The sequence below is a fragment of the Talpa europaea genome (assembly GCF_964194135.1).
Source record: "Talpa europaea genome assembly, chromosome: 5".
Lineage (NCBI taxonomy): Eukaryota > Metazoa > Chordata > Mammalia > Eulipotyphla > Talpidae > Talpa > Talpa europaea.
The window spans coordinates 32419808-32708165 of record NC_140071.1 but is presented as its reverse complement, the minus strand read 5'-3'; the positions used below and the strand labels follow the sequence as shown (position 1 = coordinate 32708165).

The following is a 288358-nucleotide window of genomic DNA, read 5'->3' as shown; positions in this document are numbered from 1 at the left end:
GGGGCACACAGTGTATTCGTTTATGCCATGTATGCAGCATAAGACTTTTGCAGGTATTATTTGACTCCTTAATAAACCTTGCGTATAAACCACGGTTCTGAGAAGAAACCAGTGGTGGTAGAAGAAAGCAAATAGGAGCAAGGTCTTTAACCAAGTCTAGTACCTTGTCTTCTGTGGTGTGCCGTCCATCATCATTGCCAGACAAGGTTATTAAAGTTGATTTTTCTCCTCTTCATTAATTTTGATAGCTGTGGAATTCTGTTGTGCCCTAGATGCTAACACTGGCCAGTCATGCACTCCTCTATAATTTATTTTGTGTAAATACATAGAACAATTGGCAATACCTACAGTGCATGAGGCACAAGAAAGAATTTCATAAACAGAGATGGTATACCAGTCAAGAAAACAAAACAAAATCACCTCAGTTATTTTGACAGACGAACAGTAATGTAACAAATTGCTTAAACAGCTATTGAAGGACTGAAAAGACAAAGGGGGCCATCGGGCCAACACAGAGAGCAAAGAGGCAGTTTCGCACTTAGGACTGGGGGAAACACAGGGAAGAATTGGGGTCATTTGGAACCCACAAGTTTGGAGGAGCCCTTGGAGCTGAAACTCAGTCCTCTCAGAGGGGTTGTTAGCAAGACGGTGTTGGTGCCTCTGAGGGGACCTAAGGAGGGGCTGCTTCTATGAAGGTGAAAAAAAAGCAACCCAACTGGAACCAAGTCAAGTTGCCAGGGCGAGGGCGTCTAGTTAGGGTGAAGCTGCAGAGAAAGGGAGCAAAAAAGGAACCTGTCCCTTTTCCTCTCAGCCCTCCCCGCTCTCCTTTAGCGCCCCCTACTGACTAAGCCTCAACTGGAACCAACTGGCAGAGGTTTTGCAGACCCCCGGGGCCAGCATCATAGGTGGTTTTGAAACAGAGAGACAATTGTGTAATATACAGCACAGATGCATGCACGTACCTTTATGGTTAATTTCCATTAAAATGTAAGATGTACATTATGGAATGAATTGTGTCCCCCCAAATTGAATGTTAAAATCTGGCTAGAGGTTTACCGAGTATTTTGGAATGTAAGTGCATTTGGAGATAGAATCTTTAAAGAAACATAAAGCTAATAAGGAGTTGTTAGGGATCTAATGCAGTGTTACTGCTGCCCTTAAAAGAAGAGCTCAGGACACAGATAATACAGACCAGGGAACAACCATGTAAGGGCACAGCAAGAAGGTAGCCATCTGCACACCAAGGAAAGAAGTCTCAGAATGAAATACAGATTGACAAGCCTTTACAGCCTCCTTCTCACCACCAGAACTGTGAGAATAAATTTCTTTTGTTTAAACCACCCAGTGTGTGGTATTTTGTTATGGTATGTTATTGCAAACTAATACTATATGGTATAGGAGAAACAATCCCTTTTTATATTGGGTATGTTTTGGAGTCCGTTATATTCATTTGGACCTGTGTCCTGATGTGCCATTTATCTTATATATTACCTCAACCGTCAGTCTTCATTCCCATTCTTTGTCCCAGATTATATGCTTATCATGTCTTATTTGGATTATTCTCAATTGGTTTCCCTGCCTCTGGTAGTTTTTCTATCTCTTAATTTAAGATTATTTATATATTAACTTCCTTTAATACATAGAATAATATCCAATATAAACTACCCCCCACCTCCTGCCCTGCTTACTTCCTCTCTCAGATCACATCTGCTAAACCAACTCATAGTTCAGAGTTGGTCATTCTGTTTTAATACCATACATAACAAGGTTGGGTCAGCTTCTGGGGGAATTGGAGGGGCAGGATAACTTGGAGGTTACAGCCATAGAAAAGCAAAATGTGTATGAAATGAAAGAATTATCACAATCAGTCTGGTCTGTTATGAGCAACCACCTAAAGATGTTCAGACAGGACGTTCATCAAGGATATTCTGCCTAATCATTCAAGTGTCTCATAAACATCTACCAAGACACTAGAAACCACCTAGAAATATACACACATGTTTAAAACTTTTGGACATTTAATATTTCAAAAACATAAATAACATCCAAGTTATGTTTCCTGGAAAAAAATAGGGAGATAAAGAACAGGGGATTCATCTTCCGCATCCAAGTATTGGGTCACTACTAACTTCTGTAGACGTAAGAAATATTTAGAGGTTTTTGCTAATAACTTTAGGAAAAAGTAAACATCTTTTCAAGGACTAAAATATAACAGCTCATATATATAAAACTTCTGTGTCTCAACCACTAGTCTTAAGCATTTAACATACATTGTTGCATTTATCTCTCACTAGCTCCCTATAAAGTATTTGCTTTTACTATCCCATTTTATAGATGAGGAAACTGAAGTTCCATGAAGTCAATTATCTTGCTCAAAGTCACAAAATTGCCAAGTGGTAGCGCCAATAGCTCTTTGAGAGTCAATAAGATAGCATTCAATAATTTCTTGAGGATTATCTTTTATTTCTCCCTGTGTCTAGAAATATTAATTTATGTTGTTTAGCAGTTCTTTTGCTTAAATGATGCTTTAACATTGCAGAAAAGAATCTTTTCAATGAGTTGTGTCAGACCATAATGTAACAATAGCAGGGAGTCATTCATTTAGCAGTTTATAAGAAATATTATATACAAAAGAGTGAGAAATTTGTTTTGATTAAATAAGAAATTTCACACACACACACAAGGAAGAAAAGGAAGCCATAACTCTCACTCTGTGTTGTCAGCTCCTAATGAGTTCGATGTCAGTTGGAATCCAGGTTCTTAGCAGAATCATGGACAAGACCTAGCTGAGGTGATAGTGTAGTAGGGAAGATAGCTCATCTGAATAAGTTGAGAATCTAGTTACCACTTGAAAATCTATAATTTATAAAAAAAAATTCTAAAGGCAGCCACATCAGTGATAACTCTGACTCTATAACCATGACCAAAGTGAAGAACAAAAGATTGCTGATACAAATTAGTTGATTCAGTATAAATTACATACCTAATATAAGTTAATCAAGAATTAATTCAGAAAGGGTGAAGAAAAGGATTCATAAAAGCTACCCTCATCAGGTACCTACTATGTAGTATTCAGTCATTCTATAAGCCCTCTCTGTAAGTTATCCCACACAACTCAGGTGAACACCTTGAGTTGCATTTTCATCCCCACATCATAGTGAAGAAATAGAAAGCAAATTAGACTATGTAATATGTTCAAGATCACCAAGGTCAGAAAAGCTGGACTTCAAACTCAGATTTATTAGTTTAAAGCCTGTAGTCTTTGTACTATGTCAAGCTGCCTCAGCTATTATTAAAAATAGACTTTTTTGTTTCTATAATTGCTGTGCTTTAAACAATAGTTTTGTTTTCAGAAAATAACATCCTAATTCTCAATTCACCACATCGACTAGAATCATTTATAAAGCAGCTTTTGCTATGAAAGCAAAGTTAACCTATATTTAATAGCAACTCATTAGAACTGCTAGAGCCATAGTGTATGTAACACAGAGGTTCTTTGGTGCCTAGAGTTTGCAAAATCTCTACAACATGGCAATGCATCCTGTTAACTAAAATAAGAAGCTAGGTTTGAAAGTAGTTGGGTAGAGGGGAATAATGAAGGCATCTTGACTAGTAAAAGGATAGTCGTGATGGTACGTGTTAGAAAGGATGGGAAGAATATTATTTTTTGGGGTCTCCCTGGTGGCACAGGGGTTAGAGACAGCACTATCAAGCTATTGCCAGCCACTGCAGCACAAGTTTGATCCCTGGCCAGCGGGGGGTGACTCACATGGCACAGCAGACTTCTGTCTCGCCCGCTGCTCCTCTCAGCAGTGTATTTCAGTACATCTGCCTATTCTGCTCCCCACTCTGTCTCTTGCGAATCCTCTTACCACCCACACCTTTGGCTTACACCCCAGTTCTTGTATGCATAAATAATATCTTTAAAAAAAGAAATGTTGGGCCTCCCCAGTGGCACAGAGGTTGAGCGCTGGGTTGTGAAGTTGCCTGCAGCCTTTGCAGTGCCAGTTAGATCCCTGGCCGCCAGGCGAGAGTCCCACATGGCGCGCAGATCTCTCCTGCCGCCCATTGCTCCCCTCAGCAGTGTACTTTGTCTGTCTGCCTGTTCTGCTCTCCGCTCTGCTCTGGTGAATTATCTCACCCTCCCGCGCTTCTGACTGTACCCAGTGCTTGTATAAATAAATAAATCTTAAAAAATAAAAAAAGAAATATTTCTTTATTGGGAGATCCTCCTGTCAGTTGGTAAATATTTTAAAAAATCATCTTAAAAGAGAAGATATTTGTTGGGACACAGACAGTAAATGATTATTTCTTTGATTTGTAAGCAGAAAGATAGGTAGGGAATGAGTAACCAATAAGAACACTGAACATTTGAATGTTATAATCATGGTAAATAATAAAGCTACCAGCAATTTCAGTTCTGTGACTATGTTCCATGAGGTTTTAACTTCAAGAATTATTTATATTTAGATCAAGAGGGAGCTACTGATTGAGAAACATTGATGATAGATAAATTTCCAGTAACAAGGTATGAGTATTCTGCATTTTTTCTAATTATTCATTATATTTCAATATAAAATATTCTGGAAGTTCTACCTAGCCATTTTGGAAAAGCTTCTATTTTGTGAAAAGTCATTGTTCTTACTAGAAAGACTTTTATAAAATAAAACAAAATCCTACTTAGAAGCAACAAGACACCAAAAGCGTATATTGGATGAGAAGAGAGTAAAAACAGGGACCATTAGAATAAGCTCAACTGACTTCCCTTCAATTTAACATAGGTTCTAAGTGGAAAACTCTATTATAATCTCAAAACAAAAATACCAAAAGAAACAAAGATTTTAAAATGGAATTTAAATATCACACAAAAGGCAAATATCAAAGTAAAAGGGAAGATAACAAAAGAAAGCAAAAGAACAGAGACAAACTGCAAGAACACCCAGAAAACAAATAGCAAAATGGCAATAAATATTTACATATCAATAATTTCCCTGAACTCACCAATCAAAAGCATAGAATGGCTAGATGGATCAGAAAACAAAACCTAACTTTCTTCTGTCTCCAGAAGACTCATCTGAACTCCAAGATAAACTTAGGTTCAAAGTAGAAAGCTGAAAAATAATCCTACATGCTATTGCTACTCAAAGAAAGGCAGGGGCAGTCATACATCAGATAAAATAGACTATCAGCTAAAAATGGTAATAAGAGACATGGATAGACATTATATAATGATTAGGATTAATTCATCAGGAAGACAACACTCATTAATATTTATGATGATATATGATTGCTTGTTAATATGAATGAAGGAACATCAAAATTTATAAAGCAATTAACAGACCTGAAAAGAGATATTGACAACAACACAATAGAAGTAGTAGATTTTCTGCAGACTACTAATCAACAAGAAACAACATCCTTAAAACAAGGAATTGTACCAAATGGGCTAAATAGATATCTGTAGGCACTCTACAGCAAAAAAAAAAAAAAAAAAAAAAGGCTGAGTACACATTTCACAACCTGAAGTACACAAAATATTCTTGAGCATAGACCACATGTTAGATCACAAAACAAGTGTCAATAAATTTGAAATTATATCTTCTCTGATCACAGTGGAATCAAACAAGAAATAAACTACAAAGGAAAGCTGGAGAAAAAAAACCTCAAATATTTGGAGACTAAGCAACATACTACTGAATTACAAACTACTGTATTAATGAGGCTCAAAGGAGAAATTAAAAAATACTTGGGGACAAAACAAAATGAAGACACAGGCTAACAGAACCTATCAGATGCCCCAAGTACTAAGAGAAGTTTATAGCAATATCGGCTTACATCAAGAAATAAGATCTCAAAAACGATGTATGTCCTAGCTAGAGCAATTAGACCAAAAAAAAGGAAAGAAAAAGGAATACAGGACCTCCCCGGTGGCGCAGCGGTTGAGCACTGGGTTGCAAAGCTGCCCGCGGCCTCTGCGACGCAGGTTCGATCTCCGGCTGCTCCCCGGCCACCAGAGGAGGGTCCCACATGGCGCGCAGACCTCTCCTGCCGCCCACTGCTCCCCTCAGCAGTGTACTTCGGTCCTTCTGCCTGCTCTGCTCCCCGCTCTGCCTCTGGTGAATTCTCTCACCCTCCCGCGCTTCTGACTGTACCCAGTGCATGTAGAAACAAACAAACAAATAAATAAATAAATAAATAAAACATGCCTCTATTAAAAAAAAAAAAAAAAAGGAATACAAATTGGAAAAGGAGTAAAACTATTACTATTTTGCAGATGACATGTCAATATTAGAAAACCCTAAAGACTCCACTAAAAACCTAATAAAACAATAAATCAGGAGTAAAATTTCAGCTTATAAAATTAATAAATGAAAATATGTTGTGCTTTGACATGCAAACAATGAACAAGAAGAGAAAGAAAAACAATTTCATTTGCAATTGCATCAAAATTAGTAACTGGGGATAGGCTTAACAAAGGGGGTACAAGACCTGTACAGTGAAAACTCTAAGAAATTGTTAAAGAAATGGAAGACACAAAGAAATGGAAAAATAGTCCATGTTCATGAATTGGAAGAATGAACATTGTTAAAAAGACTGTCTTATCCAAAGCAAAATGCAGATTCATGCTATCTCTATCAAAATTTCTATTGCAGGGGCCTCCCTGGTTGCGCAGGTGTTAAAGACAGCGCTATCAAGCTATCGCCAGCCACTCCAGCATGAGTTGGATCCCCGGCTGGCCAGGGAGCAACCCCATGGCAGCAGCAGACCTCTCCTGTCTCCCCTGTTGCTCTCCTCAGCAATGTATTTCAGTAGTTCTGCCTGTTCTGTTCCCCATTCTCTCTGGTGAATCCTTTCACCCCCTGCAATTCTGGCTTACACCCCAGTTCTAGTATGCGTAAATAGATAAATCTTTAAAAAAAAAAAAGTGCTATTGCATTCTTCAAGGAAATAGGACAAACATTATTGAAATTGATATAGTATCAAAAAAGACCCTGAATAGCTGAAGCAATCCTGACAAAGAAGTATGGATGTATCTTGCTCCAAGACTTCAAACTCTACCACAAAGTTATAGACAGTTAACTATGATAAAGGAGCCAAGAGTAAATAATGGAGAAAGGAAGTACTAAGTGTCTTCAACAAATGGTACTGGGAAAACTGGACAGCAACAATCTGCAGAATAATACTAGATAACTGTCATACATGTACACAAAAATTAACTCAAAATAGACTTGGAAATAAATCTTGGAACCATAAAATACTTAGAAGAAAACACAGGCAAAACAGTCTGCAACATTGGCTTTAGTGATGTTCTTGGGGACTGTATCCCAAACACAAGGACAAAAATAGCAAAAAGAAAAAGAAGAGAGAGAGAGAGTCTACATAAAACTATATCAGTGTCAGAAAGACACCCTACTGAATAGGAGAAAGTATTTGTGCATCATATATCCAACCTGGGACTACAAAGAACTCATTCAACTCAACAACAAGAAAACAACCCAATCAAAAAATGGGCAGAAGAGCTAAATAGACACTTCTCCAAAGAAGACATAGAGATGGCCACCACACACATGAGAAAATGTTCAGCATCAGGGAAATGCAAATCAAAATCACAGATACTACATCACACCTGTGAGCATGGCCCATATCAAAAAAAAAAAAAAAAAAACAGAAAGAAGTATTGACAAAGGTGTTGAGAAAAAAGAACTCTCCTTTACTGTTCTTGTTGATGTAGACTGGTCCAGCCCCTATGGAAAACAGTATGGAAGTTTCTCAGTATATTAAAAATAGATCTACCATGTGATCTAGCAATTCCACTCTTAGGTATCTAGCCAAAGAACACAAAAATTCTAATTTAAAAGGATATATTAACTTCTATGTTCATTGTAAACACTATTTACAATAGCCAAGAACTGAGGCCACCAGAGGAGGAGGTGGGAGCAAAGAATAGAGGAGAATTATTGGTGTTTTGGTAGTAGGTATCATGTGGTAACATACAGTTGATGTGGTGTGAACTCATATTTCTAAAACATATACAGTGTTGTGAACCAACATTACTTCTTTTTTGACAAGAAAAAACTAAAACAAAGAATATGTTGTAAGATCAATAAATCTATTGTAACCCCCACTCCAGGAAGAAGGAAGGAAAAACCAAAAGTGGTCCTTCTTACAGATAATTTTAAGCATGAGACCATACATGTAGAGCGTCCACCAAAGTGCCTGCAACCTGTTTGTACCTCAGGTTTCTTTTCCATGTTGGAACTCAAGCTGCTCAGTTTATTTTTCCATAATCCAGCCACTACCTTGGTATAATAATCTGAACTGTAATCATTTCAAGTGAAATAATAGCTTTATTTCTTTCACTAACCAAAACCTATATAATTAAAGTAAATGTTATAACTCATGTCAAATTCATATTTTCTTTGTAAAAATGATATAAATGTAGCTGGTTTTGTCATTTGATAACTACAGTTGTCTAAGTCTCATTCTTTTAATGCAGGAGGGAAGGGAGGGAGAAGGAAGATGCTTTTTACCAACTGGATGAAATTATAGAAGATGGCCAGAAAAATGGTTTATATTCAGATCCCACAAGGGTATTCAATTTACACTCTGAAGCATGAAATCTGATTGCCCTTTTCTCTAATGTAAAACAGTATGTACTATAATTTATTGACCATAAAACTACTCATCCATGGTGAAAGCATTTTGTTCCATGATTTCTCTATGGTGTCTTGAAAGAATGGATTGACGTGAAATTGATCGACTATTTACTTCATATAGAGAAGCCCTACCCACCTTTTTTAGCTTTGCTTGGAGAAAAACCTCCATAAATGTGTAATAATTTCTGCAGTTCACTTTTATAATTTATTTCATGAAAATGCCTAATTTTTCATACTTACGGAATCATTTGTCTTCCCACGTATCCTTTCTTCTCCATGGGTTATAATGTTAGATAATATTTTCTCTTCCAGTTTTTTAAATATATTACTGCTACTACACTTCCTTCTAAATGTATTTTCACTCAGAAAACAATGACTTCATTTACATTACTTTAAAGATAGTATATTTCTAAATAATGTCAAATTTGGTCCCTACTATCTAGTTCATATTCAGACACCTCAAAGGATGGTCATATTGCAAGGATTGATAGATTAAACTGCCAAATGTTCAGGAAACTCTTCAAAGAGATTGAAGAAAGGTATTTGCATCTTATGCATGGAAGTATTTTTGTAAAAATGTCCCAAATTTCCATAATTTGAATTTGAATAGAGCTATATTTCATTTTAAATCTCATTGCGTGTCAGTGCTTTCTCTTATTCAAAACTGGTGTATATATACATAAATATATACAGAGAGAGAATTTAAATTTTATTTTCAAAATATTTGAATCTTGGAAATTCATTTCCTCTTTCAATGAAATGATAATGCCACTGAGCTTATCTTAGATGCAACTTCCTGCTTTATCTGAAAGTCACTTTTACATTTCCCTTTAAATTTATTTCCATTTTGAAATGGAATATATCACCTATCATGTCTGAGTCTGCTTTCATTGATAATTGGAAACAATAATAGTTTGTACAGCGAAATATATTAACCACAATCTGAGCAGAAGAGGATAATTTGTTTAAAGTCAAGTGATTGTTTCTAACAGCAGAACTTCTCTACATCAAGGACCAGGAGAATATAATAATTTTAAGTGTAATTATGCTTTTCTTTGAGTATGTTCAATCTAGCACATAGTCAATCTTGCTAATTAGTCAGTTCTTACCTCTTTTCTATAAGGGTCTTTCTTTGACTACAAGAAAACCAAATTCAGTAATTCTCTATATTCCAGGTAAAATTTCCTCAGAAGAGGAATAGTCAGTTATATCTTTTAAAATATGTAATCAAGAACAGTAATTTGAAACTTGTAATTTATTGGATGTGTAAACCAAAACCAAGGCAGTTTTAATGAAATAAAAGACTTTACCTTCAATTCAAAGGAAGTTATTGCACACTGTTTTTGGTGTTCTGATAATATGTAAAGTCAGGAAATTTGGTGAATTTTATAATTTTTAAATGTTAATTTCAGAATTTTTTTTCTAGAGCAGGTAGCACTAATGAATCATCCAGTTCCTTCTTACACAAAGTATAGTCCACAAACTACAGGAGCATCATCTGGGAGCTTGTTAGAAATGCAGAATCTCAGACCTACTGAATCAGAAAAAACATTTTTAATGAGATCCCCAGGCAATGCATAAGCATACTAAAGTTTGAGAAGCACTGGACAAGTAAACACTGATATTTGGATGGGCTAACGATTCTCTGTTACAGAATTTCCCAGCCTATGTGTTCCCCCACACTGTCATGCTACAAATGGGTTGCAGGTGCATCGAGTAATGACTCCCCCAGCTCTCAAAGAGAAGGGTGGGAACTGTCACTGCCAGGAACCCTACATTTGCATGTGATCATGCAGCCCCAGTAAGCCATACACATACATCATTTTCTATGTGTGCTGCCATGTGATAAAAGTAGCAAAGCAGTGCTCTGGTAAATTAGATTTAATGGGGGAATATATCAGTGAAAAGGAACAGAGAGGGAAAGTAAGTAAAAGTAGGAAATGAGAGGTCTTGGACATAGACAAATGAAAAGTGAGGAAACCAGGATAAACATGGAAATTTGTTTCAGTTTTCCAACTCCTGGAAAAGTCAAATTAGTAATACTTATATATCCACTGCATGTCATTGGAAGAACAGTTCCTGTCTTGCAGTATTTTTTCAGTTTTTTTTTTTTAATTTACACCAGCATAGTCAACAATATCAATGAAATTGTTCAGCATAAATCATTGGTGATGACCACAGAAGGAGTACTGAATAATAAAAGAACACAGACCAGGTTAGAAAACAAATCTCTCAGTCATATTTTTCAATATGACTAATTCAATATGAATTTTGAAGAGAATAGCTTAAAAGTTGATATAAGGAACCAACCTTATAGCAATTATTATTGTTGTATATATGCTGCCAAAGCAATCACTAGTTATTATTTTTGTAAATGACACTGTGCTTTAGTTATTTTTAGTTAATATTTTGATTCTCCTTCACAATATGGGTCTGTATTTCTCAATTAACATTTTTTAAAAAGATTTATTTATTTATGCATACAAAAACTGGGGTACAGGTCAGAGGTGTGGGGGGGGGGGTGAGAGGATCCACCAGAGACAGAGTGGGGAACAGAGCAGGCAGATCTACTGAAATACACTGCCGAGGGGAGCAGCGGGCGAGTCAGGAGAGGTCTGCTGTGCCATGTGAGGGCACAGGGCTGGCATGCCCTGGCTGGGGATCGAACTCATGCTGCAGTGGCTGTGGATAGCTTCATAGGTTGCGTCTTAACCCTTTGTGCCACCAGAGAGACCCTCAATTAGCATTTTTTAAAGTGAAAAAAATGAAAGAATCCCAGTCTTAGCTTCTGTCTTATAGCATAACAATGACTTCAAATTGGTTCTCTCACTATAGTTTTCCTCTTTCAAACCCATCATCCACATACTTGTCAGAGAGACCCTTTGAGAATACGATTCCTTTTATGTCACTTTTCTGCTTCTGTTGCTCCAGTGACATCTCATAACTTTCTGGGCAGTAAAATTCTTTCATTTGGCACTCATTTCTCTTTAGAACTCAGTGAGACTCAAATTCCTTTCCTATCCCACATCCATCTGCATTCCAACTATATCAGACAGCTGTAGTTCCCCCAATGGGCAATGCTTTATAATGTCTTGGTATCCTTGCACCTGCTGTCTTTTCCTATAATGCTCTTCTCATTCACTCATTTGACTAAACCTTTCTCATTCTTGAAACTACAGCCCCAGCGTCACCTCCCTGTAGATCATTCTCCTCTCTTTCCCCCTTCTAGTGAGGTGCAGTCTTTCCAGGGAACCTATATATGTCTGTAGAGTGGGATTTCTCACTGGCTCTTTTCATCAGGACCAGCTTCACCTGTTTTCAGAGCCTGTGCCCTATGCTTTACTTTAATGTTCTGCTGCCACTATCTTCAAATCCTTAATAATATTATCTCTGCAAGTGAAGATCAATGGAATAGTGGAGTGTGCGCTTGAGCAGAGAAGATACATGCAATATATATGCCAGGCACTCCTTACTGCTCCATTCACATAAAATATTTGCAGTCCCCCAGGAGCACAGAATACAGTAGACCCATAATCACTAAACTTCTACAACATCCAAAACCAGCACAAGATAAGCATGTTGCATCTATGGCTGAGTAAGCAGTGGCACTTACAAGATTAAAGGACATGCTTTCTCTTCCCACTAGAACTTGTCTTGAATGCAGAATGAAGGCAATTATGTCCTAAGAAACAGGGAGCAAGGAACACTATCATCCTTCCTCCCTGTATTAGCCAGACACTTGCACTGGGAATGAAAACATAGGGGAAAAGGAAAGCTAGGGCAGCTCATATTTCCTTTACTTTCATTCCTTCCTTATTCACCAGTCAGCTAAAGACAGCGGGCTGGTAGAATGCATACTAATCAAAAATTTAAATAGAATAAATTGAGTTAGCTTAGTACAGCTTTTCTACTGTTCTGGTAGAAACAAACTCCTGCAGTTTTGTAATTTCAGTGATTCTGTATATGAGTTAAACGCTAGCATGTTTTAATTTAAAACTGGCATTGTAGTCCACTCGTATGTGTCTGTTTAAAGAACATGAAAGCACCAATTTGAAAATATATATGCACTCCTATATTCATATAGGAGTGTTATTTACAATAGCCAACTTATGGAAATAACCTAAGTACTCAATGACAGATGAGCGGATTAAAAAGATGTGGTACATACATGCATACATACATACATACATGCCCTGTGTGTAGATATGAATATATCTACACAGACACAGTGGAATACTACTCTATTTAAAAAAAAAAAAAAGATGAAATTTTCTATTTGCAACTACATGGATGGTACTGGAAGGGATTATGCTAAGCAAAATAAGTCAGAAAGAGAAAGATAAATACTTGGTGATTTTTCACTCATCTATGACATATACAGAATCAAAGTAACAGATAAAGCCAGACCAAAACAAACCTTTGGATTCTCTCTGTGGAACTGAGTCTATGGGGAAGCGGGGGTGAGGGGATATAGGAGCAAAGTGGAGGGGACCCAGTAAACTATGGAGGGCTATTAGTTCTTTGGTGGTGGGTATGAAGAGGTGTGAAACCATATCTAAAACATATACAGTGTTTGAAACTAACATTATAAAAACTAAAAAATAAGCAAAAATGTCTGATATTGCATGACATAAGGCTGGATGACAAAAATTTCATGCTAATAATTTAAATTTTTATTTTTCCTTAAAGCATAAGAAATACCATGCCAAATCAAGAGTGCCTTCAGAAAAAGGGGAAAAGTTTTAAATTTTAGTACTGATGATGGTAATTTGAACAGGGGACTCCACATATTCATTTTGCAATAGGCCCTACTAATTGTGTAGCAGACCCTGATTATAACTTTTGGTTTGCTAGTCTGTATACCATATTAAATCAGGAGTTTCTTGAAGACAGGGGCTGTGTGTTTCATTTTGGTATCCCTAGTGTTTACATATAGCAGTCTCTTGAAAGATGAATTTCAAATGACAAATGAAGCTAATTTTAATGCTTCCAGAAAGAAAGAAACCAAATGGGTCTCTTTCTAGAGTGTGTCCCTAACAAAGTATACTTTGTCTTGAATATGCCAATGTGGAGCAAGAAGAATAAAACCAATTTCTCAAAATTAGTTTTGAATACAAGCCAGGTCTGTGTTGGGCATTGTGTGTGAGTCACATAGTATCTTGGAGTCACTCGTGAGACATGACTGCTTACTTAAAGCGTCACACGATATGAGGTACAAAAATTAGTGCTGCGGGAAACACATGCACTAAGCATAATAGGGGATGGGAGATTTCTTTAGAATGCCAAAGTAAATGTTTATCTAGATAGGTAAACATTTTGTTTTCTGCATGGGCTCTGGATAGTCCTAATATACAGGCTGGGCACAGTCATAAGGCCAGGAATTGGCCTGGGCCCCAGACTCCTATCAAATAGGTGTTATCTGTAGAATTTTTATGCGTGGACCTGGGTCCTAATCATCAGGGAAGCAGAGAATCAACAGCAAAATTCCAGACCCCAGGAAAGGGATAATACATAGGCAAGGCAGGACTCCAGTCCTAGAGAGTAATGGAGGCAAGGAAGGCTCCCAGCACAAGATCTCAGTTTCCATGTCGCCTCCTCCAGGAAGCCTACTCTCACTTCTCTAGTACATTTTGACATCTTCTATCAGTATTACTCAGAATATGAATTTGGCTCTTATATGTCAAGCTGAATTCAATTCTATTTTGGTTCACATGTTTGTCTTGGTTCTCCAACAAAACTGTAAGCTTTTTATTTAAGTTTTGTGCCTCTTCCTTGTTTTCCTCTCCAACCCAATGAAATACTTCCTTTGAAGTATATCTTGTCCTTAGCTGAATCCCTTGATGCCTCCAGATTCTGTGTCACTCCCAACTAAATATTTTAGTTCATCAAAGTCCCTGTTTATTTGCTCCCCATTCTGCCTCTGGCCTGGGTGTCAAGGAAGAGAGACTCAGCCCAATAATAATGATCCCACAGCAAGCTGCAAATGGGGGTGGTCTATATAGAGTCTGTGCCTAGGAGAGTAAGAGGAGATGTACAGTGGGATGAGCAATGTCTCCTCCAAATACGTTTATGTCCTTGTAGGGTAAGGTAAAAAGTATCAGGCTTTTCTGCCCTCCCATGATTAGGATTGATGATGGGTCCTTGAGGTCCTGAATGCATGCCTGATGGTGGGCACCTGGAATAGGGTGTAGGCATAGATAGATGGGATTCACCTGGGCTAAAAGTGTGCTTATAAGGGCAGCATCATGCGGACACCAGCAGAAGAACGAATGGAGGAGCAGAGAGAATGTAAGAGCATGCTAGAGAAAGCCCAGAAAGAGTGAAAACTTGCTGGGGGCTGGGAGGCCTGCCAGCCTCCCGGCTCCCCAGCACCCCTGCCTGCTGTGTACCCGGTAAATCCCAATAAAAGCCTGCAAAAGCCACCTAGGGCTCCAGGAATCACTTCTCCTTCACCCCGTCTGCATAGAATCTCAGAGATCTTGCTCTGTGCCCACTCCTGCCCTTACAGTCCTAATCCCAGAACCCGGGAATAGTATCTTATAAGGCAAAAGGCATGCAGATGGAATGGAATTATTGAGGTGGGTAAATTAGCTGCATCATCCAGGTAGATTCAGTGTAATAACAGTAACCCTTATCAGAGGGGCCCAGAAGGGGTCAGAGTCAGAGCTGAAGATGACAGGACAATGGAAGCAGACTGAGGAAGCTTTCACAAGCCAAGGAACGCAGGCAGTCACTAAAACTGAAAGGGGCAAAGAAACACATTCTGTCCTCAGAGGCACCAGCAGGAACCGCCAACATCTTGTCTTTAGCACAGTCAAGCTGAATTTGGACTTCTTATTTGCAAATCTATAAGAGAATATGGGCCCTCCCTGGTGGTGCAGGGGTTAAAGTCTCAGCACTATCAAGCTATCACCAGCCACTGATTCCCAGCCAGGGAGCTAACCCAAATGTGGCGTGGCAGACCTCTCATATCCTGCCCGCGTCTCCCTCAGCAGTGTATTTCAGTAGATCCTCCTGTACTGCTCCCCACTCTGTCTCTGGTGAATCCTTTCACTACCCCACCACCCCAATTCTTCTATGAGTAAATAAATAAAATAAATATTAAAAAGAGAGAGAAAATATGTCTGTGTTGTTTTGAGCACTAGATAATGTGGTCATTTGGTTCAGCAGCAACAGGAAACTAATAGAGGAACTAAGAAACAAGGTTGGCGCTGCAGAGCTCTTTGTGATCACCTGGCTATGCCAATAAAACCAAATGTAGCCACGTGTGTGATAGAATTTGCTGAGAGACACTTTCTCCTGTGTCCCATAGGAATCACAGAGGATTCTTCAAGGTAAGCCCTACAGACTGGAGGCTCAGCCACGTCAGTCCACAGCACTGTGTGGAGAGCGCTTGGTGCTGATGTTTTTGGCTGGACCGTTGAGCCAGCGGGGTTGGTTTTGGGGAGGCCTCTTCTCCTGGCTTGCAGACAGCTCCCCTCACATGTGTCCTGTCATGGCATCTCCTCAGTGTGTGCACATGAAGAGAGGTCTTGGGGGGTGTCTTCTTACACAAACACCAGTCCTTATGCTCTCCTGGACCTGTGCTTATGATCTCATTGCACATATACCCTCCTCAGCACTTACCTCCAAGTACTATCACATTAGGGGTGAGGGCTTCCATATGTGAATCGGGGGAGAGGGGAGATACAATTTGATTTATATTGGTGACAACGAGGATGGAAACATCTTTTACTTTTAGGATTTATGGCCTCATTTTCCTCATAGTTATGAAACCTCTCTCAGCAAGTATTATGAAAACGCCTTTTAATTTTCATTTCACCTTTTAATTTTCCTGTATTTTCAGTACTTTCCTCACACCATAATCTGCCCAGGAATCTACCCATATGACCCAGGTAAAAGAAGGAAACCCGGTTGGCTACTGCTGTCTCTCCTCACTTACCTATGTGAAATGCTAAAGAGAGAAAGTGCAAAAGAGAAAATGTTTCTGTAAAAACCATGTAGCGAGGGGGGCTTGCTGTCAGGATATAATTATGCAAACTGGAATTGGTTTCAAGCAGGACACAAAGGGCACCATCCCGGCTACATAAAGTGCCTAGGGAGCTCCTCTAATTACCACTGACTAGAGATTGTCTTATATCTCTTTCAAATAGCGTCTGCAGCAGCAGCAGTGACAGGCTGAACCTTCCAACATCACACTCCTTCATTAGTTTGCTCTGACTCACCCTCCTCACATCCTACCACCCAATAAACCTTCCATCGAGTGATTTATTTTTCCATGAACCGTGTAACACTTAAGCCACTGTCTTCTTCCTTTCTTCTTTATTTCATACTAAATAATTACCGAGAGCCTCCTCTCTGCAAGGAGATTCATATATGCTTTTATTCAGGCCTCAGTGTAATCCTTCTAAGTAGACATCATCCCTCTATAAATGGATAAAGTGAGATCAAAGTGGTTATGTGGTTCAGCACCAGTATTGACTCATCCCAGTGGGCATCCGGAGGGAAGGGAACGAGAAGGAGGGGCAAGGGGAGAGCTGCAGGAAGGGGATGGCAGCAATAAAGTCAGCTCGCTCATTGAGGGGGCATCTCTGCCCTCCCTCCACATGCCCCAGAAATTCTATGCCTAGAGACTGATTTTATGGAAATTCATTGTAATAAGAACAGGTACAGCTTGTTGGGTGAGAAGTGGTTGAACTTGCTGCTTAAACACAGCAAAACCGTAGCGCCAATTCTGTAAACAAGCTCGTCTCCTGATGGAAGCTAAGAGTCAAAGGAAAGGAAAATATATTCTCTTTGCTGTTGATTTCCTTTTGTCCCAAATACATGAGAAGGGACTGTAATTGCCTTTTCCCATAACCCCATCCTAGTAAAGACAGGGGCCCAAATCTACCTTCAAGCCAGACAGTTTCCTACACTCAGCCTCTGCCACCTCCAGGACCCAACAGGACTGGCACATCCTACCCACCCCAAGCCCTCAAAAAAAAAGCTCCTGTCCCAGCTGCACTTTCTCTAGGGCTACAGCCTTGATTTCTTTGGGAGGACTTGCAACCACCTAGCTCTACTTCCATGCTTCCTCTCTTCGGCCTCTGAGCTGAACCACATGGACTGGGCGCCACAGGACCAACCAATGAGCAGTGCCCCACTTCTGGGTTTTGATTAATTAAAGCAGTGTCCTGAGAATCACAAGAGTGCTTACTTCTCCATCCTGCTCTCTGCCATATGATGACGTACCTAGTGGCCGATTATCTCCACCCCAGAAGAAGGTACTCATTTGAATCTGAACATACTGGCTCCCTGATCTTGGATTTCTAGCTGTAGTACTAGAGGGGAATAAACTTCTATTATTTATAGGCTTCCTAAATTCTATGGAATTTTTGTCAGAACAGTTCAAGATGATGAAGGCAATCACTGATACACAACTTCTGTGAGGCTTTTAGAGTTATGGCTGTGTGTATAGAAAAATTTTAAATTATTAGACAAAAGCATCTTATATTTTACAAATGTCATAACCATAATTTGATCAGGAAATTCCTTAATTTAGGGTGTTGGAAAGAAGAGGGATCTGTTGGTTAGTGTCTCAATCTGTCCTCAGTTTGATTGTAATCATTGTTGCCCTTAGTGCTTATATCAGTGTAGATGGTGTGATTTCTAGTCGCTAAACTCAAGAATCAAAGAAATCCATTTCTTTGTTTTCTATAAATTAAATGAAGTATGAATTCAAACATCCATCTAACCAAGTTTTAAGGAAACTCATCTGAGATAATATTGGATCTGGTTCTCTACTCAAGTTTGATGAAAACCTGCAAGTCTTAGATGGCATCCACAAACACTGGGGTCTCCCAGCACCCCAGATGCCACATGCCCATGGATGCCACTGACATCTATTTACCTAATCCGGTAGTGACCCCTCAAAATCTGATAACTTCAAGCCAGACCCCACGAAGATACAGAAATGTTTGCACATGCTGGGACTCCCCCTCTCTGAGTGCCCCACCATCATCTCTTTGATTTGATTCATTGGGCTTGGGTTAAAAAAAAAATCCTCAAAGGCCAATGACTTCATACTGCAAGTTTGAAGTGATTCATATAGTCTTCTAGATACAGTGATGAAACCTGACTTGGGATTGATGAGTACATGCAGAGGTTTAATTAGGTTGACTGGACACTGGTGAAGCCAAATGCCCAAGAAGAAAAGTGTGTGGTGTTTGCTGGGCAAGAGGGCAATGTATTGTTCCAGCAGCTAATGTGGTTTTCAGTTTTATTTTCTCCAGTCAGCATAACTGCCACACACACGCTAACATAGAAACATCTCTTACATTTACACTGTACCCCGATAGTCTTTCTACCCTGATCAGATTTGACTGAACCATAGGGAGACACCTAACTCAAGGGCAGCCAGTCTCTGCTGTAGCCTCAATTAGAGCTCTTTCCAGAAAGGTCATCCAATGGTAGTGACTGGCCAAGCATGGATCTTCTGTCTTACCAATTTTAAGTTCAGAGACAGAGAGAAATTAATTAATAGTGGGAAGAGCTGTGGAAGCAAAGATGGAAAGTCAAGTGACAGGAATGGAGAAAAACCAAAGAAAGAGGAGATTTCTGGTGATAACCTAGTGCTGGGACTCCTTGTGGCTAAGACTATGTTCTTACCTAAAGATTGCTCAGGTGCTAGTTTTCTGAAAGACCTGGGTATTTATGGCGCCTGATTTCTCTACTTCCTTTCCACACACTCTAACCACCTGAGTAAATCTGAGCCTCTTCTTGCACCCTGAAAGGGTTGACGCACATTTATTTGAAAAACAAATTTCTATGATGTAAATATTAGAACAGTTAAAGAGAAGAAAACAGTGATTCATTGATTAATAAACATTTTAAAGGGCAGCAAATAGTAGGCCATTTTATTCTGAAGATTAAAGATTAAGTAGTCCTAGAAGAAAACAGCTCAAAACCCAGTAAACCTCTTTCCTGCCCCTTTTTCTCTGAACTTCAGTTTTTCTGTGTGTTGCTTCTGCTTTTCTTTGATTTTATGAGTCTACTTGTATGTCCCCCTCTCCATTTATCTCTGCTGTGACTCTGTCTCTCTCTGCCTCTTCCCTTTCCTTTCTCTTTCTTGTCTCTTCCTTTTGTGCCAATGTCTCCTTCCCATTGCTTCTAGTATTTCTCATTCTCCTACTCCCCTGTGCCCTCCCATCTTCCTGGTTTCTTTTCTTCCCATACTCTTCCTATTACTTTCTTCATTACCACACTTTAAAGGCCACAACCCAGAAAGGAAATATATTTATTAGAATTTATTGTGCTTATCATAGTTTGTGTTCTATTTTCAGTGTTCAAAAGCAAGTGACTTGAGCGTTTCTGTTGTATTTAATTAAAGGAAATAACTAAATAATCTGCTCTCCCTCAATTGATTGCTCCAACATTCTGTGAACTAGACAGAAAATAAAGGATCCCCAAGCCCAGGACTCTGCATGGAAGGTAACCAGGGAAATAATAGATTATCTTATAGTTTATATTTGATTTTTTTATAAAAATCTTCTTGGTGTTTAAGCTGAAAAGAGAAAAGAAAGATACAAATCTTTTGTAAAAAATTTTTTTTAAATTTTTTATAAAAATCTTCTTGGTGTTTTTTATAAAAATCTTCTTGGTGTTTAAGCTGAAAAGAGAAAAGAAAGATACAATCAATTATTTACTAAACTACAATACAATGCACTATTAATACAAAAGATACAGATCTCTTATTGCAGTGAAAACACCAATTTTTTTTAAAGATTTATTTTTTTATGCATACAAGAGCTGGGAGATGCGGGGTTGGGGGGAGAGGATTCACCAGAGACAGAGCGGGGAACAGAACAGGCAGACTGAAATACACTGCTGAGGGGAAGAGCAGGGGAGACAGGAGAAGTCTGCTGCGCCATGTGGGTTTCTCCCTGGCTGGCCGGGGCTTGAACTGGTGCTGCAGAGGCTGTGGATTGCTTCATAGTGTGATGCTTAATCCTTTACACCACCGGGGAGGCCCGAAAACACCAATTTTAGCTTCATTGTATAGAAATTATCCATCTTATTGTACCTGAAGATGACATTAATCTTTCCAGTTGATTAGCTTTTTAATATTCCTGTTTCACCTTTCCTTTGTGAATCTAAAAGTAATATTTCAAATATATGTCACTCTTCATAGACCAAGTCTAAAGCCCTCATCATAACTCTTGCCATCCTATCAAGTGATTAAAATCCCTTTTGACATTTCCTGTCACTGGAGAAAGCTAGCCAGCATTTGGTAAGCACAGTAATGCTAATTACTCAGGTTTGTTTCCAAGAACAAGGTCATCTGCCACCTAGTGTCTGAACAAAAAAACAACAACAGATAATCCCTCATCAAGGCTTTTGGATTTACATCTTTGCTTCAAACTCTTCTAGGTGGGCGGCAGCAATGTTTATGAGCGCCTGCCAGCATAATTCTACCTGTAACCGTGGGTAGGGTTTCTCTATAGATGTGTGAAAAATATCCAAAGGAAAGTTCTTACTCAAAACTTCTGGGAGGACAAAGAATGTCTCAGAATGACTGAAACATACCACTGGATAAAAAGTACATAAAATTACTTACAGTTGGTGTTACACAGTTACCTTGACAATAATTACATGTATCAATTGCAATGACACATGAATTTAACATTTTGCAAATGTTGAAAATTTACTATGAGCTGGGTACCATGCCAGGCTCTAGGATCAAGCAATGAGTGCCAGACAAGGATCCTGCCCTCATAAAGCTCACCTTCTGTGACTTTTACCTTCTGTAATAATGCATATTTGGATACATATTGTAAAGGAAATAAACAGGGACATACACACACAGAGATACACACACACACAAACTTACTGGAGACGACAACATTTTTTAAGGTGGTCAGGGAAAGCCTATATGAGAACATGGCTTTTGAGTGAGACTCAAATACTGAGAATATGCCAGGTACAAATGTTGATGAAGAAAGTCCTTCCAGGCAGAGGGATCAGGAAGCACAAAAGCCTGGAAGAAATGTTGGGCCCTGGCATTGCAAGGGCTAGAATGTAAGGATTGTAGTTGTGACAAATAAGAGAGAGTGGACTGTTCTCTGACGTTGTTAATTCAGCAAATAAAAAGGAAGAAAATTGTATTCCCAGATTTAAATCAAGACACAATAGATCATATATTTAATGGAATTCTTTTTGGCTACAAGAGACAGAAATCTAAATGAAGACAAATTAAGAGGAAACAAAGTTGATGGGGGTGTGGATTTAGTCAATCCTTTGCACCAGAAGAAGGCTGTGTCTGGGGATGCTGGAATCAGGTGCTCTGTGTCACTGACTCTCTCTCTCTCTCTCTCGCTCTCGCTCTCGCTCTCTCGCTCCCTCTCCACTTCTCTTTGGCTGTTGGATTCAGTCTCTCCTCTCACCAGGCTAGAACCATGGATGTTGGCAGTTCTAAGCTTATATACAGCAATCTAACTGAGCAAGAAATAAAGTTTCCTCTCAACTCATTTTGAAAAGCACAGGTAAGGACTCAGATTGTCTGACTTTGCTCTCTCTCCTTGCACAACTGCTATGGCCAGGGAAGTGAACGATGACCACCTCATCTGCAGCATGAGGTCACCACTGTGGTCAGGTGAACTACTTTGCTTAAGGTAGAGGGGATTCCAATGGAGGAGACATGTGGAAACACAGATATGGCCCTTGGGGCATCAATATCACTGTAATTTGACTATTTTTTTTTAAGATTTGTTTATTGATTGAATGATTGATTGATTTATACTTACAAGCACTGGGTACAGTCAGAAGCGCAGGAGGGTGAGAGAATTCACCAGAGCCAGAGCGGGGAGCAGAGCAGGCAGAAGGACCGAAGCACACTGCTGAGGGGAGCAGCGGGCGGCAGGAGAGGTCTGCACGCCATGTGGGACCCTCCTCTGGTGGCCAGGGAGCAGCCGGGGATCGAACCGGCGCTGCAGAGGCTGCGGGCAGCTTCGCAACCCAGCGCTCAACCGCTGCGCCACCGGGGAGGCCCTGTAATTTGACTATTAAAGATAAGAGAAAGAAAAGATAGGATAAAGCATATGAAGGCCAGCACACCAGTAAGATGTTTCTTTATTTTAGGAAGAAAAAGGAAAGATGATGTGTAATCACAATAATGTTTAGAGAAAGAATGCCACCTTCTGTGGGACATACACAGTCACATAATGCTTGGCCATTAAAACATAGAAAAGGAAAGTCTGTGACATGGGCCTGATAATGCTCACCTCCTTGGTGTCTGGGGGTGAGGGATCTTGGACAGTGACCCCTGTAGTACTTTCTATTGTTGAGCCAGACAGTCTGAGCTAGCCCCTCTGTGGTCCATCACATTTTAAGCTCATGTGATTGGTGAGTTTCTGATACTAAGTTGAGGTCCATCATCCTTGAAGAACTTAAGGATGGCCTGCCTGAAGATTGTCTTAATTCTTTCCCCAACCAGATTTTTTTCTTCTTCCATGATCCCTGGATCATGTGATTCTGTAGTCACACTTTTTTTGTGTGTCTCAGGAGTTCACTGAGGGTTTGCTTTTTTGCAACATTATTAATAGGAAAATCTAAGAATCTGTACCAGCTATTGCTATTAGCTCACATAAAATGCAGCATTTTCTTCGTTGAAGAGACTTTGCCTTTCTCAAAAGGGTTCTGCAAAACTCCCTCCTGCTAGTTACTCATTATAGGAAAATAACTTCTTCAATTTGTATGATACCTTAGCTCATACAAATTGTGTGTGTGTGTGTGTGTGTGTGTGTGTGGTCTTAGCTACCTTGTCTTCATCATGATTAACATTGCAGTTTTGGGAGAAAGTTTTATATTCCATTGTTTTTTGACATAAAAGGCAACTTTTATGCTTAAAAGATAGATCCAATATCAGATAAAATTATGAATGACTATAAAGGTCAAATGCAAATTATTAAACAGCACTCTAGATTATAGAGTTTCTTTTTAAATTTCTTTCATTTATTCATTCACTGATTTAACTAATGTTTATTGAGCACCTACACTGTCCCATGAACTGGGATACAATGGTGAATGAAAGAGACGGGTTCCTGGTCCTCACGTGGTCACAATCTACTGTGATCACTTGATTCCCAATAATACTTGGACTCCACCTTGTCTGGAATAAGAGAAAGTATAAGACTTGGACCCTGTATATCAGACTTTTTAGAAATTTGAAACTGGAGATAAACATGTTCAGACAATGATCGTGCCCACACTACATGGTGATTTTTAAACCATGAGGCAGGGGTGTTATGGAAACAATTCTTTGTGATTGGAGGTCTGTGGAAGAGAGCATTGAGGTCATAGTAATGGAAATGGCTTTTGTAGGATTTGAATAGGTGGAACAGAAGAGGAAGGAAAAGAAATGCCAGGTATAGGAAACAGGACACATAAAAGGACTGTTGCCGAATTCTGAAGGATGTATTTATGGAATGTGGAAAATTTTGTTGGACTGAATAACACTGGAATGGTGGCAGGACAGAGAGTGTTGGAAATTAGGCTACTAGTCATACGAGGCAGACTGTAAATTATTCATTTTCCATGCATAGGATTTACATTTTGTTCTGAAGCAATGGCAATCCATCAAAGATGTGTGCTCAAAAAATATCTTTGTCAGCAACATGTAAGATGGGCTCAGAGGTTGAGAGGCAGAGAAGATTGTTCAGGAATGTGTCCCTTAACTAATGCTTTGCCAGTTGTCCAGGCAAAAGAAGCCTGTGGAAACAGAGGAGAGATGGAGTTAGGAAAGCCAGAACAAAAACACACTTTTGTGATGGATAGAGGGAACAGTGAAAAAGAGGAGACTGAGGTTGACTCAAAGCCTCTCACTACTTAGGGAGATCAAGTGGTGATGTTCCAATGCACTGAGATAGAAAACTAATGTGAAGGGTAAATTTAACTCCAACACATAGAGTGGAAAATTCTAGGGAGGCAAGCAGGTGGAATTGTCCAGGTTTGAAGTAAAAATCTAAGTCCCTCAGCATCTTATTGCACATACTAATAACTGTTGTTCATAGACTGACTGTCCACTCTGTGCTCTATGGTAAGCTTTACAACAACTGATCTAGGTAGATATCCCAAGCCACCCTTTTCTGATAAAAACGAGAACTTGGAGACATTAAATTTGTCCAAGTTCACACAGTTAATAAGGGCAAAACGAGAATCTGAATTTATTTTTGTGTGATTCTAAAGCCCTCAGATTCTCCAATATCTTATTTTCTCCTGATCATGTGACATTTGCCCAGTATTCCTTGAGGGACAATTTAGCTAATTGCTTACCTAGATGTACAGAATCATTCTCAGCCTGATAAGAAAATTTTAGGTCTTTCACTTCGTTTGGAGTCAAGGTAAAAGGAGAAATAACAAGAACACCAGCTACTTATTCATCATGCTCAGAATCGCACAGTGACTTCTCCCAGAAACTGGTGAGTCCTGATCAACAGAACAGAGTTTACCAAAAGGTAAAGTGAATATTTTAATAATAAGAAACTCTTATTTACAGAAAGTTAACTAACCATCATGACCCTTTTTCTTTTAAAGAGTAGACAATGCATAGAGCTTGAGTTTCCACTTCTACAATTAAATCTCGTTACTGTCCTGTGAAAATTGTGTATTTCAGGATTATAATCTTCCCACATGTTAAAATAGCTTTTGGATGGCTTAGACAAAGGTACTCCTGCTGGGGATAATCTGAAATTATTCCTTCAAATATGTGAATAGGGGGATCAACCCACCATTCCTTTGGGTCAATGTCAGAGAACCATTTCAGGAGGCCTAGGAGATATCCCAAGATCTGTGAAAGCAACTGTGGGGGCAATATTATTCATATACATATATACATATACACATAATATATACATATATATAATATACATATACACATAGATTTACACGCACACACATATAGACACACACACATATCCTAATGGAGTCACACAGCTATTAAGCAGTGGTTATCAGTCCTGACAACACATTCGAGTCACCTAGAAAACGCCTATAAAAATACCACTGCCTAGGACCTCATTCTGAAGTTCTGATTTCAAGGATCTGAGGTGGGCTACAGACATCAGAATAATGCTAACGGGCAACCACTGCCCCATTGTGAGTGGTGCCAAGAAGTAAGGATGAGACCTGTGGTCAGATGAACTTGAATTTGAACCCAACTTCACTACCTACTGGTTTTGAGGGGTTTTTGTAAATTATTTAACTGCTTTGGGCATCAGTTTTTCATCTGCATAATACCAATAATATTGTGGAGTTATTCTGATATTAGAGAGAAAATGAACCCAGTATCTGAGGTACAGATGTTGATGGAATGGCTGAGGGTGGGCATGAGAGGAAAGACACAAGGAATGGGCTACAGGAGAAGCAGACACACAAAAGAGAGGCAGGAAGAGGGCCCCTGAAAGCAAACTTAGACCTTCCTCAACCTTTCTTAAAATCCAGCTGAAGGCAAGAGTGTTGGATCAGAAAAACAAACAAACAAACAAACAAACAAACAAAAAACACAAGAAATTTTAGCCTGAAGAAGCCCTGCAGTGTAGAAAACCTTGATGTTCAGTCACCATGTTTAATTTCCTTTGACCAGAGAAAGGTTTCTCTTTCCTAGTGGAACTTGAAACCTAGTATCTGGGGTTTCACATCCATCTAGAACATACTACCCTTGTGGTCCTTAAGTTGTGGTCCCCAGACCAGCAGCATAAATATTATGTGGAAATTTACTAGAAACAAAAACCTTGGGATCTCTCCCCAGACCTACTGAATTGGAAAAACTGGAGATGGGGCCCAGAATCTGTGTTTACAAGTCCTGCAGATAAAGCTCGTGCATGCTAGGGTTGAGAACCACTGTGGTAAACTCTCATAACGAGGTGTCTCGGCAACCAAAATGGTTTGCAACAGGAAAAGTCACAATCCTTTCATTTTATTCTCTATTGTGTCATGTTAAAGAAACCCCTAATTCTTGTTGGCTGAATAAAGATAATAAATTAGGACATAACTAAATAATTAATTCCCCCTTAAAACGAGATACATCAGCCTTTAGACTTCGCTTGCTGAATCTCTTAGACAACATTCATATTACATATTTAAAAAACAAGTCTGGTACATTTGCCTGTGTATGAATATGTTACTTTGTACTTTAATACACATTTATTCATTAGGTCACCTTTACAAGGATTTCTTTCAGTCTCTTTTCCAGATGCCTCAGGTTACTCTGCCATTTTTCCCATTAAGTGTGTTCTTCCAGTCAGGTTTGTCTGTCACTGCTGGACCTAATTTCTGCGCACGATGCTTCTCACAGCACAAGGAGACAGCCAGTGTGGCATGAAAAAGCTCAGATTCTGGTGTCACTTGGGCACAGGTTAAATCCCATTCCCATTTATAATGTATTTAATACTAGCTTGTATTTTCAGATAAATTTCTTAATCTCTGAAAGCCTTGTTTCATTTTCTATTGAAATAGAGTTAATAATAATACCTGTGTTTTTGTTTTTGTTTTTTTTTTTTTCAGACCATGCTAAAGACTCAGTAAATACTACCTGCTGGGATGATGCCTTCCAAAGTCTCTGCTTTAAATGATAATATGAAAAGCTTGCAGGTTTTTGAAGTAAGAACGACATAAATGAAATCAGAGAATGTTTTTGGGATTTGAGATACAGCATTCAAGCATCAGTGCTTTTCAAACCTTAGCACGTATACAAATTTAAATACATATGCAAAACAAGCAAGGATCTCAATAAATGGAGACAGTGCACCAGTATGCCTGAGATGGGGGTCTAACTTTCTGTATTTCCAACAAGCCCCAGGGGACACTGATGCTGTGTCCTTGTTTAAAGTACTGAGTTCATTTCCTGGAACATGTTAAATACTCAAGAAACACTAGTTATTGGTATTGTGACTTCTGGAAGCCTCTTTGCTCTTAAAAAAAAAGAAAAATTGGGCCTCCCCGGTGGCGCAGCGGTTGAGCGCTGGGTTACGAAGCTGCCCGCAGCCTCTGCCGCGCCGGTTCGATCCCCGGCTGCTCCCCGGCCACCGGAGGAGGGTCCCACATGGCGTGCAGACCTCTCCTGCCGCCCGCTGCTCCCCTCAGCAGTGTACTTCGGTCCTTCTGCCTGCTCTGCTCCCAGCTCTGGCTCTGGTGAATTCTCTCACCCTCCCGCGCTTCTGACTGTACCCAGTGCATGTATAAACAAAACAAACAAACAAACAAATAAAAATAAATAAATAAACATGCCTCTAAAAAAAAAAAAAAAGAAAAATTGAAATACTCATAGACTTCTGAAGTAGGTAGATACTAAGTGACATCTGTGTCTCTCAAAACCAGAAAATGATTGTAAGATCTAGAGACTCATACTTGTTTGCTTTAGGTATTAAGGGGAGGTGGGGGGCAGGGAGGGAGTATTTCTTCCCCTTTTTAATGAGCCGCTTCCTCTCCCCACCCTCATCAGAGGACTTTTTTTTCATGTGCTTTCACTTCTCTTATACCTGAAATATTCTCTCTCTTCCTTGCCCACTCAAATCCTAATCTGACTTCAAGGCCCAGCTTTCTCAGGAGGGATCTAACTTTCAGCACACAAATATTTTACATATAACACTGCATCATGTGATTCTTTTTTTTTTTAAGATTTAAAAAAAAAAATTTTATTTATACAAGAGCCGGGGTATGGGCCAGAGGATTCACCAGAGACAGAGCGGGGAACAGAACAGGCAGACTGACAAAATACACTATTGAGGGGAGCAATGGGCGAGATTGGAGAGGTCTGCTCGCCATGTGGGTTGCTCCAAGGCCAGCGGGGATCGAACCGGCACTGCAGAGGCTGAGGACAGCTTCACAGCACTGCGCTCAACAGCCTGTGCCACCAGGGAGGCCCCATTACATGATTCTAATAGAGTAATATCTAATAGTTGATATTACTCTAAATGATAGTAATTTAAGTAAAACCACCAACATCACATACTTGACACAGAAGGTCCTTCACTGACGTCCTAAGGGACTATGGATTGATTGTGACACTGCCAGACTTGCTTCAACCAGTTCTGGAAACTGATTTTTGGAATTGCCTCTATTAGTCACAATGTGCTAGATTTTGTTACATGATAAAATATACTCCCAGATCACATTAGCTTAATGCTGTTGCTGTGAAAGTTTACTTCTCACTCTCATCATAGGTTAAAGGGCTCCCTGAGGATCTGCTCCAAATAGTGATTCAGCAATTAAGGCTCCTTCCCTTGTGTGATGCTGCCTCTTAGAATGCTTGGCAAAGACCTGGGGAGGAAGGACAATTGCTCAGGAGATCTGTGACAAGGATTGGAGAGGCCCCCACATTCCATTAGTCAAAACCCAGGCATCTGCAAATACTGGATGGTCTCACTTGTTTGTGGAATAAAGAGAAACGTAACAGAGAGTCAGTCAAAACCAAAGCAAGAATAAACTCTTAACAGTGGACCGCAAAGCTAAGGCAACCAAAGAGGAAGCGTGGCTGGTGGAAGTGGGGAACAAAGAGTCCCAAAGGAACATGATAGGGGGTTGTTTGGGAACTGGTGGTGGGCAGCTATGAGAGTATACATTTATAGAGGTTTGAACCTATAACTCCTGGAACAGATCAAAGATATAAACTGACTTTACATAATTTAATAAACATAATTTGGGAGAAAATGAAAGAACTGAGGCAACCAGAGGGGGAGCAGGAAGGGTGAAAATAAAGTGGGAGGAAGCACAACAGATGATAATGGTGGACTATGACTGATGTGGTGGTGGGAGCGCTGTCGTAACAACAAAGGGGTGGAGAAGTCCCTATACTTCTAAAATACAGTGATGTAAAGCAAAGTAACCTCATTGCCAGGCCCCTAATAAGTACCCAGTAAAAGCTATTGTTTGATTAATTTGTTCTGTAGACATATTAATAAAAGAGCATTGTAGGGTAAGTGAAAAGGTATCAGGCTTTTCTGCCCTCCCACCATTACGCATAATGATAGATCCTTGCGGCCCTGAATGCACCTGGAGTAGGGTGTGGGCATTATGTAGATGGGTTTCACCTGGGCCAAGGCGGGGGCTTATAAGGGTGGCGCAGCAGGGTGCAGTGTGGTGGTGGGGTGCAGAGAATGGAGGAGTGCGGCGGAGAGTGGTGGAGCCTGAAGGAGTATGGCAACGACACACAGCGGAGAGCATGAAGACAACATGGCTGCTAGAACCGGTAAAGAACCTACCCGGTATGGGTTGGTTGCATTACAAGCATAGATTTCAGTTGGTTCAAGAGACTTTTAAGGTAATTTATTTTAATTTCCTCTCTAGGATAAATATTTACTATCAGAATCTGTATTAGAAGTATTTCAATCCTCTTATAATCACAGTCATTTTAATATGTGCTGTTTGCTTGATCTACATTATCTTCTAGACTTTTCAGACATGGAAATTCTAGAGACTATTACTTAAAAAGTATCTGCTACTGAGTTTAAGTTCTTAAACACTGCAGATGTTATTTAAACCATTTTTATGTGGTTTTAATATACCTGTCCAGATGTAGCTACTATCCTAAATTTGGTGTTTGTTATTTATATGCCCATATAATTTTCAGTTCATATACAAATATAAAGAAACATTTTTAATAATATTTTGCAGGTCAGAAGATTTTATAAATGGTATTAGGTTGTTCATATTATATATCTTTCACAGTTGCCTTTTTAAAACATAACAGTTATTATCCATTCATTTTAACTGTTGTATTCAGCACTATGAGGAAATGCATTTTTTCCTACTCTGCTGTGTAATGGGCATCTAAGTTGTTTCCAATTTTTTGCCTTTACAAGAAGAACTTCAATAAAGTCAACATAATTTTCTCCTTGGGCTCGGGCACTAAAGCATTTCCAGGACAAATGCACAGGAGTAGATTTGTGGCTTTAACAATCTTCCTGTTAGCTTTATGAGATCGTACCAAATTGTCCTCCAGTGGTGCTGGGCTCGTCATCAACTCCCACCCACAATAAAGGAGAGTTCCTACCTCTTCTTCACCAAGTATCTTCACACTCAAGCCAGTGGTTTAAAATACTATCTCATTTTTAAATTTGTTTTTACTGTTAAGTGCCAAGGATGAGCACCTTACATATGTCTAATTAGCTAGTGGTATTTTTTTCTTTTGCGTTATCCTTCTTTTCATTTATGAGAATAATTCATTTTTTTCTGATCTAAATACTTTTTCAACTATGTATGTGCCAAAATAATGCTTTCCCCCAATCTGTGTCTCATCTTTTCACTTTATGGTATCTTTTCATTCACAGAAGTTTTAAATTTTAATGTAATGAAGTTTATCAACATCTTTTACTTTATGGTTTTGGTTAATGGGGCTTTCTTTAACACATTATTCCCTGTAGTGAGATCAAGAAAATCTTCTCTATATCTCAAAATTATTAGTCTTGCTTTACATCATTAAATCATTAATAAACCTGCAAGTGATTCAAGTTTGTGTCTGAAATAAAGAAGAGTTATAATTGTGTGAGTATAGTTTTTCCACTTGGATAGTCAATTATTATCAGACCATTTATTGATTAGGTCATGTGTTTTTCTATTAATTTGTAATGACACTACTATTATATATCAAATCCCCAAATATGTGTGGACCACTTTCTGAGCACTCTAGTCTGTCCCACATGTCCATCCATATGTCCAACACACTGCTTTAGCTACTATAGTTTTATATTAAGTTTTGTTCTCTGGTAGAGTGGCTCCCTCCATCTGATTCTTCTCTTTCAGAGTTATCTAAGCTATTCTTAGCCTCTTTCCTTTACATAAATTTTAGATTGTCAAGTTCAAAAAAGTCCCAGGGCCTCCCCTGGTGGCGCAGGCAGTTGAGCGACATGCTGTGAAGCTCTTCGCAGCCTCTGCAGCCCCTGTTCGATCCCGGCTGGCACGCAGACCTCTCCTGTCTCGCCCCCTGTTTCCCTCAGCAGTGTGTTTCATCAGTCTGCCTGTTCTGTTCCCAGCTCTGTCTCTGGTGAGTCCTCTCACCCTCCTGCGCATGTGGCCTGTACCCCAGTTTTTGTATAAATAAATAAATTTTTTAAAAAATTCCAATTGATAAACAAATAAAAACAAACTTTTAGTCTACAGGACCAATTAGTGGTTACCAGAAGGGGAAGCAGAGTCAGTCAATCAAGTAAAAGCAGACAATTGTATGGTGAAGGATATTTTGGACTTGTAATAGTGAATTTAACATAGTGTTGATTTTTAAATGATGCACAGCTGAAACTTATACAGTGTCATAATCAATGATACTTCAATTTTTAAAAAAACTTTTAGAAAGAAAACAACAATGACTGAAATGGGATATTTCATGGAAAATTTTTCCATTTTCTTGGATTTTCAAATATAGTCACAAACCTAAATACTATAAAAAAAATACTCAGATGATATTGTAATTTGAATTGCATTCAAATAGATTAATTTGAAGATGACTGACAGCTTTGCAATATTAAATGTTATCTTTGAAAATGGTTTCATCTTTCCCTTTATGTTGGCCTTTTCAAATGTCCTCCAGTGAAGGACTTTTTTCATAGTTGCACATCTTTTTTTAGTTTCAATACTAAGCCCCTTATATATTTGTTGTTATTAGTGAAATGTTAAATCCTCACAGTGCTATGAGTTTGATATGTTCATGTCTATCGGCTAAAATAATTAAGGCTCATAAAGATTAAGTAGCTCACTACATGTCATTGATGGTAACAGGGATAGGATATAAAATAAGTGCTGCTTGACCCTGAATCCAGAGTTCTATACCTCCAGTCTGTACTGTTATATGGCAAGCAAGTGTCTTCAATCACGGTGTTTTTTAATTAAATAACTTAAAGGTATTTAAGGACACAAAGTAACACCAATAATAATAATAATAATAATATTTGACTCCCTAGGGGCAACACCAAGAATGGTGCTTCCCAAACTGTAATAGCTATACAAATAATCTAGAAATCCTATTAGCATGTACATCTTGAACTAGTCTGTCTAGAGTAGAACCTAAGATTCTGTTTTTTCAATGAAAATCCTTTATTTAGATGTTCACAAATAGATTTCAATGGAAGGTTATACTTTTTTCATAATTGTACATTTCTTGTTAGATTTTATAAACAACAGAAGGCACCTTGTATTATTACTGCACCTTGTATTATTACCGCATCATCTGTATTTCCTGTTAAAATGCTCACAATCCAATATTTCAGAACTAAGGAAACTAAGGTTGAGAAATATTAAGTAACTCACCAAATGTCATAAGTAGTAAGTGACCATTTAATAACCACACCTGCCGGTCCCAAGGAACTCATTTTCAGACCACGGCTTCTCAGCTTTCTCTGGCAAGTGCTTCTAATTAACAATGAGTAGAGGTGAGAATTCCACCAGATGGCAGCAGATGCTCATTGTGTTATCTCAAATGATTTTCTTCTCCCCCCCCCCCCCCCCCCCATCCCACTTCCCTCTATTACTGGCAAATCAGATAAATGATTTGTTAGATTGTTTCAGGGAAGTGAAGCAGGGTTCCCCTGTTCCTGCTGTTCTGTGGTGTCCTACCTACATCAGCTTCGCGTTGCCAATGGATTTTCATCAAGAGCATCCAGCTGGGACAAAGTATCAGGCCCCCAAGCTTCTCCCAAAAAGCTTATTTCAAAAGGTTTGTAAAGGAGAATGAAAAATTGTTTTCCATCAGTTGCCTTCTCATCATAGTGAGTTCAATTTAGGCACTTAACCAGGAAAAGGAGGCATGCTTTGAAATGTTGGGCAGGATATGAGAAGAGGAAATGATTCACTTGCTATGATGGAAGGGAAAGTTGTTCAGACAGATAAACCTGAAACACTGGCCAAAGATTCAGGGACAAATGTAAGCAATGAGCCCTTAGACCATTAACTTCATCCCAGAGCTGGTCCTGCTTGTACTGATGGGCCCATTCTTACTCATTTTTTTCTTCCTGAACCAGGAAAAAGGATTTTTTTAAGATTCATTTATGTATACAAGAACCGGGGTACAGGCCAGATGTGTGGGAGGGTGAAAGGATTCACCGGAGACAGAGCAGGGAACAGAACAGGCAGATGGACTGAAAGCACTGCTGAGGGGAGCAGCGGGCAAAACAGGAGAGGTCTGCCAAGCCATGTGGGTTTCTCCCCGGCTGGGAATCGAACCGGCGCTTCAGAGGCTGCGGACAGCTTCACAGTGCTGCACTTAACCCGTTGCGCCACCAGGGAGGCCTGGATTTTATTTTTTTTAATATGAAGAGAAATCCATCATCTTTAATGATCTGACGCTGAGCTTAGGAAGGTGAAAACACTCCAGCCTCATTAAAAAGAAAGGACTCTTGACTTTTAGAGGCCTCAAAAGCTTAAATCTGTGCAGGGGAGGGGTCCTGTGTTGACATTCAGTGTATTTAGAGCAGGCTAAAAATTGTGTATCATTGTGTCATTCTGGGAAGATCCCACCTCCTAAGTCCCTCCTTATCTCACCATCTCTCCCATTGATGCATCAGGTCAACCAAGCTAGAGTGGCTCCTCCCAGCATGCTCCACCAGTCTTTCAGATTGGCTCTTCAGTGGGGCAAATAGGCATATTGGAGAGCAAAAGAAACAGAAAAGGGAAGCTGGGCTGTGCTTGGCTGAGATCAGCACTGATGGAGAACATGACCTGTGTCACTGCTTTGGACTCTTGGCAGGCAAGACAGGGAGTCTGAGAGAAGGCACTGGGAGAACAGGGTCACAGGGAGGGAATCTGGTCATCAGGGGTCCTGCTATTTAATGATTGCTGCTCCCAGAATTTGCTAGGAAAGAGGGGAACATAGAATAGGGTCTGTGCTACTGAGACCCAGTGACTTATATTGGGGGCAAGAATCAAGGTCTCACCTCAGCCTTGAAGTGTTAAATCTTCATCTGTGGCTCCAGACTATGTTCAACTTAGCATGCAAGTGACACTCCTTGAGATAGAGGCCTGGTGTCCCAGGGAGCCTCACCCAACCCTTCTCCAATCTCTGAGGTTCTGCTGCTGAGTCAGAGACAGAAGCAAGCAGGCAAGTGGCTCTTCCTGGAAGCTTCCAGAGGTGAGGCCTTCTGACCTCTTCTACTGTCAGAGTTTACCTGAGTGCCTGGCATATTAATGGAGCATGAACTAACCATGGGCTGCTAATCAGCTTGCATCTATCATGGTGATGGAGGACAAGAATAGAAAAAATACACTGAAAAGGAGGTGTGCCACAAGACCAGAAACCTGGCTCACAAGGAAGTGAGTCTAAAAGAGATAAAGATAGCTATTGACACAGCTATGGAAACGAAGATCCTGAAGATCCTTAGGCGCAGACAAAACAGTTACGGAAACTAGTATCCTTAGGCACAGACACCTAGATTACAAAGCATAACATTCAAGCAGGTTTCTGAGGGCACATGCAAACGTAAAGATATGGAGATTGAGCCCATTCTGGAATCTCTGGTCCCTTTCAGATTCTACATAGTTATCCAAAATTAACAACCGGGCCTCCCTGGTGGCTCAAAGGGTTAAGCGTGGCACTGTGAAACTATCCACAACCTCTGCAGCACAAGTTCGATTCCCGGCCACCCTGGGAGATACCCACATAGTGCAGCAGACCTCTCCTGTCTCGCCCACTGCTCCCCTCAGCAGTGTTTTTGGTCAGTCTGCCTGTTCTTCTCCCCACTCTGTCTCTCACCCTCCCTTATCTCTGGCCAGTACTCCAGTTCTTTTATGCGTAGATGAATAAATCTTTTTTTAAAAAAAAAAAATTAACAACCAACTGAAGGCTCACAAGGAGTGACCCCTTCCAAACAGAAGGGGACTATATCAGTTCAGTGTCTGCACTGGCTCGGGGCAGCACTCCCACTGCCCACCTATGACTATGCAGCTGCCTCTTTTCACCAACTCTCACCTCTGCTTGGCAGCAGCTTCCTGCCTGCTTGTGACCTGTACCTGCCGGGACTTCTCTTCACTGACCTCCTTCTGCAGGGCAGCTCTCCTCAAGGCCTCCCACCTGCAACCATGCAGGCCTCTCTCAGCAAACTTGTCCCTTTTGGGGGCAGCTCTTTCTGCCTGCTTGTGTCTATGCAAGTGTCTTTTACTCTTCTGTCCCTTTCCCTAATAAACCTGCTCTTTAAATATAACTGATGTCTCTGTCTCGTGGAGAAACTCGCCTGGGAAACTCACCGCGTGTCGCTGAAATGGGAGCTCTGGTGACACCTTTCCCAGAGTCAACCCAAGGACCCTGCACTCCAAACCCATGGACTCCAAAAACGACAAAAATGGCATTTAATCCTCACTATGACTCCATGAAGGAGGCACTGGTACCATCTCAACTTTATAAATAAAGAAAATGGAAGCTTGGAGCGGTTCGATCACTTCCCCAGAGACTTTTGTCTACACAGTGTGAAGCTGAAGCCTCAGATGCATTCAGGCGCCAACATGTGGGCTCTCAGACACTGGGCTACAATACTCAGTCAGTGTTGATTTCATTATTGATGAGAGGAGGTGCACTTTGTCAAGACAAAACAAAGCAAACACAAAGGAAGCACCTGAAATAAAAACCATTCACACAGGGGTTGGTTAAAGGCACAGAGAATAAAGAGTCTTAGGCAATCATCTCCTACCCCCAGCTCTTTGGTCTGGGTTTGAGGTTTCTGGTTCTGCTGCCCCAGGGCTTCGGGCCCCACCTGAATCCAGCTTTCAGCCACACTTCCCTTCCCACTGCCTCCTTCTGGCTCTCTGCCTTCTTCCTTTAATGCATCAGCCTGAATCACTGGGATAAGCTGCTACTATGAATCATATCATTCAACAAAGACACCTTTTGTGAAAAATAAAAATTCAGAGTTAATTCTTGTTTATTCCCAATGGTTCTCAAGTATCTTTTTGTTTACAGACTTCCTTGAGAATGTGATAAAAGCTACAGACCCTGTAATCTACGGACACATACACACAGAGACAAACACACACCAGAGCACATATCTTTAGGGAGGTGGAATGCGTTAGGGATTCTATCCTGAACGCTATCCTGAAATCCTCTTAAGGAATCTTGTTCTTATCCTGAGTCCTTTCCAGAAACCCATGCTGGGAACTCCTGCCCTAGAAGACCTTTATTTTGATTCATTTAAATGGAGACATACTTTCAGAATGCCATTGGCCATGTTTAGTAAGTAATAAATAAGCCAAAATAAGAAAAGGAAAATCTTGCATGTATTCTTATATTTGTATCTTTTATATCTTTAGGCAGATATAAATAATAGTGCTTTATGAACTCCAGAAAAAGTAGGAGAGATTTAAAATTGTAGTGGCTACTAGTTTTTAGTTTTAATCGGTTACCTCTGGTAGAAAAGGGGGGCAAAGGATTTGGAGCCCACTTTAGCATAATGGGACAGGACCCGAGATCAACCCCATGGAGGGCAAGACTGCTTTAGCACAATGAGGGGCTCCTCCCCAGAGTTAATTGCTGGGTGTGTGTTGGGGGATCCTTCCTTGTAATGGAAAGAAGGTACAGAGGAGACTTTAGTTCTTTCCATGCATCTCTGGTAGGTCTATACACCAGACCCTTCTAGGGAGGGGGATTCTCAGACTGTTACAGGGCAGGGAGAGGTGCACCCCAGCCCCCACCCCCAAAACCTGCCTGCTCTAAATGGGTTCTGCCATCTGCTGCATCAACACAAAACATGAGACTTTAATGGGAAGGAACTTTAATACCACTAAGAAACAAGACAGGACAGGCAAAGAATCTAGTTTCTAAATCAAGCACCCAAAGTTACCCGCCCCCTTGTGGGTAAAAGTCCATCCAAATGGGATTGGCCCAGAGCAAGGCCCCAAAGCCTGCCACAAGTCTAAAGCATCTTCCAGTGGGGACCCACAGAAAAGGGTCAGAAACAACCAGACAAGCCCCGAAGGAAAAGAGCAAAATCAAAATCAAGATAAAAGCTGCCATTGTCACCTCCCCACGGGTCTCACCCACATCTGTGTCACCCAGTCCACGACCAAAAGGCAAGCGCAGTTTCTTCACGTGTCTCTAGGCTCCATGCGCCTCCTCCAGGTCTCCTTCTGGCTCCATCCTGCTTCTTTCCTTCCTTAGTCTCCTCTGCAGCTTCTTCTCTCCCTGCTCAGCTCCACCCTCCATTTTGGGTGGGGCAGGGAACCTGGAATGTCCCCCTTTCCTGGGGACCACCCTGTTACAAGACTACAGGCAAAATTGAGCATCTTAAGATGCTAGAGCCAGCTCTTGAGGAAATCTGACCTCTGCGGTTTGTTGGGCTTAAAGATAAATTAGTATAACACTTAAAGATAAATTAGTATAACAGTTTTGCAGTCAAATGGCAGAGTGACAGACCTTCCTGGCTTGCATGGTATTCCCTGATGCATCTCAGGAAACCCTTCAGCCTTGGTCAAGCCAGGACAGATGCTCACCCTACCTGAGCTCTAGATAAAGGACTTGGACAAGATGCTTTACCTCCCTGAATCTCAGTTTGCATTTCTATAAAAGAAGACTAACACCCCCTGTGTTGAGGGGGCAGTTATGGATATCAGCTTGATGCGAATTCATTTAGATGCCAGGGCAGTGGGCAGCCCACAAGTGGAATGGCAGTCCTCCAAGCAGTTGTGCCCAGGAAGGCCTGCCTCTTCTGGGTGTCTCAGGACTGCTAACACACATGCCAGTCCCTCTTCAGTGTCCCCTAGGGCCTCAAGGGCAAGAAATGCAATCCCAAATCCATCAGGAGTCAAGAGAACAAGTCCAAGATAAAAATGTGACAGAGGCAAGGCTGTGTTGAACTCTCACTTTTGAGCACCTCTCTTCCTGTCACCCACCAAGTACCTCAAACAGCTTGATCTTCCACCTCAAAATTGGTCCTCAGGAAAGGCGTTACTAACAATCATGTGTCTTTATGTGACTTAAACTCCCGAATGTGTTGGCATTAAAATTCTTGCTTTGTCTCCTTGTCAAGGAAATTCACATGCCAGAGAGGTTGGCCCTTGGATGGCTCATCAGTTAGGCTGCCCAGGGGAGAAAACGCAAAATTAGTGTAGCTTAAGCAAGATGAAGGCCGGTTTCACTCTCTCATGAAGGGGCTGGTATGGCATTTTCACAACTGGTAAGGACTAAGGCATCTTCAGTTTTTCTCCCCTTCCATCCCAGCACTGGCTTCCATCCTGAAGGTCACAGGAGATTGCCGGGGCTCCAATCATTACCAGTCTTTCAATGGCACAAGAAAGAGGAAAGGCAACAGAGCAGAGAGGGTACCAGCTGACTGAGGGACTTCCCTCTAAATGGTCTTCCCGAAAGTCCCCAGGGTTTAGATATTTAAAAAGACAAGAGGGGTTGGTGCAAGGGGTTAAGATGAAGCTATCCTCAGCCCTGCAGCATGAATTCAATCCCCTTGCAGGGAGCTACCCACATGGTGCAGCAGACCTCTCCAACTCTCCTGCTGCTCCCCTGGGCAGTGTATTTCAGTCAATCTGCCTGTTCTGTTCCCTACTCTGTTTCTGGTGAATCTGCCCTGTTCCCCAGCTCTGGTATTCATAAATAAATAAATCTTTAAAAAAAAAAAAGAGTAATGCACCAGAAAATGCACCAAATAAGGAGCCTGCCCTAGTGAACACTTCTGTCATTTTCCCTGGTGGCTGGCTGATCAGGGACACTGCAGCTTCAAGACTCTGTCCCAGTTTTGGAGACCAGCCCAAATCTGGTAACGGATAAGACAACCAAGGGATATTGTTTCTCAGGGTTTTCAAAATCTACAGTTTAGGCTTTCACATGTTTACGGGTTTTAGGATTGTTACATTCTTTTAGGGTTTTATTTATGGCTTCCTAGTTGTCCCTGAACTGTGTAATGAAATTAACTTTGGAAAGAAACCAAGGACACTTAAGCACAGAGGCTGTTTCTTTTCCAGCATTTATTGATTGTGACTCACATAGGAAATACGAATGACCAATGAACCTTCAGCTCATGACTTAGGGTTAGTATTACAGTGGTGGTTGATTGCTGAGGGAAAATAAATCTTACGGAACAATTTCTAGCCTCTCCAAAAAGGAGTAAATCATTTCAGCTTAGTGGCTACATGTGAACAGGAACTGCAATTTCTGAGTTAGCATTACTAAAAACATCAGCTAGCTACAATGCACATGGTAATAAACCTCATGCCAAATATATTCTCCTAATTATTATTCTATGGACATATAATTCTCTCTAACATCCAGGTTTAATATCAGAAGTAGAGGCAATAAACTAAATCACCCTTTCACCTAAAAATAGCAATGGAACTAAGTGCTAGAGTTGGCCACACAAAAATATGACAGCTATGCGCTGTGATGAAAGCACCACTAAGCATGTGAATCTGATTGACCGGAAAGACAGCAGCAAACATTTTGTGCCTACAGAGCATCTACCTACTTAGGAAAAACATTGAAATCAAAGGAAACCAGGGGGTATTCATTTTGAGCTGAAAAACAAGAATGGAGAAGCCTTTTTCTCAAGAGAAGAAAGCATGATTTGAAATGTACAAGCAGTGGCCATTTGCTGACTCATTCTTTGTGAAATGCTCTAGATGATACACTGAGAGTAGCAATAGCAGTAGCTAGCTTGCATTAGCCCTAAAGGAGAAGGGGCACTTAGTGCTGACTATTTGCTCTATTCAAAGCTACCTTGTCCAATTGTGTGTCTTAGTGGAATGCATCGTCACGTAAAAAATATAAAGTGTTTTCTACCCACAAACAGATTGTCCCTACTATTTCATAAATTGCATCATTTCTAATGTACCTCAATACTTTTTATACCTGAAGCACTTGACTGTCCTCTTGTGTGACTGTGTCTTCTGACAGGTCACAGAGTCTAAAACACTATTTTTTTCATCATTTTGAAAACAACCAGTGAAGGGCAACCACTAGAGCTAACTGACACTGGGTTTGTAGTATATGTAGTACATGGGATTGAGTATGGACCCTTGAGTAAATTCTTTCAAAATTCAATAATAATAATGATGATGATGATGATGGTGATGACAGCTATCCCATCGGGGTGTTCACTTTGAGACGGACACTCTATGAACAGCTTATTCACATTCTCATTTACTTCTTTCAACAATACTCTAAGGGAATATTAACATCCCCTTTCTCTAAAACAAGAAAGGATGTGGTTTTACTAATAACAACTAGCAGTGTCATTATTTAAATCTGGGTCTATCTGAATTCAAATCCACACTATTTTCTTCAATAATTGGTTGCTCGATTCCTTTCCTCTGACTCTATTTTAGCATGCCTTCTTACAAGAAAAGGAGTGCTTTTATTTTCATCACAGCAGTTCTGTTAATTTTTGAAAAAAACTAAGCCATATAATCTTAGCCTGATATAAGTAATACCCAAAACTCTCTGTACATTTGTTCTAGATTATAATTGGAACTGTCTGTTATCCAGGATCTCTCCGCACATGTGTATGTGTATGGGATAATGAGGAAATAACCACAACTTATTCAAGTGAATGGTGTGTGTGTGTGTGTGTGTGTGTGTGTGTATAATATCCACACCTTTCTTTGGGAAATTGACAACTATTCTTGGTCAGACAATGGAGCATTTTATTTCATTGAGCATATGACATTGAACAAGTTTTGAAGAATCTGGGAAATATTAGTATAGATAGTGTGATTCTAATCTTGTAAATCACACACAATATCATAAGTCTAGTTTGTTTTATAACATGTGCATGTAAAGTTCTGGAAATAAATATACCAGGATTGTGATGTAGTTGCCATTGAACAGTAGGATTCCAAGTGATTTTTTCTTTTTCTTTTTGGTGTTTTCCAAATTTCCTAAAATAAATGGGTATTGCTTATGATACCCCCAAAAGTAATGTTTTTAAATGGGCATGAGAATACCCAAAATATTGAATGAGCTCCTGAAGGCATGCCATCTAGTGTCTATTCATCTTTAAGAATGTGATCATTGGTAATAAGATCTTTGATGTCTCTGTCATTTTTATTGGAGAGATAACTGGTCTAAAAAATTAGTAAAGTCAGAGTTTATTACAGAGTTAATCACTATGAATCAGTATGTTTATCAAATATACTCACTTCTTTGTATGATTTTTTGTTTGTGTCAGTTCATGCAAGGATTGTTTCTAGAGATAAGAAATGATGGTATCACTTTGGCTATTCATTTCCATGGCAACACATGGATTCAGGCAGGAGCTCTGGCTGTCTTTGTTATTTGTTACATGTAATTTTACAGACCCATGGACTTCTAAGCTAGTAAGGTTGATTCCTTATGAGACTGATATCGGAATTGTAGGTTTTCTGGCCTAGTTTCCCAGCCAGGAGCTATCCCAGGCTGCAAGGGGCAGCGCTGAGTCGCAGCCACTAGACCACCATGGGTCGGTGTCTCACGAAGCAGCAGCAGGAAATTCGCAGATGTTCAGGTAAGCAAGTGAGAAGAAGCAGGTTTGTTTAGAAAAAGAAAAAGTTTATTGAGGAGAAAGGGAACAGAAATAAAGTGAGACTCCCAGGCCATGGAACCAGGCCAGGGAGGGGCAAGGAAGCCAAAGTGGAGTCGTGTCTCAGGGAATATATACCTTCTTTCCCTCATTATTCTAAAGCTCCTCCAGTCTCTTTATGATTGGTTAGTCCTCAGGTGGTCTCACTTAATCTGCTACTGAGCGGGGATCTTCACATTCCTTGTCTTTCATTGTACTCCTTACTGAATCTCTTGTTGACCTTGGTCCAGGGATGTTTGTTATTCCCACCAGAATTAGTTACATTCCTTTTGATGTCCTTATCTCTGGAGCCTTCCTTAACTCTCCAGATGCCCCCACCTGCAATGTCTTTGAGGCTGCCTAATTCTCCCTAATTTGCCCTAGGATTCAAGACTACCTAATTCGTTGTACATATCTGAAGCAGAAGGGAGGTATGCTTTTGGTTCTCATAATTTCAATTAATATCTGTAATTCTATGAGCAGCAATAGGGTACTATGAAAATATATCAGATTTCACAATTCTTAAAAGGTCACGAAAAATATCTTTTTATATCTACTAGTTTATGTAGAGTATGACGATAGTGTCTCCAGTGAAGTTTCTTTGCTTTTTTCTCTCTTTCTGCCTCTCTCTCTTTTTCTCTCTCTGTCTCTGTCTCTCTCTGTCTCTCTCACACAAACACACACACATAGAATATGAGTTTTCCTTTATTCTACTCAAATAGGAATTTTTACATGCTTCTCTCCTATTTCAAATCTTGAACCTGGCAACAAAATTATATTAAAAACTAAGAGGCAGAATTCTGATCTGATTCTTATCTTGGGAAATTTTCTAACCCCTCTGTGCTTTTATTTTCTCCTCAGTAAAATAATCTAAGTAAATAAATGGAAGAAAATCCAGTTTGAAAGAAGAGAGAAAAAAAAACAAAAATAGAAAAATAAGATTGCCTCTATACTTTGTGTCCACAGGTTCATAGAAGAAAGGAGTTAATCACTATGAATCAGCATCATTTAATAAACAAATATTCTCACTTCTTTGTATGACTTTTTGTTTGTGTCAGTTCATGCAAGGATTGTTTGGCCAAGCATTAATTCCTAAAGAATTTTCAGGTTATCATTTGTTTCAGGTCCAAACAATGTGTTCTCAACCAAAATTAAAAAAAATACATAGAATTGTGAGAGATACTGTAAGAGGAGCCCCACAGTCATATAGGCCCAGATGGGCCACCAGACCCTCATACAGAGGGTGACCTGAGCTATGTGCCCACAGTGTACACAGCCCATGGGTGAGTCCAGTGCTTATGTGGCCCTGCCCAGACACTGACTGCAGCCCATCTGGGTTCTAGAGAGGCAAGAAATCATTCTGCAGCAGCCTGTCGTGTCCTTTGTGTAAAGGGAGCACTGTAGCCCCTGGTTTGGGCTCAGTGGAGCATACCATACTCCACTGCACCCCCCATGCCCACCACCACACCAGCACAAATTGGGTTTGATGCCCAACCCAGCACAAGACTGGTTTTGACACCCCATGGAGACTAGGTTTTGAATCGGCTTTGGTTTTGACAATGGAACAATCAATTTTGAACTTGTGCCAATGTTAATCAGGTTTGAACCTAGGCTAGCATCAATCAGGTTTGAAAATGGTGCCAATTTTCAAAATATGCCAATCAAATTTATGACCTGCAGACCCTGAAAGACATAAAAGGTGGAGTAACAGATGGCCTAAGAAATCCTCATATGGGAAAACCACCACTCCTGATATCTGATATGAGACAGACACTCTTTTGGAAGACCTTTGCTTCAGACTCCAACTCTTCTCATACTCTCACCTGGGAACATCTTCACTTCTGATCTTCCAGCACCGCTGCCTGATTACCAGTCCTGCCTCCAGCATCATCTGCTGACCAGCACCACTGACCTGTGCCTCTAAGAGCTATCTGCTGCTTCCTGATCCTCAACATTGCCTGATGTCTGGTGCCCTGGCCTGTGTCCATGCTACTTCTTAGAGCTGCTCCTGTTGCTGTTGGCTTTGCACTGCCCAATCCAGCCTCCAGACTGCTGCTGCTGGTTGCTGTGATGCTGCCTCAGCAGCACCACCTGTAGGTACCTCCCACTGCCACTAGAAGTTGTCCTGGTCCACCACATATTGGTGTGCCACCAGCTCCCGGTGCTCATTGGATGGGCAATGCCATGGCTCATAAGCATCTTTGAGTTTGGACTATTGGGCAGTGTGGCTGCTGTCTGGGCTAAGACAGATGGCCACTTGCAGGCTTAGTAACTTTCCTTTTTCCCAATTTCCCCCTTGTAAATAAACCTTATTACAGTCTGTGTGAGTCTGGGCTTACAATTGAAAGCCCGTGGGTGAGAACCTACGAACAGTGACATCTCCCCAGTTTCAATACAGTTTGGCTTATCTTATGGCTCATTAAATGCCCACACAAATATTCATGGATATTGATCTAGATTTTCAGAATAAAGGACAACCTCCTCTCTCCTTCTTTTACTCTCCCTAGTATTTTTTTTTTCAGAAGAAAAGAAATTTATTAAAACATACAAGGGAACTCATAGACTCTCCAAGAAGACCAGACTCTGAAGAAAATTACCTAATTATATATTTTCTCTGGGGTGTACAAAATCAGGGAGAATAAAAGCAATTATTGATTCTGTTGGCTAAGCAAACAGTTCCCTGGCATTATCTGAGAAATTCAGGAAAGACACAAAGCAACCTTGATTTTGGGAAGATCATTCTAATATGCTAGGTGAGTCAAGAAGAGGGAATTCAATCAACCAAACCTGCCCTGCCCCTTGGCTCTATAGTAAACCTCCAGGACTTCATGGCATGCTGAATGCAATGTGTTTTCCAGGGATTTCAGTTGCTACTAGAATATGCCGAACTTTTCTGGCAGAATTCTGGTCCAGGCTCTTGGTCCTTCAAGCTTAAAGTATGGTTTGTGGACCAGTACTGTCAGCATCACCAAAGCTGTTACTTACATCTTACAGCCCACATTTCTTGACAAGTAAGGTGAGAGTAATACCTGCTTTGCCGATTGAGAGGTTGATTGTAAAAATCTTTGACAATGTCTTTACTACTCTGCAGATGAATGCAAAAATTCAGGGGTGTAGTGAATTTTCCAAAAGTAAATTTTAAAAACTTTATATGAAATAACCTTGTTCCTTTGTTACGATCAAGTCCTTTCTTTCATGAACAATGGTGATAGTATAATAATTTTTCTGTCTCAAATGCTATTACTCAATGAAATACAAAGCTGTACATTTTATGTCATATTCCATTAGTGAGGAATTTTACTAATCTGTAAAACCCTAAAAACCTGGCATCTACCATGTGAAAATGCTCACAAAGTTACAAAAATATTTTCAAAACTTGAGGTATTCTCTTACTTAAGCACAGAGTACTTTTTGGAAAATTGTGTGAAAAGGGTTGTGCTCAGCATTCAGATATGTAAGTAAATGCTTTTATTTTTCCTAGATCATGTGGCTCATGGGAAGGGAAAGAAGGATCCAGTGATGTGCTTCTTATGGCCCTGGGTTCAGATCTATGCCTCTTCAAGTTCTTTGCCTTAGGCACCCTCAGTTTTCCTGGTTACAAAGTAAACCCTGAAGGTGAAACTTAACCTTTACCCTTACATTCATTTCCATTTCACTGGGTTTATCTTATCCTGTAAGATAAAGAGGAGTGATATTTTTGCTCAGTTGATTACCATAGGCATTCTGTTTTAGGAACAGAATACCTGTAAAAAATGAAAATAAATGTTAACCTTTCTTACACAAATCTTTACAAAGGAAATACATCTCTTAAGTATTGTTGATTTTTAAAACCACCCTTTTAAAGTGAAGTTTTCAGTGCATAAAATCTGTTCTCATTATTATCTAATCTTCACTCATCGCACAAAGGTCCCATTTGCAATAGTACCAGCTGATTTGGGAAATTTACCTTAACTTGTTAAAAAAGCTCTGTAAAAAAAGACATGTAACAAATTGATTTCTCAAATCACACATTATTCCATGGCTATAATGCTTAGAATACAAAATGGTGACGCCAACATCTGCTGCTTTGAAAAGATACCCCAAAATATGACAAGAATTTGTTTAGCCTTTTTAATAAACACATAGCATTAAAATTATGACTGTACAGAGTAAGGTTTCAATTTCTATGATACATATGAAACATTAAACCTAGAAGGAAATTTAGAAATCATCCAATAAACTTTTTTTAAAGAATCCAGGACACAGTAATGTAGTTGAAAGTGTGCATTCTTAGAGACAGGCAGATGGATATGTCTCAAGCTCAGCTTGGCCATTTGGCACTTGTAAGACCTCAGGCAGCCACTCATATCTCACCCACCAGCTACTTTATAGGCTTCCATTATTCAAAAGTAGAACATTCTGATTTAGTAGGGTAGTTATTGTTTGGGTCTGAAAATGCTCAAATTTTTTTTTCATATAAATTAATGGTAGTAATGACCCAGGCTCAAACAATAGCTACCAAATCCTACCAAATCGGAATATTCTACTTTAGATAGCAGGGGGAAAACTGCATCTGTTAAGGGTGGATGATAACATTCAGAGATAATCTAAGTCACAGAGACCAAAGAATTTAAGTGATTTTCTCAAAGTTATCCAAACCTGGGTTAGCGAACAAGTATCAATGCTGTTTCCCTGCAAAATAGAACAAAACCAGTTAACAAGGACCTTGTCACTGAAGAAACTGTGAAGTGGCTATTGTTGTGCCTGCGAATGACAAACGCAGCCCCCAAGGAATTAAGGACAGCCAATGCAAGCACAAAAGGGAGTTTAATGCAGACTCCTGTCCCGACTCAACGACACCCATTGATGCAGCGGTGGATGGCGACAGTCCCGGCCTGGAGAAATGGGAAGGTCTTTATAGGGTTACAAGTAGGCTTAGATTTTAAAACTAGCTGGCAGTTAATCATTGGTTACTAAAAGGCATTTTTGGCGCGGGCACAACTCAGACTCAGTTGATTGGCCAGGGATGCTGTGGTCTGCCTATTTGGTCGTCTCTTTTTTTATTGGCCACCAGGGTGGTCTGAGAGGGTGAGGCAAGGATGAGACATAATTTAAGAATGTTGCATCATCTTTCAGTAAAGCAAAACCTAAACCTATACACACAAAATGGCGAAACAGTAGTCAAGCGCTTAACAGTCTGGTTCCACATTCCCGCATTTTTTTTTTTGTTTTGTAACACCGCTAAAAATAAAAGAAGCATAAAACATAAAACCTATAATAAAACATATAATGCAAGCATAACTATATCCAGATATAACTAAAGCTGCTCAACCTCACGACGAAGAGGTGCGAACTGGGTGCGGAGGACCATGAGTTGAATGGTTTGTAGACGCTGTTTAATAAAGCGGACCAGCATATTTAAAATGCAGGGGCCAAAGGTTAAAGTTAGAATAAGTAATACCAAAGGTCCAGCTAGTGCCATATCAGAGTCGTCAGACAGGGCGTAGTGCTAAACCAGCACTCAAACCAATTCTGCCATGATTCACGTTCGCATGTCTCTAGGCTCCATGCGCCTCCGCCAGGTCTCCTTCTGGCTCCATCCTGCTTCCTTCCTTCCTCAGTCTCTTCTGCAGCTTTTTCTCTCCCTGCTCAGCTTCACCCTCCATTTGGGTGGTCCCCTTTCCTGGGAACCACCCTGTTGCAGTTACACAATTTAGCTCTGTTGAACTTCTTGGGGCCAGAGCATGACGCTGGGGGAGATTCCTGAAGAACTTGAAGTCTGCACTGTCTATCTCATTCTGAACTACCTAGAATGAAATATCTATAACAAATATACCTCATCATCATGACATAAGAAGCTGACTGACGAATTCTTGACTCCTGCACTCTGTGACCTAGTTTAAAAGACAATTCCTTCTAACTAAATTGACACATCATGTAGAAAACTCACCTCAAAGAGCTTGGCACCAGAAATACGTGACTTCCCTCTTCCCCTTTTTCTCTTTCTCTTCCTTGAAGATAATAACATTAAAGATAAAATTATTTAAATAGCTTCCAAGAAAAAAGGTGAATCATTAGTCTTTCTCTGTTTAGCTGATGGTTTCAAAAGCCTGAATGGTTTTATTTTTATTTTTTTATAAATAATAAATTTTATTTTTATATTCCCCATACAATTGCAGCCCCCCCATTCTGACCCCAATCCCTCCCCTCCCACCCCCGCCCCCCTAAAAGTGTCTCTGGTTCATAGTTTTTTGTTGATTTTGATTTTCACTTTCTTATAGTTAATCATTTTCCTGGTCCCTTATTTAAGTTTTCTAGATTCCTGCTATGAGTGAGACCATCCGGTATTTTTCTTTTTCTTTCTGGCTTATTTCGCTGAGCATGATCCCTTCCAGCGCCATCCATGTTGCTGCAAATTGCATGTGTTTATCTTTTTTGAATGCTGAGTAATATTCCATGGTATATATGTACCACATCTTCTTGATCCAGTCATCTATTTTTGGGCATTTGGGTTGTTTCCAAAGCTTAGCTATTGTAAACAGTGCTGCTATAAACATAGGGGTGCAGGTGTTCTTTGGAATTGATGTTTCTGTGTCCTTTGGGTAAATACCTAGGAGTGGAATTGCTGGATCATATGGAAGCTCTATGTTTAGTAGGTCCAGAAATCTCCACACAGCTCTCCACAGTGGTTGGACCAGTTTGCACTCCCACCAACAGTGCAGAAGAGTTCCTTTTTCTCCACACCCTCGCCAACATTTGTTGTTGCTAGTTTTTTTAATATGTGCCATTCTCACTGGTGTAAGATGGTATCTCATGGTAGTTTTGATTTGCATTTCCCTGATGACAAGTTATGCTGAACATTTTTTCATATGCCTGTTGGCCATTTGCATTTCCTCTTCAGAGAAGTTTCTTTTTAGCTCTTCTGCACATTTTTTGACTGGATTATTTTCTTTGTTGTTGTTGAGTCTCATCAGCTCTTTGCAGATTTTTGTGATCAGTCCTTTATCATTAGTGTTGGGTGCAAAAATGTTCTCCCAGTTGGTGGGGTTTCTCTTTGTTTTTGTTATTGTCTCTTTTGCTGTGCAGAAGCTCTTTAATTTGATGTAGTCCCAGCTGTTTATCTTTGCCTTCACTATCACTGCTTTGGGTGATGTGTCTGTAAAGATGTCTTTGATGTGCAAATCACGTAGTGTTTCGCCTATATTTCCTTCTATATATTTTATGGTTTCAGGTCTTATGTCAAGTTCTTTAATCCATTTTGAGTTGATTTTTGTGTATGGTGTGAGGTAGTGGTCAAGCTTCATTCTTTTGCATGTAGCGACCCAGTTTTCCCAGCACCATTTATTGAACAAACTTTCTTTGCTCCAATGCATAGTCTTTGCTCCTTTGTCAAAGATTAGTTGACCATAAATCTGTGGGTTTATTTCTGGATTTTCTATTCGATTCCATTGGTCTGTATGTCTGTTTTTGTTCCAATACCATGCAGTTTTGATGATTATGGCTTTGTAGTAGAGTTTGAAGTCTGGGAGTGTGATGCCTCCATTTCCTTCTTTTTTTTTCAGGAGAGCTTTGGCTATTCAGGGTTTTTGGTGATTCCATATGAATTTCATCAATAATTGTTCTATTTCTTTGAAGAATGACATTGAAATTTTGATTGGAATAGCATTGAATCGGTATATTGCTTTTGGTAGGATGGCCATTTTAATAATGTTTATTCTCCCAATCCATGAGCAGGGGATGTCTTTCCATTTCTTTGTGTCTTCTTCTATTTCTTTTAACAGTGTTTTATAATTTTCTTTGTATAGGTCCTTTACCTCTTTTGTTAGATTTATTCCCAAATATTTGATTTTTTTTGTTTCGATAATAAAAGGGATGTTTTTTTTTTATTTCTTCTTCTTCAGATTTATTGTTTGTGTATAGGAAGGCTACTGACTTTTGCGTGTTGATTTTGTATCCTGCCACTTTACTGAATTGATTGATAAGTTGAATTAGTTTTTCTGTGGAGTTTTTGGGGTTCTCTATGTATATTATCATATCATCTGCAAATAGTGATAGTTTGACTTCTTCTTTTCCTATTTGGATTCCTTGGATGTCCTTCTCTTGTCTTATTGCTCTGGCTAGGACTTCCAGTATTATATTGAAAAGCAGTGGTGAGAGTGGACATCCTTGTCTTGTTCCAGATCTTAATGGAATTGCTTTCAGCTTTTCACCATTGAGGATGATACTGGCTGTTGGCTTGTCATAGATGGCCTTTATGATGTTGAGGTATGTTCCTTGTATCCCAAGAATTTCAAGGGCTTTTATCATGAATGGGTGTTGCACTTTGTCGAAAGCTTTCTCAGCATCTATTGATATTATCATATGGTTTTTATATTTCTTTTTGTTGATGTGTTGGATAACGTTGATTGATTTTCTGATGTTAAACCATCCTTGTGTCCCTGGAATGAATCCTACTTGGTCGTGGTGAATTATCTTATGGATACATTGTTGGATTCTGATAGCTAAAATTTTATTGAGGATTTTTGCATCAGTGTTCATTAGGGAGATTGGCCTGTAGTTTTCCTTTTTTGTGTTGTCCTTATTCGGTTTTGGTATTAGTGTAATATTGGCTTCATAGAACGTGTTTGGTATTGTCCCTTCTCAATTTTTTGGAAGAGTTTGTGAAGGATAGGCACTAATTCGTCTCTGAATCTTTGGTAGAATTCATTTGTAAATCCATCAGGTCCTGGGCTTTTGTTTTTGGGAAGGTTTTTGATTACCATTTCAATTTCGCTGCTTGTAATTGGTCTATTTAGGTGTTCTATTTCTTCTTGATCTAGCTTTGGGTGATTGTAGAGTTGTAGGAATTTGTCCATCTCCTCTAGATTGTTGAACTTGTTTCCATATAACTGTTCATAGTAGTTACTGATTATTCTTTTGATTTCTGCTGTGTCCGTTGTGATTTCTCCTCTTTCATTGATGATCCTGTTTATTTGTGCTTTCTCCCTTTTTTCCTTTGTGAGCCTGGCTAGGGGTTTGTCTATTTTATTGATTTTTTCAAAGAACCAGCTCTTGGTTTCATTGATCTTTTGGATTGTTTTTTTAGTTTCAATTTCATTTATTTCTGCTTTGGTTTTTATTATTTCTTTTCTTCTACTGGTTTTGGGGTTTTTTTGTTGTTCTTTTTCTAGATCTTTGAGCTTCGAGATTAGGTTTTTCTTTGAGTTCTTTCTTGTTTTTTGATGTGAGCTTCTATTGCTATATATTTTCCTCTTATTACTGCTTTTGCTGCATCCCATACATTTAGGATATTAGTGTCCTCCTTGTCATTCAATTCAAAGAATTTTTTAATTTCTTCTTTGATCTCCTCATTAGTCCAGTGGTCTTCCAGTAGTTTGGTTTTTAATCTCCATGAGGTAGAATAGTTCCTTGCCTTCTTTTTATGGTTTATTTCTAGTTTGATGCCTTCATAGTCAGAAAAAATGGTTGGTATGATTTCAATCTTGGTGTATCTGTTGATGTTTGTCTTGTGCCCCAGTATGTGATTGATCCTGGAGAATGATCCATGTGCGCTTGAGAAAAATGTGTACTCCGTTTTTTTTGGGTTTAGTGTTCTATAGATGTCTGTTAAGCCCAAATGCTCTAGGTCCTTATTTAGAGCTTTAGTTTCTTTACATATTTTTTGTCTTGTTGATCTATCCATTGTTGATAGTGGTGTGTTGAAGTCTCCCACTACGTATGTGTTTTCTCTGATGTCTGTTTTCAGAGAGGACAACAGTTGTCTGATATATTTTGGTGCTCCTTCGTTTGGTGAGTATATGTTAATGAGTGTTATTTCTTCTTGAAGTATTGTCCCCTTGATCATAATGTAGTGACCACTGGGTCTCTTTTTATTTTCTTGAGTTTGAAGTCTGTTTTATCTGATATAAGTATAGCTGTTCCTGCTTTCTTTTTTGGTCCATTTGCTTGTAGGATTGTTTTCCATCCTTTAACTTTAAGCCTATTTTTATCTTTTGTAGCTAAATGTGTTTCCTGGAGACAGCAAAAGGTTGGGTTTTGTTTCTTAATCCAGGCTGCAACTCTGTGTCTTTTTATTGAAGAGTTTAGTCCATTTACATTTAGAGTTAATATTGATATGTTAGCATCTGTATTTGCCATTGTGATTTTCTTTCCTTTGATTTTATTTATTTATTCTTTTAATAACTTTTTTTTTTTTTGGCCTTCTTTCATTGTTATTCGTCCCTCTGAGGTTCTGGCTTTAGGACTCCTTGTAGTATTTTTTGGAGTGGGGGTTTAGTTGTAATGAAATTCCGGAGTTTCTGTTTGTCTGGGAAGGTCCATATTCTTTCTTCAAAGAGGAAGGAGAGCTTTGCAGGATAGAGTATTCTTGGTTGGCATCTGTTTTCTTGGAGTCTGTTGACTATGTCCCTCCACTCTCTCCTTGCCCGTAGTGTTTCTTCGGAGAAGTCTGATGTCAGCGTGATTGGCTTTCCTTTGAATGTTATCTGTTTCTTCCCTCTTGCCAGCTTCATTATTTTTTCCTTGTCCTGGATTCTTGGGAGCTTTACTATTATGTGTCTTGCTGTATTTTTCCTTTCGTCGTGGAAGTTTGGTGTTCTTCTTGCTTCTTGTATATCAATTTTCAGCTCCTTCTTCACATTTGGGAAGTTCTCTTCAATTATCTCTTTGAATATTTTCTCTGTTCCTACATCTCTCTCCTCTCCTTCTGGTATTCCTATAACTCTTATATTTCCTTTCCTCATGGAGTCAGATAGTTCCCGAAGTCTTTCTTCATTCTTTTTCCTTCGTACTTCTCTTTCCTTTTCTGTTTTGGTTCTTTTTATTTCTGTGTCTTCAAGATTACTTATTCGTTCATCCATTTCATCTATTCTGCTTTCATTGCTTTTTCCAGAATTCTTTAGTTCTTCCATTAATTCTTTGATCTCCTGCATTTCTTTTACTTCCCTCTTCAGGGACTCAATTTCATTCTTCTGACCATTGTTTTCCCTCTCTAGGGACTCGATTGCATTCTTCTGATCGTTGATTATTTTTCCCTTATCATTGTTTTCCTTTATGACTTCTGTCAGTTTTTTAATCACGGCAATTTTAAATTCTCTTTCTGGAAGGCTCAGAAGTTCTTCCAAGTTACTGTCGTGGCAATCTGGGGGCTGGTTTTCTTTTTGTGGTGTGCTTTTTCCCTGGGGAGTTGCTAGGTTGCGTGTGGTTCTTCTACTCCCTACTGTCTGTTTTCTAATTTGCCGTATGCGTTGGGACAGTGTGTTGTTGGGACTGGCCGGCATCTTGGGCGAGCTTCTCTGCAACCCTCTGGTTCCTCCTGGAGCCATATGTCAGTTTCAAGCAGTCTTTACTGGAGAAAGGTCCCTGTTCTAAAATGCTGATGTGAGGACACACTCCCCTGTGCGCCTGGTCTGCCCCGGCGGTGGGTTCCTGCTCCCCCTCTGGGCTTGGACTGCAGGCCAGAGGGGGTCTGGCATGGGTGGACTTCCCCCGCTCACCTCTGGCTCCTGAGGAAGCCTTCTTTACTGAAGAAATGTAGTCTTTACTGAAGAAATGTCCCTGTTCTAAAATGGTGATGTGGGACACACTCCCTGCGCGTCCAGTCTCAGGCACACTCTTCTGCGCGCCTGGTCGGCCCCGGCTGTGGGTGCTTGCTCCCCCTGTGGGCTCAGACTACTGGTCGGAAGTTGCCCGGCGTGGGCTAACTCCCCAGCTGGCCACTTGCTCCTCCAGGAGCCTCTGCTGGCTTCAAGTCACTAGGTGGCGCCAGAGATCTCTCCTAGAGCCCTTGGGGAGCTGATTTTCCACCCCGTGGGACTGGGAACAGAGCGGGAATGGTAGGGTAAACCTCAACGGCTTTGGGGTGCTGTGTCTGCCTTGTGCCCCACCGTCGTGGGGAACCCACGCCCCTAATTTCGTGCCCCGGGTCTCAGTTCCAAAGCTCTCAGTTCCAGGACGCGGGCTGTAGCCCAATTCAGTGGCGCGGGAATGGCGCCTTTTGAATCCGGCTCCCGTGCTTGGGCGCCTGGTTCCTGCTCACTCAGTGAGGGCCTCCGCGCGTCTCCCCGCAAGCCTTGGTCGCAGGCGCGGGGACCTGCGCTTGCTTTTCAACCGCACTGCTTTTCCCGCGCGATCCCGATTCTGGTCTGTGCCGCTTTTCCGCGCAATTCCGATCCCGATCCGTGTCTGCTTTTCCAGCGCGCCGCTTTTCCGCACAATCCCGATCCCGATCCGCATCTGGTTTTCCAGCGCGCCGCTTTTCGGTGCAAGCTTACCGGGCGGCCCGGGGCTGTGTGCTGGTGCTGGCCTCCTCCTGGGGGGCGGGGCTCTCTTTAATGGCGCCTGGAGCTCACCTCAGTGGCGGATCCTGCAGGGTTCTCCACAGCTCCCGCTCACGGGGTGTGGTGGCTGAAATAGTTCCTTTCCACTCACAGTCCCGCTTGCTGCGTCGTTTGTTCTTGTTGGTCATTTTGGTTTGTTGTTTCCCTCCTCTCTGCCAGTCGGAGAGTGCCGCTTCTGTGGGCGGGGAAGGGGAGCAGGTTTCTGCGCTTCCCTCCCTTCACGTCCTCTTTTATGGCCACTTTCTTCTTCGGGTAGTTTGCTGGAGTCACCCGTTTATCTTCCGTGTCCCAGTTCTCACTGGGACCTGCTGCTTTTCCTCCCTATTAACTTTTTTTAATGGGAGATCTTACTCGCAGCGTCTCCTCGCCGCCATGTTGCTCCGCCCATCTCGGCTTTGACTCCTGAATGGTTTTAAAGTCTTAGATTTCAAAGATCAAACAAGGTTAGGGGTAGCCTAACAATGCTTCAGGAAGAAGTAAAGAAAATGTAGTAATCCTACTGCTCTGAGGAAGTGTAACTGGTGATTGAAGCCAAAAGACTGTTACAGGTGGTGCCCCCTGGAAGGGGTTGCTGGTGAGGGTAGATAGCCCCAGGGAAAATGCTAAAAAGTATTGCATTTTGGAGTGGAGGACAAATAAGAAATGTAAGGGACTGCAAAAACGGTGGCAGATTATTCAGTCCTGGGATTCAGTGTTCCAGATTCAGCTTTTGAGGATTCAGTGTTCCGGAGTCAGTATTTTAGGATTCAGTGTTTTGGATTCAGAAGGCTGTTGTAGGCCTCTAAAGGTGGAGGCCTCCAGCAGCCAACCTCAGAGAGGAGAAGTTCAGAGACTTTGCAAGTAGCCAAGCAACTGAAACTGTTCCTGGTTTTGCTGCTCCGACAGCCTGGCCGGGCACCTTGCTGAGATGCGTGAGTGTGGCTGTTTGTCTGGTCATTTGACTGCTGCAGCTGTTTTTTTTGTTTTGTTTTATTTTAAAGATTTAGTTATTTATGCATATTTATGCTGGGGTGCAGGCCAAAGGTGCGGGGGCGGGGGCGAGAGGATTCGCCAGAGACAGAGTGGGGAGCAGAACAGGTGGACTGACCGAAATACACGGCTGAGGGGAGCAGCGGGTGAGACAGGAGAAGTCTGCTGCACCATGTGGGCTGCTCCCTGGTGGGCCGGGGATCGAACTCATGCTGCAGTGTATGTAGACAGCTTCATAGGCTGCGTCCTAACCCTTTGTGCCACCAGGGAGGCCCATGCAGCTGCTGTTTTGAGTGTTACTTGTCTGGTGTTGTGCTGGGGCAACTCAGCAGCCCTGGGAGCATCTCCTGTTGTGTCTTTTGTTGTCTTCATGAGTTGGAACCTGGCCTGTAGTCTGGTTGCTGTGTGTCCACAGTGGCAGGAAGATGCCGTCTTGGACACTTAGCCTTGGACACTTGTTTGGGAGAGGAGCTCTGTGTCAGTGGCGGGAAGACACCATCTTAGTTGAAAACACTGGACACTGCTTAGGGAGAGGTAAAGGCCATTTTGGCCTCAGTAACTCGTTGTTTTTCCCTAGTTTGTTAAATAAATCCCATTGTTGTTCTCTGAGACTGATAAGTTTTACAATTGTGTGTGCTGGTGAAGAACTCAGACAGTGACTAGTAAACTATTTGGGCAATATCCTTGGCCAGTTTTAGTGCCCCTTGCTGCCCTGTATCAGAAGGAATTTAATAATATTTCTTTTTTAAAAAGATTTATTTATTTTTACAAGATCTGGGGTACAGGCCAGAGGTGCGGGAGGGTGAGAAGATTCACCAGAGACAGAGCAGGGAACAGAACAGGCAGACAGACTGAAAGCACTGCTGAGGGAAGCAGCGGGCGAGACAGGAGAGGTCTGCCGTGCCATGTGGGTATCTCCCTGGCCAGCCTGGGATTGAACCGGTGCTGCAGAGGCTGCAGACATCTTCACAGCTCTGCACTCAACCCACTATGACACCGGAGAGTCCCTGATAATATTTCTTATGGGCTAAGATGTGAGAAAAACTGGCTATGGACAGCATTTACAGTAAAAGAAAACAAAGAAAGAAACCCCATTGTGCACATTCACTAGGCTGGGTTGGTGAGGATTAAGTGGTGATGTCCCAAACCATCCTCATCCCTGTCAGGCTAAGACTTGCTTCCACTGCAGGGAACCTGTTCAACAGGCAACCCCCAGCTGCCTGCTCCTTTCAGGGGATCTTGGCTGCAGAGAACCACTTTGCCTGTGGTCATGCCCTTATTGGCCAGCCCATGTAAGGTCATTGAATGAGGAAAAGGGGCTGTAATAAAAGCCTAGCCAAAGCTTTGACAAACTACATAGTAGGTCATTTTCTCCCACTGCTCAGACCTGCTTCTATTCACAAACATGTCATATACATATCTTATCTCAATGCCTTCTTCAGAGCATCAAAACTGAAACTGAATGTATCACACCTTACTAAAAAATATGGGCTTAGTTCTTTGCCTCAGTTTCTTTCTGGCAATTAACAGGTTGCTTAATAGTGAGACAGGGCAAGCTAGGGTTATTAGGCAGTTTTAGGGACAGTGCAGGAGGGGACCTCTGAAGAATTTAGGGAGGCTTCAGAGATAAGGACAACCAAAGAAATATAACCAATTCCATTAGGAAAACAAACACCCCAGGACCACGAATAATATTAATACTGTTAATGCTAGTCCTGGTTTCCTTCAGGTGGTAAAGGGAGGCGGAGATTGGAGAAATGGAGAGTGGTTTAATTTATGGACACATTAGAAGGGCAGCTGTTTAACTTCAATGCAGGGATGCCCATCCAGAAGACTGGGCCATAAATTTAAAGATGCAACTAATGGGGAAAGAGAAAGCTGTTAGATAAGGAATGTGAAGATCCCCACTCAGTTGCAAATTAAGTGAGAACTAACCAATCACAGAGAGACTGGTGGAACTTTAGAATAATGAGGGAAAAAGGTATATATTCCCTGAGACACGACTCCACTTTGGCTTCCTTGCCCCTCCCAGGCCTGGTTCCCTGGCCTGGGAGTCCCACTTTATTTCTGCTCTTTTTCTCCTCAATAAACTTTTTCTTCTAAACAAACCTGCCTCTTCTCGCTTGCTTGCCTGAGCGTCTGCAAAGTTCCTGCTGCGGCTTCATGAGACACCAACCCTGTGGGGGTCTAGCGGCTGGGGCTCAGCGCTGCCCTGCAGCCTGAAATCCGATCCCGGCTGGGAGACTAGGCCTGACAATTCCGGTATCAATAGGAGGGCACTTCTAGACCAACAAGGATTATGTCAAACTTGAACTTACATCTCTACTTTTCCTTCCGACCTCAATTTCCAACATGCCTCATGGCCCTTTCGCTGGGGCAGCGTGGGCTTGCTTACTTCCCATCTTTAAAACTCACTACCCTGCTGCCTTAGAGAAATGCCCTTCATCTCTTTTTGCACCCAAATATGACTCATCCAGGCTGAACCAGATGTCACAGCACTTATTTGGTGTTGACTTTGGAAGAGATGAAATTCTTTTGCTATCAAGTATGCTATAAATTTTGCAAACAGAGTTTAACCACAGCCAAGCATTCCACCAGCTGAGGCTGGGATCTTATGGACTATGTTTGACAGGATCAGCTTCTGAACAAGACAAGGCAAGGACACTTCTGGGCCTATCGTCTGAAGAAGCTTCACTTAACTGTCACAGCTCTTTGCCTTCTCAGTTCATCACTCAGTCAACTAATTTTTATGGAACAATGTCCTGCGCTAGGGACATATCACTGAATAGAACAATCATGTTTCTGATTCTCACAGCTTACTCTCTGGGTTTAAAGATAAAAATCCAACAAACAAGTAAGCATAGTTGCCTGCATAGAATACTAAAAAGAATGCAGTGATGGGCAATAAAGGTGGGGATCTACTTAGAGAGTTGGGTCAGAGAAGTCTCTAGAAAAGGGCTTTTAAGTTGAGCTTGAAAGATAAAAATGCATGAACCATGAGGAAAAGAGTCAGGGAAAGAGTATTCCAGGCAAAGGAGAAATACCCAGGTATCCTTCGTATATTGATTACTAAGTTACTTATAAAGTGAAGATCAAAATACAAGAGGAAAGAAAGGCATCTTCTAATCATACAAGAAAAAAAAGTGTCATATTGACTTACAGAAACAATGGTCCTTAGAGATTTGATTTTTGTTGTTTTTGGTCTACAACTGATTCTTATTTTTTTTTTTTTTAATTAATAATCATGTCAGAGAACAGTGAAGAGCAACCTGAGAACCAGTGGGTGATACCCATAGCCAACTCCATGGTAAGAGGAAGAGCTTTCCAGACTCTACTCTCTGACTTTGTGAAGAGGGGCTGCTGGGAAACAGGGAAGGAGGCCAGACACCACGTGAACTTTAAAAGACTGAACTCAGGCAGTCTACTCTCTTTCTTTGGCTGACTTCTGATCATGCCCTGGTCCCTGCTCAGCTGAAGCTCTCTGAGGGTAGAACAGACAGAATCTAACCACATGTTGGCCAATAAATTTTCTGCCTCTTCTCTCTCTGTTTTCACTCCATATGTAAATAAATCCTTTTAAATCTTTTTTTTTTTTTTAATTTCTCTCAGTATCTTAGTATGTCTGCTTTGGGTCTTTTTCCATATTCTTAAGCACTGGTGAGGACTCATGAGTTGGGTCATCCGCATACCCCCCACCACTGACGGTTTACCCAATAATGAACACTTGCAGAGTCCTGAACTGAAGTGCCGGGGACCAGCCTCCGGCAAAATGTCGTGTCAGGGTTCCTGAAAGGATGAGACAGCATCGGCGAATACGAATGATCTGAAACTCAGGGACTGGGGGGAAGGGAATGAGAAGACACCAACACTTGGTGAGGTGTTAGTATCTTCTGCCCGAAAGGCTCAGCAGATTCTTTATTTATACATTTTTTGCAAGCATTGAGATTACATTATCAAGTTCATAGAAACAAAGCAGAAACAATTAGCGCATCTCTTTTTTTGTGCTCTCAGCAAGAAGGCAATAAAAAACTAAGTCTTACACTAAAATTTATTGTTTCAGCTAAACAATAACCTAACACAATTGATAGTCACCAGAACATTCCCATCAGCTAAAGCTTAAGCAAAGAAAGAACTTTTCTTATTCTCATGGCCTTCTCACCAGGGGCCGGCTGCTACTCAGCTATCAGAACTTTTTCTACCTAGAAACTTCTTAACTCAAATAATTTCATTTAAAAACTTTCCCAAGAAACTGCAAGGGAAGGCAAAAAAGAACTTACAATAATAGTTGTATTGTAATGCTTGTCAGGCATGTTTAATAAACCATCTCCCATTGTCAAGTGGGCCAAATTGTTTAATAATTAGTTTTTAAGAGATAATTTTCCGTGCCGTTTATTTACTGTATATTGATGTATATAATGTAGTGCCTGATGTACCTTTTGGGAAATTTTTCTCCTTTTATGATCAAGAACAAAAAGTGAAGGGATGTTAGATCTTCAGCCCCACGGTGTGAGGCACAAGGAATCTTCGGCCCCACGGTGTGAGGCCCTTTAACTTCAGCCCCACAGTGTGAGGCCCTTTGACTTCACTGCTTGCCAGTAGTTTATCTGGCTGGGGCTACAAGGCCTCCTGCAGCACTGAAGGACTCTATACTTCTGTTCATTTGATATCTTTTGCTTAGAATTTATTTCTCCACTATCCCTTCAAGGACCCTTTCTTGCTTATTCCTCAAGACTCACTTTAAACATCTTTTTTTTTTTTTTTTTTTTTAAGAAAAAGAAAAATACCGGATGGTCTCACTCATAGCAGGAATCTAGAAAACTTAAATAAGGGATCAGGAAAATGAATAACTATAAGAAAGTGAAAATCAAAATCAACAAAAAACTATGAACCAGAGACACTTTTTGGGGGGTGGGGGCCGGGAGGGGAGGGATTGGGGTCAGAATGGGGCATGTGCAGTTGTATGGGGGAATATAAAAATAAAATTTATTATAAAAAAAATAAATAAAGTCAGCTACGCTGACAAATGTTTGTTTTCAAAAAAAAAACATCTTTTTTTAAAATTCTTTTTAAGATTTATTTATTTATGCATACAAGAGCTGGGGTACAGGCCATAGATGCGGGGGGATGAGAGGATTCACCAGAGACAGAGCGTGGAACAGAACAGGCAGACTGACTAAAATACACTGCTGAGGGGAGCAGCGGGTGAGTCAGGAGAGGTCTGCTTTGCCATGTGGGTTTCTCTCTGGCTGGCTGGGGATCGAACTCATGCTGCAGAGGCCGCAGATTACTTCATAGTGTGGTGCTTGACCCCTTGCACCACCAGGGAGGCCCTAAACATCTTTTTTTAATAACATTTTAATTGCATTATAATTCACATGACATAAAATTCTCCTTTTTAAAGTGTATATTTTAATGATTTAGCATATTCACTGTGTTTTGCCACCATCATAATTCCAGAATATTTTCATCACCTCTTAAATAACATTAGTATCTAGTAGAAGTTAATCCTATTTCCATTCCACCCCCATATTTTCCTCTGTAGATTTATTCTTGATATCTCACATGTGGCTTCTTATAGTCTTGTGTCTTTCATTTGGCATAATGTTTTCAAGGTTCACCCATGCATGGACCAATAATTCATTCTTCTTTATGGCTAAATATTCCGGTAGGTAGATATACCAAATTCTGTTTATCTAGCAACTGATAGACATTTGGCTTATTTCCATCTTTTCACTATTGTGAATAATGTTGCTACAAACATTTGTGTATACGTTTTCTGTAAATAACTTTCATTTTCTTTGTACACATTTAAGTGTGGAGTTGCAGAGTCATATGGTAAGTCTGTGCTTTCCAGTGACTGCCAAGTTGTTTTCCACCTAAGCTGTACCATTTTACATTCCCATCGATGATGTATGAGTATTTCAAGTTCCCACTCCTTGGACAAAACCTACTGTGCTTTTAAAATTATTATTATTATAGCAATTCTAGTGGGTGAAAGGGAAGATGCATCATGATTTTGATTTGTATTTTCCTGATAACTATTGTTGAACATACTTTTCGGCTCTTGCAGCCTACACCACTTGTTGGCCACTTGTATATTTTCTTTGGAGAAGTCTAGTAGGTCCCTTCCCACTTTGAAAATTTGCAGATTAATGTCTTCTCTTATGTAAAATTTTCCTTGATCTCACTTCCCCTAAGTAAGAACTGATAACTCTCCACACAGTGCTCTTTCTTGGCATGCTATGTACATAACAGAATCTACCCCCCTCCCAGATCAAAATACCCAAATCTATGCAATGTTCATTTCCCTTTCTTCTTGGCAAAGGCAATGTTCTGGTCATCTTTTATGTTTCTATGGCTTAGTTAGAGGCTGTCACACAATAGAAGCCCAGTAAGTATTTATAATTTTTTTTTTAATTTTTTTTTTATAGAGGCATGTTTATTTATTTATTTATTTGTTTGTTTGTTTGTTTGGTTTTTGTTTATACATGCACTGGGTACAGTCAGAAGTGCGGGAGGGTGAGAGAATTCACCAGAGCCAGAGCGGGGAGCAGAGCAGGCAGAAGGACCGAAGTACACTGCTGAGGGGAGCAGCGGGCGGCAGGAGAGGTCTGCACGCCATGTGGGACCCTCCTCTGGTGGCCGGGGAGCAGCCGGGGATCGAACCGGCGCCGCAGAGGCTGCGGGCAGCTTCGCAACCCAGCGCTCAACTGCTGCACCACTGGGGAGGCCCAAGCCCAGTAAGTATTTATGGAATAGATTAAGGCGGGAATAATTGTCAACAATGAGAAATATAATTAAGTCTGAGAAATCAGGAATTCTAAGAAGAGAATAAAGCTGAAGATGTAGATGAGCCACAGACTGGAGCTGATATTTTAAAACTCTCCACACAAAGGGTAGTGGAGCTGTGAGATGATTCTGCCAGTGTTTGCAGAAGATTGATGGGGTAATTTGGACCAGGGAATGTTGGCCTGAGGAGTTCTTACCAGGGAACTCCTGAAATATGGTTGTGATGAGCTGATTATTAGGTAGCTTAACATATTTGTAAATAGAAAAGAAGGAAAGAGTGTGAAAGGTAGTTGGAATTCATAATCCTTGTGACCTAGTGGCTGGTTAAATCTGTGGAAGAAGAGGAAACAATGGTGATGATGTTTCAATTCTAAGAGAACAAGAACATGCACAGAAATTGCAAAATCTAAAGGTGAAGCTAAGGATGAAATATAACGAGTTCGATGGATTCTTGGCAATCTTAGTGAGGGGCAGCACTTCACTAAGAAACATACTCTGCAATGATCACTCTGGGAGAGAGCACCTTTCTAAAATCTATTCTCCCCTTTTCATTCAAAATCAGTGCAATCTCTTTTCTAATTTTTCAGTCAACTAGAACATCTTATCCTAATTCCCCCAAACACTTTTGCAAATGGAGAGAAATTATTTCTGTATTTCTTTAAAATGTCTCTGAGTTTAGATTAGCTTGGTGGTAACTTGAGCAAATAAAATTTTGTACTATGTATACTAATGTTGCATTGACTGACTTATAAGCAAATTACTTGTATCCTAACTTATAAGCAAATTACTTGTATAAGCAAATTACTATGTATACTTATGTTGCTTTGACTGATGCAACAAGCAAATAAGCAAATTACTCTGAAAATTTATTCTTCAGAGTGTGCATATTCCATTTTTCTCTATTGTGATTTTAACAAGGTTAGCCTTTGTCATAGCGATCAGATATTGTAGAGCAGATTCAAATTCTTGTGCTTCTATTCACTGACTTGCGAACATTACCTTATCTTCATGAAATTTAGTTTCTACAATGGAGGGTTTTGTGAAGATTATGTGAAATTGTGTTTGTCAAGTCCCTGGTAAATAGATGTTCAACACATGTTCTTTTTTCCCATCCTTCTTTTTCAAAATATGGCATGCTTTCCACACTTAAATCTCAAGTAAACTGAGGCAGTATGGACCCTTGACTTGAAATAGGGGCCAGAGAAGAACTGGGATTGGGGAGGAGCAGGTTCATTTTCTGAAAGTAAAAGGTGTCTCCATTCCAAATCCCATCATAAAAACCCTTAGGTTATGTCCCCTCCGAAATGAGATGTGTTGTGCACTGCATGATTTACATTTTGACCAGTTTCTGATATATTCTATCATGACTCTAATACTTTAATCTTTTTGAGCTCTCTGAATCTTAAGGGTGAAAATAAGCCCACAAACAAATATTTGCATTTTGATTATACATTCAGTAATTCAGGGGATACAGAAGAGCATTGGGCAAGGTCTCTTTCCTTGCAGAATTCACATTCTAGCAGAAAATATAGATATAAAGCCAGATCATCACAAGGTAGTTCAGTGCTATACTTTCTGATTCTCATTTTAAGTATCATAGAAATTCTGAGCAGAGGCTTTATGACCGGAGCAAGACCTAGAGTACTGAGTTATGATACTATAGGTGAGTGGATTTGCTAAGGATGTCCAAGCAAAGGAGGAAGGGTCAGTTGAGCAGAAACATCAATCTAGATATGGGTCTTGATATTAAAGGGATAAAGAGATCTAAAACATCTTGACCTGAGGAAGCTGACGGGGGGGGGGGGGTACATTTGTTGGAAATAATAGGAGGTAGAATCAAAAAACATAGACTTTGCTATTCTCTTTGTTTCCAACTTCAAAATGAATTGTGTGGTGGGGGAGGACAGGAAGAAACCTCAAGAAACAAATGTTGAAGGAAAGCCTAGATAAAATCACTCTCTGGGTTGATTGGAATTTAGAGACTATTTATAGAATCCAGATGTTGGATGTGATCTTGGAAGATGGGACTCCGTCTTTCTGGGCTGAGGCAGGGTAAAGTACAGACCATTCTAGATGAGTAAAAGCTGTATTTTACAGTTTCTAGATATAGACACTGCCAGCAGCCTAGGGTGCTCCTCATTCCTCTACCCCTGTCAAGGTGGTCATGGGTCCCAGCATCTTCCTACTCATGGTTACCTGGCAGGTGGAGAGCACCCAGTTTCCTGACTATGACTATTTCTACTGCAAGCACTGCTTTGTGTCTGGCAAAGACTGGGCCCCCATGGCCAGTCTGGAGAGCAGCATCTCCCAAATCACATCCAAGAGTTGTAAAAGTGGCATCTTCATAAAAGAGGTAGGTACCTTGTCCCTACCCCCATTCATATGCAGCTTCCTTGAACTCACTACTGGGAACTAAAGGGTAGAACTGAGCATCCAGGCGAAGCTCTGTAACAGGAAAGGTAGGTAGGCTTTAGAGACACACAATAGACACAGGGAGAGATATCTTGAGCATTGTAACACATGGAAAGGAGGGTTACTGTCCTTCTTGGCTTTGGACTTGCACCAGGGACTTGGTGAACTTGGAGGAAACACATGGAGGAGAGACATTAGAGACACTTGAAAGAGACAGGTGGGTGAGTGACACATGGGGAGACTGACAATGGCAGCCATTATCTTGATTTGTATTTTGGTTTTGCTCCCTCCTTTTATCCCAGACTTGTCTGATTCCTTTCATCATCTTCCTATGGTTTCCTGCCAGAAGGTGCCTTAGATTTGTGGCAAGATATTGGGCCTCTGGCCCTGCTTCAAACCAACCCTGTTTGGCTGGGCATTTACACATGAGGGGATGGGTAACATTGGGTGTTTTACTGGGAAACTAGTATCCTTCCTTGTATTTTCTCTCTATGCACAATAATTCTATTAAAGTTTTTTCACACTAAGTGTATTTTCTTTGTTGTGCATGGATGGCTGGACCTCTTTGAAGCATGCAACTTTGGGGGGCCCAGGATGCCCCCCAAACAAAGCCAAGATGTGTAGCCCACAAACAGATGCCCACTAACAGAGCCAAGATGTGCAGCAGGAGCTGGTGTGGAGCTTCCCCGCTGGCATCACCTTCAAATGCATTAACTCCTGTGGCTGGTCCCACATGGTGCTCAGCTAGCATGGATCATATGTGATTGGGAATGACATGGTCAGAGGACACAGGGCAATACGCATGCTTTCTCAACCTGTCACAAAAAGACCATGCCCATGTTTGTCCAGAATCTACATCTGAACTGTAAAAATTTATACCCTGGTTCATGGGATGGCAGTTGAGTACCCAGACCCTAAAGTTGTAAGGGGAAGTGACTCGAGTCTGCTCCTGGTGCTTTGCCACTCTCTTCTTCAATGTGGTGACCAAGGACATGAGGAAGCTGAACTGTGACACAGTCTCTCCAGGCACACAGGGAATCTTGGGGCCCAGCCCACCCCAGCACCTCTCCCCATGATGGCACCAGCCCTTTCATTATCCTTAAATCGAGTTAAAAGAAATTATTTCTTCTGTAGGCTCAAAAGCATATTTAGATGCAAACATGTTCTATCTTTCCCCAAAGCTTTTCTTGGTACACCCAAAAGAGCTTGGTTTTGTTTGGCTGTGCAGTCTAGCAGGCCAAGCAGTTCTCAGATAATTCAGGGTTGCTGTTATGGAGAGTTGGTCCCCATCCATCTGCTTTGAGTGTGGAGAGATTTTTATAAAATAAAGTGTTGCCTTTTCACAGAGGAAAAAAAAACAAAATTTCTAGATATAGAGGCTGTAATCTCCTTGGTAACTTTTCAATTCTAGAACAACCTTCAGGGCCTCCCTGGTGGCACAGGGTTAAGACGTAATCTATGAAGCAATCCGCAGCCACTGCAGCACGAGTTCGATTCCCAGCTGGCCAGGGAGAAACCCACATGGCGTGACAGACCTCTCCTGTCTCGCTCACTGTTCCCCTCAGCAGTGTACTTTGGTCTGTCTGCCTGTTCTGTTCCCCACTCTGTCTCTGGTGAATCCTCTCACTGGCCCCTCCACCCCCGTATCTCTGGCCTGCACCCCAATTCTTGTATAAAAAATAAAATCTTTAAAAAATATATAAAACAACCTTCACATCAGAAAATCTTTCCTATAGTGCACTGAAGTGTCTCTCATTGTAACTTAAAGCCATGCATTTGTTTCTATCCATGCATTTGTTTCTATAGTGGAGATCAGGAACAGGTGCTAGCCATCATTTCCCCTAGCTATACCCTTCAGATGCCTCTTTCAAATATTAAATGACCCTCATCTGTCCTTATAAAATTGCTTCTGCTTCAGGTTATTTTAAAGATGCTTCAACTTGATTCATAATAGATAAATTTGGCTTGTTTAATTCTCCCTACTTTTCACTATCACCATTTCTTCCTCCCTACTGTGTCATAAAACCCTGTATTTTTCCTGAATAACCAATGTTTAATCTTGGAAATGTCAATTACCATTTAGTTCAGGTGTACAACTATGTAGAAGGAGCAGGAACTTGAGTCAACCAGGCTTCAATTTCAAACTTGGTTTCTCTATGACTCAAGTTTCCTTATCAGCAAAGGGATAATAATAATATTACCAGTCTCATAAATTTGCTGTGTAAAAAGTACTGCCCACTGAGATAGGTACATAGTAAGCACTCTATAATAGTTATTACTCACTATGTAAGTCCTCACCCTATCATAGGTAGCTCTGTGACTTAACCTTTCTTTACCTATTTTCTCATCTGATAATGAGTGTAAAACCTGTCTTACAGGTTGGTGTAAAATTAAATTAAATTAATCATATTAAACTCCTAACACACAGTGGCACTCAATGAATGAAATTATTAATATTACGAAAAATCAGGTATTCACAAAGTCTCATGCATCTTTATATTGTGCAAAAGGAAATTATTCCTACTTTAGGCTCAGAAGCCTATTTAAATACAAACATGTCTTTTCTTTCTCCAAAACTTTCCTCAGTACATTTGTTTTTGTTTGGCAAGAAATAAAAAAATACATAATAAAATTCTGCTGATATCCTGAAATTATTACTCCTGATCCCCTAATATTAAAACATTTTGTTGGGCTGGGCAAGAATGGGATGAAAATAGAAAATTATGAGAAAAGAAAAATATTGAAAATAAATGTTAAATGAATGAAAAATTGAACAGATTTTAGAAATGCTTTCAAATGTAAATTTCCAAAGAAAAGTTTCAGCTACAACCTTGAGTCAGTGGCAGCTGTGACCAGTGAGGGAAGGACTCAGATATGGCTGTTGGAATCCTGATTAAACAAGGTGTGGAAGGGTGTGGACACAGGTATGGAGGGGTGTGTGCACAGGTGTGGAGGGGCAGCCAGTTCTGTTCCACTCTGGAAAGCCACCCTCAATAACAGGTCACTCCTGGAGGGTTCACCTTCTGGGGGATTCTGAGCAGGGTCAGAGCTGAATAGGATTAAATCTCTCTTCTGGGATTTCCTTTACTCTGTCTCCCCCTCTGTGCAAGACGGGGACTGTGAATATAAAAGGGTTGCAGACTCCAATTTGTGATAGTACCAGACAGAAATCTGAGGTAGTGGGCACATTCTCTCTGCTGAACCCCAGAGTATACCTGAATGGGAGGATATTGACTTTAATTTTACAAATAATGGTCATTGACTCCTAAAGTGTTTAAGCATGATGTGTAGGAAGGTTACATGTATACTCTTCCCCCTTTTTGAAGTTGAAAAGCTGCTCAGTTCCCAGGAACAACTGGAATTTTTTAAATAGTAAGAATACTTAATATAATGTTAAAAAGTTTCAATGTGAAAGCATTTCTACCTAAAACCTTAAGCTTTAAGAAGTTGCTATTCATCTTCATTTCATTAAAGCCTATGCTTAAAACTACCACCGAAATTGGGAATGAGTAAGGATAATCTCTTGACAAATGAGATATATTTTAAATTACTTATTTTTTCAGCATGCACTACATTTACATATTTGAGATTCAAAAAGGTACCCTGTTCTGCAGGAATCCTGTTCCTCCTCTAATAAACAACCAATGTGAGAGGCTTCCTGTGCATTTTCCAGCAATGCTTGATAGATATTCAAAATTTATATTTTTCCTCATTTTTTTCCTGTATTAGTACATACTTTGATGCTTTTTACTGAATAATTTGGAGAACAGTCCATAGTGATAGAGAATGAGCTTCCATATTCTTTTCTACTGTTGTATATAACACAATGTATTTAATGAATGTTCTGTTGATAGAAATGTATGTTTTTTCTACAATTTTCAATTAAAGAGAATGACCTTGGCAGTGGGGGCCAGGGGGTGTAAGGTGACGCTTCCCTGTGGTTGACCCTACTCCAGTCGGTCAGGAGGTAGGAACCAGTCACCCCAAAGTGGCCTGAGTCCTGGGCAGGGGGCTCCAGCCCACCCCCTTGTGGCCTGGGCCACAGATGGCGGTGGGAGCCTGGTACTCCCTGTGCCACTGCGGTCTCCAGTTCTTGGGATCTAGGTGTATCAGACTGGGGACACTTCACCCTGCCTCCATGAGGGCTGAGGGTGGGGGCCAATGGGGGCAACACTCTGGGCTGACCCCCACTTCATTCAGATCAGTGCAAGGCATTCATAATTCAGGCACCACCACTGCAGATCTCCAGAAGATGGGAGGGACAAACCAAAGCCCTTGATACAGTCCTTGCCTGTGGTGGACACAAGCAGAGCATTGTAGGAACCACAAGAGCTAGACTGTGACATGAGCTGGTATGAGCTCTATCTACAATATCTCTGGGGGCTAGGAACCAAACCCCTGGGCCAGAGACTCATGCAACATGAGTGAGGCTTCCTTCTTTACCAACTGGGGAGGGAGGAAAATATCAGAGTATGACTCGGGACCCAGGGCAGGACTGGAAACCACGAAAGAAGACGAGAGGAGCTAGACCGACCACCTGCTGGAGCCTGTCCCCATGGAGAAACTTCCCCACCAATGGTGCCTGAAAGTTGGATTCTCAATGCCAGAATTATAAAACCTAGAAGCAGCATCATGTGACAGTCATCAGAATGAAGGGGATAATGAGTGTGAATTAGAAAGCATGGAACCCAGAGACCACGCTGGTTTGGAAGAATTGGGACAGTCTCCTATACCATAGGAAGTTCCAAAATCAAAGAGTCTGGAGAACCACTTCACATGCTTGCCCTAAAAGAGGTTCCTGAAGAGCTCTGCCTGGCCACCTGCCTCCCAGGTGCTCCCGAGGATCTCAGCAGCGTGGTCAGCTGTGCTCCAGGAACACAGGTCCTCACCCAGGAAAAGGACAAAGTTCTAGAAAAAGGACAAGTTTCCAGGGAAAGGACAAATCTCGTGGGCTGACCATCCATCTAGGGCATGCAGCAAGGGAGGAGTTGGAGGAATCAGAGTGGGGGAGCAGGGTTGTGGTTCATGGGTGCAGTATTGGTGGGAGGGCCCCACCTAAGGGAGACAGTAACTATACAAAGGTGACCCACGGTATAAAAAATAAAAATAATAAAATTAAATAAAAATTAAAAAGCACCCCTCTGTTTATAGCAGCACTATTTACAATAGCTAAGCTTTGGAAACAACCCAAATGCCCAAAAATAGGTGACTGGATCAAGAAGATGTGGTACATATATACCATGGAATATCACTCAGCATTCAAAAAAGACAAACACATGCAATTTGCAGCAACATGGATGGCGCTGGAAGGGATCATGCTCAGTGAAATAAGCCAGAAAGAAAAAGAAAAATACCGGATGGTCTCACTCATAGCAGGAATCTAGAAAACTTAAATAAGGGACCAGGAAAATGAATAACTATAAGAAAGTGAAAATCAAAATCAACAAAAAACTATGAACCAGAGACACTCTATGGGGGGTAGGGGGCGGGAGGGGAGGGATTGGGGTCAAAATAAGGGGGTTGCAATTGTATGGGGAATATAAAAGTAAAATTTATTATAAAAAAAAAGAATGGCCTTGCTTATAGTTCATTTTGTATGTGTGCAAATATGTCAGTTACATAGGAATGTAGGAGTTACCTATTTAGGTACATTTATAATTTTGATATATACTTTTAATAATATTATTCCCTGTTTCTTTCTCATCAATATAATTCATTATAAAGCTTTTTGACCTTTGCCAGTTCTGAAAGGTAGAAAATGGCAATGAGGATAACTTTAACGTATTTCTTTTATTATGGGTGAAAATGAACATCTTTTCATGTGCTAAGAGCCACTCAAATTATGTTTTTTAAAAACTTTCAGTTAATGAGACTCAGAATGTAAAATCATGGAAAAAACGGCAAAATTTTATTACAGTTTAATGAAGCAAATAAATAAACTCCCTCCCCAGTAGAAAGAGGAGCATCTTTCTCTATGCCAATGGCATAGTTTTACAGTAGTGAACAGAAAAATGATATTAAAAACAGGCAAATGCTTGGCCAATTATGTTTTAGGTCAACCCAACATCAAGTATACTAAGATTAATGTAGTTTTATTACTATGCTTACTATATGGCAGGTGCAATCCCAAACGCTTTACATTTCTTTTCTCAGTTAATTTTTGTAGCAACCATATAAGGTAAGTTCCATCTCACATTTGAGAGACTATGGCATAAGATGGAAGCTTGCCCAAGTCTACTTAGTGCATTCACACAACCACTCAGATTTTTAAATGCATATTGCCCTACGTAATTACAAATTTATATTACCTTTCTGGATTGTTGCTCTCCAGAATTCTAAGGTTCCATTTTTAATAATCCCTATCCACTGAGTAAATGAATTCAGCATCTAGGGACACATTTTGCAAGTAACTACCCTGGTAAACCATTGTAGAATCAGTCACCAAAGAAACTTCAGGAACATAAATTGATGTTAATCAAATGAAGACTGGCTTGGCTTTATGAAATTTTGAAAGTTAGAGTAAACATGTCTCTCCAAAAGAACAATTTTAAAATAAACCCAATAAAAGCAAAAGACTTTATTTTCTCATTAAATACAAATTTGAAATTTTTGTAAATAATGAATGTCATTCTTTTTGATAAAACAAAAACTTGCCATGTAAGTTTGCTATTTAAGCAAAATATGATATATAAGAAGTCTATAATATTTTGTCCCTCTAAGTACATTAAAGATTGAAAAAAATGACTATATATACAGGGTTCATAGTATCAGAAGTGACTGGGTCTTGAATAAAGATGCCTGGACTGCTGGGTCACCACCATCTTTTATAAATCTTTAATGCAAATGTTAGACATTCTTCTGTCCTGGATGGACTAAGTAGGAAAAGCTACTTTCTCTGAGTGGGTGAAATCTCAGGCAGTGCACAGGACTCAGCAAGGAGGAGGATGGGCCTGTCATCTGGGTGTTTTTACACACTACAAAATGCATAGCTGGTAGGGGCGACCTTGCTAGGCAATACACCCAAATAGCTCCTCTTCCTTTGGAAAAACCTTTGACCTCCTTCAGAGTCTCCTTGAAACCTCCCTGAATACTTGGGTTCTTTTGTGCCAGAGTGTGTCATGTTGAAACTACACATAGCAGCTGAAATTGTCGCCTTTATCTTCTCATTAATGGGCTTAAGGTACTCTGTTCTGATATACCCAGATGTAAACCTTCCAGGGTTTCTTAAAGTCACAGGTCTCGATTCTTTCTATCAGCCCTACCTAATTCCAAGGGATTCTTTCTAATTCTTTCTAAATGCCTACGTTGCAGATGAGCCTTATCACTGCAGCATTTCTCTATCCCTCTATCTCTTTGATCTCTTTCCTCTATTATAGCACTCAGGGAGATTATTACCAAAAAAACAGCAGCCTGCCTCTGAGAGCTTGGCCCCTTCTCTAAACAAATTTTGCCTGAGGGTTGGTTCCTGTCTTCTCCTTGTGAGCTTCTTCATCTTTTGATATTCAGTTCACATCTTGGCTCTTGGCCCTGCTGCTTCCATGTCCAATATCAATAGATCCTATATCAACATTCTACCACACCTATCTCTGCATCTATTATTCATCTGGAAAAGATGAGAATCACTTTGAGTCAAAAAGATTATGAAAAGGGCAGGATTTATGAGGAAGCTCATGAAGCTTAAACTGCAGTGACCCACACTTGTGCTCAAAGTGGTTATCCAGGGGCCTCCCCGGTGGCGCAGCGGTTGAGCGTTGGGTTGCGAAGCTGCCCGCGGCCTCTGCGGCGCTGGTTCGATCCCCGGCTGCTCCCCGGTCACCGGAGGAGGGTCCCACATGGCGCGCAGACCTCTCCTGCTGCCCGCTGCTCCCCTCAGCAGTGTACCTCGGTCCTTCTGCCTGCTCTGCTCCCCGCTCTGGCTCTGGTGAATTCTCTCACCCTCCCGTGCCTCTGACTGTACCCAGTGCATGTATAAACGAAACAAACAAACCAGCAAACAAATAAATAAAAAACATGCCTCTATAAAAGAAAAAAAAAAAGTCATTAAAAAAAAAAAGTGGTTATCCAGTAGGATTACCCCTAAAACCCCCGAGACACATAACATCTGGTTTTATGGAATAGAAATGTAAAGTCTCATTTGAACCTTCATCTATGTTTGTTTTTTTTTTTTTTTAATAGAGGCATGTTTTTATTTATTTATTTGTTTGTTTGTTTATACATGCACTGGGTACAGTCAGAGGCACGGGAGGGTGAGAGAATTCACCAGAGCCAGAGCGGGGAGCAGAGCAGGCAGAAGGACCGAGGTACACTGCTGAGGGGAGCAGCGGGCAGCAGGAGAGGTCTGCGCGCCATGTGGGACCCTCCTCTGGTGACCGGGGAGCAGCCGGGGATCGAACCAGCGCCGCAGAGGCCGCGGGCAGCTTCGCAACCCAACGCTCAACCGCTGCGCCACCGGGAAGGCCCCTTCATCTATGTTTTTAAGGACATATAATACCACATTTGAGGGGAAAAAATAACTTGGTTTTTCTTAGAGTTTCCTCTATAGTCCATCTCTTTGGGTTAATGGACTGCCCTCACCTGTGAGCAAGCATCTTACTATCAGGAGCTGAGGTGTTATGGAAATATCCTGCTTCTGCTGCCTGACATTTGGGTGTCAATGGCATAGGGGTTCTTTTAAATCAACAAAACAGGATAGTTGCCCTTACAGTATTCTCTAGAGAGATCAGGCTTGATGTGATTGCTATTCAGGCCCTGTAAATAGAGAAGAGGGCAGTCTGACATCTAGACAACTTAAAGTACTAAATTCTGTTGTTATAGGCAGTTAGGTCACCAGACAGAACTGTGTTGAAAGTATTTTATTTTCATTGAAATGTACTACAATTCTTTTCAATGTCCTTCACTTTTATCAAGTTTCAGTTTAAGAATTGACTACAGAATCATTTCTTAATCTTCTGCAAAATCACTATTGATTACATTGCTCCTTTGTTCTTATGTAGATATAGAGAGATATACATAAATTGAGCTACAGGGCCTCCCTGGTGGTGCAAGGGGTTAGGACACAACCTATGAAGCTACCCACAGTCACTGCAACATGAGTTCAATCCCCGGCCAGGGAGCTACCCACATGGCGCAGCAGACCTCACCTGACTCGCCTGCTGCTCCCCTCAGCAGTGTATTTCTGACAATCTGCCTGTTCTGTTCCCCACTCTGTCTCTGGTGAATCCTCAGGTGAATCCATACCTCTGGCCTGTACCTTAGTTCTTGTATGCATAAATAAATAAATCTTTAAAAAATAATTGAGCTACATGTAGAGAAATAAACACATATAGAGAAATGCCTGTATTGATGAACATATGTACAGAGAGATGGTGGGAGGAAAGAGACAAAAAAAAATATTAACAGTAGTTAACATAGGGTTATGGAGGACTTTTAAAACTTGGCTCTATTTTCCAAATATTCAACAACCAAACTATATTGTTTTCATAATAAGAAAATCAATGCAGAAGCATTAAGTAGCTTTGGAAAACAATGTTTTGACAAGAGACTATAGGACTAAGACAATAGAAAAGTCACAAAAACACTCTACTAGAAGTGTTAAAGTTATTTCTCATGGAGGTATAGCTTTAAAATTCTGAAACTACTATGCATGTCAACTAGAATTGAGCAAAAAAGCAAATAGTGGCAAATGATGGGATCCAGTTTTCTCACTTTTGGAGTAGAAAGTTACAGATAAGCAAGGGGAACAGATAGACTGAAACTTATGCTGTGGATTAGACTTGGAAATATCAGTATGAACTCATTCAAAGCCTAATATACATATTGATGAATATAATATCAATATATAATATACATACCTATATATAATATAAACATATAGATACATAATATACACATTGATGAATAGAATGATAGTTATAGATAAGTGTGTAAACACAGTTTAGTATATAGACAACAATTTCCCAGCTCTGTCCTCAGAGCTCTGTCCTGAAGCAATGACATCCCAGTAGCAGTGAATACAACTCGTACCCAGATCCTGGTTTCTAATACTGTTTTTCAACAAAAGGAATACAAGGTCCTTGAAAATACTGCTAATTCTAGTGCTGTGACAGAGAATGCACAAAATGAGCCTGGAGCATCTTGTAGAGGCATAAAGTGAAGGTGTGTTCAAAAACAAAATGATGAAGCTATGTCAAGAGCCTCTTTCAGGTCATTCAGAAAGATATCCCAGTGCCCAAAGAGCTAGAACAATACAGGCAACAGAATAAATGTAATATTAGATATAGTCCAAGATATAAAGTAAATATCCATGACTCCATAGTGATATAGATAAATTATCCTTGAGAAGGTACTTTTTCCATTTCCTCATGAAATAGGAACTTGATTGAGATATTTGTTTCATTTGTCTCTGTGCTAGTAGAATGGCTGGTTATTTGAAACAACTTCAGCACTTGCTAGGCAATAAAGAAAACATGTTTGGAAAGATATATTTACATTAGTGAATACACTTAGGATAGTGGCACATTCATTATGGCCCTTCAGACCTGGAGGCAACTCGGGAAACTGAGTCACATAATGAAACACTTGGCTGGTAAAGGTATCTCTGGAAATCAAGTTATAGTCTTGAAATGAGGCTTCTTTTCTCTAACTTCAGTTCTCTTCCCACCTTAAAACATCATTTTATTGAGTTAATTTCTTATTTAGAAGGTTCCAGGCATCCCTGGTGGCACAAGGGGTTAAGCACAGCACTTTGAAGTTATCCACAGCCTCTACAGCATGAGTTTGATCCCCAGCTAGCCAGGGAGCAACCCACATGGTGCAGCAGACCTCTCCTGGCTTGCCCACTGCTCCCCTCAGCAGTGTATTTCAGTAAATCTGCCTGTTCTGTTCCCCACTCTGTCTCTGTCCCCCCACCCCATACCTCTGGCCTGTACCCCAGTTCTTGTATGTATAAATAAATCTTAAAAAAAAAAAAAAGCTTAGCAAACCCAATTCTCTTCACAGAAAACAGCTTGCTTCAAATCCTTAACAAAGTCAGATTAATCTTTTTGTGTGTTTCTGTCTGGAATTTACCAAGACAAAGTGATTCATAGGAATCATTATTTATTTATGAGTAATTCCATTTTTGTGACACAGAAAATTTCAAATTAATAATCTTCTTTTCTTCAAAGATTTATTTATTTATGAATGCAAGAGCTGGGGTGCAGGCCAGAGTTGCAGGGGGTGAGAGCATTCACCAGAGACAGAGTGGGGAACAGAATAGGAGGATTGACTGAAATACACTGCTGAGGGGAGCAGTGGATGAGACAGGAGAGGTCTGCTGTGCCATGTGAATCACCTCTGGGTATCAAACTCATGCTGCAATGCCTGCGGACAGCTTCATAATGCTGAGACTTAACCCCATGTGCCACCAGGGAGTCCCCCATATTAATAATCTAACCCTAACCCTAACCTTCCCACTTAAAAATAAAGTCACTGAAATTTTCCTTTGAGTTTGTCCTCATTTCTACTCTCAGCATGTCTTTCACCCATTAATAACTGTTTTTTGTAGCCTATCCAGGAGGTATTTAGACAGGACTGATACGCTGAGTAAACCATATTTCTTCACTACAGAGAAAAAGGAAACCAAGATTGGTCATCAGCGTGACTCACCCTAGGCTTCTACTACCACACCCCAACCACAGGGTACTGCAAATACTTTCATTAGACTCAGCTAAGAAATTAGTTATCATGCAGAGGAAGATTTTGTGTGTGCCTATTTGCCTAATGTCATCTCTTTTCAGTGTTTCTAATAGTCTTGATACTTCTTGCTCTGGATTACTTCACAAAACATAAAGAATGGCACTGGGTTTGTTTTTATCCTTGTTTTTTTTTCTCTTGACTTCAATTGTATTCCAGGCTCAGATGTCACCTGACCAGGTGCGCTTGCAAGAGACTTTTCAATGATCTATAAACTCTGTATGTGCAGAGTTTCTTTCATTCAGAGAGGAAAAAATAAAATTCTTCAGTTATAATCATGCAAGTATTTGGGGCACTTGCATAATCTTGATTTTTTTTTAACCCTTTTTATAGAGACACTAATTTTTGGAGTGTACGCACAGTGCCAACAAAATGAGTTCTCCTTTTCTAGAGTAAAATCGGAGAGCCCATGAGGGCTTCATCACCCCACCCACTTCCTCCCAACCCACAGTTGATAGAAACAAGGATGGACTTAACTTGAACTGATCCAAACAAGTTTGCTTCTCTGACTGGGGCATGGGGACTGGTTAAGGAAAATAAGACAGAAAGAGAAAGTTTCTTAGCAGCAAGAACTGTGGCATGAAGCATGTAACCTGGGATTCACTGTGGGAATTGACAACACAGCAAGCCTGATAAGAGAGAGAGCAAACAAGCAAGCAAATGAGAGATGGAGACACAGGAGGGACCACTTCCTTGAAGCCTCCCAGCTCTACATTCCAGTCCCTCCTGAAGCCCAGTTCCATTCATTCCAATTCTAATTCTGGGAGGTGCCTTATATCTTTGGAACTAATCTGTCTTCTTCTTTGTTTTAACTAGTACTATTCCCTTTTTCTGTTACTAACAGAAAAGTCTTAACAAATTCAGAGCATAACTCACAAATCTCTCCTCTCACCACTGCTCATCATTTTCAACAATTCTTTTTTTGGGGGGAGGTGGGGAGATGTAGGAAAGTCACCCTCATTTGACTGTGGACAACCATTCAAATCTATTCCTCTTTGTTTTTTCTCAGGGAAGATAAAAGTCCTAAATCTTCCGATTGCCTGAGCCCAGACTTGGTCAGTCCTCTCCACAGGAAGCAAGGTGTTTCCCCACTGGGAGGTCTTCCCCCTTTCTCCTTTCCTGTAGTCTTCTTGTTATTCTTCATGTCAAGTCTCATTTCTTGATTATCTGTATAACTCCTGCATATTCTTCAAAGCCCAGCATACAGCTACCCAACATGAGGCCCAGTCCATCACTCTGCTCTTTTTCTCTATTCTGATCTTACAATGTGTGGGCTGCACATTTATTCGACACTGATAAATGTTCAGAATCCACTAATAGGAGGAGAATGCATGCATAGTATAGAGCTATCGATAAAGATAAAGCTATTTATCAACAAATTACTTGTGTGTTGGGACTTAGGGGTAATTTTATTTGTTTCATCTTCCCAGCTTATGTTTTCTTAATTATTTCTATAATAAACACAAAATGGACAATAAAAAAACAAAGGAAAACACTAACTGCTTTAATTTTTTTTAAGAATTTGCATAATTTAAGTCTTCCAAGATTTAGAGCAAACCTAGGAGGGTCTTGAATTGTTCTCTTCTTGTTGATTCAGGTTAACATTTACTTCAAATGGATTGCAATATATTTGAAGATTTAGGTCATACTTTATTTTCTTCTTAATCTTTGTATTTCTTTTCCTTCACTTCTGATATAACAGTGAGTTATTCGGTGATTAACTTACTTTTAATAACATCTGAGTAGCTAAGGAAAGCTTGCCCTCAGTCTAAGTGTGTGGTCCTGAGGGACACAGAGGCAGTCTTTCATTAGTGGACTCCCCATGATCACCTTTCTGTCACCTACTTTTCTTTTTTAATCTGGGAAACTTCAAGTATCCTTATTTTTTGCATTGCACCACATTCATATAGGCAAAATAACCACAAGTCCAAATAATGTGTGTCAAGTGTGAATCTTAAATAAGTGATAAATAACTCATCCCTTGCGTGGGTTTGGCTGAATACTGTATGTCAGGAGTCTCCATGCACAGAGTGTTTAAGTGGAGGTTTCACAGAGGAGTCATCTAAATATATGTTTTCCTCTTTGTAGGTGTGCCATGAGCTGATTGTATCTGTAGCTAAATTTATAATTAGGTACAGTGGATTACTCAGCTTTTCTGCATTCTGTTTTTCCTTCAGGGTTTTAATTGAGTACTATTTAATGATTCAGCTAAAGTGATATTAAATAAATTATCATGCTTAAAAATATCCCTGTAACCCTTTGATTCTACCTTTTCCCCCAAAGTGTGCTATCCTTATACCAGGAGTAATCTAATTAGAGACTCTGTGTAGGAAATCATTTGCAATTATCAAATAAAGCAGAAGCAAACATTACAATCATAGTTGGAAGAGACCTTGGTTGTCTAGACTTGGTATGAGCTGAATAATGGGCCTTGTTAGGCCCATCCTGGACTGGTCATCTGTCTTCTGCCCAGGTGACTACTGCAGGTAGGATTCTGTACTGGGAAGGGCAAGGGCTTTGGGCTCAGTTAAATCTAGGTTTGAATCACTGCTCTGGTACATAGCTGTGAAATCTTTGTCAATTTACTGAATCTTTCTGAGACTCAGTATCTTTATCTGTAAAATTAGACCTCTAATCTGTACCTTACAGGGTTTTTTTGTTTTGTTTTTTTAAATATTTATTTATTTATTTATTTATTTATACAAGCACTGGGTACAGTCAGAAGCACAGGAGGGTGAGACAATTCACCAGAGACAGAGCGGGAAACAGAACAGGCAGACTGACGAAATACATTGCTGAGGGGAGCAGCCGGTGTGGCAGGAAAGGTCTGTTACACCATGTGGGACCCTCGCCTGTGGCTGGGGATCGAACCGGTGCTGCAGAGGCCGCGGGCAATTTCGCAACCCAGGGCTCAACCACTGCGCCACCAGGAGAGGCCCCCTCACGGGGTCTTTTTTTATAAAACACATTACAGGGAATTTGTGGTCCATTGCACCCATTGAACATATCCCTTCTTTCTCCTGAAACCCCCATTGAACATATCCCTTCTTTCTCACCCCACTAAAAAGAGTAAATGAATTTAAAACAAATAAAAAAGTTATAAATTCACAAGAATAACAAGAATAGAACAAGAAAGTGTGACATACACACTTTCACACAAGATGAACTTAATTTCTATTTCAATGATTAGAAAACAGCTCAGAAATTGCTCAAGTGGGTCAAGGACACAGCGCTGGTTCTGGGAAGAAGACTAGATTCCCATTTCTCATGACTCTGAATAAACTTACCCTCTAGTCCCTGAGTGAGTCATCAAAACAAACGCCAAGGGGGCAAAGGTGGCATGATCTGGGTGACAGCAGATGATGATGGAAAATGAGTTAGAAACCTAATCCCTTGATGTTAAATATTTAATAGCAGGTCATCAGTGGTGGAACATGCCGATGGACTACAAGCCTAAGTCCCTGGATCCTACAGTCCCAATCCCACGTACCAGTGGCCTTCCATGGGAGAAGAACTTTAACCATGCCTACAGAAATGGAATATCCGCAGTGTGTGACTGAGTTCAGAAATATATGGGCATGTTGAGATCACTCAGTGACAGAAACAACTCAGTGACAACAACTCAGTGACAGTTGTTACGGGGCCTCCCCTGGTGGCGCAGGCGGTTGAGTGCAGCGCTGTGAAGCTCTCCGCAGCCTCTGCAGTGCCGGTTTGATCCCCGCCGGCTGTGGAGTATCCCGCATGGCACAGCAGACTTCTCCTGGCTCACTCGCTGCTCCCCTCAGCAGTGTATTTCAATCAGTCTGTCTGTTCTGTTCCTGGGCTCTGTCTGTGGTGAATCCCCTCACCCCCACACCTGTGGGCTGTACCCCAGCTCTTGTATGCATAAATAAATAAATCTTAAAAAAAAAAAAAGAAATACAACAGTGGATTCTAGTCAGAAACCAAGGGCCTCAACCGGAGTCTGGGGTTCATTGACATGGAAATAAAAGGCTTTAAAAAAACCAATCAAGCCATAAAAGACCGAAGTGTCTATCAGCTTTAAATCCTTTTAGCAAGTATGTAAGATTAAACTATATTTCATACAGGTCAGAAACTTTGAGTATAGGCAATTGTAGATGGTCCAACCTCATAAATGGAGAACAGCAGTTTCTTGTCTATGATTTTTTCTGTTCATTGAGCACAGTCATACATGTACAGAGCTACAAACTACTCCTGCAATGAAAATAGTAATAGTATGTTTACCATGAGCTAACACTAATGGAGGTCCTGGGAATAGATGGGTGAGCAAGAGTGATGAAGTCCTTGCTCTGGTAGTCAGAGTTGGCATAACATGCCACCTTAAACGGAATGTGGTTTTGAACCAGGCCTACAGACTCAATCCAACCTGTGATAAAGTCCTGGTTCTCTGTGTGACCACAAATAAGTGGATATATTTATGTCTGTTTCCAGGTTCAGGGTTCAAAAGTGTAGAATAAATATACATTGTATCTATTATATTTATTACCACTAGTTGAAGGAATCTTGCCTTCAACATTGCCATTAAAAATAATGTATAAGCATAATAATTTAAGTGTTGAAACTTCAACACACAGAAAGAAATAACTACATTTTTGAGTACAGGAGTGTAAACTTGACATTATGGAGTATTCATGGGCGTTGCCACTGACCTTTTACTTAAAGGGTTAGACTGGAAAGAACAATGAGGAAGTAAGTCTTCGGTCAAGTTCTGAGTTTCGAAAGACTGGAAGTAAAAACAAGTTGAGTGAGAAGATTCAAAGCATCGTGGGAAACAAAACCTATAACGTACATTAGCCCATAGAAAGCGAGTATATTATAACTTTTTTCTAGGAATGTTAAGTTGAACAACCTAAGTTGAAAAGGTGCTTTTTCTAGACTAAATGTCAAAATCAAAATTCAAACTTGCAAGGGGTACTTCCTAACATAGGAACAAACTAGAGAAGGTTTGAGCTTCTTTTGAACTGGGGTCTTTTATATTTTGTACAAGTATGCCCCATTCTGAATGTAATTGTTTGCTGGAGTTGTTGCAAGAACAGCTAGGGCTGTTCTTATGGCAACAGAAATTTATTCTCTCATGATTCTGGAGGCGACAGTTTCAAAAGCAGGGCCATGCTCTTTCTGAAGGTGCTGGGTAAAGATCTGTTGCAGGTTCTTCTCCTCGATTCTGAGAATTCCTTGTTTATGATAGTATAATTCCAACCAGCACATGGCATTTTTCCTGCATGCACATCTATGTTCCAACTTCTCCTTTTTATGAGGGCACCCTCATACTAGATTAAGGTCCACCCTCACAATTTTATTTTAATTTGATCCTTACAACCTGTCTCCAAATAAGAGCACATGTTTGAGGTATTGGGTTAAGACTCCAACATCTTCTATTGGAGGGACATAATTCAAAACATAATATGGAAAAAAAAACTGATTTAATCACAAAACATAATATTGGTTAGGTTAGTAGAAAATGAACTTTTTGGGAAATAATGCAAATTCATATAAATAAAATCCTACTAAATCAAAAGTTTACAAAACTAGGAATTTTCTTTAGGAGAAGGCTTATATTCACCAGAAGGTCTTGTTGTATTAATCTGAATAACAAATCATGCTTAATGTGTAATCCTCTGCAACCAATAGCTTTGCAGTCTGGACTGTATCTAATCAACAAACACAATATGAAGAAACCAAAAGGGTACTGTTGACCTGGCTGATATGGAGAAACTGAGCTGTTAACAGAGTTGTCTTTACTTCAGAGTTCTGTATATGTCAGTAAGCAGCAGCGTATCACCCAACCACCTTCTCCACCTAACCCCATCACGAACATGACAAGTATCCCCAGCGTAAAAGTTAAGTTGCTTGCAGAAACAAAAATAATCCAAGTCTAGGGGCCTCCCTGGTGGCGCAGGCGGTTGAGCGCCACACTGTGACGCTGTCACAGCCTCTGCAGTGTAGGTTTGACCCCTGCCAGCCAGCAAGAATCCCACATGGTGGGGCAGACCTCTCCTGTCTCGCCCACTGCTCCCCTCGGCAGTGTATTTTGTCAGTCTGCCTGTTCTGTTCCCTGCTCTATCTCTGGTGAATCCTCTCACCCTCCCGTGCATCTGGCCTGTACCCCAACACTTGTATAAATAAAAAATAAATTTAAAAAAATCCAAGTCTCAAAATTATTCTATAAGAATATGATGGGGCAAGGAAATTTTGTCATTGTAATTTTCAGTTGCTAGTTCACAACAGAGAGGATGGGCGTGAGTTAAGGTTAATCTTCACTTCCTATAGTTTGGTTGAGTGATTTTTAAAGATTTATTTATTTATTTATACAAGAAATGGGGTACAGGCCAGATGCGCTGAAAGGTGAGAGGATTCACCAGAGACAGATCCGGGAACAGAACAGGCAGACAGACGAAATACACTGCTGAGGGAAGCAGCGGGCGAGACAGGAGAGGTGTGCAGCGCCATGAGGGACCCTCGCCAGGAACCAGCGCTGCAGAGGCTGTGGACAGCTTCACAGCAATGTGCTCAACTGCCTGTGCCACCAGGGGAGGCCCGGTTGAGTGATTTTTTAGCAAACGTACAGTTTGCTTCAACAAAGCAAAGTTGGGAATTCTAAATGATATTGTCTAACCTGTAAGTTACACATGCACTTGATATACAATATGTATTTATTAGTCATCTAGAATTACAATTGACAAAATATACTGTGTATGGTTCTTTAAAAAATAAGTTGAGTAATAAAAAAGGATTGTCAGTGAAAGTAAATCTTTCCACTTCACAGCCCCAGTCTCACAAGTTCATCTCCAGAGGCAACCACTATTTGAATTTTGTATGTATCATTGCAGACATAGTCCATATAAGCAACAAATACATATGTGGTTATATAGAAAATCTATAAAAAATATATTCTTTTCTATTTTTTCATCCCTACTAGAATACTATACTTCCTGTTCTTCATCCTGCCTTTTCCAGCTAACAATATATCTTGCAAGGTAGTTCACATCAACTCATAGAAATTTAACTTTTAAAAGGCTACATGATATCCTATTACCTGACAGTTAACTATTCCCTACTTCTGGCCATTTAGCTGAGGGGGTAGGGGGAAGCAAATATTGTTTCAAAATGAACGATGATGTAAAAAAATAAATAATTAATTAAAAAATAAAAAATAAAAAACATTCTCCAATATTGTCATCTTACACTAGTGAAATTTGATATGTTTTTAGTGTTTTTTTACTTGTCATCCTAGTTGTGGGCACCAAAAAACTGTTATGACAGGAATCAAAGAATACATTAGATTCACAATGTTTTCCTCTCTATTGGACACTTGGTTCACTGTAGAAGGAAAAAGAAGAGGAAATAAGACAGCATAACATCTTCTGTTTGGTTTTGGAAATTTTATAATGGAAGTTTCAGAGAATTTAAGATAACGAGTGGATTATTAAGACAATTTCCTGAGTGTTCTGATTGTGTGCCCACTTGGGCATTTTCAATTGCAATAAAGGTACTGCCATCAAGATTAAAATGCTTTTAGTTACTTTTTAAATATTGGACCATGGTTTCCTTAAACATGAACTGCATTTCGAATTGGACCATAAGGATCTGGGACTTGGACTGCTATAAAAAATTACAACATAACACAAAGCTGGGGGAAATCAGAGCTTTAGGAGCTTGTAGACGGGATCAAGAAAAGGCAAGAAATTCCTAACCTGAGACTCTGGAGGATGAAGGGGTTGCAATGGCATGAACAGAGTACCCTGGGCAAGGAGAGATGAGTGAAAGCAGGAGCTAGGAAGAGCCAGGTATTTTCCGGGACCTGAACGAATGCTGCCAGAAGTGATTGGAACACAGGAGGCAGGAGGCAGCAGGTGGGGTTACCGTTGCAGTACAGACTCTGCAGGCCCTGCCATGCCACTTCAGGGTCTAAACTCCATCCTGCTAGCACTGAGAAGCCATCAAGAACAGCAAACAATGAAGAGGGATGATTCACCACAGTGTCACTTTTACCAGAATTCCAGGTCTTGGTTCCCCTTCTCCACTAAGAACAGAGTTTTGAGGAGAAGGAAAGTAGTTTCATTTATTTGTTGACAAATGAGGAGGGTAGCAGAATCTAACAAGCCACTGTTCTTTTTTTTGTGTGTATAGAAAACTGGGGTGTAGGCCAGGGGTGTGGGGTGGGGGGCAGGGATGGTTGGAAGATTCACAGAGATAGAGTGGGGAGCAGAAAAGGTGGATTTACGGAAATACACTGCTAAGGGGAGCAGAGGGCGAGAGAAAGGAGAGGTCTGCTGCTCTGGGGTCCAAACTCAGGCCATAATGGTGATAGCACTGAGACGTCACCTCAAAGCCACCAAGGAGGCCCTAAAAAAAGCACCATTCTGCTCACTAGGAGAAAGGAGTATTTAACTAGTCACAAGGGTATGAAAATGGGAGTGGGTTCAGGGAACACGCCCGACCTTGCAACACGAGCATCTAGTGTTCAGCAATTCTGATGTTATTTTTGCAGACTATCACCCTTGGCTTTGTTTTGAAGTTTCTTTGCAGCAAGAACCTTTGGCCACGGCATACAAGGGAAAAGCAAGATGTTAGTTAAACATACACGTCAAGTTTTGTTAAACTTACAAGGTAAGGGAGTGTTTTTCTTCAAGGCAGCAAGGGATATGTATTTCATTGCTGCCTTACTGCTTACTTGTTCACCCTACAAAGAGTACAGAGTCTGAGAAATCAGCTTTTTTCATGAACTTATGTTCCTGAGGATGGAAAACTGCCAGTCGATGGGGAATTATTAAGGCAAGTGAGTGACAGCTGAAGGCTCTCCCAGGTGATACCCACCTCCTGCTGTCAGATAATCTTTGTGGTTTGCTTTAATACCACTAGAAAAAACTAGTAAGCAAAAGTTTTATTTTTCCTTTATTTCTAACCATCTGGACAATCACAGTTGTGAAGTGGTCATTTCTGTGTATCTAGATAGTATTGACAGCGCAGCTACTCTGAAACAAATGCTTGCTCTTGAAGGTAAAAGTCACTGTAGAAATATTACATGGGTAATATTATCAAACAAAATGTTCTATCATATAGCAATTGTACAGCATATAGCAGTATGCCTTTGCAATATGGATTCTGTCCTCCATTATATTTGCAAAGTTTTAGGATGTTATATGCACTGAGGAGTGACATGAATATGAAAAACTGTCTGCATTCCCTTCAGGAATAAATAAGACTTTGCCCCTGCTCTATTCCTCAGTGTCACTGCCCAACAGCCCTCATCTCTCAGCCCGCTTTGGGGGTTACAATAGCTTAAGGGAGCCACCTCTCAGCCTTAAAGCCATGCTCCCTTCCCCCCTCATCCACATTCAATGGCTGGTTAATGCAGGCTGACAAGGTGTAAAGGCCAGACAGGACACAGTACAGGTTTTCTGATCCCATGCAGACTGGGTAAAGGAGGAGTCAGAGTCCTCAGTAGTTTTGCAGGTTTTTTATTGGGGTTCACCAGGCATATGGCAGGCAGGGGTGCTGGCTGGGGGGCTGGGAGGCTGGCAGGCCTCCCAGCCCCCAGCAAGTCTTCACTCTATCTGGGCTCTCTGGCGTTCGTTCTGCTGCTTCTCGGCTTCTCTTTCGGCTTCTGCTTCAGCTTCTACTGCTGCTCCCTGGCGTCCCCGTGACGCTGCCCTTAAAAGCACAGTCTCAGCTCAGCTGAATCCCATCTACCTATGCCCACACCCTATTCCAGGTGCCCGCCATCAGGCATGCATTCAGGACAAGGATCCATCATCTATCCTGATGGCGGAAGGGCAGAAAAGCCTGACATTTTCTTTACCCTACACAAGGACAACTCTATAGGCCCATCCCACCATCATCATTCTTTGTAGGGTTATCTGAGGTTCTGCTGGCTCATTTGCCCATTCCTTCCTTTCCACAGGTGTTGATCCCAAGAGCCCTGGGATTCTAATAAATTAAAGATTCCTTGTAAAGCCCTTTCTGGAGAGATGATATCAGTTCTCTTTTGTCCACATACATAAGAATGAGGTGGTTTTGTCATGCTAAAAAACAAGACCTAAAAGAATTTTGCAGGTTTTAACTGCTTGGAGGGACATAAAGTTGAAAGGTAAAACCTGAGGGTCTAGGGATAGGTGTGGATGACTCAAGTTCTTGCTTCATAGCCATGAACACTAAAAACTACTTCATATGCTCTGGATTCTCTTCTTCCTCCTGTCACTCCAGCCTTTCCTCTCATTCTTTCCCCCTTTCTATCCCAACCATGCACAAACCCAATGTGACTTGAGAAGCACAATGTCTTAGTCCTACTAGACTGCTGTCACACATCACCAGAGGTTGGAGAGATTATAAACAGAAATTTTTCCACACAGTTCTGGAGACTGGAAGCCAAAGATCAGGTTTCAGATGGTCTGGAGAGGGCCCTCTTCTGAGTTGCAGACTTCTCCTACTCTCACGTGGTAGGAGGGGGAGTGGAGGTCTCCCAGGCATTAATCTCATTCACGAGAGCTGTGTCCTCCTGCCTGAATCTACCTCCCAAAGACTCAGCCTACCGAGACCATCACATTGGTGTTTAGGATTTCAACCTAGGAGTTTGGGGGCAACACATTTTTTTTATTTTGGTAGCAATGAAAACTAAAACCTTCTTCATGTGCTGCTAATTCAGACCATCATCCCCTGCGGTCTAAACATATTCTCCCTTCGGCTAGCATGCACAGAACTTCACCATGGAAACCATTTTTTTTTTTTTGATAATTCAACACGCAAAGTATGAAGTTTCTGCTAAGATACATGTAAGTTACATGGTAAAGGAGGCCCCGGCAGGCCTTGCTTGGCGAATTAGTCTTTACTTATTTATAAAGGTTGTTTTTTCAATCTGGTTTCCTCAGGAACACATCACTGTGGAGTGGAGCACACTTGGTTGAAAATCTTGAAGCAGCCAGGACAAGTATATTTCAGGGGTCTAGAAGACACTCAAATGTCAGCCGGGGTGGGTTCAGGTTATCTGGGGGTAACTTTCCTTCCAGGAGTGTGGGGTAGTGTAGAATGAAATACAATCAAAGAGGGAATTATCCTAACTTGGTACCTCAGAAAAAAACTGCCTCCTCCTCAATGTAACCACTGGCTGGTTCCCCAAACCTCAGAGCTATCAGATCAATTGGACACTCTCATGCACTTTGGGTGATATTTTATATTGTGAACCACTGCTCCGTTTGGAAAGCCCTCCTCCCTCAGCCTTTGGCATCTGCTTCTCTACTAGCTTCCTCTGTTGCAGGGCAGCTCCACCGACTTCCCTGGATTCCATCCTGTCTTTATCTAATTTTACATGTTTCCTGATGAGAAGTGATGAGTTTTTGAACAGCTACAATAGTGATGGGGATAAAGAGGAGAAGATAAAACATGGAGATTATTCAGCTGGGGTTTCAACTCAAGTCAAACGTGGGAGAGGAAGCAGTGGGAGTTCCCTCCTCTCTGCAGCCTGTCCCCCCGTTAAGTATGAGAAGCTGGGCATCCCTGGTAGCCTAGGAGTTAGGTCTCAGGCCAGCAAGCTAACCTATATATGGCCCAGCAGACCTCCACTGTCTTATCTGCTGCTCCCATTAGTATTTCTTTTAAAGACTGTATTTTTTTTATTTTTTTATTTTATAGAGGCATGTTTTATTTATTTATTTTATTTGTTTTTGTTTCTACATGCACTGGGTACAGTCAGAAGCGCGGGAGGGTGAGAGAATTCACCAGAGCCAGAGCAGGAAACAGAGCAGGCAGAAGGACTGAAGTACACTGCTGAGGGGAGCAGCGGGCGGCAGGAGAGGTCTGCGCGCCATGTAGGACCCTCCTCAGGTGGCCGGGGAGCAGCCGGGGATCGAACCGGCACCACAGAGGCCGCGGGCAGCTTCGCAACCCAGCGCTCAACTGCTGGGTCACCGGGGAGGCCCCCCATTAGTATTTCAGTGAATTTGCCTGTTCTGCTCCCTGCTCTGTGATGAATCCTCTTACTCCTCCCCCTTTCTCCCCCCCCCCCATACCGCTGGCCTACACTCCAGTTCTTCTATGCAAAAATTAAAAAAAAAAAAAATACAATCCAGAATGAGAAGCCACCCCCTGGGGATCCTCAGCACTCTCAGAATACCTCTGTTCAGGAGGTATTGGATTTATTTATTTGTCTGTCTTTCCTCCTGAACTATGGATCTCTGGATGCAGGAGGTCCCTGGTACCTCTGCAGAATTGAACACATAGCAGCTCTTTCTTTACTTACTAAATAAATGAATAAACATACTAACAAGATGTATAAGTAAAAATATAGCAAAACTTGCCATACATACTTAAAAAGAACTTCCCCAAGATGCTCAAATGCTGGTTATGGTATCAAAATTGCAATAACTCCTTGCTGACTCTAAGAGAAAGGAAACAACACTCTCCAGCTCCACTGAAATTCTTTACTTATGACCATCAATACTGGTTAGCTCACAATTGTTCTGTATGTGAGTTCTCATTTTTAAACAAAACCTGACAGCTAAGTTTGTTAGGGTACCATGTTCCCCACCCCACTTAAGGATGGGCAGAACTGAATACCAGATGAAGCTATATCACTTGGTAGGCAGGTAGGCTCAGGGGGAGATATGTCACAAAGAAGGGTATGATTACCTCTTGGCTATGGACTTGTGTGAGGAATCTGAAGGAGACATGTGGGTGAGAAACACATGGGGAAACTGACAATGGTAGCCATTACCTTGATTAGTACTTTGATTTTACTCTTTTTGTCCCAGCTTTCTGGGACTTGCTTCACAACTCCCTTCCTATGGTTCCCTGCCAGAAGGTGACTTAGATGTGTGGCAAGCTTTCAGGTCTCAGTGGCCCTGCTTGCCTGGGACTGATCCTCTTTGGTTGGGAATTTATGAACAAGGGAATGGATAATTTGAGGTGTTTTATTCAGAATATTCTTCCTTCCTCTCTTCTCCTTGTATACTAATTCTATTAAAGTTCTGTCACATTAAGAGTCTCCTTTGTCTTGTGTGCAAAGAGGCCAGACCCCTTTAAAGCATGTGAGTTAGAGGGTCCTGGGTGCCCCTTGGTCATTATGTCTTAAGGTTTTGGTATCAACTCTACCAAGCAGCGCAATGTGGGAGCTCAGTAAACAGTAAGTTGATAATGACTCGATGAATCCTGAATTTGAACCAGCAACTCCAGCCAGGTGGGCAAGCACCTTTCTTTTTATTTCCTGGACAGCCCCCCACCCTTTCTTTTTTATTCACATCCTACCAGCCAGCCAACCTGCTGAAACCTCTTCTTTCTTTTCCTATAATCACCCAAACCTACAGAACCCCAAACTCCTGAAGCACATATGTACTTATGCACAGTGCTTTGAAAGGAAGTTTTTGAGAAATATTGAAAAAAAAAAGTTTATGTTTACGATTCTTATCTTGCATGCATAAATAAATCTTTTAAAAAATAGATTTTTAAATACTGTTAGAAAATACTTCAAGTGTTAATCATTAAAACTTCTTCCAGAGTTAGAATAATGTACTCAGGGATCTAAAACCTGAAAGTAGGCTCTCCAGACTCTGGAGTAAGGAGTGGATTCCAGTTCTTGGGCCTGGGGATAAGGCTGCTTACCACATCACTCCTAAAGTTTTTATGTATGTTTAAATTACTGTACTTATTTGGTCACAATTAAAAATCACTATTTTTTTTTTTCAGGCTTATGACATATTTCCCCCATTCATGAATATAGATGATGCTACCAATCAATTTTTCTTTACTGGACAATAATACACCCCATATCCAATTGATTTCATTTTTATGTATAAAGCCTGTTTGATGGAAACTAGATACATAGATATTAACTGAAACTCTTTAAGAGGAAATACATTTAAATCCCCCCTCCAAGCTCTTCCCTTTAAGAATGAATGCAGAAGATACCTAGCCTTCCCTTGCTTAAGGGCACATCTGAATCCTTAAAAGTAAGAGGATGGGGCAAACATTTCCATGCTGCAGAGCTCCAGAGAGCGTGACAAATTTTCCCCTAAAACCTGGCCCCCCTCCAATGGTTTAAACCACAACTCTGTTGGGAGCAGCGACCCTGACTGAGTCCCAAGGTGTCAACGCCATTGTGGAGTTAACAGAGCACACATTGGCAGCCACCGCAGGCTGATGGTCTGTCCAGAAAACCGTTTTCCAGTCTTGATTGTGCCATTTCACTGTCACCCCCAAACCAGGAAGTCCTGTTTAAGAAGAGTCAGAGACAAAAGCAATCCAGCCTCTTAAAAGAACACGGCCAAGCTCCAGAAGGGCTAGAAGGGATTGCGTCTTGGGAAGGGTCTTCGGTTTGGATCAGCCTATGATTTCCTCCCCCAAAAACATTAGCGAAAGTTCAAGTTTGACTCTAAAAACCCCAAAGTAAAATGTCACCAAGACAAACACAGGCGCGCACACGTGTAAACACACACACACGCGCACACACACACACATTTGTTTTTGTGATGTTTCTGGACAGTCTAGGCTAGGCCCAGATTTAAGTTAGCAAATTCCTCTCGAAGCTAAACTTTGCCAGACTGCAGAGAACTTGTCTAAATTCTCGAAATTCATAGGGGAAGGGTCGAGGCAAAAGCTGGCCGCGCCCGGGTCTCACTCTCCCGCAGCCCGACTGCAAGCTCAGATCCCGCAAGTCGAAGGAGGATCCCCCCTACCTCTAGCCCCTCCTCTCGGTGACCAACTGGGGGCCCAGCAGTTGGGGGGGGGTCCCTGGATGGAGACTAGGGCCCGAGAGTGTTAAGTTGCCGCGCGGAGCGGGGACCGCTACAGCTCCGGGCAGGAAGGGGAGGGCCCAGCAGACGAGGAGGAGCCCCCGCGAGGGCTCCGGGCTGGGTCGGAAAAGCTGCCTCACGGGCGCTCCCCCTTCGCTTCCAGCCCGGGCTGCGAGCTCCCAGAGGCAGCGTCCGTCGCGGCCTCGCGATGTCCCAGCCCCGCCAGAAGCCCGCTGCTTCCCCGCGGCCCCGGCGCGCGGCCGCCCGCCACACCCAGGAGGTGAGTGTCCCACCTGCCGGGGCGCAGGGCGGGCGCAGGGAGGACCCGGGCCCCGAGCTGGGGGGCCGCCCCCTCTGGGCGTAGTCTGCCCGGCCTGCGGTTCGGAGGCCCTTCCCCGCCTGGGGAAACGCGGGGTGCATTACCCGCCTCCGGGCAGGTGTCCCGGGATTCCCAGACCCGGGCCAAGTCCGCTAGGCGCGGCGCGGCGCGGCGCGGGCAGAGGGTGATCCAAGGCGGGAAGAGTTGGCTGGTGAGCCGTAGGTGAAAAAGAATGGGGATGAAAAGGGAGTAGAACTTATTGGGGATCCCCTGAATGGATGGGGGGTTAACTGGACTCTGGGATCCTGCGTTCTTTATAATGTCGGGGCCGCAGGGAGTGGCTGCCCGGAGTAAAACATCTTCCCGAACCAGCCCTGAACCAACTCGGGCGGGGCGGGCGGGGCGGGGCGGGCGGGGCGGACCGGGCGGGGCGGACCTGGCGGGAGGGCGGGGCCTGTTTCCAGACCCGCCCCCGGGCCCCCGCCCACCTGGCAGCTCCAAGACTAGCCCAGGTCAGTGCCTGGCAGGTCCAGGGCTTTCGGCGTGCCAGCCCCGCGCCTTCCGCACAGCTCACCGCGTCCACGCTGGGTCCTCTGTTGCGCGACTCAGAGCAAACCGTTTGTCGCCATGGCTTTCGCGAGCTGGTGGTACAAGACGGTAAATTGGAGCGATCGTGCCTGGGCAAGATCGGGGAGGGAGTGTTTGTTTTGTCGTCCTGGGCAGGCGTACGAAGTGTTGTGGGGTTTGGCGCAGCAGGGACAGGGACCGGGTGCGACCTCCTTGCAAGTCTTCTGGTTAGGCTTGGGGAGCGGCGGAGACCCGCCCTGCTGTGGTATGTGCGTGCGCCTCGGGGCTGGAGGGGCGGCCAGGGCAGATGCCTCAGCCTGAGGTCCTGCTCTGAAGTTGAATTGAACAGGAGTTGCTGGAGGAATTCAGCTTCTGGACCTGGATTCCTAGATGACTTCATACATAGCTCGAAAGAGTTCAGATCCAGTGTTTGCTTGTAACCCCTTCATACAAGTAAAAACTTTTAGTGGCATTTTAGAGCAATGTTGTTGAACGTGTATTCTTCCAGAGCAAGGCTGGAGGGCAGTAGCAGCTGAAATCTAGGGTAAGGAAATGGGGAATTAGGGGGGTGTATTGGGGTGAAATGGGAGAACAAAGCAACCGAGCTAGAGAGCAGGCACTGTGCTGTATTATTTTAGATGAGGGATAAAGATGACCCATTTTTTTAATCCTTTGAATGTCTGTCCAACCGATTAAGTGTGATATACAGTCAAGCTGGCACTTGTAATGTTTTGGAACCAGGAAGTATGGTTTTAACATTAGTTCCATTTCAAAAAATACACACGCATTTTGTAGCAGAAAGAGTCAACATATTTATAGTCTGTTGATTGATGGTGAAAATCTATTTATTTTTTTAAACAACGTCTTTTTTTTTAAGATTTGTTTATTTATGCCTGTTAAGAGCTGGGGTACAGGCCATAGATGCGGGGGGGATGAGAGGATTCACCAGAGACAGAGCCGGGAACAGAACAGGCAGACTGACTAAAATACACTGCTGAGGGGAGCAGCAAGTGAGTCAGGAGAGGTCTGCTGTGCCATGTGTGTTCCTCCCCAGCCGGTTGGGGGATTGAACTCCTGCTGCAGAGGCTGCGGACAGCTTCATAAGTTTCATAGGTTGCCTCTTAACCCCTTGTGCCACAAGGGAGGCCCTGATGGTGAGAATTTAAATAATTAAGTTCACTTCTTTCTCTCAGAGTGTGGTATTACAAAAAGCTATGTTGTAATAGTGCACTCTTTGGAGAAAAACCATGCGTTGGAATCAGTGAACTGTTTCTCATCAAACAATGGCAGTTTACTGAGTATCTATTGTGTATCAGGTGGAGTACTAGTCTCCAAGTATACCGTGGAGAACAAGACAGAGTTCTTGTTCTCAAAAGTCAGTGACTCAACCTTTTGAATGTGCCTCCACATCTATAAAATGGGGTGATAACACATACCATGGAAAGGTTGGTGAAGACAAATTAGAATCTAAATTCATGCTTCCCAGGAGATATTTCTTTGTGAATGTTTCTATAATATTTTCTAGACTGTTAAAATGTACCTTATGATACATTTTATTGATGTACTAAGTTTAAGTTTGCTTTAAGTCATAATTGACTTAAAGTTCTTATCAAAATGCTCTACATGAATTATCTGTTAATGTAGAGTGCAGTAGTTCAGAGTTGATATCAAATATCTTCCAAGTTTATGATTCTTTAAAGGAAATTATGCTGAAATATTTGGATGAAAGTGGCTTAAACCTATGTTTTTGATCCAGTTTGTGTTTTGACATAGGCTTACATTTTTGCTAAAATCTCTCAGAATCCAATTTTGGAAATATTTTAAAAACTTTCGCAACTGTCAACCTGCTAGACTCAGCAACTGGCTTGTGACCAAACTTTGGCTATTCCCAAATCAGTGCTATCTAATACAAATACAGTATGAATCACATATGGAATTTAAAGTTTGCTAATAACTGCGTTAGCAAAGGCGAAAAGAAGCAGGTGAAATCTATGTTAATATTTTTCATTTAACCCACTCTATCCCAAACTTTATTATTTCAGTATGCAATTAGTGCAAAAATAATTGAGATAGTTTGCATTTTATTTTTCACATTAATTCATCAAAATCTTGTGTGTATGTTATACTTATAGCCCATGTCAGTTCTTGGTATATTTCAAGTGCTCAAGTTCTGAGTAAGTCACAAGTGTCTAATGACTATAGTATTGCACAGTATAGTTGTAGACATAGGTTTCTAACCATTTTGGTTTGGTGGCTATAAGGGGTGTCCCAAACCATTTTGAGAACAAATGAAAATCATGGTCATTTTTTCACAATAAAATATGCATTTAACTTACAAAAATGCCCCATAAGTTCCCTAAAGGTCTGGGGTACGAATTTATGATATAGGTGTATATGTCTCATAAATATTATAAGATATAGTAAATGTTTACTGATGTATGTGTATTTATCTGGTAAATCCTATAATCAAAATATATTTAGTGAGATCTTGTAAATACTGAAAAAAATTGTGAATAACCTAACTTAAGAGTTTTAGGATAAATTCATTTTTTAAAAATATTTATTTATTTATGCATACAAGAGCTGGGGCACAGGCCAGAGATGCGTGGGTGGGGAGGGTGAGAGGATTCACCAGAGACAGAGCGTGGAACAGAACAGGCAGACTGACTGAAATACACTGCTGAGGGGAAGCAGCAGGTGAGACAGGAGAGGTCTGCTTCGCCATGTGGGTTGCTCCCTGGCCGGCCAGGGAGGCAGGGGATCGAGCTTGCGCTGCAGAGGCCTCTGATTGCTTCATAGCACGGTGCTGTTGCTTAACCCCGTGTGCCACCACGGAGGCCCAATAAATTCATTTTAGAATTGAAAAATTAAAAAATATGATGTGTTTGAGTGCCACCTTTAAAGACAAGTCAATGAAACTTTATTGTGTTTATTTCTACAATAAATACCATCAATATCATTCATCTTACCTTCTGTAGAATTATGTGGTCATAGTAAAAAAAGACAACAAAAAAGCTAGATCTGAAGATAGGTGATAAGCATTGTAAAGATGAGGCATGAAGGAGAGTAAATTTGGTGTACACTAGTAATCACGTTCCTCAGTCATTAGTTGACTCTATTAAGCCATGATAATTAAAGGTGTTTCTGAACCTAATTAGACCCATAGGCCCAGTGGCAGCATAATCAAGGAACCCAGTCATTTGGGAGGCTCCATCATTGTGGCCAGCCTGGGAAGAGTGTCACAAGCCTTCCATGGCAGGACATACTACTTGGCTGCAATGACTTTGAGGAGTTAGGAATGCAAATTATAGTCTGCAAAAAGGGCACAGGATTTAGGGTGTTGGAAAATGGAGCTAGACACAACTTTCCTCTTTTATTTGACAATTTCTGAATTGGTTTGCTACTTCCCATTGCCAATAAGAATTTTAAAATAAGAGTCACATATGATGATTTGTTCTTTAATCAGCTTTTACACTTCCCAGAAAATTGTATTCTTCAAATAGTTTTCAAAGAATGTTATAGACACAGTGGGTGGTCATCTGTGGTTCCAAGTTGTATAGGTCAATGATTAGTTCTAAATAGGTTGTTTTTGGTGCAATGAGAGCCTTTTCTATGCAGCCCATCTTTATTCTTTTTTTTCTTAAGGCTTTTTATTATTATTATTAAGTTAAAATAAAGCTAACATAAAATTTACTATCTTAGCAATTTTTAAGTGAAAAGTTCAGTGGAATTCAATACCTTCATGTATTTGTACAAACAACACCACCATCATCTCCAGAACTCTTTTTATCTTGCAAAATTAAAACTCTATTCATAAAGTTATAAATCTCTATTTGATTTACATGCATCCATTTTAGTACATAACAATGTATTCAAGTATCGATCATGGCCAGCTGGTGAGGATCCCACGTGGCGCGGCAGACCTCTCCTGTCTCGCCCACTGTTCCCCTCAGCGTTGTGTTTTGTCAGTCTGCCTGTTCTGTTCCCCACTCTCTCTGGTGAATCCTCTCACCCTCCTGCGCATCTGGCCTGTATCCCAGCACTTGTATAAATAAAAAATAAATCTTAAAAAAAAAAGATGGATGGATGGATGGATAGATAGATGATAGGGAGATGACACACACGTATTTTGCTTATCCATATATTAATAGATTCTTGGGTTGCTTCCATGTTTTAAATTTTGTTTGTTTTTTAGAAACCCTTTATTGTTTTCCACAGTGGCTATACCATTTTACAATTTCACCACCATGACACAAGGATTCCAGTTCCTTCATATGCTGAACAACTCTTCTCTCACTGCCTTCTGTTCTCTGGTTTCTGATGAGAAATCTTCAGCTATTTCCTTGAGTACACCTTGTATGTGACCAGTCATTATTTTTTCCTGATTTCAACTGTTTCTCTTTCTCTGTTTTTGAGCAGTTTGATTATAAGTGTTTCTGTGCGGGTTTCTCTGAGTTACTCCTACTTGAAGTTTGTTGAGCTTCTCAGATGTTCAAGTTCATGTCTTTCATGAAATTTGGGATGTTTGGGCCATTGTTTCTTCAAATAATCTTGCTGTCTTTTTCTTTCTCCTCCTGGGACTGCTACAATGTGTATGTTGGTTTGCTTGATGGTATCCCTCAGTTCTCTTAGGTTCTGTTTACTTCAATTGTTTTTCTTTCTATTCTTCAGACTCAGTAATTTCCCTATTTTAAAATTACTGGTTCGGGGCCTCCCCGGTGGCGCAGCAGTTGAGCGCTGGGTTGCGAAGCTGCCCGCAGCCTCTGTAGCGCTGGTTCGATCCCCAGCTGCTCCCCGGCCTCTAGAGGAGGATCCCACATGGCGTGCAGACCTCTCCTGCCGCCCGCTGCTCCCCTCAGCAGTGTCTTCGGTCCTTCTGCCTGCTCTGCTCCCCGCTCTGGCTCTGGTGAATTCTCTCACCCTCCCGCGCTTCTGACTGTACCCAGTGCTTGTCTAAATAAATAAATAAATAAATAAATCCTTTAAAAAAAATAAATAAAATAAAATTACTGGTTCGTTCTCTGTTCAAATCTGCTTTTGAATCCTTCTAGGGAAATTTTCATTCCAGTTATTGTACCTCTCCACTCTAGAATTTATTTTTTTAAGATTTACTTATTTATACAAGAAGTGGGGTACAGGTCAGAGGAGTGGGAGGGGCAAGAGAATTCATCAGAGAGAGCCGGGAGCAGAACAGCAGACAACAGAAATACACTGCTGAGGGGAGCAGCGGGCGAGACAGGAGAGGTCTGCCGCGCTGTGTGGGTATCTCCCTGGCTGGCCAGGAATCAAACCCACGCTTTAGAGGCTGCGGACAGCTTCACAGCACTGCGCTCAACCTACTGTGCCACCAGGGAGGCCCCTCCACTCTAGAATTTAATCTTGGTTTATCTATCCCTTTATTGATATTTCCATTTATTGATACAATGTTTTCTTGACTTTCTCCACATCTTACATTAGTTATTTAAGCATATTCAAAACAGTTGTTTTAATCTTTGTCTAGCAGATCTGCCGTCTGCTTGTTCTCAGGGAAAGTTTCTGTTGGTTTATTTTTTTCTTTTGATGGGTCTACCTCCCTGTTTCTTTGTGTGCCTTGTGATTCTGTTGTTGTTTGAGAACAAGACATTTGAATCTGATAATGTAGTAGTTCTGAACATTAGATGCTTACTCTCCCATAGTGTTAGATGGTTTTTTGTTTGTTTGGTTGCTCATTTGTATTATTTTTGTTTTAATTGATGTAGACTGTGTCTGCATTGAGGTTAAGCCAGAAGTACTAACTTAAGGGTTTTTTTTGAGTCTGTGTTCTTCCCTGGGCATGAACAGTGACTTTCTATTTCCTTATATATAGAGAGCTGCTTTTGAATATCCTATTCTTTTTTTTTTTTAAGATTTATTTTATTTATACAAGAACGGGGGTACAGGCCAGATGCATGGGAGTGTGAGAGGATTCACCCAAGACAGAGTAGGGAACAGAACAGGCAGACTGACAAAATACACTGCTGAGGGGAGCAGCGGGCGAGACAGGGGAGGTCTGCTCACCATGTGGGTGCTCCGCGGCTGGCAGGGATGGAACCCACACTGCAGAGGCTGCAGACAGCTTCACAGTGCTGTGCTCAACCACCTGTGCCACCAGGGAGGCCCATTGAATATCCTATTCTTTAATGCCTGGTACTCAAAAAGGGAAAAAAGAGAAAAATGAAATGGGGAAGAGAAGAGTGCTAGTCTTTTAAATCCCCTGAGAGTTGTCTTCCAACAGAAGTGATTCCAACAGTGATTTATCACCTCTTTGTCACCTCCATGATCACAGTGGCAATCAGTGATCACAATATAGATCCCCCAAATTAGGAGGGCAGAGCTCTTTTTACCCACCCTGGCACCCACAAACTACATGCAAGTTATACTCAGTGGTGCTCTAGTCCTGAGCTGCCTGCTATGGACAAGGGGAAGGGAGATGGGTAATTGCTGCTGAACCAAGAGCTGAAATTGATGAAAATTTAACCATTCCTACCTTCTAAGCCATCTCCGAGTAGTTGTATAAGATGTATTCTACCAGTGGAGACCTGGAATCCTTATGTCTCCTACTCTGCCATCTACCCAGAATCCTCTTGTGGTGTTTTAAGGATGGGTATCCTATTAATGTCATTCCAAAGTTCTGTTCTTCAAATTGTTTCTGTTCTTCAATTTTTTTTCCCCATAAAACTTATGCTTTCAAAGTGAGTTCTCATGGATTTTTTTTTTAAATAAATAAACTCTACCTCCCACACTAACCTTCCCCATTAACTTGGAATTTTCAGTATTTAAAACAATGGCTAGATATAGCTTTGGGTGACGCTAGGGGGTTACCAACTCTTGACATGAGAGGATTGTAAATTTTTCAAAACCTCTTAACATAGAAGAAGAAAGAATTATATAATAACTCCTCATGTACCCATCACCTGGCTTCAATAATTTTTAGCATTGTAACCCATGCACACATACAACCTTCCAAAGTATTTTGAAGTATGGGGATTATACATTTAGCTGTCATTTTACGACCAACTTGGTGTAGAATATAAAATGATTTCTCTACTCCCTGTGTCCTTTTTTCCCCTAGATATTATATGGAGATATGAAACTAATATAGTCATGAGACAGACAAAACACTAAACAAAAACTTGTCAGATGAACCTGATTCCTTTGTACTAAATGCATTCTCTGTTCTAACATTTATAGCCTTGGATAATGAAACCTTTAAACCTCTGCTTCCTTCTCACATTCATGTCATTGTCTTATAATGTACCATGATCACATTGATGCTGGAGAAAAAGAAGGAAGTAAAGTAAATGTTTTTGGCATGGGACACACTCTTTTTTTTCCACACTCTTTATTATTGATCAATCAGCTCCTTTTGAAATATGCCAGCCCTAGGCATAGGTACCATTGACTCCATTTTACAACAGGAAAACTGAAAAGTTGAATTATTTGCCCAGGGTCATATAGCCTTTCAAATCCAGTTTCTTTCTGCCCTATTAGAGTATGTCAGGGAGTCAAAATGCAATGTGTTGGTTACCTAGGAAACGAAAAGATTGGGAAGCCAACTAGGACAGGGTGGGGCAACTCAGAGATTAGAAATTGCAGAAGCTTCTACCATTCCTAGATTGGAATGGACTAGGGAAGAGGGATCGCCCTTTGGAAGCTGGAACTGCTCTAAAGACGCTCCAGAGGCAGAAAGGAAGGGGAAATACTACTTCCTCACCACCCCCAGTTTCCTCCAGTGCCACTCACTAACCCAGCTCTTGAGGCCACAGAACAAAGGAGCCAGGGATCATCCTTGCTACCCCAAGCTGGGGCAGGGCAAGGAGACCACCTGCTGGCAGACAGGTTCAGATACGTGCCAGAGAGACTATTTTCAAGCAAAACCAACTTTGCATCTTAGTCCTGCTTGTGAATGATCTCGTTTTAGCAAGTGGAATACATATAAGGAAAGATTTTAAGGGGTTTTATAGGCAATATCAATTTGCACTTTGTTTCTTAATTTTCAAGCTCTTTTGTCAGCTTCTTTCTCTTTTATTGAGTTTGCTGACCTGAAAAGAGCAAAACTGCTCGTCAGGGAACATTCAGAAGTTTGTGGAAATGTAATCATTCAGTAAAGAATTATTTGTCACATCCCAACTACATAAACAGGAAAACAAAGAATATAATTTACTGTCTGGTTGGAAAGGCAGAATATACATTTATGATGTAATCAGTGAACAAGAAAATACATTAAAAGGCTAACTTGTAGGTTTCATTAAAAACAGGCTCGTATGCAGATAGGAAGATAGGATGTACCATTAATAGGGCACGACTCAGAAGTAGTCAGGAAGAGCTGGTGTGAACACAGGGTGCAGTGCTTCTTCACTGGGTTTACCCAAAAGGTCCCAGAGCTGCCCAGTCTCCTGATCGGCCAAGGTCCCATGGGTGCTGACTCAGTGATTTGATGTAGGGAGCAAAAACTTCCATGTCTTGTCATGGTGTCCACAAATTTCCTTTCCAAACTAGTGGTTTCCAATCCTAGATGAATTTGAGAATCTGATGGGGAAGTTTATAAATATATTCATGCCCAGTTCCTACCTTATTTTTTTTTCCAAAGATTTATTTATTTATACAAGAGCTGGGGTAGAGGCCAGAAGTGTGGGAAGGTGAGAGGATTCACTGTAGACAGAGCAGGGAGCAGAACAGGCAGATGGATGGACCAAAGCACTGCTGAGGGGAGCAGTGGGCGAGACAGGAGATGTCTGCCGTGCTATGTGGGAATCTCCCTGGCTGTCTGGGAATTGAACCCTCACTGCAGAGGCTGTGGGACAGCTTCATAGCACTTTGCTCAACCCGTTGCGCCACGGGGAGGCCCCCCCACCCCAGGCCCTACCTTAAATGAAATCTAAATCCAGATCTCTAAGTGCTGGCATGAGTTCCCAAAAGCACCATGTTGCTAGGGGGCTCCCCAAACAATCCTTCCCTAGTTTATGCACTGGTGGTGCAGTGGAGGAGCTGAGCTGTGTGCACTGGGAGCGTCCAGAGCACCAAGATATCCTTTCTTGCTTGGTGATTTTGCTTCAGTTACTGTTGGACATGCAAATACTCATCTCTATGGCCCCATCTCCAAGTTGAAGTTGGAAACTTTGAATTTTGTTTTTACTGATATTTTAAAACAACTTTATTTGAATGTAGTTCGCACACTACACAATTGACTCATCAGTCTGTGGCCTTACCAAGCCCTCAAGAACCCAATCTCACGTTCACAGGGTGGTGAAAGCACCATTTCTTTTTTTTTTTTTTTTAAAGATTTATTTATTATTTATTTATACAAGCACTGGGTACAGTCAGAAGCGCGGGAGGGTGAGAGAATTCACCAGACCCAGAGGGGAGAGGTCTGAGCGCCATGCGGGACCCTCCTCCGGTGGCCGGGGAGCAGCCGGGGATCGAACTGGCACTGCAGAGGCTGCGGGCAGCTTCGCAGCCCAGCATTCAACCGCTGCGCCACCGGGGAGGCCCGAAAGCACCATCTCAATTAAGTTTTAGAAAATTTTCACACACCCCTTTAGGAAACTCCATTCTTTTAAAAACTTTTTTTTTTTTTCCATTTCTTTGCTTTATGAAGCAAAGGTGTTTTAGAAGCACATCAGCATTTGGTACTCTTTCACAGCTTGATTTGGACTTCTAGAAGCTTTGGGTTTTTTCCTGCCTTTCTTCTTTGATAAGTGCAGACATTTCTTTGATTTTATCCAACAATTATCTTCTTATCTCATGTTGTGTCAGAGTGGCTCTGGGTAACAACAAGAAGGTGCCTGATTGCTCCCATGCCAAGTCTTGGCAGCACTTGGTCCTTAGCTGTGCAGTGAAGACTCCAAGCCAGACTTCCTAGCCTGCTGATTTCCTGACAGGTTTATGAGTTTTCAGGGGCTGAAGATTTTAGGCAGATAGATGCTTCCTCCTAGAATGTGGACAGTGGACAACCGAATGTGTGGCGATGCCAGAGGGTTAAAAACAGTTTGGAAAATTATTCCTTTTTGAGGAAAGATATGGAATGTTCTTTATCTGATTTTTTTCCCCTGCTCTGAACTCCCGAGGCACATACTGCCTCTGTCCATCTTAGCTCCTGGCTCCGTGTTGTTTTCCTGACTTTGGTAACCTTATGTTCCCAGTGAAATTTTTACTGCCTATGCCTGGCATCCTGCTTTTCCTTTCTTTGGCTTCCTCTCCAGCTGCTATTGTAGGATAGAATTTATAAGCATTATATACCTGATTAATTTTATTTAAAAAGAAATTTTGAAACAAGAAGGTTTCCTTGTGGTTCTTTTGGGTTTGGGTTTCCTTTGTTGTTGATTTTGTTTTAGAATCTTGGGTTGAGCCTTTCTTGAGAAACTTGAGAAGCCCTGAGTGTTTCTGGATATGAATCACAGCATCTCACATAACTTTTAATTGGATCCTGTCTCTGACTAGACACCTAGTCAGATGTCCTAATATGTGGTGGCACAAAGAAGAAGCTCACCTGTCAGGACCTTCATTTCTTTATCCATAAAACTGAGTGACAGTGTTTGCCCCTAGAATTGCTCTGGGGTAAAGAGATCAGAGAGGAAAGACCCAACACTGGACTTGTTTTCTCGCCTTGGGAAAACAAAGAGCTCTGTGGATTTAGCAGTTTGTTGGTTCACTTCTCCTTCTATTCTCCTGCCTGCTCCATCAGTTACAAGTAGTAGTAGTAGACAGTGTTTTCTCTGTTTGCTTTTAGAAAATCTTGCTATGGATTCCTGAGTTGGATCAAATTATAAATATATCATTCCCAAATATTTCATTCTCCCAATTCAATTTATATAGAAAGTGCTCAATTATTCCATGGATTAAAAAAAATCAAATACTTTGAATCTCTCAATAAAAATGTAACTGATTTTACAGTGTTAATAGACTACCGAATACTGAATAAGTCCCAAGAAATGGTCAGAGCAATGGTTCACTGTATAGGTTGCTATTTATTAGAAATTGAATGACGTTAAGTGATTCTTAGTAATTCTCTTAGAGTGGTGACAGTATTGCAGCTATATGGAGGGGGCATCCTCAATAACAGGAGATGGTGAAAGACTCCTGGTGAAGGACTTAGGAGCAAATTTTCAGGATAACTGCAATTTATTCTCAAATACAGTTATAGACACAAATGTAATAAATAGGTCTCTCTGCTTATAATGTGCAAATAGGGCAAAGCATGGCAGCGATGTTCATTGTTGAATCTAAGCGTGGGAATGTCAGCAGCCATTGTTTTATTTTTTCAACTTTTCTGATTGCTAGAAGAATTCATAATAAAAAGCTGAGATAAAAAAATTAACTGGGGAGGGCCTCCCCTGGTGGCGCAGGCGGTTGAGCGCCATAGTGTGAAGTTGTCTGCAGCCTCTGCAGCACAGGTTTGATCCCAGCTGGCCAGCGATGGTCCCACATGGTGTGGCAGACCTCTCCTGTCTCACCCGCTGCTTCCCTCAGCAGTGTATTTCGTCAGTCTGCCTGTTCTGTTCACCACTCTGTCTCTGGTGAATTCTCTCACCCTCCCGCACATCTGGCCTGTACCCGGTTCTTGTATAAATAAATAAATCTTAAAAAAAATTAACTGGGGAAATATAATTCATAATGTTCCCCAAAAGTTTCACCATTTGATTATGTGATTTTTATTTATGTCATTATACTTTTTGTGCATTATAAAAAGCTTCCTATTCAGAGAAAATATTTTTTTTTTAAATCACAAAATACCAACTCTTAGAATATATAATTTTTTTCTTTTTTTTCTTTTTTATAGATTTCTTACATCATTTTTCATTTTGCACAATGTATGCATTTTCATCTTGATTATATTCCCCATACAATTGTAAGAATATATAATTTTCAAGAGTTGAAGTTGTCCTTTTAACTCAGATTTAAAAAGGCATTCATTATGGGATGCCTCCCAAACTATTATTTGGAACTTACATAGTTTTGAATAGCTCACTGGATACAAGCAACTGATTTTGGTCAATCTAGAAAAGGGCAATTTCACAACAACTTTAAAAAATGTTAAAGGAAAAATTCTATATGCATATATTTTAAGGGAGAAAAGGCTGTCTGTGCATTTACTGTGCGGTAATAAATCATATATTTGCTGCATTAGCAGGAAGCAGAGTGAGACCCTGTGGAGAACCTGGAACTTTGCCTGAGAACCAGTTACCTTGTTCAGTTTTCTCATTTGTAAATGGAATAATAATAACTCCTGAGAGATAATGCCTCCTGAAAAATAAATGCAGTATCCTCACTAAAACAGTGGATATGATCATTATCTGTATCTAATCTGAAAAAAGATATGTAATGGAAGGTAATAAATGAAGTGATAGCGTGGTTCTAAACTTACAGTTTTGGAAGGAGACAGATTGGGTAGATCTCTATTATCGTAGATCTGTCCCTCTCAGATTCTATCTCCAAATGTTCAACGATTCTTCCCCCAACCCTTTCCCCAGCCTGTCCTTCAGGACTCTTTGCTCACCAGTTATTCTAAAACACAACAATTACCACCTAGCTGTGACATAAATGTGGATTTTAAATGACTTTTTTCCCTTCAAGATTCATTCATTACACAATACTGATTGCTTTCAACTGTGGACACGCAAACCCTTGAGTAGGACATCTAGGTAAAATAAGCCCAGCAGAGGCTTCGTTCACTAAACTCTTGCTGCCTGGCTGCTTATGCGTGGATTGCACTCACTAATCCATGAGCATTTGTTTTGGGAAGAATCTTTCATTCACGAAAGTAATTTTTTCCCTAGTTCATCATGCAAAGAACTGTTAAGGAAAGCTGCAGCACTGTGCCTAGCATTCCTGGGCCCTCTTTTTTACTTTTTTATAAGCTAGCATATCTGTTCATTAGATTCTAGGGAATACTATCTTATTTCTTTTGATACATTATAGTGACAAACAACAGATGTTAAGTTTGAGACCTGCTTTGTAAACTTTTCACATTTACTAGGTATGTGTCCTTGTTAAATGCACACCAAATAATTCTTATTCTTAGTGGTTTTGAAACGCGTAAAATTACATGGGCCTCTTTTTTTGGTTATCAAATAAGAATGCATGTGAAAATGCTATATAAAGAATGACAAATTATTATTGTTACTATTATTATCACTCTTCTTACTTTTAATTTCTTTGACCTAGGCTGTGAACATAATGGGATTTTATGTTCTGTTTTAACTGAAGGTGATCAGGCTTGAATCCCAATAATGCCTTTTTATTTTTATTTTTTTTAGAAACTTCTTTTTTTTTTTTAATAGAGGCATGTTTTTATTTATTTATTTATTTGTTTGTTTTGTTTATACATGCACTGGGTACAGTCAGAAGCGCGGGAGGGCGAGAGAATTCACCAGAGCCAGAGCGGGGAGCAGAACAGGCAGAAGGACCGAAGCACACTGCTGAGGGGAGCAGCGGGCGGCAGGAGAGGTCTGCGCGCCATGTGGGACCCTCCTCTGGTGGCCGGGGAGCAGCCAGGGATCGAACCGGCGCCGTAGAGGCCGCGGGCAGCTTCGCAACCCAGCGCTCAACCGCTGCGCCACGGGGGAGGCCCTATGCCTTTTTATTTTGTTATATCTAGGATCCACACTTCCTTGCATATCCTACAATGAACAAAAAGTGAAAATCTTTGCACTCCCTTCTCAGGAATATGCAATTTTCTTTCATTTCACACAAAAAATTAAACAGCATGACTTATGTTATCAGAACAAATGAACATATAGGTGGCTTAAAGTTTTCATAGGTTATATAAAAATACTTACATTCTTCCCCAGTGTATCCTAGTGAAAAAAAGAAAATCTGTTTCTGGACATAATGAAACCCTAAAACCATAATAAGTTGAAGTCACAGGTCTGCTTTTGCTACTTCAGGGTTGATCTTTCTGCATGGTGAGCACTCCAGGGAGGAAGAACTCCAGGGAATCGCCAAGGGCCTCAGAATGAAGGTTGACTTGTGAGGCTTTTGTCCTCTCTAAAGTTCATGCTGAACTGAGGGTTAAATATGACTTGAGGCTAAGCATGGTCCTAGACATCTCATCTCCCTGGGTAGCCAGCTGTCTCCCACGCTGGCAATTTGGGCTTTAAATTGCAGGGACATTTTGTAGGAGACGAGATGCCGCCTTGGGATCACCATCATATCTGTGCCTGATTAATTACAGACTACCTTTCTGTGTCCCAAATAAGTCTGTAGATTCCCTTGATTTTTGAAACCCCCCTACACTGGTGTGGAATTATCAACATTCTCAGGAAGAAGATTAAAGGACTTTGTTTTTAAAGTCTGTATATTTAGCTCTCTGAGATTAAAGTTGCTATTATATTATCACTTATCACCTTCTTCTATCATACATTACCTCTTTTTTCTTTTTTAAATATTTTTTAGCATGTCAATGAAAAAACCAGTGGATCACCTTCTAGACCAGGAGACAAGAAAGGATCAGATGAGGTAATTTCCAGAAAACTGGATTTTTATTTCTTCTTGCTTTGAAATTATAAATGCTGTCTTGCTTTGAACTTGTGAATTCTGCCTTGAAACATAAACTAATGAGTAGCAAAGGGCTTCTACTAGAATACTAGAAAATTTAGGTTTAAGTAGAAGTTGATTCAAGAATATAAAAATAAATGAAAACTAAAGTGTTCCTGGGGAAGGAAACTTTGGACATAGTTCCATGGAGAACTGGAGCTCATTATTTTTGAGGGATTGGTGAATCTTAACGGTTTGTTGTTGGACATGGTAGATTTGAAAGGGGACACTATGGATACAGTGCAAAGGACCTCTCTTCTCATGAGAGTGCACCATGAAAAGAGGACAAGGGGGCCTCCCTGGTGGCACAAAGGGTTAAGCACAGCACTCTGAAGCTATCCACAGTCTCTACAGCGTGAGTTCGATCCCCAGCCAACCAGGGAGCTACCCATGTGGCACAGCAGATATCTCCTGTCTCTACCGGTGCTTCCCTCAGCAGTGTATTTCAGTCAGTCTGCCTGTTCTGTTCCCCGCTCTGTCTCTGGTGAATAAATAAATAAAATCTAAAAAAGAAAAGAAAAGAGGACAAGATGTAGCTTAGATCGACCGCTTATTCAAGTTCATACACAAAAGGAAGAGAGAAAGAACTACTTTTATTTGGGTCCACTCTGGAAACACTACTGAAACCAAATGTCCCCAAATGAGATAAGCTTCCTTTGTGTTTGAGACTTTATCTTTTCGTTGAATGATGCTCCTTTATGTGAACTGTCAGCGCTGGCCTACTTCTTCATGGAAGGTCTTATGAAAGTGCTGTCCTCTGAAGGCACTGGACTTGCCTCTCTAGCTGCTTTTCACATTTTAAATCTCAATAGATATCTTCATCTTCATTGTAGAAATTATGACATTTCCATCATGTAGAGTAGCCAGACTCTGAAAGGTCTTTGAAAATTTAGAAAGCATTAAGAGACCCTTTTATTTTCCTCTGTATTTTCAATTTTAGCTCCTAGTTTTTGCTTATTTCCCACACTCTATTGTACCATTTTATTTTATTTTCCCCTACACTCTCACTTACTTCTCCTTGTCTCTTCCCCTCCATTTCTGAACTTTCATTATGTTGTTTATTAATATCTACTAGTTTGGGGAAGTATTTTACATTATCAAATTGTCTGCTATATAAATAGGCTGTATTTGTTTTTGTCATACTGACTTGCTTTACTCCACATTATTACCTCTGTTGCTGAAAATGGCTGTATGTCATCTTTCTTATGGCTAAATATAATCTGTAGTGTGGATAGACCACATCTTCTCATGCAGCTGTCCATTGATGAACATTTAGGCTGCCCCCATTCTGCTGGTAGTTGTAAATAGTGATGCATGCAATTTTGAAATATCAGTATGAGAGGAGGCTCTTTCGGCTACAACCTGCTCCATGGAGTCTGAGCTAAGATTTACTCCTCAATTTTCTACTATTGTTTGTTATCAGTACCCATGAAAATAGAATTTACATTGTTTTTACCAAGCATATTTATAGTGAAGTTTTTGTAAAGGAGAAAGGCAAATTTTTCTTTAAAGTTAAAAAGTATTGACCCTTCTTTCTCCTCCTTCCCTGCACAATGTCTCTGATTCAGAGTTGTCTGTTTATTTTGTTTTGTTGTATTGTGTTTTTCATGGTTATTATTTTCTTTCCTTGATCCCTTGTATGGTTCCCCTATATTCCTCCTATAAGTTAAAAAAAAAGAATGATATAAAATGCATATAAATAAATTACTTTAAAAATGAAAAATGAAAAAAATTAAAAAGTAAACTTTTATGAAGATTGTATCCTGTTTCCTAAATAAATTATTAAAAAATAAATTTCTTTATGAAAAAACACATTTTCACATTTACTAACATGAAAATCTATGCAGTAGCATAGATTTTTACCTTTAAATATATACCTGGATAAATTATCTATCAAATGATTTTGTGTTTGAAACAAATTGTTTCATTATTTCCCAGGTCAGGAAATGATGTGTTGGATGTATTAATATTTTTTTTTTAATTTTTTTTTTAATAGAGGCATGCTTTTATTTATTTATTTGTTTGTTTGTTTTGTTTATACATGCACTGGGTACAGTCAGAAGCGCGGGAGGGTGAGAGAATTCACCAGAGCCAGAGCGGGGAGCAGAGCAGGCAGAAGGACCGAAGTACACTGCTGAGGGGAGCAGCGGGCGGCAGGAGAGGTCTGCGCGCCATGTGGGACCCTCCTCCGGTGGCCGGGGAGCAGCCGGGGATCGAACTGGCGCTGCAGAGGCCGCGGGCAGCTTCGCAACCCAGCGCTCAACCGCTGCGCCACCGGGGAGGCCCTGGATGTATTAATATTAAGTGAGATTAAACTATTTGCACAAGAGGAAATCTTTTGAAGTGTGATTAGTACATAGGCCAGTTTTTATAGGATTGTCCTCACCAATTGTGTTGTTACTTGGAAGCTTAAACATTATATCTTGAATTACAGGCATTGTTGGTTTAGGTGACTGCTAGCACAGCCTTTTTGTAATATCTGGGCTATAAAATATCTTATTCCCATATTTATAAAGGGCTTGGAAAAACTGGTAAGAAGCCTGTTACAAGTGTAGCCAGGGGAAAATTGAAAGCTTCTGAGTCTGAAGGGGCAGATTGTACTTTCAGTTTGCAACTGAAAGACTGAACCACCTCAATAGAAGAAATTTCTTTTCTCTTCATCAGCAACTCATGCAATTCTGACATTGTTTCATAATCCTTCTGAGAACAACTCTCACATTTGTGCCAGAGGCTGGACATATTTGTGTGTTTTGCTCTGTTCCAACCAGCAGAAGCCAAGGAGGATGATGCTTTGCCCAGCTTGGGTGGCATGAGTCACCATAGATTCTTACAGTCTGAGATTGAAGATTGGTTAGCCTCTCGCCCAAACTCTGCCCATTTCTATTATACGGTGGGCAGAACTGTGAATAGGATGATTTGGTAGTCAAGGTGTATTTTCAATATGGTCTGACTCCAAAGAGTCTCTAATTTTTTACATTATATGCAAATAAGTCACTGATAAGATGCTGTGGCCTTGCAAACATTCACGGAAACCATCCTGTATTAAGTACTGTTTTACCGATGTGTGCAAAGGTCATATACCCATATGCAATCTGCAGCCATCTGTAGTTGGTTACCTTTTTCTTCTCAAGATAACCAGAGAAAAGAATTTTCAAAACTCATTTTTTTCCTCCCAAATGTTTTCTTATCTACGATTCTATAGAACAAGAAGTGAGATTAAGAAATTTAGTTTTGGTTTTAGTATTCCCTTTTCAAGCTAATATGTAACTTCAAAGATTAATAACCTGTTGTTCCCAAGAATATGCAGACATGCTGGTTAGATTTCTAAGGTCAAAACCAATGTGCTTTGAAAGAGCTTCACTTTGAAATTTGCTTTCTATATTCGAATACTTGGCATTTTCCCCCTCTTCCTGATGCATTTCATTTGGAGATACAAAAAATAAAGGCACAAAAGATGAGTTAGGGAAGATACAAGCAGAAAAAACATTGGTGTTAAGTAAGAACTACTATAATGTTGTCATATGTAAAAACACCTGGAGATGAATGTCGCTGTGTGAATTTCAGAGTACTTTCTCTCCTGCTATCATAAATTGTATTTTTTAGATTATAACTCCTATACAACTACTAAGTGATCCTAAAATGTCTGCAGCAATTTCAGTAGAATCTTGCAACTAAATTTTTCTTTGTCATATAGCATTAGCTATACAGATGCTTGAGAGCGGACTACAGTTAGTGTTTGTGAGAATGTGCTTGTTTGTACAAATCGTTGACTTTGTTAAGTCCTTCTCAGATGCAGAGATCCAAAGTTGCATGAACTATATAACAAGTTCAAGATAAAATGACTAAAGAGCAGGAAAAAGAAAAATTAAAATATTTAACATTAGCACCTTTAAATACAGTGGAGCAAAGAAGCTTACCAAACCTGCAATCAAACCTATTTAAAGTACCAAACTTGCAATCAAACCTATTTAAAAGTATTTGGCGAACACATCTGGCCATAGTAGAGGAGAATGAGCATTTTAGCAACATAATTCAGCAGTCCTAAGGAATGGAATTTAAAGTATAAAACATGCATAAGCTCACAGAGCTATTTTATCAATTTTTAACCACAGAAATATTTTTTATATATTTTAATTTTTTTTAATATTTATTTTCTTGCATTGTTGATTTTTGGACAGTATTTGATTTCTCCCCTCACATATAGTCCCTGTAGTTCTCCCATCACTATAGAACTTATGATCCATCATCATAGCCCCTTGTGTTCTTCCCTCCCCTGTTTTGACCCTTTTTCTTCCCTCACCCATGCTGTGTATCTCAGATCTATGGTAAGCTTGCCTGTTTTGTATTTTTCCTGCCCATTTGTTTGATTTTGCTGGTCCACATATCCATCTGATATTTATCTTTTTTCCTTCTAGTTATTTCACTTAGCATAATCCCTTCTGGGTCCATTGATTACAATGGAGATATTTTTATGGGTAAAGGATGACATAAAAGAAAAGAATAGAAATTGTACCTTAAAGGAAATGATATTTGTTATATTTAGCATAAATGCATCAGTGGTATTCTCACTTGTTTACCTTTCATCCTTCTATGATACATGATTTAAATATTGAATGACTCCAACGTTTTAAATTTTCTTTCTATTTTATGTTCATGAAATTAGTCTTTTTTTGAATCACAAAAGTAATATGTACTGTTGAAAAATAATTCCACCCAAAGTGTCATCCTTAGTTATAGTATAGCTACAAAATTTTATATGTATTTTCAAATGAATGTGATAGCATTGTATATTCTAAATGATTACACTGATTTTAGTAGCTTTTTAATGACCATACAGCTAAAATAGCCCTTGAAGAAAATTTAGAAAGTATTGAAAATTTTCACAAAAAAATGTCATCAGCCTTTTTCTATATGTTTATACGTTTGACCCTTGAACAACATGGTTTTGAACTTCAAGGGTTTACTTAGATGTGGATTTTCCTATAAGATCAGGTAACGTTATGGTATCAGTAAATATAATACTGTGGAGGCTTTGAATGGACATACCCACAAGCCATTAACATGTTATCCTTGGGTGTGTCCTCAGATATGGCATATAGTGGTTGCCCATTGTTGGCTCTGGGGTCTGATGGACTGGATTTGAGTACCAGCTCTGCCACTTTCTGGCTGCGTGTCCTTAGGCAAATGACTTTGCCTCACAAAGTGTACTTCCTTCATCTGTAAATGGAGAAAATAACCCCTATAGGAGTTAATGTGATTATGTATAGATTAGAGCCTGGGGCATACAAAGTACTCTATAAGTGTCAGCTGTAGCTGCTGCTGCTGTTCTTATTATTGTTTTACTATTAAACTTTACTATTATTGCTATTATTAAGTCAACAAAAAGAGCTTGTTTAGCAATAAAAGTGAGTCCCTTATTGATTTCTAACCATGGGATAGGACAAGACTTAAATTATTTTGTTGAGTATATATATTGATTAGCCTTTCCCAATTAAAAAGAGAGAGCATTTGGTGGTTCATTAAGCTTAGTACTCCTTTTGTTTTGAAACAGAACTACTAGAAACATGCCAACAGCTAGAATATAGAGACCTTCTGCATCATCAATCAATAAATATGTCTTATCAAAAGCTAAGGATGTCCCTGTAGTGAAGAATATGAAAATAATGTGCCTTTAAATTAAGAATCTGAGACACAAAATATTATATCACAGGCTAGGGAATGGCTAATAAGAAACAATCACATTGCCTCTATAAAGGATATATATATATCAATATTTTACCACATGTCAATAGTATACCCTATACTATTGTACTTTGGATTTATGTGCCTAATTACCTCAGAACTTAGGTCCCACCAAAATTGTCTCTGAGAAGATTGTACTTTAGTCTGTTATGTCAGACTCAAATGTTAACAAAATATAAAAGGAATTGAATGGCAGTTAAATTTACTGACTACAAAGTAGATCTTAAATTCTAGATGGACAGATCGATTAAATATTATTTCTGAGATATCCCATTTCAAAATTGATATATTTTTAGATTTGATTAGCTTCTCAAAGATAATAGAATGAATGGTTCAAAAGAAAAAAATAACTTGATTATCAGGCCCATAGCAAGATACCAGTGTGATTCTTATCATAAAGACAACAACATAAAACAATTCATGTAAAATTGAAATCTCATGGCAAGTTGACAACATAAAATTTTTATGTTCTAATCAGCATTATTACAGAATGCTTAGATATGTAGAGCACCTGTGGTAGTAGCATAAAAAAAATTAAAATTATGTATTCCTCATTTTTCCAAGACATTACATGGGAGAATGCAGTAATTCTCAGATTTCAATGTGCTTAAGAATTACCTGGAGGTAGTATTAAAACTCAGACTGCTGAGCCTCATCCCTAGAGTTTCTGACTTAGCATATCTAAGATGGGAATCAAACATCAGTATTTTTTTAAACCAGTTTCTCCTTTCTATCAATTATCTTGTGTCAGTGGTCTTCAGAGCACATTTTGAATAAGACTGAATTACTTACAGAGAGCATAGCACAATGCCTGGCACAAGAGTATTTCTTTTTCCCCCTCTTTTGTTTTCTAATATTCCCCATTCCTCAGACACTTTTGCTCTGCCATGTTCGGGGGCAGCCTGGCTCTGATGCACATTGGAGTGATGGGTCATTGGATTGGCTGGGAAGCATTGGTTGGAGGGAGCAGGCACTAACCTGGGGAGGTCTTCCCTCACCCAGGACCTCCTCCCTTGAGCCTATTCCCTCTTCCCTTTTATTCTCCATTTAATGACTCCTCTTTAGACTACACAGTGTTTGTTCAATCTCCCTCATCATAAAGTATTTTAAAATATTTTCTTTTTTTTTTTTAAACTTTTTTTTTTTTTAATAGAGGCATGTTTTTATTTATTTATTATATTTGTTTGTTTATACATGCACTGGGTACAGTCAGAAGCGCGGGAGGGTGAGAGAATTCACCAGAGCCAGAGTGGGGAGCAGAGCAGGCAGAGGGACTTAAGTACACTGCTGAGGGGAGCAGCGGGCGGCAGGAGAGGTCTGCGCACCATGTGGGATCCTCCTCCGGTGGCCGGGGAGCAGCCGGGGATCGAACCGGCGCCGCAGAGGCCGCAGGCAGCTTCGCAACCCAGCGCTCAACCGCTGCGCCACCGGGGAGGCCCATTTTAAAATATTTTCATTCAACTGCTTAATCTCCTATTTCCATCTGCCAAAATTCTTGGTTGAAATTATTAAAGAATGTAAAACGAGAAGAGAGAAACTAAAAGCAAATGTTGAGAAATGCCTGCATGAAGAGGATATGAAGGAGACATCAGTGAACAGGTCAAAGAAGCAGAAACCAAATCATAGAAGAGCCTGGATGTTCTTGTGTTGTCATTGGAAAAGCTGGAAAAGGGTCCGAGCTGCTAATATTTCCAGAGTTATAGGGCCAAGAAAAGGCCCTCGATTGGATATTGGGACCTTGTAGGTCCCCTTTGGGGCTGTTTGTTTTGATTGGGAGGTGCTGAGTAAGTGCAGATGACTCTTCTCTTCAGTGTGCATGGATTTTTGTAATAAAAGATAAAACAAAATGAAAATGAAGTTGAAATAATTGTTTGTATAAAATGAGGTATCACAGGATGCAGCACATATTTCGAATTCATTTAGTGGTTTGTCAGTTTATAGGTAAATGGAGTCAGTTATGAACTTGTTATAGAGCAGCCCCGATATTAAATGGGTTCCTGGCTGTGGGTCCTCACCCACGCGCTTTAAAAGGACTTATTAATACTCCACTACAGGCACACACAAAAGGTTAATAAAAGGTTTATTTACAAGGGAAAAGGAAATAAGGAAAATGTACAACTCAGGGAGAAAATAGGGAAATAAAGTCTTTAATGCGTCCTATCCGATCCGACGACCTGGAAACCCAAAGTCACTCTCAGAGCTGGCCTGAAGCTGCGAGCTGGCGGAGAGCCAAAAATGGGGGATTTCCCCAAAGCCCACGTGTCTGCCTTTTATATCCACCTGGCTGCTTAACCCCACCCTCAGGTCCCAGCTACCTTCCCTTTGGTGGTGATGGGATTTGGAGTTCCCAGTGTCTTTGGCTTTGACCCGGGGTGGGGGTGGAGTCCACAAAGCCTATATGGAATTAGCTTTGGGACATCCTTTTCCCCCTAACAGTGGGAGGGCAGAAAGACATTTGGAAAGAACTCACAGTGAATTTTAAACATGTTAGTATTATTCATTAGATCTCTAGAGTTGGTGGCTGATTATTCACATTAAGATTGACATCCCTGGGTGCTTTCTTTGCAAATCAGACCTCTCATTCCTAAGTGGCCTAATTTGAACTCAAAAGCAGACTTTGGACTTTAATACAGTCCAGAAATATATCACTCAAATCTGAAATTTGCAAGTACAGTTTTGAAGAAAAACAATTTTTCAATAGGAAATTGAGAGCTAAAATGATCTTATATTCACATTCCAATTTTGGTTTCACTTAGTACTTGGGGTAAAAATTGTTTCTATGGAATATAATTTTGTTACTTTTTTCCTCCTCACTCTCTTTAAACACTGAGACAGCAAATCTGAGACCATACATCTATTTTACTTAATAATGAACATTGCATGGAAAGCCAAGTGACTAGTGAATTGTTAATATGATGTATTTGAAAGATAATGAGTGTTCCTAATTACCAACTGCAAAGACAAAAGATTGTTGAAATACTTTTTAAATGTTATGTGGTGAGAGCTGCCTGGATGCTAATTATAGAGTTCAGGGGACACCCAGTGGCTAAAAGGAGGAAATGCCTCACTGTGGGTGGGTGTTCAAAAATTGATGGCATAAATTTTAAGTCTCACCTCATAGTGATGATACGTTGATGACTTTGCCTTTCTCAATCATCAGATGTCAGATGTGTGTGTGTGAAGAAAGGAGCTTGATTTTCACTTCTTTCATAGCTTTTCTTAACATTTGAGACTTAGACATTATCACATTAGAAGTGTTAGAAATATGATCTAACTTTTCCTTTAATAAAGATAAATAACAAATCATAAATGATATTTAGAAATGTGAAATAAGTGACTGTGAGTCATGAATAAAAAAAAAAATACCTTTTAACCCAGAAATTCCAATTCCAGGAATTTGTTCCAAGTACATAATTAGAGCTATACTCTATGACTATGTGCAAGGATAGTCATCATAATTTTATTTATAGTATTAAAAAGAAAGAGAGGGACAAATGTACAACAATGATGAATTACTGAGATTACAGTAGGCATAGTAACATAGAGCTAAAGCATCTTTAAAACCGTGCTTTACTGTTACTTCAATGAATAAAACAAAACAAAAACATGCTTTGAGGGACATTTAGTGATATAGGGAAATACTTATTAAGTAAAAAAAAGAACAGCCTACAATTCCATTTATGTACATAATTATAGCATATTGTAGACATTTTGTGTTTACATAAAAATAAGAAAAATGGCTGAAAGTAGTTGTCTTAATGGGCAGGATTTTGAGTTAATTATACTTTTTCTAAATGTATTTTTTTTAATTCGAGGGACTAGAACAATAAATAGTATAAAAAATGGAAGAGATCATCAGAGCTATTAACAATGATCACAACTAAATCTGTGCAACTGTCAGCTTCGACCTTAAAGAGAGAAGTTTTGAAGTATTTTACATGTAAGCCTTTTTCTTTGGAACACTTGAAAGTTTCAGAGCAATGCTGAGTAGAACTGTGTCTCTTAAGTGTAGACAGAGAATACAGATTTAAAAAAATATATTTATTTATGCAAGAACTGGGGTACAGGCCAGATATGCAGGAGGGTGAAAGGATTCACCAGAGACAGAGCGGGGAACAGAACAGGCAGATGGAGGGAAGACACTGCTGAGGGGAGCAGCAGGGCGAGGCAGGACAGGTCTGCCTCGCCATGTGGGACCCTCGCTGGCCGGCTGTGATCGAACCTGCGCTTCAGAGGCTGCAGACAGCTTCACAGGGCTGCGCTCAACTGCCTGCGCCACCAGGGGAGGCTCCAGAGAATACAGATTTAAGCGCTAAGGCAGCTTAGAGGTCAAGGATTCTTAGGACTATTATCTTTTTCCTTTGAAGAATACAAACATATATGATTACAAAAAATATCCCCCAAAATGAAATACACGTTATAGAGGTTTAGAGGTATGCTCCATTCCTGTCCCTACAGGGACCATCTATCTTATCAAGTAGATACAATTAGGAGGCACCATCTAATAATATTTTCCCAGTTGGCTTGTTGTTGGTATTTCAAATTCTGTCATCAGCAACTTGCTTATCCTGTGGGTTAAGCATTGTTATCCCTTGGGTCCTCTTTTAAATTATAGATGTTCCTAGGAAGGACAATATATTAATTATCAACACCTTAGTGAGAAGTAGTTTAACAAGAGGGGACGATAATTATCTAAGCATTATTTTTCTGTAGATTTTATGAAGAGAACTAGAGATCTTTTGATAATACTAGCTAAAGCATATATAAGCCTTACACCTCCCCCCACATGCACCCCCCACTCTTACCCCAACCTCATTCTCCCTTATGAGGAAATTAAGACACAGTTTGATTAAGTACCTGCAAGGTCACACAGTTATTTAGGAGTGGAGCTCAGAATGGAACTCAAATTTCAGAGTCTATTTTTTTTTTTTTAAGATTTATTTATTTATTTTTATACAAGAACCAGGGTACAGGCCAGATGCATGGGAGGGTGAGAGGATTCACCAGAGCCAGAGCGGGGAACAGAACAGACAGACTGGCAAAATACACTGCTGAGGGGAGCAGCGGGGTGAGGCAGGAGAGGTCTGCCGCGCCATGTGGGACCCTTGCCTGCTGGCCGGGATCGAACCCGGGATGCAGAGGCTGCAAACAGCTTCACAGCATGGCGCTCAACTGCCTGTGCCACCAGGGGAAGCCCTCAGAGTCTATCGTTTAACTGATACTGATAGTACCTGATACTAGTTCTGATACTGTTTATAAAATGACCTACTGCAAGAATTCTACCTAACATCAACTCCATAGACTTTCCTACAACTGTTGTCAGTTTTTGTAATTCATTTCGCTAAGTCTTCTCCTTTCTTCCTTGTGTTGTATCCTCCTTTTATTGAAAAAGATCATAGAGCAAGTTTAAATTATTCCAATTCCCATGAATCTAAAATGTAGGAAGTACAGGGACAGTTATGCCCAGTTTGTAAATAAGAAATGAGGCATAAGGAAAACTAAGTAACAACAGAGCCAGAGTTAGAAAAAAAGACTATGTTGATTACTGACTAGAAACACATGAGCTGGACTTCAACGACTCTACTTGGAGAGGATAAGTGGTCATTGAGTTTTCAGCAAACAAACACACTGATGCGTGGCTACCATAGTGTGTGTTATTGAGGCCATTGTGCTTGGGTTGTTTCATTTGATAAGTGAATTTCTAGGTAATGTTATGAGTATCCTCAGTGTTTCTGCACTGCATTTGTGGCAGCACACTTTTTGTTCTTCTGGTAATGAGAGTAACTTGTCTTTATCCGTAGGCTGTTTATAAATATGGTGTAAAGGATCGTTTGTAAATGAGAGTCTTTGCACATGCTAGTTTTGGGGAATCTGCCTACCCTTTTAGTTTTAAAAGATAATCTTTTGAGATACTATTTTCCAATAAAGCATGTGTTTCTTGTGGAAACAATGCTTCTGTTCATTTCATAGGACAGCCATTTAGTAATGGAACTGATTTGTTAACAAATATGTCAAAACAAATTTTAATGAGAGTTTTTATCCTGAAAAATACCACATTTTGTCATGTCTAAGACTCATTAATTTAAAAAAGCACTTACTAGAAAATGCTAAGGATTAAAAAACACTATCAACTACTCTGACGAACCCTTACAATGATTTTCAGACACGTGTATGCTAGAGGCATGAAACAGGAAAGAAAATAGTGACTTCAAATCAATACAATTTAACTGAAAAATTTTACATTTTAAGTATTTTACATTGTTCAAATGTTGGAAGTAATTCTACTTTTGCATTAAGAGCACAGAAGAATTTTCTCCCCGCTAAATATTTTTTCATTTGTACAATAGCCTCACCAGGCACTGTGTAGTGCCTCACAAAGGTCCTCGCAACTGTCAGGAAGCACACTGCGAGGTCAAGCCTATTTCTACAGGTTTTGTTGACCTTGAACTTCTCCGCACCTTCCCCCCACATTGAGGGGCCCTTTGAGGCACACTGAGGGGCTTTCATCTTTGACACCTGATGTGGGCACACTAGGGCCTGCTGCTCTGGTTCCAGAACAGACAGTTGGAGTGTTAGCCCTGTGAGTGTTTCCCACCTCCCCTTAGCTAGCTAGCAGTTGCTGAGTCATCACAGGATGTCTGGCTGTGGGCTAGATGCTCCCCATGTAGAATTTCATGTGATTCAAAGCTCATACAGGGCCAGAAATGACTTGTTCCCACAGTCAGAATCATTGCATAGGGTACTCAGAAGGATGTCATCACAGTATTGAAAATAAGTCAGTCCTACTCCTAAGATTGCTTTTCAAAGCAACTTTAGCCTCAGAAAGCTAAAAAGCAGATCTCACACAGATGAGACCATTTCTAAGTCTACTATTAAAATCATGGTTAGTCCAAATAAAAATTACTTTTTCCTGCTCACTGAAAAACAGTGATTTTCTCTGATTATATAAATAATTAAAGCTCACAGAAAATTCTCAGCAGCCACTACAGACTAAGACATGAGTAGCAGGAAACCCACTGGGGTTGCCTTGAGAGATGGGTCTGTTCCATTGCTATCTCTTTGAGGGCTTTGGGGTTTCTCTTTAGAGCGAGACTCTCCAACCTGTGAGCCACAGACCTCAGACCAGACCTCCTCTCACATCATCCTCACAGTTTTTCTCTGAGAGGGAGTATGAGTACGGTTATTATTATTTTCCAGATAAGAAAATCAGAGTTCTAGGAATGCTCATAAATGTCCCCAGAGTCTCATAGATGGCATTTGGTGGCAGCAGGATTCCTGCTACACTTATCAAAAGGTGGGCCCTTTACCCTGGAGAATGCAGCCTCTTTCTCTGCAGTGACTAAGTCTTGGGATGACGCAAGGCTTTCTGAGGGGGATTTCCTGAGATTTGCAGAGATAAGAATATTGCTGCCTAGCCTTTGGGACCTCATTGTTTTGAAAAGTTTTTAAGACGAGTTCTGACTCACTCAAATAAAAATTTTTTATTATGAGCTACAACAAGCATAAAAAATATGTGATTAATCCTTTAAATGCCTTCCTGCAGTTGCAGATTGAATTGATCTAATCTAATGCACTCTTTATTGAACTTTGCTGCTCAAGCATGGAGGTGTGGAGGTGTGGAGTTTTAGTCCATGGAAATAGGACTATAAGAGTCTATACTTAAGCAGGAGAGAAAACACAAACAAATTAAATGGTCCAGACTTGCTATTTTGGAGTTTGAGTCCAGTGGTGACAAATAGCGTGTGGGGGATTTCACTTCTGTCCCTGTCAATTGTGAGGACATACTGGCATGTTTGGACATGACACTCCTGTGGCATGCTGAGCTGCAAGGAGGGAATGACTCAGCCAGCACTGGGACTTGAGTGTACAGGGATGAGGGACAGATTGTTCCTGATGATATCCTTTCTATAAAACTTAAAAAAAGAAGTGTTCATCAATATTAGATGGAATGTGTTGGTTGGCAAGGAAACTCTGCTTAATGGCCTTTCATCTATGTGTTTATAGAAATGAACAAAAATATTTTGACTCAAAATTGGAATTATCATTGGTTTGACATCCTCATTCAAGATCTTAATCTTTTAGAGGCTAGAGATTATCTGTATGTTAGAACAAATGAAGAATCATAGGAAAATGTGCTTATTTGGTAAGTTTCTGGTTGCTCTGAGTAGATGGATTCTGTTCTATTTGAGGGTCAATCCAGCTCTATCATTAGTGAATGAATATGCAGACCAAGCCAGGAAAGAGCTGTGTCCAGACCAGAGTGGATATTTAAGGGCCAATGTGGATGATAAGAGTAGAGGGGAATGAGAAGAACACTGCACAGCTAAACACAAGGGGGGATGGAGATAGAAGACTATTCCCCTGGAGGCAAAGGAGGACTGATAAGGTCTAGAGGATACCTAGAGAAGACTAGGAAGCAGGCCACAACCTGGAAGAAGCAGTGATTTCCAACACCTAACTGTAAGGCCATCCTAAACCCTTGTCACTTCAGACCACATATCTTGATCCACCGTCTTGCTACTTTATACCACTTATGCCTGTGCCCACCATGTTTTAGCTGCTCTAATTTATTTCTCTTCTTCCAGCTTGCCACTGTCATTCCTATCCCAGGGCCTTTGCACATGCCGGTCTATCCATCTAGAATGCCTCCTTCCCCATCCCATATTAATATAATTGGTTTATTTATAATCAAGTCTCAGTTAAATGTCACTTCTTTGTCCTGTCTGAAGCTAACCTCAGCCACTCATTCTGTTATGTCACCCTGGTTTTTTTTTTTGTTTTTTTGTTTTTTTTTTAATAGAGGCATGTTTTTTATTTATTTATTTTATTTGTTTGTTTTGTTTATACATGCACTGGGTACAGTCAGAAGCGCGGGAGGGTGAGAGAATTCACCAGAGCCAGAGCGGGGAGCAGAGCAGGCAGAAGGACTGAGGTACTCTGCTGAGGGGAGCAGCAGGCGGCAGGAGAGGTCTGCGCGCCATGTGGGATCCTCCGCCGGTGGCTGGGGAGCAGCCGGGGATCGAACCGGCTCCGCAGAGGCCACGGGCAGCTTCGCAACCCAGCACTCAACCGCTGCGCCACCGGGGAGGCCCATGTCACCCTGTTTTATTGAGTGTTTATAGTACTCATCACTCCCTGAAATCACATGGTTTTGTTTTCTTATTTAGAGTCTTATTTCTCTTACTGGAATGTAAACACTATGAGAGCAGGTGTTTTTTCTGCTTAATTGCTTCCTGCTATTACTTGGAATATAACCAGGCTCATAGCCAGGATTCAGTAAATGTCCAGTTCTTTCAGTCATTCATTCACTGAAGTCTGACACAATTGAAGAAAGAATATCAAGACTTAGATACCAGCTAAAACAAGCTGTAATTAAATCTTGGTTACTAATTCAAATAAGAAATCTATGCCCTGGTATATGCTTATATTGCTAAGCTTTGTATTATTTTCAAGTGCCTGACATTTACTAGGATTTAGTAAATATTTGTTCAATAAAATTTTAATGAAAGATTAATTTTATAAATTCTGTTTTCCTTACAGCTTAATTAAATTGGTCTTTGTAGATGAGGTAATCCAGTTTACTCAGAGGACAAGCCAAGCTTCAGAATGACAGATTATATCCTCTGGGAAGAAATCTATATACCTGTTCCCTACACCCTTCTTCCCCTCTAGCAACCATCATTGTGTTGTCAGAGTCTAAGAATTTGGTTTTGCTTTCATTGTGTTACACAAATGAGTGAAATCATATGGTATGTGTCTTTAGCCTTCTGATTTATTGCACTTAGCATAATCCCTTCAAGGTCCATCTATGCTGTTGCAAATGGCAAGGTTTCATCTTTTTCATGGCCGAGTAATATTCCAGTGTTCATATCTATCACATCTTTTTTATGTAGTCATCTGATGTTGGGCACTCAAATTATTTCCTTATCTTGGCTATTGTAAATTGTGCTGCAGTATACATCAGAGGTTTCATATGTCTTTTCTAGTCAGTGTTTTCATATTTTTTGAATAAATACCCAGAAATAGGATGACTAGATCATATAATAGTTCTATTTTTTTTAATTTATTTATTTTTATACAAGAGCTGGGGTACAGGCCAGAGGCACAGGAGGGTGAGAGGATTCACCAGACACAGAGTGGGGAGCAGAACAGGCAGATGACCGAAATACACTGCTGAGGGGAGCAGCAGGCACAACAGGAGAGGTCTGCTGTGCCATGTGGGACTCTTCCTGGCTGGCCAGTAATCAAACTGATGCTGCAGAGGCTGCGGACAACCTTCACAGAGCTGCACTCAACCCGCTGCGCCACCGGGGAGGCCCAGTTCTATTTTTTTTTTTTTAACATATTTTTTGCATCATTTTCATCTTGGTTATAGTCCCCGTACAATTCCCACCACCCTTGTTTTGATCCTACTCCTTTCAGTAGTTCTGTTTTTAATTTTTTGAGAATCTCCATACCATTTCCCATAGTACCTATAACAATTTACATTGTAACCAAGAGTGTATGAAGATTCCTTTTTTTCTCACATTCTTGGCAACATTCATTATTTTCACTTTTTGACAACAGCCATTCTAACTGGTGTGAGGTGAAATTGCATTATGGTTTTGATTTGCATTTGCCTAATGATAAGAGATATAAAACATCTTTCCATGGATTTGTTGGCCATTTGTATGTTTTCTTTGGTGAAATTTCTATTTAGATCCTATGCCTATTTTTAGATTGTGTTTTACATGTTTATTTGTTGTCGAGTTGTAAAGTTGTTAATTTATTTTGGATATTAACCACTTCCCAGATGTATGGTTTGTAAATATGTTCTCCCAGTCAGTAGAGTGCCTTTTCATTTAACAATGGTTTCTTTTGCTGTGCAGAAATTTTTTAGTTTGATGTAGTTAAATTTATTTATATTCTTTTTTGTTTTTCTTGTTAGGAATTAATAACTATTTGTTAAATAAAATTTTAATGAAATTAAACTGTTGGAGAAGAATCCACAAAGACATCACTAAGACTGATGTCAAAGAACTTATTACATACATTTTCTTCCTTATATTTTATGGGTTCAGGTCTTATATTTCTAGTCTTTAATTCATTTGAATTGATTTTACTATATGGTTTATAAGAGCGATCTAATTTCATTCTTTTGCATGTGACTGTCTAGTTTTCCTCATACCGTTTATTATAAAGACTTAGCTCATAAATGTGTGCTTTTATTTATGGGCTCTCAGTTCCATTCTGTTAGTCAGGGAGCCTGTTTTTATTCCAATACTGGACTGTTTTGATTGTAGCTTTGTAGTATAGTTGAGAGTCAGGGAGCATCATACCTCCATTTTTGTTCCTTATTTTCCCCAGGATTATTTAGCTATTTAAGAGATTTTGTGTTTCATGCAAGTTTTTGGTTTTCTTCAAAGAATGCCTTAGAGATCATAATAGGTATTGCATTGTATATTGTTTTAGGTAGAGTGGCCATTTTGACAATTAAATAGTTACTATTTTAACTTTAATAGTTTCATAATTCAGCTGAAAAGCAAATTTTTATCTTTCTTATGTGTATATCCTAGATGATTTGTTGTAAACAGAGGACTTCATTTGTAGGTGAGCCTGGGTCTAGTATGTGGGCTTTGATGTGATTGGAAGCTGTAGTTAGGTGGAGTGTAGGGCAGTAGTGGCACACTGGACAATAACTTGACTGTTCAGGGCTTCATTCTCCTTACTGGAAAATGAAGAGTTTGAATGGATAGCAAGGTTAAAATAAATAACCTAATTGGTATATTCTTTTTTTTTTTTAATATTTATTTATTTATTATTTATACAAGCACTGAGTACAGTCAGAAGTGCGGGAGGGTGAGAGAATTCACCAGAGTCAGAGCAGGGAGCGGAGCAGGCAGAAGGACCAAGTACACTGCTGAGGGGAGCAGCTGGTGGCAGGAGGGGTCTGCGCTCCATGCGGGGAAGCAGCCGGGGATTGAACTGGCGCTGCAGAGGCTGCTGGCAGCTTCGCAACCCAGCGCTCAACCGCTGTGCCACTGGGGAGGCCCCTAATTGGTATATTCTTGTGTTTATTTCTAGTGTCTGGTATCTGACATAAATTCATTTATACATATGGTTACCTGAAACTATTTGTTAATACATTCTATATTTTGAAAAAAAAGTGTGGATAAAATTTAGCCCATCTCCTCCTTCTACCATCTCTCACATCATACCCACATTACTAGATTTTTAGCTGTCTATTTTCTTCACATTTATCTAGTATTTTTTTTTTCTTCACTTGGCCAATGATAGTGCTTGTATGCTTGGAGAGAATATTTATGTAGTCTACAGGTGATGCATTGGCGCCTGGAACTTCTCCAAAGATTTCTGAAGCTCCCTAGTTATCCATTTGTGTGCCTTCCCCTTGCTTTTTTCATAATTTTCTTTTAAATTAAATTTATTTATTTTCTTACATCATTGTTAATTTTTGTTATTGATCTCTCCTCTCGGGTGTAGTCTCCGTAGTTCTCCCACCACCATAGCACCCGTGATCCATCGCCATAGTCCCTTGTTCTCTCCCCTGCTCTATTTTGACCCCTTCCCCCTTCCGTTTTCATGATCTTCCTGAAGTGATTTGTCCTGTAGCTGTGACCATGACCAAGTTATGTGCTGAGAGTCGTGTGAGAGAGTGAACTGCTATGATGTTTCTGCATGTGGCTGTCAGGTTTTCCCAGGACCATTTGTGGAAGAGACTTTCTTTCTCCATTGTATACTTTTGGTTTCTTTGTTGTAGATCAACTGTCCATATAAGTATGAGTTTATTTCTGGGTTCTCAGTTCTCCATTGGTCTGTGTCTATTTTTGTTCCAATACCATATTATTTTGATTATTATACCTGATAGTATAGTTTGAAGTCTAGGAGCATTAATATCTCCTCCTCTTCTTTTTTGTCAAGGTTGCTTTGGCTATTCAGGGTCTTTTGTGATTTCATATAAATTTCAGTAATATTTACTCTAATTCTTAGAAGAATTCCATTGAGACTTTGGTTGGAATTACATTGAATCTATGTGTTGCTTTGGGTAAAATGGTCATTTTAACTATGTTAATTCTTTCAGTCCACAATCATGGATTATCTTTCCATTTCTTTGTATCTTCTTTTGTTTCTTTTGGCAATGTCTTACAGTTTTCACTGAATATGTCTTTCTCTTCCTTTTATTAGATTTATTTTTAGGTATTTAATACTTTTTGATGCTACTTTAAATGAGATTTTGTTGATTTCTTTCACTTCTGGCTCATTATTTGCATATAGGAATGCAAAAGACTTGTATGCTGATTTTTTAATCTGCCATTTTGCTATAGTGATTGTTTCTATAGTTTTTTTTTTTTAATGGAGAATTTAGGGTTTTCTGTGTATATGATGATGTCATTTACAAATAGAGTTTTACTTTTTCAAACATATTATGTTACATTCTGACTTTTTTGTGTGAAACATGAATATTTTTCACTTAATGAAATGTTCTTCTAAACATGGTGGTTTATATTAACTTCATGATAATTTGTCCTGCAGTTACACATGACATAACTCCATATTATGGGATGCAGTATGGGTCATTAAGAGTATAAGGTCTGAAGCAGATATCTTATTTTTTATTAGCTGTGGCCATGACCAAGTTATGTACTCATCCCATTCCTCAGATAGAGATAACAGTAGTACTGACCTTATATTGGTTAATGTGAAGATTAAATAAACTATTTCATAGAGTACTTAAAACACTTAGAGCACTTAAAATAATTTTCTTAACAGATTCTATTATTAAGGCATTATTATTTTATCATTTATAATTAGTTTGCATATGGTAAGTAGTCAGCAAACATTTATTGTTATTTACTTACAGTTTCCAACGTTTTGATGTTATAAAACTGCCGTGAATATCTTTTAAGAGGAAAGGATTTTCTCTTATTTTTTCCCTAAGATAAAGTTTTAGGAATAGAATTAAATCTTTGATACTTACTGTTAAATCACCTCCACAGAGGTTGTTCTAATGTGTATTCCCTATAGCACTGTAAGAGAAAAAGCACACATTCCACAATGACACCTCCCATGGCACAGTGGCTGACATGGTTTCTGGAAGTGGATTATAGTGGAAAATAACCATGGCTCATGTTGAGGATTTTTGCAGTTCTCCAGAATCATCAGCTAGTTGGCATTCATTCAACTTACTATTCCTTTTCAATAGTTATATAGTCTTCAGGTAAAGATAAGAAAACATTAAAAGCAGGTTCTTTTATGTTTTAAATATATTAGTCTGATTTTTTTACTTGAAAATACATGCGTATTAATATGAAAATCTGCACTTGACTACATTGTTAAGATTTTGCCTCACTGAAACTAATATTTTCTATTTTTAAGAAAAATGCAACCAGCCTTGGGATCAGTCAGCCCTCCAGACTCCATGTTGGTGCAATGGCCTCAGCCACCAAGGTCAGTCATTTCCTCATCAGAAAAAAACCTGACTCTACAAATGTTTCATTAGTGGACAGGGCCTGTTAAGAAGGCTCATGGTGCCTGGATGTCACCAAAGTTTGTGAACAAAGTTTCATTTCTATGCTGGAGGAGGGAGGTGTAATTTATTGATAATGATTTGAATAATTTAAAACCTAGTAAAGCCATATATGTTATAATTCTTCCTGATACTAGTAATGTGTCTAATAAAGTACCATGAATAGCTATAGGATCTCTATTGGACTTCTGTATATACTGTGAGTAGAAATATAGTCCTCCTCTAATTTAGAAAATAATTTAGATTTAGCTGCCTGCTACATACTTTGTGTAATTATCTTCTGTAATTCCCTTATAATCTTAGTGCTTTATACCTGAGAAAACCAAGACTCAGAGACATGAAGTTACCTTGACAAGAAACAGAGCTAGTAAGATGGAGGGAGGGTTCAAATCTAGGTTTCCTGTTCATGCAAGATACTCAACAGGCCTGCCCTCAGGAGTTCTTATTGAACATTCTTTGGCAATGTAACACTTCAAAGTTTTGAAACTTAGAAAGATCACTGAAATTTTGCCTTTCCAGACAAGAAACTACAGTTTTAGCTAGTTTCCAAAATATAAAATAATTATGTTTAATATGTTTTTTTTTTTTTATAGAGGCATGTTTTATTTATTTATTTGTTTGTTTGTTTTGTTTTGTTTATACATGCATTGGGTACAGTCAGAAGCACGGGAGGGTGAGAGAATTCACCAGAGCCAGAGCGGGGAGCAGAGCAGGCAGAAGGGCTGAAGTACACTGCTGAGGGGAGCAGCAGGCGGCAGGAGAGGTCTGCGCGCCATGTGGGACCCTCCTCTGGTGGCCGGGGAGCAGCCGGGGATCGAACCGGCGCCGCAGAGGCTGCGGGCAGCTTCTCAACCCAGCGCTCAACCGCTGCGCCACCGGGGAGGCCCTGTTTAATATGTTTTAACTTATGTTCTTCCAGTATGTTCAAGATCCTCCAAACCCTTAGCTTATTTCAGGATTATTTCCACACTGTTTATTTTTTATTAATTTTTTTAAATTGAGGTAAATAGTTTGTATTGAGGTGCTGGTTCACATCATTGTTTATATTTTGGAAGTATAGGATATCGCCCTAGGTGCTGTTACCATAATGCTCCCACCAGCAAACACCCACAGGCCACCACCATTGTGTCCTGGTCCACTTTGTTCTTGTTCCACTTTATTCTTACCCCCCCTCCCCCCCGCCATAACCTTATAGTCAGCTTTCAAGTGTTGATATTTGAGTTTGACTTTATCTGACCCTTTGTTTGGTTTCTCTATATTCTACCTATAAGTGACACCATTTAGTATTTGTGTTTCTCCTTCTGAGTTACTTTGCTTAGCATAATCCCTTCCGCCTCCATCCATGTTGCAGCAAATGGCATGAGTTTATCTTTTCTGATAACTGAACAGTACTCACCATCTATATACACCATACCTTTTTGATCCACTCTTCTGTATTTGGCACTTAGGCTGCTTTCAAGTTTGGCTATTGTTAATAGTGCTAGTATGAACATGGGAGTGCAGGTTTCCCTTTGAATTAGTGTTTTTGTGTTCTTTGGGTATATACCTAGGAGTGGAATTGCTGGGTCATATTGCAGATTCTATTTTTAGTTTTTGAGACACCTCCACACTGTTTTCCATAGTGATGGGACCAGTCTACATTCCCACCGTCAGTGTACGAGTATTCCTTTTTCTCATACCCTTACCAGCCAACACTTGCTGTTTTTGGCCTTTTTGATGTGGGTCATTCTACCAGAGCAGCCGGGGATCGAACCAGCGCTGCAGAGGCTGCGGGCAGCTTCGCAACCCAGCGCTCAACTGCTGCGCCACTGGAGAGACCAAACACACCTATTTCTTTTTTTTTTTTTTTTTTTTTTAAGATTTATTTATTTATTTATACAAGCACTGGGTACAGTCAGAAGTGCGGGAGGGTGAGAGAATTCACCAGAGCCAGAGCAGGGAGCAGAACAGGCAGACTGACGAAGTACACTGCTGAGGGGAGCAGTGAGCGGCAGGAGAGGTCTGTGTGCCATGTGGGACCCTCCTCCAGTGGCCAGGGAGCAGCCGGGGATCGAACCGGCGCTGCAGAGGCTGCAGGCAGCTTCGCAACCTGGCGCTCAACCGCGGCGCCACCGGGGAGGCCCACCTATTTCTTTTTTTAATGACAAGTTGAAAGGGCTTTAACACAGTATGATCATTTAAAAATAATTATCATTTCTGATTCATCATTTAGAAAAGCTGGGGATATTATTTGTGATTGTATAACTGTGATTGCTTTTACTGTACAATTAATTATTATACAAAAACAAAACAATCTTCTCCCAACACATTCAGAAAAGGCATGACACAGTAGTAAATATATAATCAGCCATGAGTATTGGTCCTGGTTTTCTTGATTCTAGACATAGTCAACTTGAAAGTTAAAATTAGTGATACTTTACCATTGTTAATACAACCTTAGAATATGCCTTAAAAATGCACTGTGTGTTGCTTATTAGTTACCATGTATTGCAGAACTATTTCATGAGAATTTTTACACAATGAGCAAATAATGTGCACAAATAATATCACTTCTGTCATGCAGTGCTGGCCTTGGATGATCCAAAATACTTTAGTGGCATAGATATTTCTAACTCAGGTTAATTACTGAAAGATGTTTAGTGCTTTAGAAAAAATCAATTTCGGGGGCCTCCCTGGTGGTCTAGGGTTAAATCTCAACACTATCACCCCTACAGCCTGAGTTCAACCCCTGCCAGGGAGCTAACCCACATAGAGTGCAGCAGACCTCTCTTGTCTCACCCAATGCTCCCTGTAGCAGTGTATTTTAGTAAATCTACAGGTTCTGCTCCCCACTCTGTCTTTGGTGAATCCTCTCATTCCCCCCTACCTTCACTTCTGGCCTACACCCCAGTTCTTCTACACAAAAATAAATAAATTTTAAAAATTAAAAATTCAATTTTTGATAGATTAATAATGTGGATTACTGAGGCTACAGAAATTATACAGATTCTTATTAAATCCAGTATGAAAATAGTTGTGATCCATAATCAGTCATGCAATTTTACTTGTCTAGAAGAGTTCTCAGACATCTTCTACTGTAATCTCTGTTGTAACCATCTCCTTGTTCAGATGAGGAAACTGAGGTGGAGCTTGCATTAAGAATGTCTCTGCAGAAGATCACAACTGTTAAGAACATGCAATGGTTAAGGTTTTTTGTCCCTGACTAGTTAAGGCCAAAAAGGAATTTCTTAAGGGACAGTGGGTCACTTGGTGAGAAATTCAAAAGTCTCCAGCAGAAAGAATCTAAAGTTTCCCAGCCAGGAACAATGCCCATTCCCTCTCGGGAGCTTGTCCTGCTGCCTCCACAATTTAGCACCTATGACCTTTCGGATGTGATATCAAACACTGCCAGGGCCAGTCAGTCTTGAGGACTGAAAGCCTGATAACAACAAAATTCCCAGGGGGCGGCGGCCTCATTGCATTGCTCACTGCCACACTCACTCTTGTAAGGCACATCTGATTGGCTGGTGAGTCATATGCCTCCACCCTGCCATGGGGAACTCTTTCATGTGAGTGTTCTGGCTCCTAGTTTGGAAGGGCATATTGCTTAGCTAGGAAATTGTCGCTATGTGGTGAGGGTTCTCAAATGCGTGGCCAGCTCCCAACTGACAGATCCCCGCTATAGAAAGGGAACAGAATTACCTAATTGAAGCAAAGGAAAATAACTAATGGTAGATTGTTCAGCAACCTTAAACCTTTTAAACAGAAGAAGATACCAGCAAGTTTTCTCCCAGCTAATAAGCTGGAAGAAACAAGCCAAGGAATAAGCACCCATCAGAGAAATACTTTTGTGATTTGGGTCCCAGTTCTGCCATAAAGAGCTGTGCTAACTTTGGCAGATGGCTCTCCTTTCAGGTGCTAACCTTCCCCCTCAGTAATATGAGTGAGGGGCTGAAGGACTTGTGTGTTATGGAAAGTATTTTGGCATTCAGCGTCAGCCTCTCCCACAGGTCCCTTGGGCTGCATGTAGTTTGTGAGGTGACTGTGTCAAACAGACAACCCTTTTTGTTTTAATAACTATGCATATATATTAACGTGCTTTAAAAAGTAAACCCATGATCCCATAATTTTTGTTTAAAATAAGACTGAATTAAAGGTTAAAAAGTAAATCTATTTTTTAAATACTAAGTAAATATAGTTATGACAGGTTTGAAAAATACTATGCAGGCAATGCGCAAGTAACCTGTTTGGGGAAAAGACCAGAGAAATACTTCTCATTTTATTGTGTGTCTTGAATCAGTGGGGTTTCTGTTAAAATGAAGGTTCTGATTCAGGAAGGCTGGGGTGAGGTTGAGATTCTGCGCTTATTTCTTTGTGGGACCCTTGCTGGTGGCCGGGGAACAAACGCGCTGCAGAGGCTGCGGGCAGCCTTGCAGCCCAGCGCTCAACTGCTGTGCCACCAGGGGAGGCCCAGATTCTGCTTTTCTAATGAGCTCCCAGTTCTGCTGATGCTGGTTGGGCAACCAGACCTTGAGTAGCAAGGATTCTGCCCTGTGATGGTGGTTTTGATTATACCTGTACTTTCCCTTGCCCAAGAAGTGGTTGGCGATATGGTTAAAATGAAGATTCTCGGTTTCTAGACAAGAAATTCTGATTTAGCAGCGTGGGATAAAGCCAAGGATTTAATATCTTTAATAGATAGGCACCCCCTCATACCCTTCCAGTGTTTTAGATGCAGGTGCTTTGAGAAGCACACCTGGAGAAAGTGTAAGTCAGGACCTGGAATTGCTAGTTCATCTAGGGGGCAATAATGTCCCTATTCATGTCTGAGTATGGAGCCCTTTTCTACCTGCCCTAGAGGATAAAAATCTCTTCAAAAACATTTTATAACTGTGTAACTATTTACCTGTAATTTGCAGGAACACAGATAGACTGACCTTCATGTAGGGAGATAAGCTACTTAATAGCGAGGTGATAAGGCCCAGGGATCATCCTCATTGGGATGTATTATTCAAATAAATCATCCCGTCTGGTTTTGTCACAGGAGAAATAACTGTCAGTGAAACCTAGGTCATCTAAGTTTTAGTTGGAAAAAAAGATGAAAGAAAATACAAATTATAAACAAAAAAGTTTTCTTTAAGCTATATATTCATTTAGAAGAATTTTAAAGACAGAGTCTCCTGCTCAGGGAATTATAAACTATTGGAGTTGAAAGTACTATTCACCAGTTTTATTTAGAAGAAGTAAACTGAAAAAGAAAACAAATGTGACTGTGGGTACCAGTTTGCAGGGGAAGTCAGAGGAACCTCACCTGCTTTGATTGCCTCTTGGGGTCAGGGTACAAAGCTGTGCAGACAGCTCTCTGCCTCTTCAGCGCCAGCTGGAAATCACCTCTGCCTTGGCAGGATGTGGCACTGAGTCATTACTCAGCTGTCACTAACTAGGCCTCAAGTCTCTACTTCCCAACCCTTGACCACCCCCAACCCCCACCACCCACCACCACTTCCATGTGCGCTCTGAGCTCAATGTCCAAAATGTTTATTGCAATTAGTTTATGGTTTGGAGGGAGGTTGGCTTTCCATATTTCTTTTAAATGTTTATGATTCTTTAACTCCATCATTATGTATTTATCAGTTGTCACTGGTCTATAAGAAAACATTTCCTGGGCCTCCCCTGGTGGCGCAGCGGTTGAGTGCTGGGCTGCCAGGCTCCCCGCAGCCTCTGCAGCGCCGGTTCTGCGCCGGTTCGTTCTGGCCGCTGGCGAGGGTCCCACCAAAAAAAAAAAAAGAAAGAATGTTTCCTTTATATTTTTGTATACTTATTTATCCATTCATTTATTTATAGCCTTAGAGAAGCATCAATTCTTATTTTATTCAATGGCTTAAAATTTATTCTTTTGACATTTTAAAGCATATATATATATATAATGTGATTAAGTCAGTAGAATTCGGTTAAACTTTTCTTTAAAAAAAAAAAAACTCCGTTATAAAATTAAAAAGTATTTTGGAATCCCTGGTTGTGGGCTTCATTAATTTACTTTAGGGTTTTATTTTTATTTTAAAGATATATTTATTTATGCATACAAGAACTGGGGTGTAGGCCATAGATGCCGGGATGGTGAGAGGATTAACCACAGAGGATTAACCATAGAGTGGGGAGCAGAACAGGCGGATCTACTGAAATACACTGCTGAGGGGAGCAGCGGGCGAGCCAGGAGAGGTCTGCTGCGCCATGTGAGTTAGCCCCTGGCCAGTGGCTGCTGATAGCTTCATAGTGCTGTGGCTTAACTCCTTGCGCCACCAGGGAGGCCCTACTTTAGGGTTGTAAAGGTGATATTTGGGGGCGTGCTCTGCAAAGAGCATCCACCTTTGCTAGTCAAAGCGGGGCAGCCGGAGGCGCGACAGGCCTCTAGCATCCGCCCAGAGTGCACGGGGCCTCGCCTGCGCGCCAAGCTCGCCAGCCCCGCGGATGGCGTCCGGCTGACTCAGCCGAGCGCGGCCTCCTTGGGCTCCTGCGCACGGAGCTGCAGGGCGGCGTCGGCCGGGGAGGGCGGGGAGCAACTACGTCGCCGTCCGGGGACCCGCCCCGCTCTGAGATCACGGTCTAGGTTCAAAACCGAAACCTTGGGGGCGAGCCCAACCTGGAATGCAAACATCCCGAAAGGTTCGCCGAAGTCCCAGGGCCCCGGAGCCGCTCGCAGAGTGAGTACTGATTTGCGCCCTTTGGCCGCGGCTGCTTCCCAGGCCGCCGGCCCGCGCCGCCCCTGGCGCCCTGCGCACCCCGGCTCGGACCCCGCCGGCTCCCCAGCCCGGCACGTGCGCCGGTGCCAGTACTCTTGATCCCGGAGCTGCACTTTTTATTCCAAATGCATTCTGAGTTAAATGACTTGGCTTGGCAGCCCCTTCTGCCTGTACAAGGGGCTGGTACATCCGCTGAAACTGTATCCGGTGGCCAGACGCGGTAGGGTTACAAAATGAGGGATTTGTGTGATCTGGCAAAATGCTGAAAGCAGAAAAGTGGCACCTGTGGCCATTTGGATTGGCATTTGATTCTCCAGGGTTAGACCCTCTCTCTCCGCCAGCCCTGCCCCCGCCGCGGCGCTGACTTGGGTGTTGGAGGATGAGCTCACTCTGTGTAACCTTTCCATGCACCTGACACATGTTGGGTGTGGTGTGGCAGATGTACCAAGTGTTTGGGTTGTGTTTCCTTGAATACAACCTGAGACTGTTGTGGGATAACATCTCTGAGGGGGTGCTTTGTATCTGTGCTTGGATTCCCTAAGCAGGGATTGGGGACTTTGGGTAAAAATAAAAAGGGGACAAAGTTAAAATCCAGAGGCAAATTCTTTATTCCTGTTTTACTGCTTGAGCAAAAGACGCAGAGTTAAGGAAACTTACTTTAGGGTTTTACTTAGGGGGCTCTGCCCCCTAGCATCACAGTTACTTGGAATGCTTAATCAGCAACTCTGTAAAGTTCTTGCTGTGTAGTTGTCTAGAAAGAAAACCTCTGCATTGATGAGGAGTGGCATCTACTGCTCAAAAGGGGAAAGTATATTTTCTCTTTTTATTGAAGTAATCTTGCTTTATAACATTATATAAGTTTTAAGTGTGCATCATTAAAAATCAACATGTCTGTACTACATTAAATTCAGCAAAAGCCCATTTCTATCTTTCAAAATATAATTAACCCTTTTTACTCAGTTTACCCACCTCTACTCCCCTTCCTTTGGTAACCAGTGATTGATGTTATAGTCTAAAAGTTTATTTTTGCTTTATTGTTTTGTTTAATTCATTGATTTCTTCATTCATTGTAGACCACATTTGAGTAAAGTCATATGGTGTATTTTCTGATGAATAGCTCTAGTGTGCCTTTTCTTCCTGTTTGGGCACTGAATTTAACATTGGCACGCTGATATTTTAGTATCTAAAACATGGTGGAACATGCTGCCTGGGTTCCAAGAGACATTATAGGCTTTATTTATTTATTTGGCAGAAGAGCTGGGGTGTAGGCCAGAGGTGCAGGGGGTGAGAGGATTCACCACAGAGAGAGGAGATAAACAGGTGGATTGACTGAAATATACTGGTAAGGGGAGCCGCAGGCAAACAGGAGCGGTCTGCTGTGCCATATGTTGATTATTAGCTCCTTGGCGGGGGATTGAACTCAGGTCTTAGCAGTGATAGCGCTGAGATTTAACCCCTAGGCCACCAGGGAGGCCCTACAGTTTAGGATTTAAACAAAGTGGTAACTTTGAGCAAAAATCATGCAGGACTGGGCGGACAGATGTTAAGGTATAGGCTGGCAGTAGCAGTGAGGATGGAGCAAGAGTCCCTGTCCAGTGACTGTTATGCATATGAGTTTTGCAGGCTGACAGCATTTATGAAATAGCACATTCAAGTGTAAGGAGTTGTCTGTGGTTCAGTTCACATGCTTTGAGAGAAGATTCCCAGGGCAGGAGAGGAGTTGATTTCTAGAATTAGCGAATTTTTAAGTTTTCTGCTTGCTGTTTTTGGTAAAGGTGACCAAGTGTAATTCCAGTTCCCCAGTGAAAATTTCAAAGGTATCATAAAAAAACAACAACCCAAAAGAGAAAAACATTAGGTAATTAATTTGAACTAACTTCGTAAAACCAGCCAAGTATTTGTATTACTATTCATTACTTATAACAGTTATATCTTCAAGGCAACTCTACTTAATTGGAGCTATTTATTTTTCCCCAAAATATGAACTATTAATTGGTCAGTCCTGCCTATATATAAAAAAATCCACATATATATCCTGTAAACATATATTTTACATTATAGTTCACAATGCCCTCATTTTGCAGACTGTTTGAAACTAGAATATATGTTTTAGTACCATTCTGCACATAAGAGGAACTCATTTTATTTTATAGTTTTTGATATATTGAATCAAGAATCTGCATACTAGGAAAGTACAGTGATTCTTCCCAAACAATTGCATTTTCCTTTATTCCTCCACGAATAGCTTTCAATTTCAAAATCTTAGCAACCTAGCATTTCCCAAGCTGGTACTAACGCCCTTTGGGGTGACAATGCTTAATTGGACAGAGCTGTCCTGTCCCACTGAAGCGGAGCACGACCAGAGGCACTCTCACACTTATTAAAATACCTTTTAGTTGGGTGGCACCTCCCTTGGTTAAGAACAATTGAGCTATACTGTTTCAATGGAAAGCCATAAAAATAATTATTACTCAGTCCATTATTTCCAGATTTTAAGGATACTTTGCAATATCTTTTAAAACATGCGGAACTCTGAGTAAGTCCATATATTTGTACTCTGGAGATTTAGGTGGAACCCGGATAATCCTGATAACAAGGTGATGTCATTGCTTAGAGTTCTTCATTGCACATAAGACAAGAATAATATATTATTAGAAAGTGACCGAAAGATTGCAGAAAAAGAATAGATCAGCATAGTCTCTATTAGAACAGAGTATTCATAGTTATCACTACATTTGCTGAAAATTACTGGGCATATGCAAAGCACATTTCATGAGATGATAAAATTGCAGCTAGGTGGTGTATTATCCCCATTTTGTAGATTAGAAAGTGAGAGCTTGATCTCTTAATAAACACACTGTTTTCTTAGGATGTATTTTATCGAGCTCTAGAAAATATTGTCCATAAAATGAACTTTATTGTGTGAACACTTAGGATATGCTAAAAGCTCATTTGCTTATGTAGTAGTGTTTACATGGACAGAAGCTGCACTTTCTTCTGTTATTAGCATACAGGTTTTTTCCTACCCTGTAAACCACTTGAAGATAGGTTCCACATCTTTGTATACCCTTAGGATCCTCCATGGTGCCTTCCACATAGCAATTGCTCAGTGGATACTTACTGAGTTGAAAAGAAGATGGGTATTAATATGAATAGAGTGCTAAGATGCCATTGCATTAGAGTATTTATCCTAAATAAGTGGAAAAGGTAAATCATTTTTATTTTTGTTCTCTAGGATTTAAAGTACTTTTGGAAATTAGTATCTGTTTGTTCTTTAGCTGAAAATGAAAGAGTAGACAATCAAAAAAGATCAATAAGAAACTTTTGAGTTTCTCCAACTAGGTGCAGTGCACCAGGAGTATAGAAATGAACACAATGTGAAAAGTACTAAATAGCATTGACATTGAGGTGCTGTAATAGAAGGGTGAGGAAAGGAGGAGGAAGTTAAGCTCAGGGGCCTATTTTCTGGGAGTAGACATTGGAAATATGAGTCCTTTAGGAGATCTGTAACCAGGTCATTCTAAAGTAGAAAATGTCACAGCCAAGAGGAACACAGACTCCAAGGACTGGGATATTGTTCAAGTGGAATACAGTCAGTGGGAGGCAGGACGCTTAGAAATATGATACTCCTCCAACTTCCCAAGCATTGCTCTCCTTGTTCAACAGCTCATTATTTTCTAAATCTCTTCCATTCATGCTTAACCCCTAACTACCAGTTAAGTCATGGTAGTCTCCCCCTGCACACTTTCCCATGTGCTGTTATGTGGGGCTGAGAGTTCTGATTAATTCTAAGGCTCTCTGATGAGATGGTCTTGACAGCTGTCCCTGTAGACAGACAGGATTCCATCAGGTGTCAGCGGTACCTGAGAATTCCATTTTGCTCTAGACTCTCCAGAGTTTAACTGGAGAGCCCCCACGCCCAGCTGACTGGGTCTGGGTTGTCAGCCCTCCAGATAAGCTTTCAGGGTGACGCGTTCCTGCTTCTCATTTTCCTGCTTCCTTTATTACCATCCAACCCCAATACAAGATAGGAGAGACAGACTCTCAATAGTCAAAATAACTTGTCTGAATTCCAGACATTTCTTTCTCTAAAGATACATTTGTCTCAATCCCGTTTCTTATTTCATATTTGCAGCTGCCACTTGGTGGATACATATACTTTTTAGTAAGTCAAGGAGAACCTCAGCACCAGTTTTGCTCACTTTTTATCATTTTTGCTGACTCCTCTTACAGGCATAGTTGGCACCCCTTAGGTAGAGTTGCTGTTCTATCTTGGTGGTGGTGTTTGTTTCTTTTTATTGACCCCTTTATAACATTTTAAAAAGCTACTAGCTTTTATTTGGGGAGAAATTCTTATTTGTTGGAAAGAGGATTTGGGCCTATTTGTATTGACTACTCAGGTCACTATTTTAAAAAAATTCAAAAAAATTAAATATCAACTTGTTTATAATTTCCCTCATTTTTTGTAGGACCTATCATGCAAATAAATCATAATGGGTAAGATGTTGAGGAGCATGGATTATGGATACGAGTTGGTCAGGCAATATTGACTAAAATTTCCCCGTGCATCTTGCTCATGGACTACTAAGGAATGAAGACTAATTGTAATCTCTGCCTCCTTAATGGCAAGATATACACTTTTACAGTTGGCATCTCCTCAGAAAAGAGAAGTTTTTGGTCCTCATACAGAGAATGCAGGCTTGCAAGGTAATTCCAGACTGATCGATGGGCCTGGGGTTCTCCCAATCTCTATCCTGGGGATGTGTTGCACCCCTTTGGAATTCTTTTAAGACAGTATTTCATGAGACATCATCTGGGAAGCATCTACATCCAATACACTGGAGATGCTTACTTAAAAATGGAGATTTCCAAGGTGTGGAATTGCTGGATCATATGGAAGCTCCATCTTTAGCAGGTTGAAGAATCTCCACACAGCTCTCCATAGTGGTTGGACTAGTTTGCACTCCCACCAGCAGTGCAGGAGAATTCCTTTTTCTCCACATCCTTGCCAACATTTGTTGTTGCTAGTTTTTTTAATATGTGCCATTCTCACTGGTGTAAGATGGTATCTCATGGTAGTTTTGATTTGCATTTCCCTGATTACAAGTGATGCTGAACATTTTTTCATATGCCCGTTGGCCATTTGCTTTTCTCTTTGGAGAAGTTCCTTTTTAGCTCTTCTGCCCATTTTTTTGACTGGATTATTTACTTTGTTTTTGTTGAGTCTCTTCAGCTCTTTGTAGATTTTTGTGATCAGTCCTTTATCATTAGTGTTGTGTGATCCAACAATTCCACTCCTAGGTATTTACCCAGAGGACACAGAATCATTAATTCAAAAGGGCACCTGCACCCCTATGTTTATAGCAACACTATTTACAATAGCTAAGCTTTGGAAACAACCCAAATGCCCAAAAATAGATGACTGGATCAAGAAGATGTAGTACAAAAACACAATGGAATATTAATCAGCGATCAAAAAAGATAAACTCATGCAATTTGCAGCAACGTGGGTGGAGCTGGAAGGGATCATGCTCAGCAAAATAAGCCAGAAAGAAAAAGAAAAATAGCAGATGGTCTCACTCATAGCAGGAATTTAGAAAACCTAAATAAGAGACCAGGAAAAAGACTAATTATAGTGAAGTAAAAATCAAAATCAACAAGCAACTATAAACCAGAAACACACTATGGGAAGAAGCGGGAGAAGGGGAGGAGGGATTAGAGTCAAAATAAGGGCGGTGGGAATTGTATGGGGAATAAAAACAAGATGAAAATGCATACATTGTACAAAAATGAAAAATGATGTTAAAAATATACAAAATTTAAAAAAAATGGAGATTTCCAAGGCCTACCTCAGACCTCCCCAGTTAGAATCACTGAGGAATCAATACTTCATATGTTATATAAATTATAATACCTGTTTAAGTTTGATATCCCCCGCTCCTGCCCCTAAGAATTGAACTGAACTAAGTAGTCTTCTGGCCTTAACAGTGCAGTGAAATCTTGGTTAGAACTTGAGCTGTCCACAGGGCCTCCTATTTCTGAATCACACTGAGAGTCCCCCATGAACTGAACTAATGGATGTTCAAGGTCCACTTTTGGAACCTAAGCAGGGCCTAGACCCTGTTCATTCCTATTTCAGTAAAAAAAATTAAGACCAGCTTCTTATAAGAATATACCCTCTGGACTCTGTAATAGATTTAGGTCCCCTGCACAAATGCCTAAAGTTCAAAGAACTCTAAGTCTCCAGAGTTGGTAAGGATGGAGATGTTGGGTGTGGAGTGAGATTATACTGTTCCTCTAGAGAAACCAGGACTCATTCTCAAAATTTCTGTTTCTTTATTGACTATCTAAGAGGAAGTAGCTGAAAATAGAGTTACTTGCACATTTTTCAGTTACATGTTTTTTTTCTATTCTTATCATGAAAATAGGAGATTGTGTTTATATCCAGCAAGTCAAATAAAATCCTTTCACATAACTCATTACTATATCTAGTCATCATTGGAGTCCTAGAATATAAATATTGTCTTGCTGACACTAAGTCTAAAAAAGTGCCTCATAAGCTTTTAGATATGCATCTTTTCATAATATTTTATTTACAAAAAGCATTGGGTTCAGAGGACTTGGTTTATAGCAATTGACTTTTGGACACCAGAATTTTTTTTATCTTCTAGGGTTCTTTGCTGCTTCTTCAGATTCTCTATCTGTTTATCTTTTTTTTTTTTTTATTTTCTTTCTTACTTTAAATCTTAATTAGTATTTTTATGGACCTAGAGCAGAGATGTTCCTTCCATCACAATTAAGACTAATTGTATTAGGCCTGCGCAGTGTATTTTAAATGTTTGAAAGTCTTTGCATGGGGAAAGTAGAGCTACTCTGTCACAGAGCCCTCTCTCACTCTTAATTTTCAAACTACTTTGTCACAAAACCCTCTCTCACTCTTAATTTTCATACTGTCTTGACAGACCCATTCACATTACCAACACTTATAATTTCATTTTAATTTTAGACTATAGATTTATAGGGAGAGACAAGTATTTTCTGAAAACTTAATTGATAAGTTATCTGAAAATTGCATCCTGTTTTTCTTTTTCTTTTCTGTTTTTCTTTTTATTTGCCTATAAAATGATAATAGTGGAATTGGTGATATCTACAGCATATAGTTTCCTTTTAGTGTAAGAAAGTTCTGGGCTTACAGGCACAAATACAAAGATCAAGTGTCCCTGATTTTAGGGCCTTAAGAGTGGAAAATACAAATATGTTTGAAAATAAATGGGAAAAAAAAAGAAGCAATCCTTTAATTTATTGAACAACCACTGTGCTAAGTGATTTTTATAGTATTCATTTAATCCTTTTAAGATTTGCATATTTTGCAACTAGATAAGGGCGTATTAGGACAGTCTTACAAATGAGAAAACTAACATCCAGAGAGATTTTAAAGTGTAACCTGGGTCACAAAGAGAGCAAGTTCCTCTTTGATTTTAAAGTTCTTTTCGCTAGACTGGTGTTCTAAAATTCCCCAACCAGTAGTTTATATCTAGGTAAATTAAATAACAGAGAGGAATTTGTACCCGAACTCAAAAAAAGCACTAGAAATCAATATTGTGCTGTTTATTGTGCTCCGTATCTTAGTACTGTTGGAATTCTCTCTGACGATGACGATGAGGTTTTGAAAGCTTGTGTGAGAGTGAATTGAGTGACTAGACTTGGCAAATAGTAGTTTCATTGACAGTTTCTTTACCTGTTTTAATAGGCCGTAGAGAAGGAATAAATTAGTCATCTTCCAGTGTGGTGAAATTTTTAAATGTCAGGATTATATAGTATATAACTAAAAATTCCCTTATTTAGAAAATAAAAGACTTTTGATTAGATTGAAGGATAAGCAGCAGTGAACATTATTTTCACATCACATTCAAATGAGGCCCACTTTAAAATTGATTCTTCTATTCCACAAAATATTACCTGGGGAAAGTGGATGAAATGCGTTGGAAAATATTATTATTATTCCCATTTTATAGGTAAGAAAACTGAAGCACAGAGGAGTTAACGAATTTGCTCAAGATCACACAGCTGGTAGCAGAGCTAGAATTGTAGTGTAGTGGCTCTGTAGTGTCTAGCTCCTTTAATCATTTTCCTAACTGCATAATTTATATTTGCAAAGATTTGAACTTGTCATTGTAAATTTGTGAATTTGTTTTTCTTGTGTGGTGTTGTGGTGTTTGGAATGATATTTTATTATTTCCGTCATGTTTTGATTGTTTATTAAGAACACATTTCGTTGGAAAGCCTGCTGTATGGATGGTCATATGAAAGGTCCTTATGAGAGCTGCCACTGATTGACTCTATCTCAGTATTTTCCCATAAATCCCCCCTCACTTTCTATGGAGACACTTGGAGTCTATAATCCCTATAGAGTTTGAAGCTGGTGGTTGGTTTTATAGCTCAAGAACCTGTAAAAATCCTCGTGTTCACTGATTCTCCATTAGGTGTACACCTAAAGATTGAATCTCGATGCACCGTGGAAATAAAGCTGAAAATAAGATAGTTGTTCAGCAGAGCTCAGAATGTTTTACTTTATACAATAATCCTGTCAATCACTATTATTATTTAGATGAGTCATGATCTTTTGGAATGTGTACAAACCTGTGCTCTTGTTATCAAGATTCCTGGAACAGGACCTGAATAAGCCATGCAGTTGAATAAAAAAAAAAAAAATGCCATAATGGAAAATAATGTTTCCCTTTTTTAGAAGAAAGATAAGCAATATTAGTGTATAATTTCCTAAAGCAGTGGGCAGCACAGAACTACTCTACCATTCTGAGATGGGAAAGAGAAACTTTTGGTGTTGGTATTCAACAGTTGCAAACAATGACTGTTGGTATTCATAACATAATAAAATCACTGTTGTTGACTGCCTTCCCATGTGCTAGGCATGCAGCCAAGCACTTTATTATTTGACTTTTGAATACACCTTCTTCCTTTAATCTCTACTACAATCTTAAGAAGTTGGGATCATTTTTACACCCACTTAACAAATAAAAAACTCAAGTTTGCAAAGGTTCAGAAGTTTGCCTCAAGTTACATATCTAGAATTAGATACCAGGTTTGTGGGTTTCCAGAGGCTAACCTACATGGTTCCCATTTATATCTATCACTGGGTACATTATTTCATAACCCTCACATAATTACAATAACATGTAATTTTATAGAGATCCAGAACTAAAGAAATCTGAAGCCTGACAGTTTACAGATGAGAAAATATGTTCCAGAGAAGTTCACACTCAAAGCCACACAGCTTGTCAAGGGCAGACTTCCTCCTTGCACATTATGTAGCTTCTATTATGCTGGAAGTCTTGACTCACAGGCTCCAGTCAGTGCTGGCCCCACAAACCTTTTTAGGGAGGGACCAGAAGAGGAAAGGAGGCTGCCTTTTCTGAGCCTGACTTCTCTACTTCTTTGTTTTGGGCAAATTCAGCCATAGTTGGAATTATTTCATGCATCAAGAAAAGCAAACAATGATCTCTAGAGGCATGAACTTCAGAAAAAAGGCTGTTTTTCTAGTCTTGATGACTAATCTGGACTGTGTAAGATGCAATCGTCTCCTTGCCCACAAAAATGATTAATCATCTGAGGAAATAAAAACAAAACTTTGAAAAACTGGAGAATGCAAATCAATCAAAATAAAGCAGTTGCCTTATAGAATGGGGGATGGAGAAGCTCAACTTCATGCCTTTTGTGGATTTTTTCTAGCAATTGGGGTGGGCCATTGTCAGAGCTCATAATCAGGCACTGGCAGGTTGTTGTCAAACCAGATGTAGTGTCTCGGGCTGGATTTAGATCACAGGTCAGCTGTGGCTATTGTCTCAGTTACCAGGCAACATCTGATGTTTATTTTGAGATCTGCCCACGCATTACCTTATATCAGAGGTCAAAGCTTCAGGTACTCTTCACTTACAGAGCAAGCGGAGCTCACCCACTCTATTTTTAATCTTAAATCTGTGTGTTCCCTTTAATACATGTCATTACATACAACATGCTAGCTGAGGTAAAGTCTCCGAACACCTCATTTCTCAGTATTCTTCATCTAGCCCATGGCTCTTTGGACTAAATATTGCTGCTTCTTTCCCACCTTTTAAGTTTTGCTCAAGCTGTTTTCCTCACCTGGAATGACAACATCCCAGAATCCATTTCCATTGGGTTTTTTTTTTAAATCCAAATACTTTAATTTTGAAAGTAGGGGACTCAACTATTCATAGCAAAAAGTTCATGGACAGTATTGTCAGAATCTGTTCAAATCCAAGCTTTGCCATGGCTTTACTGTGAGATCTTGGATAAGTTACCTACCTTCCTTGGACCTCAGTTTTCTCATTTATTAAATGCAGATTATAGTACTTACCTCTTAGAACTTTATAAAGATATACCGAAATCAGATATCTGAAGCACCTGCCACAATTCCTGGCTCATGGAAGATTCTATAGCCCCTACCTCCTTTTGATCATATAATAAATACTAAGTAACTATTTCATATCTCTTCTGTGAAGTCTTTGCTAAACATCTTCCAAATCAAATTGAAAAAATAGTCACCCCTTTCTGATCACTTGTAACATTTTATTGTAGCTAAGATTCTATCACAATCAACCTTATCTCATGTTACCTACATGCTGTGGTCTAACTCGGTACCCTAACTAGACCTGCTGACACAATGCCAAGTTCTCCCTGAAAGATGACTCCACCTTATTCATAGATGATCTCTTGTTTATCTTTCATCACAACCATGGTTTGTGTTACGATTTAATTAACACTCTACTTGTTGGGTGACACTATTGCAAATCTCTTTAAAAGCAACATTTTTTTATGTTGCTTTTTTATTGATATAATGTTGGTTTACAACACTATATATAATTTATTTTTAAAAGTGTGATTGATTTATTGGTATTGGAGTGCCATTGCTCTATATCCTTGCCTATGTTTTGATAGTGTAGGATTTCCCCCCTCAGGTGTACTCACTGTAACACTCCCACCACCGAAAAACACCCATCTAAAAAGTAGATTGTGTTGGGCCCTCCCTGGTGGCGCAAGGGGTTAAGTGTCAGCACTATGAAGTTATCCCCAACTACTGCAGCACAAGTTCGAGCCCTGGCCAGGGAGGTGACCCTCAAGACGCAGCAGACCTCTCCTGACTTACCCACTGCTCCCCTCAGCAGTGTATTTCAGTCAGTCTGCCTGTTCTGTTCCCCACTCTGTCTCTGGTGGATCCTCTTGTTACAGGGCAGGGAGAGGAGCACCCCAGGCCCTGCAAACCTGCCTGCTCTAAATAGGTTCTGCCATCTGCCACATTAACACAAAACATATGAGACTTTAATGAAAAGCAACTTTAGTACAATTAGGAAACAATACAGGAAAGGCAAAGAATCTAGTTTCTAAATCAAGCACCCAAAGTTACCCGTCTCCTCGTGGGTAAAAGTCCACCCAAGCAGGATTGGCCCAGAGCAAGCCTTAGAGCCTGCCACAAGTCTAAAGCATCTTCCAGTGGGGACCCACAGAAAAGGATCAGAAACAACCAGGCAAGTCTGAGGGAAAAAATCAAAACCAATATAAAAGCTGCCATTGTTGTCTTCCCACGGGTCTCTCACCCACATCTGTCAACCAGTCCAGGCCCAAAAGACAAGCACAGTTTCTTCACATGTCTTTCTGCTCCATGTGTCTCCTCCAGGTCTCCTTCTGGCTCCATCCTGCTTCCTTCCTTCCTCAGTCTCCTCTGCAGCTTCTTCTCCTCCCTGCTCAGCTCCACCCTCCTTTGGGTGGGGCAGGAAACCTGGAACCTCCCCCTTTCCTGGGGACCACCCTGTTACACTCTCACCCCCTCCACACCTCTGGCCTGTACCCCAGTTCTTGTATGCATAAATAAATAAATATTAAAAAAAAATAAAAAGTACATTGTGACCTTTCCCCACCCCTCTCTCACTTCTTTCCTCTCCTCTTCCCCTTTTGAAAGCCTCAGATCGCTGGTCAGTTATCAAGGGTTGGTTTTAAGGTTTGTTTTTGTCTTATACCTTGTTTGACTTTCCTGTATTCCTCCTTTAAGTGACACCGTTAGTATTTTTCTTTTTCTTTCTGACTTATTTCACTTAGCATAAACTCTTGCAGTTCCATCATGTTGCTGCAAATGGCATTTTTGTCATTTGATCACTGAGTAGTATTCCATTGTGTATCTATATCACATCTTGATGCACTCATCTGTTTGGGGGCATTTACATTGTTTCCCTATCTTGGTTATTGAAAGTAGTCCTTTGTAGGGTAAGGTAAAGAAGTGTCAGACTTTTCTGCACTCCCACCATTAAGATTGATGATGGATCCCTGCAGTCCTGAATGCATGTCTGATGGCGGGCACCTGGAGTAGGGTGTGGGCATGCATAGGTGGGTACACCTGTGGTAAGTCTGGGCTTATAGGGGCGGCTTCACAGGGATGCCAAGAAAAGCAGAACCACGAGGAGGAGAGAGCAAAGAAGCAGAGACCAACCACCCGAGAACACCTGCCGGAGAGCCCAGAAAGAGTGAAGGCTTGCTGGGGGATGGGAGGCCTGCCAGCCTCCCGGCCCCCCAGCACCCCTGCCTGCTGTGTACTGGGTAAATCCCAATAAAAGCCTGAAAAGCCACTGAGGGCTCCAGGACTCTCTCCTCCTTTTACCCTGTCTGCTCAAGTCATAGAGAACCTGCTCCTTGTCCTCCTGCCCCCTACGTCCTTCTGTAAATATGAGCATGCAGTTTTCTTTTTGAATTACTGTTTTTGTATTTTAAGGGTAGATACCTAGGTGTGGAATTGCTGAGTTGTGTAGCAGATGTATTTTTAGTCTTGAGAAACCTCCATACTGAAAAGCGACATTATTATGCTAACTAATAGAGAGTAATGTAAAAATGTCAGGGTGTGACAGTATGACAAACAATAGACAAACATCTGAATATTCATTTTTTGATATCAATAATCCACCTTTACAGAAAGAAAAATATAAACCTGCATTCACAGGGCCCATAAATGGTGTTCCGTGGAGAACATCAATCCTTTCTCCAGACCAGCCTATCACCAGCTGCCTGTTGTTTGTTCCAGGTGTTACAGAAAGCAGCGCAGGGAGGTTTGGTATACATGTGTTTTTTAAGTTGTGTTTGGTGTACATGTGTTTTTTAAGTTGTATAACTCTTGGATTGATGATAATGATGTAAATGATTGGATGTTTAAATTACATTAACCTAAGCAGCTTTCTGACTTGTGCTTTGAACAAAATTTCTGGTAATTCAATACAACTCATATAACCTTGCCTTTGAGCCATCATTAATATTCTTGTGTTTATTCATGTACAAATCCATACATTTGACAATGCTTATTAAACAACTACTTTGTACCAGGCTCTGGGGAAATCCAGCAGCTGAGACAGGAATGACCCCTGCCCTCAGGGGGTTCAAGTTTAGCTTTGTCTTATACTTCCTGTGAAGAAAGAACTTTTATATTTATTAAAATTTTTTGATTATTTGATTATTCGGGTAGCTTCAGTTCTGTAGTCGAATTTCTAGGGTTGGTTTTGTCCTGTGCTTTGTTTCTTTATATTCCACGTGTGGGTGAAATTATCGAGTAATATGACTTCTCTTCCTGACTTATTTCACTTTGCATAACCCCCTATAGTTCCATTCATAATGGCAAAGTTTCATCTTTGATTTTTTTATAGCCAGTATTTTTGCACTGTGTATATCTGCTGCATCTTTATCCATGCATCTATTGTTGGGCGCTTTGGTTGTTTCCATAACTTGGCTATTGTCAATAGTGCTGCAGTGAACATAGGAATGCACATACTTCAAATTAGTGTTTTTGCTTTCTTTGGGTAGATATAGGAATGGAATTTCTGGATATATGATAGATCTATTGATACTTTCAATGTTTTGAAAAACCCCAGTCTATTTTCCATAGGGGTTTCCCACCAACAGTGTACAAGGATTCATTTTTCTCTATATCCTCACCAGCACTTACTGCTTCTGGTCTATTTGATATGTGCCATTCTTACAGGTTTGAGGTGGCATCGCATTGTGGTTTTGATTTGCTTTTCCCTGAAAATAAGTGATGATAAACATTTTTCATAACTCAGTACAGAGTAAATGAAAATTGGTCAGGCTTTTGTGCCATTGGCCTTTGTGGCTATCACCTGCAGCCTTGACTATGCTAATACAGGAGGCCCTTGGGAGCATGGGCTCGGGGCACACGTTCCTGATGGTGGCTCCTGGAGTGTGGTGTGGGCATGCGTAAGTGGGCACATCTGAGCTGAGAGAATGAGCAAATAAAGGTGGCATCACAGAGGTCGGTGTGCAGCAGATAACAGCTATGAGAGAATGTCAGAGCAAACCCAGACAGTAAAAATTCACGAGGGGCTGGAAGGCCTCCCGACCCCACTGCCTGCCCTGCACCTGGTTGCCTCACTATTTTGGTGAAGAAAGATCATTAATGCCTGAAAAAGCCTCTGAGGGCTCCAGAACTCTCCTTTACCTGTCTGTTCAAATTGATAGAGAACCTGCCCTGTGCCTTGCTGGTACTGCATTCACTCATTCTTAGAACATCCTTATGAGGTAAGAATTGTTACTCTTCCCATTTTAATCATGAGGACACCGAGGTAGAGAGGGTTAGGCAGCTTGCTCCAGTTCAAGTCAAATTGCTGGGATTCAGTGCCAGCTGGAATTCCTCCAGTCTTCAATCTAACCCCTCCTTCCCCCGCCATACTATTAGCTAGTGAGTTCTGCTCTCTGACGAAGTGCTCGTGACACAGAAAGACACCATCCTGGCTGGAGGGGAGGTGTGTGGACCAGAGTGAAAAGTAGTGGAAGAAATTAATTAGGAGAAATAGTGGAGAGTGTAAGACAGAAGAGAGTGAAGCTTATCTAGAACGTCTAGTGGGAAACCAATGAGATAAGTATTTCGTCAGTAAGAACAAGGTACACATTTATTTCAGGAAATGAGTCAGGCATAGTCCGAAAGGATTCAGAGCTAGAGAAGGGTGTAGTGATAGGAGAGAAGTAGGCATGGAAACTATTAAAGAGCCTTGATGTAATCCAGGTGTGGGAATTACATAATCAGACCAAGAGTGTGGGTGTCAGAAGAAATCAAAGGATGGATTGGTGATGAGTTCTCGAACCAGCACTGCAACTTAATCCAAGTGATTCAGGGCCTGATGAGTTCCCCACTACGTCATTTCACCCTTACAGCAACTCCAGAGGCACTTGATATTCCGCCCATTTTACAGGTGAGGAATTGGAGGCTCCATGAAGTTAATGAGTATTAGTAAGTGCTGGAGCAGGGATTTGAGCCTGTAGCTGTCTTGGCTTCTTCAAGATGAAATAGTAGAGTCTGGGGATAAAGTGGGACTGCTACTAAGATGTGGAGAGTTGTTCACGTTGTTAATTAAAATTGTGGGGAGAAAGCAGCTTTCTGAAGGAGCAATTACAAGAGAGGATGCAGAGGATTTGTGACCGAATATTCAAGGACACAGAAAAGAGCAATTGGAAGAGACTTCCAGAAGGAAGCAGGCCAGAGGGATGGGGAACAACCTGGGGCTCCTAGCGTCATCCTTGGGGGAGAGGATGGTGCGCGACTCAGTTGGAACTGCCAGTGAATTATCAGGTGGAAAGGATGTTGTTGTTCATGGCGCCCTTAGTAACCCTCAACAAACAAAAGCAGACAGGGCAGGTGGGGTATGAAGGTGAGTAGTGTGCAGGTGGGAAGATGTGGGAGTATCCAGGGAGGGCTGGGGAGAGGCAGCAAAACTGTTCTGACGTGCCCATGGCCCTTTCTCTCTGCTCTTTGAACTCCTGCCAGCTGGACCCAGGGGTTGCTCAAGGGGAGGCCTAGTAGCTGGAGGCCTGGGGTGAGGATTCCTATAAGTCATCTGGCAGTGCCTGGAAAGAAGCAGAAGTTCTTCTGGGAACCCAAGCAAGTGAAGGGCTATTATGTGGCAGACAGAGAAGAAAGGCGCCGAGGCAGTGATTTAATGGCAGCAGAGTAGAGGCATGAGCAGTTCCTTTTGAGGCAGTCCTTCAGCTCACAGCCTTCTCCACGAAGTTATCGGTGGAAGATGGTCGAGGTCAGTTTTCAGGCAGCCTCATTAGATACTCCACAGAATCAAGGATAGAGACAGGCTGTGGGTAAGAGTGGGGCTCAGCAGACTAGGGTACCCAGCAGGCATAAAGGGAACCCATTGGTGGACAGGACAGTTTATTCATGATGTAGTTATGATTACCTGCTGTGTGTGTGTGATGCTGTCAGGAAGGGAGCAGGATTGGAGAAGCAGGATGCCCACAAGGACTAATTGCAGTGTTCAAAGGGTAGGCTGGCAGGGCTCTGAGCTGGTGAGATCCACTTGAAAGGAAGGCCACATCGGATTTGGATAGTGGACAAAAAGAAACCACCCAGTCCATGGCATTTCTGTCAAATATATAAAGTGAGAGATGAGTCAGGGAGCACTAAGTGAGGATGGGCTGGCTGCCTACGCTAGGCATTCTGCACTGGGAGATGGGATGGGATTGGAGACTGGGGGACTTTAAAGGCAAAAGGAGGATTTCTGCATGATACAGTGGCCATCAGGCCACTGATGGGAATGTGTGTTAAGAGGGAATGTGTGTGAGAGTGACACATGAGAAGGTTAAAATGGCCACAATCAATTGAGAGCTAATAGAATGGATTTTGGGAGATCTTTGCAAAATGTATATGGGGGGGGGGAGGAAAGTGATTTCTGTTTTCCGAAGACCTTAAAAACTTATCTTTCCCTCTTAGCTCTCATAGCTTACTGCAGTGAAGTTCCAAAATTCTTACTCTAAAACATTAAAGCAAATGTGTTGAATAATGTCACAAAATAACATGCCGTACTGGTTCAGTATATGATTAAGTCTTAATCTTTTTCTAGGCTGCTATTACTGTCTTTGGTCGGTATTGATTTATTTTCATGCTAGTTAACGATACAGCAAGATTATTAGAGGTGGGACTGAAACATTTAGAGCTCACATGTTTGCTTTGCCACAGAAGATCCTCTCCACTGCTCCGTTAGGACACTTTGGCTGTAGCCTAAACCTGCTTGATGTCGATTTATCTCACTGACTTATAAATTCTTTCAAGGCTGTAACTGAATCTTATACCCTCAACTGAGGATCATTGCTTTTTAAAATAGACATATTTGATGGGTGGGTAGAAATGATCACATTGAGATACATTTCCTCTAGTCTTTGTTCCTCTTACTTATGCTTTAATTCATTGTCAAAAGTGACATTTTATCAGAATGTGAAGAGGGTTGCATGGGTCATTTGGTAGGGAGTGTAGTGTGATAGCTACAATCAGTCTGGTTTGCACTAACCTCAACACTAACCTCAAAGAGATAGTTTACATGCTTGAGGGACTAATGGTTGTGCCTTGAAATTGTCCTTGATATTCACAGGACAGGCTGAGTGGTAGGTGCTGCAGCAAAGAGTCAGTGGTTTAGAAGTTAGGTGGCCTCAGTCCCAGCCCTGCACACACCACTCAGAGGTTCTGCTTGGGGGATCGGCCCCCTTGTCCTTTAATCACATGTTGACTGTCACATCTTCAGCATCCCCTGTCTCCACTATGCCCTGAACTTGCTCTGGTAGCCTAGTCTATGTTCTCATGGCACCCTGTAATTTTCCTTCGTAATGCTTACCACAAATAATTCTCAAAGTGATGATAAGTGTATCTTTCTCAAGGACAGCACTGTTTATTGGCTTCATTCACCACTGTGTTGCTGTTCCCTAACACAATACCTGATACAAACTATATTCTGGACAAATAAATATTCCCATGCTATCTGAAAGCATTTGGTAGGTTATTTGGGGATCCTAGGAATGCTCAGATTATCTTATGTAAATTAATGGTCATAGCATTCCAATGCATTCCAGGCTATGTGATTTCAGAAAAGTTTGAATAAATTTGGATGTTTTGAAAATAATGTTGACCTGAAGATTTGCTGCTTAAAAAGTTCTTTCATGTATTGTGTTTGGTCTTTGCTGATTTTTACTGGATGATGGAACTTCTTGAGTTTGAGTGGAAATTTACACAACTAATTCTAATTTTGGAACGACAGAAGTGTATAAATATGGGCTTGTTAATTCCCACAATTTAAAAAAATATTCTCAAAGAAAAATGAATATTCATATATTCTGTTGATTTGATGGTGGAAAAAATACATCTTTTGGGACATCTTTCAGTTTCTTACCCCAATAGAATGAGAAGACACCTGTGTCCTGCTCTGTAATCATGGGATGGGGGGGGAGACAGTGTTGTAGGACTGGGGATTGCCCAGGGATGCCTAAGAGTGCTCAGGAATAGCTTAGTTCCTATGATTATGTTTGAAAAATCAGTACATTAAATCTTTGGGCTTTTATCTGTGAATTTTGGTAGTTTACTGTAATCAACATCTTCTGCTTTCAGTGAGATGTATGGAGGTGATTTTTGTTCCTGGGCCATGGGTTATGTGGGTTCATACAGTTGCCTTGAATGGTAATGTTTGGGGGTCAGGGAGGAGGAGGATGGGCTCTCTGTGCCCTGAGGTCTGCCTCAGAAGTGGCCCAGAGCCTGGCATCAGGGACAGGGCTCTGCATATTGTTGGCAGGACAGCAGCTATTTACTGAAAGACTGTTACTTAAGGAGGCAGCTTGTGCCAGGTGGAATCCCTGGGCTCTAAAAGCTAATGGACTTAAATGTTAAGGAGGGTTAAATGAGCCTGGGTTGGAATTTGAAAAGATAATAGTCTATTTAATATTAACCAGGTGTAGCGCGAGTTAAGTCCTGGAGTAGCTCTCAGTGCCAGGCAAGCATTGCTCAGATGAGTAGATGGCAGGGCTAACCCATCACTCCCTTGCATCCCTAGAAAAGGGACTTCTTAAATATTTCTGTTACTGTCCATCACCATGTGCCCTCCATGGAGGAGCCTGGATGAGCAGGTGATAACAGTAATAGCCTCTCTGCAGTCTCTTCTCCAACCTTCTCTTCCGTATATGACACTGAAAAGACATTGCTAATTCATTGGAATCTGTTTCCTCATCCATCTCCTGCTCCTTCTATTTCATATATTATCTTAGAAATGATGCATTTATAATTTAACAAGCACACACAATGTGCCAGGCATATTACATACATTACCTCAAATACTGACAAATAGATGGTATCGGGCCCTATTGTTTTGTACCCAGGAAACTAATAGTCACAGAGCAATTAATTGGCAGAGGTGGCTTTTGAACAGAATTCAGTCATTTTTAAAGTTCATTTTCTGTGTAACAGTAACTAATAATTACAATAATTACTGAGGACTTATGCACCAGGCAGTAATAAACTAACAATGTAGTTGTAAATATCTATTAAAGAAAAGATAACAGAGAAGACAAAAATCAGAAAATTTAAGTAACTTGTCCATTATTATTTGCGTGAGTAGCATACCCCAAATATGACATGAGTTACCCAGTAGGTGTAAACCTTGTAACCCCTACTGAACTTTTGTTGAAATGATCCTCTTAACGAGGTAAAACCAAGTCAAGAGTTAAGACCAAGTATGATTAAAAGCAGCTGAAGGGCAACGTAGGTTGTAGGTTAACTAGAATCAAACCTTCTACTTCTTCACAGAGGTTAACTGAAAATATGATGGTTACTAAAGGGAGAGAGGTAGAGTGATGGAAGGCAAAGGAAGGGGGTCAATTTGATAGTGATGTTATGAGAACTTGGGTGGTTGGCAGGTGAAGCGCATACACATACTGAAGTGTGACACTGAACTCTCACATTATATACATTTGCAGGTGAGTGGTAAACCAATAGAATTTGATTTACAAACCTTTCTCTTTCTTTCCTGTAGGTGTCAACCTCATCTCCTTCAACCAGCAAGTCTTCCGGTATGAATTCCACAGAAACCAAGGTATATGAAGAGTCATTAAGAGTAACTGGGATGGTAGCCTTGAAGTTGATTGCGTTGTAAAGGAAAACAAATGTAGACAAATTGTTGAGAGATGAGGTTTGTGTTCTGGGAAATTTAAGTTACGGAATAAACATTTGCTTCCTGACTTATTGGGGGGGTATTTGGAAGCTTGGCTTTCATTTCAGTGTTCACCCCAAACACTATCTGCTCATTTCTACATCTTCTTAGAATAGCTAGAAAAATAGAGTATTTTTGGTCCTATGCTTGATTGAGTTTTTTAATTGTAAGATAATCCAAGTACAGATCTGAGGATCTAAATAAGAACAAAAATGTTTACCTTCTTAGTAAAATGGTTTTATTATTCTAGCCACTTGAAACTAAATATAAGAGGTTATACTGGAAATAAGTGAAACAGAAGGTTATTTGGTTTTTCTGAAGTTTGTTTCTGAAATTTGAGTCATGTCAGACAACATTGTACTGGTGAACCTTTGTTCAGATCTGTTTGGAACTTAATGTAACAATTAGTTTCTGAGATTTCAGAAGGAACAATAAAAGAATGTTCTCAGTGGTGTTGCCACATAGAGTAAGCCTAGTTCTGAGGAGCTGGCTGCAGTGACCTTAAACCCTCTCCTTTAGTTACCATGTCTCAAGGTCTGTGTCTTAGGAATATTCTGGGGTAGGGAATGAAAAAGGGGAGATTTTCAACATACTCTCAACTCATTCTTCTGCCAAGATTCTTCAGTGTCTTTTAAGAGCTACCCTAGCTCCATTATTATTAAGTTGCTTTTCTTTAAAATTACCAACACACTTTTGCTTTTTGTTGTCCATATTACTATTCCATAGGTAGAATCCAGTGCCATAATTTAGAACTCGAACTGTCATTAGTTCTTTTGAGGGATCTGATGGCCTCATCTTGAATTGTAAAAAACATTGCAAATATCTTAAAACATGTGGTCTAAATCTAAGCTCTTGTAAATCAGCTTATAGCATTCATTTTCATTTGGAATTTATTTCTAAAATTGTTTGTTTTTAGTGTTCTGCATCTGATTTCTTATTTCCAAAATATACATTAGCTATGACTGCTTATTTATGCCATGTTTAATTTTAAATTTAAAAAGTCTTAATCTTAAAATTAATTTAAAACTACAGTAGAAACATCTAACAGATTTTTTTCATTGGACTTAGAGTCATAAAAACGAAAGAAAGGAGCTGGAAAGAATTGCCAGAAATATGGGTTTCCTTTTTATTGCTCTGGTTTGCATTTGACCCACTGCCCAATTCTGATCCACATACCTCCCGCCCTCCCCATCCCAAGTTCCAGGACCAATGATTATTTTAAGTGTGCCTTGTTTTTCACAGCAAGTGTCAGCAAAGCACTAAGCAGTAATCATGAACATTCCTGGCAGTCCTCTGGAACTGCAGGAAGGGATGAGGGGGAGAGAAAAATAGAAAGAAGAGAGGGAGAGACAAAAATGAGGTACACATGAAGAGTATCCCCAGTGCCTGATTCAGGGCCAGTTTGGCCTCAATTCCCTTTCCTGGGTAGGTGTCATTCACGATTCCACCGATCATCTCGTCTTCATTAACTTTTGGCATTTGGTTGATAACATTTATGGTGGTCTCCTTTTGTAGATTTTTGTGACCTTGATAAGCATATTTCCTCAAATATTTTGAGCCATTAGAAAAAAATGTTAATTCCAGTAATAACTTTACCACATTCATGTCCTGTTCTGTACCTATAAAATGAAGTCAGTCTAACTCTGAAGGGGAGTGAGGTGTCGAGGTGTAAGTTGTATCTCTCTTGTGCCTGGCACATTCTAATTAGTCATCACGTTGTTGGGTCTAAGATGGAAGATAAATTAAGGTGAGATTCCTGAGAGGCCATGTAGTCTGGGCAGCAGAGCACATGGCCTGGCCTGGAATCCTGGTTCCATGCATACTGCAATGTTGAAAAACCTCACTTTGCTCTGATTTCCTTAGCTCTGTAGGTTGGACGAGGATGATAGTGGTACCCATTTACCAAGACTAAGGAAATAAATAAGGTATTAGGCAGTTTCTGCCCCACAGCAAGTGCCAGCAGAGGGTGGTTGGTACTGGAGAGACAGCAATGCCATGATTGAGAACACATAACCCCACCTCCACCGCCAGAATCCTTGGAAGTTTATGGGAGTGGTACTCCAGGGATATTTACCTCTATGTGCCTCAAAGGCTCATGCATGAACTAGGAATGATATCATCATCTCATCCTCATCAAAAAATACCTGTTTTTTATAAGATTATTTTGAGGCATAAGTGAGTTGACACCTGTAAAGTTTAGAACAATCCTGGTACTAAGGGGCAATCAATAAACATTAGTTATTATTGTCAGATACTATGTTTAACAGCACCACTACCCAAAAATAAATGAGGGAAATGTAGGGATTACTGATTAAAATGTGCATCTCCTTATAAGTTGCTTGCATCTGTGAGCATATATTCTTAATTGTATTGTAGATTTATTCCATGCAAAATCTTGATTGCCAAATTACAAATTAGAAGCTATTAATAGATTCAAATCACTACAATGCAAGCTGGCCTGTTTTTTTTTTTTTGTTGTTGTTGTTGTTAATCATTTAATAAAGTGTATTTGCATAAACTCAAAAAAGCATACACAGAAACCGTTAACAAATCCAGTCTAAAAGGATCCAAAGTACACAGAATTTCTTTGGAGACATGTCTTTAATCATGACATTCTTTCCTTCCCAAAACAATGAAGTGTGTTGACATAACATGGGTTTTCCTAAAACAAGGAATGTATCTTCATTAATGAAACACATCAATATGATAAATTTAGAAAATATTTAGTGTTAACCTCTTCACATAATAGAATAAAATATAGGAGTTTATGTTGATACCACCAGCAGAGAAAAAGAAAAAAATAGAAAAAATTAGAGCTGATTTTTAATCTTTGAAAAATTACGAAATCATTTAATTGAGCTTTTTTTCTACTTTGTCTGTTAAGAATGCAGGTGTGTACTTAATGAATTATCTTTTTTGAGACAGGTTATATAACCCTTGTTTAGGTCAAACTCTATAAAATGTCCCATCAAAGATCCTAAATCATAGGAATCCTAAAGCATTCCTATAACTTCAAATTTGATTTTTATGTTTTCACTATGCAATGAAAGCCTGCACTGTTTACAAGTTGTTTTGAGATTATATTGACAAAATTTGATGGAATTTTTGACTATTCCTTTGATCATAACCAAACATTAGAAATGTAGGTAGATAAATATTGCTTAAGCAACTTTTACACAGAGAAGTAAGAGAAAAGAAAGGAATCAGAAATTAATTTTGTGGCAGGTTTGGTTTGTCCCACTCTCTGAAAATGGAATGCTCCCATTTGGTTGGTTATTTTTTTGGTAGGCTTATTTTTGCAGTCTGGGAATGTTCAAAGATTTTTCCAATAAACTAATTGTAAGAGCCTTTCCAGACCCCCAAAAATAATGAATCTCATCGTCCCAAACAGGAGCATTCCACTTGCAGATAGTGGGGCAAACCTGTAATGAAAATCTCAGATTTCCCACTAAAAAAAAAGTAAACCCAAATTCTGAAATATTTGCCTGAGACCTTAGAATTTCAGCACCTACAGTTTGTTGGAAATGTATGCATGGAGTAGATGCAGTCGATGAATAGAGTAGATTTTGGTATAAATAGAAACACTTTAACTGTTTATACATGTTACCTATTTGACTATCCCATCAAATAAATCACACTTGGGGCTGTGCTCTTGTATTAGGACATTCCAGTCAGCAAAAAGATGGAAAGAATGCATTCGCCTCACAAGAAAAGGCACAAAAAACAGGTGATGTGGTTATTGTAACAAAGGACATTTCTTTTTACTAATGGTCACTTTCGCTGCTTAGCACGAGCTAATCACTGCAGTTCACAATTTCCTGTAGTGCTCCGGCACATCACCATCTTCCTGGTAGGCTTAGTTATCCATCTCTCATTCTGGCACTAAAAATAAATTTCATTGCTTCCTCCATTCTCCATTCTGTCACCACCCTATTGTTTCACACTGTCAGCAGAAACTTGTGGTGAGTATGTCAATTATGAAGGGATGTATTGTGTTAGTGACTTTAGAGGTCAAGTGTTTTTCTTTTGCTTATGCGTTAGTTAACAATTTCTGTTGTAATAAACCTTTACCTATCTTTGATATACATATCAAGGTGAAAGATATAAATTGTGATCCAGTTAGTATGAACAGAATATTTATTAGTGTGCATAAATGTTTATATCTGAAGTTACATTCCAAGATATATTTAACTTGTAAAGTTTATAATTACATCAAAATCATCTTTTAAGCTTCCTTAGTTGAAAATATATGATAATGTTTGTAAATCATGTCCACTCTTCTTCTATCTTTCCTTCCTTCCTGCTTCTGAATTTAGGGTGTAAAATCGGAACCTGAAAAAAAGTCACAGTCAACTAAGGTAAGTGACTTAAGTCAACTGAATAACTACGAAATTACTCGAATTCTTGGTGATATACTGAATGACCATTTTCCCCCACTGGTGCTATTAAGTGATTAAAGGATTTTTGTAGCTAATTTAATTAATTTTGGATCACTCTTTTGTACATGATTACATAGACTATATAGAAAATAAATTCATATATTTTTAAATTATATATAGTTATATATGTTTATAAATATATATTAAATTCAGAAATTGTTAAACTAATGTCTGACATTTGTAAGCAAAAACAATATATTTTAGATGTCATTTTATGCAAGTCTAGATTCTTGTTATAGGCAAAATAATTCTTAAAAATATAAGCAACAGGAATAAAAGATGAAAAGCAAAGGATAGTAAAATTGAACATCAAGACTATGGTCTGTGGAACCCATACCTAAGTAACTTAAAGAGGATCATTTTTCCTAAGTCAGCTGGGTTTATCTTCACATCTTATCCTGGCTGGTGGACCTAGTTATCAGTCACTTAGGAGACAGCTCCAACTTTCCCTGGACTCAAGACTGTCTAGACTGAAAGATGGTCTGTGCCCACATGGGGGTGGAGGCCAGGGTGTCTGTCTGTGGGAAGGCAGCTGTTTCTCCTCAGTAAGGTGCTGCACTTTATTTCTTTCAAGCACATTTAAGCAAATACTCAGATAAGACTGGAAGGTTTCCTGTGGGAAAGCAGAGATAATTTGGGCTGCGGCATTTTAAGTGAAGGTGAGGGTGAGGCCAGCTGGGTTAAAGGTGAGGCTTATCAGATTTTAGGGACGGCCTCTTGTGGCCCCTGAGGATGGCAATGCATAGTCCACTGTAGAAGAAAAATTCAGAAAGGTAGCAATAGTCTTCTATCGCATTTTCAATGTTTTGACTTATCTACCAATCTAAAGTGAGTTCGGGTTTCTGGCAATACCATCATTTCTGTTTATAACAGAAACGATTAAATGTCAATCATTTAGTTGAAGAAACTATAGAAACTTAAATAATTTAGTTGAAGAAACCTCACCTGCTAACAGGTGATTTTTAAAAATTCGTTTCTACAGTAGGATCCCTTATCAATAAACCCATTGGTTCACAGTGATCAGATCTCTGTGGATGGACCTGTATTTACCAGTGATCTGTATGAATTGTGAAGCACACACAATAATTTAGAGATATATACATGTTTGAAAAATCATTCCAGATAAAATACCAAATTTTTTTTGTATTTTTCTGATAGTTGTCCTTACCAGACTCTTGGGTAGGATTGCTGTTAACCAGATAGTGCATGCCCACTTAATGTGGGCCTTTCCCAAGCAAGGCGGATATACTAATTGGGATTTTCGATACACTTTGGAAATATGAAAACAATGTGACTCCAGTGTAATTCAGATTCTGTCTTTTGAAATTGACAGCCATCTGTGGTTCACGAGAAGAAAACCCAAGAAGTAAAACCAAAGGAGCACACAGAGGTAAATGATAGGGCCTTGGTATCATAAGATGAAGAGTGTGTGTGTGTGTGTGTGTGTGTGTGTGTGTGTGCGCGCGTGTATAAAATTCTGAATTCATCACAAGATCTAAGTGTCACCAGCAATGGCTGGTATTTGTTTTTCTGGAGAAAAGTGGTGCCACCATATGGCAGTATCAGGACTTGCAGTTTACTCATGTAATTATGAATTTGGGGAAAAAGATTTGCATTATTTTGATTTTAGTATATACAGTGAAATTCTGTCACACTAATTTAATTTCAAATAATTTGAAGCTATATAAAGTATGTGTTATAAACCGTTTCCACCATATAAAAGTATCAGAATTTGCCATCTTATTTAACAGTATGTTGTATTGTGTGTTTGTTTCCAGCTGAAAAGCCATTCCAAGCATGGATCAGATACAGGAAGCAAGCTTGCTCATAGTGAAAAAGCACTTTCTAAATCAAGTGAGCAGCCAACTTCAGAGAAAGCAACAAAACCAAAGGTAAATAAAGCAGATTGATAGATAGTAAAACAGTAGTATCAACTAGGGACTAAGGTAAACATTTGTGCATGTGGTGATTTGTAGAGCTATGCTGAGTCTACCCTGTATTGTAAGGCTCTTGTTTTTCTGGTTATGCTAATCACCTTGTAGAAACATGGGCCTGGTAAAGTCCTAAGAAGGGCATCAGATGGGCCTAGGGACATTCCATCCAGTTCTCCCAACTGCCTAGTAGTTCCCAGTTGTGACTGCAAGGAAGCAGGTTCTGGTATCTCAGACATGACACTTTGAACTGAGGCTGCCTCCTGGACCCCTCTCCTGGCTGATCACAGGGACCCTGTATGATCTGCTCTGTGTGTGGAAGTCTTAAACAATTTTTACAGTCTTGTTGAAGAGGTGAACTCATGGAACCCAAATGGAGAAATAGATTCCATATTTCTAGAGCTAATGGGAGTCAACTATTAGAATGCTAAATATTCTTGGAAGGCAAGAACTAGGCCTGCTTGCCAATATAGTTTATATCTGGAATTGAAAATTTGTGCCCCCCCACTTAAATGCAACACATGTGTGTTTTGTTCAAATCTATATTGTTTGACTTGTGGTATTATTAAAATGATTTTTAGTTAGCTGCCAACAATTAAAGTCAGAAAAATTCACATAAAATTGTGGCTCCTATTTGCACCTGGAATATATGCTCCAGTTAACTACAGCCTCTACCTGACCTGCCCCACCTACTTGTGTTACCTGCAGGGACTCTAAGCTCTTAGGTCCAGCTTTATGAATCTGGTGGGCATTACATCCTTCGCAGTGGGTATAGCTAGCCATTCCACTACAAGGTGTCCACGGGGTAAACTGTGTCAGTATGCATGCATTATTTTAAAAATTCTCTTCCAAAGATGCTTAGTCCTGTAAATCTTTTGCCCTCATCCTTAGACAAAATCACAGGACAAGCTTTCTGCTGATAAAACAAGCATTGTTGCTGGTGTAGCTGCAGCATCTGACAAATCAGGAGACAAGGTGAGCGCACATCAGCAGACACAGGGTGTCTTTGGGCCTGGTGCTGAGTAGCTGTCCCTATGAGAACTGAATGCTGATGGCTCCTGGACTTTCTGTCCTTTTCTCACTAACCTTTCAGATCTGGTGCTACCACACTAACTTACCATTTGGTAAAACTGAACACTGTTTATCAGTGCAGTTCTGTAGAGGAGTATGCATCTAAAGGATTTAGAGTGAACAGGATGCCAAAGCTGATTTTATGTTAACATATTCAATGAATAGTTATTGGGCTTATACGGCGTATAAAGTCTGGTGTCAGTACCAAGAAAATTAGCATGTCAGTTAATTTAGATCCAGCCTTCAAGATGCATAGGTTTGAAATCAAGCAAATGAAAGTGCCATGAGCCTTTGAATAAGCTTTACTATCTGCTTTTAGTAGGCATAAGTCAGTGATGACAGCTGCAGGAATTGATCTGGGAGGTCTCAAAGGACCCATCCCAAACCACCTCAGGACAGAGTCTATGTCTCCTGCTGACTGGTTATGGACCAGTCTTTCTTAGACTCTTTGAGGAGCTCCTTCAGCTAGTAGCCTGGAAATGTAAGACATAGCCTACCACTTCTACCTAAAGCAATACAGTTTGGAGCTACATCTCCCTAGAAATAACTTACTTCTCTTGAAGGCACAGGTTCTGAAACAAAAGGAAGATGGAGATGACAATGGGGGAAGAGTAGTATATATCCATTTCTCTGCTTCTTAAAATGGGAAATATATCCCCCGTAGGCTACATAAAGTAAGTCATAGGATGAAAGTATGGCACATCTCTCCTAAACATTCATTTCTCTCAGATTTTGAAAATAAAAGGGCACATTATTTTTACTGAAACTAATTCAGATAGCTATCCAATGGGGTAATGGCAACATTTATATAAACTGTTAGGTGAAAATACCCAGTTCAACTTAAAAAGTACTTTTCTCACGGGAGGCCACTTATATATAATCTTGAGACATTCTCCGCCACCCCCCTCCAGCTCTCTTGTATTGATGAGAAAGTCCTTAGAGAAATGGCTTGAAAAATGAAGAGATTTCAGGCAAAGATTTGATAGTGGATTTTAAAACGTCATCCAAATGTAAAATTTTATGTGTCATACAAGTTTAGCCAGGGTTATCAGGAAGTCTAAACAATAAAATTGGGAGAGGCTTATGGACTCTGGTGTGTACTGACTTGTACTGGGATTTGTGGCAAGTCATTTTACTTTCCTTGGCTTCTGATTCATCGTCCATAAAATGAGGTGACCAGATCTGTATTTATTTCAGTATGTACCATGTTTAAAGCTCTGCGGTCTAACTGCAGGGCACTGAGCTGCAGGCTGGCCCTGTGAGGAGTGGGGAAGAGACAATTCACGGAAGGTTAAGAAAGGCCCTCGTGAGCTCTGTGGTGAGGAACAGGAATTTTTGTCTGATTGGGGTGAATTCACAAGGAATTTGAGTTAGGCGTGGAAACTAGGATTGCTGATGAAAATGCGTCAAGGTGGAAAAGCCTCAGGGGTATTGTGGGTACCACATACAACCAGTGTAGACGGAGCATAGGGGAGGAGACTGGTGAGGCTTTACGGCCAGAAGTATGGGCTGGTGTGTGCTGCAGGAATGCTCAGGTGAGTTGATACATGGTAGTGATTCCATCACGGCGATAAGCACTGAAGATTATAGATGGATGATGTGAGGTGCAATGTGTGGGAAGATTAAGTGACCGAGTGGGTGGGATGAATAGAATAGAAACAGGAAGGTGGAAGGTTGCTCAGGGACAATTTCAGTCATCTTGCTAAGTCCTGATTTAGCCTAAATTAGAGCTGGGGAAGACTCAGATAGTGGGGGGTAATAAAAGAGGTGTTGCAGAGCTAAAACCATCAGGTTGCAGGGAATGATTGGCTGCAATGGGCAAAGGGTGAATTAGTCTCAGATAACCTGGCCTTTGTTTCTGAATGAACTAGGTGGGTAACCCAAAGGTGAAGCCAGTGAGTGCCCCATACAAATTCTTGCAGGTGCAGGGCTAGCACCCCAGGAGTGAGTACCTCCTCCTCTGTGAGTCCTTTCGCTGGTTACTGCTGACTTGTGAACAGATGTGAGAAGAGGAATTGGTTGTGGAGGGAGAGTGATGTCTCATTTGGGAGATGCTGAATTTAAGTATTGGAGGTGAAGCAAGAAAGAATTCTCACAAGATATTTGAAATGCTATTTTGGAGTACAGGAGAACAGAGAAAGGGAGAATATAGTGATCACAAATCTAAGGCTGTGATTGAATCATGGAAATGGATTCTGTTGCCCAGATTCAGCCTTACACCTGGTAGCTCCCACAGTATTTTTAGCATAAAAATTGAGGCTGTCTTTCTTTAGCACTTACTTGTATTACATGTACTTACATGGTGCTTAGCTTGCCTAGACCCTGGCGTTCCCACTGAAATGGGTTATTTTATCCAGTTTGCACAATTCCTTGAGCTCAGGAGGCCTGCCTGCTGGCTATTGCAGCCTGTGCTGTGGTGGCCGTGCAAACAGCAGTGGGAACGTGGACATCCCGTCTTCATGTTCTGGGTCCAGAACATAAAATAGGACACCTACTATCTTCCTTTGGTCTCCATGCTGACAGCTTCATCCATGTAGTTCCTGCAAGGCCCAGGAAGTATTCGGCCCCTGCCCTAGAGAATGATTTTGCATAGCACCACCCGCGCAGGGCCAGAGATGGCAGAGAGAGCACAAATGCCAGAGTCATGCTCGGTCATGGCTACTTGTAGAGTGAAGTCAGCAGAGGCGGGCTCGTCAGCGCTAAACTTCGGGGAAGATTCTGTCTGGGTAAAGGCATGGAAATTGCAGATTGGAAAGTTATTGGTGATATTTGACAGAGCAACTGAAGCAGTGGTGGGAAGGAAACACATTTTAGGGATTAAAGAGTTGCCAAAGCATGTGATGCGGAGGAGGGCAAACATGGGGAAGTGGCCACTTAGAGAAAGAATTTATGGATGTGGCAATCTTGGCTGAGGGGCCTTAGAGAGGTAACCAAGAACAGTGAAGAAAGAAATGGGTACTTCTGGATTATAAACTTGATTCGGCTCCTTACTACGTGACCGGAAGAAAGTTTCTGTGACTTTGCTGAGTTTTGCTTTCCACGTCACTGAAGAGATTAATATTGGGTTGTTGGAACAGTAATGATGTACTTTTTTTGTTTTTCAAGCAAAAATGTGTCAGTTTTTTACTTTTCTGACAACCCAGTACTTTTGGTGCTGTCCTGAAAAAAGATATAACAGACAGTATAGTGTCTGGCACAGAACAAATGTTCACTGTATGATCAGTGCTATTGATATTATTTAAAATGTTATATTACTGAATTTTATAAAGGTATGTGAGTTTTATTTCTTTCTAAACTCCCACCAGAAAAAAGAAATTAAATTGTTAGCTGCATCCATTGAATCCAAACCCAATCAACCATCTGGAAAGGTATGGAGATAGCATACCTTAAGCACTTCTGCTTAAGATATGTTTTCATGCTCTGTTTATCAGGATCTGATTTCCTGAGGGCAAACAATATGAGGTGGGGGAATGTAAAGAGCCTTTTTAATGAATCATTGTTTCAGGAAGAGCTGACTGGTTGCAACATTCTACTTTATAACCCTACTTTATAACCCCTTTATAACTTTAGAAAACTCCAGTTACATTACTTGGAGTTTACACTCCATTTCCTGCTACAAATATACCTTCTTTAACCAGCTGTATCACTAAAGAATGTCAGGCACTTCTTCATTTTGAAATTCCCAGTTGAATCAACCTAATGTGAACAGGCCCCAAGTTCTGTTACTGGATCAAGTGAACTCCTAAAATTGTGGTAGGAATGTGGTCATGGCAAAAAAAAAAAAAGGGGGAGAGAGAGAGTAAAGGATCTTCCCCCCAAATTGTTTTCCCCTTAAAATTTAGGCTATTCTTCACCTAGAACCATCGTTAACCTCAAAAATAGGATGAAGGCACTCTTGCAATGTTCATTACACTGATTTAAACCCATAGTGACAGTTTGCTGTCCTTTGTGTGAGTGTAATACCCCAGGCTGGTGATTTCTGATTCATAAACATCCTTGGGCAAGTAAGTGAACAGAAAACACAAATCACAAAAGGCTGAAAGATCACTAGACAACTTGTTTATTCACCAAATCCTGTTTGGAAGAAGGTGCTATGTAGAGATTTTGTTGGTGTTCTTTGTACATAAAACTCTGGGAAACTATAAGCAACCAATACTAAGCATTTCTCCTGTGTATAACAACATGATCATAATTCTTTGTATTTTTCATAGTTAATTGTAACTATATTGGACTGGCAGCTTTAATGAACTGTACTCTTTGTTCATATACTTAATGCCTTTAGATTTATTGAATTTGGAGTTATTATGTGATAAGTTTTTTATCTTTCCAACCTAGAAAATATGTACTCTGGGACCTTAACCCTTTGCACTCCGAACCATTTTACGATATTTTGATTTAGTTTCTTGTGCCATTTCAAGATAAAACTTCAGGGAAACATGCATGTCTCAAAAAGTTGCGTTGAAATAACCTCAATTCCCCGTAATCACTAATAAATTGCAATGTCCCCTGAGAGGGGACATCCGAGTGATATGCTAGAATTCCGATGTCCCCTGAGAGGGGACAGTGGAGTGCAAAGGGTTAAATAATAGTCTATAGGAGATCGGACTATTTTGATATTTGAAGAACTTTTCATGTTTGGTATTTTTCTACATAGAATGGTTGTTTGTGGCTAAAAAAATCAAAAGTGAAATGTCTACAAAAGTGAAATATGCATAACAAGTAACATTTAGTATCTGCTGTCTTTTTTTTTCCAGTCAGGCATGGATGCTGCTTTGGATGACTTAATAGACACATTAGGGGAACCTGAAGAAACAGAACAAGATAATGCAACATACACTGGACCTGAAATTTCAGTATGTGATCTTGTCTTCTGTGAAGATTTGTTCTTGGCGGGTAGAGAGCAAATATGGTCATGATCGTGATGCAAAGAATCCCTGGTACTTTGTTACTTAAAGGAAACAGGGTGATGTCAGAATCAGTAATAGCTGCTTATGGGATGAAAACCATTGCTTTACGGGCAGCTCTAGCGTTACATTCATTCAGCAGACATTTACTGTGTGGTTTATGCTGAGATGGCCTGGAATTCAGCCTCTGGGATCACAGACTTATCTTTTGTCCTCAAAATTTTATCAAATGGACTTGAACTCATTTTTTAAAATATTATATATGTTTTACATTATCCCTCCTTTTTGTACAATGTATGCTTTCTCCTCGCAGGTGTAGTCCCTATAAAATTCCCACCACCCATTTACCTGTGCACCATCACCATAGTCCCTTGTGCTCTTCCCTCCTATGTTTTGATCCTTCTCCCTCTTCCTCCCATGCAGAATGTCTCTGATTTATAGTTGCCTGTTAATTTTCTTTTTAATTTATTATTCTTTTAACTGATCTTTTATTTTGTTCCCCTACATTCCTCCCCTACATTCCTACATAATCCCTCCCAGTTCCATCCATGTTGCTGTGAATGGCATGAGTTTATCTTTTTGATTGCTGAGTAATACTCCATTGTGTATACATACCACATCTTCTTGATCTATTTTTTGGGCATTTGGATTGTTTCCCTGTCTTATCTGTTGTAAAGTGTATCTTACCTATTGTAAATAGTGCTACAAGATGGTCTTGAGCTCATTTCCCAGATACTTCCCATCCTGTAACTTGAACTTATTTTATTTCTAGATATTTATCACCCTCACTTCAGCCCTATTCCTAAAACAGAGAAAATAACACCTTCTTTGGTATTAAAATAAGAGATATGCCATAGAGTAGAAGAAAATATTTGCAACAGACCTAGCAAAGGATTTTTGCTTATGAAGGATTTTTATTTTGTGAAGAATTTATGAGGAATTTGAAAAAGTCTGTCAAAAGCAGTCCAGAAGAAAATAACAAAAAAAAAGGCAACTAAATGAAGTAAAAGTCTCCTTAGTAATTAGGAAAATGGTATTATAAAGTGGAAAGATACCACTTTCTAGCTATCAGATTGGCAAAATACCAAAGTTTGACAGGCTGCCTAGAACTGGTGGGTTTGAAGATGTCCACACCCATCAAGCAGCAAATTCACATCCAGAATGTTCAAGGAGGGGCCTGGCCGATGGGTTCCAGGACTTGTAAGAACAGGTGAAAAGATAGGAAACAAGCTCGTTCAACAGGAAAGGGGATAATGTAGTGGAATACCTTAGAGACAATACTTTAAAAAGGTTATTCATGGATCAACATGGTCGTGTTACAAACACATAATTTTAAATAAAATTGATATTACTGATCCCTTATTACTGATGCATAGAATATTGCAACATTTCCACAACATTTGAAAATAGGAGAAGTGGTGGTGTATATTATTTGTGGTTACCTACTGTGGAATGTTTTGAAAAATGCTGACTTTTAAGTAGCAGTTCAGGATAGTGACTACCTTTGGGTCACAAGGAAGAGGAATGATATTGGAGATGACTCAACAGACCTCACTCTATCTGATTTTTTTACTTAGAAATTACATAAAAGTAACTATAGGTCTGATAGATGGATTTGAGTTTATATAGAAATTCATTGTTAATAACTGCACTTTGTAAGTATTGGAAACAAGTATCATTTGATAATGAAAAACACTTTTAACTTATACTTTAACATAGGAGCCAAATTTAACATAGTGGTTGGAATGTTTTCTTTAAACTTTGAGTTAAGCCATGGGCAATATGGGCAAGTATTTGTATAACCTTAATATTTCAGACATTTTGTAAAGCATTAACTTCTTAATGATTTATGTTTCATCTCATTTCCTTAAATTAATAATGGAATAGTACTGGTTTCAGCATATTCATATAACATTCTCAGCTAATTCATTGCATCATCTCTTATGTGTGTGATTTTAGTATATGTGCTGCCGAAGCGAGCACACTTACATGTATGATTTTGTTCCAGGATCCAATGACTTCTACCTACATAGAGGAATTGGGTAAAAGAGAAGTCACAATTCCTCCAAAATATAGAGAACTTTTGGAAGTAAGTTAAATAATCATTTTTGGTTTCCTTTTGGCTAATTTTTACTACGTCAGTATAATCACCATTTTTAAAATGTAGGAGGTTGAAAGGGGCATACTTGGTCATTACTTTGACACTCAGCTTTCATAAGAGAGTACCACAGACCGGATGGCCTAAAGAAGAGGAAAATATGTTATCTAAATTCTGAAAGGGCTGGAATACTGAAATCAAGCTGTGAGAAGAGTTGTTTACTTCTGAGAGCTGTGAGGGAAGGATCTGTTTTGGCCTCTCTGGTTTATAGATGAACACCTCCCTGTGTGTACACATCTTCACCTTGTCCAACTCTGTATCTCTGGGGCGTGTTTCTTCTTTTTACATCCAGTCTCCCTGCTCCTTCATTTTATCTTAATTGCTTCTTTAAAGGCCTCATCTTTAAACACAGTCACATTCTGAGGTGCTAGTGGTTAGGACTTCAACGATGAATTTTGAGAGGACACATTTCAGCCATCACACTTTTGAACAATAATTTTTTCCAATTACAAGGATTAATATTTCCTTCTCAACATCATCAAATTAATGTTTGTTTCAGAAAAAAGAAGGGTTTACAGCGCCTCCTCCAGACACTTTGGTGAGTTTACATAAATACCTTCCAAATGAACAATTTTTATATCTCTGGTTGGGAGGGAGGAGTAGGGCTATTCTGTATCTTGGGATGACGACTAAACTAGTTTCTAAATCAAGTGAAGTTGATCTAGTCAGAGAAGGGGTTGTTTCAGCATCAGTGGTTTCATATGTAGGGGTTTTTTTTAAGGGGAAAAAGAATGGAGAAAAAAAGTTTTAGGATAAAATAAATGTTAATAAAATCTAATAGGAATGTTGTAACTGGTACATTTAGAAGAGAATAGTGAAATAGCATTTATTGAGCACCTACATCCTTGCAAAGAGGCTTCCATCTGAGTTATTTCACTAAAATAAGGTCAGCAAGGAATAACAGAAGTACATTTTTTTAAGTTTTGGAGATTAATTGCTTGCTCTTTCCCAGTGCTTTTATTGCTTTGTCTTCTCTTCCCTGCCCATAGTGTGGTTACAGTTAATGTTACCTACTTATGCCTATAAATACTAGAAAAAATGTACAATGTGCATTTAATCAACCAAAAGTACAGTTAATTTGCTGGGCTCATAATCTGCTCTTGTGCGTGAGTGAGTCCCCTCTGTCACCCCTCCTGGTGCTGTTTCTCTAGAAACCCATGGGGCCTGATGACGCCATAGACTCCTTGTCATCTGACTTCACCTGCAGTTCTCCTGCTGCCGGTGGGGAGCAGACCAAGAAAGAGGTATAGTTTTTTTTTTTTTAATTTAAATTTTATTTTTTTATATTCCTGATACAATTACAACCCCCTTATTTTGACCCCAAGCCCTCCTTTCCCCACCCCCTACCCCCTATAGAGTGTCTCTGGTTCATAGTTGTTTGTCGATTTTGATATTTTCTTTCTTATAGGTATTCTTTTTCCTGCTCCCTTATTTAAGTTTTCTAGATTCCTGCTATGAGTGAGACCATCCGGTATTTTTCTATTTCTTTCTGGCTTATTTCGCTCAGCATGATCCCTCCAGCTCCATCCATGTTGTTGCAAATTGCATGTGTTTATCTTTTTTGAATGCTGAGTAATATTCCATGGTGTACATGTACCACATCTTCTTGATCCAGTCATCTATTTTTGGGCATTTGGGTTGCTTCCAAAGCTTAGCTATTGTAAATAGTGCTGCTATAAACATAGGGGTGCAGGTGCTCTTTGGAATTGATGTTTCTGTGTCCTTTGGGTAAATACCTAGGAGTGGAATTGCTGGATCATATGGAAGCTCTATGTTTAGTAGGTCCAGAAATCTCCACACAGCTCTCCACAGTGGTTGGACCAGTTTGCACTCCTACCAACAGTGCAGGAGAGTTCCTTTTTCTCCACAACCTCGCCAACATTTGTTGTTGCCAGTTTTTTTGATATGTGCCATTCTCACTGGTGTAAGATGGTACCTCATGGTAGTTTTGATTTGCATTTCCCTGATTACAAGTGATGTTGAACATTTTTTCATATGCCTGTTGGCCATTTGCATTTCCTCTTCAGAGAAGTTTCTTTTTAGCTCTTCTGCCCATTTTTTTGACTGGATTATTTTGTTTTTGTTGAGTCTCATCAGCTCTTTGTAGATTTTTGTGATCAGTCCTTTATCATTAGTGTTGGGTGCAAAAATGTTCTCCCAGTCGGTGGGGTTTCTCTTTGTTTTTGTTATTGTCTCTTTTGCTGTGCAGAAGCTCTTTAATTTGATGTAGTCCCAGCTGTTTATCTTTGCCTTCACTATCACTGCTTTGGGTGATTTGTCTGTAAAGATCTTTGATGTGCATATCATGTAGTGTTTCGCCTATATTTCCATCTATGTATTTTATGGTTTCAGGTCTTATGTCTAGTTCTGTAATCAATTTTGAGTTGGTTTTTGTGCATGGTGTTAGGTAGTAGTCAAGCTTCATTCTTTTGCATGTAGTGACCCAGTTTTCCCAGCACCATTTATTGAACAGACTTTCTTTGCTCCAATGCATATTCTTTGCTCCTTTGTCAAAGATTAGTTGACCATAAATCTGTAAGTTTATTTCTGGATTTTCTATTCAATTCCATTGGTCTGTATGTCTGTTCTTGTTCCAATACCATGCAGTTTTGATGATTATGGCTTTGTAGTATAGTTTGAAGTCTGGGAGTGTGATGCCTCCATTCCCTTTTTTTTCAGGACTGCTTTGGCTATTTGGGGTTTTTGGTGATCCCATATGAATTTTATCAATAATTGTTCTATTTCTTTGAAGAATGACATTGAAATTTTTATTGGAATAGCATTGAATCTGTATATTGCTTTTGGTAGGATGGCCATTTTTTTTTTTAAGGGAATTTTTTTTTTTTATAGAGGCATGTTTTATTTATTTATTTATTTGTTTGTTTGTTTTTTGTTTATACATGCACTGGGTACAGTCAGAAGCACGGGAGGGTGAGAGAATTCACCAGAGCCAGAGTGGGGAGCAGAGCAGGCAGAAGGACCGAAGTACACTGCTGAGGGGAGCAGCGGGCCGCAGGAAAGGTCTGCGCGCCATGCGGGACCCTCCTCCGGTGGCCGGGGAGCAGCCAGGGATCAAACCAGCGCTGCAGAGGCTGCGGGCAGCTTCGCAAGCCAGCGCTCAACCGCTGCGCCACCGGGGAGGCCCAGGATGGCCATTTTAATAATGTTTATTCTTCCAATCCATGAGCAGGGGATGTCTTTCCATTTCTTTGTCTTCTTCTATTTCTTTTAACAATGTTTTATAGTTTTCTTTGTATAGGTCCTTTACCTGAAAGAGGTATAGTTTGCAATGTAGTTATGGAAAACTTATTAAAAATCACCTCCAACTTTATAATCACAACTTTTTGGTTCCAATTATTTAATTACATTTTCTTTCTCTCTAAATTTAATCATTTGCATCTTTTGTTGCAGAAATCTACAGGAGAGGTCTTAAAAGCTCAGTCAGTCAGTGTCATCAAAAGTGCTGCTCCACCCCATGAGAAGAAAAGAAAGGTGGAGAAGGTATCCATGCTTTCTTTTTTGAAAATAACTAAGCTATCCTGATAGCAGTGGCTCTCCTGAGCCTGATCTACCTGATTCCAGAGAATCCCTTTAGTGCCTTATCTCTTGGGGCCTCTGGGATATTGAAACCAATCAACCTTCCACTGGTCATCTCCAGGCTTTCTCTGTTTCTTTAAATAGTTGCTATTGATTTCATCATTGACTCCTTGGTTATAAAACAATATCACAATACACAGAAAGGCAGAGTCCCAAAAGAATTGCACTTAGAACATTAAATCTTCTACTTGATTTTCTTAAGAAGTCTGGGCCCCGTTACTCACTTAGAGGGGTGTCATTGTGGCTCTGTCTATCCCCCTCTTTGACCCACAGTCCACTCACTTAATTCTCCGAATCCTGAGCAGTGGTCCTCCAGCCCTGGGCTGGATGAAAAGCACATCCCATCTGCAGACGATCGAGATAATGACTCAGTAAGCAATTTCTGTTGGAGCTGCTCTGCCTCTCCCCTCCTGGAGCACACAGTTTATTTTTATCTGGCCGGCTGTGGGAGCACTGAGCTGCCACACCCCTGAGAGTGGGAGTCCTGCAGCCACCAGCCATTGTGCCTCCAGACAAGAGCCACTTCAGCTTTCCTTGTTTCCTGGTTTGGATGATTTGTAAAAGAACAGGGTTGTCAGAGTCATTTTTAGAAACTCTTTTTTGGAAAAAGACAGTCTTTAGTGGAAGTTTACATCTTGCAGCTTTTATTTTGATAAGAGTATTTTATAAAATTATAGTTATACTTCTAGTTTATTAGATAAGGGGTGAAGTGCATCCCTGGGAGCACAGGTACTGTGGAAACTTGTCTACACATTCACTCACTGGTAAGTTCTTTTTTTGTTCTCTTTAATTCTTTCATTGTCTTTCTAAAGTTCATCAATCCATGATTCACCATATATATTTGAAATTCTTACTTCATGAAGAAGTGGGTGGACTGTTCAGGCTAAGGGGATATTCTTCTTTATTGTATAGAATTTTTTCCTTTTCTCCAGAATGCGATGAGCGATCAAGCGCTGGAGGCTCTGTCGGCATCCCTGGGCAGCCGGAAGTCGGAACCCGAGCTGGACCTCAGCTCCATTAAGGAAGTCGATGAGGTACTGCCCTTGGAGTTCTCATACGAGCCTGTTAGTCTGCAGCTTCTGAAACTAAATGTATCATGCTTGTTTAGAATTCTTCTGCAGTTTTTATTATATCGGTGATTGAAAATACTCTTCATTCTGCCTTCCCTTCTAATTCTAGTTAATTTAAATCTTTATTGCTGAGGAGTTAGTAACCAAGAAGGATATTTGAGTGTTTGTCTCATAAATCATCTAGAATTTTAATATTTAAACACTAATCTCCTTTGCCAACACTTAAATGACCCCTGACTACAGCAGATAAAATGAGGGAGTGGCCTGGTAAGAAATAGGTTTGTTTGCTCCCCTGAAAATTGGAAATTTGTATTTTCTGAAGAGTACTGGGCATGTCTCCTGATAGGTAAAAGGGAGATGGGCTGTAGATGGGGTGGAGAGAGCCACCTTTGTGTACCTATGGGGAATAATAGAGAAAATTTGTCTAAAATGAGAATAAAATCCAGTAGCAACTCCATAACTGGAACTCCTGCCCTGTGGAGTGTTTATCCTACTCACGCCAAGGTCTTAGCAGGCCTGAGCTTTACCACAACTGTATGTGGTGTAGGAGAGTTTTAATATTAAATCAGAATTTTTGTAGAAGTTTTCATTTGAGTCCTCTGGGGGAAAAAAGGAAGGAGGGGAGAGAGTTGGGGTTGGCGGTGGGGGATGTTGGGCATTCTCAAAAAAAAGACAATGTAGTGAGGCCATGGGAGAGCAGCCCAAGGCCCCCAGGATCACACCATCCTTTCTGCTCAGGGCAGGGGCTGCTAGGTGACGCTGTCACAATGCTCCTGCCTGCGTTGTCACTTCCTCTTCTGAGTCACTGGGGAAGGTGAGTCTCCCTGACTCACAGCAGCTCTGCCTGAGTCTGGGACTGCTCTAGTCCCAAATGGGCCAGTTTCTATCTTCGACTTTCTTAGAGGGCTCCCCAAGCATGGTGTGGCATAACAAGCTTTGTGAAGGTGAACACACGGGAGCAGGAGAAGCAGTCCTTGTCCTCCAGGACCAAGTAATGTATTGTGAGACTGATTAAATCACCATGCAAAGTGCATGTTACTCAGAGCAGCCAGTGAGAAGCTGTGTCTGGGGAAAGGGTGGTCTTGGGAGAACCCTGGGGGAAAATGGAGACCACACTGGAGTGTGGTGCCACCGCAGAGGACTGCTGGTGGGGAACCGACTGCACTTTTGCTTCAGCATTTTATAGATCCTGAGAGTATTTTCATAAGACAATAATCTGGAGGGGGGAAACAATATAAATCCAAGGGGGATAAAAAGTTTTTATTAGAGTGACTAAAACCAAATGTAAGTAGACGTTAAAAAAAAAGTGACATAAAATTATAAAGCAGTTTGGGTAACTAGCTTTGGGATGCAGAGGAATGTATTGAGTTTCCTCTAGAAAACCTTGGCATAGGAGAGAACTCATAAATTTTGAACAAAAAGAACTCTTCTTTCTACTCACACTTCTTAATCATGTATAAAGTGTGTTTCCTGGGAATATCCTTCAGTCCTCGAGATTCTTAAACTGAATGTGTAGTGCCGGATGGTGATTTCATCACCCCCTGGAAAGTGATGTTGTGAGTAGGCTCATAAAGGTTGAGATGCCATAGAGGCCACTGCCCCTCTGGCACATTCCACACTAGAGAGCTCTCTGAGGAAGTCTTCAACATCTTTTCAGTGCTTCAGAGAAAAAGTCTACCCCCCTTATTATTCTCATAATGTAGTAAAATGTAAAATAAATTTTCTATAGTGATTGTAAATTATTCTAAATTTCCCGTTTTCATGTGTAGCTACTGTTCCGGTGCTATTTCAGTTCCATTGCTAATTTGTTCTCAGTGCCTATGGTATGCAAACCACATCGCAGGCATGTAAAGAAAATAAAGATCAAGAAGAAAGAGGGAGGATCTTGCTGTGCATGTAGCTCTCACTGCGGTGGAGAGGACAGTCTTATTGACAGGGGCCCTGCCCCTTCAGGGAGGTCGTTTGGTAGGTGGAGGGCCCACAAATCTCTGTATTGGAGACTATCACTAAATAGTAGAGCATACTGCATGTGCTGCAATAGACTAAAACTGGAAATATTTTTAAAGATAGCCTTCTTAACAAGAGTTGTTATCCTCTAGAACAATAAAGCTAATTCCAAAGCCTAGCCAAGTGCTGATTAATCAGTAAGCTAACCAGTCTTTCAATGGAGAACTACAATTTTAGGCTGAGCGATAGATGGAGCAGGGGTGTGAGCTGGGATGGGTTAAGTTCCCCCCACCCCCACCTGTGTTCCATGTATTTGTGATTTAAATCTATGCATGATAGGGGTACAAATTATTACAAATTAAGGAATTTAAATTACTCACCACTGGTTTAAAATGCAAATATTATGTTTTAGACGCTTTGGGTTGGTAATGGTTCAGTAATCCAGTGACATCTGGTTTATTGATGGGAGCCCTTTGTTTTTTATTGACATAACCTTGGTTTATAACATTATGTAGGTTTTAGGTGTACAGCATTATAATTTGACAGCTCTCTCTATATATATAAAATGTGTGCCATCAAAGTCTAGTTTACATTTTCCACCATCCAGATGATCCCCATCACCCAATTCACCCACTCCCTCTCCCTTCTTCTGATGAACAAAAGTTTATGCTTACAGTCCAAGAGTTTTTTCCCTTGTTTGTTTTATTTCTTAATCCTCCACATGAAATTATAAGGATTCTTTTAAGTCTTCATTGATCAGCCAAGTTGTGTAATGGATGGTTTCTCTATTTCTGAACTGTTTGACATATGTGAGAACTGGTTGTGTGTCCACCCCTCTGTATAGTGGCCTTGCTGAGATGAAGCCTGTTAAAATTGTAACTAACTGCAGCTCCATGCTTAATTTACTTTTCTCAGGGAGCTTAATAAGTCAGTGGCTCACGTAAGGTTTATTAGTGGCCGCATTTTAGAGCCGAGGCAACTGAACCAATGAAAGATTGACTTCCCAGTGTCAGGGAGCAGTGGGAGTGGAGTGGGACACCTCCCAGGGATGCCTGGTTGTGTTACTTTTGTCTGCATCCCTCACAGGCGCTCACCAGGGTATTGTGCTTTGTAGTTTAATGAAGCCCTTCCAGACACTTTTATCTGCTTGGCTGTCCTCTACAACACCCATGAAGTACATCAAGTGGTCTTGTCTTATTTTACAAGTAGTATCCAATTGTTTACATTTTTCCATTTCCATTTTCCAGGCAAAATCCAAAGAAGAGAAACTAAAGAAGTGTGGTGAGGATGATGAAACGGTCCCGTCAGAGTACAGATTAAAAACAGTCACGGTATGTTTGAATGTGTGTAGCCATGGTGCAAACTAACAACACACACTTCTCACCTTTGCAGTGTGTTTCATTGAAACCCCTGAACTCTCTCTTCTCTGCTCTCTGCCATTAAACCCTATAAGGGATGGTTTCCTAAATAGTGACTGGTCCTTAAAATTTCCACAAATTCATGTGCTTTCAACTACTAACATGCTTGACATATATCCTTAACCTTAAAGCAGAAGGAACAATTTGGTAAGAATTTTTTTCTCTAACTGATAAATGGATAAAAGCACCATAGATCTTCTGAGTGGTGCATATAAATGCATAACTGTTTACCAGTATTGAAGGGAGGGTAGTGGTCTAATTCCTGTGACTATTTTTGTAATTTATCTTTGAACTAATACACATAAGCACATGGTGGAAAAAATTGTGATTCTTCGATATGCTTTTATATGGAAAGTTTGTCATTTTTAGGAATATTCTAAAACTGAAAATAGAATTACAGGAATGATATCTATCTCTTCCCTCTGGGGTGAAGAAATGAGACTTATTTTTAAATCTTTCATTAATATAACTGTATCATTCTTGCCAAAGAACTTTTTCAAAAATTCCATTTCCCTATCCAGTTGATAGAATTTTTCTTGTTAATTTAAAGAAAAGTAAATGTATATTATATTTGAAAACATTGTACTCGATTTTTACAAATCACTGATAACTTTATAGGACGTAAATCTGAAACACAGGTTCGTTCAAATACAAGAAACAAAAGAAGATCTCTTCTTCTATCTTGGAATTCCCTAAAATAAACTTCATGGGAAAAAAGCAAATCTTCTCCTTCATTTTCAGTGTTTTCAATTTCATTTACAGGATACAGATGGAAAACCACTATTGCCAGAACCCGAGGATAAGTCTAAGGTTAGGCAAAAAGTTTTTTCTGATACTTAAAAAAAAAAATAGTGTAAATTGAGATGATTTTGACAGATGATTTTACTGGGGAGAAGTGCAAGCAACACTTAGCTCACATCTCTGATTCCTTCTCACATATTTTGATGATCATTTTCCTCTCATGAATTATAACTAAACTATTATAATTTTCTAGGTGATTTTCATTGACTGTTAGAAGCTGATGTTAAAATGGTCTTTAGATTACTAGCACTTAGTGTTTTTATCCTAATTCTAGCATCAAATACTTTCATGATTCTGTGCTACCTTAAGTTTGTTTCAACCAGCATAATTACATATCATAATGTAATGCAACAGCATTTATGCTGGACACTGCCACTAGGTGCTTTTTTGTATGTTATCTTTTTTGAGTCTTCACTGCATGAGGAAAATGTTTATTATTCCCATTTTACAGGTGAGGAAAGTGAGCAGATGCGTTAAATCTAAGTAGCTCAACGTCATACATATAGAGAAGAGAAAGACCAGAACTGAGAGCTCAGGCTGTCCACTTGAGACAGCATCTGAATCACTTGCCATTCAGTCATAGATTAATTACTGTGATCAGTCAAATCTCTGTAGGCCCAAACACATGTCACTTTACCTGACAGAACTAGGACTAGTGGAATTTTTCTGCCAAAATGCACAAAGTCATCGGAAAGGAGTAGATGGTCTGCTTCCTCTGACTTAAAGAAGTAGGAAAAAAAAAAATCACATAATAAAGAAAATGCACTGATCCTCACTGGAAGGACCAGGAAATTTTATTTTTAAAAAAGCCTCTTTTGATATTAAAATGTCAAGAAGACTTGACTGTATAAACTGTTGATATTTTTTGGTACTGAAATGCGTTCCTTATTTGCTGCATGATCTGTCTTACACTGATAAACGAAAAATATGCCTGTGTAAGTTAATCTTGGATTTTAGAGCTTAAAATATGACCTAATATGTGTTAACCAGAGAAAAATAACCTATGAAAACTTTCTTTTCTGAACAAAGTATGATTTGTTACTTCATAATATAAATGTTTATTTACAGCCCCTGTCTGAATCAGAGCTAATTGATGAACTTTCAGAAGACTTTGACTCAAAACGTAAAAAGAAGCAGTCTAAGCCAACTGAAAAAGCAAAAGTATGTTTCTGAAAAATCTGTAGTTTTGAATAACTTTATAAAGTGAGCCCAAAACCATTTTAGCGTGAAGCAGTTGATATAAGGCCTCATATGCCATGTATTTTTTCCATTCTGGTTTTTTTTTTTTTGTCTTGCCTTTTTCTGGATGTGCTTCCTTTTCTCAAGCTGAACATGGATATTCTTGCATCTTGACTCCTGTAATTATTCCTTTAGGAAAACATTCACACCCATGCCTTCTCTTCCTGCTTCTGTCACTGACCTGGTTCAAGCTGTCAACATACCTCACCTCAGATGGCGGTGGCCTCTGCCTTAGTCGCCTTCCCGTCCATTCTGTGCCTCCCAGCATTCTTAAGTTTGCTTGTCGTCACATCATTATCCTGCTTCAATCCTCAGGAACTTCTTTCTAAAGCCCTTGCTAATGTGTTCTGGCCTCTTCCTTTCCTACCAAGATGTGTCCCAAGTCACTAAGCTGTGATAGTAAATGCTCTCTGTGGCTGCGTGGCTTCTCTCAGTCTGTCCCTCCTAATTCTAGAGCCACTAAAACCTTAGTCATCCCTTGAAGTCTCTGCTAAAATATGACCTCCTTTATGTTCTCCTTCTCCCTAACCTTACGACCCTTCCAATCCTTGTTGAGCAGAATATAACATGCTGGGCATTGCCATCCCCCTTTAAGGCTTTATTTACAAACAGGGTTTTTAACTGTGGTACTTGTTCATCTCTACCATTTTACGTGGTATTAAGCAGATAGTAAATTCTTTGAAGACTTCATACCCTAATCATGATCATTTATGGAACAACTTGCATGGTAGGATAAGATTCTGTGAACACCTAGATTAAAAATAATTTGTTTGAAATTTTACTCTTGTGACAAAAGAAGATAGTACAGTAATATTCAGACTGTAGCACACATCAGCATACCTGGAGGGTTTGCTGGGCCTCACCCTCAGAATATCTGATTTAGTCTGTTGGAGTAGGAGTCGAAGAATGTATATGTCTAATAAGTTGCTGGTAATGCTGGTTGCCGGTCCAGGGACCACACTTTGAGAACTCCTGGGATCACCTTGCATTTGTATAGAGCTATTTACAATTTACAAGGAGCTGTTAGATATATAAAAATAATGTAGTTATATAAAATGCATTACATTATGTAATGTAGTTATATAAAATGCATTACATTATATAAAATGCATTACATTATGTAATAGATTTGTTATTATGTATTATGACAAGTAAATAATGTAAATAGTACTACTCATTGCCAAAATTTATCTTTGCTCTGTTCTCAGTTACTAATCAGAACACTTCATGTTTTATTCCATTAAACTCCATGTTAACCCTTTAGATGTAGGTGCTGTTATCTTACAGATGCAGAAACTGAGTCTCAGTCAAGTTAAATAAACTTCCTAAGATAAAAAATAAAACCAAGTTTAAATAATAGTAGAAGAGTTTTAACCAGCCTTCAGTTATTTACTACTCAGCAATCCTTAGCTACCTGAGAAAAATCATGCTCATAGCATATAATAATAGCAGAGTATATTATTGATTGGTTCATTGTTCAGTCTTACTAACCAGGTATTTCTAAAAGTTCGTCAACATACCTACCTCTTTCCGCAGGAAGCTCAGGCCACTACCCCAACTCCTCTGGAAGAGGCTGTGCCTCGGACCTCTCTTTGTAGTGTACAGTCGGCACCCCCCAAACCAGCTGTGATGGTGAGCAATCCTCTGGGCATTGGGAATTGTCTTGAAAGTAATGTCTTGGTCCTTGCATTTCCTTCTGTGTATTACAGTCATATTATTTTATTCTGTCAAATAAAATCTTATGTGGGTTTAGTATCTTTTGCTCTTCGGGCTTCAGGTGTATGTTAGAAAATCAGGCTAGATTTAGAATTAAACTGCTACAATCTGTTTTTCTTTTACCTTCTGGAGTTCTTTCTAGTATTTGAGCTACTGTGGGTAACCATGCTTTTTCACGTCTCTGCATCTCTAGCCTATTTGGAGTTTCACAAATAGCCTCATGTCAGTAAAGGGAGGATAGGTCAACTCAATTCCTTTCCCTTGCCCTCTTCATTGCTTGTTTCTCTTTGTTATATTTGTGTGAAGTGTGATATTTAAAGCATTCAATTTTGTTTCCTTTTGAACTCAGTGAGTTTTGTTTCCATCATCTGCTAGAATCTTCAAGAATAACATCTGATGGAATTATGTTTCTGCAGACTTAGTGGATCTGGGCTCTGAATAACTAACTGTTCTAGATGCTTGACAGTGCCTTCTCATTAGATTTCTACTCTAAAGTCTTTTCTAACCATCTCTATTATAGATGAAGGAAATGAAGTTTTGAGTTGATCTTGAATAAGCCTTTTGACCTTTCAGAGCTGCAGTTCATATCAAAGATTTGGCCTGCACTCAGCTACCATCAGGTTGAGTATGGATATAGCCAGATCTCAATTTGGTCATTCTCATATGTGTTGAATAAAAAGAGCAGAGGGAACATCATTTCCCAGGGAGAATTGGGAGAGGCCTGCAGTTTGAGGGCAGAAGCACACCAAGGGGTGGGACTAGGACTGATTTCTGGGGATACCAGAGAGCCAAGGACGGGCCAGCAGAAAAAAGTGAAGTCTGGTGTACTTGGGATATGTTAATGGGGCCCTTGAAAAAAGTTACAGACCGGTATCTTGGGGAGAATGGAGTCCTTGAAGAAATTATAGACAGGTATCTTGGGGGGGCCCAAAGTGGTTGCTTCCCCCCAAGAAATTCCTTGGTGCCAAATTCATATCCCCTTCTGCCTTAACCAGGACTTCACCGTCCTCCTTTTTTGAGACCTCAGGCTTCATTTACACTGGGAATCAGCATAGGAATCAACGTAGGCCAACAGGTAAGGAACAGGAGAGAAAGAGAGAATCTAGGATGAGACTGGAGAACAGAACAGTGATTGGAATCAAAATAACAATAGCAGCATTCCAGGGCAGAACTCTAGTGATCTAAATATGTGCCATCTACCTCCTGCCTGGTGTGACTTTAGAAGACTCATTTCCTTTCCAATTTTATTCTGACAATAGAGTCAAGCAGTGGATTTTTAGTGGACAGGAAGAAAAAAAAGCTCTTGGTTTTTTATTCTCTGTCCTCCTTCTCTGGGCCTCTTCTCCACAAGTCTGGTTGACACAGTTGCCTGGATTACCATCACTGAGGTTAGTTGGCATTTCTGGGATTGCGACACTCTTGGAAGCCAGCAAGAGTTGGAGTGTGATAAAGGTCAGAGGCCTCAAAAAAGTCTTGAATTAGTAAAAGGAAACAAAAAGACTGGAGGAAGAACATGTGTGAGTGCATTGTGTGCTTCTTGATTATGTTTAAAAAACAGTTTATTGAGGAAATCCAGAGACCTGACTTCCAATTCTGATTTTGCAACAAATTCAGATTTGTTCTAAATTTGACTAAATAGAAGATTGAATTCTTAGTCCTATTTCCTGATTCCTTAAGTGTTTTCTTTTTTAAAATTGTTTACATCACTATATGTTTTGGGATTTTAGACTTACACCTTTCCATGAATGTTACCATATCATGACCACTGCCAAAGCACTCAGTCCTCCACAGTACGCTGGGCCCCTCTTAGCTTTGCTCCCCTTGTGTCCCCCTCCCTGTCTGGTAGCTTCAGTTCTGCAGTCAGATTCCAAATGTTGGTTTTGGTTTCATTTAGTCAGTTCCTTTGCTTTGTTTCTTTACATTCTACATATGAATAAAATCATCTGGTATTTTTTTCTTTTGATTTATTTTGCCTAGCATTCCTTTCAATTCCACCCATGTTACAATGCACCATTCATCTTTATTTGTTCATGGGTACTGTCCCACCTTGTATATATATCACATCTTCTCTGTTCTGTTATCCCTCATTGGACACTTTGGTTGTTTCCATAACTTGGCTAGTATAAATAGTGCTGCAGTGAATACAGGAATGTATATATATCTTTTCAAATTTGTGTTTTTATATTCTCTGGAAAGATACCTGAAAGTGGAATTGCTGGATCATTTATATGGTAGATCTATTTTTAATATTTTAAGAAACTTCTATACTGTTCTTCAAAATGGTTGCACCGATTTACTTTTCCTACCCACAGTGTACGAGGGTTCCTTTTTCTCCACACCTTATCCAACACTTGTTTCTGGTCTCTTTTTTATTCTCACAGATATAAGATGATAGCTCATTGTGATTTTGATTTGCATTTCCCTGATAATAAGTGATGAATAGCACTTTTTCATGTGCTTGCTGGCCATCTGTAGCTTGTCTTTGGAGAAGTGTTTATTGAGGCCTTCTGCCCAATTTATGATCAGGCTATTTGTCATCTTGTTGAATTGTATGAATTCTTTATAAGGCTTGGCTACTGCTCTCATGTTAGATGTATGATGTGCAAATACTTTCTTTTAGTAGGGTGTGTTTTCATTTTAATGATAATTTGCTGTTCAGGAGCTTTTTAGTTTGATACAGTCCCTTTTGTTTAATGTAATCCCTTTTGCTTATTTTTCCTTTGTTTCCCTTGCCATTGCAGTCAAGTCCCCAAAGACATCACTGAAGCTGATAGCATGGAGTATTTGCCTATGTTATGTATTTTAATGGCATTAGGTCTAACATTCAAGTCTTTAGTCTATTTTGAGTTCATTTTTGTGTGGGGTGTGAGATAATGTTCTGCCTTCATTCTTCTGTATGTGGCTCTCCAATTTTCCCAGTCCCATTTATTTTTTTTTTTTAAGATTTATTTATTCATACAAGAACTGGGGTACAGGCCAGATGTGCGGGAGGGTGAGAGAATTCACCAGAGACAGAGGGGGAACAGAACAGGCAGACTGACTGAAATACACTGCTGAGGAGAGCAGGGGGGCAGACAGGAGAGGTCTGCCACGCCTTGTGGGACGGCCGGGATCAAATCGGTGCTGCAGAGACTGGACAGCTTCACAGCACAGCGCTCAACCGCCTGTGCCACCAGGGGAGGCCCTTCCCAGTCCCATTTATTGAGGAGACTTTCCTTTCTCTAGAGTGTGTGCTTGGCCCCTGAGTCCTATATTAACTGCCCATGTAAGGTTGGGTTTTTCAGGACTCCCAGTTCTATTTCATTGATCTGTGTGTGCCTACTTTTATTCTAATAACATGGTTTTTCTTACTGTGGCTTTGTAGTATAGCTTGAAGTCTGGAAGTGTAACACCATTTTTCCTCTCTTTGTCAGTGTTGCCTTAGCTCTTTGTGATCTTTTGTGGATCCATACTAATTACAGAAGAATTCCATTAGCAATTTTGATAGGGATTGCATTGAATGTATATTACTTTGGGTTAGACAGTCATTTTAACAATGTTCTCAAAATCCATGGGTACAGGTTATTTTTCCGTTACTTTGTGTCATCTTCTATTTTTTTTTAACAATGTCTTTTAGTTTTTGTTGTATACATCTTTCATCTCCCTTAAGTTTATTTCTAGGTACTTTGTTGTTGTTTTATTCAATTCTGATTCCTTAGTTCTTAAGATAGCTGTTTCTCCTAGGTTTCTAACTCTGTTTCACTTACTTGGAAGCCAAAGGGCACAGGTTTGGGGAACAGTGGCTTCCAAAGGTTTTACAGCAGAGAGTAGGAGAAAACAGAAATAAAGTGTGAGCAGCTCCCTCAGATCTTTTAGCAATTTAGAGTGTTTGGGTAAGGCTTGGGGAATGCTGTAACTCTTTCACTTTAGATATAATCCCAAGCAGTTTAGATACATCAGGGATTTCTGTTGCTCCCAAGAATAAAATCTATGCCATGTCCAACCACTAGATGGTGATAAATCACTTCCCACACAGTTCCCTGTCCTCAGTTTCCTTTTACAGTATGGAGAGGCAGAAAAAAACTTTTTGTTTCTGGCATGATATCTGAGCCATATAAAACAGACACTTTGATTCTAAAATTCCAATATATACTCAATGTGAGGTCATAGGCTTTGATCATAAGTATATACTTTAAGACTAATTCAGGGGCTTTCACGCTTTTGACAAACCAACAATAGAAAACTTAATGTCCATACATAGAAATAACAGTTCATGAATGGTACTTATAGTTCTTATATATAATTCATTCTGTAATCTATTCTTTCATTAAACAAATTAAGCCTTGGCCATGAACTATTAAATTGTTTGTGAGCCACTAGAAGATGGATCGTGATCTGTGTTTTGGAAAAAGTCAGATTTAGTTCTGTTAGTCTCACCATAGTTTTTCCTTTATTTCCCCTTCATGCCATTTCATTTTGATCAGCCAGACACAGGTAGTCACACAGGTTAGTCAGTGACAGGCAGCCCCCTGAACCAGCAAAGCCGCTTTGACCAGTAGAAACCTCAAAGAGAACCAGCCGCAGGAGCCGCTAAATCTGCAGGGCAGACTAGACTGTTTCACAATGCATGAGGAAAAATGTCATCTCCTGGGCTTTTCTGAAAATCTTCCTGTGCCAGCTCCAGAACCATCACCCTGCAGATCATTTTGTTCTGTCCTAGCTTTCAGCTTCTCTGTGGTATATCCATTCTATTGCTTTTTTGATTTTGAAACCAAAACACTGGGTTAGATTTTGTAATATATAAGTTGCACATATTAACATTTCATATAAAAAGCTCTAATTTTAACACGTTTTCTAAAACATTTTTAAACATAGATTTTAATTGATGATTCAAATTATTAAATGATAATATGTGCTTCTTATCTATGCCTGAAATAAGGCTATGCCCTTCTGCAAAGTTTGATATAGTCTTTCAAAAAGGAGTGATGAATCACCTATTTAATATATCCACTAATATGCTTTCGCAAGGGCATGGTGCCAAATGATGCTGTGGAAGCCTTGGCTGGTAGCCTGGGGAAAAGGGAAGCAGATCCAGATGATGGAAAGCCTGTGGAGGATAAAGTCAAGGTAATGGCAGCTCAGAAACTTTTGGAAAGTAACTATCATGGGTCACGCTCATTGGCCTAGTTCAGGTAGTCACTTTTACATATAGGTATTTTCCACAGCATGCAACCAGCTGGCTTCCTCTTATTAAGCTAAACTTGAGTGGCCACACATGTTTAAACTCAGCAGTGGGTGTACAGCAAGTATATATCAGAGTCCTGAATCTTACCTTGTTCACCTGTGTTCCTCCTGCTGAGGACTCAGAAGTGGCAGCTACCTACGAGCCTCAGAACTGCCCAAGCCCAGCTGACTTCTGAGCCTCTCAGCTGGACACACTGTTAAAGATCAGGTAGATGTAGGAACCCCACACATATAGTCACGTGTATGTTTTAACCTAGTGATGATTTATTTGCACCAAATTTAGCTACTTGGACATGGGGAAAAGCTGTATTAATGGAAATGGTACAATCTTTATTCAGGAAAAAGCCAAAGAGGAGGATCGTGAAAAGCTTGGAGAAAAGGAAGAAACAATTCCTCCTGATTATAGATTAGAAGAGATGAAGGTAAACAAGCTGTTCTTTTTTTTTCTGTTATTTTAATTCATGTGCACTGAATTCCATGTGCATAAAGAAGGGATAGAGACATACCTGGTATGTAAAGATCTTGTTTCCTAATATCTTGGGCCTCCCCTGGTGGCGCAGCGGTTGAGTGTTTCCTAATATCTTAAACATCAGATAGTATTAGTCCACCAAAATACTGTTAGAAGCACTAGCTATGAAGCTAAAATATTTCCAAGTGGCCATTCATTCATTCTTTTTTTTTTTTTTAAAGATTTATTTATTTATTTATACAAGCACTGGGTACAGTCAGAAGCACGGGAGGGTGAGAGAATTCACCAAAGCCAGAGCAGGGAGCAGAGCAGGCAGAAGGACCGAAGTACACTGCTGAGGGGAGCAGCGGGCGGCAGGAGAGGTCTGCGCACCATGTGGGACCCTCCTCCTGTGGCCGGGGAGCAGCCGGGGATCGAACCAGTGCTGCAGAGGCTGCAGGCAGCTCCGCAACCCAGCGCTCAACTGCTGCGCCACCGGGGAGGCCCCGGCCATTCATTCTTAAGTGAAAGAAATCTAATGTCTCATTTCCCCCCATCTAATATATGGTTTTATAGTGCCAGTAACTGAAAAAAAAATTAGAGAACTATATTGTGGCTAGGAAAACAGAAGTGAGGAACAATAACTCCTTTAAAGAACTCTTTGCAATGTATATATATAAACTACAAGATGGCCTGTTTAAGTTGAGTAAAGTTGGCCCATTTCCTTTATTTTGAATGCACAGAACAAGTCACACAGGGAGACCTGTTATGAATCTTGTAGGTTACGTGTAGTCACTAGAATGGGCTGATGTATGGACAATGAAACAAATGTCATTTTCACAACATGTTACTGCCTAAGAAAATACTCAGCCAAACTGCACTGACCTTTCAGGAAAATTAAGTTGATATTCTCCTTACACATCCATATGCACTAGTCCATTTATTTGACAAAGACAGAAACTGTACTGAGCTCTCCTTGATTAAAGTTTAATTCTGGATACCTTTATTCTGCTTCCTTTCTGCGTTTTAGAATACAGTTGAAACCAGGGCATTTCTGTTAATTTGGGCTTGTTTATATGCTGCTTTGCAGTTCACGAGACCTGCTTACAGGCCCCATGTGGTAAAGGCTGATCAGGTGCAGGTAGCTTCATAGGAGGATGACTGCTTTCTCCCTATTTGTTCTGAATTTTAACAGCAGTTTTTAAGAAAGCAGTTGATTAGCTTTTCCTCACTGCTTTATCAGCCTCTGAACTTGTTGATCTCACACATTATTACCAAATGCTTTACAACATTTTCAGATGCAGCTTAATCTCTTGTTAAAATCTTGCATTGTTATGTATCAGCTATGCTGGTATCAGGCCTCTTCAGATGCTAGACTGCAAATTTCCCTTTCCAGAAGAGATAGGAACTTGTTTAGATGTGGAGTGTGGAGAGGCAGTCCAGTCCCCCCTGGCCCTGTGTGTCACAAGGGAAATTTACTGCCTTTGCAGCTAAGGCATGGTGGAGAACAAGTCCAGGTTTTCCTTTCCCTCCTAACTGAAGAAGTCAGAATCCTCAGAAGAAAGGGCGAAGGGGAGTAAAGTTGACATGAGTCTAGACGGGACCAGGAAATACTATAAACCATCACACCTCCTCGCATTTTAAATAATCAAATACCTGATCACTGTCTTGGGAGAAATTATACTGATAGTCATGAAGTTATTTATTTTGTGCGTGTCAGTAAATGGGATCCACCATTTATTTATAAATCCCCATTTTGCTAAAGTCTCAAGTGCTTTAATGATTTTTGTCCTAACACTCAGAAGTGGCCCGTAGAACCATTTGAAGGTTGATGACATCTAAGCCACAAGTTTCCCAGGAACTGCCTATAGCGTGGGCTCCCTGAGGGCAGGGACTTTCAGTCTTAGCTGCTGTGGTTTTCCCAAGACTTTGTATACAGCTTGACACAGAATTGATTTACAGTTCAGATGCATGGTTGATAAGCTAATTAGCTTTTTCCAGGTGTCTTTGCAATTTCAGCCAAGATGATCCTTATCCCTGTATACCAGTGTCCTCCCATAACACCATATGGCACATACACACTGTTGGAACATTGATCTCCTGCACTAGTTTGTGGGCTTCTGAGTGAAGTCAAAGCCATGCGGAAATCATCTTGCCACCCCTGTGCCTAGGGAATGCCTGCTAAATGTGAGCTGCTTGTTGACATGAACTGATTAGAGCATATTCTCCAGTGAGAGAATCTGCTTCCTGAAATGATGAATCTAATTTCTAATGTCCAACAACATCACATATAACCGGTCAGCCCCTTAAAAGAGGTTTACCATTAAGGTCAGTGGGAAATAATTGAGTGCCATGTTTTTCTTCCGTGGATAGGGTAAAGATGGAAAACCACTTCTGCCCCAGATGCCCGAGGAATTGCTTCCAGTAAGTACTGTTTCTCTGAATCTGTCTTCTCATTTGGCCCTCACTGTTAATTCAGGGAGGGAAGAGCTTTCCACTTAATGCAGTGATCAGCACGTAAACAATGACATTTTGAAGATGAGGTTGTGCTTGTTGATACATTTCCTGCTTCTTGCAGCCCATGAATGACGACCTTCTCCTTGATGCTTTGTCTAAGGACTTCACCAGCCCCACAGATACTTCACCTCTTGTAAGTGTGAAATGTTTGGTTTTCTTTCCTTACTTTCAGAATGGCAGAAATAAATGGAAACTTAGAAACTTAGAATCTGACTTAGGAGCTGAGGAAAGAGTTATGACCTTTAACTTATAGCCATTAAAAATCTATCGTATTATGAGATATGTTTTTAATAAACACTGTTTTCAGCACTGCAACTGATTGAACCAATGAGCATGTCTTTTATCAAGTAGATCTGTGAAAAAGAGAACTTAACATTGAGTTCATCCCAAATTACTTCTCAGACAACTTTACCTGTTGATAATTGTATATTTGTCATTTTCAAAATTGTCTTCCATATGAACTCCATATGGAATAGAAGGAATTCTGTTACTATAAAGTTTGGGGAGTGTTAGGTAATGGTAAGCAGGTTTCCCTCCTGAAAGATTTTCAGGGCATTTATATTGGCTTTTATATGCAAACATACATTGTACAGCAGAGTTCCCAAACATCACTACAGAACCTCTTTTGTGGAAGCTGGGTTATCTGTTTTCACGCTTCCTGTGTGAATAACAGCATGGACAATCAATACATATCAGTTAAGAAATAGTGAACAATAACTAGAAAAAATTATAATTCCTTCAAGTAGCCTATCAGTAGCCTGAAGCACTAATCCACCAAAGAAGAAATTAATAACCAGTATGGGCTCCTTACTGCATCCCTATTAAAGCAACACACCCAGGCAGTTCAGTCACACCAGCCCATAGCCTTCCTGTCATCCTCATCCACAAAAACACACCAAGACAGAGAAAGGCGCCCAACCCAGATTTAGGGAAGACTGTAAAGTGAGCAATATCCCTGGAATGTGGCATCAGGTCCTGACAATAATGCAGAACATATGAACAAGTGGGGTTGGGGGAGACCAATGCTTTCATTTATTCCTTTCCCCAAGTAAATTTATTTGCTCTGCCCAGAAAGGGATATAACAGTGAAATGATGAGATAAAACAACCACTTTTTTAACAAAAAAATCTTACTCTTCTGCTGGATTTTAACAATCCAGCAAGAAAGTGTGTCACTGATACAGTTAAAAAAGTATAAAAGTTTTAGTAAAAGTCAAATGATCAAAATAGAAAATTATTTGAGAATAAGCTCCAAGAACTTTGGGGGAAAAGTATCATACTGACTCATAATTAATGTTCAAATATAAAAATATAAAAGTTTAAAGGTGCTCTAATCTGAGATCCTGAATGAATTTTTATCCTGTTGGGTCACCCTGAGGATCATCTGAAAATAGCACAAATGACAATAAAATAGAACAAATTCCATTTAAAAAGAGAATTTTTTAAAAATTCCAGTAATTGTACTGAAATCAAAAGGTAAACTCAGAATACATTATTTACAAAATCAAGACAGGCCTCCCTGGTGGCGCAAGGGGTTAAGACGCAACCTATGAAGTTATCCACAGTGACTGAAGCACGAATTCGATCCCTGGCCAGGGAGCTACCCACATGGCACAGCAGAGCTCTCCTGATTTCCCCGCTGCTCCCCTCAGCAGTGTATTTCAGTCAGTCTGCCTGTTCTGCTCCCCACTCTGGTGAATCCTCTCACCCCCTGCACCTCTGGGCTATACCCCAGTTCTTGTATGCATAAATAAATAAAAATCAAGACATTACAAATAAAAATCTTTGATAAACAGTGAAAGCAGTATTAATAAGTTATATTGATTGTCAAAATGTTCTTAAATAATAGAGAAAAGGGGAAATGTGATTAATCAATTGTTTATTGAATTTTAAATTTCAATATTAATTATAAAGAAGCTATTGTTTTAAATGTAAATAAGTTATTGTAAAGTAACCTCTTAAAAAGAAAGTAACAATAACTGTGTTTAGGAGATAGAAATAGCAGCCTGAGAGGCACCTGGCCAAGATTTGTTTCTTTTGAAATAACTAATACAATAAAATACCACAAAAGTCAAAGAGACAAACATCTTACAAATAAAATATTAAATTTTAAAATGGCAAGTCATCAGTGTAAGAATCAACTAAATTCAAAGTTCAAAGTCAGTTTTTATGCATGTCTAAGATTTTAGAAAACACTGGCAGATACAATAGTGAAAAATTTTAGAAATAAAATGTAACTTTAAATTGAGAAAGTGATGATGATTATAAAAGAGCAACTAAATATGAAATATGGGTTTTAATTTTCTAAGAAATTTTTAAACAAAAATACATACAATTCATAGACCCAACAAAAGAAAAACTGAAAAGATTAAAACTCTGCTCAAACTTTCCTTAAAATTAACACTTGGAAATGTTTAACACTAAATATTTCCTGTGTGACATAAGTATGTCCTGAAAAAGATGCTCTGTATAGTTGCTCCTACAACTAGTGATAGCCCTACTATTAAGATTTGATCAATATAGATTATCAACTTATGCACTTAAATCTATAGATGAAAAATTAGCAAATAGAATATAAAATTCTTAAAGTAATTGATTGCCATTGTCTAAATATTCAATGGCAGGAAAATAATACAGTGTATCAAAATAGGATAATCAAATAATTATGTCCATGTAAAAGATACATTTCAGATTTTACATATATATTTAAATTAAAACCTTCAAGAAGTAAACAGTTTTTTATATGTTAAAGTGTATTTAATTCTAGGAATCAGATATTTTGTATTAAACTAGAGATATTTTTCTTAAAATCAGAAAATAATGAAAAGTTGATTTTACTGTCATTTCTGCTTGATGGTGTGTGGAAGAGTAATTAACCCATGAGAAAAAAATTACAGTCTAATTGTAGTTAACACATTTGTAGATAATGTTATATATGCTATGTATAATATTAACAGATTAGGAGATATAATTATCTAATATGATACATCAGACCTATGTAAAGAAAATTGCAATAGAAGGAATGAATAGAAAAATTAGAGCACGAAGAAATTAAAACATCTAAGAGTTTGATTAAATGTCTTAAAAGAATGACAATTCTCTCCAACCCTTTTGTTATTTTCTTTACTAAAGTTGCAATAAGGTTTTTTCTATAACTCAATAAAATTCTCCTAAAATATATCTGAAAAATTAATGCATGAAAGTACAGAAAAATACTGAAAAGCATTTCAAAAGAAAAATACTTTTCAGTATTTTGGGGGAAGACAAACTAATTCAATAAGACACCAAGGTTTAACATGCAATAATGACAAAAACCACAATTCTGATTCAGAAAGCAAAGCCATAGGTCAATGGGGAAAGAATCAAGATGCAAACATAAATAATAAATTTATCACATTTTTATAAAGAGACAAGAATTTCTAGCAACTTTTGAGAGGGACTTTTGGCAGGATATAGCTAGTACCATAATAAAGCAGTTCAGGAACTTAGAGCAACTAATTACAACAAAGAAAGCCGAAAAACCACAAACAATTGAATGTACAACAAGAAATGGGTAAACAAAGCTTGGAACTCTTAATTCATTAGATTACTTGACATTTAGAATAATAAATATGAATAAGGAATAAGAAATTGTGTAAAATACTAGTATGGAATAGGAAGTAGAATAAAAGTTACTTGTAAGATAGTATCACTATCCATCTCTTGGCACTAGAGACTAAATAATCATAAATCTAATTAAGAGTTGTATTGAGAAACGGCAGTTTTATATACAACAAATCATAAAAATCTCACTTCTTTTTGAAAAAGGAACTTGAAAACATTGAAGTTTCCGCTGCTGTTTCTGAAGTGCTTTCCAAAACTCCAGCTCCAACCACCCACTCTGCAGGAGCCCCTCGGGTAAGCAATATCTTCTATTTGTTTTTCTAACAGCAACATTAGGGGGGAAATTAGGGTACCTGCTTAGAGTAAGTGAAAATAAACCAAATTGTTAGGAAGATCAGGCACCTTCTTTTTCAAGAATTAGTGATTTAAGGAGATGATAGAAAATATCCAGAATGATTAAATGAAAAAAAAGTCTGAAAATATTTTCACCACAGTTGTTTTTTAGAATTGAAAGTGCAGTGATGTGCAGATGGATATGTTCACATTGTTACATTTGAAAAAATTTTTAGTTTTCCTGGTGATTTTCTTCTTTATATTTTTCCTGACACATGCTGTAAATAATACCCACTATTTAACCTTAAGTTTATTTTATGAAATTTCCCAGTATTTGAGTTTCTCCCCCCAGAATTCACAAACCTACTTTGGAATAGCATTATTTTTCTACCATTCATACCAGTAAAAATTTGTCATTTTCATGTCAGCAATAGAAAAAAGCATTAGCATCAATATTGTTTTAATTATTCACATGTTCTGAGGCAGGATTGTGGGACCAAAGCTTTTCCAGATTTCCTTGATTAATTTTCTGTGAAGCACAAAATTACACATAATCAAGGAGACAAGGGCACATCAAAAGATAAAGAGATTGCCCTAAACCAGATAACCCGTCTCCTTGGATTAAAACACAAATGCTCCGTTTGTAGATGGAGATGAAGTAGCTTTGATGAAGTCAGCTCTGCTTCCTTTCCTTTTGATGTAGCATCAAAGCTGAGTTACTGCTGTAGTCTCAGATCCTGAATGAATTTTTATCCTGCTGGGTTAGCCTGAGGATCATCTGAAAATACCCAGAGGCACAAATGACAAAACCCAGATCTGGCTGTGGTAGCATCTATAGCACCACTAGCATCTGTAGTCCTGAGTGCTAATGAAGCACTTAAAACGAGTAAAATACTGTGTGTGTGTGTGTATGTGTGTGTATGTACACCTACAATGGTGACATTCCTGTGCAACAGAAAGGAGACACCATTAGTAACTCAGGCTAAAGTTTCTACTTCAATTCTTTATTTTTTAGCATTTAAATATCCTTGTTTGGTTGTTTTTTTTGTTGTTGTTGTTGTTGTTTTTTGTTGGTTTTTTTGTTTGTTTTTTTGCAGTATAGGATTTTTGTTCTCAAGTGTGGTCACCATAGTTCTCCCACCACCAAAGTGCCCACAGTCCTTCCTACACTACGCACAGATCTCCTCTCCACATGTTCTCTACTCTCCCTCCCTCCCCGTCCCTTCTGTTTCAGATCTATGGTTTGCTTTCAAGGGTCAGACTTAGTTTGTCTTTGATCCTTTGTTTGGTTCCTCTGGATTCCACATGTAAGTGAAACCACCCAGTATTTATCTTCTTCCTCCTGGCTCTCTTCATTTAGAATAGTCCCTTCCAGTTCCATCTGTGTTGCTGCAAATGGCATGAGCTTATCTTTTTTGATCACTGAGTAGTATTCCTTTGTGTATATATACTGCGTTTTCTTTATCCGCTCATCTGTTTTGGAGCATTTAAGTTGTTACCATATCTTGGCTATTGTAAATAATGCTGCAGTAAACATAGGAATGCAGGTTTCATCTTAAATCAGTGTTTTATGCTCTTTGGATAAATACTTAGCAGTGGATTTGCTGGGTCATACCCATTCAATTCTTAACCTTGATCAGATGTTCTGCCCTAATTGAGACTCTACTAAGAAGTCCACAATTTGCATTTCACAAGTATGTTTTAATATGACACCTTTTTCATCACTTTTCCTATCTAGTTTTAGTTAATATTTTATTTGAACATATCACAAAAACCTAGAATTAAAGCTTTATTTAAATGAATACACTTGAGGATCAAAGAATGAACTAAGCAATCGTAATTATACCCATTCTTTGCTGGGAACATTAGAATGTCACCAGTAGTGTCACATACACTGAAAGCATCTTAAGGCATTTTCTAACAAATGAAGCCAAGAACACCACCTTTCTAGGAGTGTCCTGTGGTCCTGAAAGATGAAGACATCTGGTAGGGCTGGGGGTAGACAGGCCTAGCGATGTGTGAGTGAAGGTCCCAGACAAAGACCACCAGGCAGCCGTGCCTTTCACCCACCCTGCCCAGCTCCCTGGTGAAAATCCCACAAGCTTATGGAAGTCCTAGTGTTGTGTTAGGATCACACTCCAACAAGTGATGTCACTGGACACCATTAACTAATTTAGATTTTCATTTTAGCCGAGTGACAGTAAAGCCCTCGACGATGCCTTGGATCAACTTTCTGACAGTCTAGGGCAAAGGCAGCCTGATCCAGACGACAACAAACCAATGGAGGATAAGGTCAAGGTAAAAAAAAAAGATTGCTGTTCTTATAGCATACCCTCCTCAAAAAGTAAGGAGAAGGTCACCCTTTAGAGTAGTAAATGGTTAGCTTAAGTCTCTTTTTTCCCTACACTGCAGTCTATCTTGTATTTTATTTCCTCAGTGAGGACTGTGTTGTGCAGATTCAGGCAAAGGTCCTGTTTGTGAAACCAGATTTTGTTATGGTGGAAGAACATAGCTCTGCTTTGTAAATTGCCTTTTCCCATGTTATCTTTCCGTGGCTTTATTTGGTATTAAAAACATAAGTATGATAAACACACATGCACTTTTTAGGCAGACTTGTAGTGGCAGAGGCCACCTAAGTGGAACAAGTCTTCCCAGCAGCCTTATCTGCCTTCATAACCAAATCTATGTACAAACTCCTAAATCAAAGAGCACTGGACCAAGCGTTCAGCACCATGCAATGGTGTGTCTGGAAGGCATAAACTGTTGACAGGCGACATTTTATACAACATGTGTAAGTGCTGAACAATGTACTTAACAATCTGTTTAGCTTGGAACTAGGAAGTAACCAGCCATATCCATGTCCAGAAGAAAGGACATTTCTAAGAATCCTTAATTTTGATCCTATCATTTTCTTAGAAATACTGATGTGAATTTAACCTATTTTTGCAAAATGGAATTATAATGATGCAGGACAATAAAATCTGTTACTGGATTTATGACTGAATAACCCAGCCCCACCGAGGCAGAGGTGCCTGGAGGCAGGAACTGCTCACCCAACAGTCCGTGACTTCCTCGCCTGTGTCACCAGCAAGCCTCACACCCATTCAAATTTGTTACCTATTCCAGTCTCTCAAGAATTGCTTATAAATAGTCAAAGTGGCAAATGGTACCTCTAAATGCCACAGTACAATGACTTCTTTAACGAAAAGTTAGACTCACATAAAAAGATATTTTAGCTCCTTATATGGTTTCTGAGGATAAACATTTAGTCATTTATTTCAATTTAAAATATAGGTAGAAAAATCACCACTGTGGATTGACATAGAAGCACATACATAGACTTACCTTTTTTCATTAAGAGTCCACTGCAGTCATTTCACTGGTCTGTGGCTTATAAAATAAAAACAGGCTATATATTCTGCTTCAGAAAAGTCCAATAAATGTAGAATGCTGCTTTTTAAATGTATTCTCCATGTGAAGGGGGAAGTGAATAGTAATTATGCTTGTTTGATGTTTATAGGAAAGAACTAAAGCTGAACATAGAGACAAGCTGGGAGAAAGAGACGACACTATCCCTCCTGAATATAGACATCTCTTGGATAATGACGACGTAAGTGAAGGGACATGTCGGGGCTGGACTAATAGTACAAAGCTTGTGAAATGCAGATCTCACTTGAATGAGGTAGGAGGTACATTTTAACAATACCATAAAAATATAATGTGATGAAGGGCTTTTTATACCTCTGAAGAGCAGGCTATTAAGAATGCTGTTTAATATTTGTTGGTGCAAATAGCATTGTAGTTTGCCATGCGGGAACTGTGGCGTAGAGTTGAACAATATTCACCACTCGTGTTTAATAATGATTCCAAGATGTGTGCACTGATGATTCTCTTTGCAAAAACGAGGCTGTTAAAATGACTCATATAATCTTGTGAGCAGAAAGAGGGAACTAGTACTAGAATTAAAAGGGACAAATAAATGTGGCACCTCCAAGACTTAGGGTTTCCCCTCCTACACTTCAGCACAGTTGAGTGAAGACAAGCAAAACCATATTTCCAATCACAAGTTCTATTTCCTTATGTAAATATATGCTGGAGTAATCCCCAGCCTTCTGTCTCTGACAGGGAAGCCAAGGCTAGGTCAATCTAGTCCACCCCATCCTACTCAGCTCCTGTTGCAAATCAATTAGATGAAAAATAACCCTTTCTAGGCCTGTTCATCAAATGAGGAAGCCTAAATTACATCTTCTTTTTCTGTACTGATTTATTGATAGTTTTGATGATTCCCTGGTTTAAAGAGCTTCCTTGATTCCTATTATAGAAATTACTTCTTGTTTGGGGCCTCCCCTGGTGGCGCAGCAGTTGAGCGCTGGGCTGCTAGGCTGCCCGCAGCCTCTGCAGAGCCGGGTTTGCTACCTGGCTGCCGGCGAGGGTCCCACAAAAAAAAAAGAAATTACATCTTGTTTGTTTAGTATTCCTCAGAATAGCAATTCTGCATCCTGCTAGAATCATCCTTGCTTTGATAGCACTAACTAATCCTGCTTGTATTCTTCAGGAAATATATTTCTTAATGCCCTTGTCTTTAGACAAGAAAATGCCTGACAAGTTATTTATAACCCTGTCTGAAAAAAATCTATCTGTAGATTGTTTCAGTGCCTCAAGTCTTTCCATGGTGTAATAAGCTATATAGTAAATAAGACAGAGAAACAAGGTACTTTTTGTAGCATTTTAAGTAGAATTATAACACAGGATGGCAGAAATTCCTAAATGTTGCTGGGTTTTTTGTTTTTTGTTGTACTTCTAGGACCAGACTTTCGAAATAGTTATAGGGAAGTTAAGAGAAGCAGTAAGGCAAATCTGTATTCCATCTTACATAAGTTACTGGATAACAGTCTATAAATTCCAACTATACCTAAATAAACCTTTACAAAAATCTGCTTACCCAGTAGTCTGCCTTGTTTTTCAGAACAAACCAGTGAAGCCACCTACAAAGAAACCCCTGGCATCAAAGGTAAACTCTGTAACAACTTGTTTCCCTAAAAAAAAATTATTTTAGCTGTTTATTTTGCATTTAGAAACTTGAAATTTTATTGATTGCCCACCATGTACTTGGTAATGATGCTAGGCGCAAGTGTGTATGGGTGGATGTATTCTCTCTCTCTCATTTAGTCTTCACAAGACTCCTTAAGATAGTAGGCAGTTCCATTTTCCAGAGTAGAATATCAAGGCTCAGAGAATATTGGGCGACTTGTATAAAAGAGTAGAAGAAAACAGAGCTGTCAGGATGTTCATGTTTTAACATCTTTATTATATTGGGGGAAGAAAGGCTGCAAGTTGTGCTTATACACAGAGACACACATTTCATTTAAAGTGATGTGGGAAAATGTCTCCGCATTTGTGCCTCTTCATTGATGGTAGTTTGTTAATATATCAGAAACCTGAAGATGACCAAGACGCCATTAGCAGTCTTTCAGGAGATTTTGACAGCTGTCCCCCAACTACAGAAGCCTCAGCACAAACAGCAAAGGTATTGTGCTTTTTCACATTGACTTCTTTGATTGTGCATAATTTTCACTGTGATATGAATTCAGTGGTGCCAAAAAGTTGAAGAGTATTTCCACTTCTCCCACAAACACTATTATTTAGTCTGGTTCTAATTCATATATATAGTACATTGCTTGACATTATTTCATAAATGTTTTCCACGTTGTTTTATAGTCCTACAGGCATCACTTTTGATTGCTACACTATTGTACAACATCAGTGCTATGCCTGAGCTCCTTTAAAATGAAAACAGCCCCTTCTGCATGGTGCCCTGGGGTTTCCACCCCTTTTCAGCCATGCCCTGTAGGTTGATTCTCCTACTTATTCCTCAGGGCCCAGTTTAAGCATCAGTTCCTTTAGCAAGACTTCTTTTATGACTTCTCCCCTCCCAGGCCACTGTCAAAGGTATCTCTCCCATGTTTCCCTGCTCTCTGGGCTGCCTATGTATCACACCACTGTGCTGGGCACTTTATACAGCAGCTTTGTGTCCTTTCCCTCTGTGCACAGCATTAGTGACAAGCCTATTACACAGCTAGTGCTCAACATGTGACTAAAAAGTGAGAGAAACTGTTTCAATAAGTATATGGCATTTTACCTGTAAACCACACTCTTCCTTCGTAAATCAAATAGGAAGAAAAGTAAAATGAGTGCCCCTCATGGTTATTTTTAGAAGAATTAACATAGCACATCTATTTGCTATTATTTTGGCTGTTATGAAGTGTTTTCACTTGTTGAATTGCCACTTGTTCCTGTGTTGAGTGGTTTAATTTCTCACTCCTGGAAAATTTGTAAATAGTACCCTCTTGGTTAATGTGCTTCATTTTTCTATGTGACCTGCCATCTGTGGTGGTTTCTGTTATTCTATTTCTCTTCCACAGCACTTAAAACAGGGACCTATTGTTCTGTTGGCACAGAAAAAGCCACTTCTGATAGAAACAAGCTCTGTTTTGACAAGCAAAATAAAGATCTGGGTAAATCATGAATGTGACCCATGTTTTTCTCCTACCTTAAACATTACTATATACATCACCATTGTAATGCCTAAACCCAAAGTTTGCCATTATTTAATCAAATTGGAGCTCTCCAGGCTACTAAAAAGAATAGTCTAGATTGATTTTATTGTAACCAGTTAACTAATTGCTAGATGGATTGATGATAGCAATATCCTCATTTCTTTTGCTTTAGGACAAAGATAAGAAGAATGTTTCCAGTTCCAAAGTCCCCAAGAATGGGGGTAAAGCAAAGAACTCTGCAAAGGTAAACAGTAAATATACCACAAATTAATTTAGCAATTATATATAACTATTCTTTCAGTCATTTAGTTTTGATTAGGACATTTTATTCTAAGTAGACTCCATCTTGCTAAAGATTCTTGTTAAGTAACTGGTACTTTAGAAATTAAATGAACTTTGATAAAATTCAAAGTTCCTGAATTCTCAAGTCTTGTTAAAGCACCACCAGAGTTCCACACTGCTCTGGAGAATGCCACACAAAATGACATAATGGACAAACTTATTGTAATTATACAAATGTGTTCAAGTTCTTCCATTACAAGTCTTTATGCCCTATTTCCTTCCATCCCTTTACCTCCTTTAAAAATCTAGAATTACTATTACTTGGCTTCTCCCTAAGTTCATTGGTTCTTTATCAATCCTAGTTTACTTTATCTTGAAGTTGGCTGCTTTGGGGCCTTAAAATTGAGGCTGTAATGGACTGAGACTTTGGGAAATGTTGAATTTGGTAAATATATTTTGCACCTTCACCTCTCCAAAGACCCAGAGCATTAGTTCCTACTGCACATTCCCACTTGGATAACACAGTAGAGTTTCATACACTGTATTTCGCCATTAATTATAAAATAAGCCATTACTTTACCATTAAGAGAAAAAAAGTCAGCTGTTTATCATAAGAACCATAGCAAACAAATACTAAAATCAGGGGAGTATGTGGCAAAACCAGCAAATGCGACTTATATATAGAATTAGGGAAGATTTTAGAGTTTCTATGATCTAATACCAGTTTCCCCCATCATCAGAAAGTAGAGCAATTCCTATGAAACCTTTTATAAACTGAAATGGCAAAAAGGAAGCAATTACCATTAACTTGTATGGAAAGCTTTTTGAGCCTTCCCAGGTTCCAAAAATAACCTACTAAATAAGATATAAAGCCTAAAATAACACTCATATAGTAAAAACAGGAATTACATGATATGTACACAGTATGTATGAAGTGGCTCAGGGGAAAGAGCTCTGGCAGTGCCACTCAGTGTGCAACGCTGCTGCAAAACAAATGTCAAATGCTGCTTTTGCCTTTTGTAATAAAAGGCAAATCCTCTTCAAATTTCTCATAAAGTGAAGAGGTATAAAGGGAGCTTGCAAAAAGTGGGTGTCTCTTTAAAACACTGGGGAGGGAGGACTGTTTAATACAGTATATTTCATGTTCCTCTAGAAAGTTGAACTAAAGCCAATGAGTAAGTTGTAGCGTCTGGTTTCTTAGAGTTGGGCATTAATGGAGCATAACAGTTGGGAATTTCCTATTAAAATTACTCAATTTGGTTAGGAAAGGAATGGAAGTTGGATGAGGCAGCTTCTAGGTTCCTTCTAGTTCCACTAACATAAGATTCATGGTTATTACCATGATCCCCTGATTACAATGAAAGGTGAAGCTTTAAAAACAGTATTATAGCTACATCAAAACTCAAATAAGATGTGACTTCCAGTTCAAGATGAATCCACCTCCTTGCATGGACACACTAAATCTAAATATAGAATAATTTCCTCTAAAAAGATGTAGTATTGGCAAATTAAAAAAACCCACCTCAGAACAGCAGTGGAGAAACAGTCTCCTCATAAACATCACTCCCAAGCTCAGCAACCTACAGCTTAGTAGGGTACTCAAAACTTGGAGCTTCATGATGACTGAAGGATTTGAATCTACTTTGAGCACCACAAATTTTGAGATACAAACCTATTAAATTAGCCCCCCCCCAAAAGAGTTAACTTTGAAAGCCAACAGGGGTCACATACTCACTCTCACCTGCCACAGAGTCAGAATCCAGCAGAAGCAACTAGATAAAGAGCATACACATTTTCTTTGACGGAAGCCTAAATGGCTTATCTTACCTAAGAGAGAGACATTTAATTGAATACATATCCAGAGGGCTGCTTAAATACAAGTTCATCTGCCAAATCACTGGATATACCACATCAACAAAATGCAGGATAAAATATATTTCACTTTTAACAGAAGTGAAATTCCATTTATGACAAACTCTCAAATTGGACTTTTCATAGTAAACTTGATGCAGTACATAAAGATGTTAATTTATGATGCATAAACTTGAAATTTTTATGTTATAGGTAATGCTACTTCAATAGTTTTATTTTAAAATAAGTCAAAGTGGGTATAGAAGGAATGTACCTCAACATGATAAAGGCCATATGTGATGTAACATTTTCATTGATGAAAAGCTGAAGGTTTTTCATCTAAGACCAGGATGAGACATGGATGTCTACAATATGCTTTCATTCAATATAGTGTTAGAAGTCATAGCGAGAGTAACTGTTAAATAATTCATACTACCCAAAGTAATCTAATCCATACTTTCCAAAGCAATTTCTGGAGTCACTGTAGTTCCTATGAATATTCCCATGCCAATGGTATATTTGATAGAACTACTGGGTTGTCATAAAAGTCATGATGCATTTTTGCTTTAAAAACAAAACTACATCATGACTTTTATGACAACCCAGTAGGAAAGTAATTCAAGTATGTATGGAACTACAAAAATAAACCCAAATAGACAATCTTGAAAAAGAACAAAGATGGAGGTATCACCTTCTCTGACTTATTTTTTACAAAGCTATAGTAATCAAAACACTATGGTAATGGCATAAAAACATACACAGATCAATGGATTAGAATTGACTCCAGAATAAATCCACTCCTATTTGGTTAAGACAAAGAGACAACCATATAAAATGGAGAAAGGATGGTGTCTTCAATAAATGCAACATGCAGATGAAGGTGTACCCTATGTTGCACCATAATATAAAAATTAGTCCATTTTGAGTTAAATACTTGACCTGAAAACAGAATTCCTAGAAGACAACTTAAGCAATAAGCAGCTTAACAATGTTCTTGGCAATGATTTTCTGGATCTGACTTTTCAAAAGTAAAGACAACAAAAGCAAAAAATAACAAATGGGGCTACATTAGACTAAAAAACTTTTGCACAGCAGAGGAAACCAATAATGTGAAAACACAATATACCAAATGGAAGAAAATATTTGCAAACTATATCTAACTAGGAGTTATATCCAAAGTTCATAAAGAACTCAACTCAATAAATACAATTTAAAAACAAACAGAATATGAATATATTTTTTCCAAAGGCATACAAATGGCCAACAGGTACATGAAAAGATGCTTACCATCACTAATCAGGGAAATGTAAATCAAAACATAATGACATTATCACCTCACACTTGTAAGAAAGCCTAAAATCAAAAAGACTAATTGTTGAGCATGTGTAGAAAAAGGGGACCCTTGTGCACTGCTGGCTGAACCAATTTACATTCCTACCTCTATAGAAAAGTGCAGGTTCCTAAAAATTAAATATAGAACTATGACATGACCCACTAATTCCACTTTTGGACATTTATCCAAAGAAAAGGAAAATTAACTGAAAAGGTATATGCACGACATAGTCCTTGAACACAGATGAAAAAAAATGGTGTATGTATACAACAGATTATCATCCATTAAAAAAAAAAAAAAGGAAATCTTAACCATTTGCAACATGACCATTTCATGAATGGACCTCAAGGGCATTGTGCTAAGTCAGTCAAAGAAAATTACCAGATGATATTTATATGTGGAATCCAAAGGCAAAACAAAACAAAAAACTAGCTGATGTATTGGTGGTTGTCAGAGGCAGGGGTTGGAAGTGTGAGGAATATGAGAAGGGGTCAAAAGATGAAAGTTGCAAAGAGCACATCTTAAAAGTTCTCATAAGAAAAAAAATTGTGACTACGAATAGCAACAGATGTTAATTAAACTGTGGCAATCATTTCATAATAGACAAGTATCAAATCATTGCTGTACACCAGAAAATAAAATAATGGTACATGTCAATTATACTGCCATAAAAGATAATGAAATCCACAAATACAAGAAGCTGGGTTGATAATTTTATGCTGTCATACCTCAAACAGATTTAATAATTATTGACTTTAAGATATACAAAGTTCAACTCTTAAAAAAAAAGCCTTTTTGACCAATAGGCTTAGATGATTAGTCAGCCAGTAATGCCAGTACAGAAGGCAGATAAGAGCTAATTGATGATTTTGTGTTCCTTTTTAGGCAAAGGAAGAAACTTCCAAGGCAAAAACTGATGAAAAAAATACAAGCTAAAGTTTACACTACTTGGTAAGTTAGGTGTATGTTACAAAATGAAGACTTTCTACTAACCTGTGTGTTTACACGAGAGAAATGAAGTCCACTTCTTGAGTATTTTGGGGTTTTTTTGGCCATAAGCATTTTATATCAATAGTTAAATCTGTGGACTAAGTACCTGAGAAACACTAAATCGGATGACTAACTGGAGTATTTACAAATATTAATCTTATAATTAAGAGCTTTTTAAAATATTAAACCCAGGTCTTAAAAAAAATGACCATTTGAGTCTGACTTTTTTGGACACCCAAATACTCGTGATTACAGGTGCTATGGCAAAGCAGAACTAGAGGTTACCCTTTATGTGAAATATCCTTAAAATATTGAGATTACCCTACATACTAACACATGGTGTGGTGGGGAGAGGTACTCTTAAGGATCTGGTAGAAATTACACAGCTTATGAAACCAAGGACAAAGGAAAATAAAGCATAGGCTCTCCCCGCAGTGAGGAAGATGAGCATTCCTGTAACACTTTTCATAAGCCAAAATGGCATGAAGTGTAGAAGCAATTGCCATCAGTTTACATGGAAAATGAGTGTTCCTAGACCTAAAATAACCCACCCAGTCATACCAGATAACATAAAACCTGAAACAACACCTAGTAAGAGCGAGAATTATGTGATACATACACAGACTGTATGATGTAGGTCTGGGAAGGAGCTTGCTGGCACCACTCATGCTTGAGCAGCTGCTGCAAAACAAACTGAATACTATTTAGCTTTTTGCCTTTAAAAGTAAAATTCCTCTCCGTTTTCTTTCAGTTAGCAAGAACAGGCGCTAATGTAGATCGTTCAAAACATTAAAATGCCGTAACACAAACTTCCAAAAAGCAGGAAATATCTGTATTATGTTTGAGTTTACTTATTGGTGACTGAAGCAGTCATGTGCCCCAGGGAATTGCAGAGTCTGTAATAAAAGCTTGGCCCTTACTACTCACAGACAGGAGATCTTATTCTAAGATATAAAAAAGCTTATAACCATTTGGCTGACCAAAGCCTAAGAGGAATCAAAATGCAGGTTAAATTGGGTTAAGTTCTCTACTGTGATCCCCTTTTTTTTTTTTACTATAACAGTGAAGGTTTGTTGATTAGAACTGCTGCAAAGATTTCCCTCCAGATAAAAAATGCTAATCTATTCATACTTAATCCTTGTTGTCCGTTTTGTAATGCTTTTCATAAATGATACATTTACTATGTAACAAGAGGATCTATCAATGAGTCACTGGATCTTTTTTAACTTTTCAAGGTATCTGCATATAAAATCTTCAGCTGGTGGATGGTGGCTTTTGAAGAACACAAAGACAAAAGAACATTTTTCTGGGTGGCTTCTAGACAGTGGTGTTTGTTGAGACTTCTGACATCCTACACATTGGTTTGTTAATTCTTTTCCAGAAAAGAAAGTGAATGTCTGGTTCACCTATGCTGTCCTGAGTATTGATAAACTTTGAATTTTTTAAAATTGCCTTCAGTTGAGAGAGAAAGGAACTTTATATTTCTAAGATATATTTGCTAAAAGTTTTACAGCAACACCAAAAAAAAAAACCTTTGCAATTTTTTGCACATTCTACACACAGTGCCTGTAAATCTCATGAGTATTTTCAGTTTGCACTTTTTTTGGTTAGCACTTGGAAAACAATGCTCTAAACACTTTAGTGTTCTGATTTCTCATTACACCGTCCTCTGGCATTTGAACTCTTTGGGTTAATGTTCATAAGTCAAAAAATTGTACATTGAGCACATATCTCCTCTTGGGCTGCTAATAATAAATTAATAACCTGGATAAGACCAGGAAGCACTGTACTCCTGTTTCAGTTTAAACTCTTCTTTGCCAGAAGTTAGGATTTCTGTACCTTATAACCAAACATACCAAGACTTGAATCAAGTCAGCACAAGAATATGTCCCTGCCTAGCAAGTTCCAAGAAGAAATAAAACAATGTTCTTCACATAGCTTGATCTCAGTTTACTGTACTGTGCTTTTCTGCGGAGTTTGCTGAGAGCCGCTGACACACTAGCCTTGCCTGCGCAGCACCCAGCTGGGCTTTAGGAAAGTTAGGCTTACCAAATCGAATGTCTGCTTCAAGATAAGACATCTGAAATTAAAAATATGCTTCCCCTCCCCACAGCAATTTAAAAACTAGATTCTGATATCTCTCCTCTAATTTTGGTTTTTCATTCATTTCTAAATGAACTATTTGGGAATACAGTACTGCTACTGTAGACTGGGTTTAATATTTAATTTCATCTTTATTTCCTGCTTATGAATGCAGAAAAAGATCGGATACTATAAAACTGATTTGGAATTTGTTGCAGAGAGCACAGCCTTTCTTAGCTGACTGACTTCACCAATACTGTCTAATGGGGAGAGGATTAAAAACACTGATAGGCAAATTTTGTTAGCTTCTAAAATTCTCTTTAAAAACCATGCATATATTTAAAGGATTTCAGACTTCATCTACTTTAAATGCTATGTCTATCCCATCGGAGATAGTTATTCCGCTCTAAATCTGGGAACTATAAGCCATTGTTCTGGTAACTAAACAGACCTTTTCAAAGTACTAGCAAGAAAAATAAAACATGACTTACCTACCTAGAATGTCCATTTTGGTAGTATAAAGTGTTTTAATTCATTTTAAAACAAAATGAAACCTTTTGACTTTGACTAGTTTTTGCAAGATGACTGCAGTATTATTCCATCATACGTCAAAGTATTTTTGAGTACGTACCAAAATCCAGTATTTGAAGAAGTGCCTGTAAAAGTAAACATTTAAAGGACTCCAAATAGGCTTTATTTGAAATGTTGCTAGTAATTAATGACTCGAGTAAACTACAGATCTAAATCAGTTCTTTTAAACTGATTTAATCAGGAGGAAATAATAACAAATATCTGTTTAGAGGTAAATAACAATTTATTACCAAAAAGGTTTCTGCACACTGTTGTATCAATATGTCTACTTAGAAATTGGACTTCTCCAAAAGCAAATGAAGATAGGCCCCTCAGATGACCAAAACTGAATGAATATCAGTTATTTACATGTTTCATTAATCAAGGTATAAAATATAAGTAAAAATATTTTACATGAATCTTGGCTTTGTACATTTTTTTTTAAAGATTTGTTTATTTATTTATTTTATTGATTGATTGATTTATACATACATGCATACAAGCACTGGGTATAGTCAGAAGCGCGGGAGGGTGAGAGAATTCACCAGAGCCAGAGCAGGGAGCAGAACAGGCAGAAGGACCGAAGTACACTGCTGAGGGGAGCAGCGGGCGGCAGGAGAGGTCTGCGCGCCATGTGGGACCCTCCTCCGGTGGCTGGGGAGCAGCCGGGGATTGAACCGGCGCTGCAGAGGCTGTGGGCAGCTTCGCAACCCAGCTCTCAACCGCTGCACCACCGGGGAGGCCCCGCTTTGTACATTTTTTAGAAGGAAAATACCCAGGGGGTAATCAGTGATTTCTGTTTATTTCTTTTAAACCATTAAACCCTGCAATATGTATTAACATGGAATTGGATGCATTTATGTACATTCTATAATATATTAAAACATTTTTTCATTTTGCAACATATTCAAAAAAATTCATTGAGACTCAATTCAAAAACAACTAGAATCACTATATTCACTAGAATATAAGCAAACTTTTAGTTTTATACCACATTATTCCTTATTTATAACTCTACAACAGCTTATTGGTAAAAGTGCCAATAATGAGTTACTTGAAAATTATGAACTGGGCCAAAATAAGGAGCAGGGAAAAGAAACTTTACCTACCTAAGGATCAACAGCTCTCAAGTTCAACTTCATATAAAAGGTTTCTCCTGTAGACCTGAATGCACCCTGCTTTTTCAGGAGGGACACTTACCAGTCAGTCCCTGAGAAAACAGATAACCCACTCAATTAGGATCATCTGGGGAAGGTTCTATATGGATCTTTTATAAAGGTATGAGCAGGATCTGCGGAAACCACATGTACATGCAGGAGTAGTAAGAGCCAGCTTCCCACTCACCCCTCATCCTAAGGGTATGAAAGGAGTAATTACTAGAACCCAGAGATGGAGAAGGCTATGTAGACTATCATTGGGGGGCAGTGGGGGTGGCAGCATAGGCAACATGCCAGGGAACAAGAGAAACAGCCCCATTATGCTCTCTCACCCCAGTTCTGATCGCCTCATGCATGGTGCAAGGATGAGGAAGACAGCAAGCTGGACAGGCCTGTTCTGCCTTAGTCACTCACTGATCCAGGTGTTCATTGTTCTCTTTACTTTTCCAAGGAGAGTGAGGTTAACAGCTTATGAACAACAAACTTGTGGGGCGCCTGTAGTGTTTAGGCATGACATGTTAAGTGAGAATAGGTACAGATGGTCCTGAGTCACTTCATTAGATATAATTTTGTTATGAGTGAAAAAAAATCAATTCCCTACATAGGCCCCTGTGTGGAATTTGCACACCTTCTCCTCATTTCTGAGTGGGTGTTCTCTGGGTGTTCCAGTTTCTTCACATTATATGAGACATGCAAATGATGTTCATTGTTGTATCTAACGTGTCCTAGTCGGAGTGTGATTTGGGTGTGAATGTGCCCTGTGATGGACGGGTGTCCTGGCGACATGTTTTCCATCACGCATTGAGCTGCCAGGTGATGCTCTGGCCACCACATCCTGAGTTGGAATCAACAGATTGGAAAATGAACTTTACAAATTACTGTTTAATATTAGAATTGCTTGAGTATTTACTTGGAATTCTGGTGATGTTTTTGTGATAAGAAATGTGCTATAGGAACTTTTGTTAATCATCGATTAGCCTATGGTAAAATGGTTCTAAGTTATTTCACTTTAAGGCATAGTTTCCAAAAATTTACAATGATGTTAAATGAGGACTTACTGTGCCTTACTCCCCTGCAGTGGGGAACCCACCATTTGGGCTTACATTGTAGAGCAACTGCTATAAATAAAAAACACATGGTAGTTAATAACCCATCAAAAAAAAAATGAGCAGCCTTTTCTTAGCTATGGTCAAGGAGTTGAAGGGCAAAATTGTGGTGATTGCAAATCACAGAAACTCACGAGGAACCAGTTGTTACAGCAATTCAAGCTTTTTGTTTTGTAGCCACATTCTAATTTTATCAAAATTCTTGTCCATCCAACGTATGTTTTCCTCAATGGTTTCAATTGTTTGCTGGACACAACGGAGCTGAGAACCATTTTCTTTCAAAGAGCTGAAGAATTCTTTTACCTTGTGAGGAAGAAAAATTTTGTGTTTTTAAAATTTTACAGTAAGCACATCTAACTTCAGTCTAGTTCAAAGAAAACTGAAGCCAAAATTCTACCATTTGTCAAAATTCGGTATAGACAGCAGCTCTGGGTGTCTGGAGACGATTATATATACATAAACTTAAGCTATAGGAACTGAGCTTATGCCTCATGATGTCGAGTTTTGTGATTGTTCTCTGCAGCTCTGTTATTTATTCACAGTTGCCAGATTCTAAAAGACTGCACTGTTTACCATTTTATAATTAAGGTTTAATTGAGTGTGTCTATTTAATGTGTATTCTGTTATATATACACACAGATGCAAACTTAATTTTTTAAAACATGATAGCTAAAAAGCAGATTGAGCAGAGTATCACTTTGCCAAGCAAAATAGTTTCATCCACTTAAATGCAGTCTCTCTCCATGGCTCTGTCTTTGTTATTAAAAAAACACTGTGGGAAACAGGATTTTTAGCAAATTGTGGTGGTAATACACAAAACTTGCCAAATTTTTTATATCCTAATCCACAGTTTATGTTTTGTTTCCTCATAATAAAATCCACAGAAAGTTCCTTAGGCTTTAAAGAGATAGAGATTCTTTGTTATCTCTTCAAAAAAAAATTTTTTTTTTTGGTATTTTACTGTAGAATTTTAAATTTTATTTTTATATTCCCCATACAATTACAACCCCCTTATTTTGACCCCAAGCCCTCCTTTCCCTGCTCCCTAACCCCCATAGAGTGTGTCTGGTTCATAGTTGTTTGTTGATTTTGATATTTTCTTTCTTATAGGTACATGAACCCCTTTAAGCACACATTGAGAAACAGGCTGTCATTCACCATTGGGTGACTGTTTGCCCTTATAGGGTCTTTTTCTCCTAAATTTTCACAACCTTAATCCATCAGTTTTTGATTTTATAGATAGGAAACTAGTCTAGGCCAAGATATTTATTCAGCGTGGATTTCCAATAGTTAGTTCCTTAAAATCCATGCCACAATATCATAGGTTTGGGAATAAGGGGGTGGGCAAGAACAGGCTTTAGAAAGATTAAATTACAATTTTAAATTATGCAGAGTTGTTTTAAAATTATCTCATTCCAACTTCTCAGTGAGCTGACGCCATGACCACCTGCTGTAGCAACCTAGGAAACAGGATCCTTTCTTCCCTGTTCTGTTGCTACTTATAGCTCAACCTACTGTTTCATACTCTCATAACTCAAAATTAACTAGTAATTCAAAATCATGGTAGTCACTCAACAGTCCTGCCAGATCAATTATTTTACTAAATTGATCAAATTATTTAATTTAAAGGAGACTATCATGAAATTACCTCTAAAAAACAAACTTGGGAGAGCTGTAACTAAACTAGCTGCTAACCCTTGCCCCTATATTTTTCTTGACCCCCCAAACCTCCCTAGCTTCATCCACCTTGGGAAATGTAGCATTTTAATTGGACTTTTTGCTTCATGCCTCCTTAAAAACAATTTTCTCTGCAATAAGCTGGGTGATACAGGGAAGAAAAACAGGTTTATCCTACTAACCTGTTTGACCCTGAACAAATAACTTCTCTGGGACTCAATTGAGGATGATCCTCACACTTCAGAGTATAGTGAAAATACAACTATATAATGTGGATGAAGCATAAAACCCTATGTTCAGCACACATCAGAGACTCAAGCCCATCCATTTGTGCATGAGTACACTGATTCTCATCCCTTTGCCTTAATTATTGTGCTAACATTTGATGAGGCAGTGAATCAGCAAGCATCCTACCCTACCCTCGTGGAGTTTACAGCCTGCCTGGGAGATAAGCAGTAAACTATGATTACTGCAAATCAGCTGTGAAGAAAATAAACCGGGGCCATAATAAGTGGGGACAGGTGCTGTAGACAGAGTGGTCTGGGAAGGACATCTCAGCTGGGATTGCTACAGTATGAAACGAACCTTTCCAGTGAGAAGTGGTGAAGAGAAATCCAGATAGAAGAAAAAATAGAGGCATAGAGCTAGGAAAAACACCTGTGTTCAAAAGCAAGTGAGGTTGAGTGGCTGGTGTGTTGAGAATTGAACTGGACCTTGTGTGAGAATTGGCTGGAGAGATGGGCAGGGCAGGAGTCAGGTCATCCCATTATTGTGCAAAAAGGAAAGAAAGGCTGGGAATTTATTGTAAGAGCAATAGGCAGGATTTCAAAAAGGAACCACTTATGAGCCAAATTTCAGGTTTAAATGTGGAAAATGGTTTAGTATTGGCAAGGTGGCAGAGAGGGACCAGTTAGTAGGTTATCACCATACAGACTAGGCAAGCAATAAGAAAGGCTTGGATGGGCATGGGCAGAGAAATGCATAACTGGGGGCATATGAGGGAGACAGAGCCAACAGAACTTTGGATCAACTGGCTATGAGAGGAAGAGTTCAGGATGACCCTACACAATTACTGTCAATAGGATGCTGTCCATTCTGACAATATCTCAGCCTCTCATTTTCATGTCCCGTGCCCCAGGGCTTTTGCACTGGATATTTTCTCTGCACACAACATTTTCCTCCTAGATATCTAGGAGCAGTCCTTATCTGCTCAAGGTCTCCTAATGATCCCATAGAACACAGCGGCATCCTTTACCCAGTCACTGTCTCCTCCTTTTGCCTTATCATCCGAGCATGGCACTACCCAACATAGGTTGATTTGTCTGTAACTATCTAATTTCCCTACAGAATTCAAGCTCTATTAGGGACCATCTCTATTCTATTCATCTTTGTAGCCCCAGAACCTGAAACTACGCCTGACGTAGAGTTGTAACATGTCTTGAGTGCATTAATGAGAAAAAATGTTTCTCATCTACTGGCAGCCGTCTTACCTGGTCACAGCCAATGGACATGACCAGATATACCTCTGCTATAGAATACGTCCTAGGAGTTCTTGCTTGAGTTATTATGTGTAACTAGTTGACAAGCCTTGGTAAGACAATTGGAAACCAGTGAAGAACTAAGGGATATGACTACCCTTCATTCTTTTTGCATTTTCAAATGCTCTCCAGACTACACAGTAGAACTATTCCTGAAAAATTTAATATTAGAACTCTCAATTTTCATCTAAATGCAACATATTTTTTTTTTCAGGCTCAAAAACTTATATTTTTTTTAATTTTTAAAATTTTTTTAATTTAAATTTTATTTTTATATTCCCCTTAGAATTACAACCCCCTTATTTTGACCCTAAGCCCTCCTTCCCCCGCCCCCCAACCCCCATAGAGTGTCTCTGGTTCATAGCTGTTTGTTGATTTTGATATTTTCTTTCTTACAGTTATTCTTTTTCCTGGTCCCTTATTTAAGTTTTCTAGATTCCTGCTATGAGTGAGACCATCCAGTATTTTTTTCTTTCTGGCTTATTTTGCTGAGCATGATCCCTTCCAGCACCATCCATGTTGCTGCAAATTGCATGTGTTTATCTTTTTTGAATGCTGAGTAATATTCCATGGTGTATATGTACCACATCTTCTTGATCCAGTCATCTATTTTTGGGCATTTGGGTTGTTTCCAAAGGTTAGTTATTATAAATAGTGCTGCTATAAATATAGGGGTGCAGGTGCTCTTTGCAATTGATGTTTCTGTGCCCTTTGGGTAAATACCTAGGAGTGGAATTGCTGGATCATATGGAAGCTCTATGTTTAGTAGGTCAAGAAATCTCCACACAGCTCTCCATAGTGGTTGGACCAGTTTGCACTCCCACCAGCAGTGCAGAAGAGTTCCTTTTTCTCCGCAACCTCGCCAACATTTGTTGTTGCTAGATTGTTTAATATGTGCCATTCTCACTGGTTTAAGATGGTATCTCATTGTAGTTTTGATTTGCTAAATGCAACATATTTTAAAAGGCATGTGAAATTTGTTCTACAGTTGTACTACAGGAATCATTGTTTTAAAAGGGATACTGTAAAACAATGGCTTACATGTCAAAGTGCTTAATTTAAGACTGGGAGAAGATCTGCTTTGATGGAAGGCTATATGTTTCATGGTTCCCTCTTACCACACAGTAAGAATAACTCATACTGTTTTCTCATTTTTCCTTGACTCTAGGAAGCTCTGTATTAAATTTAGAGTTTAATGGCAATAATTATCCTCAGCCTATATCCCTTACAGTTACCTCTTTCTTTCCATTATGTAACTTTTGTTCTTTAACATTTCTTTTATAGATGATCCTTATAAGTTTCCTCAAGTTCTTTCTGAAGTAGAGAAATAACAGGCTATCATGATAATATTCATTTAATAATGGAGATTGCAGACCTGCCTTCCACAATAGCTGTGTAATTACTTCAGTTGTCTGCACCTCTAATGCTCACTTGTAACATCTTAAATAGGAGCTAAATGGCTGAAGTTTTTAAAACCCTAACATTTTTAATAGCAGGAATAGTACTTAACATGTTTGGAAAGAAGCATAGTTTTCTCTAGTTCAGTTGTAACATTTTTGCTTATGTCAAACACACCATCTAACAGAATCTAAACAGAATGCCTACTAGGAGACAAAATCCACTTCTAACTCATCACAGCCTTAAAGTATTTTGTCTTACCCACATTTATTAGCTAATGTCACTTAAGTTAGTAAAAGTTTACCTCTTCAAGTCGTGCCCTTGTGGAGAATTGATTAGTTGTTCCCATTACCATGTAGCTTATAGAAGATGAGCCAAGATCAAACCTAGAAAAGGAAGTTGCCAAAATGTATTGCCAATAATCACTGGATATTTTTTTGTGCCTCATCTATAGTAACAGTTAACTAAGAACTGGTTAGGAATGAAAAGACATGATCCCTACTCTCCAGTGGGTTAAGATCTAATGGCAAAAAGTAACACAAATCAACAGCTGAATAAAATATAAAATGCCCTAAAGAAAATGGCGAAGGTGGTAGCGCTATAGGAACCAGATCAGGGCAGACTCAAGCATGGTGAGAAGGAAAGCTGCAAAGAGGTCAGTCCCTCTATCTCTCCACTCAAAAACCCGGTTAGTAAGTATTGTTGTATTACAAGCAACAGAGCGAAAAACCAGCGAAGCCAAGACCTTTTCCAGTCATAGTACAATTTTTGTCACTACTTACTTTTGTACAAGTTTATTCCAATTTTCCCTCAGAAACTTCCAGGCCAACGGATATCCTACTCGGTTTCTGCCAATAGTTGAAAGAATATCTGGAAACTCCTGAGTTTTTATTATATCTCCCTTAAAACTTTGATCTAGTAGCCTAAAATGATTAAGAAGAAATGTCAACTGTGACTAGGCCACACAAAAGTTATGATTTCAGTAATCTGTGAAAGAAAAGTCAATATACCAATAATAGAGACAATAAAGGAAAAGTAGGTAAATACATGATAACCACATTACAGTTATGTAATAAAAGCTAGTATCTATGTAACATTTGCCACACCCATTCCCATAGTCTCTCATTGCTCCTAAAAGGTATCCCTAGTCTATATTTCTAAACAGGTTATTTTAACAACACACAAATACATACTCCTTTAAATATTTTTTCTGATACCTTTTCTTAACCTACAACACACATTAGATGTGTACCCACTTGCATGAATGTTCCCAATACAACAGGCAATTCCTGGTTAGGAGAACATAGGAAAATACAGGAGGCTCTTGGTCAGAAGAACATAAATGAGTCACTCACCATTGAAGCTTTTCTTTATCTTGGCTGATACAAAGGGCAGATTCAATTTGGTTTTTCTCGGAACTGGACAAAGATGACTGGTATTTATTGAAAAGAAATTCCCAGCCTTCAGGGTCCTGGGCTCCCACTACAAATACTGCCATGGTGACATCGTTGGGCAGGCTGTGGAAAGAACACACCCGCTGAGAGTCAGAGGGAGGAGTGCCATCTGGAGGTGTTACGGTACCAGTTATGAACTGATGAGCTGCCCCATGATCAAGCAGCATACCTGGAAATGTAAACAAAAATAACCTCTTTCCTTCAGTAATATGAAAGATTCAATAGGAAGTATCTAAAATTAGCTCTTTCATAGCTCAAAGGGTAATGTGAAATGCCACTTTTAAAAATACCTACATACTTAATATTCCTTCGTGATGCTGGGTGACTAATAGGTAGCAACTTTTCAAACCAATAGAAATAAATTCAAATTTAACTCAAAGAAGTTCCCACACAGCAGCCAAGAATCCAGCAGGACTACTGTATGAGGCACATGTGTGTATCATTGGGTGTAAATAGTTCCTGGATGATCACAGCTGGGACTACATCATATAAAAGAGCTTCTGTACAGCAAAAGAGACATTAACCAAAACAAAGAGACATCCCACTGATTGGGAGAAAATTTTCACACACAATACTACTGATAAGGGAGTGATCACAAAGATCTACAAAGAGCTGACTAGACTCAACAAAAACAAAGTAAACAATCCAGTCAAAAAATGGGCAGAAGAGCTAAAAAGACACTTGTCCAAAGAGGAAATGCAAATGGCCAACAGGCATATGAAAAAATCTTCAATATCCCTAATAATCAGGGAAATGCATATCAAAGCCACAATGAGATACCATCTTACACCAGTGAGAATGGCACAATATTAAAAAAAAAAAAAACCAAGCAACAACAAATGTTGGCCAGGATGTGGAGAAAAAGGAGCTCTACTACAATGCTGGTGGGAGTGCAAACTGATCCAACCACTATGGAAAGCTGTGAGGAGGTTCCTCAAACTATTTAAAATGGAGCTTCCATATTTTCCAGCAGTTCCACTACTAGAGATCTACCCAAAGGACACAAAAACATTAATACAAAAGGACACCTGCACCCCTATGTTTATTGCAGCACTATTTATAATAAGTAAAACTTGGAAACAACCCAAATGCCCAAAAATAGATGACTGGATCAAGAAGATGTGGTATATATACTCAATGGAATATTATTCAGCAATCAAAAAAGATAAACTCATGCTATTCCCAGCAACATGGATGGAACTGGAAGGGATTATGCTCAGTGAAATAAGCCAGAAAGAAATCAGAAAAGTATCGGATCAACAGGCAACAACTATAAATCAGAGACATTCTGCAGGGTAGGAGAAGGGAGAAGGATCAAAACAGGGGAGGGAAAGCACCAGGGACTATGGTGGTGGTGCACTGGTGAATTGGTGGTGGGAATTTCATGGGGGCTACACCTGAGAGGAGAAAGCAAACATTGTACAAAAATGAAGAATAATGTAAAATATATATATAATAAAAATATATATAAATAGTTCCTGGATGGGATTTAAGCCCCAAATATCAAAGAACTGAAGAGTGGCAAGAATGACTTTCCCACTAGAGGAAGATCTGCCCTGCTTAGACCAGGCTACTCTAACGCTGCACATAAGGGACTTTGTAGAAAGCAGCTGTGACTATGAGATGCATCAGCTCTGTTTCCATCCACCATGGCTGTCTCAGTTCTGGCGAGGTTTATGTTCTTGTCTATAAAAAAAATGGGAAATTACCTAATTCCATTCTAATTGTCAGATATTTGACTTCTGTGCATAGAAGTTTCCCTCCTAGCATCCCTCATCACTGTCTCAATGAGAAAGACATGGTTAAGACATGGTTAATCTTAAAAAGCAATACATTTCCCCAGAAACGGCAGTGGAGAGACTTGTGAGCATTTGTTTCTTCTCCCAACATTTAGCAGAAAAGAACCTTTACATGATAAAAATTAGTTGTCGGGTAAAAACAGACCTCAGATTTCCATTGGCTTCCTTCCACTTTCTGAAATAGCCTTCTGCCCTCTGCACGCAGGGCTGGTACTTGCGCACACAGGCGAGGAGGAGGAGCTGGCTCCGCAGCATTCGCTCCGAGACAGAGCCTTCATCTGTCCAAGTCTGCTTATCGATGAGGTCCCTCAGGAGGCTGATGAGGAAGGCCTGAGAGAAAGCCACTTGTCAGTTTGTCCCAGGTCACCTCACATTTACATATTCTAGTATACCCCCAGGTGACAGATTAAGCTTTAGAAAATATTAAACTCTTGATTTAACCACTATGTAATTCTATTTATATTTAATTACAAATATGACCCAAACCAAGAAATGAGGAGACAATGGTTTTATTTTGGATGAACTGCCACATTTTTTAAAGATTTATTTATTTATGCATACAAGAACTGGGGTACAGGCCAGAGGTGTGGGGGGTGAGAGAATTCACCAGAGACAGAGCGGGGAACAGAACAGGCAGATCCACTGAAATACACTGCTAAAGGGAGCAGCAGGTGAGTTAGGAGAGGTCTGCTGTGCCATGTGGGTATCTCCCCGGCCTGCCGAGATCAAACCCACACTGCAGAGGCTGTGGATAGCTTCACAGTGCTGTGCTTACCCATTGCGCCACCAGGGAGGCCCCTGAACAGCCACATTTAAACTAAAAGTTGACGGCCTTCCTGGTGGCACAAGGGGTTAAGCATAGCACTGTGAAGCTATCCGCAACCTCTGCAACATGATTTCGATCCCCAGCCAGCCAGGGAGCTACCCACATGGGACGGCAGACCTCTCCTGTCTCGCCCGCTGCTCCTCTCAGCAGTATATTTTCAGTCAGTCTGCCTTTTCGGTTCCCCACTCTCTCTCTGGTGAATCTTCTCACCCCCTGCACTTCTGGCCTATAACCCAGGTCTTGTATGAATAAATAAATCTTTAAAAAATAACTAAACTGAAAGTTGATAGCACTAAGTTTTAGAGCAAATTATACAATGAAATTTCATGACATTTTGCCAAAACTAAAAATATGTGGTCTCTTCTTCAAGTTCCAGGGACCTGGAAAATCTTAATAGCCACCATCATAATGCAGAAGATGAAACAGAGGATTTGTAAAAAAGGGAATAACAAATCCATGAAAATTAAGTAGACTCCAACATTGCTATGGACTTAATGCCACAGTGAAACCAAAATCTCCATTATCAAGCCAAAAACTGACTTTGTATCTTACTTTCTTTTATAGCTCTACCATTACACAGACATTTTATATATGTGTGTGTATACACACACACACACATCCACACACACCATAAAATAGAACTATTTTCTACACCAACCCAAAAGCAAACCACAGTTACATCACTACTCAGTTTATTTCAGGCTTTTACCTTGAATTGAGTTTCCACTTCATCCATATCTCTTTTCTCCATTAACTTGTACATAGGTATCAGCTCATTTAGCCCTTGGAACACGGGCATGATTTCAGTTTCATGTTTCAAGTACAGGGCTAAATCCAGGGCTTTTTCAATGGATAGCTTTCCAATGCTGGTCAAGAGATGTGATGTTTAGCAGTTGGAAAAAATCCACAAATATCAATGCTTTACTTTTAAAAGATATTTTAATAATCTCCCAGCAAAACAGCCAATCAGGTATAAATGCCCCTTGTAAATAGTGACTGTTATGCTACTATCTTTTCAGTCACACATAACATCTGGCATGTTTTATACAGTGAAGGAAGTTTTCTATAACAGAGCGAGGGCTCACTTGTAGTTAAGGTGAAATGGAAGCATGTCAGCATCTGCCCCTTAATGAAACACTGGATTATATGAACTTCCAGAATAATATGGGGGTTTTGATCAGAGGTCCTTCAGAGACTACCATTTAATCAACAGTGTGTGAGTACCTAAACTCCACACATCCACATGCTCAGTGAAATAAGCCAAAAAGAAAAAGAAAAATACCGGATGGTCTCACTCATAGCAGGGATCTAGAAAACTTAAATAAGGGACCAGGAAAATGAATAACTATAAGAAAGTGAAAATCAAAATCAACAAAAACTATGAACCAGAGACACTTTTTGGGGGGTGGGGGGCGGGAGGGGAGGGATTGGGGTCAGAATGGGGGGATTGCAATTGTATGGGGAATATAAAAATAAAATTTATTAATTTAAAAAAAAGGTGCTTAGAAAAAAAAGAAAAAAAAATAAAAATGAAGCTGAAATAACAGTAAACCATCACTGAGGGTTAGTGTTAAAATCCTCAGTAGTGGTGTACATGCTTATATAAGAAAATGCCAAGCCCTCTAAAATTTAAGTAACACGAGGAGAGGAATAGTTACATTAGGCGAAATAGCTATCTGCATCCTCCATTGCTTTTAGTCCCCCTGGCAGGCCCAGAGTAGCCCAGTAAAAAGAACCAGAAGGAATAATTCACCATTTAGAGCAAAGGAACATGGGAAATGTGGAGAATGATAGAGTAATTTCTTCCACCTGCATGATTCCCCTTACAATTTCAATTCTGCCTGAATAATGAAGTTAAGAGTTTCAGTCTTGAGGATTATTTCCTTACTAACCATTATCATGGGGCAAAAATTGGATAGCATTTACTCTATCAACCACACAAAGATCATCTGACTGGGCCATATTTTATAAGCCCTACTCCATAAAGATGCTATAAAGTTCAGGTATTTCAGCTTAGAGGGGGAGAAAAATCCCTCCATTAATTTGAAGGATGTAATGCAAACAACTTAGACGGAGCCACCTGGTTGTCTAAGGAGACTTCAAGTTTGGTAAAAACCCAGCAGGGGAAAACCTACCCTGTTATATATAGCAGGAAAAAAAGGCTTTAGAGAGAAGGCAAAGGACTTTCCCTAGGTGCTGATCTCCTGGTTTTCTATACTTGTGTCTCAGTCTGATCCAAGTTGTTAATAAAGATTAAAATAAAGATTCCTTCCTTCAAGTTACTCAGCAGACAGGAGGTTATTTATAAGGCTAAAAGCAACCTTGGGTTGGTAGAACAACTTAAGGGAAAACACCCTCCAACTTCCTATTAGCAATCAATCATTTCCATCTTTAGAAGAGAATTTGAACAATAACAGCTGCTTTCAGAAATAAACCAAGACTTGGAGCAGTTTATATTACCTGACAAGCTGAAATGCATTGTTAATGAGACTGGCCCGGTCATTACTGCTGATTGCTGTGTGTGTTCCTTTTAAAAGGCCAGTCAAAGAATCCCATCCATCATCCTCATAATGCACAATGTAATAGCCATTCATTCCCACATTAAATTTGATCCATTCCACCTCTTCTGGGAGGATGAGCACATCTAGAGCAAATAAAATAAATCATAGCTTCATTTCCTCTCTTGACTAAGGAAAGCTTTTCTGACCGAAGACTGGACAAAAAACTTAAGGCAAATATAATACTGAGCAATTTCAATACTAAAGTGAGTTTTATATTGAGCACATTTCTTTTAGAAACCAGAAAACAGGATCCCAATACACAAAAGCCAACACTAGTTTTAGTCACCAATTTTGTGAGATTTATGGTTTTATACAAAGAATGCAGCCACATTTCAGGCCAAATATACACGATAACCCTGCAATGCTAAGAAAGCAATGACAAATTTCACTAATAATCCTTCATTTTTTTAAACATTACATAATTCAAATGTTCTAATCTCTACGTGGCAAGATATGGCTACTGAATTGTACTCTGAAAACTATCTTCTTCACTAGATATTGAAAGCCAAAGATTTGCTAATGATAAAGGTTGACCTGATCGTTTTTGGTTTAACCAGATAAATAGCAATGAAACTTAATTTCTACAATAAATTACCTGTTTTGGTCTTCAGCAAAAATCTCTGGACTGAGTCTGATTTGCTGGTTATGAATGTCAGTGGAACATGCCACAGGTACCTAAGGTAAAGGAAGATGGGTTCTTCATTTATTGTTATCAACAGTTTTAAATCACCTATCATGCACCAGGGACTGGCTAGCTTAGGAAATGATGATAACAGATGCTATAGCCAAGAGGTCGAAACATTATCAGCCTATTTTCCGGATTTTCAGGGGGCACTGACCCATGTAGGATTGATCCTTCTTGAAATCTTTGAGAGGAGCTAGGAATTTGGGTTCACATGACCTCGACAGACTTCTCCATGATTTTAGGCCCTGTGAGGCCCTCTCTGAGCTCCAATCAGACAAACCTAAGAACCGTGACAAGCAGCGATAGCACAAATCGACATGATGTGCCTCTTATATAATATACTAAAGTAAATAAATACAATGTCACTACTGTGGAATGCAAATTCCTACCAATGATGTATAGCATAACATGAAGTAGTAGCAGAAAACCCAAGTCAAAGAACAGGCTGTAAAATAAATGACCTGTTCTTTTCAAAAATAGCAAGGTAAGAAAAAGACTGAGGAAAAGTTTCCAAAAAATGAGATTGGGAGATGTGACCACTAAACTATGAATCAGAATGTCTTTCTCATTTGTTATAAAGATATAAGGATAACTGGAAAAAGTAGAATAAGGTTTATAGATAATGGTTTTGATAATTCATAACTCAGATAAATATAGTTTGGTTATTTAAGTGAATGTAAGGATTTGAGGAAAGGTTACATTGAAGTACATGGGGGTAAAGGAGCATTGTGTCTCCAACTTACTCTCAAACAGTTAAAAATGCTATATAGCAGCACAGAGAGAGAACATTTTTTAATGATTACCTTAGGTTACATTGAGAGGTTGTATTTTAGATTAGATTATATATTGATTTAGAGAAATTACATATATATGGTATACATATATAAATCATATAGGGTATTCTTTGGAATCTTACAACTTCTCTATAAGTCTGAAATAACTTCTAAACTTTTAGAAATAGCTTTCAAAGGGGGTCAATTAAGTTGTAACACCTCATTTCTAGTGATCTTTCTGTAGCATTAACTTGACAAACAGTTTCCAGGATCTAATGATAACTTCCACAGGAGAGAAATGAGTCTAATAATTCCCAGAAGTCACCTAAATATTTAGGTTTTTAACTCCAACCCAATGCTAGGCACTAGTTTACTTTTGTTGCAGTTGTTTAGATTGGAGCCAATTTCAAGCCATTAACAGCAAATTGTTGTGCTATCAAACTATAAAACAAACATGCTAAACAATTATATATTGTCAGCTTTACTGAGATGAACAAAGGTTTAAATTACCTTTGTTTTGTACCTGACCTTAGAGGAAGCATTTTCAGTTTTTCACCACTGAAATAATGTAACTATGGGTTTGTCATATATGGTCTTTATTATACTGCGGTTTCTGTTCCACCTATTCCCATTTTGAGGATTTTTTTATTATAAATGAATATTGAATTTTATCAAATGCTTCTCTACATCTTTGTCATTCCTTTTGCTGATGTGGTGAATTACACTGATCAATTTTTGGATACTGAACCATCCTTAGATATCTGGAATAAATCCCACTTGGTCATGATTTATGATTTTGGTTGAATTTGGTTTGCTAAGGTTTTTTGTTGAGGATTTTTACATGTATGTTCATCAGGGATATTGGTCTGTGTGTGTGTTTTGTGTGTTATCTTTGTTTGCTATTGTTATAAGTGTGATGTTGCCCTCACAAAATGTTTGAAAGCATTCCCCCTTTCCTCAGTTTTTTTGGAAGAGTTTGTTTGAGAGGGATAGATATTGTCTATGAAGGTTTGGTAGAACTCACTAGTGAAACCGTCTGGTGCTAGGCTTTTGTTTTGGGGGCGGATTTTTTGATTACTGTTTCAATTTCCTTGGCTGTCTACTTTTACCACTACCAGTCAGGATAGTATTGGAGTCCTAGATAGAGCAATGAGGCAAGAGAAAAGATATAAAGGAATCTAAATTGAGATAGAGGTACTATCACTATTTTTGATGAGATAAGAGAAAACCTTAAAGATGCCACTAAAAAAAAAACTAATTGAAATAATAAATCAGTAAAGTAGAAGGCTACAAAAACCAATTTACCAAAACCAGTGTTCCTACATACAAATAATGAGCTAGAAGAGAACTAAATCAAGAAAACAATCCTATTTACAACTGCACTAAAAAGAACTGCCTATAAGTAAACTTAAAGGAGGTGAAAATCTACACAATGAAAACTTTAAGACATTGTTAAGAGAAATAAAGGAAATGGAAAGATACTCCCTGATCATGGATTGGAAGAATTATAATTGTTAAAATGGCTAGTCTAGCCATGCAGATTTAATGGGATCTCTGTAAGGGTTTCAGTGGTACCCTTCAAAGAAATATAACAATCATTACTATAATTCCCATGTAACAAGAAAAGCCTTGAATAGCCAAATCGATGCTGAAAAAAAGAAAAATAGTGCTATCACACTCCCAGACTTTAAATTATACTACAAAGTTCAAAACAGTGAGGTATTGGAATAAAAACAGACACACAGACCAATGGAATAGAACTGAAAACCCAGAAATAAACCCACACTTATAATATGGACAGTTAATCAATAACAACGGAGTCAAAACTATACATTGGGAGAAAGAAAGTGTATTCAACAAATGGTGTTGGTTAAACTGGACATTCACAGGCAAAAGAATAAAACTAGGCCACTGTCACACCTTACACAGAAATTAACTCAAAATGGATTGAAGACTTGGGTGCAAGACCTGAAACTATAAAACTCAGATGACAAATAATTGCACCACACTGGTTTCAGTGAGGTCTTTGTAGAATCATCTCCAACAATTAAATAAAGAAAATAATGGGCTGAAGAGCTACATAGACACTTCCTCAAATGGCCACGGCACATGAACAAATGCTCATCATCACTTATCGGAGAAATGCAAATCAAAATCACAAGAAGATACCATATCTCACACCTGTGAGAATGGCCCACATCAAAAAGAATAGAAACAACAAAGTGTTGGCAAAGGCATAGAATAAAAGGAGTTTTTGTGCACTGTTGGTAAGAATCTAGAGTGATCTGGCCCTCATAAAAACAGAAAGGAGAGTTCTCAAAATATTAGAACAGCTCTACCAGACAATCCCATTCCTAAGAATCTACCTGAAGAAGGCAAAAACACTATTTCAAAGGGATACATGCATGCCTATGTTCACTGCAACACTATTTACAACAGCCAAGTTATGGAACAACTCAAGTGCCCAGGAACAGATCAGTGGATTAAGATGTGAAAAACAAAAACAAAAAAAGATGAAATTTGCCAATTGAATCAACATGGACGAAGCTGGAGGGGATAATGCTAAGGGAAATAAGTCAGAAGAAAGATGGTTTCACTCATATGTAGAATTATAGAGAATAAAAAAGATAAAACCATACCAATAACAAATTCTAGAGCACCAGTGTAGAATTGAGGCTACCAGATGGGGAAAGAGAGTGGGGAGAGCAAAGTATGGAAGGAGCCTCACAGACTATGGTGCAGGACTATGGGGGCCTTGGTGGTGGGTGTGGTGTCATGATCTGCATCAGAAGAGGTGTGATTCTATACCTCTGAGTCATATACAGTGTGGCACACCAATGTTATCACAATAATGTCAGTCATCTTTTGAGAAGATGGTGGTATGTAAGTCAACTTCATAGGATACATAAATTCTATTGAAATATTTTAGTGATAAAGGTAGGGGCATTATTTAAAAGATTTTTTATGCTCCTGTAGCAACACCTACAAATGGTTAATTTGTGTCATGATCAATAGAAGGATTCAATACTATAATTATACGTATGACTTGCTGTGAGCTCATTTATTGTCACATTTAATCTTGTGTTTTTCCACAGAAAGGATTTAAAATATCTATTTTGGGTTAATTTTCCAAAGCTGATGCTATTGCTTTTACAATGTTTTGTGAGAAAAAGAATATTTAACAGGAAAAAAAAAAATCAAAGGCTAAAGTGTGCCTGGTTAGTCGGTGGGACCCAGTGAGTGCTAAATGCTCAGAAGCTTTGCTTGCTTAGCACGAATTAAATCTTGTTGCCACTGAAAACTAGAGTGTTCATCCACATGGCTTCACTTCTGAAATTTACATCTACACCTATCAAACTTTTAAAACCAGAGTATAGAACACTTTCGGCTAGAATTCTTTCTAGCTAACACGAGAGACTGTAACAGCTGTTTTAATACCATTTCCCCATATTTTGCTGAAAGGCATTAACCATCATTTATGTTTAAGCAGAGAGTTCAGGACATGGGGCGAGGGAAGTGTAATTCATTCTTCATGTTTTTACTTATTCAAGATCTCGCTTCCATAAACAAATGAACGTAGAGTGGCAGGTGTGAGAAATTAGTTCCTGTTTTCAGTCAGTGTGGCGGTCTGGGTAACGAGCTGCCTGGCTGGACATGGCAAGTCCCTCGATGGACATCAGTGAACTTCCCAGGTTCATTGTAAGAAAGTTTTATCCTGCGGGCCTCTCCTGGTGGCGCAGCGGTTGAGCGCTGGGCTGCGAAGCTGCCCGCAGCCTCTGCAGCACTGGTTCAATCCCTGGCCACTGGCGAGGGATAGACCTCTCCTGCCATGCCCGCTGCTCCCCTCAGCAGTGTATTTCGTCAGTCTGCCTGTTCTGTTCCCCGCTCTGGTGAATTCTCTCACCCTCCCGCACTTCTGACTGTACCCAGTGCTTGTATAAATAAATAAATAAATCTTTAAAAAAAAAAAAAAAAAGAAAGAAAGAAAGTTTTATCCTGCAAGTCAGATGTTACAGCAGCAACAAAATTCGTTTCTCTTAAGAACATTACCCGGTTTCTGATGCGTCGTCAGCCCCTTTCATGTAGTGCTCTTGCTTCATATGAACATTCTTTCCTCTCATGGTGATGGTTATCAGGGGAAAGCCTTTCTGCAGTGTCCAGGTGTTCATCATGGTTTTCACATCAACGCCTTCCTGTCGCCAGTGCTGGTTTATACACAAAAAAGCAGAGATATGACCCACTTAGACCATGCTCTAAGAAAAGGCAGAACTCCAGCTTGGATTCACAGAGCTGCTACTGATTGACAACCTCCTCGGTGAAGCTCTTTCTCATCTGCCCCTCTGGCCCCCAGTCCTGCTCCTTCCTCCCCCACTTCCTGTCATCACCCCCCCATCAGAGCACTGAATACTGACTCTTCATTCTCCTCTGCACGTACATATCTTGAGAGCAGGTACAATATCTGGTTTTGTTTGACATACCTCAGGCTTGGCAACAGGCACAAAGCAGGCATGTTAATGAATGAATGAGAGAGACAGTGGCTAGTTTTCAAAACATGCCTCGCTATGCTGGCTGTCAGACAAGCAAGGAAGAGAAGAATGTATGGTGAAGGGGAGTGCTTTTACAGAGACAGCCCAAAGTCAAAGAGTGGTGAATGCAAGAGCATATAATCTTTTAAAATATTTTTTAAATATTGAAGCAAGAATAAAAGGGAAAATATGCTATAGGACATTCTAGAAACCAGTGAATCATTTCCAAAAAAGAAAAAAATTAATAAAGGCAAGAAAATAAAAACATGGTGAATAAAATTCTGGTAATAAAATAAAATATCCAGACTCACAAGTTCAGATAAAGGGAATCAGACTGTTCTGTGACTCAGATACTGTGAATTCTGTTTCTTAGCAGTTAAAAACCTGAGAAATGCTAAATTCAAATCCCTGCCCTATAATTTACTAACCATATGCCTTTTAATTTCATATTCCCAGCTGGAAAGATGGGGATAACAGTACCTCCCTCTTAAGTTTAGTGTGAAGAGTAAAGATGATACACTAGTACCTTATCAGGGCTGAGCACATGCCTGACATATAGTAACTGCTCAAGAACCCTTGTTGCATTGGGCCTGTTTCTTCATTGTTTAAAAAAAAAAAAAAAAGCAGGTGGGGGGTGCAGGGGGGAGGGCCTCCTGGTGGTGCAGGGCTTAAGTCTCAGTGCTATCAAGCTATCAGCAGCCTTTGCAGCACAAATTCTATCCCTGGCCAGGGAGATAATCCACATGGCGCAGCAGACCTCTCCTGTTTCACCTGCTGCTCCCCTAAGCAGTGTATTTCAGCAGATCTGCCTGTTCTGCTCCCCACTCTCTCTCTGGTGAATCCTCTCACTATCCACCCACACCTCTGTTATTCTGGCTTACACCCCAGTTCTTATACGCATAAAGTAAATCTTTAAAAAAAATAACAAATACAGTTATGGAAATGACTGATACATCTTGACTGATACACCCCTAATCTACACAGAAACATGTCATAAATTCACTACTTTACAGAGAGTGAAGCAGAAGAAATTAGTATCACTGTAGACTGTTACCAAAGAAAGCTACGCAACTCCCTGTGTAGATAATGAAGTAAAATTGTGAAAGATGATGATCAGTCTAAGGCTTTCTTATCTAGAGGAAGGGCAATATTACCAAGGATGTCAGGAAGTTTGGCAAAGAGCTTTCCTCAAAGAATATGGAGTAAAGAGCGAGCTCTAACACGTACAGTTGTAAATACTTACTGAGGTTGAAGATGAGTGTTGACCTCTAGAGCAAAAGCCTTCCATCCCTTGTGTGCCATCTGAAGGGCAAATCTAAACGGATAATAAACACATCACTAGTTTCCATAGAAAACATTCATGATTCTTCCCAGAGGGCTATGATACGAAAAAAAAATTAAAAACTTGAAAATATCAAATGTAGAGATACACAAAACATACTCACACTCGCCATGCTATTCCACAGGTCCTCATTTTTTGTGTTTTTATAGCTGTACTTCTGGAGATACTGCACAATGCCACTTTTAAATGCATCAGCACTGAGATAATCCCTTAGCATATTCAGAATACAAGCTCCCTGAAAAAATAATATGAATAATTGACTCTATAGCTATCTATACTTTTGTTGCAATCTAATCTACTGTCTTATATTATTTTGAAAGAATTCTTTCAAATGCAAATACACGCAAAGTAAGATTTTGAGGTTGGGGGATCAATGAGTTAATTAGTACAAGTGGGTTAAATCTGGATTCACCTGGAAAGGGGGTGGAACATGGACTCTTAATCCTCCACTGGCGACAGTTATTATCTCAGTTGTCAAGTCTCCCCAAGGAGCAAGTTAGCATCACCTGCCAGCTCCCACAGTGGACAGCTGAATAGATAATGGCACCGATTAAACATTGATCTTCAACCACCATGTGGGCCTTCCCCCACTGCCACTCTGGGGCAGTACTGGGAATGACAGGTACAAGAGGTGTAACAAAAGTGAGTAGCTGGTAAGGAATGGTGCAAACTAGGCAGCCTCAAGACCTGAGGACTCGAGAGGACAAGATTCACAGTGAGAAGGAAAGCTGGAGAATTTCTAGATTGTCTGTGTGCCTATGAAGAGCTATTTCCCCTCCACTCCCATTACTGTAGATTATGGGCCACAAGCTCAAATGCCTCCTATGATGGACAGGTTACATAAATGAGGGTAAGAAAATGCTTTCATCCTTTTTATTCCTTGCACTTTTAATAGAAAGATGCAGGCAAGAAACACTGCTACTGACTACAAATAAAAGTCAAGTACAAAGGTAAATGACATATGCTAATGACTACAGTTAAGTGCAAAGGTAAATGACAATGCTACTGACTACAAATAGAGCAGTGAAGTGCAAAGGTAAATAAATGCTCAGTGAGAAGAAAATAGAAATGGTTGGTGATGGAAGGGGTAGTGGAAAAACAGAAACTTGCTCTCATCAGGAAGTCACGACACTACATAGAGAAACACAGGGCTGGTAAGAGAAGGCAGGATTCTGGATTATTATATAAAATCTCCCAAGGATTAAAAGTTGGCAACAATCCCCAATTCTCTAATTAAACACTTTGTGCAGGGGCCTCCCCGGTGGCGCAGCCATTGAGCACTGGGTTGCGAAGCTGCCCGCAGCCTCTGCAGCACCAGTTCGATCCCCGGCTGCTCCCCGGCCACCAGAGGAGGGTCCCACATGGCACGCAGACCTCTCCTGCCGCCCGCTGCTCCCCTCAGCAGTGTACTTCGGTCCTTCTGCCTGCTCTGCTACCCGCTCTGGCTCTGGTGAATTCTCTCACCCTCCCGCGCTTCTGACTGTACCCCAGTGTTTGTATAAATAAATTAAATAAATAAATAAACTAAACACATTGTGCAGGATAATACTTTGCAGTTCAATACTATAAACCATATTTTATAAGGCACTGAAAGGTCAGCTACACAAGGGCAGAATTTTTGGCTGGTTCAGAGTTGATGTACGATGAACAGTTATTTGTTAAATAAACAGAAGGCAGAGCTTCTGTTGACCATGGATGTTCAATTTATGACAGTAAATGAAGAACTGGATTATAAGCCCAATTGCAAGGTAAGTCTAAAAGAGTTAACTCCACTCAGCACAGGTCAGAACAGAAGGCATTTGATTCACTGGCCATAAAGAAGAGAAAGTCACCCCACACCCCCACCTATAACCTCCACTCAGTAATAAGTTTAGTGTCCAAACTGTAGCTATAGAGTCCATTTTACCTTTTCATAAGAAACTTCATCAAAAATCTCCCGAATCTGAGCAGGAGTCTCCACTGGTATGGACACAGGGTGTGAGGAATTTAATGCATCTACCTCCATGGCACTAAAACATTTGCCCAAAAAATAATCTTCCTATTGAGACAAAAAAGAAAATCACCTATGAGTTACATTTAGATGGAAAAGATCAAAGGAAAAAAGTTTGATCTGGTGCAACCGGTTTATCCTTCACCCTTCTGGTAAAGCCTATTTAATATTTACAGAATTACTATTTTCTAAAGAACATCCTTCAAAAACAATGATTTGGGTAAAAATTCCAGATTTTGCTGATCTTAAAAACTTATCAATTTAAAGAAAATTTCATATTAACTTAAAACATAGTTATGCAAATTACCAAGAGAAAATGATCAAGATACATAAATGCACAAAATTATGCATTAGTATAAATATAACTAGTAATTTCAACATTTCCAATTATCACCTTCCATATTTTAAAGCAAAGAAGTTTAGCTTCAAAACCTAATTTAAAAAAAAAAAAGAACAAATTCCAACGTAACCCAATTAAAACATATTATCCAATAGAGTAAGAGTAATCATTCTTATTGTTAAAGATTACGTGGCACCTAGGATAATATTTGTGATTCTCTGTAGTATAACATGTATATTAGTACAACAATGTGTAAACTATGTGTACAGAAGAAGAAAATGATTTATGTTAAATGAAAGTTATTATAGTAGGGCAAAGGATTGTATACATAAGGTACTGTTTTAATTTTACTATATGTGATTTTCACAAATTAAATACATGAAAATAAAACAGGTTCTCAAACATTAAATTTGTGGCCCATTGAGTTTAGCTTCATACACAATCAAATGTGCAGTTACCTAAGCATAATTCATTTGATTTAACAGCAAGGGTCCTCTTAAAATAATAGCAATCTGTGGGCCTCCCTGGTGGCACAGGGATTAAAGACACAGTGCTATCAAGCTATCGTCAGCCACTGTGACAGGAGTTTGATCCCCGGCCAGGGAGCTAACCCACATGGCGCAGCAGACCTCTCCTGACTCGCCTGCTGCTCCCCTCAGCAGTGTATTTCAGTCAGTCTGCCTGTTCTATTCCCTACTCTGTCTCTCGTGAATCCTCTCACCCCCCACACCTTTGGCCTGCACCCCAGTTCCTGTATGCCTAAATAAATCTTTAAAAAAAAAAAAAAGAAATAGCAATCTGTACCTATCTTCAGTGAGCTGGGAAATGAAGAAAATGTTGTCATTACTTTTTGTTATTAAGGGACACAGTTTCACAATCCAATCTGGAAATGTCTTTGTGATATATGTTTGCATTTCATTTGCATTTTAAAAACATGATTTATATCTAAAGTTACAAGGATTTTTCCCCCTATTTTAAAAAGATCGGATTACTAGGAAAGGGAAAGAAGTAGATGCTAACAGAGACACAATCAGGGAGAAAGGACAGCTGCTGCTTCTTTGCAAAGGGAAGAGCCTACAAAGGTGAAAAGAAACACCTGCATAGTCACAGGGAGGCAGGAGAGACAAGGAAATTATTAACCTAAGATTTATAAAATCAAAGTTTAGTAAATGTTTCCCAGTGACACTAAACAGAACAAATTATCTCAAGTGTAAAGGCAAATAAACATGTCTTACAACTTTCAGTTCTGGATGAGTCACGAGTAGAGACACATATTCCATAAACTTGGCAAAACCCTCATTTAGCCAAAGATCATTCCACCATTCCATAGTGACCAGGTTCCCAAACCACTGGAAGAAAAGTATTTCTCAAATTATTCACATTTTCCTTGAATAACAGAATATCTATATAGCCATAAACATAAGGCACTAAGAAATACAAATTATATGTAGAATGTCAACATATAAATGTTTAAGAAAAACCTGACGTAAGTTATAAAATATGGTTCAATAATTTTTCTTACGGGAAAAAGACAAAACAAATGAATCAATACAATTCACACAATTTAAGAGTAGCCACATATGTCCCATAAAAGCAACACAGACCTAGTCACATGATATTTTTTAAGACACACATTTGGGACTGTCTACCTGGTGAGCAAGTTCATGGGATATCGTCATGGTGATGCCAAGCTTACTGGAGGCAGAAGACTTTTCAGCATCAAACAATAAAGCAGATTCCCGATATGTTGTCAGTCCCCAGTTTTCCATAGCACCAGCCTGGAAGTCAGGAATAGCAGCAAGATCTTTGGAAGAAAGCAGTAAAAACATTACCAATCTCTAAATAACACCTCATCCAAACACACTTTCAGAATGAGCAGGTGTAAGTATCAAAAGAAAAGCTTAGCTTCCCGTACAGAATCAAACTCTAGACAACCTTTCACAATAGAGAAAAAGTTGCTCACTTGGGTGCTGTGTGATAATCAACTTGGTATTCAGGCTTCCTGACTCCCATTTCTAAGGTTCTGACAATGAGTCTGGGGACGGAATGTTAACAAATGGCTCAAAAATCCACTACTTCCGATACCCCAAACTCCTATTTAACTGACAACAGTCATTTTAAAAACTCATGTGATAAAGAAAATGCAGATTCTTCTAATGTTATGTAAATTTATTCATTCAAACATACATTGTGTTCCTTAAATGTTCCTACCCAGTATGTGTCAATAATGAAAAAATGCAGCCTGCCTATGCCCTTTGCTGACTACCCACTAGTACAGTTAGGTTTGCCTTTTAAATCAGAATTATCCCCATGCCAAATGCCCCAGGAAACTGTACCCAGATCCACTTTTATTATCATTAGAGGATCACTGTATACACAGGGGTCAGAAAGATCAGCCCCTTGGCTCACAACTACCCAGGTTTTTAATAACTTTGAGGCGCTGCTGGGACAACCATGGGGATGCCAATTAGGAGGATATAGTCTATGGCTGGGGCCATTAAGGGCTATAGTTTGGAATAGCTGTAGAAATCTCTACCTTGTTTGGGTAATGGATATGGAATGCTGAAATAATCCTCATAAAATTCAAGAAGAGTCACTGCAGCATCCAGTGCATAATCTGCCTGATTTATCTTTTCTGGCACAGCATAAATGGAAACCTGAAGGGAAAGATACAAGAATGTTACTCCAATGCTATCAAAGCTACACTCCACAACTAGATGGAAGACTAACATTATACCATTAGCAACTTCATATTATGGGATATGGTTGCCAAAATTCAAGACAACTGGATGTTCTTGTTCTTTCCTTAATTCTGTATTCATTCTTCATGATCAATTCACCTTCTGACCACAACTACAAATACAACATATATAAAAATGTCTTTAAATGTTCACATGAAATAGTGAAAAAGTAAGGTGACTTAGAGGCCAAAACGGAAGAGAGAGTGAGACCTTGAGAAATCAGACAAGCACTGCAGTAAGCTTTTGTCCTGAAACACTATCACAGCACAGACAGGCTTGAGCTTTGATATTCAGAGGCTAGGAGACAAAAATCCAGAGCCTGACCATGGGGTCTGTCCACCAGGAGATAGCCCCTGCATAAAATTGAACTCCAAAAGATCATGCCTTTATGGTCAGGGAAAATGAGAAACAGCCACCCCCTTCTTCAAGGAATGCAAGGGGGAAATGTCTTATTCAGACCTTGGTACTCTTCACAGAAGAAGGGGGTTTACTAGGGGAAATTGTAGCTATAGCCTAACCTTTACCATGTTTAGCTGCTGGACTCAGGATAAATAAGCCAGTAGCTTAACATGGACCGGTAACTGCTCCCAGCCACCTGACAGGAGCAAACGAATTATCTCTGGAACAATCCACCTTCAATTTAGGTGACAGAAATTCAAAGACATAAACCACAATACGCACAAAGGAATAAGATACCGTGAGCAAGAGCCGGCGGAAGCAATAACCTCAGAACCAGATATACAAGGATTCTGATATGACAATTACTAGACACCGAACATATTATACGTATGCTTAAAGTTTTTGAAGAAATAGGGGACTAAAGATACCTGTATGTCTGGAACACAAAATCAATGTGGATGTGGGGAAAGAGGGGGTTTCCCCAACCACCAAGTAATTCTGACATCAGATGAGTGTCCTTCAAGTCAATTTAATTCTGACACTAACTGCCCTTCTAGATAATACAGATTGTATTTCAGTCCTACAAGGCTACTCACACTCCCTTTTCAGAGGCAAATCTCAAGTCCAGTTTAACCTAGGTTTCTGACTGAGATGCCAACAACCCCATCCTTCATCAAATGAATGTTAGCCTAGCATACAGAACTCATTTTACTTACCAGATTACCAATTCATTATAAAAGGATTTAACTTGGGAGCTGCCAGATGGAAGAGATGCATGGGGCAAGATATGGGGCCAAGCTGGGAACATCCACACTCTCCCCCTCCAGATGGCTACTCTTCCAGCACCTCCAACTCGCAAACTCTCCAAACCCACCTGCCCTTTGGGGTTTTTATGGTGTCTACATTACACAGACGGGGTTGATAAAATCATCGGGTTGATAAAATCATTAGCATCTGGTGATTGAACTCAACTCCAGCTGGAGGTCAGTGAGGCACTGAAAGGTGCAATTCTCCAATCACCTGCTTGGTTCCCTGGCAATCAGTCTCCTCTCTAGACTACCAAAGTCACCTCATTAACATAACAAGAGACACCTTTAAGGTTCTCTGCACTTAGAAAATGCCTAGGGTTTTATTTGCAAGACACAAGCAGAGAAAGGGGGTGGTGAAACTGGGGAGGACACAGGTGCTGTGGTGGAGGGAGAACTGGGGATGACAACTGACAGGAGAAATCAAAATCGTACAAAAATGAGCAATGATGTAAGAAGATAAATTTAATAAAATTAAAATAAAGTCCTAGGGTTTTAGGAGTTCTCTGTCCCAGAATCAGGATGAAGACCAAATATATTGGCCTGTTGGAAAAGTGATGATGCATTTTTGCTTCAAAAAACAGGAAAAAGTCATGACTTTTCTGAGAACCCAATATCTGCTTTATTTATAAATCTCAGTATCACAGGAAGAGACATAAAAAGAATCATTTATAAAGGATATAAAAAATTGAGTGTTTCTGCCGATAGAGCTTCATTGCTGAAATTAGTATGCTCCCTACCAAATCTCAGGTATGACCTTTAAGTACCAAATAATTAGAGATATCTTCACAAGAATAAGACACTTAGTACTATAGAAAAAGAGCCAATTCAGCAGAGAAGTCCTAACTTCAGGCCCCTGTGAAAACCAACACAAATAAATAAGTTATCTTCAAATAAAGTGCACGCTCTCCTTTCCAAAACAGGTATTGGTATTCAGAACCACACAGCAGTTCCACAGGCCCCCTACACCATGGCAGCGAGACAAGGGGCAAGCACTCCTAGAAAAGACCTTTTCTGAAGTCTTCCAGTATTTCCTGGCTCAGATGCTCAGCCCAGGCCCATCTAATCTGCAGACTACACCAATCTTACTCCCTTCCCAAGGCCAGAAATCACGTGCTCAGGTTAAGTAACGTTCACTTCCAAACTGCAGATAGCTAAAGCCAGAAAGAACCCAAGAAACCAGATCTAGTCCAACTCTGACATTTTAAAGAAGTATCAAAAATACTGCAAAGGACCTCCCTGGTGGCGCAAGGGGTTAAGATGCAAAGTATGAAGCTATCCGCAGCCTCTGGAGCATGAGTTCAATCCCCAGCCAGGGAGGTGACCCACATGGCGTAGCAGACCTCTCTTGCCTCACCCGCTGCTCCACTCAGCAGTGTATTTCAGCTGCCTGTTCTGTTTCCTACTCTGCCTGTTGAATCCTCTCATCCACCCCCATATACACACCTCTGGCCAGTACCCCAGTTCTTGTATGCATAAATAAATAAATCTTTTAAAAAAAAATTCCAAAGGGAACAGGGCCAACTGAGGTCAGAAAGCCAGTTAGTGGTGCAGCCAGGGCAATGGCCCAGGCCAGGCCTTCCGCATGATTTTGTTGCTAGAACTCACTACACATATGAGCATCTGTCACAAGAGATTGAGCAACCATTTGCCCAACTGAGAGGGGCGGGTTCCAAGACGTGGGACTTCCGGTTTTAAAACCAGTACAGTCCCGGGCAGGCCAGGACAAGCTGGTCACCCCGTGTGACAGTCACAGGTTCACCTTGACTCCTCTCTTGGTCATCTTGCTGACAGACTTGAAATCTGAAACAATGAAGGCCACCAGGTAGGTGCTCATCTTCACGGTGACATCAAAATGGTCTTCTATGAGTCCTTCAGCAACTGTCACGGATTTAACCTAAAATCAGAATAATTTAAGTCATCAAATAACCCAATACATTGAACACATGTTAAAAACAGAAATTTCCTAACTACAAGACATAATATTGAAAGTATATGGCATGCCATTGGTAAAATTATTTAACATTTTCTCTAACATCTGATTGTCATTTAGACATTAAGGCCAAACCATTCTAAGCAATTTTTTAATTCCATACGATAAAATTCACCATTTAAAGTACACAATTCAACTTTTTTTTTCTTTATATATTTTTTTATTTATGTTCACAGTTGTGTGACCATCACCGCTTCACTTTTAAATAATCCATATGATCACAAACCGAGTCATGTTTGCAACCTGAGGCAGGTTCCTGAGACAGGAGAGGCAAAACTAAAGTTACTGCCTTTGCCAAGATAGAGTCCACTTATCTTTAAATACAGGTATAAGAATTGTGGCAATGCAATTTCTATTTTTTTTTTTTTTAATTCTACACTAGGAAAACAATGTGACCATGTGTTATAGAGCAACCCCGATATAAAAACGGGTTGCCTGGCTGTGGGTCTCACCGACATGCTTAAAAGGGACTTATTAATCTCCACTACAGGCACACACAAAAAGGTTAATATAAGGTTTATTTACAAGGGAAAGGGAATTAAGGAAATGTACAACTCAGGGAGAAAATAGGGAAATAAAGTCTTTAATGCGTCCTACCCGATCCGCCGACCTGGAAACCCAAAGGCACTCTCCGAGCTGGCAGAATGCTGCGAGCTGGCAGAATGCTGCGAGCGGGCTTAGAGCCAAAATGGGGGATCCCCTCCAAAGCCCACGTGTCTGGCTTTATACCGTCTGGCTGCTTAACCCCACCCTCAGGTCCCAGCAACCTTCCCTTTGGTGGTGATGGGATTTGGAGTTCCCAGTGTCTTTTGGCTTTGGTCTGGAGTGGTGGGTGGAGTCTACAAAGCCTGTATGGAATTAGCTTTAGGACATCTTTTCCCTGTAACACATGTACAACCCAAAATGAACTTCTATTTTCTTATACAATTGAAAGTGGCCTGTTCCTGGGCCGGAGCCCACAAAGCCTCTTCTGAATGCATCACTGGAATCAGCTTTGAAATGCAATCAGTGAGGTAATGGTCTGGAGGTAAGCATGCATTCATATTTCCACCTCTCTCCTATGCCCTCATCCTTGTTAATACCCACGCACCACCAGCAATGGTGCCTGCTGGTCATCAGTCATTCTAACCCTGACTCTGAGAGCAAACACAGGTTTACTCTAGAAGAACCCCAAATTACCTTTTGTTTTTAAATGCATTCCACCCACACCTAATCCAAATTTCCGTTCCTGAAGTTATGCTAATTATTAGGAAACTGGGTTAATTTAATTTAAATGTGATTAACTCCTGTTCACTGCCTGTAGACTTAAATGTTCCATAGCTTTATTTGCTTTTCTATCCCCCAAAAGATCCTTTCAAACCCACTGTCTATTTCTTCAACCCCATGTCTGCAGCTCTGGTCACTCCTATTAGATTTCTGGGCTTTCTCTCTAGGAGGCAAGATTACATTAGATTTTCCTACCAAATAGGTCCTGATATCCACGGATTTAGACTTCAGCACCTTAGGGATGCCTCAGGGACTCCTTGCTTTCACCCCCACCCCTTGCCAGTCTACAGATTCCTCCAGTCTTATTAGTTTCCATCCATCTGTGTTCCTTTATTCTTCTAAAGCTGTAATCCTCTGATGAGAGACTCACTCCTGTCCCAGAGAGCAATATCATATTCAAGGAGGGAACTATCACTGGAAAAAGCATGTTGTCTGTCTCAAACTTATATTGGAGAATGGCATAATTGTTCATCTTTTCACAGACAAAGGGGGTGGCTGGCTAGAGGGTGCAACAAAACTGGTAGGGATTTGCATAAGAGTGTTTTTTTCACGGGGGGGGGGGGGGGGGGGGGGGTCCTGTCAGAATCTTGTTTGCAGAAGGGATCCTTAAAGTAATTTGGGTGAGGGAAAGTAGAGTTATTTAAAGGTTGAAAAGGTTGAGAACACACTAGAGGTTGGTGTGTGGCCCTCAGAGTCCCTTCCTGCTTGGATAATAATTCCCTGGTCAGAACAGGGAAGAGGCAGGTGCCCTTCAGGACTCTGGGCAAACCTTATTCTACACCAAGTCTGAACCCAGGGCTGGTGTGCTTCCAGGGGGTATATGCAACATTTGCAGAGTGTAGCTCAGCTTAAGATAACTGGTATTGGCATGGTCCTCGTCACTTTTAAAAAGGAGGAGGAACACTGTCCACATCTGCTTGGAATTAGAGTTCAAGGGTTTCTTTAAAGGAATCAGAGCCATCTATTCTTACTCTGTATTATAATCAGAAAGATTACATTTTTTCTTTATCTGTGTGCTCACTTTCCGGCATATAGTTGTAAACTATATCCTTAGTAGTAGGACACAGTATATAGAAATCCAGGTTTTGAATTTAAAGGTATTTAACACAGAGTCACTAAGCATAACAGACAGAGTTTTTAAAACTGCATACTAACCTATCCAGCACCCAAAGGGAAGAACAGGCACCGGTGACTATAGAAACCAACTATATACTAGAAACATGACCTTATTCAATGAAGCAATTTCTTTGAACTCCTTTTAAAAGATCATAGGAAAAACAAAGGTGCAAATGCTTTATGAGGGGCACGCTCATCCACACCTGACCTCAATTCCTTCCACAGTACCTCTCCTATTAGCATTGATGACCTGAAATGTCATTCTTAAATCTTGCATGTTTTTAAGAAACTTTTTTTTTGTGACTACAAAAAAAAAAATTGTTTAAAACAAAAGGTTTGTAAAAGAAAAGTTAGTTATCTGTCAGGCAATAAAACAAACAAAATAGGTGACCCAAATGTTAACTGTCACTGAGTAAGACATGTCACAACAATCAATGGATTTTTCCTGTGAGCAGATCCATAAGAGTTTGGACTCACCAATGGCATATTGGAGATAGCTAGGTGTCTTGGCTCCCTTCTGATCTTTATTGAAAAACTTGCTTTGAAGGCAGGTTCATCAAAGCATGGAAAGGCCATTCTGGCTGAAGTAGGTTCAAACTGCGTTGATGCCAGTATCCTAAAATGTTGCACGTGAAATAAAAACACAGCATGAAACTCCATGGACTCTAAAACAGGGGTGATTTTTAATTCCTAACATTACCATAAGATAGTTGGATTTTAGTGATAAAAGATATGTGACAAGTTATCATAAACTAAAATTTAAAAACAAGTAAAAAAACTGGGAACATGGAATGCAAAGTATTTTACAAAGGGTTAATAGCTTTAATGAGTAACCACCACGTGGAACAGCAGGTACATGCCTTAAACAGGCAACTCACAAAAGAACCTACAAGTACTCAACAAATATATCAAAAGCTGCTCAACTTCTTCAGTCAATGGAGTGTCAGTGGAAGGGTGATAATTGTTGACTTCAGGACTCTAAAATGATTGCCAATACACAGTATTGGTTAGAGGTGAAGCAATATGACAGGGAATAACAAATGTTTGTAGATTCTTTGACTTAGCAAGTTTACTTCTAGGCACTTACTCATATACAAAGATGTTGGTCAAAGTATTGCTGATGTTGAAAAATTAGGAACAACCTAACCTCCATCCATGGGGAATTAGTTTAAAAATTCCATGCACATATATTTTAATAGTCATTAAAATGATGTATAGTGATAGGCATCCATATAAAACATCTCTTTAGCATATAAAAAAACTGTCTAGTAAAGCAGAAAATATAATTCCATTTATATAAAATAAAGTGCATGCATTATTCTAGACTTCTAGAGCAGTCTGGAAGGATGTTACCCTAAAAAGGTAGCTATATCTAGGGACTATGAGTAGGATAAATTTCACTTTTTAAAAAACTTAGGGGTAAAATCTGACTTTTTAACCTCAAAAGTGATATGAAATCAGGAAAACAACTTAGTTATAATCTACTAACAAATGAAATTTGATTTTTAAAATTTAGTATAAAATCTCCCCAATAAATTACCCCCTTGTCCTGCAACCAGCCCAGGCCGGGTAGCTTCATTGTTGGTTCAGGCAGCTTAAAAGAGACTCTTGGAGCCCTTGGCATCATCCCCATAGGTTTTCTAATAGAACGGAGGGGAAACAAGCCAGCAGGGATATAGCCACTTGGGCCCCCCTGAGAATCTCTATACACTCTTTCCTCTCGCAGCCATGCTCCAAAGCACTCCACCGCATGGGCCTCTGCCGCACTCAGTCCTCTGACAACGCCCTTATGTGCTCAGTCTCTAAGCTCAGGTGTGCCCACTTACATAATCCACGCCATACTCCAGGTGCCCACTATCAGGCATGCGTACGCCGAGCCCACGCTCACAAATGCCTCCTGCATTCAAGGCCACAGGTGATAGCCACAGAGGCCAACGTCAAAAAAGCCTGAACAATCTTCCTTTACCCTATACCCCTTAGAAACAGAACTAAGCAAGGCAAGTGAGGATCCCATAAAAAGTTTTAACTGAGAGAAAAGTACTTCTACTACTAAGCTATGATGGTTGCACTTTGTCCTGAAAGAAGGTATGCTGGTCTCAATCCCTGGTCTCTACGAATGTTGAAAATGAGGTTTTTGCAGACATAACCAAGTTAAGACAAAGCCATCACGATGGGTCCAGGTCCAAAGTGAATAGTGTCCTCATACAAAGAGGGATATTTGGAGAATAGGCAGGTGCCAAGAGAGGCAGAGACCGAACTAATGTAGCCAAGGAGCAATGGCCACCACTGGCTAAGAGGCAAGGATTCCACTCCGAAACTCATAGAGAGCATAGTCTACGAGCACCCTGATTTTAGATTTCTAACAATCGACTCTAAAACTGTGATAAGAGTAAATTTCTGTTGTTTTAAGCCACCCAGTTTATGGAAAGCAGGTCCTTTAACAATGTCATTTTGCTGTCATGCTGATGAGAATACTACAATGCCAGCCAAGGTCGAATGAAAGGATTTTATCTGACTTAATTATATGTCACTTTGCTTAAAGATGCAGTTTCCAAGAATCTATGGACAACACTGAGGGCTGTACTTTGTTACAGTAGCCCTAGAAAACAAAGAGAATTATAACATTATATCCCATACTCTAATTAAATAAGCAAATAGGTAGTTATTCTACTAGAGCTAGAGGAAAGAAATTTGGCTAAAAAGAATGACAAAGATCAAAATAAAAAGGGGGAAATTAGCCATTTTTTATTCTACAAAGAAGGTGCAAAAACAAAACAAAGAAATAAGAAAGCAAGGGAATTTTAGAAGATAATCCACAGAAACAATCAACTTAATGTGGGCAGCACTTGAAGCTTAAAAAAATAGAAAAAATTACCTCACTTCCCCCTCTTTGGTTCTGTAGGTGCTTTTATAAAATCCATGGAAACTCTCAGAGAGGTTGCCAGCATAGTCGATGGTCACGGTGTAAGGGAGCCCAGCAACCAGAGGTTCGGGAGCCAGAAGTGCAATTTGCTCGTGAGGCGGGTACTCCAGGACTCTCAGTGGTGTTTCAGGCTGCCCCTCTCCGGTGCCTCTCCTGAGGGTGGCTTTTGATATCTGCAGGCGGTTACTGTGCAGGATGATGGCACTGGTGGGCTGGCTGGCTGTGATTTCCACTTGAGTGGTGCCCCCAAAAGTCAGAGTGGTGAGATTTGCATGGATCATGAGGTCGTAATGAACAGGAATGATGTGCTCAGGAAGTCGCATCTTACTCCATGGAAATGGTGTCCCATCACTAGCTTTTGGAGATGTAGTTTCCCTGCTCTCACACCAGGTAGGAGTTGCCACCGTTAAGAGAATCAATAGCGCGGAAAGTAGAAATGGCAAGGTGGCAAGGGGCCATCTGGAGAGCAGAGATTTCATCTTCTTGTTCAAACTATTTAGTGGCACAAAAGTATAAATGCAAAAATAAAAAAAATAAGAAAGAGGCATTAAAATCTCAAAACAGCGTAATTTTAGATTTATCTGTGCAGGGTTAATAGCTATTAGATACAAATTTTCAAAAGTACTTGGTCTTTCCTGAAAGCAAAATTGTATCATTGATTCATAGGAGAAAAAATTGTGCGGTTAGCAATAATTATGAACACCTACCAATAAAAAGCATCACTTGGCTTTTAATGTTTAAATTAAGTCTAGCAGTCAGGGTTCTTTGTTGCAGAAGCCCTAAGTAGGTCACAGAGTTGCCAGCACATTTGGAAAAGCAGGCTCAGAAGTAGGCAAAGGGCACAGCCAGAGCGACTTCGAAGGCGACCACCCTACTTTCCCTGGGCCTTGGGGGTAAGCAGCCCCACAGCCTGAAGCCTAAATGCTGAAGCTACATGGCTGCAGCCACCAGTAGCTTGAACTTGCCACCAACCCGCAACTTTGTATTTCTCGTTTCAGCCTCAAAATCCCAACTTTGAATGACTGTCTGAACTGAGGGAAGGTGTCCAAACTACCTGGCAGTAAGGTGGAGAAAACAAACACTTGGACTTCCCAGCTTCTGCAGTGGGAGATCAACCTTGCCTCTCCTCCAAGTTAACCAAGAATTCCCCAAACATAGGTGTAAGAGCCAGGATGGGCACAGGGCAGGATATCTATGATCAGGCAGACGGGGTAAGGAGTCCTGGAGCCCTCGGTAGGCTGTTATTGGGATTTACCAGGTACACAGGTACACGGCTCTCCAGGGGTTCTCTCATGGCCTCTGCCTCTCTGCTCCCTTTGCTCTTTCATCCTCATCTGTTCTGCTCTACTCTGCTGGCGTCCCCGTGACGCCGCCCTTATAAGCTCAGTCTCTCAGCCCAGGTGAATCCCACCTACATATGCCCACACCCTACTCCACGTGCCCGCCGTCAGGCATGCATTCAGGACCACAGGGATCTATCATCAATGCTAATGGCGGGAGGGCAGAAAAGCCTGATACTTGTTTACCTTACCCTATAGGAAACCTAGAAAGGAGACTGTAGTGCCAGCTCGCACAGGGCAGGTTCTCTATTGATTCAGGCAAATGAGTCCGGCAAAGAGTCCTGGAGTCCTCAGTGGCTTTTTTTCAAGGTTTAATGCTCTTTCTATGTCAATTGTGGGGTAAGCCTGCAGGCTGGCAAGGCAGGGAGGCCGGGGCCTGGCACCCAGCGAATCTTTAGCCTTTCTCTTTGTGCTTTTTCTGCCATTCTCTGATGGTTTCCTCCTCTCATTGCCATTCTGCTGTAGCAGGTGTTTGTTTTTTTTTTTTTGTCTCTGAGTGATGTGGCCTTATAGCCTCAGGCTCCAGCTCAGGTGTGCCCACTTACACACGCCCATACCATACTCCAGGTGTCCACCATCAGGCACCCACACTCCCAAGACCCTTTTGCATTCAAGGCAAAGGGTGACAGCCACAGAGGCCAATGGCATAAAAGCTTGACCAATTCACTTACTCTACAGAGACTGAAAACCAAAGGGGGAGGGGAGAGGTGAAAGGCACCATTACAGTGACTTTTTGTAACAGTGGTGTTTTTGTCCAATTTACATGCCAAAAGTTAATTTATATTTATTTAGCTGGGAATAATTAAACCGTTTACAAGTGATTTTCATCATAGTTTGTGACAGGCGTACCAATGACCTACATTCTCTTTAGAATCATCCAACAAATAATAGTTCCCACTCCCTACAAGCTGGGGGCTAAGTACTATTTGGGAGATAATACACAAAACATAAATCCCACTCTGCAGGGCTTCAAAATCTAGGCCAGAAAACACGCACCCACATGAAAGACAACAGAGAAAGTGTGGAGTGTCTTAAGGATAAGGACATAAAAGGGTGTGGGGGAGAAAGGAATATTTCCAATGGGACAGTGTGACTTCGGCAGCCAGGGGTGCTGGACTGCTTTCATGCAAGACCAGCATCTGAGCTGGTTGGGTAAGGCTGGATTTGGAAAGGAAGGTGTGCATTCAAGGCAAGGCAAGGGGAGCAAGTCAGGGCAGGAGTTAAAACACAAAGGGAGAGTGCTCGCTTCGGCAGCACATATACTAAAATTGGAACGATACAGAGAAGATTAGCAAAAAAAAAAAAAAAAAAAACACAAAGGGAGAAAGGAAATTGCTGTTAGGCAACCAGGCAGACAGAAGGGAACCCAGGAGAACTTGTGGGAGAGGCCAGCTGAGAAGTGTCTCCATGCTCCAAGCTGCCGATCACCATGATCATCATTTGCACTTTAAGGCCACAGGACACACACACAAAAGTGAATTTCAGAAAGCTGACAATCCACACTTTTAGACAAAGACGCCTCTTTAATGGGTGTTTGGCAGGAGGAGCCCCAGTCAGGTGAGCTCAGGTAATTGGTCTTAATTCCCTCCAGTTCCTTTGGCTCCTGCACATTTGGATCAGATGAGAAAAGAGATAATACTGTAACATGCATCCCTCAAAAGGATCCTGGTGCATGGGATTCTCCCTCCGTCTTGGTGATTTTCAACTCCGGCTGCACATTAATGTCACCTGGGAAGATTTTTAAATGACTGATGCCAAAACACCTGTCCACAACAACTAAAAAGGAATCTATGGTGATGAGGTTGGATATCAGGGTTTGTTGTAAAACTTTCCAGAAACTCTATGGTACAGGCAGTTAAGAAGCTCCTTGCCAAAGATAAGATAATCCTTGCCAAACCATGTTCCTAACCCAGAATCCCTCTGCGAAGGGATTATAATGCTTCTCGTTAATATATTCATTTAAAATGCTTGTATTCTGCCCCCTCTTCACTCCCCATCCTGTGCCTGTCCCCACACACAGTTGAAAGTGCCTACTTCCCCCTCCTTGCAGCATGAATCTACAGGCAAAACAGAAAGGACACCAACACAGTAGATCCAAGCCGACAAGGAGGCACCACCCAGGTGAGAGGAAAGTTGTGACAAGACAAAACCCTTTTTTTTTCCCCCCATGTTGCTGCTGTTTCTTGTTTTTGTGTGTGTGTAAGAACCAACAAAAGGGTACATCAAACCAGAAAACATTTGCCCAATTTGGAGGGAAAGAATAAAGTTTAAAGACCCAAATGGTAAAGAATGCATGCCCTACCTGCTCAGGTAGAATCCCAGGGCAGGGACCGAATGATGACTCTCCCTTGAAGTTGTGGGGGGAGGGAAAGGCAGAAGTAAAGGGAACTTGTGTGATGCATCCATTTGGAAATGCAGTGGCAGTAGGTTAGTGGGTGTGGTCCTAAGAAGTAGACACTCAACAAAGATTGTGCCTGTACCGAAACTCTGAAAGCCCCCTAGCTTCTCCAACACCCAAATAAGAGATCCAAAAATTCTAATTGGTTCTGAGCTGACAGTAAGACCCATGGGCTGCTGAAGGAATTAGCTATCCAAGGGAAGTATAAAGCAGGAAATATAAAGGAGGACATCATATCAAACTCATTGCAGGGGTGGAGGCCAAAAAGTACATGGCTGTCTCAAAGTACATGGCTGTCTCAAGAAGGATGAAGTGCCAGGAATCCAAAATGGAACATACAATATAGACAGAATGTATACATACATATATATATCGTATTTATATAAGCATATCAATAATATATGTGTGATTGTGCACACACACACAGAGCTTACAGTCAGAAAAGAAAATCTGACTTTGCACGCTTGTCCTGCTACTGTGTGACATTGGACAGGTTATTTAATTTCAGTTTCACTTTCCACATGCGTAAGATGAGAACACTTCTCTCACTGGATTATTGAGAAGATTAAATGAGTTAACATATTGTAGGGTAAACGATTGTCTGGCTTTTCTGTCCTCCCGCCATTAGCATTGATGATGGATCCCTGCGGTCCTGAATGCATGCCTGATGGCGGGCACCTGGAGTAGGGTGTGGGCATACGTAGGTGGGTACACGTGGACTAAGACTGGGCTTATAAGGGCAGCATCACGGGGACACCAGAGGGAGCAGAACTAACAGGAAGTGAACAAGCGAAAGACCAGAAGAGAACCAGCAGAGAAGCAGAGGCTACAAGAGAACGCCAGAAAGCCCAAAAAAGAGTGAAGACTTGCTGGGAGCTGGGAGGCCTACCAGCCTCTCATCCCCCTGGCACCCCTGCCTGCTGTGTACCTGGTAAACTCTACAAAACCCTGAAAAAGGCACCAAGGGCTCCAGGACTCCTCTCCTTTACCTGTCTACTCGGGTCATAGAGAACCTGTGCCCTTCCTGCCGCTACACATATTTTCAGTCATTCATTCCACAAATATTTATTGAGCCCTTACTAAATGTCAGGAGTTTTGCTGGACACTACTAATGTAAGACAACACAGGTCTCTGACTGCAAAGAGCTTACAGTTATGGGGAGTATTTTTAATAAGCCACATGTATATATGTGGTTAAATATATATGTATGTGGTTACCAACACAATTAGCCATAAAAGATCAAAACACACACATACACTGAAAGATAAAATAATAGCAGATGAATTTACATTGGGTGTTGTCTGAGATTTTCAACTGAGATTCAAAGGACAAGTTCAAGTTAGCTAAGAAAAGAGGAGACAGAGTTTTCCAAACAGAGGGAACAGCAGTATCTGCAGTATAACAGCAGTATCTGCAGGTCATAAAGGCCAATGAACCCGAAACACAGCACGCAGAGGGAAGACGCATGTGGGAAGGCAGGCAAAGGCCAGACCACCACACAGCCTTGAAGGCACATCAAGGATTTTGGATCATATCCTAAGTGCAATGAGGAGCCACTGGGTTTTGAGCCAGGAAGTCTCAGGAGATAGTTTCCACTTCAAGAAAACTACCTTCCTTGCTGTGTGGAACATGGAGGACTGAAGGAGTAGGACTAAAAGCCAAGAGACAAATTAGAGAGTAGTTTAGCTAGAGTAAGCTGGAGTTAGGAGGAGAAGGCAGAGGAAGTGTGAGACTCGGCAAGATGAGTGGATTCAACATCTTCGTTTGGGGTTGACTGGAAGTGGATTCAAGGGACAGGACATATCAAGATGGCTGCCAAGATTCTAGAATAAACAGGTGGGCAGGCATATGTTCCTTTTTTTGAGATAGAGAAAATCAGCCATTGGAACAGGTTTAAAAGGGAGAAGAGAGAATCAAGTGTTATTTTTAAAATGTTTAATTTGTGACATCTATGAGCTATCCTAGGGAAATTGAAAGCAGGCAGTTGAATACCTAGACCGTGTTTCTTTGAAGTTTTAAAAAGGATTTTCCTTTGGTCTCTGATCTTACTAGGGCATCTTTTATGGGCAGTGTTGTCCATGAGTGGGCAGCAGTAACAGAGAACCTAACTTTATTTTACAGGGGGAGCTCAAGATAGTTTAGGAAACTTAACTGGTGATTGTGATTTTTTCCACTGACACAGGAAGTCAGAGAGAGAGGAGAGGCAACAGGCCTCAGGTATGTCACCCTTCCCTTTATTGGGACACTATGGAATGTGAAATCCTTCAAGAAGTAATGGACCTTCTGCCAAAATGTTCAGTGATGTTAACAACCACTGGTAACTGCGTGTCACTGCTAGTAAATGATAAAAATATTGACTTTTTTTTAACATTAGAATTTTTCTACTTAGCGGCATCTGAAAATGTGCTGTAATTAGTACAAGGTCCAACTCCTTGGGGAAAAAAGACAACTCTGGCCAGTTTATAAAAGTTTGTTGAATGGGGCTTCCCTGGTGGAACAGGGGTTAATTAAAGACAACGCTATCAAGCGATCACCAGCCACTGCAGCATGCGAGTTAGATTTCCCACCAGCCGTGGAGGTGACGCACATGGCGCAGCAGACCTCTCCAGTCTTGCCCGCTGCTCCCCTCAGCAGTGTATTTCAGTAGATCTACCTGTTCTGGTCCCCACTCTGTCTCTGGTGAATGCTCTCGCCACCCCCACCTCCCACCACCTCTGGCCTACACCCCAGCTCTTGTATGCATAAATAAATAAATCTCTTTTTAAAAAGGTTTGTTAAATTGTTGGCCATATCCTAAATGGACAGCAAATATACTAGACACTCAGTCGAAAACAGCATTTCTTTCTAAGCCTGGCCTACACAAAGAACTTCGTGAAAACTGCAAGTAAGAGTCTGCTCTTCTTCCTCTCGAAATTCACCTGCAGGCCTACCGGAGACTAACACAACTGAGCAGGAAATTTTAATTTGCTCAAACAGGAGAGTTTTACCTGCATTTAACTAGGCTACATACAAACAGAGTGAAGTGAGGACAGGTAAGTGGAAAAAGCACAGGAGAAAGAGGGAGAAAACTGATGTTTGTGGGAACTCCCGGACGCTGATCCCACAACATCGCCACTTCAGTAAAGACCCCAAAATCGCCTTCGTTTCTGGGGCAACTGTCTCCAAGGCGCCTGTGTCAGGGGTTCGCCCAAGCCAACACGCCCTTTCATTTGGCCCGACTCCGGAGGCCATCTGGTGGACAGAGCCGCTGGCCAGAAGCAAGCAGCGAGGCGGAGCGCAGAGCCAGGCGGGGGAGCGCAGCGCGCGGGGGGAGCGGAGCGCGCGGAGCAAGCGCCAGGCCCAGCGTCCCGCGCCCTGCGCCCCGCGCCTTGTGCGGGTGGGGAAGGATCCGAGCCGGAATGGGCTGGCCGCGGGCCCCGCCGCTCCCCTCCCTTAGTCGGGGCCGGCCCCAAGACTCCCCCCGCCCCGCTTCCCAGCCCCACTTCTCCTGGCGTCCCTGACCGACGTGTTTCCCCAGCCAGCGCAGATAAGATATCGGGACCCCGGCCTCTTCTCCCACCTCTACCCCTGCGGGGTGCACCGGGGACGAGGGCACAGTACCTGGGGTCGCTGGGGTCGAGCCGCTCACCATGTGCGGCCGCAGCCAGCAGTGCAGCCCCGGGACCGAAAGTGAAAGTGGAACCCGGGGACCGCGGGCGGCGGGCGCCAGGGGTTCATGGGCCAGAGCCCTCGTGGCGCGCACCGGGGAACCCCAGTCTCGGGCGAGAGCTGGGAAGGGGGACGCCGCGAGGGAGACCGAGCGAGGGAGACTGCCATTCCCAAGACAGGAATTCATAAAGGCGTGCCTCAGGCCAAGGAAACATTGGGATTGCCGGACAGAGGGTATCAGGTGGCGAGGAGCATCCCTTTTGAATAGAGATCGTGTTTTCTCCTGTGTCTTTGGAGATACTTCTTTCGTTGGTTAAAATTTAGTATAGACAGAGTTTGGGGCGTAAGAAGAGGGCTGGTGGAGTTGGGGGGGGGGGTTCCGAGCCTAATCAGAGGTCGCCTCCCTGGCGGGTCGGGCTCCACGCCCATTGGACTTAAGGGGTGTCCATCATCTCCTCTCCGCAAATGAACTTCAGAATTTGTGACCCGCCTCAGAAAGAAACCGGAATCCAGAACACGGGGGAAAAAGCTGACCCTTCTGCGCTGTCAGTGGGAGGGGTTCGGTTAGGAGACGCCCCCTCGGGGAGACGCCCTAGAGGCGGCGAAGGGATTGTGGAAACCGATGCAGAACTTTCCCATCGCTATCACGGGTCTCGTGGGCCTCATGGATTTGCTGCTCCCACATTAAGCCTTTCCCTCTGCTTTTTCAAATCAAATGATCACTTCTGAGCTTATATATGGTAAACGAGGTAATAAACCAAGCACATAAATGTCCACACTTCCCAGATGTGCAAGTTGGAGAGTGGATCGTGGTCCCCTGGGACACTTTTCGTGCGATACTCAAGCTTTCTCCTTTCATTTCCTGCTTAGGCTCCTTCCTTAGAGAACCTGGGGGTCAATCTTATAATTCCCTTTGGAAAACATAATATTTTTGTTCTGCAGATTATCGCTAGTTGAGACCATCCTTTTCCATGACACCTCCCCTGCCCTATTCAGTGGTGTAAAATTAACACCCTTTTCTCACCCAGGGTTGGATCAAAGGAAGTTTTTTTCAACATAACTTCACCAAAAACAGAGGCTTTGGGATCAGGTAATTTCTGCACTCTCCTAATTGTGACGGTAAGGTGTAGTAGACAAGGACTTCATGGGAGAGCTGTAGCCACCCAAGTCAGATGTGGGTGAGGGATCCCACTACTCAGAACTTCTGGCCCAGTAAAGCCATGCATTTCTTTGCTTTTATATTGATGTTTTTGGATGTGATAGTTTACAGTACAGTTTCTTTAAAAATATTTCTTGAAGGTCATGTTGGCAGAAGCTAAATGCACCAAACAGACTGGAGGCTGCTGTAAGACATATGGGGAGTCAGGAGCAGGGGAGTGCTTGCACCTAAACTAGGCAGAAGGGAGCTGAAAAGTCGGTATGGAGGGTGCTACTGCCTCTAGACTGTTTTCTACCCTCTCCCTGCTCAGACTTTAGACTGTTACACCTTACTACACATGGCCAGTTGAATTCATTCATTCCCAATGTTCAACAAAATTGAACTGAAATGGTGTGGTTGGAAAGCTTGTATATGTAATCTTACTGGAACCTCACAGTGTAAGTGTGTAGGTGGCTTATAATTCTATTTTTCTAGAATGAGGTATTCCGAGGATTTGAGATGACCTACCAGGGCCACTACACAAAGAGCCTGCTCTAAAATGAAGCCAACTCAAAGGAAAGCAGAGCTGACAGAGAGACAGTAAGAATAACTCCACTGAGGCTGTCCTTAATAAGCTTTACCCTTGTACTTTCCAGTCAAGAGAACCAATGAATTCCTTTGTTGATTTAGCTAACCTGAGATTTCTGAAAGCATCAGCAGAGGAAGCAATGGATATCTGCTCTGTATGAACACATAGAGTTCTTTTTCAGTGATCAAAACTGCTGTCACATTACTATGGCTGCCAGCAGGCAGAACACTGTGGGTAACTTGATAGCCATAGTCCCTCCCTCTTCTGGCATCTGAAAGTCTTACCTTGGTAACCTGAGCACAGCCACATTCTTGCAGCTTGACAGACCCCATGAAACCCTTCCCCTTCCATCTCTCCTCAGTGTGCGAGAAGGTTCATCTCCAGCATTCATACTGTATTCGTGTGCTTTTCCTTTTGCTCGTTTCAATAAGGAGGTAAATCACCATAAACAAGTTCTTTAAATTTGCATTTCTTTCATTGCTAATGAGACTGAACACATGCCTTGAGCATATGTTGGTTCAGTGATTTTACTTTTTATTTCCTCATTTGAGTATTATGTTTATGTTTATTGACCATTTCTCTAGTGGAATATCATTGCTTAATTATATAAGAATTATCTGGGGCACACAAGAGAAATCCATGGACTCCATTAGAAACAGAAAACATCACACAGCCAGTAAGTGTCTATTGTCTCAAAGCAATCCAACCCTATGTCTAGATGAATCATATCAACTGCTTAAAAAATCCAGATCGCTGCCTGCAATGTTATTTGAGATGTTGGAAGTTACCAGATATTGTCAGCCTGGGCACTAAAGCACACCTTGGCTCAGGAAACCTGGTGTCCTGGCATTATCTTGTTTATGGCTCCTTCTGCCACAGCAATTGCTCAAAGAATGAGTTATCCAACCTGGAGTAAGCATGTTCTTTGTAAATGCTAAAAGGAATAATAAAAATATTGGGATTAAAAAAAATAGGTAGGTTGGTTTACATTTTTTCCTAAAGGACCATACTGACATACTCCAAACAGTTCTCATGTTTTCTCATGACCTGAGGGGGCAAGAGGAACTTGTCTGCCCCATTAGTGTACACTGCAGGTATTTCTGTCATTATTATCTCATATGGACAAGCCTACAGAGATACAGGTTTCCCTCTCTGTTTGGAAGTAGAACTTTCCTATTTGATATGACTTGGTAGGTTAATTTTGGGGCCTGGAGACACTCAAAATTTTTTCTATTTTAATTAATGGTGATAGTGTTCCCAGACCCCCCTTGTAGGAAAGGAGCTTATAGACTAGAAAGATTAAATTCTTTACTGATCTGAAAATGTGTCAATCCTCAAATAAGAAGTGAGTGATTAACAGCTGGTTAAACATTTTCATTTATAGAAATTGAGTCAGTTTCTGACCACCAAGAGAACTGATTTCAAACTCAGGAGAAAGATGGTCTCTGAGATGATGAACAATAAAAAAGCCAGGATCCAATATCTAGATTCGAATACTTCTTGGAAAAGATAACTAAAGGTAGAAAGAGCTTTATAGGCTAGGGAATATATTACAGGTTCAAAGTCCAAAGTCAAAGAGACTTCAAGAGCGAGAAGCAAAACAAGAGGGGTGATTAGTCCTGGCGGGTCAGAGCCGTACCTGAGAAGGCCAGGGCACTGCCTGCAGCTCTAATTGAGTTATCTGGGCCTAACATCAGAGGTTCTAGAGCGATCCAAAGTCCTAACTAGCTCCAGCAGCAAAGCCAGTCCAAATCTACCTCAGGGCAGAAATTTGAGAGTCCCTCTGCCAACCCAGCATGCCAAGAGAGAAGCATCACTCAGGACAAACTGGGTGACTGACTGAAAAGCTGAGAATGAAATTGTACTTACCTTGGTGAGAATCCTGGGCTCTTCTTTTGTAGCATTGTGTTGACCTTTTCCTTTGTTTTCCTAGTCCTGATGGTAGATTGCCATCAGGACAATTTTTCTAAAATCTGTGTAAGTTTAGCAGTCTGACAATCCCCATTTTAAAGGATGAATATCGTAAACATAACAATGTAAAATTTATATTACTCATTTAACCTCTGTAGCACACTCCAAAGTAAATAGAATACAGACAGTTGAATTGATGCCTCTCTCTTTCTCTTTTATTAATAGATTCAGTGACTAAATAAAAGTGAAGAAATACACCCGAATAAAAAATTCCTGATCCAGGGTCTCCCTGGAGGTGCAGGGGCTAAAATCTGAGCACTATCAAGCTATAGCAAGCCACTGTGGCATGAGTTTGATTCCCAGCCAGACCTCTCCTGTCTCTCCCACTGTCCCCCTCAGCAGTGTATTTCAGTCAGTCCGCTGGTTCTGTTCCCCACTATGTCTCTGGTGAATCCTCTCACCATCCTTCACCCACCGCACCTCTGGCCTGTACCCCTGTTCTTGTATGCAAAATAAATAAAATAAATCTAAAAAAAATTTCCTGATCCAAACCCTGAGAAATCCTAACATTGTAGGTCTTGATTGGCACATACCATCGAATTCAAGGGCAAGTTCAAACTTTCTTTGTGGGGAAATTTGTTTTATCTCTGTTCATGGACAACAAAGGAGATTCTAGATCCTTTAGCCAGAATAAATAGGATTAGTGAACTTTAAGGCCAACTCTTAGAAGTGGGCAGCATCAACTGTTTTGAGTTCTGGAGCCTGGAAGAAACTACTGGAGATGATACAGAAAGAGAAAGAAAGAAATGCAGACAGAAGCTGGAATCAGATCTGGTTGTTGACAACTGTCTGGACCATTCCCTCTTTTTTTTTAACCAATTAATAACTAATCCTGATCCAGGGCCTCCCTGGAGAATTACAAGAATTACAAGCTTGGAGATCAAAATACATTAAGTCCTCACTTAAAATCCTTGATAGGTTCTTGGAAACTTCAACTTTAAGTGAAACAATGTACTAAGAAACCAGATCCTGGAATAATGATGTTTTGTTCAAGATTTCTAGGAACCTCTTTTTCTCATCAATGTTATAACAAAATGATGTTGAATGAAAAGTTACTCGAGGACCTACTGGATAGGTTAGGTCAGTGCAGGGGAAGTGCCAGGGAGGCCATTCTGCTCGTGGTTTCTGATATCTGAATCCTCAGTTTGTAAAAAAGAAACTGCACAGTAAGGAACTAAATTTTAACTGTTAATTTTTAAATTTAAAAAAAAAATCAATTTTTTAAAAATTTAAAAAATTTTTAACTGTTAATAGTTAAATTTTTAACTGTTTAGAGAGCAGAAGCGCTAGGAGAAGGATGACTATGTGTAGAAAGACTATATGGGCACACCTGAGATAGTGTAGGTTTGTTTCCAACGAAGGCAATGTGCAACTAAGTGAGTCATACAATTGTCTTGGCTTCTCAGTACATGGAAAGTCATGTTTACACTATGCTGCAATCTACAAGTGTGCAATAGCATTATGTCTAAAAAATAATGTACAGATGTTAATTTTAATTATATAATTTATTGCTAAAAAATGCTAGTCTTCAGTGAATGGTGATCATTTTGCTGGTGGAGGGTCTTGCCTCAGTGTTGATGGCTATTGACTGATCAACCAGGTGGTTGCTGGATACTGAGTTTGGAAGTGGCAATTTCTTGAAATAAGACAAGAATGAAGGTGTTGCATCAATGGACTCTTCCTTTTACAAAAGATTTCTCTGTAGCATGTCCAGCTGTTTGTGACTATTTTACCCACAACAGAATTTCCTTCAAAATTGCATTCATTCTTCGCAACCCTTGCCACCGCTTTACTAACTAATTCATGCCATGTTCTAAGTCTTGTTTTAACAATGTTCTTATAACATCTTCACCAGGAGCAGATTTCATCTCAAGAAATGACTTTTTTTTTTCTCATCTGTAAGAAGCAATTTCCGATCTGTTCAAGTTTTATCATGAGATTGCAACAATCCAGTCATAGCCTCAGGTTCCACTTGTATTTCTGGTTCTTTTGCTATTTTCACCATATCTCCTCCTTTGGTTCCTTCCTCCACCAAAGTCTTGAATTCTCAAAGTCATCCATGAAAGTTGGAATCAGTTTCTTCCAAATATAATATTGGAATCAACTTCTTCCAAATATAATATTGGTATTTTGACCCCCTCCCATGAATGAATATTTTTAATGAAATCTTAGAATGATGATCTTTTCCAAAAGGTGTTCAACTGACTTTTCCTTTGATCCATCAGAGGAATCATTATCTATGTCAGGTCTATCCTGATGAAATGTATATCTTAGGGCCTCCCCGGTGGCGCAGCGGTTGAGCGCTGGGTTGCGAAGCTGCCCGCGGCCTCTGCGACGCCGGTTCGATCCCCGGCTGCTCCCCGGCCACCGGAGGAGGGTCCCGCATGGCGCGCAGACCTCTCCTGCCGCCCGCTGCTCCCCTCAGCAGTGTACTTCGGTCCTTCTGCCTGCTCTGCTCCCCGCTCTGGCTCTGGTGAATTCTCTCACCCTCCCGTGCTTCTGACTGTACCCAGTGCATGTATAAACAAAAACAAACAAACAAATAAATAAATAAAACATGCCTCTATTAAAAAAAAAAAAAAAGAAATGTATATCTTAAATAATAAGACTTGAAAGTAAAAATGAAATCTTAATCTGTGGGCTACAGAATGGACACTGGTGAGCAGGCAAGAAAACATGCATCTCCTATGTCTCCCTTGGGGTTCTTGGGTGATCATGTGCATCATTAATGAACAGTAATATTTAGAAAGGAGTAATTATTTTTCATCATTAGTTCTCCACAGTGGGCATAAAATATTCATTAAATCTTGTTGTAAGCAAATAAGCTGTTATCCAGTCTTTGCTGTTTCACTCATAGAGCACAGGGCAGGCTAGATTTAGCATAATTCTTAAGGGATCTAGGGATTTTGAAATGGTAGGTGAGCAATGACTTCAATGTAATATTGCCAGCTGCATTAAACACTGATAAGAGATTCAGTTTGTCCTCTGAGACTTTGAAGCCAGGCACTAACTTGTCACTAGCTATGGAAATCCTAGATGGCATGGCACTATCTTTCAGTCTAAAGCTGTTTCATATACATTGATAGTCTGTTGTTCAGTGTTCCCCCTTCCCGCCCCCCATCCCCACTTCTCACAGGTCAATGGTCTTAGCTAGATCTTCTGGATAACCTGCTGCAGTTTCTACATTAGCATTTGTTATTTCACCTCACACTTTTATGTTAAGAGGCAGGGTTTTTACTTAAACCTCATGAATCAACCCTTGCTAGCTTTAAACTTTTTTTCTGCAGCTTCCTCACCTCTATCAGCCTTCATAGAATTGAAGAGAGATAGGGCCTTGCTCTGGATTTGGCTTTGGTCTAAGAAAATGTTGTGGCTAGTTTGAGGCATTCAAACCACTTATATTTTCTCTATATCATCAACATGCCCAGGTGCCCTAAGGCAATTTATCAAACTGATAAATTGCCCTCCAACCCAATTAAAAATAGAATGTTCCGAACACCAAGACAGTACCACAATGCTAAAGCAATGGACCAAATCTGGTTCTGGAAGGCAGGCCAGCAAACGTTGGAAAACTCAATGGGCCTTGGTAACCTAGAAGACCCCACAGACCCTACCCAACCATCAAGGGACACAATACAGAAATGCCTAATAGCCAAGCCCCCACGCCTTGCCCACTGTACCCATATAAGCACCGACTTCTTGCCCTCTCAGTGCTACCCATTTGGAAACCTTCTCTGCTCAGAGAGCTTTCCTGTCCATCCTCTTATCTGTCAATAAATCTCTTGCTTTTCTCTAACTTTGGTCTTTATGTTGAGTTCTTTCCTTGCTAAAGACAAGAAACCAGAGCAACCCCTGGGGGCCGAAGGACCCTCAAGGCCTAAGCCTAATTCTATTCTCTACTAGGAAAATAGTACCAACAGACCTGCTCAATGCAGGGTTGACACAAATGTTCAATTTGTCAAAAAAAGCAATATCTATGAAGTACAATGAAGCAAATCACAATAATCAAATATGTCTGGGTCAACAAGGATACTTTTGAAAAAGCATGTGTTTTAACCCAATAGGGGGGTGAGAGGAACAAACAGCCAACATTAGCCAGGCTACTTCCACATTGCAAAGACTGTTGCTACTGATCAGGCCCAGGGCATCAAGTGGGAGAGAGAAAGGTCGAGAGCAGATCTGAAGGAACAAATGGACGCTATCCAGCATAGGCATGTGGAATAATAGCAGGTGTTCCCTATGCCTCCAACTCTCCATCTCTCGATTAGGGACTGAGATCACCTCCTAATTCAGCTGATCATTGACAGCTACAAATAATGCCAACCTCACTTCACCTCATATATCCATGTAATTACAAATTTCAAAAAGAAAAAGAAAACAGTCAAAAAGGCCAGTGACATTTTAAAACAAATTCTACATTGTATAAGTCAGGGTTTCAGCGTTTAATTACAGAGAACGGTAACCTACTGAAGTTATTTAATAAGAAAAGGATTTGTTGCAGGCTATTACATGAATTACATAATCATGGGGAAGGCTTAAAATGCATGTGCCAGAGGGAGCTTCCAGAAATGATCCCAAAGCCACAGCATAAAACCTGACCACCAAGGAAGTTATTTCTCTTGCCAAGACCCAGTAGTCATGTGTTCAATTGGGCAGCTGCTAAGACAACTGCTGGCTTAAGAATCTTGTCATAGATGCTACAACCTGTCCCAACGAAATGGATATTTCAAGCCCTACCCTCTCTCCCCACTGAACTCAGTTCCAATTTCAAGTCTCCCATCAGCAGGGTGTCTGGCAGGGTTTAACACACATCCAGAACCTGGGAGCAAGGGCTACTGGAAAATGAAGTATTTTTAAAAAATATTTATGTATGCATACAAGAACTGGGGTGTAGGCCAGAGGTATGGGGGGTTTGAAAGGATTCAGCAGAGACAGAATAGGGAGCAAAACAAGCACATATACTGAAATACACTACTGAGGGTTAGTTCCCTGGCCAGGAATGGAACTCATGCTGCAGTGGCTGTTGATAGCTTGATAGTACTGAGACTTAACCCCTTATGCCACCAGGGAGGCCCGAAATGAAGTATTTGATTTCCAGACGCTGCAGAGGAGTTAGGCATTCTGAAAAGAGATTGGGAGAGGTACTAAGTAAGCCTATCACAAATGTTAAACTGCATATAGACTGAACAAATAAAGAAATAAAACCATTAAGAGGTGGCTTCAAATAATTTGGAATGTTTCACAGACAAACAATATAGTTGGGAAATCTATTGTAGATTTAGATATGGAGAGGAGGGGGCACAGGGGCGTGATGAATATTTAACTTTGTGACATATACATGACCCAGCATTGGGTTGTGATTTCGTATCTTTGAAATGTTCCTAGAGCTCTTCTTTTTTCCTTTTGTGTGTTCAGCACCCCTTCTTTCCCCTCTCTGGCAATGTCTGGTCACATAACTCAGCGTGCATCCCGGGTGAATGTAGCACCTCCATTCTCTGACCACAGTGATTACTCCAAGGATTGGCACATGATCAGAGCCAGGGTAATCAGAGACCTTGTCCAGGATGGTTCTGCCTGAAGTTTTTCCTTTTTCTTTGTGTTTTCAGCACAGTAAGAATGTGCCTTATAGTTAATAACCATGTTCCCACTGCAGGATGCTGTCTGAGGAAGTAAAACCAACACCAAAGAGGTAAAAAGTGAAAGACTTCACTCTACAATTTTTCAGATATCGCCTCAGGCCTGAAGCTGCCTCTTTCCTGCAGCAATTTCTTAGTTCATACTTCCAATAATCCCTCCTTTTGGATTAAGGTCAATCATAACAAATCACATCCTCAATTACATAGCCTATTAGTTCCAGCAGTCACTTGAAGGAAGGTGGAGTCCAAGACAATTTTTCTTTTTTTCCATATATTGAGATTGATCTAATTTCCAGGGAAGCCTCAACCTGAACTATCTTTCTAATATACCAGCATAAGTAATTCTGGTAATGGCACTCAATTTTAAGGAAGCAACCTCTAAGTACAACTCTATTTTCTAGGTTCATTGACAGTCTCTGCTACATAATCACAAGCCTTCACTCCACTAACTCTCACCAGCTAGATGCCTGGGGAGCCCCATTTGTGTCCATTTGTGTCTTCCTCAATTTCTTTCATCAAAGTCTGTGGTCTTCAATTTTCAGATCAATAACAATTTTTTAAAAGGTTACAGAATGAGAGAAAATAGTCACAAACCTATATCTTATAGGAGGCTAACATCCAAAAATGCACTAAGAGCTCATACAACTTTACAGAAATAATCTGATTAAAAATGAGCAGAGGATCTGAATAGACATTGTCTAAGAGAAAACATACAAATGACCAATGGGTACACAGTGCCCAATATCACAAAGCAACAGAGAAACACAAATCAAATCCATAACAAGATTATTATCTCACACAAATTAAAATGACTATCATCACAAAAAGCAGGAGAAAATTGTTGGTGAGAATCTTGAGAACAGGGGACTCTCAAATACTGCTGATAGGAATGTGAATTAGTTCTGCCACTATGGAAAACAGCATAAAGTTTTCTCAAAAAAATTAAAAAATAGAACTACAATATGGTGCAGCAATACTTCTGGGTATATATCTAAATGAAATGAAAGCAAGATATTGAAAATATATCTGCACGTCCATGTGTATTGCTGCATTTTGTTCAGTAGCCAAGATGTAGAAACAATCTAAGCATTAATAGCTGAAGCAAAAATAAGAGGCGTGCGTGTGTATGTGAGAGAGATAGAGGGTTATCCAGTCATGAGAAGGATATCTTGCATTTAACACAATATGGATGGATCTTGAGAGCATTACATTTAGAAGTCAGAAAAAGATAAATATTGTATGATTGATCACTTATATGGAGAATCTAAGAAAGCAGTTTTATAGAAACAGAGTAGAATAATGGTCACCAAGGGCCTGAGGGTGGAGGAAATACATTGGTCAAAGGGTACAAACTGGCAGCTTAAAAAACAAATTCTGAGCATCTAATACACAGTAGTGTGACTGCAGTTAACCATACCATATTATATACCTAAAAGCTGCTAAAAGATAAGATCTGAAATGTTCTCACTGCATGAAGTGATGACATAATGATATAGAGGTATTAGATAACACTGCAATAGTAATTGTAATATATAAGTGTATCAAATTAAATTTACATGCTTTAAGGTTATACAATGTTACCGGTCAATTATATATCAATTTGAAAAAGAGTGTTTAGTGTAGTAAAGCAAGTCAGAATGACAAAGACAAATATTGGATATTTACATAGCAGATGATTCACAAAGTAAAATACTGATAAAACCTAGCATAAATCGTGAGTGAGGTTTCTGAGATTAAGAGGGGGGAGGCAGGAGAAAGGATCAAAGGGACAAAAAGGATAGCGGTGGAAGGGAAATAAAAAAATAAAAATGAAGTCTACTGATAAAAAAGAACCTATAAATGAAAGATTTGACCCTGTTTAGATACCACATATGACAGCAGAGTCGGTTTTCAGTTTTTTGTTCTTTGTGAGAATGCTAGAATTTTTTTAAACTTTTTAATAAATGCCAGAGAATTCCAGGCTAAAATTTAAAATAATGTACAGATGAGTGCCATTCATATTTAATTGGCTTAATATATCATGGTGGTTTTAAACAGGTTAGTCTGTGAATTAAAATGTCATATTTGGAGAATAAGCGTGAAATCTAATAAATTTGACTTTAAATGTCAAATGGCCCAGTAGAGAAAGTAATAGTCACTGTTTCAGAATGCATTACTCTTCTATTACCTTCCTGGGGCTCCAAGCAACTCAAGGGACTTAGTGTTCTTCAGATAAGTATTTGGAAACTTTCTTTGAGGGAGAAGAAAGTAGCACATAAATGGTGGAGGCAGGAGACAAGGTAAAGAGGAGGGTGAGATGGAAATTAATAGAAAATAATTAAAAACAGCCAATTCCAGAAAACATTTTTATATCTTTATTTTGTAAACAGCGGGAAGCATTTCAATTTTATTTTTAATATTTAAATCACTTGTATTCTATCTCAAACTAACATTAAAAAGGAGATGAAAGAACATGTATCCCTTGGGGGAATATTTTGATCATAATTACAGAATCATCAGGGTAAAAAGAGGCCAAGAGACTTTCAGAGGCTTCTTTCCATGTTAGAGGATGGCCATAGTGATATCATCCTGGATTAAAGGAATCTGTCCTACTTCTGAACATGTCCTATTTCAGCAATGTTTGATGCCAAGGATGGAGTGGGAAGGTCATTAAGCTTCCAAACAATCTGGATTTTAATAAATTACGCACTGCCCATCAAAATAAGCTTAATAGTATACACATCATGACATTTTAATTCTGCTTTTTCATGACTTTAAACAAACTCTGAAGTCCTTTAGATCACATGCCTAACAACTTAACATGTGCAAAAACAGCATTGTCCTAATAGATTTCTTATCATATACAAAATAAAATATAATAAATTTCTAAAATATGCTTTGAGGTTATTTACAGCACTGAAGCCTGTAGCATTAGTACTACTGGCATATTAGCCTTTTTGAGTTTTACTAAATCCAAGAATGCCCTATATGGGGACAGAATTACAAACATCACTTTCCCCATAGCAACAAATGACTAGTAATTTCTCTGAAATACATTAAGACTTCCTGATTGAATTTTTCCTATCACTGTGATCTTCTGATACATTTTAAGCCACGACACTAATCATTTTATATTCTCTGAATACAGACTTCATCTTCTACAGAAAAAATTTCCTGACTGATATAACAATTACCTCAACATTGAGTTAAAGAAAACACTGGGAAGCAGAGTAAAGCAATTACAACATGTGGTTTAGTTTCCTGAAGGGCAAACTGCCTTCATAATTAATGAAGATTTACTCTTTTTATTTTTAATGATTTATATATATGTGTGTGTGTGTGTATATATATATATATATATATATATTTAAATAAGGAACATATGCTCAGAACCCAAAAGGTGAAGAGTACAAATTGGTGTGCACAAGAAAGCAAACACCTCTCATCAGTGGGAATGCTATTCATTGCTACTGGGTATATGAACCATATTGGACAGTAAATTGGCATTAGTTAGTAAGATTGAAAGTGTGAAACTTCCACTTCTATTGATGGCAGACAAGGGGCATTGTGTCAGTTCTGCAATAGAAAACAACTAAAAAATCTTGGAAATTGTTAAAAAGAATAAGAATAAATCTGGAAGGAAAGAAGTCTGCGCACAGGCTGCAGACAGCTCACGATCCTCAAGGAGGCCCCCAAATTGGTTGCTAGTTCTGCAACTTGACAGAAGGAAATGAAAATCCTCTCTGGAGGAAAATAACATCATGCTGGCCCTCAAATTGTTTCTAGAAGAGACGATGTGTGGACTCTATGATTTCCCCAGCCCCACCCAGATATGTAACTTCAGAAACCTGTAGCAGTGTGCACCAGGGACATACTCAGAATATGCACTACAATATGGTGATGACTGAAAACTGGAAATAATCCAAATCTTCATCAGCAAGATGAGTTATTATGTAATTGAACACTGCAGAGCAGTATAAAGAAATGAACTGTTGCTACGTGCATCCATATGGATAAATCTCACAAATGTAATATTCAAAAAACATGTAGCAAAGATTATATATAGTGTGATACTTATAATATATAAAGTTCTAAACAGAGCAAAATTAACAATATGTTGTTCAGGAATATATCCACATGAAGTCAAACTTAAAAGGGAACAACAAACATAAATTTCAGGTTAGCGGTTGTCACTGGAGAGGAGGGCATTTGCCAGGACCTTCAGTTATCTTAGTCACTTATCTCCAGAGCCACACCTTTTTTTAAAAAAAAAGATTTATTTATTTATACAAGAACCGGGGTACAGACCAGATGTGTGGGAGGGTGAGAGGATTCACCAGAGACAGAACGGGGAACAGAAAAGGCAGACTGATGAAATACACTGCTGAGGGGAGCAGTGGGCGAGACAGGAGAGGTCTGCCATGACATGTGGGTTTCTCCTAGGCCAGCCAGGATTGAACCTGCTCTGCAGAGGCTGCAGACAGCTTCACAGTGCGGTGCTCAACTGCCTGTGCCACCAGGGAGGGCCTTTTTTTTTTTTTTCTTCTTTAACAAGGACTATATATCATATTTTTATTTCCTAAGACCAAAGTAGTAAAGTCTTAACAGTCCTTCTATAGCTTTAGACTTTGACAGCAAGAGCTTTTTATTGTTTTAAATTTAATTTGTTTGTAAATTGGGTATCATCATCTTACAGTAGTGTATATGTTTTAGGTGTACACATTCACACTTTTTCAGATGTATGATATCAAACCGTGCTCACACCAGGTACCAATGACTCTCCACCACTGTCCACTCAATCCCCTCTACCCTTTGCTGCCACACCCTTGCCTTTCTTTCTTTAGAATTCAAAGGTTTTGGATTTAGAATTTTGTCTTTAGAATCCAAAGGTTTGTTTTTGTTTTGTTTTGCCTGTTCCTTTGCTTTTATATTTACGTATGAGTAGATCATTCTGTATTTGTCTTTTTCCTGATTTATTTCACTTAGCATAATCCCTTCACGTTCCTTTCATGTTATCACAAAAGTTCACCTTTCTAATATCAATAGTATTCCACTGTGTTAATATACCACATCTTTGGTGTTCACTCATCTGTTGATAGTCATTTAGGCTTTTTCCATGCTTTGATTATTGTGACTACTGCTGCAAGGAACACTAGAATGGAATGCACATATCTTTTCAAGTTAATTATTTTGTATTCTTTGAATAGATATGTAGATGTGAAATTACTGACTCATATAGTCTTTGTTTTAATTTTTAAGGAAATTTTGTACTGTTTGCCAAAGTGACTGCACCAACTTATATTCCCACCAACAGTGTACCAGTTTCTTTCACTGTGCAGAATTTTTTCAATTTGATGTAGTTCCATATGTTTCTTTCTGCTTTCATTTCTTTTGCGATTGGAGTCATGCCCCAAAAGACATTTCTAAGATAAATGCTATGGAGCACATTGCCAGTGTTTTTTTTCCTAAGTATTTTATGGTTTCATTCAAGTCTTTTTTTAAAAAAAGATTTATTTATGCAGCCAAGAACTGTGGTACAGGCCAGAGGTGTGGGGGTGAGAGGATTTATCAGAGACAGAGTGGGGAACAGAACAGGTGGATCTACTGAAATACACTGCTGAGGGGAGCAGCAGACAAGACAGGAGAGGTCTGCTGCACCCTGGCTGGGGATTGAACTCATGCTGCAGTGGCTGTGGATAGATTCATTGTGCTGTGACTTAACCTCTTGTGCCCCCAGGGAGGCCCACATTCAAATCTTTAACTCATTTTGAATTAATTTTTTGTGTATAATATGAAATATAGATCTAGTTTTGGTCTTTTGTATGTAGTTAACCTAGTTTTCCCAATAACATTTGTTGACTTTCCTTTCTACCTTGTGTGCAGTCACACCGTCTTGATCCTTCAAATATATCCTAAGCACAGATTCACTGTGCAAAGGTGACTTTTGTTGATTATAAGGCCATTCAGCAGTTTATACAACTGATAAACCCTCAGACCTACCAAAACCTCCAGGATGCCGTACCCTAGGGGCCCATTCCAACATGGAAGTTTGTAGCATCTCTCAGCTCACATCAGCTAGGTAGTCTGGGATGGCCTTTTCTTTCCCATCAGTTCTTGACATAGCATTTGTCTGGCCAGGACAGTATTTGTCTGGCTATTGTTTCACCTAGAAGCCAACCTCAGCAGGGGTACAAGATAAACATGGTGAAGTAGAGAAGTTATTCCATCCCTTTGACCACCACAGACTCCCTTCTGGACCAAATCAAGCTGGAGAGCTTTAACTTTGAGTGGGGTTTTGGATTTTAAAAATATATCATCATCATTATTACTGTAAACTGAACATACTACTGCAGTAAGAGTATTTTGAGATAGAAATAACTAGAACTTTTTTATTATCTGTGAATAACCAGAGGAGATGCTGTGATTTTATCCAATAATTGAAAGAGCTAGCTCAACAGAGAGTGAATGTGCTGGGATAGTTGGGGGGATAGTAAATCTACTTAAACCAGAGCCCCACTTCATGACCATTTTCACAATGATTGGGTACAAAAACTGATTCAGTAGGTTGACCTTAGCTCTCTTTCCCTTGGGAAAACTTGCTGAATGACATCATACCAAACTTAGCTCCTGCTGTACCAGACACTTTACTCTTAACAAGGTTAATGATGGCCAGGACTCAGTTGAGTTTGTTCCAATCCTGCTCTGCCAGTTACATTCTAAATTCAGATGCTCAAGTTAGTGACATGTTATGAAACAGTGGGTGGGAAAATCAAAGTTGTTGTTGCATCTGTGGACACCTCATTGAATACTTTGGAAAGTCTTGATGGAATGGAATTTGGTGCACACACAACTGCAAAAGACTAAGATAAATTGCTAAAATATAGAATTATTCTGTGTTAATCATATCATTATTATCTCTAATGTTTTTCTCTTGAGAAATGCATAAAAAAAAATCTTGGTCCTTTCTAGCTGTATCATTTTATGAGTTTTATACATGAAAATATTTATCTCATTTTCATAAAAATGGAAAGGACTTATAAAATGCATTTCATCCCTGAAAGTGTTCTATAAAGTAGATAACTTCATAAAAGGGGAGAATGATACTACAAATAGCTTTGGTTTTAGGTTTCTTGTTATAAATACTCTTCCATACATCAGGTACTATATTATCAGACTCTAACATATAGTAATTGCTCAACCAATAGTTACAAAAAGAAAAAAGTATAGAATCAGTAAATGAGTAAATGATGTGTTTAAGCATTCCTCAGAACCCCTATCTTTCCAAAAGTGAGAACTTCCTGATCTCCACTGTCTCAAACCTTTTAAGAATTACATAGGACTATGTGACATTAATACTCATAGGGTGTCTTACACACTTTGCCATGTTACTAGAGTCATCTCTTTTCAGTTCATCAGCCCGAAGTTATAGTCTTTCTCACTCCCCAAAGAGTGAGGTTGTTCCTGGCCCTGAAGGACATATCAATTGCTTTATTTTCACACTTTCTCCAATGAAGCAGGATCCACTTCATAACATAAAATTTATGTCTGCCATACACAGTAGTATAAAAGTCCATAGATAATAGTTCTGACTTAGAAGCAAGTGACACATATGTAAAGATCTTACTTCCCTAAGGACCTTAACGATGACAATTTATTATATCACTTGTTCTCAATCCTGATTGCTTATTGGAATTACATGCATTGGGTTTTTTTAATTGCAAATGTAATTGACATATGACAGTGTATTAGTTTTAGATATGCAACACAATGATTTGATATATACATACATTGTGAAGTAATTACCACCATCACTAACAGTCACTACCACATTTAGTTACATTTTCTTGTGATGTGAACTTTCAAGATCTACTCTTTCAGCAGCTTTCAAACGCACAACACAGTATCGTTAACCATGGTCCCCATGTTGGGGTGCTTTAAAATCATACCAGTGCTCAGTTAAAGCAGAATCTGTGTTTAATATGGCCCAGGTACTCATTTATTTTTAAAGATTCCAGGAAATTATAATGTGCAATTGGCTGTGACCCACTGGGGTAGCTGTAGTACCCATCACAGTTCTGGCTGGATCATACATTCTATCTCACTGAGGACACTTTTCATGATTCCTAATTTCCTAATTGCTTAGCCCTCACTAAGATGTAAATACATTATCTGAAAAGGGATAGTAACTTCACAGAAAGCCCTATGGTAGCTGCCCTTAAGAGTCTAGTCCATAAGAATTCCCTTCTCAGAGAGCACCACTGATATACAGACCTTGGCTTGCTATGTCTGTGTATTATCACCCTGTCCTCCTGCCACACACCATTCACACATAATGGACAGTGTCTCATTTCAATAATCTTCCTTAAGAGTTTTAAGTTTGAAATATCAGAGCTGAGTGACTGTGCTGCTAATACTTTCTCTAGCATTCTCCAGTGTCCTTGTGTAAGTGCATCATGGCAATTTCAAGCTACCAAGTATATTCGTTTGGTTTGCAAAGATGAAGATTTAACAGCTTGTTCTCCCAAAGCTACTCTAAACAGTTCTATCACACCCACAGTCACTGTCATGTCTGTCTCTGAGATGATATTCAAGTACACTTCCTGACTTGCCTGCATTTCCCAGGGTTATGTCCTACAACTTTCCCTGAGACAATCCTAATAAATGCTTGGGGTGGGGAAGGAAAGTGTTGCTTAAGCCAGTCACAATCAGTTTTTAATTAGTGCAATAGAAGAACCTAAAATAATGTTTGGGGCCTCCTTAGTGGTGCAAGGGGTTAAGTTGCAGCACTCTGAAGCTCTCTGCAGCCATTGCAGCATGAGTTCCATCCCCAGCCAGGGAGGTGACTCACATGGTGCAGCAGACCTTTCCTGTTTCGTCCACTGCTCCCCTCAGCAGTGTATTTCATAGATATGTCTGTTCTGCTCCCCACTCTGTCTCTGGTGAATCCTCTCACCCCCCACACCTCTGGTCAGCACCCCTGTTCTTGTATGCATAAATAAATCTTTAAAAAAAGTTTGCTTTTTAATGAATTTGCGTATTAGTTCAATACATTTATCAGATGCTCAAATGACTGAGAGAAGTATCCATTTCAGAGGATAAGCCTGGTTGGAGGGTTCTAGGGGGAGCCCAGCAGCCAGATGGTGGCTTAAAGGCACTATGTGCTTCTTGGGAGACACTGAAAGAGAGGGTGACAGGTGGGGTAGAGGACAAGAGAGTGATAGAAACAAACTTATTTTTAGAATTCTGCCTAGCTTGACTCCTGGCACTCAATACCTCCTTTGGAGAGAATTGTGCCAATGCTTTAAAAGGGTTATTAACCCTCACACCACACAGCTAGGCTGGTTTATTTACAAGTACTCAACCCCATCCTGTAAGGAAGCTAGATCCTGCAGCTTTGAGGACTAGGGAAGAGAGGCAGAGGAGTCAGAAGTAGCAAATGGAGTAAGGTGAGTGAGTGCTGAGCCTCCTCCAGATCAGCTGGCACTAAAGCAATAAACTTGTCTACAGGATGGTGTATGTGTTTACTATAACAAACTATGTTACTGGAAGGAAAGCTACATTTTAGTGGTGATTGTACATAAGAAATAAAACTGGGAAGAGGAAAATTGATTTTAAAAAGTATTGGTGTAAAAGTAACACTAATTATGTACATTTATTCAAATACCTCATTGCTTGTATTTAATTATATTGTTATTAATTAGATGTATATCAATAGATGCACTGCCCATAAATTTGGTTATTTTATTTGACTATTTTATCCTTACAATACTTAGCCCATATGGCAGGTTTACCTACTTAAGCTTAAAAAATTATCAGAACTATTACTCCTATTCTTCCATTCTCTATGTGACCTTGAGGTACTCACTCCCTTCTTCTGGTGCTCCAAATAGCAATTAGATTGAATCACTTCTAAGACCTACTCTAGCTCTAAAAGTTTATGGATCTAAATATTTTTGCGCATGCACATTTGAAAAGAGGGAAAGAATATATATAGGATTAAAACCTTCATATATTCTTAATAGTGCTAATCAAGGAAATAAGTGGCATAATTTAATCCCTTGGAGAATCAATTCTCACTACATATTAAATGATAAAACAGGTATATAATAGACCAGGTTATACACTTATACACAGGAGCTTCCATCAATACTCTAACTTACTCATAAAAAAACAAAACAAAACAAAACAAAACAAAACAAAAACAACTGAAGGGAGAGCTCCAGAAACTTCAAATAGGCCTGAAGGCTGCCTGGTGATATACACTTAACTGGTTGTAAAGGCAGGACATGGGCACAGTGCAGGTTTTCTGATCCCATGCAGACCGGGTAAAGGAGGAGTCAGAGTCCTTAGTGGGTTTTTGCAGGTTTTTTATTTGGGGTTCACCAGGCATATGGCAGGCAGGGGTGCTGGCTGGGGGGCTGGGAGGCTGGCAGGCCTCCCAGCCCCCAGCAAGTCTTCACTCTATCTGGGCTCTCTAGCATTCGTTCTGCTGCTTCTCGGCTTCTCTTTCGGCTTCTGCTTCGGCTGCTGCTGCTGCTACTGCTGCTGCTGGCTGGGGCTGCTGGCGTCCCCCCGTGACGCCGCCCTTAAAAGCAGTCTTAACTCAGCTGAATCCCATCTACCTATGCCCACACCCTATTCCAGGTGCCCGCCATCAGGCATGCATTCAGGACAAGGATCCATCATCTATCCTGATGGCGAAAGGGCAGAAAAGCCTGACATTTTCTTTACCCTACACTGGTCTAGGAATCTTTTTTATTTTTTATATATTTTTACATCATTTTATGCATTTTCATCTTGGTTATAGTCCCCATACAATTCCCACCACCCTTGTTTTGATCCTACTCCCTTTTCCCATCCTACAGTGTGTCTCTGGTTTACAGTTGCCTGTTGATTTCGATTTTCACTTCATTATAATTAGTCTTTTTCCTGATCTGTTATATGGGTTTTCTAAATTCCTGCTATGAGTGAGAACATCTGGTATTTTTCTTTCTCTTTCTGGCTTATTTCACTGAGCATGATCCCATCCAGCTCCATCCATGTTGCTGCAAATGGCATGAGTTTATCTTTTTTGATTGCTGAGTAATATTCCAGTGTGTAAATGTACCACATCCTCTTGATCCAGTCATCTATTTATGGGCATTTGGTGAGGATGTGGAGAAAAAGGAGCTCTCCTACGCTGCTGGTGGAAGTGCAAATTGGTCCAACCACTATAGAAAGCTGTGTGGAGATTCCTCAATCTACTAAAAATGGAGCTTCCATATGATCCAGGAATTCCACTTCTAGGTATCTACCCAATGGTCTATGAATCTTAAACATTGGTGTTTATCAATGGGAGGCGTGGTATATTCACCAAGGCTCAGGAGCTATCCTGCTCCAGATCCTGCCCATCGTTGTTACAGTCTTGTTTTATTTGGTGGTGACACACCAAAGGTTGAGGCCACTGCTCTGATCCATTTACTGCTCCACCTTCAGGGCCAGTGGTTCACAAAGCTTCCTGCATGTTTGAATGAGCTTCTCAAAATCCAGATTCCCCAGCAAATCTGAGGATCCACAAGGGGGAGCCAGACATATGTACTTTCACAATTTCCCAGGGTGATTGCAAAGTGCTGCCCAGTTTGAGCCCTCGTATCTTCTACCTCTAAAGTTAAAACAGTTCTTTTAAACCTTTAACATGTATGTGAATATCCTAGGAATTGTATTAATATGCAGATTGGGGTAGGGAATGAGGTTATGTTTTTCTAACAAACTCCCCAGAGACGCCATCGCTGCTGGTCTAGGATGAATACTGAATAATAAAGCTCCTGGATGACTATTTAATATTTTGTTCTCTTTCCCAAACTCCCAGTTACTTCTCCCCTACCCAACAAGCCAGAAAGTGAAACAAAGTTAGAAATTCAGAAATATAGAAGCCATGGTAAAATATAGAAGCCATGGTTGGTTTTGAAAATGCTGCTGCTGGTATAAACAAAAAATTAAAACTGGAACAAATGGTGAATCTAAGACCCTATTGGGATGTTGTAATCAGGGATGCATGAAATGGACATTTAAAAGTAAAGTCCAAATGAGAGAAATAGAGCTTTTAAAAGATGTTGCCTAAAGTTATTTGTTTTTCCACCATCCCAGGCCAGGTAGTTGCATCTTCAGTTCTTGCAGACTAAAAGATGATTTTGGGGACTTTGGTAGATTTTTACAGGCTTTTAATGGTCAATCAGGGGACAGACCAGCTTTCTCTCTATTTCTCTGGCTATTTCTTCCCATAGTAGTCATCATCCTGCCTCAGGGTGATGACGCCCTCATGGCCGCTGGCTCCTAGGCACAGGTGTCTCCATTTACACATGTGCATGCCCCAGGCTCTGAGGGCTCAGGCATCCTCAATTATAGGCTATCCATGCAAGACCTCAGGTGCTGCTCATAGATGCTAATGGTGGAAGATGTATTAGCTGGAAAACTTCATTTACCTTACAATACCCTAAAGTCAGTATTTATAAATCAGTAGAGTTGCGAGAAAGGAATGAAGGCCAAAATACTCCTTATGAGAAACTTTTTCTGATGAAATCTTCCTTTTGTAAGAAAGAATACAAATTTAGGGGGAAGTGTCCTATAAATGCTATAAGCTTAACTTTGTGATTATTACATATTACATATTTGAAATGGATGCTATTTAATCAGTTTCAATAATCCTTTATTTGCTTGAATAATAAGAAATGAAATGATTGATTGATTTCCATCAAATTACACTGATTTATTTTTAAATATTTATTATTTATATATACAAGAACTGGGGTGTAGGCCAGAGGTATGTGGGGTAGGTGAGAGGATTCACCAGAGACAGAGTGGGGAACAAAACAGGTAGATAGACTGAAATACACTGCTGAGGGGAGCAGCGAGTGAGGCAGGAGAGTTCTGCCACGCCATGTGGTGCAGTCCCGTGGCTGGGGATAGAACTCATGTTGCAATGGCTAGAGCTAGCTTGATAAGACTGTGTCTTTAACCCCTGCACCACGAGGGGGGCCCAAATTGCATTGATTTTTAAGTAACTCATCCATTTTCTGATGAATATATAGTTCAACTTCGGGTATTTAGTTTAGCAACCTAATCCCACTGGCAAGACTGATATAAGTGCAAATAAATCCTGGTGGACTTGTACCAAGTGTAATTGCTTCATCACAGCTTATTTTCCCCATGTGTTGCTCTATTACCAATTTTTAACTCTCCTTTAATGTAAACATCATATTGAAATGTGTCCTGAAGATTACTTTTATAATATTATTTGTATAGTGTAGACTTCCTAGCATGTGTTCAATGGAAGCAAGAAAACAAGATCTTCTACCATTCTTTTCAAATAACGTTGGTAAATACTGTTTACATTTCTTTATCTTGGAAATTCATACTGTATATTGGCATGTTACTAAAGTCTCCGGCTAAAACTAAAAATAAAAAAATTAAATTGCTCAGTGCTCTCTTGGCCATGTTTTCCCCCAATTTATCATTCCAAGGACACCCCATGTCTTTCCCCATCACACATTAGCTGCCCTGGCACACAGGTAATAAATGCTGCTTTAGAGTCATAGGTCTAATAAGAGGTTGAAGGAGTCAGAAAACATTTTAATGTATCAATATCTTTCACTTTTCTTTCTACTCCTCAGATATATCTATTTGGATATCTAATAGCATCCATGAAAATTATTCCTGATAAGAAATGACTTCTTGTAATTAAAAGCCCTGATTATGGTTTATTTTTTATTAGTGCTTAGAGTAATTAAATGAATTTTTCTTCTAATTGAAGGCATGACTTTCAGAGTTGATTATCTGAAAGTAATTTTCTAAGCAATAATTCTGTCTCTATTCGAGCATCAATTTGAGAAGTGGGCAAATGTGATTTCCTTAGACAGCTCCACGCCTTACATCCTATATCTCCTTTCACTGATGATGAGTGATCAGGAACATCATAATCAATGCATTGACTGGATTGTAAACTAAACACTGAAGAAAACAAAAAACTACCACCCTCTATAATTATGAAAAAGATCAGGGTTTGACATGGTCTATTACCATAGCCAGCCAGGCCACTTGCTTGATAAGGTCAAACTTTTTTTTTTTTTTTTTTGATGTTGGTTTTGTTTGGTTCTTTTTCCAGTCTGTGTTCTATAAGTTTATGTCTGAGCAACCCACAGACTGATCTGGTAGACCCACTCACAGAGGCTGCTTTTGCGTTCTGTATTCAATCCTGGATGATGAGTAAAACCTTCATTCTCAGGCAATCTGCCTCTTGAACCAAGGAAATGAAGCCATTATGAGGACAGGCCATTCCGGGACTTGAGTTTCCACATAGTCAAAGAAGCCAGGGCCTCCCTGGTGGTGCAAGGGGTTAAGCACAGGACTGTGAAGCTATCCCCAGCCAGAGAGCTACCCACATGGTGCAGTGGACCCCTCCTGTCTTGCCTGTTGCTACTCACAGCAGTGTATTTCAATAGATTTGCCTGTTCTGCTCCCTACTCTGTCTCTGGTGAATCCTCTTACCCTTGTACCTCTGGCCTGTACCCTAGTTCTTGTATGCATAAATAAATAAATCTTAAAAAAAAAAAAAGGAGCCAGATAACACAGCCACGTGCTGTGTGCTAAACCACTAATGTTGACTACTCTGCTGAAAATGGCAATGAAATAGTCACCTTTCTGAGAGATCTGAGCATAGGATAAAGGACAAGAGTCAGAAGAAACAAAAGATGGGAAAAAATAGGAAGCATGTAGGAGCCCAAAGGAAAGACAGCACAGAGTGGAAATGGTGCTGACCACTGAGAAGAGAAAAAGGGACAAAGAAACTCAGAGATGACTCTGTCATGTGAAAAGGAAGACAATGGCTTCTTGGCCTTCAAACATGTGGAAATGAAGGCATTCCCTTTTCACTCACTCTTTCTTTCTTTCAGCAAATGCTGATTTCTTCCCTGCAGAAGCCTAAACTTGATTCACTTCCAAACTCCTACTTCTGCTGGAACAAAGGGATTAGAGTCCCTCATCTGCTGCTCCAAAGACAGCGTCACTTTTTCAGCTCTTACATACTTGGGAGCCTGAAATCTGGCAGAGATAATATAGATGAATATCTTTATGAATAAGGAATGCCATCAGGGATGAAACCTGATTGAGGACTGGGCCCCTCCCCACCTCCAGATAGTAGATATGTCCTGAAAGAGAGTCCTAGAATTCACTAAGATGAACCTCCTTTACCTTCTATACTTCTAAAAGTAAGTCCCTATCAGTTGGATTTGGGATTCAAGGTAGAAATCAGTTCTAGCGGGATCTCCCGGGTGCGCAGTGGGTTGAGCACAGCGCTGTGAAGCTGTCCTCGGCCTCTGCAACTTCCCTCAGCAGTGTACTTCAGTCCTTCTGCCTGTTCTGCTCCCTGCTCTTTCTCTGGTGAATTCTCTCACCCTCCCGTGCCTCTGTACTGTACCCCAGTGCTTGCATAAATAAATAAATCTAAAAAAAAAAAGAAATAAGTTCTACCAAAAAAATTTTTTCATGTCAAGGTTTGTGACTTAAACCACTATGTTCCAGAGGGCCAGCAGTATGACAGCAGAGTGTGGATGGCAGGCTCACCCACACCATATATTCACAGTTAGACTGCAGCAGAACAAAGTCAACCCTCCCCCGCCCGAGGGAAAAGTAGGTGACCAAACACACACAACAATGGTCTGGCAGAGAGAGGTAGGAAAAAGTTTAAGTGAACTATATTTACAGTGATACTAAGGCAGTACAACCCACAAGGGGGAGAGGTAGCTGCTGTGCAGAACCCCTATAGCGGCTGATTCAAGGACACACACCAACATCAAGGTGACCCGGCACTGACCTAGATAAGGAGGTATGCAGACTTAGCGCCCAAGAAGGAAGGTGCGCGATGGAGAACTAGAGAAAAAGGGGAGTAACAAAAGGATCACCCGAGTAAGCCCGCGGCTCTCAGTATAGAAAAGCTGTCACCTGAACTGGTGGGGAGAACCAGGTGGGATCACCTGTGACTCATGATAGACTAGGGACTACTTGAAGCTCAGGGTGGGATATTCTAAACACCTGTTGCACCCCACGCCCTAAGGCTAAAACCAAGACAATAAATGAACATTTATACAGACCAAAGTTTAGGCACCTGTTATCCATAAGTGCAAACACTCAGGATAAGGCCCTATGCTCCAAAAGAGAACAACTGGCATGTGATGCTGTATCAGCTACAATCTCTGCCCAGTGCTATACCTAGTGCTCAAGAATAGCCTGCAGGTAGAGGCTGAGGTGAGACTCTGAGACACTTGGAGCAAGCAGCTGCCCTAGGGTGAAGGGATTCTGAGGATTCCCATCCGTAGGGTAAGTAAAAATTATCAGGCTTTTCCGCCCTCCCGCCATTAGCACTAATGATGGATCCCTGATGTCCTACATGCATGTCTGATGGCAGGCGCCTAGAGTAGGGTTTGGGCAACCATAGGTGGGCAGACCTGGGTTGATACTGGGTTTATAAGGGCAGCTTCATGGGGATGCTGGTAGTGGGAGAAGGAGAAAGTGTAGGAGAAGCAGAAAAGCAGAGCCTGCTAGAGAACACCAAAGAACCCAGAAAGAGCGGCCCCTCCCCCCACCTTGTAAAAAGTGCAATAAAAGCCTGAAAAGCCACCAAGGGCTCCAGGACTCTCCTTTACCAGTCTGCCTGGATCATAGAGATCCTGCTCTGTGCCTTGCTGCTACTACACCATCACACAGCTTTCATACCCACAGCAAATAGGAAGCGTGGACTGACACTCACTGGAGGTGCTCGAGCCTTTCGTGTCCTGCTCTCCTGGGCCTCTCTTGGACCTACTACCCACTGCCATACCTATTCTCTGATATGTAGTCAATGTAGATGTCTTAAAATTTGGTTCTCTAAAGATATTTTATTGAAACATTTTTTAGGTGGCTAAAGATCATGCTCCTTGACTCCATTTGTTAGTGGGCAGAAAAAGGTGCAAAGGCAACAGTCTAAAAGTCTATCCCTGTTATAACCAATAAAAACTAAAGGTGAGTTGACAGAAGAACACACCACTAGTGCTGGAGCACAAAAGCCCTGAAAAGTCTCGATCCAGCAGAACTACAGAACATGACTGAGAGGAGGTCAAGGTAACAGTTACAATGACATTTGCAGAAGTCAAAAAAAAAAAAAAAAAAAGGAAGATATAAAGTAGGAACAAAATAAAGACAGAAAATATGATGCATAACAATTAACTTTCTTTTTTTTTTTTTTTAGAGGCATGTTTATTTATTTATTTATTATATTTGTTTGTTTGTTTTGTTTATACATGCACTGGGTACAGTCAGAAGCGCGGGAGGGTGAGAGAATTCACCAGAGCCAGAGTGGGGAGCAGAGCAGGCAGAAGGACTGAAGTACACTGCTGAGGGGAGCAGCGGGCGGCAGGAGAGGTCTGCGCACCATGTGGGATCCTCCTCCGGTGGCCGGGGAGCAGCCAGGGATCGAACCGGCGCCGCAGAGGCCGCGGGCAGCTTCGCAACCCAGCGCTCAACCGCTGCGCCACCGGGGAGGCCCTGATGCATAACAATTAAAAGTAAGCTAAAAAATACTATGACTGAATTAAAAATACAATTGAGGATCACAGCAGCAGGCAAATACAAGAAATGGTGAGAATCAATTTTATGTGGATTTTTTTTTCTTGAGAATCACTGAACAATAAACTTTGGGAAAGATGGGAGAGAAAAGAGACAGAAACAAAAGAAGGGGATTGAGGTCAGTGGCAGAGAGGTGGCCAAGTATATTCCAGATGGATGAGAGGAAGCTGGGGGAAAAAGAAAAAAGTTAAGTTGTTAGGTTTGTTTTGGAAGAAATACTGGAAAATTTCATTCCCTAAATTATCTAGTTAAAATTCCAGGAATGATTTAGTATCTCTATTTAACAATAATAAAAACGGTATTGTGTTCCATAAATAAAATTCTGTGCTTTCCTACTTTTGAAAAAAAATTACTTTAGATGCAGTGTCATATTCAAGCCTGACAATTAAAATAGAAATTTCAAAAAGCCATGTTACAATCCCATAGTTTTTAATTTAGTTTTATCGTGTTCAGATGGTAATGTGAATAAAAATGGTGAGTCAATTACTTTTCAAATGAAGCATCTTGATGAATATATTCATTCTCTCCTGACAGAGAATTGTTATTGGCTTAAATTTAATCTTAGTTCTTCACATGCTTCAGGGATTTTCATGGCTAAATGATTTTAAATTAGGATTCTTCCACCTTGAAAAATGAGTGCACTCTACCTACAACAAGGCAGAGTGATATACAGTAGATATAGATGTCTTTAAATTTGGTTCTCTAAAGATATTTTATTGAAAAGTTTTTTAGGTGGCTAAAGATCATGCTCCTTGACTCCATTTGTTAGTGGGCAGAGTAGGGCCACCCAAAAACCCCCAAACCTGCCTGTTCTAAAAAAGTTTTACCCCACCCTCCACATCAACTAGTGCATAAGGCCTTCAATAAAAAAGAACTATAATACAATTAGTGAGCAATAGAGAGAAGTGACAGAACATAGTTAAAATAAGTTCCAACTAAGCACCCAAAGTTACCCATGCCCTCGTGAGTAAGTGCCCAGCCAAACATGGTTGGCTCAAAGAAGGGCCACTGAGGCCAGAAAGCTTGCCACAATCTAAGGCACCTTTTGGTGGGGATCCATAAGAAAGGGGGAGAAGGAAGTCTGGAGGGAAAAAAAAAATCTCAAATCCAAGTCAAGATAAAGGCTGCACTGTCAGACTCCCCACAGGTCTCTCACTCATGTCTCTGTCTTTTCCAACTGTCTCCTTCCTTGTCCCCCAAGTCCCTGGTACAAGGCCAAGGTGGAGAAGCAAAGCTTCTCCACATGTCTCTCTGCTCCATGTGTTTCCTTCCTCGTCTTTTCTTTCTCTCTCTCCACTTCTTCCCCTAGGCCTTCTCCCCTCTTTCTCCCTTCTCTTCCCCGTCTCTTCTAGTTTCACTTCCTTACTCAGCTCCACTCTATCTTAGGTGAGGCAGGGAAACTGGAACCTCCCCTTTCTATGGATATCACAGTGACACTTTTAGGAATAGGATTGGGAGACTGAGCTGATTGTACGTGCCCTTGTTCGTTCATTCAAAACTACAGAGTTAAGCAAATAAGGGATCAAAGCAAGATGCTCTGATTAAACAAGGAAGAGCAATTCGGCTCTAGAAGTTCCCCTAGGAAAGAGGGACCAACAGTGTTCTCTTAGGACAGGACTGGGCCGTTGATTCCAAGGGAGATGTAGTTTGTTTTCTGCTCTGGTTTGAAATAACCTGTGGGCAGAAGGTAAGGGAAAAGAGGATCTAGACAGCAGTAAAATAAACCAGAAGTCTGAAGGTAAATCTGATTACATGAGGCCAACACAGAAAATCTAAACTTGACTTAGCCTCACAGCTATTAAGAATATAGTCCCCCACAGAGTTCAAAATATGATTCAAAGTCAGTATCGATGTTTTGCTTACATCTCTAGTGAGAAGAGTGTATAGATGGACAAATGTCAAGAACTGGGAGATATAAAGACACCTGTAGCTATCAACAAAAGGGGTTACAGTTTAATTTTGCCAATGCACCCATCTTCCCCCACCACGGGTTTGGACTATATGAGTTGTATCTAATCATTCTGTAAACTGTGAAACAAATTTAGAAAGATGAAATTCCTTTCTCACACAGCAGGTGTAAATTTGAAAATCAGAGAAATGTGGCTTTGAATGAATGACTGTCTTCTTCATACAATTTTTTAAAATTTGTTTTATGAGTAGAGAGTCTACAAGTCTGAAAACCAACTTGCCTCAAGTACTTAAAAGTTCAAAGAAAAGAGAACTCCTCTGCACTTTAGAAAGGTAAGCAAAGCAGTTCAGGTTCGTAATAGTGGTAGCAATTGCATTTGTACCATATGGCAAGAAGCATTCACTTACAGAGGACAGTAAAGGATGGGTTTTAATTTTTTTATTTTTATTTTAAGATTTATTTATTTATGCATACAAGAGCTGGGGTATAGGCCAGAGATACGAGGGGTGAGAGGATTCACCAGAGACAGAGTGGGGAGCAGAACAGGCAGACTGACTGAAATACATTGCTGAGGAGAGCGAGACAGGAGAGGTCTGCTGCACCATGTGGTTTGCTCCCTGGCTGGCCAGGGATTGAACTCTTGCTGCGGAGGCTGTGGATTGCTTCATAAGTGTTGTGCTTAACCCCTTGTGCCACGAGGGAGGCCCAAGGATGGGTTTTTTTTTTTTTAAAGATTTATTTATTTATTTATACAAGCACTGGGCACAGTCAGAAGCGCGGGAGGGCGAAAGAATTCACCAGAGCCAGAGTGGGGAACAGAGCAGGCAGAAGGACCGAGGTATATTGCTGAGGGGAGCAGCGGGTGGCAGGAGAGGTCTGCGCGCCATGTGGGACCCTCCTCCAGTGGCCGGGGAGCAGCCGGGGATCGAACTGGCATTGCAGAGGCTACAGGCAGCTTCATAACCCAGTGCTCAACTGCTGTGCCACCGGGGAGGCCCCCAAGGATGGGTTTTTGAAGGACATTATTTCTCTGAAAGAAATCTACAATCATTGCCATTTCCCTGCCCTGAGTTAAATAATGCTGTTCTAACCCTTCCTGACAGCTCCATCCCCAGTCTTGAAATGAACCCATATACACAGTTGGGTTACCTTGAACCTAAGTGTTTTCTGGGAACAAATGAAATGATCATACAAAGCACCCAGCATATTAACTGTCTTGCAGGTCGTAAAGATCAATAAAAGTTATAGTCATTGATGCAAATTAGTACACTGTTTTTATTCAATAGACATCCCAAGTAGGTAAAGATGATGAAGTTTTTTCTACAGTCTTCAAATTTTCTTGGATTTATAAACAAATCAGATTAAGCAGATTTATGTGCTCAAATGGTTGAAGGTCAAAGGTGTAGAAGAACCCTTAGCACTCAGTTAATATTTGCATCTTTTTGTTCAAGTGACAAATACAGGCATTTAAATAACACTATTTGTTATCTTGAAATTTTTCAAATTTTTAAAAATCCTATACTAAAAATAACAAAATCAATGGGAAGAAAATAACATTAACATTAGAATATTCCAAATTGATGCCACTTTGTAATTAGTACCCTAACAAAACCAATTAGAATCCTGAAAAGAAATTGTACTTGTGTGGTTAGATTTCCATGGGCATTTACCACAGAATTTGTCATTCCAATTTTTGTGGCCTTTTACACTGGAGTCCTGCTTCCTTCCTCTTTTTAAGTGAATGTTCTTGAGTTCAGGCACTTCCACTGAAATCAGTTTAACCAAAATTTTAAAATACAATCCAAGAACATTTTTATCATTGATTTATCTTTCAACCTCAGTAAATGCATTTAGGTTTCTTTAGTTCTATGCAGAACTTCCCAGAGAACTCATCAAAGCAGACTTGGAGCCACTTAAAAAGCCACAGCTTCCACAAAAGGCAGGCATTGCTGCAGGATTCTTAACTTTTATCTTAAAGTCTTAATATGTTATGAAACTCTCTAATTGTGAGGAAACTTGGCTCTAATGGCCTTAAAACATTAACATGCTGGGGAATTTGTGTAAGCACTCACACAACTTCCACAATATACTGACCTCATTCTCCAATTTACAAAGCACATATGTTAAATTAATTAAAGAAGGAGGCCAGTAGATTGAAGTGATTTTAATGCATTGGCAGCCTACATAATAAGCAAGCCAAAACCTAAGCCTACCAAGGCCTTGAGGGATGGTAGAGGATTATTGGTGCTCCGGTGGTGGGTGTGGTGTGTAACACAACGTCTGAAAAGGTGTAAATCTATACCCGTCCATCATGTACAGTGTTGCAAACCACAACCTCAATTCAATCCTAAGGATTTCCAATCACAGCCAACTAGACTTTCTCAAATAATGCAACTAATGCAACCACTTAAACTATATCCAGTGAGGCGATTTCCTTGCTTTGCTTCAGTCTCTTCCCCATAAAAGTCTTCCCCAGAAGTCTTTTCCCAGTTCCTGTTGGTGGAACTCTCCTAACTACTTCTGGTTTGATACTGCCTGATTCAAATGGCCTATTGCAAAGAAACCCTAAAAATTTAATATATTTCAGATTATTTTCTAACATGTATGAGTGAATTAGCATTAAAGAAACATGTTGTAGCAAAATAGCTTGTATGTTTGTATCATTATGATAATAAAGGTAATGATAATGCCACTAACCCTTGGGATGTGGAAAATTATTTCCAATTAATGATGAGGAATGTTCTAAAAGAATACATTGTTGCAAAGGTGAATGAATGGCCAGTGAAACTGAGTTTCCAGAATGGGAACAGGATCCTGTCAAAATGAACTTTTACCAGTTACATTTCATCTCTCACTCTTGAGTCACTTTTGTATCAGGAAGACTTTAGAGGGAAAAAAAATCAGCTGGCTGAGCATAGGTGGGGCCTGATGAAGTCTTCCTGGGACTTCCCAGGAGAATTGTGTAGAGCAATCTCTGATTTTAGGGTAAAGATTACTGTTCTTTCCCACTGGCTCACAGAAACCAGGCACTTTGCTCCAAATAAAAGGGTGATGACATTTCTAAACCTTGGCAAACCACCAGAGGTGGTTGCAGAAGAACTTTGGCTACCCTTGGATCATTCCCACCTCTCTTCACTTACTCAGCAGCTCTGGCCACACTTAGATCTGCTTTCACAGTCAAGTGAATCTGAGGCCCAAGACAGCTCACTCTCGGTCTTGTAGGTAAAAAGCAACAGAAAAATGGGGAAGAAGGGAATTTTCAGTTCTTTGGCACTTCATGCAAATACCTACATCCATGCACACGTTTTGAGCGTCTGTAATTTCCTTCTCAAGGATAAACTCAATGTATCACATCTGGACTACCTCTCTGCCTTTCTGTCCCTGCACGTCTCCTCTTACCGTGACTAAATTCCAGGCTGGATTCAGAAATAGAGTTAAGTAGTTTTCCAGGTCACCAACCTTGGAAGGGTGTCAAAACTGGACTTGATATTTAACAGATATGCACAATATAGTTGTTCCAGTTGCTAAAATGTTGAAATACTTCCATATGACTTCCCTAAGCTTAAAACTCTGTAGACCATCTCCCTGTTCTTCCTAGTTTCTCCTCCTGGAATTCCAGAAGAGAGGACTCCACTCCATCTCATCCCACTCTGGACTTCACCAGCCAGAAACAAAAGGATTACTGCCTTGCTCTGTGTAAGGCAAACTGCCTTCCTATGGGCCTGTGGTGTTTGTGCAGTACTGACTAGTAAGTACTTTTCAAATCACCTCCAGTGAAAACATCACTGGAAATGTCACACAATGGGGAAAATTATGCTTGCTATAACTTTTGTCAAAGAGACTGTATGGAGAGTTAGGAGGGACAGCTTGAAAATATTTACAGTGTAAAATAGGATGAGAATTCAAGTCCTGTTCAACTCACCACAACTTAAGGAGCAGGTCTTGTTGAGTGCCCTCTGAGGATGAATATGTGTGACCGCAGTGAAATTACTGGAACAATTGAGAAAAGTATTCTCACAGACAGTAGTCAACCTTCCCTGCATTTTTTTTTTTTAAGAAATGTTTGTTCAAATATTAGTTTGGAAAGGGACACTTTATTAGCCTCCTGGGAAACATATTTTTTAGTCTAACACTGTTTGAGCAATCTGACATCAACCTCTACCCTGGTCCCAGCAGGTTCAAGCTCTGTCTCACATCCTGGCACCCATCCTGTCCTCAGGAACATTGACATAATTCAGAACATTGACATAGTTCAGGAATATTGACACAGTTGGTTCCTGTTCACTATAACAACTCATACCAACTCTGCTGCTGTTTCTGGCAGTTTCTGCTTTGCTGCCCTCATGGCATTGGAGCCTAGATATATAGCTGACCCCTCCGGTTACTCTTGTTCTGTTTCCCTTTCCTATCTCTGGCACAGTTTTTCTGAGGGTACTGTCTCCACTAGTATTCCTCAGATGATACCATATCAGATAATATGGTATCAATTTGATACCATACCAAGTTAGTAGCTTTCTAATGCAAATCCCTCTATTTTATCCATTACTTGCTTTGGCTGGATCTCCATTTATTACCTCTTGCTCGATCTTGTAAACACTGATTACCCATTTCTTTTCCCTCCCCTTGTTCCAGATACCTTGTTTCCTATTTGGTCCTTCTTCCCTCAGGGACCTCCTAACCTCAGATCCTCATACTTACAGATCTTTCTAGTTCGAGACTCAGCACAGTCACTTCACTCCTTATTTACTATTCCTGCAAATGTGACCTATTCTTTCTTTGCTTAAGATGTGATCGCCACTCTTTGCCAGACTAACTCTTTCTCATTATTGAAGAGTCAATAGCCTGTCATTTCCTTAAAGAAAACTTCCCAGGTTCCTCATGACTGGCTTGGGTGAACCTCCTATATGCACTCAAAAACATCTTGTTTTTCTCCTAGCACACGCTGGTCACACTGGTTATAGTTGCCTCTGTTTGACTCTTTGCCCCATGAGAAGTCAGCACTTGAGAGAAGAAACTGCATCTTGGGGTAATTTTATCTCCACATCTGGAACAATTCCTGACACATAGAAAACTCTCAATTTTTATGTAATAAAATATAAAAGGTAATAAAATATGTAATAGTTCTAATGGAGCACTGTGAGGCAGTTTTAGTATCATCTTTCCATTTTCACAGATGAGGAAACTGAGCACAGAGAAATTAAATGACTTTTCCAAAGTTGCGTAGCCAAGAAATATAGATGTGAGTTTTAAATCCAGGCAGTCTATATCTAGATCCTATATAATTGCTAGTCTGTACCCTCTATTTCTAGTTTTTAAATTAGAATAGAATCCTAGTAATAATATAGTATCATTTGCCATTAGTTCAAAATAAATTAAAAACCACATATTTGGTGACAAAATATTTTATACTCAGTCTATTTTAATTCCATCTAAATATACATATTTTGTGTTGAGGCCTCATGGCAGGTCCTTAGAAACCAGAGTAAGGAGTATGGAAGAAAAGTGAGTGGGACTGGAAATCCATGAGAATAAAGCAAAGAACAGCAGTTTGAAGTGACAAAGAGGTTGCAGTATGATTTCTACTACTGTTTTTGCTGATATGCCACAATGGAGATAATTTTTTTTTATCTGACACCGATGAATTGGGGCCTTGAGTGTCCTGGGACCCCTGGGGCCTTTCTCAGTTCTTGTCTTGGCAAGGAAAGAATCAACATTGAGACCAGAGTTACAGGTAAACAGAGATTTAGTGATAGATAAAAGGAAGGACAGGAAAACTCTCGGAGTGGAGAGGGGTCCCAAGTGGGTAGCCACTGAGAGGCTGAAAAGCAGGAGTTTATATGGGTATAGTGGTCAAGGAGTCGGGGTTCAGCCGTTGGGTATCTCTGAATTGTGTCTCTCACTGATTGTTTGGAGCCTGTAGGGTCTTCTAGGTTACCAAAGCCCACTTTACCTGGCCGGTCTTTCTGCAACCAGCTTTGGTCCATTGCTTCAGCACGGTGTTTTTGTGTTGGTGTTCTGAACATTCCATTTTTAATTGGGTCAGTGGGCACCCTGAATCCAACCAATCATTTCCCATTTAGTTTGATAAATGAGTTTGAGACACTTGGGCTTGGGGGAAGGCACCCTCCTGGTTCCAACTTTGTGCAGATTGATAAATAGGCTTGGGACACCCTGTTCCTAATGATATCTGTACCCATTTGCTAACTTCCTCCTTTGCCTTGATTACAGCAGACATAGAGCAACTCCTGAAATCACATCCTCCTCTTCACTTATTATCACCTAATAGTCTTGAGCTAGTATTTTGGAGACCAGTGACAGCCATTTGACTTGGGAGTTTATGCCTTAGAATATTGAGTGTTTCTCAAAGACTCCTCTGAACCTTAAATTGGGGTGGCAGTATTTGTCCTCAATAATAAAGTTAATGAAATTTATATTGTATGACAATATTCCTGGTGCCAGCATTTCATCTGCTATGCATGCCGCCATAACATATTGAGAGAACCCCCTAACATAGGCGAATCATGGTATGAAAATAGGCAGTCTAGCCAATATTTCAGGCTCAGCAAGGAAACAAAAAGTGAGACCACAAAGACTAACAATGGTAAGATATTCTCATCATCTTAAACTTGCCTGTGTCCTTGGTTCATAGGTGCACACAAATCAGCAGTATCATTCACAACAGTTCCCAGAAGCTTGGCTCTGAAGAAAACAAAGTGCTGGTTGCTACACTTTTAGATGAAAAGGTGCAAATGAAACTGATGTTAGGTCACCCCATTCCCCACCCACACCTCTCTTTCTCTCTCTCTGCCTGTGCTCCAGTGACCAGACCAGGGCCTGGCTTATTAGGCATCATGTGTTTGCTAAATTGGTTCTCTGAGCCACATGGAACATTTTTCATGTCCTTTAAAGTCTGAACTTTGCACTTCCTTCCACTTGGGCAGAATGCCCCTCAGAGACACAGCACACAAGCACCCAGTGGGCCATGTGCCAGCTTCAAGTTCCCACCAGGCTGGCCCTCTGCAAGTGCATGTTTAGTTAGAAGCGGATGCACTGCCTCTGACTCCCAGACTGTTCTGTGATAATAGATTGGATGAACCGAGAGGGATGGTCTCCTCTGTGTGTACAGGATTCCCTGTACATTTCTTCATGTCTTTCCAGAATGACAACAATCAGTGCCTCATGTCACTCTGGCTGTGTGGTGATTGGGGAATGCCCTGGATAGAGGTGGGAGACCAGATCTCTGACTTAATTTTCCCACTAGTCAAGACCCTTTAAAGACATTTAAACTTCTTGAGCTTCAGTTTTCTTATTTGTACCATGAGACACATTCTGCACAGATGTTTTCTATAGAGAATTTTTCTGGGGACCAATGGCACGATAATTTAAAAGTGCTTTTTCAACTGTAGAGCAAACCTAATAAATGCAATTAGTATTATTGATAATATTTGTAACATCAGTTTTGGCTGGTTTCTGTGACTGACCTACTTATCTCAGCTTCATACAATCAATAAAATCAAGAGGGATTTTATTGTCAAAGGAGAATTTTCTCACATGAAATTTGAAATACAGTCCAAATGGTGTAAAACTTTGGCCAACATATCCCCTGCCCTGAGCAATGGACTGGGTTATAGTTTAGTTATCTGACTTAGAAGGCATGCCATATGTAGGACTTAGCATCATATTGAGATAATATAGTCCCACAGCCCAAAATACACATTATCTATAATGTGACAGTATTTCACAAGTACTAATTATACCATGGGTCTGAGTTGTTTGTAGTGGTATTGGGCTAGATTTACAGAAGAGAAGAAATAGTTCTATATCAATTAGAAAAAATTGTTGCACAACTACTGAGTTGCAATGAGTAAAACAGACAAGCCCCCCAAATTATAGCATTGTAGTCTGGTAACTCAATCTAGTCTAGGGAGTCAAGGTAGGTTTCATTCAGCAAAAATCAGTTAATGAAAGACTTCCATGAGGAGGAGTTGGCTAAAATCCAGGAAGTGGAATTAAAGGAGATGGTGGAAGAGTAGATACGGATGTGTTATTTGGATACTTGTTCTCGTCTTCAAATTATTGTCCCATATTTTCAGTCCCACTGCCTTAAAGAAGAGAGACTCAAATTCCCAGCTTCCCTTAGAGCTAAATAACTGCAGATTTAATCTTCTAATGTGGGGCACTGATTCAGGAGTGAGCGACACAGGTAAATGGGCTTCTTGAAGACCTTCCTTAAAATAAAAGTGTAGGAAGAGACATCTGACTATTTATTGAAGAGAACAATTATTGGAAGGTTACAATCTTGGTGTGAGCCTGTAGCTAAATTGTGGGTGTAGTCTTCCTGGAAGATATAAGTCTGTTTCCACAGTTCTAACAATTCTTGCCAAAAATTCTTTAATTTGCACAAATAATGCATCAATCATTTCACAGCAAAAGAGGGATGACCAGAGAGTCTACTGGTTTAATTTCCTGCTGCAGCATCTGGAAGTAGTGGGCAATAGTGTGAACTTTCCTGCAAACATCTTGATGTCACTGAGGTAATGAATACATGGATTCTTTAGTAAGGTTGTCGCAACTTTTTTTTTGTTCCTTGAGATATATATATATATATATATATTTTATTTTTTAAATTTTTTTAAAGACCTCTGTCCTTCCAGTTGCCTTTTTTAAATTTCTTAATTTTTTTAAAGATTTATTTATTTTTATACAAGAACTGGGGTACAGGTCAGAGGCACAGGAGGGTGAAAGGATTCACCAGAGACAGAGCAGGGAGCAGAACAGGCAGATGGACCGAAATACACTGCTGAGGGGAGCAGCCAGGGAGACAGGAGAGGTCTGCTGTGCCATGTGGGAATCTCCCTGGCCAGCTGGGAATCCAACCCAAGCTGCAGAGGCTGCGGACAGCTTCACAGCACTGCACTCAAGCCGCTGCGCCACTGGGGAGTCACGATATATTTTTTAATTATTTTATATATTTTTTACATTATTCTTCATTTTTATACAATGTATGCTTTATCATCTCAAGTATAGTCCCTGTGGAATTCCCACCACCCATTCACCCGTGTCCCATCACCATAGTCCCTTGTGATCTCCCCATCCCTGTTTTGATGCAACTCCCTCTGAAGAATGTCTCTGGTTTATAATTGACTGTTGATTTTGATTTTTACTTTATTACAATTACTTTTTTTTTCTTGATCCCTTATTTGGAGCCCCTACACTTGTCTGCAACTTTCAATCAAAACAAAGCACTCTCTTAGGGAGAATTTTCTCAAGTACAACATGAACCCTGGATCTGAATGCAGATTAGGCAAAGATATAAATAGCATTCTACAGCTATTTGCTGATGCTCATTTAAAGATTTCATGAGGATTGTTTCAAGGTTCATTAACAACTTCAAAGATACTTTGAAGATATTTCTGAAAGCCTTAATCAGGTTTGGCAATGTTTATTCTGATGATGCTGCTACCATTGGCCACCATCAGTAATAGTAGTGATTAAATACATGGAGCACTTGGTATGTGCTAGCCCATTATCACCGTATTAATTGAACCTAGCTACACCCCTTTAAAGTAGGTACTTTTAGGGGCCTCCCTGGTGGCCTAGGTGTTAAGTCTCAGCACTATCACCTCTGCAGCCTGAGTTTGATCCCTGGCTAGGGAGACAAACCACATATGATGCAGAAGGCCTCTCCTGTCTCACCCACTGCTCTCCTCAGCAGTATATTTCAGTAAATCCACTTGTTCTGCTCCCCACTCTATCTCTGGTGAATCCTCTCATCCCCTGTACCTGTGGCATATACCTCCGTTCTTTGATGCAAAAAATAATCTTTAAAAAAATAAAGTAGGTACTTTATCCCCATTTTACAAATGAGAAAATGGCATCCAAATTTAAACAATTGACATAAACTCATGACCCAGAATTTAACCCAGGCGTTGAACTCCACAGCCTATGGGCATAACACTCCACTCAGACAGCAGGGGCAAGGTGATGGCCTGTGAATTTTATGGTGCTCTACCAGCATTAATTTTGCCCAGTACTTTTTATGATCAACATATATAATTTAAATCATCCAGTAATACCTTCCTTGTTATAAAATAACTTGTATAATTAGTGAGCCAAGATGTATTTAATTTGGACTTGGACCAAGATATTCCTTCCTTAAATAGGGAACTAAACCAGTCTTTCCAAAAGATAATCGCTACTATTAAGTTCTGTAGCTGACAAGACATTGTTATGCAAGTGCTATGTTTCCATAAAAAGTGAACCCTTAATATGCATCGATACACACCTCACACATAAGCAAACTTGCCTTTTTATTAGGGAAATTGAGGTCAGTGGCCACAATAAAAGTGGCCTGACAATCAGACTAAACCAACCAGCCACAGGTAATCAGATGCAGCTACTAGCAAGTATCTCAGTGTGTGACAGTCAGACAAGAGATTTGGACCTTTCAATACCAATTCTCTGAAATTTGAATGATTATGAACAAAGAACATTAAAAGGCTCCATCATCATCGATGGAGGACAAGAATAGGAAAAAAACTAAAAAAGGAGGCACCAGAAACCTGCCTCACACAAGGAGGTGGGGGCAGAAGAGATTAGCATAACCATGGACACAGTACAGAAACTTGTGTCCTGAGGTCAAACAGGATATAACCAAAAGTGGCACAACTGCAAGTTAATGATTCCTTCTTGGCAACTTCAGATTCATTTAAATTTTTAAGATAAATATTTCATCTTTCAAGACCATCTACACTATCCATTCAAGTCTCTCTCCTCTAAACCCTACATTTTGCCTTAATCTCGGTCACCCACTTTCCATTCCCTGAGTATGTTTTCAGGCTCCTTGCCTTTCTAATTCTTTGTGACTGGGGTGTTTTCCGCAGTCAGTCTCATCCTCCACACACCTTCACCCAGTCACCTCTGTCAGTTGCAGAGCTTCTACAGATTGCCATCACCAGCTCTGCTCCCTCCAGCCACTACCCCAGGCACAAACTTATGTCCCTTGTGCTGCCAGATACCTGATGCCCCTCAACCCTAGTACTATCTTTCTGCTGTTGTCTTCATCTCATGGGACCTGTCACATGCTTTTGATCTCATACTTTTAGAGTCTTCTTTGTCTACTATTCTTTTTAGAGTTGTGGAACTCTATCATTTTCTTATTTGTTTCCTTTCAAAGTGAATATGTTTATGTTTTTTAAAAAGAAACTATGAAAAAATAATAGTTCAGGTAATGAGAGAATGTGGAAAAGCATCAAAAAGTGTCCTTTTATGAGTGTATTTCATTAATACTCAAAAATAGGGGCAAGCAATTTTTATCTGCAGTGTCCAAAGAAGAAATTTGAGTCTCACAAAAGTAATTCCAATCACATAGTTGGTAAATGACACAAGAAAGGTTTGTTCCCAAGGCTGTTTGATGCCAAAAACCACTTCCTAGGTACCATTGTGTATCAGGACTTACATAATTACGTATACACAGTACTCTGGAATTGAAATGTGGAACTAGAATCTTGAGTTTCAGGGTTCAAATTAGGGTTCCCCCAGTCCACTTGACACTCTGAATGCACTGAAAATTCATTGATCATATCGCAACACCAATATTAGTCATACGTATTTATACAATGGGTCCAACTGGTTCTGGTCCAGCCACTCCTCTCCCCCACACAGCAGAGTACTCTCAAAATGCAAATTGGATTGTGCCATACCTTGCTCTAGATCCTCCATTTTTTCCCCCAAAGCTTTAAGGAAAAAACTAAAAAGGCATATTTTGTATTTGGACTTATCTACAAAGCTAAACTTCCATCCTACTTCATTGTGCCTCCTTCAGAATCTCACTATTATTTCTTCACATTTCCCTTCTTCATAGATTCAAGTTTTTTCTATAATAGTAAAAGCATTTCCTCAGCCTCTGACAGCACCCACTCCTCAATTCCTCCCCATCACTCTGTTGTTCTCTTATTCATTTAACAGCAACCTTCTGGAACTAGAAGTCTAATTCTCCATTAACATTTTTGCCTTCACCAACCACATATAT

The 288358-nt window shown here is 40.0% G+C and overlaps 2 protein-coding genes across 2 annotated transcripts; one reads left to right on the top strand and one right to left on the bottom strand.

The window, feature by feature from the left end:
• Positions 1-91320: 91320 nt before the first annotated feature.
• CAST (calpastatin) lies at positions 91321-202963 on the top strand (the record flags this gene model as incomplete). Its single annotated transcript, XM_084232921.1, has 31 exons — positions 91321-91392; positions 106411-106473; positions 126667-126738; positions 153414-153473; positions 157252-157317; positions 157907-157948; positions 159363-159419; positions 159808-159921; positions 160852-160935; positions 164337-164399; positions 165786-165884; positions 167944-168024; positions 168593-168631; positions 169245-169337; positions 171505-171594; positions 172623-172724; positions 175955-176038; positions 176888-176935; positions 177995-178087; positions 179702-179839; positions 184889-184987; positions 185443-185526; positions 187926-187976; positions 188131-188202; positions 191876-191965; positions 194195-194302; positions 195525-195614; positions 196971-197015; positions 197439-197531; positions 198734-198805; positions 202913-202963. The coding sequence occupies 31 exons, from the start codon at positions 91321-91323 to the stop codon at positions 202961-202963; spliced, it is 2415 nt and encodes an 804-aa protein (XP_084089047.1).
• A 5116-nt stretch (positions 202964-208079) lies between these two features.
• Positions 208080-240564, bottom strand: ERAP1 (endoplasmic reticulum aminopeptidase 1; the record flags this gene model as incomplete). The annotated part of the gene is made up of 18 exons (XM_084233074.1): positions 208080-208235; positions 212850-212931; positions 213328-213468; positions 213901-214062; positions 215944-216128; positions 217334-217490; positions 219085-219268; positions 219781-219860; positions 224694-224848; positions 226413-226484; positions 226615-226746; positions 228418-228549; positions 230077-230190; positions 230491-230645; positions 231378-231498; positions 234550-234684; positions 237640-237778; positions 240038-240564. The coding sequence occupies 18 exons, from the start codon at positions 240562-240564 to the stop codon at positions 208080-208082; spliced, it is 2829 nt and encodes a 942-aa protein (XP_084089200.1).
• Between the last annotated feature and the right edge of the window lie 47794 nt (positions 240565-288358).